The sequence below is a fragment of the Rhinichthys klamathensis genome, unplaced genomic scaffold, assembly GCF_029890125.1.
Source record: "Rhinichthys klamathensis goyatoka isolate OS25496 unplaced genomic scaffold, OSU_Roscu_1.1 h1tg000386l_1, whole genome shotgun sequence".
Taxonomy (NCBI): Eukaryota; Metazoa; Chordata; class Actinopteri; order Cypriniformes; family Leuciscidae; genus Rhinichthys; species Rhinichthys klamathensis.
The window spans coordinates 1,166,253-1,425,038 of record NW_026606890.1 but is presented as its reverse complement, the minus strand read 5'-3'; the positions used below and the strand labels follow the sequence as shown (position 1 = coordinate 1,425,038).

At 39.6% G+C, this 258,786-nt stretch overlaps 1 protein-coding gene across 1 annotated transcript; it reads left to right on the top strand.

The window, feature by feature from the left end:
- Positions 1-28,475: 28,475 nt before the first annotated feature.
- dlgap4a (discs, large (Drosophila) homolog-associated protein 4a) lies at positions 28,476-254,521 on the top strand. The gene is made up of 13 exons (XM_056234017.1): positions 28,476-28,902; positions 84,483-84,582; positions 203,771-204,135; positions 206,770-207,615; positions 209,597-209,835; positions 215,923-216,079; positions 219,587-219,797; positions 238,221-238,633; positions 240,497-240,585; positions 245,839-246,173; positions 249,703-249,794; positions 253,002-253,154; positions 254,224-254,521. The coding sequence occupies exons 3-13, from the start codon at positions 203,842-203,844 to the stop codon at positions 254,446-254,448; spliced, it is 3,054 nt and encodes a 1,017-aa protein (XP_056089992.1). The 5' UTR covers positions 28,476-28,902; positions 84,483-84,582; positions 203,771-203,841; the 3' UTR covers positions 254,449-254,521.
- The last annotated feature ends 4,265 nt before the right edge of the window (positions 254,522-258,786 follow it).

Here is a 258,786-nt window from a genome sequence, read left to right as displayed (position 1 = left end):
TATTTTAATACATTTTAAGCCATCTTACAATTCGTTTTCTGAGGCCCCCTAGTGGCCAAAAACAGTGCAAAAACTCCCATAGACATGCATTGACAGAGGGACCAGTCATGTATTCAGGGTGATGTCTATATCTGCGGGTTTGAACAGTACATCCGACGATAAAGCACAGATTTCACAAAGCATGCTGTGAACAAACATAGTGCCACATTACAATTAGCATTATACGTTCATATTCCGTTCAAAATATTCTCTGAAATTCTACCCATAAGCCCCTGCTAATCCACACAAAAGCCTCCATCGACTCGATGGGAAAAGTGGCAAGCTGTCCTACTTCAGAACTGGATATCATCCACACATTGTTAGAGTTTAGGCAAACACGCGAGTGTGTGACCCTCGACGGAGAACGTGCAGCAGGCCTTGAGGTGGAGCTGTCGAAAGGTCAAACTCCTGCGATGTGTTTTTCACGCTGTTTGTGTGTTCAGATTGTATTTAGCACAATGTGGGGAGTTCCTGCCAGCTCCCTGACACCCATCTGTGTGTGTGTGTACTGAAGGCTGGATTACGTTACTGACAGTCCCTGGCACGCGCCGCACGCGTCCACGTGAGCCAAGTCCACTGGGAAGCTGCTCTAGTTCTGGTTTGTGGGAAGTGTGTGTCCCGGTCGCGCTTCACGCTGAAGGCTTCAATATAATTGATTTCTGTGGAAGAGGTTGTCATGTAAACTATATGCTAAAACACATATGAAATAATGTGCTCTAATTAAATTGATAAATACAGCATAAAAGCAGAAGCTGTGGTTCCACTGTAAAAAGTGATCAGTTGACTTAACTTAAAAAATTGAGGAAACCCATTGCCTTAAAATTATTAAGTAAATCAGCTTAATCGAAAAAATTAAGTAATGTCGAAAAGTTCACATAACTTATTTTTTTCAATTCAGCATTAAGTTTATTTACTTAATAATTTTAAGGCAACGGGTTTACTAAATTTTCAAGTAAGTGGACTGAACACTTTTTACAGTGCATTTAAAATATGTTAGCGGCATTTTAATTTTATGGTATAGTGATATAGCCTAGTGTTAACATTACATCTAATGTAATAAAATCTGTTATGTACCTATATATATACTGATAACCATAATAATACAGGTTTGTGAAGATGCACAGTGCAATACACACAAATAGTAACCAGACACATAATTATTTAAACAAAATGCCATCAAATGGGTCACGCAGGAGATTTATGTTTTTTACTGTAAATTCTATTATTAGCCTATTCGTTTTTTCTACCAAAAAATCTGTATTTCACAGTAATAACATAAAATATCCCATTAGATCTATTACAGTTTTTCCCCATCATATATGGTCATGGAAACCGGCTGTTTACCAATGAACAGCCTTTGTAGCATTTTTACTGTTAAATTACAAGCATGTTTACAGTGTTGGGATCTCCACTTATGTACAGTAGAAGTTTATGAGGAAAGACATGGTTCATACATTATGTATTGTATGTTAAAAAAAGGCTAGTGTTTTAGATTTGCTTGCCATCCTTGTTGATTGTCTTCTAATACATTTAGCTTCTTCTTCTTCCACTCTTGAGTCTACGGCAGCCCATAGAACCGCTTGCAGGAAGGTTATGAAATTTGGCACACAGATAAAGGACAGTCTGAATATTAACCACAGCGATTTCAGAGTCTCTGACTCAATCCCTCTAGCGCCACCAACTGTCCAAATTTGCACTTACGTTGATGCTAATAACTTTTCCATACACTGTAAAAAAAATTGTGATTTTAACGGTAAAAGACTGTAAAAATGCTACAGTGCAAAACTGTTAATTGGTTAACAGAAAGTTTTCTTAGTTCTTTTCTAATCAGTTATGTACATTAGGGTTTTATGTTACATTTAATGTTGTTAAATTAATGTTTATTGCATTTCTATGTGTGTTACCATGATGGTGTTTAATGTTTGTGCGAATAACACTGTGCAGCTTCTATAAAATAATATTAACTTTCTTGTGGAAGACTGCTTGTGATGAGTTTTGAGTTATCATGTGACTCTCATCACTGCTGTGATTATCGTTGGTTGTCAGTGTATTACAATAGTACAAAACAGATATTAATATTTCAATAGGTTGGTAAATTAACATTATAACAGATAATCAGATAAAGTTACGTCTGTAAAACCAATAACGCAGATACTGTATTTTTGACGGTAAAGGTCTGGTAACCACAGCTGCCAGGTTTTTTTTTTTCGTAAAAACAACAGGATTTTTTTTTTACAGTGTAGGGCCTAGAAACTTTTTCTGTGATTCCTTGGCTCAAGAGAGTGCATCATATGACGTCATTTTCCGTCATGAAAATTTTCCCGCCGTTTTTCATTTTCAGGAAAAAAACCCTACTTTTTCGAACTCCTCCAAGGCCGTTGCTTCGATTTTCATGAAAATTTATCCGGATCATTAATGAATGAATGAATGAGGCATTTATATAGCGCTTTCATATGTACTACTGTACACCCAAAGCGCTTTACAATCATATCAGGGGTTCTCTCCTCACCCAGCACCAGTGTGCAGCATCCACTTGGATGATGCGACGGCAGCCACAGTACAACGGCGCCAGTGCGCTCACCACACACCAGCTAGTTGGAGAGGAGAGAGAGTGATAGAGCCAATTCAGTGGATGGGGATTATTAGGAGGCCATGATTGGCAGGGGCCAATGGGTGGAATGTGGCCAGGACACCGGGGTTACACCCCTACTCTTTTTACGAGAAGTGCCATGGGATTTTTAATGACCACAGAGAGTCAGGGCCTCGGTTTAACGTCTCATCCGAAGGACGGATCATCTTCAGATCATGTCTATTTAAGTTGATTCGTCAAACCGTTCTAAAATAACAAAAGAAAGAATTCGATGAAGAGCACACCGACATTAACATGAGGTTATATCTCTGCAATGCTTTGGCGTACTGGTTGTGATATAACAACCATGACCTGAGCGTACCTGCACACTTTCGGTTCAGTGCCACCTAGTGGTCAGGAGATATGAAAAATTGTCATTTTGCTTACAACTTCTAAACAGAACAACAAATCACAAAAGTGGTCTCTTTAGATTTGGTGCAGTATGCCGAGTCGAACGATACCCAATTTTCCCATTTTGGGCTCGAATTGTTTGTAAAATGCTATATTTTACGAACGCATTGGCGTAGCATTACGAAACTTGGTACGCGTCATCGGCACAATGCCCTGAAGGTACTGAACAAGATGAGACAGTGCCACCTTGTGGTCAAAAGTTAGAATGAAATTTCTAAACATGCGAATAACTTTTGACTAAATTAGCCTATTGTAATGAAACTGGTCTAAATAGATTCCAGTTGGTCTGATGCTCCCAGCCATGATGCCATGACTTATCATGCCGCCTTTGTGCTTGGCCCCTTAATTGCTGCTTGCAGCTATATTCAATTTTGTGACTAACCATGGTAAACATAGCAAGAACACCAGAAACTGACTGCTTGCATAGAAGAAAATGGGAACACAGGAATTAAATCAGTAAAAATAGAAGTTTAAATACCATGACAACAGCAGTCCTAATGCTAAAAGGGGGACTTTACACCTCCAGTAACATACCTTTTTTTTTTTTTTTGTCAATTCGGTAATATGATTTCTGCATTTCGAATCAGTTACTACAGTAGTTTGTTCTTGTAGCTCAACTGTCAGACAATGGAACTAGTAATGTTAATAAACTATGTAGGCAGTGAACATCAAGACAGTTTACTATGTTTTGGAAAAGAGCATATTGATTGTAATTTCTGTGGTTGCAAAGGCTTTCTGAATGTTTTAATATGTTGCTATGCAGTTGCTTGGGGGTCCAGTTGCTATGCGATTGCTATGATGATCTGTGTGTTTTTGTGTGTGTGTATTGCTTTGCAGTTAGTAAAGTGTTCTAGAACATTACAAGGGTAATGCTAGTTATACACTGCCATTCAAAAGTGTAACAGCACATGTGCCCTAGTGAGTGAAATTCTTAAAACTGGAGTGTGTTCCAGACAGCGTAGAATACAATTTAACATAGAAGACAATATTGTATTTACAATTACAATTTTACAATTTACAATTTTTATTTGATTGAGAATACAGTATGAAATATTACACGTTATTAACACGTTTTCAAATGTAATATATTTTGAAATATAATTTATTCCCGTGATCAAAGCTGAATTTTCAGCATCATTACTCCAGTCTTCAGTGTCGCATGATCCTTCAGAAATCAGTATAATATGTTTTTTCTTCTTCTTCCTCTTCATGTTTTCAGGAATCGGATCAAATCTTTCGAGGAACCTTCCCTGTGTAACCCCTCCACCCGGGTCCCACTCAACCCGCTCCGAGCGGGCCTCGAACCTGGGTCTCCGGCATGAGAGTCAGGCGCTCTAACAAGGAGGCTAAAGACTGCAGCCTCTAGCATCTGTCGCTAGAGAGCCTTTTTTGAGATCAGAGGAGTGAGGTTTACTCGCACAGCAACTACTAGCTGGCCTCCGTTACACTCACCCCCCTAAACCTCACTCCCATCCGGGTCACGGCACCAATGTAACCCCTCCACCCGGGTCCCACTCGACCCGCTCCGAGCGGGCCTCAAACCTGGGTCTCCGGCATGAGAGTCAGGCGCTCTAACAAGGATGCTAAAGACTGCAGCCTCTAGCATCTGTCGCTAGAGAGCCTTTTTTGAGATCAGAGGAGTGAGGTTTACTCGCACAGCAACTACTAGCTGGCCTCCGTTACACTCACCCCCCTAAACCTCACTCCCATCCGGGTCACGGCACCAATGTAACCCCTCCACCCGGGTCCCACTCCACCCGCTCCGAGCGGGCCTCAAACCTGGGTCTCCGGCATGAGAGTCAGGCGCTCTAACAAGGAGGCTAAAGACTGCAGCCTCTAGAATCTGTCGCTAGAGCGCCTTTTTTGAGATCAGAGGAGTGAGGTTTACTCGCACAGCAACTACTAGCTGGCCTCCGTTACATTCAAACGCAGCCCAGTGAAAGCATCAGTTCAGAGAAGCACACAGACTTCAGTTACATTATGACGGCAGCGTTCAGCCTCCTGGTAAATAACACTGATGAATAAATGGACTCTAATGTACTACACTTACCTACATTTACTCCAGTCACTACTAAAGATCACACTGCACACTCTGCGGCTTCTCCTACAGGTCTGTGTCATTTAATTCCAGCCCATTAAAGCCGCACTCTTAATAATGGAGCAATAGGCAGTTTGCTTAGATTAAAAGCTTCCCTCTCAATAGGGTTATAATAACAGAAGCGCAGTCCAGACCGCCTCTCTCGACGCTTGCATAATGATCTGCTCGCTGTACTAGCGCTGCGTCTTTCTGTCCAGTTCACTCATTTACTCAGCTTCATGCCCTTTGCAGGGAATGCCATTATTATTATTATATTCATAAAATCCTCATTATATTACAAAATTGGGGCCTCATACAATGACTTCCACAATGATATGTCATATTCTTTAAAAAAAAAAAAAGTATTGTGGAGAGATGTGGTGAAATTGATGTCTTGTATGTGCCGTCTCTCTTTCTAAACACTAATGATCCAGTCAACACGTGTTTCTAAACATCCTTAAAAATGACTTAGCACATGATAATTTTCAGAAAAATAAATCTTAATTCAAGTTTATTTGACTCACCCTATTAACAAATACTTTTTCTCTTGTAAGCAGGCATTTTGTGAGTTTTATGCTTAGAACGTAAGAAACAATTAAAAATGATATACACTCACTGGCCACTTTATTAGGCACACATTGCTATACCGGGTCGGACCACTGCCTTTAGAACTGCTTTAGGAAAGCTGCTGGAAACATTCCTCAGAGATTTTGCTCCACATTGGCATGATAATATCACACAGTTGCACACAAATCACGACAGATTTGTCGGCTGCACATCCATGATGTGAATCTCCCATTCCTCCACGTCCCAAATCTGCTCTATTGGATTGAGATCTGGTGACTGAAGTCAGTGAACTCACTGTCATCATGATCAAGAAACCAGTCTGAGATGATTTGAGCTTTGTGACGTGTGTTATCCTGCTGTGGTCATAAAGGCAAGGCAAGTGAAGTTTATTTATATAGCACATTTCATACACTGTGGTAATTCAAAGTGCTTTACACAGAAATGAATTGAAATAATCACAAAATAAAAGCAAGGAAAATTAAAACGGTTATTAAAGAGATAAATGATACAGTTATAAAATGAATTAAAAAAGTAAAAAGATGATTCTCATCTGGCAAAACACTGGTGTATCCTATTTTTCACAACTCCCAGTTTTACTCTGAGATTTTCCCATGGTGGTTGTACTGTGTCTGTGGTGTTGGACACATACAGGGATGGACAGGACATGGTCACAATACTCAGGTAGTGTTTAAATGATGCTCAATTGGTACTGAGAGACCCAAAGTGTGCCAAGAAAATATCCATTACACCATTAAACCACCAGCAGCCTGAGCCGCTGATGGATGATCCATGCTTTAATGTTGTTATTATCTGAATGTCGTTTTTTTTTTGTGTGTGTGTGTGTGCATTGCAGAGTACAAGGTGTTGTAGGTCATTAGTATTGCCATGTCATTGCTAAGGTGTGTTTTCTGTTTTATTGCATGCCATGTGAAAATTGTAAGTCTGATTGCAGTGATAGCTCTCCTCTCCTCAACAAGACACATGTTTTGAGGCAAGCTTCTGCTGAATTATGCAAAAAATTCGAACCCCCACACAAAAAAGTTGACCAACTTAAACGTCCTGAAATAGAGCAAACGTAACACCCGCTACAGGAACCCAAACAAAACCAACGTCCGGGGTGTCACATGCCTGTGATGTCAGCACATTTCCACAGTCACGATTGGCCGAGCTCAGCGTGAAAGGGGGCGGGGTGATGCTGGGTACTGAGAGGTCTTGCGACCCCTTTTGCTTATTTTAAGCCAAAAACGCCTCCGCAAATAAACTGCCCCCACCGAGAGGAGTAATTGGTGTAGTATCTCCCAGCACTAGCATGAGATAATGTCTGCGTCGCACTGCCAGCGCTCCACAGGACAGACCCATTTCCATGAGCCACTGGGCCAGAGCAACACACACTCCAATATTAATGACCTACAGTTTCAAACTCGTAAAAGAGATAGATGTTCTCCCTTTGTGTGGGCAAATGTTCACTTTATATTTGTCAGGATGGCTTTTGAAAAAGGATCTTTTGGAGAATTATATAAAACGAGGGCTGGGCATTGACACAAATTTCTCGATTCGTTTCAATTCGATATTGATTAATTGGGGCCTGTCAGGTTGGCTACAGTACATGGCAAATTCCCTACAATTAATGTTGTACACTATAAAGGGAACCCCAGTTAGTACATTACTATAATATTACAGTTTAAAATGAACTGATTTGTTGTAGGCTACTTACATTTCTGTCATGTTGACTCTCGGAGTGTTTGGCATGATAATGGATGTGACAGTGTTGATATGTCTGGTCCTGGTGGAATAGATCTACTACACTGCTTCTACTGTTATTGCTGCTGCTGTTATTGCTGCTGCTGTTATTGCTGCTGTTGTTATTGCTGCTGCTGTTATTGCTGCTGCTGCTGTTATTGCTGCTGCTGTTATTGCTGCTGCTGTTATTGCTGCTGCTGTTATTGCTGCTGCTGTTATTGCTGCTGCTATTATTGCTGCTGCTGTTATTGCTGCTGTTGTTATTGCTGCTGCTGTTGTTATTGCTGCTGCTGTTATTGCTGCTGCTGTTATTGCTGCTGTTGTTATTGCGCTGCTGTTATTGCTGCTGTTGTTATTGCTGCTGCTGTTATTGCTGCTGCTGTTATTGGTGCTGCTGTTATTGCTGCTGCTGTTATTGCTGCTGCTGTTATTGCTGCTGTTGTTATTGCTGCTGCTGTTATTGCTGCTGCTGTTATTGCTGCTGCTGTTATTGCTGCTGCTGTTATTGCTGCTGCTGTTATTGCTGCTGTTGTTATTGCTGCTGCTGTTATTGCTGCTGCTGTTATTGCTGCTGCTGTTATTGCTGCTGTTGTTATTGCTGCTGCTGTTATTGCTGCTGCTGTTATTGCTGGTGTTGTTGTTATTTCTGCTGTTGTTATTGCTGCTGCTGTATTGCTGCTGCTGTTATTGCTGCTGTTGTTATTGCTGCTGCTGCTGTTATTGCTGCTGCTGTTATTGCTGCTGTTGTTATTGCTGCTGCTGCTGTTATTGCTGCTGCTGTTATTGCAGCTGTTGTTATTGCTGCTGCTGTTGTTATTGCTGCTGCTGTTATTGCTGCTGTTGTTATTGCTGCTGCTGTTATTGCTGCTGTTGTTATTGCTGCTGTTGTTATTGCTGCTGTTGTTATTGCTGCTGCTGTTATTGCTGCTGTTGTTATTGCTGCTGCTGTTATTGCTGCTGTTGTTATTGCTGCTGCTGCTGCTGCTGTTGTTATTGCTGCTGCTGCTGTTATTGCTGCTGCTGCTGTTGTTATTGCTGCTGCTGTTATTGCTGCTGCTGTTGTTATTGCTGCTGCTGCTGCTGTTATTGCTGTTGCTGCTGTTGTTATTGCTGCTGCTGTTGTTATTGCTGCTGCTGTTATTGCTGCTGTTGGTTATTGCTGCTGCTGTTATTGCTGCTGTTGTTTATTGCTGCTGCTGTTGTTATTGCTGCTGTTGTTATTGCTGCTGTTGTTATTGCTGCTGCTGTTATTGCTGCTGTTGTTATTGCTACTGTTGTTATTGCTGCTGCTGCTGCTGTTGTTATTGCTGCTGCTGCTGTTATTGCTGCTGCTGTTGTTATTGCTGCTGCTGTTATTGCTGCTGTTGTTATTGCTGCTGCTGCTGTTATTGCTGTTGCTGCTGTTGTAATTGCTGCTGCTGTTGTTATTGCTGCTGCTGTTATTGCTGCTGTTGTTTATTGCTGCTGCTGTTATTGCTGCTGTTGTTTATTGCTGCTGCTGTTGTTATTGCTGCTGCTGTTATTGCTGCTGTTGTTTATTGCTGCTGCTGTTATTGCTGCTGTTGTTTATTGCTGCTGCTGTTGTTATTGCTACTGCTGTTATTGCTGTTGCTGCTGTTGTTATTGCTGCTGCTGTTATTGCTGCTGCTGTTGTTATTGCTGCTGCTGTTATTGCTGCTGTTGTTTATTGCTGCTGCTGTTATTGCTGCTGTTGTTTATTGCTGCTGCTGTTATTGCTGCTGTTGTGTATTGCTGCTGCTGCTTTTGGTTATTGCTGCTGATGTTTATTGCTGCTGCTGCTTTTGGTTATTGCTGCTGTTATTTATTGCTGCTGCTGCTGCTGCTGCTGTTATTGCTGCTGCTGTTGTGTATTGCTGCTGCTGCTTTTGGTTATTGCTGCTGTTGTTTATTGCTGCTGCTGCTTTTGGTTATTGCTGCTGTTGTTTATTGCTGCTGCTGCTGCTGCTGTTATTGCTGCTGCTGTTGTTTATTGCTGCTGCTGCTTTTGGTTATTGCTGCTGTTGTTTATTGCTGCTGCTGCTGCTGTTATTGCTGCTGCTGTTATTGCTGCTGTTGTTTATTGCTGTTGCTGCTGTTATTGCTGCTGCTGTTATTGCTGCTGCTGTTATTGCGGCTGTTGTTTATTGCTGCTGCTGTTATTGCTGCTGTTGTATATTGCTGCTACTGTTATTGCTGCTGCTGTTATTGCTGCTGCTATTATTGCTGCTGCTGCTGTTATTGCTGCTGTTGTTGTTATTGCTGCTGTTGTTTATTGCTGCTGTTGTTTATTGCTGCTGCTGCTTTTGGTTATTGCTGCTGTTGCAGAGCAAGTACTGGCGTACGGACGAGTAATTTACAATGGCTTCAAACGCGGCTCAACCAATCAGAATCAAGTAGGAGCTATCTAATTTAAGTCAATTCTAGAATGATTTTACAAATAATTGTATTATTTGAATAAACTGCTATGTTAAGGCACTTTTACACAAACAAAATAAACCTACTTTCTTTTTTAAATTATATTAATCTTTCATTTTGACAGGGCAGTTTGAGGAGAAACAGAAAGCAATAAAATATGTACTTGAACTCAATGCAAAGGCAAGGTAAAGTATCTATTTTTTATATCCAAGATGGTAACTTAGTATACTAGTTTTGAAAGGGTTATCGTTAAATAATGTGTGCATGCGTTTCACATACTATTTTTTATGACATTTTTTTATGAGCCTACAGTGTGCTAGTATTCCATTGTTGAAATGGCCAATATGAGTACATGAGTGATCAGAACATGAGCAGATTTTGGGCATTTTCATTTTGATAGATGATATTTGAATAGTGCATTTATTTTTATGCAGACAGCAGATCCATGAGGCTGCCGTCTTCTCGTGGGAGCAAAAATAAATACCACGGTAACATTTATTCAGTGCAGGACTAGTTAATGATTAATGCACACACAGCAGCAGAGGTGATTCGAGCGGTTTCACTGTGAACAGAACGCTGTTAACTTGTGACGAGCATGTCTGTAGTTAATCTTTAATGCAAATCGTATTTCTGTAATTGTAGCGTGCTGATGTGACATGTCATGTTCCCAGAATCTAGTCGTGTGTTTCATGAATTACTGAAGAGGTGAAGCAGCTGCTTACATCTAATGAATGTGGATTACCCTTTCTGTGTTTCTGTTGGTTAATGTCGCACACGTCTTCTGGTCTGCAAATGTGTTTTGGGTCCCTCCTTCAATGCAGGGTTATTATAGTTAACTAAAAATAAATATGAAACCAAAACTACACGAAAAAATCATTACTTGAAGAAAACCAAGGCAACATTTCTCATTTACATTTAGTTTAACTTGATGTTAAATAACTACAAATGAAATAAAATGTATAAAAGCTATAACTACTTAACTACAAAAAAAGTTTTTTAAAAGCAACAAAATTACTAAAACGTAAAAAAAATATATAAAAAATAAAAACATATTTAAAATATTAATAAAAACTATAATAGTATCTCAATAATACTAAAATAACACTGTTCAATGTGTATGTGGGATTTTTTCACTTGTTTTTTCGCACGTCTGTTCACTTAAAGCAACAGCACACCTCTGATCAACAACACACATGATTTGAGGAATCATTCACATCTGAAGCATAGATGTAAACGCTGCAAGATGTTTAAAGGGGTCATGACATGGACTTTTAAAAAAATTATTTCAATATGTTCCTTGAAGTAAAAAAAAAAAAAACACATATGCGGAAAAAAGATTATTTTCAACCTTTTCAACAGAACGACCACTGTTATGATGAACGGGTATCATTATGATATCCAGTGTAGACAGCGTCACTGATTATAATGGGTTTTATTTGCTTTTGACGTGACATACACATCAAGTGTAGGCAAATATCAGCCGTTAAGCGACTGAACATCAGTGGGCGGGGCCTATAGTGTGATGATGTTTAACCCTCTGGGAACCAAGGTGTTTTTGGAGTCCTTGAGATGTTTTGACATGCCCTGACATTTGTGCTTTTTTCAGTTGCTTATAAACATATTAATGGCACAGGTGAAATTACACTCTATTTAGCACAAACAGGGCTACCATAATATGTGAGCAACATGTATGTACATGTTTGTATTTTTGAGAGAATATTGTTTATGCATGGTTATTGAAAAAACTAAAAATTAAAGTTTCTGAAATAAAGCCACAAAACACATACTAAATATGTGCCCACAAGACTTTTGACTAATGCAAGTTGTGGCCTAGAGTTTTTGCTTCAAAATGATCTGAAAATCATCCTTTGTAATCATTCACATAACACAATAGATTCTTTTAAATTGTGAAAAACATTATTTTGTTAGCCAAGGCAATATGCGGATGGGCGTGAACGGCCCAACCCCATTGTGAATAATTAGGTGGTTGAGAAGACAAAGACGACCCGCATATTAATGAGCCTTTCATTCAGGTGTGTCACACAAGAAAGAATGCAAGGACAATATACACACACACACACACACACACACATACATATACATATATATATATATATATATATATATATATAAAATCAAAATATAAATGAAAGTCAAAAGCACATTTTTAGTCATACCTGGAAACAAATCCTGTTCAAATAGGTTATATGGGCCATTCAATAGAATTGGTTCAAAGTTAGAGTTGGAAACATCTTGAAAAGAAAATTGTATTTTTCCATAAATGTCTTAGTAGGTCAATACATTTTTTATCATACATATTTCAAAGTTAAGGATTCATTATTTTGATATAGCTTGCATTGGAACAAACACTATTCTTAGTTTTTAGTTAGTTAGTTATTTTATTTAGTTAGTTAGTTATTTTCTTAGGTCATTTTGAACAATTAAATCTTAGGTCATATGTAATTCAAAAATCCTGTACATAATACAATGAAAAAAACATAAAACAATGAAACAAATAGAGAAAGAAAAGAAAATTTAAATACATTAGAAAGATAAATACAAAATGAGTACCTAGGAATTTAAATGCTAAATAATACCTGACCGAAGGGGTTTAGGCTGAAGTCAAGACTTATTTTGCCTAACCCCTTTACAACAAAAACACTATGTCCAAAGATGACACAATTTTACGGTTTCTCTTATACCAAAAATGATAACATGTAAGCACAGAACTTAAACTTCAACAATCAAAATTATATTATGCATCCACTTTCGCTTACTTTTCTAATGTTCTTCATTCAAGTGTTCTATACTTTTCCATAATGTTTAACTTATATATTTTCTTAAATGCATTAATAGTTTTAGAGCTCTTAAGTGAAATAAGAAGACTGTTCCATAAATTAACAGTTGATTAGTTTATTGACAAAACATACTGTATATTTAACATATGAGCAGAAACTGCTAACAGAAGCTTATTTGATGTCTATTTTAGAGTTAAAACTTTATAATCTATCCAAAACTAGTCACACACACACACACACACACAGAAACATGATTAAAATTTAAACAGTAGGCTATTTTTGCGTTTACAGACACTAACGTTATTATATATCGCGATTAGAACAAAGCACAAGAATAAAACACTTACAGTTCAGCTCGCTCCTCGAAGTGAAAATAAACCAGCACTTGTTCTGAGGTAAATGTCCCAGGATTATTCCTCACAGCCGCGCAAGACGACAGTACATTAATCTGACTAAATATAGTGTGTTTACAGAGTTTATGTGGGCGTTTACACGTCTCAATGTGTTGCTTCAGATCATTAGCGTTTGAATAGCGCGCGCTCTCCGTGGGCGTGTCACATTAGCGGAATAATGAGACGATAATGAGAACGGCTGACACCTCTCTCTTTTTATATAGATTACATAAACAGGGAATATTTATTTTAGTTTTAAATTAGATAATTTAAAAGTACAAACTTAAATGATCATAAACATATATTGCTCATGTCTGGGTGAATAGTATTCGCTGAGTTTTGTTTAAGTTTAAGAGACGTGCTCCGAGAAAAAAAGTTCACGGACACGGAGAGGCAGAACGCACACCCTGTTAATTTTCTTTATTTTACAAAAGCACAATATTTTATTTCGATTGTAGGTGGGCACATAAAAAAGAAGACATTTAACAGTTTTTTTAAAAATATGTTTCATAACTCTGTATGACCAGAAATGATAGAGTAGTTTAAGTCTATTTTTCTGCTTTGTGAAAAAAAATCTGCCAAAACGCACGGGTTCATTCTTGGTCCCCAGAGGGTTAACTATTGGTCGATGTCTTGCTCTGGAGGCAGTCATTTGCAAATGTATGATGTCACAGATCCCGCTATATCAAAACGAGCCGTTTTTGGAGTTTGATTAAATAAATGCTTCGTTTATAACAAGGGCGTAGGTTTAGGGGGGGACGCTAGGTACTAGTCCCAATCAATATTTTGAGGTGACAAATTTGTCCCCACCAATATTTAGCAAGCTCCTTTGAACTGCTATTTTGATCTTTGCGCTGATATTTGGGTCGATTGACAACGGCCAGGGCGACTACAGTACAAGATACGCCGTAATTTGATTGGCGGCGGGGTATCTGACAGGCAGGCTACACGCGCGGGCCGGGACTACTTTTTGTGCTTGCACTCACTGGCAGCGAGCGGGTGGTGTGTGCGTGTGTGTGTGTGTGTGCGCGCGTGACGACGCCGACGGTAAGTTACCAGGGCTGTCTCTCTGCCTGCCATATACAAAGGCCAGAGTAAAACATTTGAATATTCCGTTTTTTGCCCCTTTTTGTACTTTGTAGATCAGCTGTCACCCAAGAAGAAGAAAGGGGACATACGAAGCTTTTTCATAAAGCAGAGTGTAAGTAGGCAAAAATAACTAGCCACACAAATAACTAGCAGTAACGTTAGTAGTGACTGACCAGGCTTTCAAATGCAGATTCTACTGTGGAAAATAGTATTATCTGGTGATCCTGGTTACCCAGGATATTGTTACAGTTAAACCTAGCTTCTGCAATCTTTCAAGGTTAGGAGCATTAATTAGGGGTGTTAGCAAGTCACTGAATGTTAATTAGCCTACCTTAACTTAGAATCTTGCAGTCATAAACAGTGGATCATCTGAGACATTTTTCGTTTCTACATTCTGTTTATGTAATGTATTTGTAGTGTAGCCTACTTGCTAGACACATGTGCTGGAAAAACATGTTGGCAATGTTAAAAAGGCAAAAGTTAACACTGTTGGTTATTCAAATATAATGAATCATTATTTGATTGATAATATCCAAATAACAATATCTGGTAGGAGGGTTAAACTTGCTAGCCATAGGATAGACAACAGATTTAATTAACCATTTTGTATGCAGGAAAGACAGCATCAAACCACAACAGATTTACATTTATTCATTTAGCAGACACTTTTTATCCAAAGCGACTTACAATTGAGAACAATAGAAGCAGTAAACCTAGGATAACAATATGCAAGTTTTATGACCCTTCCCAGTTTAATCTAATGCACTTTTTTTTCTTTTCTTTTTTAAGAATAGAATATATCAATAGAATTTGATATAGAATAGAAGGGTCAGGATACAATATAATGAGATGAAGTAGATTCACTTCTGTATTGTAACATTCTGTATTGCCAGCAGTCTGAAATGATGAAGGAAATCGCCATTAAAGCACTGTTACTTATCTTACAACAAAATAATTCCCGGGGGGGGGGGGGGGGGGGGGGGATGTCCCCACCAAAGCTGAGACCAAACCTACGCCCATGGTTTATAATGAGGACGTTTTAAGCTCTGAAACTTGCAGGATGTTGTAATGGTACAAAGACCTCTTATATGTCAAAAGATCAAGGCAAATTTGATTTCTCATGTCATGACCCCTCTAATACTTTATGAGCATTACTAATAGTGTTACATAAAAAAAAACTTGTTTTCTTGAGTATTTGCCTAGATGGAAAGTGTTTCTTTTCTCTTTTGGAGGATTTTAGGAGCTTTGGATGCTTGCAACATGCACTCCGGAGACAATTTTGTGCTGTGAAGATAAAAATTGTTCTCAGTGGGGGTTTGAAATGAGTCACATTCACTGAAGAATCACACTCCACTGGAACAGATTCTGTGTTATGGCACAATCACTTTCTGATGATATTTCACTTAAAGATATTTATTTAAATTTATTTTTAAATACAATAGTTTTTAATAAACATAATGCACCCTACTTGACCTTTTATTTCCGGGGGCAAGGAAAGAAATGAACCAATTACAGCCATGACTTTTAGCATTTTGACTCATCATTTGATACCAAAAGTTAAGAAATTGTACACAAAATGCAATTAATAACTTAATAACTAAGACAATGTTTAATCAAGGCAATAAGCTGCCTAAGGCTGTAGATTACACTAATAATATAAGGGGGTCTACTTCATGTCATACTGAAGAATACCCCTTTTAACCATGGTAAAATCACTGGAACATGGCCTAAAGTGTCTTAATTCTTTAATCAAGCCAATGCACCCAACGAGATGAAAAAAGCAGTTAGAAATAGAGCATTGGAGAGCATAATCATGTAGAGGCAGTGTTAGTTTGAGAGCATGTTGTGCGTGTTTGTGTTGATCCTCTCGGCCTTATAGCCGTGGGGTAATTCATCAGTCTGTTATGGTTTGGGGTCTGAAGGGCCGGTTGTGACAGCAAACTGAGTTACCCATGTTTTTCCCCTTGATGTCAATGACTTATACTAGTGCAGATGCCATTGCAGCTCTAGAAATCGCATTAACACCGAGATAATGATGTCTTTAAGCTGGTCGCATCATACGTCACAGATAAACACTTTCATTACACTCACACTTTGAGGAATCTGTATTGAGATGCAGCATTGGAGATGAGGCCGCACTGTAACAGTAATAAAAGCAAATATGATAAAAGCAGAAAAGTAATATTCTCCATCTTATTTTATCATATAGCCAGACTGAAGACAATGTCACTTGCATAAACTTCTGCTTTCAGATTTTTCAGTATTGAGATTATGGATTTAACAAATGAATTATATTGCTTTTTGGGTCTGAAATGCTTTTAGTGAAGGCATGTGGTGGAATAATCAGTCGGGTTGTGTCTCTTTCCTGTCTTTAGCTAACCTGAGTCATGTTTAAGAACCGGAATATCATCTTTTCAATTGGCCAGTAAGTGATGTCCTAGCAACCACCAAGAAAATCCTAGCAACACTCTAGCAACCTTCAAGAATACCCTAATAATCACCTAGATCCTAGAAACACATAACAATGCACTAGAATCCACAATAGTGATTGCATCCGCTCAGTCAATCATTGCCCAATGTTCCACTCATGTACTACTCACTCTCTCCTGTAAAATGAAGTCGCTCCAATCCCTCTCTCTCATGAAATTTCTCTGCACTATACCTCTTTCTGTTTGTAATGAATTTCTTGAATAAATGTCTCAATTACAGTAGGCCTATAAGCTAGATCAGTTCAAATGTTTCTGTTATCAAGCCGATCTAGATGTTCGTTTACAGTTTGTTGTGAGTATATCACAAGATGAATTTCTTCTCCTTCTTCGTTCTTAACTTTGATGTTTACTGTGCATATACACTCACCTAAAGGATTATTAGGAACACCATACTAATACTGTGTTTGACCCCCTTTCGCCTTCAGAACTGCCTTAATTCTACGTGGCATTGATTCAATAAGGTGCTGAAAGCATTCTTTAGAAATGTTGGCCCATATTGATAGGATAGCATCTTGCAGTTGATGGAGATTTGTGGGATGCACATCCAGGGCACGAAGCTCCCGTTCCACCACATCCCAAAGATGCTCTATTGGTTTGAGATCTGGTGACTGTGGGGGCCATTTTAGTACAGTGAACTCATTGTCATCTTCAAGAAACCAATTTGAAATGATTCAAACTTTGTGACATGGTGCATTAACCTGCTGGAAGTAGCCATCAGAGGATGGGTACATGGTGGCATAAAGGGATGGACATGGTCAGAAACAATGCTCAGGTAGGCCGTGGCATTTAAATGATGCCCAATTGGCACTAAGGGGCCTAAAGTGTGCCAAGAAAACATCCCCCACACCATCACACCACCACCACCAGCCTGCACAGTGGTAACAAGGCATGATGGATCCATGTTCTCATTCTGTTTACGCCAAATTCTGACTCTACCATCTGAATGTCTCAACAGAAATCGAGACTCGTCAGACCAGGCAACATTTTAAGCATTTTAAGCATTTTAAGCATCGTAAGCCTAAATTGATCGTAAAAACGATCGTACGACTGATCTTAATATTATGGTCTGTTTCCCAAAAGCATCGTAACTTAAGTAGCACTTGAAAATCTTCGTAGAACTACGAGTGCTCTGGAGTGATCGTAAATCCCCAACTGCATCGTAAGAAGACAGAGTTATGAGCTGCAGGACAACCGGCAGATTACACTTTTATCTAGATTTAACAGATTACACTGCAACGTAAGTATAATATAAGGTTTTGATTGTACTTTATTGTACACTTTGTTGTACTCGTGTTTTGTTTAAATGAATAAATGAAATAATTAAAAAGGGAAGAAAAAAAATAGAAATACACATCTAAATTAAACGAATGAACAAAAAACAAAAAATCATAAAATAAGTAATCTGGGAAATATGCTTTAAAGACCGGGCAAAATAGGGATGAATTCAAAAAAATCTGTCAATGACTTGCTGACCTGCACGAAAACCAGCCATGTATTGGGCATTTCTTGCGGACCTCCTTCCCTGATCTTTGAACACGGTTGCAGATAGTTTGCAATGTGACAATGTCCTTCCAGATGTTTTGTTTTTCCTTATTTGTACGGTGTCCTTTAAATCTGTTAAAAATAAAATCTTTGTTTCCCTCTATCTCCTCTAAAAGCACATTAATTTTATCTTTTTGAAAGGTATCTTCTCTTGTTTTTTTGTTTTTGTTCAGCCTTTTTGTCAGTCTGTATAGGTGCTTTATATCCATATAGACTTGTCTTGATTTCTAATCCACAACAAATGACGATTATTAGGTTAAACGTTCAGAATACGATTCTATATAAGGTTATATTTCAGCACTTCGCGAATGGACAGCGACGCTTAAGTAGCACGTAGAACGCGTTCTAGCGCATTCATGTTAAGTGCATTTTTGGGAAATGCGCGTGGAATTGCGCCGAGCGTTCGTAGCCTTGCACGTAGAGAGCGCTCTTAAGAGCTAAGATACATCGTTATCGGGAAACCCGGCCCTGGACCACACCCCTAAATGCATTGAAGCAACTGCCATGTGATTGGTTGATTAGTAATTGCATTAATGAGAAATTGAACGGGTGTTCCTAATAATCCTTTAGGTGAGTGTATATATAAGGTTCGCAACTTCATTAAAAAAATATTTGAACTCCATGACCTCATATATTCTCGAACCAGCATATCACAAAAAACATTCTGGGTTGAGCGAGCGACAGAAAGGCGCTCTCTGCTCCGGAGGAAATATTACTGGTCCACTTCGTTAACATGCTTTGATAGCAACAACATAGAAACCAGCTATCAAGGACCTGGCAACCAACAAGAAGACCCTAGCAACCACCTAGAAGACCCTAGCAACCTCATAGAAGTCCATAGAAACCACCAAGAACACCCCAACAACCACTTGATGCACCTAGAACAACCTGGTAACCATACAGAACATCTTAGGACATCATAAATGCCCTAGCAACGCCTTGGCAACCATCAAGAACCTGGCAACCACATAGAAGTCCCTAGAAACCACCAAGGACACCCCATCAACCACTTGATTCACCTACTGTAGCACCCTGGCAACCATCCAGAACATCTTAGAACCACCAAAACGTAGCAATGCCCTAGCAATGCCTTAGTAACCATCAACGACCTGGCAACCACCTAAAAGACCCTAGCAACCAGCTAGCAACCCCTTAACATCCATCAAGAATATCCTATCATCATGGTGGTGAGTTTTACACATTTTATCGTAGAAATCTACTTTGCTCTTGGGATGCACTGAGTCCAGGAACTCTATTCCAGATCCACTGCCTCAATCTCTCTCTCTCTCCCTCTCTCTCTGATCCGACCTCTTTCCCGACAGGCGGTTTAATAGTCCATCTGTGTGACAGACATGACTCTAAATGACCAGATTTCCCCATCGTCCTGCACAAAAGAGACACCCTGAAGGAACGCTACACAAATTTGCATACTTTTTTTCAGGTCCTCCTGTTCCAAAAAGATCTTAGCATTTTTTTTTTTCCCTCGCCGTTTCTTCTTCATTCCCCAGTTCGATTTCAGCACGGAGGGATTATTTATGAGGGAGGTGAGTGTCAGGCCACTGAAATGAGCCTCAGACGCTGGAGAAGATTTCAATCACTGCAGATCCGTGGCTCAGGTCCTGACCTTCCTGTAAGAGCACTCTTCCTGGAATGAGGAATGGGGGCGGGTGAAGACTGGGATAGACAGAGAGAATCCAATCAAAATCATTCATGTTTAAATGTGCGATATTCATTTGTTAAAACACAGCCACATTTACAATGACAAAATTAATGACGAATAAAATGTGAGTCACTATTTGGCAGGAAAAAAATATTAATTTGCATTGAAACTGCTGGAAAAAAGAAAAGCAAACGCGTCGTTAACTGAATCTAATCCATTACTTTTCAGTGTCGGAGCATTGTAATGGCTTTGTTACAGTAAATAGAAAAAGCTTTATTGTGTCCCTCGTTTAGGATTCTCGGGGGAAATTCAGATGTAAGGGGATAAAACTGATCATTTCAAGGATCATCAAACTGCATATGTAATGTTTATGTGAAGAGCAGCATAGTTCATGTAAACTTAAACCTATTAAAAAGCATATTTTTTCATTGAAAAAAGGCTGATTATATATATATATAGGATGCATTAAATTGATCAAAAGTCACAGTAAAGACATTTATAATGTTACAAAAGATTCCATTTCAAATAAGTGCTGTTCTATTGAACTTTCTATTCATCAAAGTATCCTCACTGTTTTCAACATTGATAATAAAAAATGTTTTTCGAGCAGCAAATCAACATATTATTTCTGAAGGATCATTATGTCACTACATAAAATTATATGAAAAGCTTAAACTTGAATGGAACCAAGTTGAGGTTGAAGTACTACACTTACTAAAACTAAAACTGAAATAAAAATAAAGATAAATAGAAATATTTTTAAAAACCAAAACTAATCAAAAATGACAAGCACAAAAATTACTAAAATACATTTCAAAATAAATAAATAAATAAATACCATAAAAGTATATAAATAATACTTGTAAAGAGTGATGAATTGACCGTAGGATCTGTTGGCATTGGTGACCTCAGTGGATTTGGGTTTTAAGCAGACCACCAGCAATTCTGATAAAGATAAACAGTTAATCCATGACCTTTGAGAGTTAGTAACACATCATTAGTCTTTCCCCAGCAGCTCTTAGTGATGCAGACCATGTAGACGCCCTCAGCTGTGCTGTTTTCCTCCAAAAGAGTCTGACTGTTTCATCATGTGCTTGAGAGAATTCTGGCTTCTTTTCATTCTGATGATAACAGTCTTGCCTTGTTACCATTGTGTCCTTGAGGAAAAACACTCCACCCTTGGTTTTTCATGAGTACTCCCCTCGATAATTAGTGTACTGTAAGTAACTTTCAATAAAAAAAAGCATCTAAAAGCAACAATAAAGTCCCATTATTTATTTGCAAATGCATTAAAACATTCAATGAGCAAAGTACAGATAGCTCAGACCCATTAAATAATTAAATAATAATGAATCCATTAATTAAATCAGATACAGCATTTGATTAACATGCATACCCAACGCTGTCTCACGACCAATTCATTCAAATTCGTACGAGCGAGTAAAAGGTGGCTACTTCATATGAATTCGTACGATTTGCCGTGAGATAAACATAATAAGCATAAGAACATAAGAACAAGTTAAAAAATGTCTGGAAGTTGAAGCCAAATGGTTTTTATATTAAACAAAACTAAAAATGATACAGGTACACCTGCTCGTTAATGCAAATTTCTAATAAAAAAAATCATATGGCAGCAACTCAGTGGCATGTAGACATGATCAAAACGATCTGCTGAAGTCGAAACTGAACATCAGAACGAGAAGAAAAAAGATTTAAAGTCCCCCTGTGGTGTAAATCAAGCTTTTATTCTTGTTTATATGTCTATGTGGTGTTTTTAATATATTTCGAGATAAACCATGTGTAAATTCATAATTTAACACCATTGCTGAGTATTTTCTGCTTAAAACTGCAGTGAACCAAAGACAGTCTCAAAAACACGGTTTGAAATCGCTGGTGTTTCTGACGTCACAAACTACCTTATAACCAATCAGATCAACGTGTGATCGTCAACCAGTGGATCTCTGAGCTGAGGGAGTGAGTGGAGGCGGGGCTCATTTGCATATTCATAGAACCGAGTATACTAAACGAGGCAAGAGTGTAGAGTTATTCAAGCTATTTTTTAAGGCATTAATGTATTTTTTCAAGGAAATGTTTTTAAATATGTCATTTTGGTGATCAAAGATGAGTTTTTAAGGTATACAATTATTGACTACAGGGGGGATTTAGATGGCTTTGAATGTGTCATGGTTGGTGCCAGACGGGCTGGTCTGAGTGTTTCAGAAACTGTTGATCTAATGGGATTTTCACGCACAACCATCTCTAGGGTTTACAGAGAATGATCTGAAAAAGAGAAAATATTCAGTGAACGTCAGTTCTGTGGATGAAAATGCCTTGTTGATGTCAGAGGAGAATGAACAGACTGGTTCAGCTGATAGAAAGGCAACAGTAACTGAAATAAGCACTCATTACAACCAATGTCTGCAGAAGAGCATCTCGAACACACAACACATCAAACCTTGAAGCAGAAGAGCATCTCTGAACACACAACACATCAAACCTTGAAGCAGAAGAGCATCTCTGAACACACAACACATCAAACCTTGAAGCAGAAGAGCATCTCTGAACACACAACACACCAAACCTTGAAGCAGAAGAGCATCTCTGAACACACAACACATCAAACCTTGAAGCAGAAGAGCATCTCTAAACACACAACACACCAAACCTTGAAGCAGAAGAGCATCTCTGAACACACAACACATCAAACCTTGAAGCAGAAGAGCATCTCTAAACACACAACATGTCAAACCTTGAAGCAGAAGAGCATCTCTGAACACACAACACATCAAACCTTGAAGCAGAAGAGCATCTCTAAACACACAACACGTCAAACCTTGAAGCAGAAGAGCATCTCGAACACTCAACACACCAAACCTTGAAGCAGAAGAGCATCTCTGAACACACAACACATCAAACCTTGAAGCAGAAGAGCATCTCTGAACACACAACACGTCAAACCTTGAAGCAGAAGAGCATCTCTGAACACACAACACGTCAAACCTTGAAGCAGAAGAGCATCTCTGAACACACAACACATCAAACCTTGAAGCAGAAGAGCATCTCTGAACACACAACACATCAAACCTTGAAGCAGAAGAGCATCTCTGAACACACAACACATCAAACCTTGAAGCAGAAGAGCATCTCTAAACACACAACACATCAAACCTTGAAGCAGAAGAGCATCTCTGAACACTCAACACATCAAACCTTAAAGCAGAGGAGCTCCAGGAGAAGAAGACACACACCTGTGAAACTCCTGTCAGATGAGAACAGAAGCTGAGGCTACAATTCACACGGACTCACCAAAACTGGACAATAGAAGATAGGAAAAACATTGCCTGGTCTGATGAGTCTCTATTTCTGCTGCGAGAGTCAGATGACAGGGTCAGAATTTGGCGTAAACAACATGAAAGCATGGATTCATCCTGCCTTGTATCAGCGGCTCAGGCTGCTGGAGGTTTAATATTGTGAGGATATTTTCTTGGGTCTCTTAGTACCAATTGAGCTTTGTTTAAACATCAAAGTCTACCTGAGAATTGTTGCTGACTATGTCCATCCCTTTATGACCACAGTGTATCATTTTCTGATGACTTCCAGTAGGATAACACACGTCACAAAGCTCAGATCATCTCAAACTGGTTTCTTGATCATGACTAAACTCAAACGGCCTCCAGTCTCCAGAACTCAATCCAATAGAGCAGATTTGGGATGTGGGGAAACGGGAGATTCACATCATGGATCTGCAACTGTGATGCTATCATGACAATACGGACCAAAATCTCTGATGAATGTTTCCAGCAGCTTGTTGAATCTGAGCTATGGAGAATTAAGGCCGAAAAAATTTGGTGCTAACACGGTGTACCTAATAAAGTGGCCAGTGAGTGTATAATCAAGAAATGTTTGTAATGATAATGCACTGAACTATTTCTGAACAACAGAGCTTAATTCTGATTTTTTATCATTGCATAACACATTTTTCAATCAGCAAGAACGGAAGTAATCTGATCTCAGATCTGTACGACAGGTGCAGCATCATCTAACACTAATCTACCCGAACTAATCTATCTAATCACACTAATCTACCCTAACTGAGGTAGGTCAAACTTCTCATATCGGAATGAATCAACATTCAATTAGTTTGGGTTGAGGTTGGTGTTGGGGTTGGTTGATGCACCTGTTACGCTATTCTGTGATGGATGCTTGATTATTTTAGCCAGTGTTTTAAATACTTCATTTTTACGCGCAAGAGCAGGTTTCCAGATGAAGGCTTCAGGAGATGAAGGAGAGAATGCGAGGCGAGGCATATGGACTCAGCATCTGACTGTTTGTCCCTGCTGGTTTGAGCTCAGATCCGTGTCAAACTCGACTTTCAAGCTTTTTGATGTTGGCCTAAATAACATCTAGATCTACAATCTAGATCATTTGAACTACTTTTAAAGTTTGAAAGCTGAAAGTAGCCCATTCGTGAAACTTATTTTATAGTAATATGGTAGGTAATATTATTTAATGGACCTGAGCTGACATGAACTAACAACGAACTGTTGTACACTTTAAAAAAATATTTATCAAAAATTATTGTAGTAGGTTTTACAAATAAATACTTTTTTTTTAAGTTCTTGTACTTCAATATTTCACATTGAATTCAGTGTTACTTGCCATTTTGGTAACACTTTATTTTAGTATTATTGTTACACGTTGCGTATAGTATAGTAATAATAATTACTAATAATTATAATATACATAACTATGCAACTAACCCTAAACCAAACCTCCTAACCCTAACCCTATAGAAAATGCATGTAGTTAATTATTATTACTCAGTACTTAAATGTATAAATACACCGTAACACTGTAACGTTAACAAAGATTTATAAATACTGTAACAAATGTGATGCTCATTGAATGTTAACTTATGGAAGTTTATTGTAAAGTGCTTCCAAACTTTTTAGGGTCACTGCACATTTAAATTAATTTAGCAGATGCTTTGATCCAAACGCTTTTATAGTGAACAGAAGGTGGGCAAAATATGAGCTTATTTATTTCGTGGTTTTCTGAAGTGACCTTCAACTATGAAGCTGAAACCTGCTCTTATAAACTCCAGTGTCTAGTTTCATCATTTAAAACACATGACGTCGGTTATTTACAAATGTTCCTGCCTTTCATTTGCCCTTTAGGTGCAGACGAGCATTTGATGTGCGAACGGGAAACATCTACATCTGTGTGTGTGTGTGTGTGTGTTTGTGTGAAACCTTCTGCTCACCCCCTACAGCGCTGATGAGAGCAGCGACAGCAGAAACATGACGTCCGTTCCAGTCTTCTGGGAATAAAACAGTTCATCCTTAAGGAAGGAGGGGTCAAGAAGTCAGAGTGGCTTTAGCGCTGCTTAATAACGCGTGTATGCGTTTGCCCTTGAGTGTACGTACAGCCATGTGTGCATTTACATGCAGCGTCCTCATATAGAGAGTCACTGGAAACACACTCCAAACATTAAACCCCGTCAAGTGCACAAGCGCCTCTGGACATGAAGGGCTCTTGGTAACATAAGAGTAATCCAAGCTTATATTCAGCGCTAAAACACACCGGCCGCATGCCAATCACTCGTTCATCAGTTCACACACGTCTGTTCTGCCCTTAACACTGAGCCCAGGGACGTTTGTCTCCTTGAGCCGAGACTCCAAGCAGACCATAACCAGAATGAGTCCAAACCCACATTACCAACATCTCCATCTACTCCACTTCACTTTTCTACACCTCTTAATAGGAAAACAGTGTTTTGAGGATCGTCCGTTGCATTTGCATATTTTATATGACATACTATTTAAGTAATGGACTGCTGTGGAAATGTTTCCATTAATCAATCAGTCAATCAATGTGAAGGAATGACATTTCTGAAAGTCAATGAGACCGCTCTTTCATCGCTCATGAGATTCATTGGGTTCTCAGTTAAGTTTCGTTTAAGTATAACCTTTGTCTCATTTGTTTCTCCTAAAATAAAAAAAATAAAATGAATGTTGATGATATGAATCGTGTAGCTTTAGAAGCAACTGAGTTTGGTCTCGGAAGAATTTGGTTAATTTCCTTTTTGATGATAAAGGTCATTTTATACGTTTAGCATAATTTAGTATCTTTAAAAACTTAACTTAACTTTAACAAAAGATTACAGTACATCTAATTCATCTCATTGCTGTCTTGGAGACAATTGATATATTAAAGAGATGTAATTTGTGATTTAAAAAAAAAGAGATACTCTTTAGAGGTAATTTGGTCATTTTTAAGAATTAGATGAGAAATATCTGAGAATCATTGGTATTTTGGCACATCTGAACATTTTGGGATATTGTGAGATCTTTAGAGGAGACTACAGGACTCTAATTGTTATTTCTTTAATCTTATTGCTGTCTTAGAGAATCGGTTGAGATTTTAAAGAGATCTCATTTGTGATTTTCTTATGAGATACTCAGGTAATTTGGTCTCAGAAGAATTAGATAAGAAATATTTAAGTAATATGGATGAAACTGACTTTTCAATGCAGATGTTCAATGGAATGCAAAATTGAAAACATCTGAGACGTTGTTGAGATCCCTGGGGTCTTAATTTAAGAGTAAAATCGGAGAAGCTGGAGACCATATTTGCTCTGTTGAATCTCATTGCTGTCTGAAGAATTGATTGAGATGTCAAAGAGAACACATTTGTGTTTTTTCTCATGAGATATTTGGGTTATTTGGTCTCAAAAGAATTAAATGAGAGAAATGTTTGAGCAGATACTGGCAAATCTGGCTTTTCAATGCAGATTTTCAATGCAAGTTTGAAACATTGTTGAGATCTCTAGTAGAAAAACATGAGATCACTGAGATTTACTTTGTTTTACTTTACTTTACAAGAGATCTCTCTTGTGTTGTTTCCACTTGGGATCTTATTTGTGATTTTTCAGCATGCATTGGTCTCAGAACAATTAGATGTGAAATGTTTGAGTTTGCATTGATGAATCTCACCTTTCAAAGTATATTTTTAATGCCATGCAAATGTGAACAGTTTGAGACATTGTTAAGATCTCTATAGGAGAAACATGAGATCACTGGGGTCTCTTATTTTAGTAGAAGAATCTGAGAAACAGGAGACTGTAATTTCTCTGTATTTAATCTCACTGCTGTCTATCAGTTGATATGTTAAAGAGATCTCTCTTGTGTTTTTTCCACTTGGGTTATTCGGTTCTAGATAGACGAGACATGACCGAAGATAGACGAGACATGAGCTCATCTCGAATAATCTGACTTTTCAATGCAGATTTTCAATGCAAGTTTGAGATATTGTTGAGATCTCTAGGAGAAATATGAGAGACATCTGAGAAGCAGAAGCTATAATCTCATTGCTATAGGAGATTCGATTGAGGTGTTAAAGAGATCTTATCGGTGATATTTGAGTTCACATTGAAAAATCGGACTTTTCAACGCAATGCAAATTTGAGAACAATTGTTGAGATCTCTAGAGGACAAACATGAGATCACTGAGGTCTTTTCTTTTAGTAGAAGAATCTGAGAAGCTGAACACTGTGATTGCTCTATCTTTAATCTCACCGCTGTCTGAGAATCAACTGAGATGTTACAGAGATCTGATATGTGTTGTTTCTACTTGGGTTATTTGGGTCCCAGAAGAATTAGAGGAGACACATTTGAGCTCATATTGAAGAATCTGACTTTTCAATGCAGTGTCAATGCAAGTTTGAGACACTGTTGAGATCTCTAGGAGAAACACGAGAGACATCTGAGAAGCAGGAGACTGTAATTGCTCTATATTTAATATCACTGCTGTCTGAGAATCGACTTGGATGTTAAAGAGATCTTATTTGGGATTTTTCTGCATGCTTTGGTCTCAGAACAATTAGATGAGAAATGTTTTAGTTCGTATTGATGAATCTCACCAGATTTTCAATGCAATGCAAATTTGAGAACAATTGGGACATGGTTGAGATCTCTAGAGGAGAAACACGAGATCACTAGGGTATTTTGAGAACAATTGTTGAGATCTCTAGAGGAGAAACACGAGATCACTAGGGTATTTTGAGAACAATTGTTGAGATCTCTAGAGGAGAAGGTATTACACGGAGGTTTTGTTTTAGTAGAAGCATCTGAGAAGAGGGAGACTGTAAATGCTCTGTATTTAATCTCACTGCTGTCTATCAGTTGATTGATATGTTAAAGAGATCTCTCTTGTGTCGTTTCCACTTGGGTTATATGGGTCACAGAAGAATTAGATGAGACACATTTGAGCTCATATCGAAGAATCTGACTTTTCAATGCAAGTTTGATATATTGTTGAGATCTCTAGGAGAAATATGAGAGACATCTGAGAAGCAGGAGACTGTAATTGCTCTATATTTTATCACTGCTTTTTATCAATTGATACTGTATATTAAATAGATCTCATTTGTGTTGTTTCTACATGATTTATTTGGTTCTCAGAAGAATTAGATGAGACATATTTGATCTCATATCGAAGAATCTGACTTTTCAATGGAGATTTTCAATGCACATAGTTTGAGACATTGCTGAGATCCATAGGGGAGAAACATGAGAACATTTCTAAAAAGCAGGAAAGCGATTTATTAATCTCACTGCTGTCCAGGAGAATCTCTGAGCGGTTACAGAGATCTCATTGCTATTTTTTCTTTCCTATGGGATGTCCAGTCATTGCAACACCCCCGTGTTTACCGTGTGGTGCAGCTCTTCAGTCTTCATGTTCACATTCATCCAGTGGTTGCTTTGGGATCCGGTCGCGTCCTTCTCCCGCATCATCATCCTCATCATCAGCAGCAGAGCTCGTCATGAAACCCGTCTTCCTCGTTCAGTGATGTGATGTGCGCTCGCCGTTTGTCATCATCCTCATCTTCATCATCAGGAGCGGACAGACAGTAGCGGATTCTCTGCTCAGCTTCTCTAGAGGATGTACCGTGTTACCGGAGGGAAACGGCGGAGAGTCTTACCGGGGGCCCTTCCGTGAGAAAACGAACAAGGACGGAGAGGATCAACGCGGATTTTTGCCTCGATCTGTGCGGTGAGTGAACCTGACATCAACACTGACATGCTAAACGTGCGCCGAAATAAATGACACATGCATGTAGGAACAGGGAAGAGCTTCATGCTGCTGTCAAACAAACATGCATGTAAATTTCTGCTGCATCGGGTCTGCTGACGCATTTTGCAGTTGTCTGTGTGCCAGGGGCCAAATCTGGGGTTCAATTCAGTCTGTTTGTTTCTCCCGGTGCTAAAGTTGTTTTTTTTAGTAGGCATTTTTTTTTGTATTCACATGAATGCAACATTTGCTTGGGTATCTTCAATGACATCTTTGACGAGGCTGTTTGTTCGTCAAAGTTGTTTAATTCCATTAATTGACTTTATTTGCATGACAGGTGCACATCTCTAATATCATAGCACAGCATATAGAACTGTTAATACACTGTAAGATTTGTGTGTATAGTTTGAAATGCATAACGGTTAACCCTTTGATGTCTGTGTAGTTACTGTAAGAGATGCTGAGATGTTTGTTGTCATGGTAGAAATGTAAATGGTCAGTTTTTTTAATAAGGTACCACAGATATTTCTGAAGCATCACTGATGTTTAGTCTCTTTTTTCACTGTTAAGTCTAATACACAATTGCTTGAACGTCCTTAATGCATTTTAATTGATCTGCATCATAATTTGTACACATTCATTCGAGATGTGTCATATGAGCAGTTGTTTCTACCTGAGCTGACGCTTAAAATGACTTAGCTTGGTTTCTAAGGGTCTTTCATTCATATAAAATATGTTTACTGAATGAAAACCAGGTATAGTTCAAATTTGAAGTTATGTTGTACATATAATGTCTGGCTGTGTTTGTCTGCAGTGTGTCCGTTAACCCTTTCAGTTAATTGTCTAAGTATAGTTACTGAGAGAGACTGTTGTCATGGTATCACAGTAAACAGACAGTTCCTTTCATGACACACTAATCAACTTATTTTGTTGATACTGTTACTGTAAGAGATACTGATATTTGGTTGTCATGGTATGAAACTAAAAGGCAAAGCAGAGATTCAGTGGATGACAAGATCCGAATCACCTGTGAATATTCTTAAAAGGATTCATTCACCCAAATATGAAAAGACTGTCATCATTCTGTCATTCTCACCCAACAAAAGAAGCTCCAAAAATAACAAAACAGCAAGTATATACACTCAAAAAATATTTAGGCCTAAATTTAAGCTTTAGTATTTCAATTATACATATAATATTTCCATGCATTTGGATTACACCATTTAAATATAAAATAACACACTTAATGTGATGCATATTTGACAGTCATACATGAAATATGAATAGGGTTTACAATAACCAGGTTTATCATCAATAAATCCAATTAGTTTCAGTCTCATACATTTGAAATAACTGATTATTGCTTGTTCCACAGCTATTAGCCATATTTTTTTACATGTAATTGACTTAAAAATAAATCCGATTTTGCCGATTTTTTATTGAAGAACTTAAATTTCCGTCTGCTTGGAAAAATCCGTTCTTCAACGATTCTCCCTTTGTTTTCCAAGGAAGAAACAACAACATACATGTTTGCAACAACATTAAGGTGAGTGAATAATGACTATGACCATCCCTTCAACCCTTCATTATATATTCCCTCAATCTCACAGTCAAAGACAGCCATTTTCACAGTTTTAACTGGCCTCCAGGGTGTTTTTCACTGCTGGTTTATGCTCGAGAGACACAACCGCGGATAGATTCTCTTTCTCTAGCTAAACTGTAAGCAAAAAGCAGTCAGCGATTGATCCCAGGGTCCCACAGCTGCCTGATTTAACACATATTTTAGGGCACTTTTCTCCCCCAGATGTTCCAGCTGTGACTGGTTCTCTCTGCAGGTATTTGACGGGCGAGGGCCCCCGGTTGGACGGGACCTAATTAAAAGCCCGTTGTAGCGGTGGGGGGTTTTGATTGATTGCGTTTTTGGGTGTTGTGGCAAATCTAAAGAGCGCGCGGTGGGTGTCGCTCAGCTCAGCGAAGGGCTTGCAGGAATAAATCAGCATTTAAAACAAACATTGCCGTTCATCTCAATTAGAGGAAGCGCGGCGGGTCATGGGCAGATTCAGTCGAACGTGTCCACGGATCTGAGCTCGCGCAGCCGCAGGCGGATGACCCCGTGTGTGTCTCTCCGACACACAGCCATTAGACAGCAGGCGCTTTTAATGAAACACTTTATACGTGCGATGTCAACAGGGATTTATCCTTTGGCTGTGATGCGGGATGAAGCTCAAACAGTGCAATCAGGATCCAAAATCAACCTTTTCCACACCTGCCAATGCCATGTGGATTGAGAAATTTACTAGCCATATACATATTTCTACCAGCATGACTTTATTGTCCTTTTTTTTTTTTTTTTTTTATATTGACAATGGCGTTTAAAACAAAAGTCTTTTATGTTCACCAGCATTTGATCATAAATACAGAAAAAACAGTAATATTTTGAAATATTATTACTATTTAAAATAACCATGTGAATTTATTGTAAAATGTAATTTATTCCTGCGATCAAAGCTGAATTTTCAGCATCATTACTCCAGTCTTCAGTGTCACATGATCCTTCAGAAATCATTCTAATATGATGATTTGCTGATTATGATCAATGTTGAAAACAGTTGTGCTGCTTCATATTTTTGTGGAAGGCATGTATATTTTTTTCAGGGCTCTTTGATTAAAATAAAGTTCAAAAGAACAGCATTTATTTGAAATAGAAATCTTTTGTAAAATTACAAATGTCTTTACTGTCACCTTTGATCAGTTTATTCTATTTTCTTCAGCATGGTTTGCATGTCTTGTGTTTAATTGGCACGTCAGTTACACAAGTGAGGATCAGTCTATCATTCTTACAGTTCAGTTTAAGCCGTATACAATGTTGCCAACAGTCGAGTAGCTGTTTAATGTATTTGCCAAGGCCACTTTTTACTTGTGTTTTCCGCTTGGCAAGTGTTCATTCTGGACCCTGCGATCAATGCATTGAAAAGAACAGCACATGAGTGTTAAATGAACGTTTTGCTGTCAGTATTGCATTTTTTTGGGCAAAGCTGCATTACTAGGCCACAGAAAATAAAACCACATGTTAAATTAGTTTTTATCTATAGCTAATAGGGACTTTTGATTGAAATGCTTGTTAAACTGGTCTAGAAGTGGTCAAAACCAATGACTTACTGTTCCGAAGAATGGTAATGTAATTTTCTGTTTTCTGGTTTAAGGCAGGCTGGATAGGCAGATAACCTGAAGATTCAGGTACATTTTGGCTTGTGACTTTTTTATTATGAAATAAGCCGTATTCAATAAAGGCTTTTTAACCTTCTCCTTCTTATCCATTTTTTGAGTGCCTGGGACCTGCATCTTATTTCATTGGACCCTTTCCCTATCCCAAGAGCACCTATCACGGATATACTTCACCTGAGCGCCTGGTTGAATTCTCTTATAGATTCAGGTACATGTTGAGAGTTTAAATGACTAATCTGGTCATGTTTTTCATATTGTTGTGCTGCGATGACAGTAGTTGACCTGAAAGAGAAAACCGATGGTAGAAGACAGTTTATGCCAATGTCTGTTATAGCACCCCTTGTGGCCCCTTAAGGATGCATCTTTTATTTGCATTGCACTATGAATTGCTTTCTGACATTTCAGATCATGATGTGTAAAATTGAACTTGCATAGCTGAAAGTGTCAATATTCACTTATACTTCTCTTGTCATTCGTATTCTGATTGTATTAAGGAAACTAGCTTTGTATTTGATGCAATGGGGTAAAAAATCAATGCAAGCATAACAAAGCAGTGTGAAGCTGTGTGTGTGTGTGTGTGCGTGTGCACTGTATGCATAACATCATCCGTTTCTCTGGAAGTGGAGTCATTTTGACATGCAAGACAACTGAGTTTGTTGTCTTGCGCAAATGCAGTGCAGAGAACCGAAGCAATAAAGCTTGTTTTTATTAGCTTTTTCTTTTTCAGTGGCTTTTGTGCTTAAGCATCTACATAAGTTCATGTCTTTTTAATGAAGTTTTACTGTTGTTGTTTAGCATGCAAATACTGTACAACACAGCTCTTATGCTCTTACGCTTGCAGTCAGCATCGATCTGTTGCCCAATCAGAAAGACCCAGCCCTGTGACGTTGTTTTTTTATCGTGACAGTGATCACATGTCCTGTGTTTACGGCTCTCAGAGGACCTGAGAGGGACACGGCTGTAGGTGCGCTTCATTGATGTTGTTGTAGACTCTGCCTGCTGTGATTATCAGGTGTAATAAAGGACCTCATACGCAAGTGTCAGGAGTGATTGATTATTTACATCAGAGAAATGGCCCGTGAAATGGTGGAGTAACAGCGGCTTTTGTGTTGGCCGGTGGGTCTTGTGTGTTTGGATGTGTGTCTTTCTTATTATAAATGAAATTAGTAATGAAATGTTTATATTTATGTATGTGTGGGGGGTTCAGGTAAACGCTACATTATGGTCCCCGGAAAACAGCTTATAAATCATATTAAGTGATTTTTTTTTTTTTTTTTTTTGAAATAGGGGTAGGGTTAGTGTAAGGGGAAAGAATATAGAGTACAGTGTAAAAATCAGTATGTCTATATGGAAAGTCCCCATAAAACATGGCAACCCATTGTGTGTGTGCATGTGCACTTGTTTATTGTCTGAAATGGCAAGTTTTAATCTGATTGTTACATATAAAAAACAAAGGATGGCTGATAGTTTTTATATGTGATTTGTGTAGACAGTTATTGTACATTGTCCAAAGTCAGGCTACACAAGACTAGATGTAGTTTGATAAACGCGCTCCATTTACACATCTACAGTCTATTCGGAGAGTCATCTCAATACTCAAAGTGACATCATGCCAAGACCAGGAACTGATGCGGCTAATTGGAAGATTTACCAAAGGTGGCAAGAAGACGCAGGCAAAATGTCTGTTGTAACCTTTGTAGAGACAAAAACATGAACTATGCGAAGTGAAAATGCTAAAATAACCATTGGCGAAGTCGTACATTAATAGCCGAGGAGCCTTCGAGCTGTTATTTTCACATTCATTGTTGTTTTAAGACATCATCTCCACAGGCTATTCACTCTTAACTCAATATATGCAAAGTTATTATAATAATAACATAAATCCTTGGGTGTTAAGCATGTTATTTTATTAAAGACTGAATATTGCATCTACAATATGATTATATTCAACTGAATATATCCACATTTGTGAAAGTTAATGTTGTTATAAATAAACTTTATTTAGTGTACAAATATCATTCCCGGCATATAAGACTTTATGCTAAAAATATGCCGATTCTTGTTTTTGTTTTTTAATACTTGTACAGTCGACACATGGCTATTTCTGAATTCTGAGCCCATAAAAGCCTCATAAAGGTGACTGAAAGCAGCGCTTTACTTCTGTAATGTGTATTTCCTGTCCTTGAGTTGATGTATTTTTAGAGAGGCTACTGTTATACTGGGGGGCTTTTGTTTGTAGAGAAAATGACAGTTATATTTCCCATCTAACAGTAATGATGTCCAAGATGAAGAGAAACGAGGTCTGACTGAGGAACCGGGTCTTTGAAAAGTGTTTATTTACAGATTGGATCTGTTGGATCTACTGTGACGGTCACTAGATTTACATTACATTTACATTTATTCATTTAGCTGACGCTTTTATCCAAAGCGACTTACAATTGCTATATATGTCAGAGGTCGCACGCCTCTGGAGCAACTAGGGGCTAAGTGCCTTGCTCAGGGACACATTGGTGTCTCACAGTGGATTCGAACCTGGGTCTCTCACACCAAAGGCATGTGTCTTATCCACTGCGCCATCACCACCCCTAGATATACAGTATATATAGATACAGTATATCTAGATATACTGTACATAGACCTTCTTGAATACTTGATTCTAATTGGTCCATGGCAGATATTATTGCATACTGTATTTATATACAAATATACAAAAAACACATTATATACAAATTAATTTGTATATAGCATTTCCCACACACAAGCTATTTTCAGTTTCGCTTTAAATAAATTTGTTTAGGCTTGGCGCTTATAATTGTTGTTCTTAATAAATGCCATAATTTATGTCTGTTTTCTACTGAATATCGTTAAATTTAAAGGATTTGTTGAGAAGGGGAACTAAATTATAATGTATATATCCAAAAAACATTCCCTTTGGCTAACGTTCTGGCAAGGTAATGCACAAACATTCTTCTTCCAGTAACATTAATAGAACACTTATTCAGAGTTAGCTGGTCTTTGATTAAAAAAAAAGTTGGATATTTGTCTAATATATTTTAAACGCTACAACTTGTTTCAGAATGTTCGAAAATATTCAAAAGTAACATTACCATAATGTTTGAAGAATGATAAAATGGAATGTTCCCTTAAAGGGACAGTTCACCCAAAATTTTTAAATCTGTCATCATTTACTCCCCCTCAAGTTGTTCCAAACCTGTTTGAGTTTCTTTCTTCTGTTGAACACAAAAGAAGATATTTTGAAGAATGTTGGTAATAAAACAGTTGATGGACCCCATTTACCTCCATAGTAGTAAAAAATGGCTACCGTCAACTGTCTGGTTACCAATATTCTTCCAAATATCTTCTTTTGTGTTCAACCGAAGAAAGAAACTCAAACAGGTTTGGAACAACTTGAGGGGGAGTAAATGATGACAGAATGAAACATTTTGGGTGAACTGTCCCTTTAACATTCACATAACCAATAAGATTTTTTAAACATAAAAAAAAGAAGCTTTTTCACATCTCAAACGGAACATTAGCAAAGCGCTAAGAAAATATTTTTTTGTGAGTTGAGTATATGTTTGCAACATTTCATTTTACTAACTGGTAGGCTATTCTACATTAATGTAGGCTAAATGCTTAACTTGGAATAAAATATAAGTTAATGTGAGGGATCGGTGTGAGTGGGTGAGAGAGCTTGTGTATAAATGAGTTGTGTTTGAATGAGTTTTGTATGTGTAAAGTATGTTATGTAATGTTTTTCTTATTATTTGTTTTTTGTATTTGTGTTTATAGGACTCTCTTGAAAATGAGATGTTGCATCTCAAGAGGCTATCCTCGAATAAATAAATTCAAATTCAAATACATACTGTACTTCGAGAGGGTCCTGTACCAGCCGAATCATTGACAAACTGAGGAATGTAACATTCAGCTTTCTTGGCTTTGATCTCAGGTCAGTTCACTGAAGCTCTCTGTCATATTCCTGGACTAGGCCTATTTATCTCCATGATCACTGCCCTTTGTAAAGCTCTTGTGCTTTAGGACATTCTCTGTCAGCTCTGATCTCTCAACGTTTGTTCTCTTGAGCTCGGACTGTCCTCTTCTAAAATAAGCCATCACTTTCTTAGTTTCGTTGGGTTATACGAGTGTTTCGTGCAGTACAAGCGCTTTAAACCATCTGACAGACTCGGTGCTTGATTTACTATCATTTTCTCGAGACAGTCCACCTGACGTTCCTCGCGGAGCAGCTTGTGCTACAGCCGGCAGAGATTAGCCACCCTTTCCACGTCACCGTTCTCCCTTTAATTCAACTTCCTCATTATTTAAGTGTCTCGCAGAATGAGAAAGAGCGACAGAGAGGGAGATAAGCAGAGAACATGAGGAGAGAAAAATGGAGAGCAGATTGTTGAAGTTTAATTGAATCCATCAGAGAAATGAAGTGAGCTTGTGGCGCAATTACAATATATAAGATTTGCATTTCTCCCTAATCTGTCATGTTTGACGGCGTTTTCTTCCCAGCGTTCGTTTCCAGACAGAAGAATCTGCTCGATAACTTCCTGTTAGTGACCTGCGCGTACATGTGAACTTGACCAATCAGGTGGCAGCAAAGCACGTTCACCAATGCATTTGCATGTAAAAAGACGCGACGACCTCAGGCGACGTTTTGTTCCCCCCGCAGCGACTAATGACGCTGTTTCCCCGGGTAATTAATTAGTTTCCGAGCAGAAGCGATGTGGCGTGTGGTAATACCAGATGTTTGTTCTATTTACAACTGCACAGTTGAAAACGGCTGCAGTCTGTTGGGGTATTCCTAATTGTGTAATTGCGCCTTCAGCGATAAAGATGACGAATGCTGCTTTGAACGCCGGCCCCCCGGAAGGGCCCTCATCGCATTATGAAGACATGCGCACCAGCGGGGCTTACGTTAAAGCTCATTTGCTGCTCTAAAGCATGCAAACTTTCAGAGTTCAGTTGGGAGACGAGAATGGCAATGTTTGAATGCAATACTAACTTAATGCTTAGTAAAGCTTAAGTGTGCACTGAATAGAGTGCTGCAGGGATGACGTGTTTGTGTACACTAAAAACCCAGAAATGAGTTTGCATTTTAGCACTTCTGGTTCCATTGTCCTAAGGTCAATGGGTTTTTGGTTAAATGCCTGAAATAACATCTGTGGTGAACACAAGCTCCATATATTTTCACGTTTAATTCTATAACATAAAACCATGATTTTTTAAAGCAGTTGCTAACACGTGTCTAAATGGCTCTACAGAGGTTGTCGGACATTAAACATCATCTACTCACTAGTCGATTTCACAGCCTCGTTGTGTTTATAATCGCGCTCTTGCAAACTATTCTAACTCAAACTTTCAGGGAAAATGTTTTTATATACAGTAAAGACTGAAAGAGTTGTTGAAGCTTAATGGCGGTGACATTGAAGTCATGTGACTGTAGTTCATTTATAGCCTACGTTTTTACTGCTGCCGATTGTATTTATGCTTCAAAATTCATAAAAGTTGCGTTCGTTTGTGAAGATTATCACGTTGAAACAAAACGTGTTAGAATCATAAACTTTTGTTGGTCACAGAGCTTATTTTCTGCAATAATCCAAAAGCCAAGGAAAAATCCTATTGGGTTTTTGCCACAGAATAAACATTTTACAAGATAATTGCGATACAATAAATCAGAAGGTCAGAAAAGTCAGAATTGTGCGATTAAAAGTCGCAACTACCTTTTTTCATTTTTATTCTTTGGCGGAAACAAGCTTCCATAAGAACCAGAGTGATGCGAACTACAAAAATACGAGTTCGATAAAGTTCGAGTCATTTTACAGCAGAATATCATTGAAATGTTACATGTTAATGGCCAAATTTCCCAACACATCAACTTATGCAAACCTTGATCACATTTATAAAAACATAAAATGTAATTAACAACAAGAAACCATAATGCAGCCAATGCCAAACTACGAGAAACAGATATAATGAATTCATTGCTTAGCTGGGGCTTAGTTCAACTCTCCTCCCGATCCGAGCTATTTTTTTTATCTCGTTACATCCCCATTGGCTGAAGCTATTAAGTCTACCGGAAACAGAAATGATTTAGTTCACCTCCCGAGTCTTTGAGTCCGAGTCGTTCGTTCATCACGAGTTATGGAAAAGAACCATTCACAAGTTTATAAATTGTAAGAAATTTGAGACTAGAAATGCATCACAACTGTAAGAGTAAAAAATAAACTAACTACGCACTTGTTTGTAAGGAAGGTTGGAAATTATTCATTCATTTCTGTATCCAATACGGCCTTCATGTCACGACAAAAGAACGAACGCCTCATATCTGAAGACTCAGGAGGTGAACTAATGAGTTCTGTTTCCTGTACAGAACGTGTTGCACACGGTCAACAAAACAAACTAATCACTCTCTGAGGAAACTCGTTGTTCCCCAGTCATATTAAAGATTAGTTCAAAAAGAGTCATGATCGACCCATCACTATTTGGCAGTCAGATCCAAGGGGTCAATGTTGGCGTTAGAAATCCTGCTGGAAAATGATGGAATTACACCATTATTGGGTAAAAAGCATATTTCTCCAAGTAGCAGTGTACATTTACTTGCAAGTGACGTATAAATTGCCAATATTTCATCATATTATGATAGTTGCTGTTTTAGCAATTTTTGGAGTGCTGCTAAAGTCTAAAAGGCATATTTATTTTTTACGTTTTCTCATTTAAATTGAAATTTGTGCAACTGTGTTTGAGATAAATGGCAATGCTAACAAATGGCTCTCTTCAGGTACTATAGGCATCATTGGTTCATTCACATAATGAGTCAAAAAGAGATTGAGACTGAAATGACTTCCAGTTCATTAGTCACAATTGAAATTGAAGATTAAATGGAGACCGTTGCATTATGGGATGCAGCCAAAGGTCATCCGGACATTCTGTTCAAACAGAAAATCTGCATTTGCACACATCCTGCAGAAAAGTCCATCTGTGGTGAAAATCAAGCTTTTAATGTTGTTTATGTGTCTATGTGGTGTTTTTAATATGCTTTAAGACAAACCATGTGTAAATTCATAAGTCGACAGCATTGCTGAGTATTTTCTGCTTAAAACTGCAGTGAACCAAAGACAGTCTCAAAAACACGGTTTAAAAATCGCTGGTGTTTCTGACGTCACAAACTACCTTGTAACTAGGGATGTCCCGATCAGGTTTTTTTGCCCTCGAGTCCGAGTCCGAGTCATTTGATTTTGAGTTCTACTGATACCGAGTCCCGATCCGATACTTATATGATACATAAAAAAAGAATAAAGAAGAGAGAAAAAACAGATCCAGGATGTTCCTTATTTTTTATTTAATTCACCTTATTTTAACATTCAACAACTCTGTTAACAAACAGAGCACTTCTGTGAGGTAGCTTGAACAATCAAGTAATAAATAACATAAAATCTTCACTTTTGGACTTTAGTGCAACAGTAAACATAGAAAAAGTCTAATATAAAAACAAATAGCACCTCAACTTAAAATACCCGGCAGGCATGTAAACAAAAAATAAAAATGTTTTAAAAGTCTATAAAAAAATTATAAGAATATATATTAGGGGTGTAACAGTTCACAAAATTTGCGGTTCGATACGATACAGCAAAAAGAAAGAAATGCCAGAGAAATTTCCTATTTATTAAAAGAAAAACTATTTTTAAATAAGTTTGAGTTTTCCTAGATCTTGAAACTTTCAGGTTTATAAATGGGGGTAATCTTTGAAGGATGAACAAATAATGTTTTAGTAATAACATTAAAAATAACATTTAAATATATATTTATATAATATTTGAGTTTTGAAGTGCAACATTAAATCCTTGTTCATTCACGGCACAATGTTTCTCCTGGTTCCCAGGTCAGCGCTGTTTGATCTAATAGAGATCTACGGTTAATAACGGAGAAATTTGAATGCTTCTCACTAGATCTCGCAGCGATGTTATTACTTCAGTGGCGGATTCAAATGTTTTCTTCACTGGATCTCTTAGCACAGTGTCGCTTGATCTCACGCTGCACAGATGTTGGTGGTTGAACTGATAAATGGTCCGTTAAGTACAATATAATGAGTAGCGCAGTTTCGTTTGCCATTTGATGTTGCGCAACGTTGTGGTGATCGCGCCAGCGCGGATTTTGTCGGCAGAAAAATGGTCCTAGGAATCGTTCGGTTTTTATGCGTACCGAACCGGAAGCCTCGTACCGAAACGGTTCAATAATTACGAATACATGTACCGTTACACCCCTAATTTACATATATCCGAGTCCTGATCGGGAGGGAACGTCCGATTCCGATCGAGTCTGAAACCACGTGATCGGGCCCGATTTCCGATCGCGTGATCGGATCGGGACATCCCTACTTGTAACCAATCAGATCAACGTGTGATCGCCAACCAGTGGATCTCTGAGTGAGTGAGTGGAGGCGGGGCTAATTTGCATATTCATAGAATAGTGTATACTAAACGAGGCAAGAGTGTAGAGTTACATTCAAGCTATTTTAAGACATGAAGACATTTTTTTCCAAGGAAAAAACGCCTAAATATGTCATTTTAGTGATCAAAGATGAGTTTTAAGGGATACAATTATTGACTACAGGGGGACTTTAAGGTTTCCTGTCCAACCGGCATTAAATATAGAGGTACTGTAGTGTGCTACATTTCTGAACTCATATTCTAATTGGAAATCTTCTGCTTCCTAGACAGACAAGCTCTGAAAAGCAGAGCGAGGAGCCGACAGAACAGCAGCTGGGCCTTTCGTTTGCCTGAGCGGCCACGTTCCAGTACAGACGAAACCTCGCCAACACTGTTGAGATGAAATTCAAGCACTTAAATCCCTCTGCAAAGTGCTTTTTTCTCTAATATTTACATTTAAATGCATTCATTCGTCAGATAGCGACTCGCTGTTGGGTTATACAGTCAGAATGTGCTGTGGATGCAGTTTAACACTAGTAAATTCATGCCTGGCAGCGCTAAAGAGCTAAACGTTTGGGAAAATGCAACAGACTTTGCTATAAAAAGGCAATCTGGGGTTTAACAGCGTTCTTTGTGTCTCATTGTCCTGGATGGAACAGTGGAGTGAGATAAAGAGCACAATGAAGAATCCTGCTATTCTAGTCAATAGCACAATGTAAAGGGAGGAATTGTCATATGGTACTTTTTCAAAAGCAATTCATATAGGATCACGGAGAGGAAATAATTAGTGCGTCTCATTTTAAAGTGTGTGTAATGTGTATTGGCTATAGATCTCATTCTGTTTCCAAACAGAGAAAGTGATTCTGAACTGCTCCGGGTGATGTTGTATATGTACAGTATAATTATTTTTTTTGCTGCTTTTTTGTTTAGAAAAACTGTAAAGTCAGTGTGAAGGACTGAAGCCTAGTGCACACTGTACAAATGTGTCTGTCCTTTATCATTATTTATTGTCAGATCGTACGTTATTATGACCCCAGTAAACAGTCATTGCATTTCTATAAATGCACAGCATTTGTGTGACAGTAGCTCTGCTTTTTCTAAACACCGTAGCTTTTCCAGCGACAAAATGTTTTATTGCTTTTTGTGTGTGTGACATTTGCAGTTTTCTAAACTATTGTTTCTCACATATAATTCTGGAAATGTATTCATTCTATTTTATTGGTTGATTCAAATTTTTCATTTTAGAAATTAATTATACAAATATAATTAAAAATGAAAAAATATTTTTTTACAACAATGTTGCTAAATATTTAGCTAATGGGATTCATATGTAAATTAAATGAAACCGTCAGCGAGAATGCAATATAATATGATTTTGCAACAAACTAACAGAATTAGTATTTTTTTTTCAGTTTTCATTCAAGTTTTAGCAAGTTTTTTTAGCTAAATATTTTAGCTTTTGTTTTTTTAATATTTCTTTTTTTGTTTTCATTAATTTTCAGTTCAGTTTTAGATAAACTGAGTAGAGTAATTTAAAGAATTTACAGTAATTTTGGTACTTTTCATTAATTTTAGTAATTTCATTTCGTTGTCAGGGCAACATTTCTAATTGATTTTTAAGTTTTCACCTAATTATAGATATATTTTTTCCAGTTAAATTTCAATTACCAGCCATGTGTTTTTCATTAGTTTAAGTTTTAGGTTTTGTTAAGGATAATGCTATGTGGTTACTAAGGTATTCTGAGTAGTGTGTTATACATCGCTATGTGGTTGCTAGGACTTTCTTGGTGGTTGCTAGGTGAGTTTTAGATGACTTGCACATCCTACAGGCATTTAGGTGCTGTATCAGTCTATTATCAAGTGCTGGCTAGTGGCCTTGAAATAATTTGACAAGGTAAATGGTTTGCAGTCATGTCATAACTACTGCACTCTCTCTGACCCCACAAGCTGCCATCTTCACCTTTGACCTCTCATGCATTTCCTTTGATGAAAATCTCCAGGTGAGCATTTCTACCTTGATGAGATTTGAACAGGACTCATGAAATATTCATTCTTCGTCATTTAATGCAATGCACAAACACACGCACACATGTCTGAAGAATCAAACCACCTATTATTTGACATATATATATATAAAGACATGAAACGGCAGTTGCAATCAAATAGATGAAAAAATGAGATAAGTATGTGTGTCAGGACTTAACTTTTTTCATCAGGAATTGTTTGGATCTTAGTATATATTTCATATCAGAATGAAGTCTGATTATTTTGTTTCATTATCTGATATTATTGTTGTAACCTTTATAGCATTAACCAGAAATAAATTACTGCATTAACTGGAGAGAATGTAAAAAATCTGCGTTACCTAAAACAGAGATTAAAGGGATAGTTCTCTTTGAAATTAATTTTTGGTATGTTTTAGCTTACCTCAAGGGCATCCAAGATGTAGGAGTCTTTGTTTCCGCAGTAGTTTCAATTTTGATATTTTTAGGTCAAACCGTTCTTGTCTGTCAGTCATATAATGCAGGTCTATGGTCACCACCTCAAAGAGCATGCACAGAGAAGTCCAAATTAAACATGATTTAATGACTCGTAAATGTAAGTACACATTGATGGCCTAAGACACGAAACGAGCGGTTTGTGTGAGAAAACGAACAGTATTTATAACGTTTTTACCTCTTGTAAACACAGCCACGTCCAAGTGATCTGAGGGCGCGGGCGCTTTGGTCTGCGCAAGCGCCGGAAAGCGCCGGAAGTGATCTCTCGCGCGGTTGCGAAAAAAATTCAACGTTGTCTGTTGATATATCGAAATCGTCTTCCATTGCGATTTCCTGTATATCTAAATATGTTTAGATCTTCACAGTGAAAGGTAACACTTCCGAAATCTCTGTGTAAACAATGAGTGACGTACACGCGCGAGAGATCACTTGGACGTGGCTGTGGTTACAAGAGGTGAAAAACTATATAAATACTGTTTGTTTTCTCACAAAAACCGCTCGTTTCGTGTCTTAGGCCATCAATGTGTACTTACATTTACGAGTCATTAAATCATGTTTAATTTGGACTTCTCTGTGCATGCTCTTTGAGGTGGTGACCATAGACCTGCATTATATGACTGACAGACAAGAACGGTTTGACCTAAAAATATCAAAATTGAAACTACTGCGGAAACAAAGACACCTACATCTTGGATGCCCTTGAGGTAAGCTAAAACATACCAAAAATTTATTTCAAAGTGAATAAAGGTTTATAGGGTAAACATTTTAAAGGTGCATTGTGCAATATTTAGGAGGATCTGTTGCCAGAAATGCAATATCATATACATAACTATGTTTTCAGTGGTGTATAAAGACTAGGGGTGTCCCCGACTAAGGATTTTCATAGTCGAATCAGATTCGTCAAGTCCTGCCTATAGTCGACTAATAGTCGAATCATGCGTGTAGTGTTGGGGAGGGGGCGGGGCTTTAACATTTTAAAGCCGTGATGTACAGAACATCACACAAAGATATAGAAGAAAATGTATAAAAACATTTTGGATCAATAAAACTAAGAAATAACATAAATAACTGCAGAAAGGCAAAGGCCACACTGCAGGTAGGATTTGCATTTCACATGCAAATCAAATTAAATCGGCTGAATTGCCTTTACGAGCATGCTCTAAGTAGGCCCACAGCGCAACATCGATGCACTGAAAAATAATCAACAATTAAGAACACAATATACATTTATAATAAATTAAAATACAAAATGAAATAAGTCAGAATCAAGTCACAAGAAGCAGAACAAATGTGTGCAAAATGCCTAAAGTGCAGGGGAACAAATATTCAAAACACAAGTCACAAATAGTTAAATTAGATCACCCTGAGTGATCAATTAATACAATTAAAATAAAGAAATTATTAAAATAACGAAAGTATGGCCAGGATTGTCAACTTTGTCTTTTTAACTGCAGAAACAACAATAAACGCTAAACTGGAGCGGCAGTCTTTTTAGCTAAACGTGTTCACAGTATCCAAAAATCAAATTAGAACCGGCTGAAATGTTTTGAAATCACTTGTACCCATACCTGATCGAAAAAACAAAATCCAGTCTTTCACTCTGTGTCCATTTGAGTCTTTTCAAATTGTGTGCGCGGATAAAATACATTCTAAAATGCTTAACGTGAAAAACGCTTAACGGCTTTGTCCTAAAACTGTTATATTAAAAGATCAAATTCTGTACACACCTTATTAATAAAGCATACTATATAGCCTACAGAAAAGCAGATGAGCCCAGAATATGAACGCAACGCGTTTTATTATACGTTAAGCATTTTCCTCCCATAGAAAACCGTTAAAGAAAAAGCTTTACGTGACTTTCTATAGAAGAAACGCGTTGCGTTCATATTCTGGGTTCATCTGCTTATCTGCACATAGAATGGTTTCTTAAGGTGTGTAGCCTACTCTGTACATACATTAAGCACGTAAAAGGGCCATTTAAGCGTTTTAAAAGCTTTTTTCACGTTAAGCGTTTTAGAATGTCCCGAGGAAAACCAACCTGTTAACGTTGGCCGGCAGAAGTGCGATCATGGTTTCGCTGATGCTAAATCCAGCCTTGGAGAATATCCTTCTGATGGTGTGCATCTTTAGATTTTCTTATCCCAGACATTTAAATCCCTGCCGACAAGACGCTCCTCTGTCGGTCACGGATCGAAAGTGAAACTTAAATCTGTCACTGGGTGTTTGGATTTATCACGCTGCACGCACGTTAAAAAATATTTATTAAAAGCTTCTTTCTTTGCACATTTTTATTGACAGCATTATCATAATAGGCTGTATATTAACGTATTGACAGAAAACCAGTAGTTCTATGTGAAATCAGACATTGAGCACACTCATATAGCCAAAATGACATAATCCTCGTTTAATAACACATCTGCGAAGATTCGACCGTGAGATTGGTAGTCGAATCAGGCTCCTCCTATCGAAGCATCGAATCTTCGACTATTCGGGGTCACCCCTAATAAAGACCTTACAAAATAAACCGTTATGTTTTTTATTACCTTAGAATGAGCCATTTCTATCTACATACACCGCGGGTCCACATACATTGAAATGCGCCGACATGTTTTTACAGGAGCCCTAAATGGACAAACGTGTTTCGTCACTATGTTGTTCTTCATGCAAAGAAGCTAGCTAAAGTCAGCGAATAAAACACTGACACAATGATGAACAAGTAACAATAATATTCACAATAACATATCATTTTACTGAATAATTAAGTAAACATAATTTATCTTTGTAAAGAAACCTCATTGCTTAACTGGCTACTCTCTGTTGTCTCAGACGACATCACTTCCTGCCGGCCACCGTAACTGCTGTTGTGTGCAGTTCACAACCTCACCACTAGATGCTGCTAAACATTACACACTGCACCTTTAACTAATATATATCATCATAAAATTGTTTTCTATTACGTTTTCTAAAATGGTATGTTTAAATATGCAAATGTGACATTATCTAATCAAATCTACATTCATTTGCACAGATAAATCTGAACATTGGATAAAGCCATGTTCAAAACTCTTGTTTCATTTTGTTGACATATTAGAGTTAAAGGTTTTTACTGAGGGGATTTTGGAGATCTCTTTTTATCACTCCATAAATCAGAAAATACTGTCAAAACAAAAGCCAAACCATGTTTTTAGATATAAAATGTAATATATATCAGGCGAATGATAAATGAACAAACCCTTCAGTAAAATCCTTCAGAATATAGATAGGAATAAAAAAGTTTAGTGTGTGTGAGTATTGCTTAAGTGGAGGAAAAAACTTGTAACACTTTAAAGATATATATTGTAATTGAAATCTAGACGCAAATACATAAAGTGTAAATGAACACTTAAATGTGTATTTTGGAAATAAGCAATGGAAGCAAAACAGCCCAAAATCTCAGTTGCATGAAAAAGCTATGTTTTTTTTTCCGGTAGTGTCTTGCCTATAAGTAAATAAAAAGGATCCATTTTGATCTAATTTTGTCTTCAAAGGAACATCTGCGCACAATGTATCTTTAAGATCACATTAGTAACTTTTTCAAAAAGCTAGATCTGAAATTTGGCATATTAGCATCAGTTTCAGGCTGGAGAATTTCATGGTTCACAGGCCTATTGGTCACTATCAATGGACTAATGCTAATGCTTTGCTTAAGAAAGATATATGGGGCACTTTAGCATTTGTACAGTGAGAGATAATGTATCTAGAAATCGAGGAACGGCTCAAAGAAAAGCCGCAGTGCGTAATCAGCGTTCTTCCTCAATACTCATGCGTTTAATCCCGGTTCGGAGAGCCAGCAGGCTTTTGTACTGATTTCCTGAGTAATTAAAATGGGAAAAAGCTCATTTAGCTTTACTTCTCTCTCTGCTGACAGGGTTGGTCGTGGCCTGGGATTTAAAAGGGAATGTTCTGCTCTTGAGGGAGAAGCTTCATGCTCTGCACTGTATCCTGAGATTAAGCTGTTACGCTTTTCTTTTCTGGCAGCTGGAGATTCAGTTATTCCTCAAATGAAGTGAACAAAAACACGATTTTCTAGGAAACAAAATCAATTAATGGTTCAGAACTCAGATGAAAGAACTCGACTAAGCAAAAACTTCTGAAGGACACGTTTCATTATAAAGTAACGTATAAAATTGCTTTGTGAAGTTAACTAAATAACTATTCCTTTAAAATCTCAAATCTTGTGCCCTACTGTGACTGATAAATAATCGTCAACCATTACCGTTGGTTGAATGGCTGCCGAAACTAAGTGCGACTTAAATCTTGCTAATAATGTACACAGCGTGAAAGCAAAGGCAAGATGGTAACATATTTCGTGTCGCATAATTACTTGTTCTAAAGAAAGCTTTAGTTGTGTTGGAGTTCAGTTGGGGGGAAGTTGGAACAGAAGTTGTTTTAGCTCAAAGGGTTTTGACGTGTGGAGCGTGAAGGGAACATTCAGCATGCGCTCACGTGTTTAATGTACAGCACGGCTCAAATAAATGACTGCGGTTTCTTGTAGAGAATTAAAGTTGCTTGTGTTGATGGATTGAACTGGTTTGCCTGATAACAATTTTTTTATTGGTTGTGTGTGTATTGGTTGGTTTTGCAATCATCAACATAGTTGCAATTGACAAAATAGTCTTGTTAATCAGAGGTGTGCCGTTGCTTTAAGTAATAATTGGCCATTTATTGACCATAATATGAACTTGTATATTTCAGAGCATAATTTTCATGGTTTAATCATGCACACTGGCTTTGAATAGGAAAAATATTGATTTATTAGGGATGCACGATAAATCTGCCACCATGTCGGTATCAGCATGTTCACTTTTAATGTTATCGTTATCGGCCCGATAAATAAATGTGGCCGATATATTAAAGCCGATAAATAATAGATTATTTCCTTCAGCTGAGACTCTTCAGATGCACATTGTTCGCCATGATGGTTTTGAATTACTTGAAATATGATTAGAATCACTTCAAAAAAGGAAAATACAGTAAAGTGCAACAGTTTAGTGTGTCACATAAAATAATATTGAGAACATAATTGTGTGCTTGGGACATGGCTTTTAATGGTGAGACTTTGTTTTTTGTTATCAGGCTCTAAAGAATTATATACAAATTAGGGGTGGAACGGTACATGTATTCGTATCGAACCGAAACGGTACGGGCGTCACGGGTCGGTGCACGAATTTACACGGAGAATACACGGTATAAAAATAAATAAAACTCGCGTGCAACTTAATTAATGTAATGCGGAACTACTGTTAGATACGTGGGTTCTTTAGGGACACATAATCTGTACCATCGGCTTAGCTCTGAACGCGCGTTCACTTCAAACGTTGGCTTTATACGCGCGTCCTATTCGCTTTGGACTAGCGTCGAACAAGACGCGAATTTGACGCTCTATTCGTGTTTGGTGTGACCGCATAATGAAGGCTGCGATGTCAAGATTGCAATGCTGGACTGTGTCTGTGTGTGTGTGTGTGTGTGTGTGCGCGGGCGAGAGAGAGAGGCGAGATCGAACTGTGTGTGTGTGTGTGTGTGTGTGAGACAGAGAGAGAGAAAGAGAGAGAGAGAGAGGCGCGCGACCGAACAGTGGAAACATAAAAAAAAACATACTCCGTCATTTTGTTCATACAGATCATTAAACCTGCAAAGTGTTTACTTATATTTGTGTAAACTCGCAATAAAACACAACATTGTGCACACTGTAAACTCTTGTCAAACTGCAACCTACAACTGTCACTCAACCAAAATCACACACACACACACACACACACACACGCGCGCGCGCGCCCGCACACACACACACACACACACACACACACACACACACACACACACACACACACACACACACACACACTGCTTTAAAAGAAAAACATATTTATCCAACTCCATTTCAAAACAGTCTGTGGGTCCCATCTTTTGGACATTCGTCATATTGCATTGGTTTTCATTTCTCGTCCTCGGAGCACTAACATTCTACATCAGCCTTTCTCAAACTTTTTTCAGTCGGGGCACCTTTCAAAAGTGCATAAAATCTCAAGGCACCCCAGTGTAAAATATAAATTAAAAACACTGCACAACCCAAATGTAAATGCAAATGTCCTGTTTATTTAGACAGAACAGTAATGAACAGAGCATAATACGAACTGTAAATAACAATAACAATAATAATAACAACTTTACAGGGCTATCACTTTTGTGAAAAAATCCTGATCGATTTTTGAGACATAAACGTTCATTGAATCGATTGTAAAATCGATTTTCCATGTCTAAAGACGTTTCCATGTTCAGCGCCAAATATAGGCAAATCCACGGACAACTAACAGGCATTAGCACGAGCGTAAAGAGTGCGCTTGAGACGCGCACAAGTCAGCAACATTTCTGATGATTTATTGGCATGAAGTTTCGTGCACAATGACAAACAGGAGTGCAAGATTCTCAAAAAACAATAAGCAGAGTGCACTGCCATAACATCAATGAAAAACATTACTGCAGGCTTCAACATGGCTGTGTTTACGATTAGAAATGTCAAACAAATGTCAAACAAATTTCGCATACGTAGGCGATTGTAGGCCGGATCTGTATCTGTATGCATGGGACTGTCTGAATACCGGCAGAATTCACATTTTTGTTGTAAAAAGAGACACGTTATGCAGAAGTATAGTATAGTTTGTATGTGTGTTTGTCAGAGCCTGCAGTTGCTGTGTGACGCGCGTTCGCGCGGTCGGAGTTGTTGCTTGAATATGTTGTTTTATGGTTGCCCTTTTACAGCCCACGTGATCAAATAGTTGCGCGCGCATTTTGAGATGGTCCTCACTGCAGAACATGAAATCCACGGGGAGGAGTCGGATCCAGATCCAACTCCTCCCACCTTACATATACCGGTACCTAAACCTACCCATCTCCGCCCCCTGATCCCTAAACACACCCCTAATCCCTAAACCCACCCCTAATCCTACCCATCTCCACCCCTCGGATCTTGATCCGACTCCTCCCCGTGGATCTTATGTACTGCATTGAGGTGCTACTGCGCATTTTGGCAACGGAAGTGGTGTTTTTTCCCACTGGCTCTAACGCTCAACTCTGAAAATTTACCAAAACTATTTCCCAGCATCAAAATGTCTGGTTGTTGCGTTTACGGTTGCTCTAATCGATATTCCACCAAGGGGCTTAAGTTTTACAGGATTCCGACAGGATCACGGCCGTTTCAGAAGAACCGGCGGCGCTTGTGGCTGCAGGCGATTAAACGTGTTGATTGGAGCGAGGACATCATAAAAAATGCTCGCGTATTTGACGTTCTGTACATGACCACAGACAACGTACTCATAAGCATCCAGTGATTTATATGCTCGTAATTTCTCTCGGGTGTATACGCTCGGTTTCTCAACTAAATGCGTATATATATCTGGCCACTGTATATTTGGCCATCTACTAACGTCTTCTATCCACTCCACTATAGTACACGGATCTGGTAGCCGGATACCATTTGATAAAGTTAACTTTTTTAAATAACTTTCTCTGTCTGTGTTGCTTAATCCGCTCGCGTAGCTTGACATGTTGTTGATTCTCGCCATACTTCCGTTGCCAATATGCGCGCGCATACGTTGCTACGTCATCATTGTGTACAAACAGTAAAAGGGTCTTTACGCGGTGCTATGGGTTGCGTCACTTGCGTCAAGTTGTGTGTGTGTCTTGCTTCGGTCTTGTGAGACGGATTTTTATGGTTAATTTTATATATATATATTTATCTAAAATGAATTTACAATTTTATTAATACGTTCATATGTTTAAAAAGAAGAAGAATGTATTTATGTAAATTCAAATACATATATATATTTTTAGCCTACGTACTTTTTTGGCGGCACCCCTGACAAAGTCAGGGGGCACCCCAGTGTGCCGCGGCACCCACTTTGAGAAAGGCTGTTCTACATTGATTAAAAAAGAAAATCAAATGTGTTTTTAATGGTAGTATTATTTTAACAGAAATCAATTATTTATAATTAAGATGAGAATAATGTTACATTGTTAATTAATAATGTTAATTAAAATTAAGGAAAAAAAATATATTGATCTGAAATATAGCAAATTAATTTTAAATTAATTCAGGTACAATTACCAAACATATCGCAAGGTCTTTTTGTCTTTTCATTAATTTAATTAATAAACTAATTATATAAAACTATTGTCAGTGCACTACAAATAAACTGGTTCTATGCCTTTATATAATAAAACTTATTTAAAAAATACAATGCCTTCTGCATTTTTGTTTTGCTTTTCCCTCCATTGTACCGAACCGTGATGTCTGAACCGAGGTATGAACCGAACCGTGTCTTCTGTGTACCGTTCCACCCCTAATACAAATTTGGTTTCAGATTTATTGGTTATCAGCTTAACGCTACTGTATGTCTTCAGTAAACCTGGAAAGAGAGTAGAAATATGCATGTGCTCTACTTGCACTTTGAATTAAACCATAGTCCAGCGCTCTTGTTAATTACAAACGTGTTCTTTGATGATGCTTTTGGGAAACGTGCCGTAGACATGAAGAACGACTGGCATGCTGCTTGGGAAACTCTTTTGTCTGTGGTTAAAAGTGTGCTCTTGCTCTAGTATGTTCGGTTTTGGTTCAATTGAATCCCTAAATAATATCTAACTTACACTGATTCTGTGTTTACCACAGAATATGGCGACGACCAACAGAGCAGGTCGATCAAAAACCCAGAAACGCCTTCAGGATTCACAGCAAAGCTGAAAAGCCCAGTTGAAATGCTGATGGATCCGTGTGCCTGCTCTTGTGCCGCTCTCTCATGCTGTGACTGATGAACGCGGTATGGGCTCTTTGGCAAGATCGTCTCTTTTCTCTGCTCTCAGGAAAGGGGTCCGTTCTGCTCAGCTGAACACTCAGACACTCGTGCACTGCAAATGTACAGTGGGATTGACCCACGCTCTCAGAGGAGCCGCTCTACGCCTTTTTTCTTCTCCGAAATGTAGCTTTCCTGAAGCAGCGGCACCATTTTTGGTCCTTTCAGTGTAGTTTTGTGTTTGTTTAGTAGTGTGAGCGTTGGATTGGTGGTGATTTATGCGGGGTTTTTTTAAATTACACATCAAGTGTGGTTGTAATTTAAAAGGTCGTATCGTGGAGAACAGTATTTATTTGTGCTTGACATACTCTAACATTCACAACACCGGCTGCAAAGGCCATTTACGGAAACTGAGGGCAAAGCAGCACACGATGCTTGTGTTGAGAGGCGCACTGAAGCCCTGACGTTATCATTTCAATTGAATTAGATTGATCAAGTCAATTCACCTTTATTTATAAAGTGCTTTATACAATACATATTGTTTCAAAGCAGCTTTACAGTAATAAACAGGAAAATAACAGATTCAATGACGCAAGTGGAATTCAATTCTTCTGTAAAGCAGCTGCAAAAGGACATTAGTGTCATAATTCAGTAGAAAGACAGTATTGTCATTATTCACTTTGAGTCAGTTCAGTGTTGATTCAGTTCAGTACAGTGTTAATCATGAAATCAGATTTAATTCACAAAAGATTTCAATTGTTTCAATTAATCAAGAAGCAAAGCATTGGGGATATGCGAATGCTTTCACGGCTGAATTTCATGTTGGACATATCATGGATTTAGTTTTAATTCATTTAGTTTTAATTCATTATTTATTTCAATTTAATTGTATGAACTAAACACCTCATAAACATACTTTATCACTAGATTGATTTTTTTTAATAACCTGTTAAACATGAAAGTGTTATGAATTCATGTATGACATTTTTCCTTATATAGAACCTTTTTGTCATAAATTTTGTCAAGAACCCTAGAGTTCTATATGGAACCCCATTGGATGTTTTTTTTCTAAGAGATGTTTTCAAATCATTCTACCACTTGATTTGTTAGTCATATAATGATATTTCTGCATTGATGAGTTCTCGCTGTTGGGGCCAAATTCTTTAATTCAGCAACTACAGAAAACCAGTTTAATTAAGGTGAATATATCAGCACACAAGTGGAAAATCAAAGCCGCATCTTGGTGAATTTAACTATGAATTGAATGCGCCACAATTTGAATAGAAGTGCTGCGCAGACGAGATCTCCAGATACCGAATCTCTTTCTTTGTGAAGTGGAGCTCCACTTATAGCGCAGATATCATGTTGTTCTGTCAGAGATTTCCCCGAGGAGAGACAGAGAGAGAGATACAGCGAGACCGGCCGAGGTTCAGTCCCTAGATCAGGCTGACAATTGAAAAGCTCCACACGGAGAGGGAGAACTTCGACTGACACCATCATTTAGCGTCTCTCCTCGGGACTGACCTTCATCTGGGTGAGAAGACCTCGTGAATCTGGCGGTAACTCCAAACCCAACAGCCCATGATCCTGTGCGGGACGGAGCGGGTCTTTGAGTTCCTGACAAACACACTCATGTATCGAGTTAGCTCAAAGGGGAAATATTAATAATAACTCATAACTTGTTATGATTAATTATGAATATTTGGGTCAGTTAATTGGATTAACTTGATGTAGCTAAATTAATATTACAATCAATTAAACAGTTCGCCCAACGAACTCTTTTGATTATTCATTTATTCTAAGAAAAGGGTATCTTTCATGGCCACAGAAAATAATTCTTTCTTAGCATGTACAGCGGTTAGAGCATGTAACAAGATCAAGATCGTAAAATAGACTTTGCTTACCAGCAGAGAATCAGAACCAAATACATATCGTGCACAAGTTTTATTAACTAATTCACAAACCCATAAATGGAAGCTTTAGCGTTAAGTTCTGCCAGGAAGACTCAATTACTACGTCACTTATTACCTTCTCATCTATCCAATCGTGTCTAATACTTGCGGTATAAAAGACCAGTACTTACACATGTTTGAGTTCGCAGATGCTGACGCTTTCATTCACCTCCATCCTCCCCACCACCACCAGAATGGTCCCTTCCCCTCCATCCTCCCCACCACCACCAGGATGGTCCCTTCCTATACCTCACAGGGGGTCGGCTGCGCCCCTGCCTTCGTCTTCAGGCGGGAAATGCAGAGTCCGGACCCTCGGATTGCGAGCTATGGACGGGGCCTACGCCAAAGAACTTTATTGCTTGCTGGGCTATCAATTAATGTATTTATTGTTACAGTATTTATTCTCCCGAGTCTTTCTGGTAGAACTAACATACAAACAATTACACAAACATGGGTAGGTGGTTAAAGTAACAGAATGGAACCAGAAGCAGGAAATGAAACTGATCCAAATGAAAAAGATCCATTTAACTATGAAAATAACCATCAGCTTATATTTTCAGAGTACCTCATTAAATGTATACACTTGCATGGCATTTGCAGCGGACAGATTTCTTGAAGATCTTGGAAAAGGATGTTAATGTTTCCTTTGAGTGTCAAACATTGAAGTTGCAATCGTTTTCTTCTCCGTTGGATGAAGAAGATATGATGAACTTGCATGGTTAGTTCGACTCTGTTCTGGTTGAAGGTTTTCTCTCTCTTCATGAGCACATGGCTGGGCACAAGCAGATTGTGACCTGCCGGCCCTGGGCCGGAGAGGCCATGCAGGCAACCCAGGAGTGAGGAAGTCGGAAGAGTAGATGGTTGCCCATTCAGTAATGGAAAAGTTGCAGTTTTCCTCTGAGTTGGATTGAAGAAAATACAGTCTGACTTTGTTGTGGTCACAGCCTGCCGGGGCCCATGGGCCCATGGGGGTCCCCACAGATATCAACCCGAAGAAGCAGCAGTGAAGGCCAGAAGCAAGAGAGGACTAAGAGGGCGTGATCTTGTGGTCAATGATTTTTAAAGCGTGAAGATGTCACACCCTCTGGATGGTTGTGAGCCAATAAGGCCCCGTCCACACTACTGCGTTTTCGTTTAAAAACGGAGACATTTTGCTACGTTTGCACCTCCCGTCCACACTAAAACGGAAAAAACGGAGACCCAAAACGGAGAAGTTTAGAAACGCTGCCGATCCGTTTTTCGTTTTGAATCTCCGGAGGGCGTTTTAGTGTAGACGGGTCAAAACGGAGAAGTTTAGAAACGATGACGTAGTAGAGGCTCACGCTCGGCTCTATGATTGGGTGTCATGGCGTATCTTTGCTAGCAGCTGTTGTACAAGTAAATTCTGCATTTTACAACGCTATAACTGCCTACATGCGCCGGAGTCAAGCTAATATTCGAGCGATCTGTGACAATTCCCCGTGTGCAGCGGCGGCGTTGACCGTACATGGAGCATCGGTTTTGGGGTTAAATCAGAGCATGGTGGGATAATTTTATCAATGAAGTTGTGTTTACACCGGCACGCGCATGCCCAGTGTTGGTGAATGGTCACGTGATCCGCGTTTTCAGTCGTTTTAATGTGGACGGAGATCAATTCTAATACGCAGCTAAAACGCTGGTGTGGACGGAGATCGTATTCGTTTTAATTCTCCGTTTCTAAACTAAAACGCAGTAGTGTGGATGGGGCCTAAGAAGTTGTTCCCTTTGGAAGGAATTTCTTCACAACCCTTTGTTCAAGGCCTTTGAACATGTAATTTGATTAGTATTAGTATTAGCTTATAATACTAATGCGTCACAAAGTTAGCAAAATGTAATGTAAATTAACAAATGGGGGACGAAGGTTGGAGTTTATAGAGACTAAACATGCTAGACATATGATTTTGGTTAACCATAGTATGCAAGTCATGTTTCAGACCAAAATAGTTTAGAAGAGAAAATGGAGATATAGGCCAAACAACATAAAATGAAAATCATGAGATGGAAAATTAGATACATGTTAATACATTTATCACATGGTTATATATATATAGAATATATAGGATTAAAAGGGTTCATTTCTCCTTCTCAGCAAGAATTAATTTAGAGTCACTATTCCCTGCACATTCCTTTGGGGGTCGTACAACTCTTATCAGTCTCACTGTGTCCTGTAACAGGACACCGAGTTCTGCCAGTGTGTTAGCTTCATTTGGGATGTTAGTTTTTGGGGGACGTTTCATAGACCATTGTGGGGAGAGTGAGTTTGCTGGATTATTCATTAAATATAATGAATAATTTGTGTGTGTCTGATTGGTCCAGATGCTACACTCAAGTATTTGAATTAAGACAGTTTTTGCCCCTGTTGTTGTTGCTCGAAATCTGTATGCTGTTATTTTATGAATAATATTACTAAAATAAATTAATATAAAAGATATATAGTTTTGAAGAATCTGTAAAACTGCTGCATGATGTCACTGCCATTCAAAAGTTTGGGGTTTAATGTTTTGAAAATCTCTTCTGCTCACCGAGGCTGCATTTATTTGATAAAAGTATAGTAAAAACAGTAATATTGTTAAATATTGGTACAATTTAATATAGCTGTTTACTATGTGAATATATTTTAAACTGTAATTTGTTCATGTGATCAAAGCTGAATTTTCAGCATCATTACAGTGTCACATGATCCTTCAGAAATCATTCTAATATGATGATTCGATGCTCAAGAAACATTTCTACCAGAAATACTCGGGAGAATAATACTGTAACAATTAACCGTTTATTAAAAGTGCCAGTTTTTGAAAACTACCGTTATCGTCTCTGTGTAAACTACAAAAATGTGAATTTGTGAAAAAGGTGACATCATGCAGATGCGTGTTCAGTCTATAGTGTTTCTTTACAAAGTCACATCGCCATCTACTGGCCCAGCAGTAGAATACAGCGTTTTTAATTGTTTTCGCGGATTCGTGTGAACAGGGATCGTTTTGACAACTGTCATCTGTGCAAGAATTTAAGGAGTAAATGTTTAGCAGGAGTGAGTTACTTCTGGTTTCCAGTGAAGGATCCAGCAGGTTGCAGGCAGTGACTAAGGCTGGATGGAGACTCCATCCCCAGTCAGTTCAGCTGATTTGGGAACAGTTCGGCGACGCACAGGTAGTTTGGTTTACCTCCCACGACTCTTCCCATTGCCGCCTGTTTTACTCCCTGACCAAGCGGACCCTCGGCACGGATGCACTAGCGCACAGCTGGCCGTGGGGCCTCCGCAAGAATGCGTTTCCCCAAGTGAGCCTTCTTGCACAGACTCTGTGGAAAATCAGGGAGGACGAGGAGCAGGTCATTTTGGTTGCGCCTCACTGGCCCACCCGTACTTGGTTCTCCGAACTGGTGCTCCTCGCGGCAGCCCCTCCCTGGCCAATTCCTCTGAGGAAGAACCTCCTTTCTCAGAGATGGGGCACCCTCTGGCACCCTCAGGTTTGAGTACCCTACCACCTCAGGTGGTGGCTACCATCACTTCCCCTAGGGCCCTGTCTACGCGACACACCTATGCGTTGAAGTGGAGCCTCTTCGTACATGGTGCTCTTCTTGCCGAGAAGACCTTAGAAAATGCCCGATCAGTGTCGTGCTTTCCTTCCTGCAAGATGGGTTAGAGCGTAGGCTGTCTCCCTCCACCCTCAAAGTGTATGTTGCCGCTATCGCCGCACATCACGATGCAGTTGAAGGTAAGTCTTTGGGGAAGCATGACCTGGTCATCAGGTTCCTGAGGGGGAAGAGGAGACTAAATCCTCCTCGCTCTCCTTTCATACCCTCTTGGGACCTCGCAGTGGTCCCTTTGAGACTTTTCAATCAGTTGAGCTTAAGATCCTGTCTATGAAGACAGCACTCCTGGTTGCATTGGCCTCCATCAAGAGGGTAGGGGACATGCAGGCATTTTCGGTTTGATGAAGCATGCCTGGAATTCGGTCCGGCTAACTCTCACGAGATCCTGAGACCCCAGCCTGGATACGTGTCCAAGGTTCACCTTTCAGGGATCAGGTGGTGAACCTGCAAGTGCTGGCCTCGGAAGAGCCAGACCCTGCCTTGGTACTGCTCCTTCCAGTAAGTGTCCTCCGTGCCTACGTAGACAGAACACAGTGTTTCAGGACCTCAGACCAGCTCTTTGTCTGTTATGGTGGGAAGCTGAAGGGAAAGGCTCTCTCCAAGCAAAGGTTGTCTCACTGGATAGTGGACGCCATTGCTTTGGCATACCAGCAGAAAGGTCGACCATGTCCCCTTGGGGTTCGGGCATACTACACTCGGAGTCCTTCGTCCGTGCTAATCTCACGACAGGGAGCTCAGACTTACGCAGGGGACTGGAAGACAGCCGAGGTGGCGTGATTAGACTGGGAACCCCATTTGTCAGTCACTGACGTAACTCGGAATGACTGAACGAAAGGGAACGTCTCAGTTACGTATGTAATCATCGTTCCCTGAGGAGGGAACGGAGACGTTACGTCTCACTGCCACTTCCGTTTAGTCTCGGCTCCTCAGCAGGAAAACATAACTGCATGTTGCCAGCATACTTCCTTATATACCCACGAGGTGGGGCGGAGTTACGCTATGCAAATTCCGCAGACCCATGGCATTCCTTGCCATTGGCTCGTTTTGTAAGAACTCGAAGTTAATAGGCTTTCTAAGCGAAACCCCATTTGTCAGTCACTGACATAACGTCACCGTTCCATCCCCAGGGAATGAGGGTTACACATGTCCCGAGACTTTCTGTCAGTTCTGCTTGAATCAAAACGCCGTTGGTGCGTACAGGTAACAAAGCTGTTCTGTTTTTACCATAATGTTGTATAAAGAGTAGTCAAAGTATGATACAAGTTTCAGTACCTACTCTAACAATTACTGTTCTGTTAATAACCCTCTGTCGATCCGACTGTCTGTAGAAGTATATATATATATATATATTAATTTATACTTGTACCACATATATACAAATTTTCCTTATATTTCTGATGTCATACAATAACTTTGTGCGAGGAATAGGCTAAAATTTAATTGCTCACATAATATAATTTCTGTTGAGATGCAAAAATGTTGTCTTAAGTACATGATGACTGAATTTACATTTTTGCTTGAATAATTTCTTACTTAACTATAGAATTAAAGCACAAAAAAAATTCCATTGATAAACCACACTCAGCCAAACAATGAAGTCTATTCCAGAAAATATCCTTGGCCTGGTCTTGTAAACAACACTGACCTTTAACAGATCTGAGGGAAAGTATGTCCTGAAAATGTCATTTTAGCTTCATGAAACTATTCTGCTTTGATTGGTTAAGATTGTTGCAACGGTCAGTTCTACGAGCTGATGGATGTAAAACGTGATTTGTCATGACAGGCCTGTTCGTTTCGGCCGACTGCAGGATGTCTTACTGTAATGCTGGGCTTTCCATTTACGGTAGCATGAGGCCGTTCTGGGTTGTGCTAGTTGTATTTACAGAGGGAAGAGGAAGGCTTGAACATTGTGTTGTTTATTCACACTGTAATCGGCCCACTCTGTAACTGCTGAAGTGTCTCCCAAGGGTCTCCAAAAGCGTTTTTTGTAGCTCTGTATTATTGTCCTCATTGGAGCTGTTGTTTTTTAATTTAATCAGTGCTGAAAAGAACCCAATAGGGATGAAGGAGGGGGAAAATACAGCCAGAGCAAGAGCTTCAGGAATATATGAAGGAGAAAACGACTAAACCTGCAGGGAAAACCAAAAACGCGCTCTCTCTCTCTCTCTCTCTCTCTCTCTCTCTCTCTCTCTCTCTCTCTCTCTCTCTCTCTCTCTCTCTCTCTCTCTCTCAGCATGCCGTATCCAGCTAATCTCTGAGGTTGGAATGGTTGTCAGTTTAAGCCGTTGGAGTTTGAATCTTTTCTCATGCCTGTTTTAATCCTGCCATCATATCTGCATGATAATTAATTCATTTACTCACTTTTACCTAATAATCATGTGCTGCATATTTTATTAGAGATATTAAATTTATGTGATTTTCTGCTTTAAAAAATCTGCCATTCAGGTCATAAAAATAAATGTAACTATTGAGAAAACAAGTTTATTTGTCTGAACCCACTGGTAGATATTTGTGTGACACTTTACTCAAAGCCATTATATATAATGCTTTATAAAAGTGTTTTTTAATTTATTAATTATGCATTGCAATGCACCTTATAATGAATTGTATGGTGTGAATAATAATAATAATAATAATTGTAACCACAGTTATAATACCATAATATACTTATCCGGTCATTGCTGCACCTTTTGAAAGTGTAATGCATTAAAAATCATAACAAACAACCAATTTCAGGTGCACCAAGGAATCTGCAAATATTATAATACATTTTAACTTTACAATCATTTATAAACATATATAATGCATTATAATGTGCATTATGAATGCCTTTATAATCAAGACTTATTGTCTTATGTGATTTTGCTAATCATAAATGTATTTTGATTTAAGTATGTTTAAAACAAGACAACAATACTGAGGAAGAAAATAGTTTTTAATTCATTGCAGCTCATAGTCAAAATGCATCAAAACATAGCTTGAGAATCAAGGTCTTAAGCATGCATTCACTCTTCAAAAGGACTGTTTATCTGAAAACAGTTTCTTTAAGCAGTATTTAGTCTGGAAAGTCACTATAAACAAATGATTCAGCTCTTCACCTCTGGATCTGAAGGAATGTCTCTCCTCTTATTTTTGCTCTGGTTCATGGAAACAGTGAATTCATGCGCCGGTTCGCGCAGATCCGAACTGCGCCGGCACATTCTATCATTTGACCTAGTCAGACTTGTTCTTTTAGCAGAAGAAAAAGTGCAGCAGTTTAACACAGACACACGATCGTCTGCATTATTCACAGTCAGAGGACCCGCTGCTCCTTCAGACACAGAGATATCAGAGCACATGCCTTCCACAAGTAAAAATCACAATCATGATCATGATGTAATTGTATATACACAGAAACATTCAGGAGCACAGAAATTTAGCACTGCCCTGTAACTTTTAATAGCTACATTATATTTCTCAGCAATGAATGGGTAACATCGCTGGTTTTGAAGTAGTTAAACTTACATCTCCGTTGTTAATAGACATTAGATAGCTCGCACCCCGCATCTCTATCTCTTTCACTGTCATTCAAATAAATGCTATAGTTCATTCAAATTAATTTTAATCTTACGCACTACTTTATCTCTGTGTCTGATTTAAAGCGGGCAGAAGCCTGGATCTTACGAGACGGAAATAACTGTATTTTTTACCCTTTTGGTCAAATGTTGCACTGCAAACTTTAATAAAAGCTTTAAGTTGTCAATGCTGTCAAAATATGAAGATATTTTCAACATTGATATTAATCAGAAATGTTTCTTGAGCATCAAATCATCATATTAGAATGATTTCTGAAGGATCATGTGACACTGAAGACTGGAGTAATGAAGCTGAAAAAGCATAAAGATATATGTATACTACCCATTTTGCACATTATGTGAATTTTCTTTATGCATGCAACACCTGGATGAACTACTACAGCAGAGCTTCGCAGATTAACTTTATCACACAATGCAATGTGTTTGCAGTATATGCAGTATATACTGTAGTGTATTCTGTACAGTTTTCAGTTCGTATGCTTCCATTCCGAACATAATGAAAGAAAGAAAGTGTAAGAGAGATACTGAGAAACAAACTGACAGAGATTGTCCAACTCTTTAGTTATCATCCTCTGCTGATAGGCTTTGACCCTTCAGTGTTTGAGGCGTACAGCACCAGAGGTCACGGGCGGCCACATTAAAGAGGTTAAGTGGCAGAAAAGTGGAGCATAATAGTTTTGATCTTCTCGCTAGCGCTCGGATTGTTCTCGGATTGTATCACTGCAGGCCGTGTCCCATTTCTTTGGTCACTCCGGACATAATGAGCGTGTTAGGGATTCATCATAGGACAAGAGACAGAAATAAGAGGCTCTAAATAACTATTTTACTCTGTTTGAACCCTGCACTCTTACTATGCGTCTCTCCACCACCACACACTGCTTTAGGAAGGAAGGTGATGTGATTCTGGGCCAAAGGAGAATCATTTTTCCTCTTCCTGTTGTTCCAGTTCCTATTCAGGTGTGACCAGTTTATTCAGTTTAGTTCCCATCTCATATATTAAAAGCAAAACCTGCATTTCACATGTTCATCTTTCTTTAGTGTGTAATGTTGCCGTTTGAGCCTAAAAAAAGAGTTATATCAGTGTCAGTGTTCTTGAACTCCCTGAAACGTCTCCATCTTGAGATTCTTCAGGGAACGAACACGTCACAATATTCCTCATTTAAATAATTCATACGCAGAATAAAGGGGCGGGGCCTGGTTGAGTTAGTTAGTAGTGTGTTAAACTGGCGGTTATGGAAAGGGGCGGGACATTTCCCAAACACACTCGAAGCGCTTTACCAATCACAACACACTGATCCAGCCGACCAATCAGAGCACGGTGTGCTTTTTAGAAGGAGGGGCTTCATAGAGACAGGAACTAAACAGAGCGTTACTGACAGACTGGGAAGAGAGGAGCTGCAACAGTGGAGAATATGGGGAAAATAATGTTTTTGAACATTTAAACCTGAAAACCTGTTCTAGTTGAGCCCAAAAACAAAATCAAGACTTTGTAAAAGACACATCAGGTGATAAATAGGCTGTTAGTTCAACACTTCTGTATAGCAGCAGAATGTGTTGCTTTAGTCCATGATGAAACCAGTGAATGTCTCAGCATCCGCAGCAGAACGATGCTCTCAGACGGTGACAGCGCTTCTTTGTGGAACAAAAGACGTGAGACACACAGCTGCCGGTGCAACAAACTACAGGTGAGAAAGAGAACGAGTCACTCGACGGTCAGACGCGGATGGACTTTATCCGCTGAGACGTTTAGTGTTAGTTCACAGAGAGTTCGGCCTATTGTTCAGGGGTTTTGTGAGAGTGTGTGTGTTTACTGGGTGAAATGAATGAGAACAGAGATTAATAAACATGTCCTCTTCTGTATGGAGAAGTAACAATGATTCAGCACATCAAAAGGACGCTGTGTATGTGAATGACATGTTTGTGCAGTTGTTGTGCACAAGCTTCTATATGCACCTGGGTCACGCAAACCCTCTGCAACCCTCATCAGTATGTGCGTCTCGCTGTCTTTCTCTCTCAATGCTAATACGAGACGCTTGCCGCATTGTGCTCGAATGGCTGGTCTGAACCTCCGTACGAGAGGTGAGAATCTCCAGGGATCTCACGATAGCAAGCGTTATTGTGATCTCTCTCATATTTTGTGATGCACCTTTCATATGCAATTCTCACCGCTTGCAGTTTGGGTGTGCGATTCTCGGCTCAGATATTTAAATGCCGTAGTGCTGCAAACCGAAGTGAATTTGATTGGACTGAGCATTCAGTTCAGCACAATGACACAATTATGTTCTTACTCTGTATTTTTGAGACTTGAAACTATTCTTGTTTTCTGAAAAATGCATCAAAAAATGAATTGAGTTTATGCTTAAAGCAAGAGAAACTCACTTAAGTTTGATACATTTTTCAGAAAAGCTTAAATCTTGAATCATTTTGCTTCTCAAGTAAATAATGTTTAGATATTTGTACTGGAAAACAAGACAAATTTGCATACAGATCAAATCAGTCTTAAGTTTTACCAAAAAAATGCATTTCAGTTTGACTAAAGGCTGTTTAGACAGTGTATGCATTTTTTTCCAGACCCAACCTTTGTCAGAAGAACCCAATGACTTATAATGACTAATAAATATAATATTCTAATTCCGTACCCGACTGTCACATTGTATGTAATCTTTTTAAAAAATGTATATATTTTCATTTTTTATTTTGTATCGCTATATTACTTTTATATTAAACGTATAATTTAGCAGATCTCTTAATAATTACATAGTAAAAATAAAAATATTTGTTTGTCATACTGTACATCATAATGTTGTGATGCCTAAATTCACTTGTAAAAAAAAAAAAAAAGGTTTTTAGTCTTTTTTATTTTTTTTTTATTTAGATAAAATGTACATTTTGTTTAGACAAAGTAGTCTATATTTTTATATTGGACATTTATTGGTTATCGCCATAAAACAATGTTTGGCTATTAAAAGAGTTTTTATGCATCCCTACTAAAAATACACCTAAGTTTAGGTAAAAAAAATTTAACAACAGTTTTTTTTGTATCTATTTGTTTCGGTAATGGTTAGAATATATTAATTATTGACATTTTTCTTGACCCTGCTATCTTAGATTAATTTTTCTCGCACAAGGCGGCTTTTTGAGTGCAATCCTCTAGTTAGTCAGCTCACAAGGTTTTGTAAGAGAACTGTTGTGTGAAATTTGTGTAAAGCGATTCAATGGTCTCGTGGTATTACAGTATGTGAAGTTTCTGCTTCAAAAATCAGGAGCTCTTCTGTAAAGATCAAACTTTGAGATTTTCTCAGCGTTCATCTCGATCTGATCTTTTAATCCTGCTTTCTGGCCTTTCCAGTGTTGATCCGTGTCTCCATTTGCCTCCTCGCTCTCATTCATGGTGCTGCTATTGGAAATGCATGGCTTAAGACTGTAAATGAGCGCTGCGGTCTGATAACTGTGGCAGTTTAATCAGGTATCCTATTGGAAACGCCGTCGCTGTGACAACTCTGTCAGTGTGGCAATGCTTGTTAAAGACCCTGTCTCGCCCTGAGAAACACCCGAAAAAAGCCAACAGACAGATCCTACCACCCTGCACAAATTGAGCCATGTAGTTACATGTAGTTACACCGTGATCCGCCATAAGGGTTTTTCTGACGAGATATTTTTCACACACCCACCTTTTTTTTTTTTCAAAGCTAAAGATAAAACATGTTTTCACGTTTACTTCCAGGGGAGAGAGTAGAACATTTTTGCTTACTGCTTAAGACACGTAGCTTTAGCATACACTGTGAGGCAGTATAATTAGTTTTATTAAAGACCCCCTGTGGCGAAAATCAAGTTTTTAATGTTGTTTGTATGTCTATGTGGTGTTTTTTAATATGCCTTAAGACCACCCATGTGCAAATTCATCAGTCAACACCAATGGTGTGTATTTTCTCAGTTTGGCCTACTGTATCTCTAAACTCAAATGTTTTTCCCTAAATATCCAAAACAGAAGCAAATGTGTTAATTGTTGACATGCTGAGTATTTTGACTTCAGGCTTTGGCACATCTGAGGATAGATTGAGACGTTTGTTGAGATCTCTTCAGAAAATCTTGTTGACACTTGGGTGTTTTATTTAGGAGAAACATCTGAGAAGTAGGACACTTCTACAAAAGTCTCCATTTATTCTCATTGATGTCTAAGAGAAACTGTTGAGATACAAAGTTTTGTAATGAAACTCTAGATGGCACAGGCTGTTTGGTCCTTAACTCAATCTGCTTGCAATCACACCATTCTCTATAGGGCCCAGCTGATTGGTTCCTGCTGTACCTGTAGCCAATGAGCTGCTCAACATTCAAATATTTGGTCAGCATTTGCAGTGCACTTTCAGAAACCCTCCACCTTCCCCAGCTCCACCTGTATAGATCTGCTACGGGTAATTCATGTATGTTATATTGTACAGCACCAGAATGTCTTACTTGCTCGCAGCAGCATGTTGTGTGTGTATTGGCAGTAGCAAGTCCTGTACTTGTTCAGCAGCATGTTGTGTGTGTATTGGCAGTAGCAAGTCCTGTACTTGTTCAGCAGCAGCAATAACAACAGCAGCAATAACAGCAGCAGCAAAAAAACAGCAGCAGTAATAACAGCAGCAACAATAACAACAGCTGCAATAACAGCAGCAGCAATAACAACAGCACCAATAACAACAGCAGCAATAACATCAGCAGCAATAACAACAACAGCAATAACAGCAGCAGCAATAACAGCAGCAGCAATAACAACAACAGCAGCAGCAGCAACAATAACAACAGCAGCAATAACAGCAGCAGCAATAACAGCAGCAGCAATAACAACAACAGCAATAACAACAGCAGCAATAACAACAGCAGCAGCAATAACAGCAGCAGCAATAACAACAACAGCAATAACAACAGCAGCAATAACAACAGCAGCAATAACAACAACAGCAATAACAACAGCAGCAATAACAACAGCAGCAGCAATAAAAGCAGCAGCAATAACAGCAGCAGCAATAACAGCAGCAGCAATAACAACAGCAGCAATAACAACAGCAGCAGCAATAAACAACAGCAGCAATAACAGCAGCAGCAATAACAACAGCAGCAATAACAGCAGCAGCAATAACAGCAGCAGAAATAACAGCAGCAGCAATAACAACAGCAGCAATAACAGCAGCAGCAATAACAGCAGCAGCAATAACAACAACAGCAATAACAACAGCAGCAGCAATAACAGCAGCAGCAATTACAACAACAGCAATAACAACAGCAGCAATAACAACAGCAGCAGCAATAAACAACAGCAGCAATAACAGCATCAGCAATAACAACAGCAGCAATAACAGCAGCAATAACAACAGCAGCAATAAGAGCAGCAGAAATAACAGCAGCAGCAATAACAGCAGCAGAAATAACTCCAGCAATAACAGCAGTAGAAATGACAGCAGTAGCAATAAACAACAGCAGCGATAACAGCAGCATCAATAACAGCAGCAGCAATAAACAGCAGCAGCAATAACAACAACAGCAGCAGCAATAACAACAGCAGCAATAAACAACAGCTGCAATAACAGCAGAAGCAATAACAAAAGCAGCAATAACAGCAGCAGCAATAACAGCAGCAGCAATAACAACAGCAGCAATAACAGCAGCAGAAATAACAGCAGCAATAACAGCAGTAGAAATAACAGCAGTAGCAATAAACAACAGCAGCAATAACAGCAGCATCAATAACAGCAGCAGCAATAAACAGCAGCAGCAATAACAACAACAGCAGCAATAACAACAGCAGCAGCAATAAACAACAGCAGCAATAACAGCAGCAGCAATAACAGCAGCAGAAATAACTGCAGCAATAACAACAGCAGCAATAACAGCAGCAGCAATAACACCAGCAGCAATAACAACAGCAGCTATAACAACAGCAGCAATAACAGCAGCAGCAATAACAGCAGCAGCAATAACAATAACAGCAGCAGCAATAACAACAGCAGCAATAACAGCAGCAGCAAAAAACAGCTGCAGTAATAACAGCAGCAGCAATAACAACAGCAGCATTAACACCAGCAGCAATAACAGCAGCAGCAATAACAATAACAGCAGCAGCAATAACAACAGCTGCAATAACAGCAGCAGAAATAACAACAGCAGCAATAACAGCAGCAGAAATAACAGCAGCAGCAATAACAGCAGCAGCAATAACAGCAGCAGCAATAACAATAACAGCAGCAGAAATAACAGGAGCAGCAATAACAGCAGCAGCAGCAATAACAGCAGCAGGAATAACAGCAGCAGCAATAACAATAACAGCAGAAGATATAACAGCAGCAGGAATAACAGCAGCAGAAATAACAGGAGCAGCAATAACAGCAGCAGAAATAACAGCAGCAGCAGCAATAACAACAGCAGCAATAAACAACAGCAACAATAACAGCATCAGCAAAAACAACAGCAGCAATAACAGCAGCAGCAATAACACCAGCAGCAATAACAACAGTAGCAATAACAGCAGCAGCAATAACAGCAGCAGCAATAACACCAGCAGCAATAACAACAGCAGCAATAACAGTAGCATTAATAACAACAGCAGCAGCAATGAACAACAGCAGCAATAACAGCAGCAGCAATAACAACAGCAGCAATAACAGCAGCAGCAATAACATCAGCAGAAATAACAACAGCAGCAATAACAGCAGCAGCAATAACAACAACAGCAATAAAAACAGCAGCAGCAATAACAGCAGCAGCAATAACAACAACAGCAATAAAAACAGCAGCAGCAATAACAGCAGCAGCAATAACAACAGCAGCAATAACAACGGCAGCAGCAATAAACAACAGCAGCAATAACAGCATCAGCAATAACAACAGCAGCAATAACAGCAGCAGCAGCAATAACAACAGCAGCAATAACAGCAGCAGAAATAACAGCAGCAGAAATAACAGCAGCAGCAATAACAGCAGCAGAAATAACTCCAGCAATAACAGCAGTAGAAATAACAGCAGTAGCAATAAACAACAGCAGCAATAACATCAGCATCAATAACAGCAGCAGCAATAAACAGCAGCAGCAATAACAACAACAGCAGCAGCAATAACAACAGCAGCAATAAACAACAGCTGCAATAACAGCAGAAGCAATAACAAAAGCAGCAATAACAGCAGCAGCAATAACAGCAGCAGCAATAACAACAGCAGCAGCAATAACAACAGCAGCAATAACAGCAGCAGAAATAACAGCAGCAATAACAGCAGTAGAAATAACAGCAGTAGCAATAAACAACAGCAGCAATAACAGCAGCATCAATAACAGCAGCAGCAATAAACAGCAGCAGCAATAACAACAGCAGCAGCAATAAACAACAGCAGCAATAACAGCAGCAGCAATAACAGCAGCAGAAATAACAGCAGCAGAAATAACAGCAGCAATAACAGCAGTAGCAATAAACAACAGCAGCAATAACAGCAGCATCAATAACAGCAGCAGCAATAAACAGCAGCAGCAATAACAACAGCAGCAGCAATAAACAACAGCAGCAATAACAGCAGCAGAAATAACTGCAGCAATAACAGCAGCAGCAATAACAACAGCAGCAATAACAACAGCAGCAATAACAGCAGCAGCAATAACAGCAGCAGCAATAACAATAACAGCAGCAGCAATAACAACAGCAGCAATAACAACAGCAGCAATAACAGCAGCAGCAATAACAGCAGCAGCAAAAAACAGCTGCAGTAATAACAGCAGCAGCAATAACAACAGCAGCATTAACACCAGCAGCAATAACAGCAGCAGCAATAACAATAACAGCAGCAGCAATAACAACAGCTGCAATAACAGCAGCAGAAATAACAACAGCAGCAATAACAGCAGCAGAAATAACAGCAGCAGCAATAACAGCAGCAGCAATAACAATAACAGCAGCAGAAATAACAGCAGCAGAAATAACAGGAGCAGAAATAACAGCAGCAGCAGCAGCAGCAATAACAATAACAGCAGCAGGAATAACAGCAGCAGCAATAACAATAACAGCAGAAGAAATAACAGCAGCAGGAATAACAGCAGCAGAAATAACAGCAGCAGCAGCAATAACAGCAGCAGCAATAACAATAACAGCAGAAGAAATAACAGCAGCAGGAATAACAGCAGCAGAAATAACAGCAGCAGCAGCAATAACAACAGCAGCAGCAATAAACAACAGCAACAATAACAGCATCAGCAAAAACAACAGCAGCAATAACAGCAGCAGAAATAACTGCAGCAATAACAGCAGTAGAAATAACAGCAGTAGCAATAAACAACAGCATCAATAACAGTAGAAGCAATAGCAGCAGCAGCAATAACAGCAGCAGCAATAACAGCAGCAGCAATAAACAGCAGCAGCAATAACAACAGCAGCAATAACAACAGCAGCAATAACAGCAGCAGAAATAACTGCAGCAATAACAACAGCAGCAATAACAGCAGCAGCAATAACAACAGCAGCAAGAACAGCAGCAGCAATAACAGCAGCAGTAATATCAGCAGCAGCAATAACAACAGCAGCAATAACAGCAGCAGAAATAACAGCAGCAGCAATAACAGCAGCAGCAATAACACCAGCAGCAATAACAACAGTAGCAATAACAGCAGCAGCAATAACACCAGCAGCAATAACAACAGCAGCAATAACAACAGCAGCAATAACAGCAGCATTAATAACAACAGCAGCAGCAATAACAGCAGCAGCAATAACAACAGCAGCAATAACAGCAGCAGCAATAACATCAGCAGAAATAACAGCAGCAGCAATAACAACAGCAGCAATAACAGCAGCAGCAATAACATCAGCAGAAATAACAGCAGCAGCAATAACAACAGCAGCAATAACAGCAGCAGCAGCAGCAATAACAGCAGCAGCATTAACAACAGCAGCAATAACAGCATCAGCAATAACAACAGCAGCAATAACAGCACCAGCAATAACAACAGCAGCAGCAATAACAACAGCAGCAATAACAGGAGCAGAAATAACAGCAGCAGCAATAACAGCAGCAGAAATAACTGCAGCAATAAAATCAGTAGAAATAACAGCAGTAGCAATAAACAACAGCAGCAATAACAACAGCATCAATAACAGTAGAAGCAATAACAGCAGCAGCAATAACAGCAGCAGCAATAAACAGCAGCAGCAATAAACAGCAGCAGCAATAACAACAACAGCAGCAATAACAACAGCAGCAACAACAGCAGCAATAACAGCAGCAGCAGCAATAACAGCAGCAGAAATAACTGCAGCAATAACAGCAGCAGCAATAACAACAGCAGCAAGAAAAGCAGCAGCAATAACAGCAGCAGCAATAACAGCAGCAGCAATAACAACAGCAGCAAGAACAGCAGCAGCAATAACAGCAGCAGCAATAACAACAGCAGCAATAACAACAGCAGCAATAACAGCAGCAGCAATAACAGCAGCAGCAATAACAATAACCGCAGCAGCAATAACAACAGCAGCAATAACAACAGCAGCAATAACAGCAGCAGCAATAACAGCAGCAGCAAAAAACAGCTGCAGTAATAACAGCAGCAGCAATAACAACAGCAGCATTAACACCAGCAGCAATAACAGCAGCAGCAATAACAATAACAGCAGCAGCAATAACAACAGCTGCAATAACAGCAGCAGAAATAACAACAGCAGCAGAAATAACAGCAGCAGCAGAAATAACAGCAGCAGCAATAACAGCAGCAGCAATAACAATAACAGCAGCAGAAATAACAGCAGCAGAAATAACAGGAGCAGCAATAACAGCAGCAGCAGCAATAACAGCAGCAGCAATAACAATAACAGCAGCAGGAATAACAGCAGCAGCAATAACAATAACAGCAGAAGAAATAACAGCAGCAGGAATAACAGCAGCAGAAATAACAGCAGCAGCAGCAATAAACAACAGCAACAATAACAGCATCAGCAAAAACAACAGCAGCAATAACAGCAGCAGCAATAACAGCAGCAGAAATAACTGCAGCAATAAAAGCAGTAGAAATAACAGCAGTAGCAATAAACAACAGCATCAATAACAGTAGAAGCAATAACAGCAGCAGCAATAACAGCAGCAGCAATAACAGCAGCAGCAATAAACAGCAGCAGCAATAACAACAGCAGCAATAACAACAGCAGCAATAACAGCAGCAGCAGCAATAACAGCAGCAGAAATAACTGCAGCAATAACAACAGCAGCAATAACAGCAGCAGCAATAACAACAGCAGCAAGAACAGCAGCAGCAATAACAGCAGCAGTAATATCAGCAGCAGCAATAACAACAGCAGCAATAACAGCAGCAGAAATAACAACAGCAGCAATAACAGCAGCAGCAATAACACCAGCAGCAATAACAACAGTAGCAATAACAGCAGCAGCAATAACAGCAGCAGCAATAACACCAGCAGCAATAACAACAGCAGCAATAACAACAGCAGCAATAACAGCAGCATTAATAACAACAGCAGCAGCAATGAACAACAGCGGCAATAACAGCAGCAGCAATAACAACAGCAGCAATAACAGCAGCAGCAATAACATCAGCAGAAATAACAGCAGCAGCAATAACAACAGCAGCAATAACAGCAGCAGCAATAACATCAGCAGAAATAACAGCAGCAGCAATAACAACAGCAGCAATAACAGCAGCAGCAGCAGCAATAACAGCAGCAGCATTAACAACAGCAGCAATAACAGCATCAGCAATAACAACAGCAGCAATAACAGCACCAGCAATAACAACAGCAGCAGCAATAACAACAGCAGCAATAACAGGAGCAGAAATAACAGCAGCAGCAATAACAGCAGCAGAAATAACTGCAGCAATAACATCAGTAGAAATAACAGCAGTAGCAATAAACAACAGCAGCAATAACAGCAGCATCAATAACAGTAGAAGCAATAACAGCAGCAGCAATAACAGTAGAAGCAATAACAGCAGCAGCAATAACAGCAGCAGCAATAAACAGCAGCAGCAATAAACAGCAGCAGCAATAACAACAACAGCAGCAATAACAACAGCAGCAATAACAGCAGCAATAATAGCAGCAGCAGCAATAACAGCAGCAGAAATAACTGCAGCAATAACAACAGCAGCAATAACAGCAGCAGCAATAACAACAGCAGCAAGAACAGCAGCAGCAATAACAGCAGCAGTTATAACAACAGCAGCAATAACAGCAGCAGCAATAACAACAACAGCAATAACAACAGCAGCAATAACAACAGCAGCAGCAATAACAGCAGCAGAAATAACTGCAGCAATAACGACAGCAGCAATAGCAGCAGCAGTAATAACAGAAGCAGCAATAACAACAGCATCAATAACAGCGGCAGAAATAACAACAGCAGCAGCAATAACAGCAGCAGCAGCAATAACAGCAGCAGCAATAACAACAACAGCAATAACAACAGCAGCAATAACAGCAGCAGCAATAACAACAGCAGCAATAACAGCAGCAGAAATAACAGCAGCAGCAATAACAACAGCAGCAATAACAGCAGCAGCAATAACAATAACAGCAGCAGAAATAACAGCAGCAGAAATAACAGGAGCAGCAATAACAGCAGCAGTAATAACAGAAGCAGCAATAACAACAGCATCAATAACAGCGGCAGAAATAACAACAGCAGCAGCAATAACAGCAGCAGCAGCAATAACAGCAGCAGCAATAACAACAACAGCAATAACAACAGCAGCAATAACAGCGGCAGTAATAACAGCAGCAGCAATAACAGCAGCAGCAGCAATAACAGCAGCAGCAATAACAACAACAGCAATAACGACAGCAGCAATAACAGCAGCAGTAATAACAGAAGCAGCAATAACAACAGCATCAATAACAGCGGCAGAAATAACAACAGCAGCAGCAATAACAGCAGCAGCAGCAATAACAGCAGCAGCAATAACAGCAGCAGCAGCAATAACAGCAGCAGTAATAATAGCAGCAGCAATTACAACAGCAGCAATAACAGCAGCAGCAATAACAGCAGCAGCAATAACAACAACAGCAATAACAACAGCAGCAATAACAGCAGCAGCAATAACAACAGCAGCAATAACAGCAGCAGAAATAACAGCAGCAGCAATAACAACAGCAGCAATAACAGCAGCAGCAATAACAATAACAGCAGCAGAAATAACAGCAGCAGAAATAACAGGAGCAGCAATAACAGCAGCAGCAAAAACTATAACAGCAGCAGAAATAACAGCAGCAGGAATAACAGCAGCAGCAGCAATAACAGCAGCAGCAATAACAATAACAGCAGCAGGAATAACTGCAGCAGCAATAACAGCAGCAGAAATAACATCAGCAGCAGCAATAACAACAGCAGCAATAACAACAGCAGCAATAACAGTAGAAGCAGTGTAGCAGATCTATTCCACCAAGACCAAACATATCAACATTGTCATATCCATTACTGGATATTGTGTATTGTCCACTATTGTTAAACACTCAGGGAGTTGTCATCACAGAACTGTTTTTGCTCAGATGTTGCTCTGTTTTAGCTCAAGAGACATAATGGAGTTCTTTCTAATTTAAATAAACAACAGTAGCAATAACAACAGCAGCAGCAATAACAACAACAGCAATAACAACAGCAGCAGCAATAACAGCATCAGCAATAACAACAGCAGCAATAACAGCAGCAGCAATAACAGCAGCAGCAATAACAACAGCAGCAGCAATAACAACAGCAGCAATAACAGCAGCAGCAATAACAGCAGCAGAAATAACAGCAGCAATAACAGCAGTAGAAATAACAGCAGTAGCAATAAACAACAGCAGCAATAACAGCAGCATCAATAACAGCAGCAGCAGCAATAAACAGCAGCAGCAACAACAACAACAGCAGCAATAACAACAGCAGCAGCAATAAACAACAGCAGCAATAACAGCAGCAGCAATAACAGCAGCAGAAATAACTGCAGCAATAACAACAGCAGCAATAACAGCAGCAGCAATAACACCAGCAGCAATAACAACAGCAGCAATAACAACAGCAGCAATAACAGCAGCAGCAATAACAATAACAGTAGCAGCAATAACAACAGCAGCAATAACAGCAGCAGCAATAACAGCAGCAGCAAAAAACAGCTGCAGTAATAACAGCAGCAGCAATAACAACAGCAGCATTAACACCAGCAGCAATAACAACAGCAGCAATAACAGCAGCAGCAATAACAATAACAGCAGCAGCAATAACAACAGCTGCAATAACAGCAGCAGAAATAAAAACAGCAGCAATAACAGCAGCAGAAATAACAGCAGCAGCAATAACAACAGCAGCAATAACAGCAGCAGCAATAACAGCAGCAGCAATAACAATAACAGCAGCAGAAATAACAGGAGCAGCAATAACAGCAGCAGCAGCAATAACAGCAGCAGCAATAACAATAACAGCAGCAGAAATAACAGCAGCTGGAATAACAGCAGCAGCAATAACAATAACAGCAGAAGAAATAACAGCAGCAGGAATAACAGCAGCAGAAATAACAGGAGCAGCAATAACAGCAGCAGAAATAACAGCAGCAGCAGCAGCAATAACAACGGCAGCAATAACAGCAGCAGCAATAACACCAGCAGCAATAATCAACAGCAGCAATAACAACAGCATCAATAACAACAGCAGCAATAACAGCAGCAGCAATAACAGCAGCAGCAACAATAACAGCAGCAGCAGCAATAACAGCAGCAGAAATAACAACAGCAGCAATAACAGCAGCACCAATAACAACAGCAGCAATAACAGCAGCAGCAATAACAGCAGCAGCAATAACAACAGCAGCAATAACAGCAGCAGCAATAACAACAGCAGCAATAACATCAGCAGCAATAACAGCAGCAGAAATAACAGCAGCAGCAATAACAGCAGCAGCAATAACAGCAGCAGCAATAACAGCAGCAGAAATAACAGCAGCAGGAATAACAGCAGCAGAAATAACAGGAGCAGCAATAACAGCAGCAGCAATAACAGCAGCAGCAATAACAGCAGCAGCAATAACAGCAGCAGAAATAACAGCAGCAGGAATAACAGCAGCAGAAATAACAGGAGCAGCAATAACAGCAGCAGAAATAACAGCAGCAGCAGCAATAACAACAGCAGCAATAACAGTAGAAGCAGTGTAGCAGATCTATTCCACCAAGACCAAACATATCAACATTGTCATATCCATTACTGGATATTGTGTATTGTCCACTATTGTCAAACACTCAGGGAGTTGTCATCACAGAACTGTTTTTGCTCAGATGTTGCTCTTTTGTAGCTCAAGAGACATAATGGAGTTCTTTCTAATTTAAATACTCAGTTTTTATCTCATAGTTTCTCCTACAGTTCCTAAGGGAACTAAAAAAAAAATACAGTAATGTACAACATGTGCATCACAAGTCTGTCATATAGGCGACATAAAATTATAATGAGAACGTTATAGAGTACTAATTGTCACCACTGTGTTCATGGAGTTTTCAGTTAGTTGTCTTCTTCTTCTTCTTCTTCTTCTTCTTCTTCTTCTTCTTCTTCTTCTTCTTCTTCTTCTTCTTCTTCTTCTTTTTCTTGTTTTATGGCAGATTACTACTTTTGTCAGTTACTTGTCATTTGTCACATGTTGCTATGGTCAGTTTCCCGCCACTAGTCTGTCTCCCTGGTTACCATCATTAGTTCACCTCTGTCCTATTAATTAGCATCATCTGTGTTTGCTATTTAGTTCCTCCCGTTCACTCTGTCTTTGTCCGATCTCCTTTAGGTATGGTTGTGTTTATCATGCCTGCTTGGAGAACTTTCATTAAACGATATGGATATGGATATGGATATGGATATGTTTGTCTTCGTCTTCCTATCTAAGCTAACCGTGACAATAATTGTGTGCTTGAGACATGGATTTAATGGTGAGACTTTTGTTTTTGTAATCAAGCTCTCAAAAAACATATAAAAAGATTTTTTAGATCGGCTTTCAAATATAAAGATTCATCGGTTTCGGCCAAAATCTTCATATCAGTGCATCCCTAATTATAGAGGTATGAATGAAAGTTTAATGAGAAATGTTTGAGTTCATATTGAGATCTGACTTGATTGACTGACAGATTTTGTAATCTTGGCAAATCTCAGCACAGTTTGAGACATTGAGATCTCTTCTGATGACTAGGGTCTTTCTGTACTTCAGAAAAGTCTCTCACATTTCCATTTAATCTCATTGACACCTAAGAGAATATATTGAGATATTAAAGAGATCTCATTTGTGATTTCTCCATCGCCTGCTGCGTTGTATAGCGCGAGTTATTGTGCCTCTTCCACAGACGCCAAGCATTATGTATGAATTTCTGGAGAGCAGGGCGCTAAGCAGCCATTAGCTCCTGGATGAACCCGCTGAGTCGCAGCGCTTCTTTCTACGACTCTAAATAAACTGAACTTCCCACTGGAATCATCACGGGTGGATGACAGGCTGGAAATGGGATTTTGCTAGCGAGCAGATGAATCTCTAAATGGGAAGGCAGGAGGGATATTTGGCCATTTACCCCATAAAGATTTCATTTGACAACCCTTCAGCCTCCACCCACTGCAATATCTGTGTGTGTGTGTGTGTGTGTGTTACTGAGTAAATCACATGTCAATCTAGCTTGTTAGTCTAGTTTGGTGTCTTGAGTGGGTCTTCCAGGTAGAGAACACCTACACGACAAACTTTCATGTGTGGGCGAGTGTGAATTAGACAGCTATAAGGTGCCACAGACCAGTCAACGAATCTGTGACAGCAAAATGAATATCACTGGAAATGGTGAAAATATATTCCCACATTTATTCCCCAGATGGTGCGATTTTCGTTCAGAGCAAAACACAGCTTGTCGCAAATAATGTGTCTCCGGACGGGCAGAATATTGACAGTCTTTTGTCTTTTTTGAATGTGATTTAGTGTGTTTGGTAATGTGTGTTTTGACTAGATTCTACGTTTTTGTTCTGCTTATTCAGATGGGATTTGTATTTCACAGATTTTTGATTTAAATCTCATCTGAATTAAACACATCTGTGTGTTGTTGTTTTTTGCACAGTCTCTGTAAAAGAGCAAATGTCTTGTGTTCTGCTCTCTGAGAAATCGAATCCCATCTAGATATGAATGTCTGGGTTTGCAGAATTGTATTTTTTAATGAACTGGAGATGTTTGGCATTTTTTTTAAATATTGGCATTGGCCGATAAGCTTTTCTGTTTGGACTTTTATTTTGTCTTATTTCACTTTCATTCGTTTACGGCGGTCTCTGTTTAACAGTACCATCTAATATGTTTTATCGGCCAATATATCGGTTATCGGCTTTCAAATATGAAGAAATATGGGTTTTGGACAAAATTTTCATATCAGTGCATTTCTAATTATAGAGGTATAAATGAATAAAAGTTTAACGATATGAATGTCTGTGATTGTGGAATATTATTTTTTAATGAACTGGAGGTAGTGGCATGTTTGTCATATTTTTTAAATATCGGCATTGGCTGATGTGTCGGAAGCCGGACTTTTATTTTGTCTTATTTCATCTTCATTTGTTTACGCCGAACTCTGTTTAACAGTCCAGTCTAATATGTTTTATCGGAAGATATATCAGTTATCGGCTTTCAAATATAAAGAAATATCGGTATCTGCCAAAATTGTTGTATCAGTGCATCCCTAATTATAGAGGTATAAATTAATGAAAGTTTAATTATGAATGTCTGTGATTTGCGTAATATTATTTTGTAATGTGGAGGTAGTGGCATGTTTGGCATTTTTTTTTAAATATCGGCATTCTGATGTGTCGGAAGCAGGAACTTTTTTTTTCTTTTTTTTTGATAGTCATTCGTTTATGACGGTCTCTGTTTAACAATCCTATCTAAAACGTTATTTGACAGAACTGTTGAACAAAGTAAGTAAATGCCATATGCACAGTATTATAGCGTTTGCTTTTATATTATTAATAATAAAAAGACAAACACTACCATCTCATTTACCATCAGCATATACGCATTATATCATGTAAACAAATCTTTGAATATCTAATAAACAATTCATTTCACAAACTTTGTTGAATCCAGCTGTGTGTACTGCCGGTCGGTTCGTGTGAATTGAATGTGGACAGGAAGAGAGAACTTCACTGGAGACGTACGATTAACAAACATCAAACCCTTCATTTCAAACTATGCTGTGTTATATATAGTTGCTTAATATGTCATATTCGTGCAATTTTCACTGTGTGCTGTATGTAAAACTAATTCCATTCCAGACATAACCACACATTATTTTTCGAGACATAATCAGCATCTTGCTGTGTATACTTACTGTGCATTATGCAAGTATATATCCCGAAGCATTAAACTCATTATCAAAAATGTTCTGCTGTTCTGATTTAAGAGAGGCAGAATCTTCTTACGTTCTAAAACAGTCCATGTTGTTGGTGTTTTCTGGACTCAGCGTATAGCGTGGCACTTAAATAAGCCCGTGACCCTGTGACATCAGTTCCTCTCAGCGTATTCTTCTGCTCATATTGCTGTTAGTGCCCGCGGAGAATGTGTTCATGAATAATTCAGCAGCCCTTCACAAGGGGGCCTCAAATTGGGTCTTTCTTAGAGGCGAGACTGGCCAACCTTGACGGAGAATGTTGTAGAATTTCCTGGAATATTTTTATTTCGTATATTTGTTTCCTAACATACAGTAAAATGCATTGGACATCCTGTCTGATTATGATGTGAGCTTGTATTGCCTCCTCTATGATGTCATAGTTGTGTCGCAGTGTGGGTGGAGAGAGATGGAGAGAGAGATGGAGAGAGATGGAAAGGGAATGAAACGGTCACAGGCAGCTGTGTGTGCAGACGCCAGTAGGAGTGAGCATGAAAAACAAGCCTGTGTGTTCACTGACATTGTTGTGCAAGATTGAATCCCTCCACAGAATATGACACCAAATAGTTCAACTACTCCTGCTGTTTGAGTGACCCTTGTGGTAGATACTGCTGCCAAAAACAGCTTTCTTTATTGACGGCCATTCAAAGATACAGTAACTGTGTGTTTTAGAGAGGAAAAAAATGCAAGCAAAACAAATATATAAAAAATGTATTTATATAATGATATATTATATTTTAACATTTAATTGTAGGTTTTTTTTTATTTTTATTTTTTATTTACAGCTGAATGCTGTTTTAACAAATAGATCATCATCATCAAATGTGTTTTTGTCTTACCCTGATGCACTATGGTGTATGGAAGCTTGTTTCCGTCACAGAATGAAAAAAAAAAAGGTAATTGCGACTTTTTATCTCACAATTCTGACTTTTTTTCTCACAATTGCGAGTTTACATCTCGCAATTCTGACTTTATTTCTCACAATTGCGAGATATAAAGTCAGAATTGCGAGATATAAAGTCAGAATTGCGTGATATAAAGTCGCAATTGATTGATATAAAGTCAGAATTGATTGATATAAAATCGCAATTGCGTGTTATAAAGTCAGAATTGCGAGATATAAAGTCAGAATTGATTGATATAAAGTCGCAATTGCAGGTTATAAAGTCAGAATTGCGTGATATAAAGTCGCAATTGATTGATATAAAGTCGCAATTGCAAGATATAAAGTCAGAATTGCGAGATATAAAGTCAGAATTGATTGATATAAAGTCGAAATTGCGTGTTGTAAAGTCAGAATTGCGAGATATAAAGTCAGAATTGATTGATATAAAGTCGCAATTGCGTGTTATAAAGTCAGAATTGCGAGATATAAAGTCAGAATTGATTGATATAAAGTCGCAATTGCAGCTTATAAAGTCAGAATTGCGTGATATAAAGTCGCAATTGATTGATATAAAGTCGCAATTGCGAGATATAAAGTCAGAATTGATTGATATAAAGTCGAAATTGATTGATATAAAGTCGCAATTGCAAGATATAAAGTCAGAATTGATTGATATAAAGTCAGAATTGATTGATATAAAGTCGCAATTGCAGGTTATAAAGTCAGAATTGCGAGATATAAAGTCAGAATTGATTGATATAAAGTCGCAATTGCAGGTTATAAAGTCAGAATTGCGAGATATAAAGTCAGAATTGATTGATATAAAGTCGAAATTGCGTGTTGTAAAGTCAGAATTGTGAGATATAAACTATTCTAAGGGGAAAAAAGTTAATTTTTCCCCCCTTAGAATTGGCCTGATAACTCGCAATTGCGAGTTTATATCTCACAATTCTAAGAAAAGATGTCAGAATTTCGAGATATAAACTTGCAATTATGTGTTACAAAGTCAGAATTGCGAGAGGTAAACTCGCAATTGTGAGAAGAAAAGTCAGAATTGTGAGATAAAAAGTCGCAATTCTGTCTTTTTTTCTCGCAATTGTGACTTTATTTCTCATAATTGCGACTTTATATCTCGCAATTGCGACTTTATTTCTCACAATTCTGACTTCATATCTCGCAATTGTGAGATAAAAAGTCGCAATTATTTTTTTTTATTTTTTTTATTCAGTGGCAGAAACAAGCTTCCATAATGGTGAGCATATTATAAGTGTTTATATTTTAGACCTGTCGGGATGGTTTTTGTGGTAAATTGTGTATGCGTCACTCGCCCGTGTGTGTCTCGTCAGATCCGTAAACAGAGAAAAGTTTCTCCAGTAGTGTGTGTGTGTGTGTGTGTGTGTGTGTGTGTGTGTGTGTGTGTGTGTGTGTGTGTGTGGACTAGGCTTGCCGCGATAGACGGTGTTGACGGTGTTACCGGTTTTAAGCCCCATCACCGGTGACATCACTTTCCCACCGTGACACCGCGATGTCTTGACTTTTTTAAAGTATTTCGTTTTTGCTAAAATATTTATTTGAATTAATTAAAAATAATAATTATCAATTATTTAGTTCAGAAGAGAGCATACATTATAATTAAAAACTGAACTGCGCAGTGCGTGCCAATAGCCAGTCACGTCACAGATCAGCAAGCATCAGGATTCCATTTAGCACGTGTGGAGATGAGAACGAGTCAAATTACAGAAAAGCCAGATAATGGCGGAATGTGTAATTTATTTAGGCCTGTTTTATTTTCTTATTCGTTAATAAACGTTTTATGGTTCTTATTTGTTTGGGCCCACAGTTTGACGATTTTCAGCCTATGCATGGGGTTATTTTTATTCGTTCGTTATGCTAATAAAAGTTCTGTCTATAAATAAACGTTTTATTATCAGCGAGCCGAGTTGTTGTTTTTTTGTCCATTCAAGCAATTGACGCTTATTTCGAAAGTGAAAGTATAACGCGCACGCATTTAAAAGCTATTTAACCCCCCCCCCCCCCCCGCCCCGCCCCCCAAGGTGACACCGGGATTACCGGTGTTGTGACACGTCGATTAACCGGTGGGAAATTTTCCTCACCGCGGCAACCCTAGTGTGGACACAAGGTTGACATGAAGCAGGTAAATCTCCAACCTCTGGAGAATCACCCGTTTTAACCAAACGCCGAACAGAGGAGAGTCTGCTGGAGAAAGAGAACGAGACAGAGCTCGTAATAAAACAAGAATCAACATCGGCTTAGCTTTTCAATGATGACGAGAACTGAGGGATTTGAAATGTTGTAAAAGCGACGCAGAGATGATGGTGTTTTTATTACTCAACATGTGAGTAAGGTGTTTTAGTGAACAGATAAACAGCCAGACAGTATGTAGCTCTTTAACAGTGTTCATTGTAAAGAATCTATTGTGAAGATCATTTCATTATGGTTGTTGTAGCGCTGTTCTGCAATTTGTCTATTATTGGGTAAAGCTACAGTAATGTTTTCAGCTAGTCAACTTGAGATCCTTTCCATCTAAACTGGTCATATCTCTTAAGCCTAGTAGTGAATGTTTTATGAGCAGTAGAATAATCATATTCATCCACACAGTCACGCAGAGCCGAAGAACAATGTTCTTTCTCAAAATTCATGCAGTTTTGTTTTTTAACTGCTATAGAGGGCCGAAAGTTACATAGTGTAGCGATAACTAAGACTAAAACAATTAAAAATAAAATAAATATTATTTTTGTGACTGGAAATAAAATAAAAGATAAATGAAATAAAATATTTTAAAAACCTTAAACTTAATGTATTTCAGCTAGTTGCCAAGGCAATATTTCTAATTTTCATTTAGTTTAACTTGATGTGCTAAAATAACTAAAACTAATTAATTAATAAAACTAATAAAAAATATGTTTAAAAAATGACAAATCACAACAAAATTACTAAAACATTAACTGAAATTTAAAATGAAAACAGAAAATCAAAAAATAAAAACTAATTCAAAATATTATATTAAAAAAAAACTACAGTAGTATCTCAATGGTAAATAACACTGGATCAGACATTATAGAAGCGATTCCTGGGGTCGAGGGAGGATGGGGTTCACGGTTCCTGGTCATGTCGAGTCATTTTTAGCACTTCATTCTCCTTTAGACTCATATTTTCTTGTTATTTCCCCAAGCTTATCTTTAAAGGGCACCAAACACTCTCTATGAAGATGAAAAGGGTGAAGAAACGCTGTCTTGTAAATCAAATAAATGAGCTATTTATAAGAGCGTTAGTTGAAGAATCAAAGCTTTCGCTGAGTGTCCATCACAGCGGCCGACGTTGTGTGTTTCTGAAACAGAGTCCGGCATCATTGAATAATTGACGATATTTGTTTTTGCATCGTCATGCTTCAGATGAGAGTTAATGCTGCTCTCACTCTCTCACAGAACAAGCTCCTGTGAGAACTGTAACCTCCCAAACCTGCGCTGCTTTCTTTTGCACATAATGATGGCTTTTCCACCGCTCTCAAGCATTTTACTTGACTCATTCATTCTGGGTCTTATTGTGGTGTTTTTATTTTCCTGTTTGGCTCTGTTTGGCACTCTTTTATTACTGTCATTGCAACCCCCCTAATGTTGACCGTGATCAGTGAGTTGTAATATCTCTGGAGAACTCTAACCGTGAGCATTCCCGTTTCTCAGGTGTTTAGCGAATGCAGAGCTGGATGCAACTGGCATTGAGATGCACGGGAATGATAACAGATAATATAGACTCATTGTCTTTATCTTTGTAGACATATAACCTTTGTCCATTGTTGTTTATTATACTATATGAGTATTGTTGCACAGGCTGTGTTCAGAACAACATAGAGTACTAGAGTATGCACATTTTCTGCATACTGTATATTGAATGCCCACTACATGAAAAAGTTCATATGACAGCTCCATCCCCATCCATCCGTCCGTCCGTCCGTCCGTCCATCCATCCATCCATCCATACATCCATCCATACATCCATCCATCCATCCATCCATCCATCCATCCATCCATACAAACGTACATCCATCCGTCCGTCCGTACATACATACATACATACATCCATACATGCATAGATACATACTTCCATCCATCCATCCGTCCGTCCGTACGTACGTACGTACGCACGCACGCACGCACGCACGCACGCACGCACGCACGCACGTACGTACGTACGTACATACATACATACATACATACATACATACATACATACATACATACATACATACATACATACATACATACATACATACATACATACATACATACTTCCATCGATCCATCCATCCATAAAGCATGGTTTGGCTTTCTTTTTGAATACCGTTGTGTACAATCTATCCAGCTCTGAATAAAACCGAATGGCTGATGAAATAAAGGTTAACACTGATCCAAACTTTATTGCATTGTTTCTTTTTGGTGACAGGAGTAATTGATCAACCCCAGGATTAAAATCATCATATTCGGACATGGACAGGGAGATCTCCATTCCCTTTCATTAGATTTGAGTGAGCTGTTCGTACTCGCTTTGTTTATTGAATCTGCTGCTGAATTCATTTGGTTCAGACCTTGCTGCAATAAAACCCAAATTATATCGCTGAGGGAATGTTTTAAGGATATTTAATCAGGACAGGATCAGAATAAATGTTCGGTGACTCAGGAAGCTTTACCTGAACCCATTTGTGTGCTTGTCAGAGCTTGAAATGATTGTCAATGGAGAATCATTATTAGACAAACATTTCTTCCGGGACATTCTTAAATCCTGTTTAGTCTGGTAATGTTTAACTTAGACTGAATCTTGAGTTATTAGCGGTATTTGCTAAAACAGCATCACTATTGCTCATATTTAGGATGTGAATAAATTCATGACTCTAATTATTTGTGCTATGAATAATGTGGCTTGTTGAAGAGAACAACTATTACTTTTTCTTAACAAAAAACACAGTGTCTGGCTTTTTGAAACACCACACAATGCAAAGACTGAACGTTTAGTCAATCATTAGTCTCTTGATTGTGGTATTATATTCTGGCTAATTATCTGTGAAGATTAATTTCTTCCTCTTGAGCTGCTTAAACCCTGAATGTGTTCGTTTCAGAGGAATATGAAGGTTCTGATGTGAATGTCTAACTGAGCTGCCGTCTGTTTCCAGAATGACACACACCGCAGTGAGGATTTGTCCGAATGTGAGGAGCGCTCCGGACCGTCCGTTCAGCCGCACGCAATGATGAGCATGTAAAGAGCCGACCGAGGTAAGGACACTTTTATTAAAGTGGTTCTCAACTGGCTTTTGCTTAAGGGCTCAGATTGGACAGCTATGATGAATGAACACACACTCAAAAAAGGTTTATGTCATCCGTATAGATTTAAACATATTTTCTTAAAAAAAAAAAAAAAAATTATGAATGCAAATCTCTTGTTCCATTAAGATTTATACAAAATGTTTTATTAAGCTCTAGTTTTTTTTACTCACTTGAAATTCTTAATTCATAATATGAATAATATGTAAGAAGTATTCAATTCAATTTGATGGAAATTTACTATGCAATTGAAACTCGTAAATCTGAAAATAGGGCTTAAATGTTTTGGGTGCAGGGGAAAACAGAAATGTAGTATTATTGAAATGTATTATTTGTAATTTATTAGAATTTAGTATTTAAATAAAACAAAATACATTATTGTTAATTAAAATAAGTTGTTTAAAATATTGTTTACCTAAGATTTATATTACTTATATATAATAATTTCTAATGCTGTTTATTAAAAAAACATTGAATGTATTATTATTTAAATTTATTTAAATTATTATTTAATTAAAATTAAATATTGTTAAAATATATTCTTTAAAACATTGTTTTTTATTTTATATTTATATATATTTAATTTATATATATATTTATTCACAGATAGTTAGCCAGAATATAATACCACAATATAAAGAGCAGAGATAGTGACGTTTCAGGGGATACCCGGGAAATGCTCAGAGGTGACGAGAGGCGTTGAGAAAAGCAATGTTCATTTCCAGCGAATTTAGTAAAACTTTGTAAACTTTAATAGTAATTTAAATACCTTTACTCAATTATCTAGACTACGAAACATTGGGAGATTATTTTTGAATGTCTGTTCTTTGAAATTAGCACACAAAAAACAACAACTATTATTTCATTGTTTTTCCACATAATCGGCCCATATCTTAAAATAGAACGTTGCGACTTCCGACTCATTTCGCCAGATCGGGTCACATATTATCATTGAAATGTATTATTAAAATAAAATAAAATAAATGATTGTTAATTAAAATAAATTGTTTAAAATAAGTTGTATCTATAATATGCTGTATTGTATATTTAATATATTTATTATAAAACACATTAAAGCTGCAGTCCGGCATTTTTCCTCTTTGTCGCCATCTCTGTTCGAAATCTGCAATTGCAGTCATTCGCGGAATTATCAACTTTACGTGGGTTGTAGTTCAACACCCTCGACACGGCACAGCGCGGATGAACACAGTGTTTGAGGAGAGTGTGCAGCTGTCAGTTACCATGCCGATGTGGATATTGTCATTCAGAATCACAGATTATTCTTTTTGGAAGTATGACCAACATAAGAATTTTCACCGGGAAATGTCATCTGAACTAGTAAGAAACATTCACTTTTGTTCTGGTTCTGACATTGCAGTAAATCGCGCTGATTAAATCTAACAATTGCTTATAAGTTATCATTTCACGCTAAACCGTGTAAAGTAGCTATACTATGTTCTCTAATTGTTATTAGCCGCTTTCCGACCGGAGGGACTTTTGCAGTTCCTAGAACCTAACGTTCCTATAACCTTTTTTTTCGCGTGTTCCGACTGGACTAAGTTGGGGATTTTTTAGTTCCTCAGACCGTAGTTCCTATAACTCTTTCAGTACCTAGTCTAGAGCGAGGACTTTTTTAGTTCCCTTTCCCTAGGTCTACGTTGATTGGTTCAACTTATAAGTCACGCCCAGTGTCAACACATTTTACTCACTCTGTTGCAATTCGCCTATGTATGCTATGCTAACTCATAACATAACGCATTCAACCAGCTAATTGCTATGCTTGCTAAACTTACCCGTCGTTTTGTTTGTCTCCTGCGCTCTGCTCTTCTATCTTCTTCCATTATATTACTTAAGATCATATTACGCTGGAGCCTTCGTCTTCTTTGTTTCTCTGTACAGAACTCAAGCATAGTCTTTAAACGCCGCCGTTCGTACTCGTTATTAAGCTCCCGGCAAGGCAGAACAGGAACATTCCGATAGCCTCCTCCACGCTGGTTTGTTGTTGTTGTATGTGGCGGCGCCGCCGCCGCCGTGCTTGCGTCACTCCCTTACCCCTCCTACCAGTTCCTATGGCCACTTGGCCAGTGCGAACGCAAACAGCAAAACCGAGTTTGGAGGAGAGTAGTTCTTAGAACTGTTTAGAAGTGGACAGTTCCTATAACTAAGTTCCTGTAACTACTTGGTCGGAAAGCGGCTAATGTTAACAACGTCAGCAAGCATTGCGTGACTACATCATGTAATGTCCTTCCGATATTATCCTTGTTTTCGCATGGGTCCAGTTGCAGTCTCTTTTTTTCTGTAGCCACTCCGAAGTCCGAACGAAGTCTTTTGCATGTTACAGCGGGTGAGTCTCTAGTTGTCACTGAGGATGATCGTCGTTTGAACCTTTCTGGATCCGCCATCAAATTGATAAGTTTAATTATATCAAGTGCTGTGAGAAAAGGCTATAAATCTCTACCTCCAACATCCTCACACGCAATATAGCTTATACTAGCCGAGACTCCTCCTTTATGTGTACAGATGTGACGTAATGACGCAAAGACATGCTCGAATCTCCCGCGGAAATCCACCAGTACCACTGGAATTAAAATCATTATTACAAGCTTACCGTTTTGCATCGAGCTAAGGCAAGCAGATAGTTTTGAACACTGGCTGGTTATGTATTTTATCAAATATGTATTTTGGATAATTTTTAACCCAAAAAAAGCTACGGACAGCAGCTTTAAATGTATTATTATTGAAATGTATTAGTTGTAGTTTAAATTGATTGAAATTATTGACCTTAGCTTTATTCATTTTCACTAAGGTAGCCAACGACAAAAGATATGGGAAGGGTTTTCACCTTCCTTTTAAAAGTTGATAATCCTGCTTATGCCATTTTATGTTTCCATGATAGTTGCATTTAGTTATTTGCCCGTGTTTGGTTTCCGACACCAGTTGAGAACCGCTGTTTTCCAGCATGCTGCGTTTGAGACTGCGTTTGCTGAAACGCCTTTGGACACAAGCATTGTTCACTTTCCCTGAGCGGTGGCCTTGGTTGTGCTGATTTGCTGCATGTGTAATGCACTTCAGAACGGGAAGATCAAGTTTGTGCTCTCGCAGTCTTGTTCAATCAATAATGAAACGAGGTCTTGTCAGAATTGTCTAGCACCCTCTCAGACTTGTCTTTTAGCTCAAATCTTGACTGGAAATGGCGAATGCATGCATGAGATTTTGAGGCTCCGAACTCTCCTAAAGGAAAGGCAGACTTTTTTGTCGAAAAGATAAATGACTCCCTATCGGAGCGCTGGTGGACTATAAACGAATTCATCTGTACAATGTCCCCTAACCGTGACAACGTGCACGTAGGCAACATAGTCAACAAAAGCCAATTTGATTTAACCTTCATGACATGCTCATTTTTTCTAGTTGATCATAGTGTTCTTGAGATTGAACGAGTGGCCCCTGGGGGCCGGTGTTGTATGTGAAGAGTCAAACATGGAGATTTGTGTGCAGATTGATGGGCTGCCTGCCAATTGTTCATCAGCCGGCTGTACGCGCCACTTGCTGGAGCGCAGATTTATGAAGTCATAATGCCGATGAGTGACCTCCACTGAGGAAAAACCACTGCTGCATTTTCATCACTTTGATGGGAGCTGCATCTTTACCTTTGCCAATAACTTTTAGACGGACGATCCATCCAAAACTAGAACTTCACTGGATACGTGTTGAATCGTGCGGTCGTATTGGGAGACAACTATAAGCTATTTATTCTTGTGATGGTAAAGCTGAATATATAAAATCTTCAAGCATGGGAGAATGGCTTGTTTATGCATAACAATACCATGATATTGTCTCCAAAACTGGTACATTTTACATTACAGATCCTTCCTCATGAATTGCCTGCATCACGGGCTTGAGAACAGGGTCTTCTGTCCTGAAAAGCGTAAGGTTAAGCTCTGACACACTGCTCCGAATTCAACGCAGTGATGATCTGGCTGTTGGTGAGTGACAGGCGTTTGGATTAATGCGAGCCTTGAAGACGTGATGACCTGAACTGAAGATCGTTTCCCACAATAGCGTCTCACTCTCTTCTAGCAGTCCTGGAGGAGATATTTACCCCATTCAAGTTTGACACGGACTGTGTTGTGCACTTCATTATTGACAGTGTTGGGGAGTAGTTAACTACAAGGACGCTACTAACTTAACTACATTTTTCAGTAGCTTGGCTGTAGCTCAGTTGCTTTTTAAACAGTGTAGCTTTTCCAGTAGCTAACTACTTTTTGCAGCAAGTAGCGGTGTAGCTCGAGCAAAAGCTACATTGCATTTTGTCGAGCCTGCGCGAATGACGCGAATCAGCGCGATGCAAGGATATCCTTTTTCTTGTTAGATTACAAACTCATTTTTTGCCATTACCGCCACCTGTTGTTTAATCACGCATCTTGCGGCTAATGGTTCACTGACGTACAGAAGTGGGTTGACACACACACCCCATGATGGAGCAAGACGTGGCGGCAGATTTGGAGGATGGATAAACAACTAACGTTAATTACCGGTATTTTTGAGAAAATGTTCTACATTCAATTTACGTTGGATATATATTTTGTTCTTGCAATGTTGTATTTGTTGCAATTTTGCACTTTTGACAAACAGTCTGAGATATTTCAGTGTTGTGTGTAATAAAACAATACTCTTTGAAATCATAATTGTATTGCACTGTTTTAAACACTAAATATTTTACTTAAAACATTCCTCAGACACTTATTCAGTTATTTATAATATACGTTGTTCAAAAAAAGCAAAAGTAGTTTCAATGTAGCTAGCTACTTTTTGATAGTAGTAACTTGTAGTGTAGCTAACTACTTTTCCAAAAGGGTAGCTTGTCTGTAGTTTAACTACTTTAACTTACGAGTAGCTTGTAGCTTGTCAAACTACAGTTTCAGAGTAGCTTTCCCAACACTGATTATTGATCAGATGAAAATGATATCATAGCATTTGTTAGTTAGCACATCGACTAATGAAAATGTAGCTTTAGTTCCAAACACACCCAGCTAACAGGAACTTTCTGGCAATGTTCTCTCAAAGCTATGAACAAACGTTCTTCCAGTAACATTAATAGAACGTTCTTTCAAAGTTATCTAGTATTAAAGGTCCCCTGACATGGGGTTATTTTATTATTTTATAATGTTTCCTGGGTTGCCCTTATAATGTTAGTATGTTTTTAAAATCAATAATAGTCATAATTTAGAAATAAAGGCATTTTTCCTAGCCTGATTTTAGCATTTGATTTGAACGCTCTGTTTGAAGGGGCGTGTCTGCTGTGGGATTCAGTGGAACCGCCCACTGCTGTGATTGGCTGACATGCTTGCATATTAAACAGCTACGTATTACATGTGAAACTCTCTCGAATACTTTTACTACTGCTATTATACGTTTTTACTATTACAGCTATCGAGATTAACGAATCGTGAGAAGTTTTTTAAGTATTTAGATCTATTCCCATCACATAAAATGTTGCCGTGATGAGCATTGAGCGAGCAGAGGACAGTCTGTTGATCGCGAGAATGAAGATCTTATCAATGCAAGGCCAGCTCTGTATTGGCCCAAGTTGAGGAAACAGTCGTCGGTGAAATGTTTGGACCATACAAAACTTTGAGAAGTTGTGTCGGCGCATTTCCAGAGAAAATAAAATGAACCCATTGTTTCTTCAGAGGCTCGGATGAAGGAACTAAAAAATACTTTTGTGTTCATTTGTACATCCGAACACTGATCCACTGCCATGCTTCGCTCGTTTGCAAGCCATGATATCTCTCGAGGAAAAACTCAAATCGCGCTCGCGCGTTCGTACTTCCTAGCTCATGGGCGAGCCAAACTCTCTGGGCGGGCAAAGCAGAGAAAGGGGAGGTTACCTTTCCTCCGTATGACATCATACGGAGGAGATTCAAGATCAGCCCGTCTCATTTTCTCAAAGGCAGAGAAAAATAGCCAAAGCTCGGTTTACACCGATTGAAATTTCTAGACACTGGGAGACCATATACAGGCTCTATACACATCTTCTGAAAGAGTACTGAATCTCAAAACACAGGCAAAGAAGAAGCAGAAATATTACTTATGCTCGTTGCAGTCTTTGAAAAAAGACAGCTTTTTGTTCAAAATGTTGCTTTTTTATGAAAACTTATGAAAGTGTTGATAAAAAAAGAATGCATGAAGCTAGAATAACACTTAAAAAAAAGCAGATGCTCTGTTCAGATATTCATACAACACAATTCTTCTGGGGGCCATGACAGTTTTGTGAAAATGATCAAAAACGCTGGCGGTGGCAGGCAACTTTTAAAAAACGCCGGCGGGGAAAGAGTTAATAATGTTCTCAAAACATTAGTACAAGTTTTTTGTTTTGTTTTATTAAACCTTTAGTTGGATGTTCATCTAACGTTTTTTAAATGTTGCACTCGTTACTTTTGAATGTTCTCTGAATATTCCGAAATGTTCCCATTGTGTTTGCAAAATGATAAAATGGAATGTTCCATTTTTAAAACATGTTAAAAAGAGGACGAACTAAACATTCAGAGAACGTTGAAAAATAACGTTTTTGTTTATAACTTAGCAAAGCCTTTTTTAGAACATATTTTTGTTATGTGGGTGAATTTTCCAGTGAGTTTTTTCTTTTAAAAATGTATATGTTAAATCAACTAAATCAGTTCAGTGTATCTGCATGACGCATTAAATAGTTTACAGTAATAGCTTTAATAGCAGTGCTTCTCTCTTATCATCTCCATGAGATCCCATCAAACTGAACACACTCACAGCAGAGACGCATTCAAAGCAAGGGAATCTAAATCTTCAGACTTTTTTTTTAGAAATTTAGTGTTTGTGGTTGTTGGATTTTTACAGAATCATTGATGTCTATAGTGGCAGTGGTGTGTGCGGGTTATGCCTTAGCAAACCGCACTTACAGGTCTCAGTGCTGGACAGAAACAGTGGGACTGGTATTATAGGATGTCATCGTGAGTGTGGATGTCCTCTGTGCTTCGTCCTCGGGCTAAATGATTCAGCAACTTCACATGAGAATGACAAAGATTAACAGCGCATGCTTGCGTTCAGCAGAATCACACACATTAGAGTTTGACTCAGAGAACACATGACTGAGAGAGTCTGATTGTGTTAAAAGAAAATGCTCTTTAGACATTGTCAATACTGGATCGATCAAACTCCTACACAGTTCACAGGATCGTAGATTAATTCCAGCAGTTTTTCTGTCTGTGATTATTGCAGAGGAGTATTGCTCACACCTCTCTCATTCTGTTTAGTATGTACAGTATGTGGTGTTTTTTTGAGATATACAGTAAAATGCAGATAAAGACTGAGGTCTCACTATGTCACATCATTTTCTCTCTGAGTCACCCTCATTTTGCTCTTGTTTATGTCAGAGGACAAACAAACCGAGAGCGATGCTGGGAGGCTCGAACGCTAGCATGAATTTATCATTTGTTTTTAAAGAATTTTATATTTTATGAAGAAATTATGAGCCTTACTGGCTAGTGCAAAGATGGATGGATGGATGGATGGATGGATGGATAGAGGGATAGAGGGATAGATGGATAGACGGATAGATAGAGGGATGGATGGATGGAGGGATAGATTGATGTAGGGAGGGAGGGATGGTTGGATGGATGTATCTATGTATCCATCGAGAGATAGATAGATAGACAGACAGACAGACAGACCGATAGATAGATAGATAGATAGATAGATAGATAGATAGATAGATAGATAGATAGATAGATAGATAGATAGATAGATAGATAGATAGATAGATAGATAGACAGACAGACAGACAGACAGACAGACAGACCGATAGATAGATAGATAGATAGATAGATAGATAGATAGATAGATAGATAGATAGATAGATAGATAGATAGATAGATAGATAGATAGATAGATAGATAGATAGATAGATAGATAGATAGATGGATGGATGGATGGATGGATGGATGGATGGATGGATAGACGGATGGATAGATAGACGGATGGATGGATGGAGGGATAGATTGATGTAGGGAGGGAGGGATGGTTGGATGGATGTATCTATGTATCCATCGATAGATAGATAGATAGATAGATAGATAGATAGATAGATAGATAGATAGATAGATAGATAGATAGATAGATAGATAGATAGATAGATAGATAGATAGATAGATAGATGGATGGATGATGGATAGATGTAGGGAGGGAGTTCTGTTTAAAAAAGTCATATTTTTATTCCCATACAAACGATGGTTTACAAACGCTTTGTGAATTGGTTCAAACTAATCTTTATAAAAGGTTGGGCATTAGTGAGAAGGCTTCTGTCAATAACATAAATGTGTACATGAGTGCGGGCTTGTGTGTGTGTGTGTGTGTGTGTGTGTGTGTGTGAGGGAGAGATAGTGTGTGCACACACTCATAAATGTCCACAATCCACACTCCGACCTCGGTTTGGTTTTCCTGCTTTTGTTGCAGTAAGCGTGGAGCCAAGACCCGCTCCATAAGAAGCATCCCGTATCAGATCCTCTCTCACTCCCGCTTCAGAAGAGAAGCAGTGACATTCACACGCGCTCGTGAGTTTCTGAAGCGTCCCGCTCATGAATATGGATGTGGGCGTCCTGTGATTGGCTGATCTGTGGCTGAATGACAACCTCTGACAGATCCCCACTTCAAGCTATATCAAAGATCCCTGGAGACCCCGGATTCATAATTCACACTCCGATTTAAGACGTGACCGTCATTAGATATGAAGAGCGCAGTGGGGTTTTGATGTGGGCTGAACACACAGTTTGAAGGATCTGTGTAAAAGTGTAGTTTTCATAGAATGAGTGGTAACATTACAATAAGGACTAATTTGTTAGTATTAGTTAATGCATTAGCTGACATGAAGTAACAATGAGCAATACTTTATATTTAAAGTATTTATTGCCCTTTTTTAATGTTAGTTAATAAAAATATTCATTCATATTAGTTACTAATGTTACATCTTTTGATCTTAAAGTTGATATGTAATAATTTTCATGTATTATTCGCTTTTCATTTCCAGTGTGTGAACAGCTTGTAACGAAACTTAAAAAACGAGACCTTCCTTTACTTTCTATGTTGCCTATGAAAGCATGTGGACTGATGCAAACATCGCTGTGATGATCAGATGCTTTCTGAACTGCGGTTTTCTTTATTAATATAGAGCTTTATACTAGGGCTGTCAGTTAAACGCGTTATTAACGGCGTTAACGCAAACCCATTTTAACGGCGTTCATTTTTTTATCGCGCGATTAACGGTCTTTTTGGCCTAGCAAACGTTGTAGTTTTTTTTCACATGCTTTTGCAACAGGACGCCTCATGCGCGGCGCTGCGCTATGAAACCCATTCATTTCAATGGCTTGCGCCGCGCGAGGACGTTTTGTTGCTTCGTCGACCAAAGCGCAAGCGGATCTAGCTAGACCGGAAACAAAACAACAGGCACGCCGCACACACTTGTTTGGGCTTGTGAGCCGGCCAAATAGTTGGTTAACATTACGTTTTAAGTGGATGACGAGCGCGAGACGCCGAAATGGATGCCAATAAGATTCTGAATGGAAAGTTTACTTTTAAAAAGTTGCCAAATGGTTCCATTGACGAGACCAAAGTGATCTGTGTGTTTTGTCGTTGTGAACTGAGCGATCATCATCATCGCAGCACGTCCAGTCTGAAACACCACTTGATGATGGCCAAGCACACGCACACACACACACACACACAGCTGATGCGAATTCTCCGCCCCCTCGTCAATATCAGGACCTCGTCAGTATTTCTTTCACCCTTTTATTGATGGACAGTGTTACATTGTGTGAGAGATTATTTGCTCCAAGTGAGAATGTTAGTGTGAAATTGAACACAGTATATGTCAATGTTGTTTTCAATAAAAAACATTTGCACAAAGCAAGCCAATCCACTTTTCCATGTTGATAAGAGCATTAAAATGAGAAAAAAAGAATGGGACAAAAAGAAATCAAGAGACATTTATAATAGCTAAAAATATGCGATTAATCGCGAGTTAACTATGGCATTAATGCGATTAATCGCGATTAAATATTGTAATCGTTTGACAGCACTACTTTAGACAATACAGAGTTTCAAAGCAGCTTTACAGGAAAACAAGGGTTTCTGAATTCTACATATAGCCTCTTTATTGTATTAGTGCACTGGAAAAACTTGGTGTAGACACACTTTTTCAGACAGATAGATAGATCATGTTAACTGCATGATAACTAACGTTAACAAATGTTCTCGTATCAATACAAACAGCTGGAGATGCAATTCCACAGTCTTTAGGAATCTCACAGATGTGTCTAACAAGCTTCGACTCTCGATTCCTCGTCTAACTGGCTTTCTAAGTTACCCGTGCTTAACATCGGGGAATCAATATTAAACTGATCTGTCCCTTCAGACGCTGTTTGTGCTGGAATGGCATTGACAAGCTAGCGGTTCATTAAAAATGCTTGTCTAAGAAGTCAGGTTTGCATTCATCTATTATTCATACACTCAATATAGCAGCAAAAGCACCATAATAGACCCCGTGTCATTCACATCAAAATATTAAGCACCAGAAAAAGATTTCAACAGTGATAATAATAAGAACCATTATTAATAATTGCCCACTAATAATAATTAGATCTTTGTCTGCCAATGGATGTGTGTGTGTGTGCACTTTTTAGGAAACATGTTAGGACATGAATGGAAAAAAATATGTTTATCATTTTTGTAAAAGACTACAGCTTTACTGTAAATGTGTTGCGTATTCTGCCTGAATCTTTAGCAGTGACAGTATGGAGATGCAAATGAGGATTGTGATTGGAGGAGATGGGTCACATGACCTGAATCTCAGTCAGGGCAGGTAGCTCCGTTTTTTTTTGCTCCTTTAAAATGAACATAATGTGATTGTTCCATTATTTTAAGTCATCTTAGTGTGTGTGTGTGTGTGTGTGTGTGTGTGTGTGTGTGTGTGTGTGTGTGTGTGTGTGTCTATCCTACTACCCAGCTCTCGTCACATTGATTTATTGTTGTGCAGGTGGAGATGGATGTGCTCAATGATATGTAACCAAGACATGAACAATATTCATGCATGATGTAAACTCATTGACATCACTTGGCTGCAGTTGCATGTTGTCTAGTCAGCTGTCCACTGCCAAATAAACTACCTGAGGGAAACCACTTCCTCTAGCCTTGCCTCCTCAGTTCTGATTGGATGAGAGCATTGCTATTTTTTTATTGTCATTTTTCAAGACACTACAATAATCAGGCAATGTCATGCAAATTCCTTTGGCTTTAGTTGCGTGTTGAAGCATGGTCGTTTCATACACTTCTGTTGGATGAAGCTATGTTTTATTTTTTTATTTTTTTCAACAAATACTTAAAAGAATATGTCATGAACATATTTATTTATTTAAAAAACAATAAAAAAATCTAAATAAACCGGCAATAATACTAGGCTTGTGTGTGTGTGTGTGTGTGTGTGTGTGTGTTGGGGGGGTAATTTGTGCATTTATTATTAGTATTTCTATATATTTTAGGTAAAGCTAAATATTATATAGCCTAACTTAGACACAAATCCTGATTTGTAGCAATAAGAATGGAAATTAAATGGATACAATTGATTGTTAATTTTATTATTACTACTAATAATAATATAGTCTAGAAAATGTTTGTCGTTTTCATAACTGTACATTACCCATGATTTTTCTCATAATAACTTTGGTGACAGAATGGATTGGTTGACAAGTAAATAATAAATCTCTGCATATGTCAGCTGAGTTTTTTTTGTCTGTATTTGCGTGTTGTGTGTTGTTTGGTCGGCTGTTGTTCTCACAGCTGAAGCTGTCTCTCTCTCTCTCTCTCTCTCTCTCTCTCTCTCTCTCTCTCTCTCTCTCTCTCTCTCTCTCTCTCTCTCTCTCTCTCTCTCTCTCTCTCTCTCTCTCTCTCTCTCTCTCTCTCTCTCTCTCTCTCTCTCTCTCTCTCTCTCTCTCTCTCTCTCTCTCTCTCTCTCTCTCTCTCTCTCTCTCTCTCTCTCTCTCTCTCTGAGACAAAGCGCTCGTAAACCTGAACCCTGCACGGCCTCATGAATAATTCATGACATGCTAAAGCACTCTTTAAATCTTTGCGGCCATTCTCGCAGCGTCATCAGCACATTCATGACCCGCCTGTGTGTGTGTTTGTCTCGTACACGCGTCGGCCCTCGTGTGGATAGAATTCAAATGAGGCTCCTTTACTCACATGTTTCTGTAACACCACCAGCGAATGAATCTCAAGCTCTCGTCCGTCATGTGGGCTCCGGGACGGTCACTCTCAAAGCTTTCATTTCCCTGCTGCTCACAGATATATAACCATTTCATTTATTACTTATCATTTATAACGAGCAATTTCTCTTTGTTGCTCCATCAGTTCATAATGAATCAGGCAAACAAGCCAGAAGTGACCTCAGATGTCTTCCCTGCGCAGGGTTAGTTAATGGCTGTAATGAGGCTGTTTAATATCAATAGGATCCTAATAATTAATAAGACAAGCTAAGTGGAAAAAAAAGGCATAGCACACACAAATAAAAATAATATATATTTTAAGAAGATTAACTGCAATTTTGAGATATTCACTGTACTATGTTGGTGATTAAGTTCCCAGAATGTACTCTGGTGTGATTAAATTATGTATTTTTTTATTAGTGTTTATATAATATTAATAATAATATATATCTATTTAAAAATGTATGAATAAGCTCTCTGAAGCGTGTTTGTGGCGGTATTGACTGAGCGGCACTGTTTTTTTTTTTTGTTTTTTTTTCTTGTGTAAGAAGTCTTTGTGATCGTCTGGGAAAATATTGAAGTATAAAATATTTATCCTATGGTCCCTTTCATAGAAAGTGTTCCTTTATTCTAGCTAATGTACAGTAATAGAGTTACATGTGGCCAGTGTGATATATGAATTGTTTTTAATGAATGCAGTGCACATTATTTATGTGAAATGGCACCAGACTTGAGCCTTCGGCTCTTTTTCTCTTTGTGCACTACTGGTGCTCAGCTGTTTAATTACCCAGAATGCACTGTTCCGCGTCAGGCTGCAGGGGGAAGGAGCCCATTTCAAAAGATTTGTTTCCTTCTCCTCCATAAATATGGACAAAAATGAAGGCAATTTCTGCACTGACCTGAAGATATTTACGAATCTGACATGCCACAGTAACTGCACTGTCCTATACATGAAGATCTCGGGAAATGTCCATGTTTTTTCTATGATGCGGGATATTAATCTCACATCATTTGCATTATTAATTGAACTTAATCCTTCTCAGGTCACTTTCATCTGTAGTTTTGAAACGATTCCTGCAGCCGATGTGTTGTAATCTAAACTCTTTCTGTTGTGCTGTAAATGCTTTGGGCCGTTGTTTCGTCTCTCATTATTTTCTCAGAGCGTATGAAGCGTCTAAAGAGCTGCTTTTCTGCTTTCTAGGCTATTGAGAGGCAGTTTAGTTTGCTGAAAACATCAAAGAACTTTAGATAAGCACGAGTTTATTAATAAATAAGCATTTTCACCAAATCTGTAATTTTCCGTTGCTGTTTTAATGTAGTGGAGCAACCACAGTTGTATCAGAAAAAAAAACATCTGCATCATGTTTGCATTTCATTTTGTCACTGGCCATAATTCTTACCTTGAATTCATAAAATAATGTAATGCATGTGAAAATCGGCGGAGAATTGAACAGACAGTCTCTTGATGGAGAGAGGAATCGTGTGTTTGTGACATGATTCTGCTGATTAAGGGATAAAGACTTCTTCTCCTTGCAATGGCTGTCATAAATGCTATGAAATGCTCATCATATGTTGTGAGAAAGTGACGTGCTGGAGCGAAACAGTCACTATTTTAGATTCAGCTCAACATTTATTGGATTTCATTCAGCAAATGTGATGCCGGGCGGTGTAATGACATAATTGTCATTTTTAGGTGATCTGTCCCTTTAAGAATTGTAAATGCATAGGAATAAAGCTTTGATGGCTCGGTTGGGCTGTGTGGAGTCCAGATCCTGAGGTGTCGTGATCATTGATCTCCAGCGCTTCCCTTGCTCTTGGCATGTTCCTCGCTTTCCCTTGTTTTGGAAACACTGTCTCTGGAGACGCTGCTGGGTCGATGCAGAATCAAGCACATCTAGCTCCTATTGCAACGGTTTGCACGTTATAGAGCATTCTTTAATAGGTGTGTTTGATTAGTCATGTTAGACACCACACACTTTCCCTTCAGATGGGTTACAAATCAAAATGTCTTATTTTTTCCGCTGTTTTAAAGGGATAGTTCACTTTGAAATAAATTTTTGATATGTTTTAGCTTACCTCAAGGGCATCCAAGATGTAGGTGTCTTTGTTTCCGCAGTAGTTTCAATTTTGATATTTTTAGGTCAAAGCGTTCTTGTCTGTCAGTCATATAATGCAGGTCTATGGTCACCACCTCAAAGAGCACGCACAGAGAAGTCCAAATTAAACATGATTTAATGACTCGTAAATGTAAGTACACATTGATGGCCTAAGACACGAAACGAGCGGTTTGTGTGAGAAAACGAACAGTATTTATATCGTTTTTACCTCTTGTAACGCCCAGACCGAAGCGCCCGCGCCCTCAGATCACTTGGACGTGGCTGTGGTTACAAGAGGTAAAAACGATATAAATACTGTTCGTTTTCTCACACAAACCACTCGTTTCGTGTCTTAGGCCATCAATGTGTACTTACATTTACGAGTCATTAAATCATGTTTAATTTGGACTTCTCTGTGCATGCTCTTTGAGGTGGTGACCATAGACCTGCATTATATGACTGACAGACAAGAACGGTTTGACCTAAAAATATCAAAATTGAAACTACTGTGGAAACAAAGACACCTACATCTTGGATGCCCTTGAGGTAAGCTAAAACATACCAAAAATGTATTTCAAAGTGAACTATCCCTTTAAGCACTTTATTTTACATAGAACATTTTTGACCATTAGATGGTCATTACTGTAACTGTATTATTTTACTGTTTTTGATGAAATTTGGCACACAGATAGAGGACAGTTTGAAAATTAGCCACAGCAAATTTGGAGTATCTAACTCAATCCCTCTAGCGCCACCAAATGTCCAAAGTTGCACTTATGTTTATACTAATAACTTTTATAGTATTTGGTAATGTAGTGTCATAATCAAGCACATCCAGCTCTTAACTCAACGTTTTGCACATTAAGGATCGTTCTGCACAGAATTTCACCAAATACAGTAGAATAATGTATTTGATGATCCTTAATGTGCAAAACGTTGAGTTAAGAGCTGGATGTGCTTGATTATGACACTACATTACCAAATATTATAAAAGTTATTAGTATAAACATAAGTGCAACTTTGGACAGTTGGTGGCGCTAGAGGGATTGAGTTAGATACTCCAAATTTGCTGTGGTTAATTTTCAAACTGTCCTCTATCTGTGTGCCAAATTCCATTCAGATGATTGCAAATGTACTTTTTTCGAATACTATATTTTACATAGAACATATGCATATATTTTGTATAATTTTGAACATTAAATGGTAATTACTGTAACAGTATTATTCGACTGTATTTGATGAAATTTGGCACACAGATAAAAGACAGTCTGAAAATTAACCACAGCAAATTTGGAGTATCTAACTCAATCCCTCTAGCGCCACCAACTGTCCAAATTTGCACTTACGTTTATAACTTTTATAGTATTTGGTAATGTAGTGTCATAATCAAGCACATCCAGCTCTTAACTCAACGTTTTGCACATTAAGGATCGTTCTGCACAGAATTTCACCAAATACAGTAGAATAATGTATTTGATGATCCTTAATGTGCAAAACGTTGCATTAAGAGCTGGATGTGCTTGATTATGACACTACATTACCAAATACTATAAAAGTTATTAGTATAAACGTAAGTGCAACTTTGGACAGTTGGTGGCGCTAGAGGGATTGAGTTAGAGACTCCAAATTTGCTGTGGTTAATTTTCAAACTGTCCTCTATCTGTGTGCCAAATTCCATTCAGATGATTGCAAATCTACTTTTTTCGAGTACTTTATTATGCATATATTTTGTATAATTTTGAACATTAGATGGTCATTACTGTAACAGTATTATTCTACTGTATTTGATGAAATTTGGCACACAGATAAAAGCCAGTCTGAAAATTAACCACAGCAAATTTGGAGTCTCTTAGTCAATCCCTCTAGCGCCACCAACTGTCCAAAGTTGCACTTACGTTTATACTAATAACTTTTGAAGCACAAGAGCAAAACAAAATAATGTCCCGCCATTATGATTCGTTGACTCACGGCGATTCGGCTGCACCCTATGACGTCCTTTTCTGTCATAAAAAAAATTCAGCCATTTTGAATTTTCTGAAAAACCTACTTTTTTTTTTTTTTACCTCCTTACAGACGATTCTTCCGATTTTCACCAATATTGGCTCAATTCATCTTCAGACCATTCTGGCAAAAATTTATTAAAAGATTTTTGATAAACCCAACCTTTCTCGAATAACACGCGAATAAGTTTGGAAGAAGAGCACGCCAATATCTCTGCAATATCTCCGTAACGCTTTACCATATTAAGTCGAATCTTGGTACATGCCATCACACGCATGACCGGAGGCTACAAGTTACGTTTTGGCACAACGCCACCTACTGGTCATGAGATATGAAAAATGCCTTTATATTACAATATTATGGTAATACAATTATGTTTATTTAAATCAGACTAAATTAAAGGCAGTACAACAAATACTACCACATAGAAATACTTAAAGTATTATAGTAATGGAGGGAAAATGTGCTTAATTGCGATATTTCAATTAATATGGTTTAATTTTTAAGCAAAATTGTATTTATTTGTTGCAGTTTGCAGGTACATGGTCTTCAGAGAATTTACAAATAATATTTTCTTACAATACCCTGAGTACTGTATTTTACATTGAACATGAAGAAGGATATTTTTTGTAATTTTTTTCCTGTTGTAATCACAGACTAAGACATCTCATTACTTGAGGCCTGGATGATATTTGGCTGCGAAATGCGATGTGAATATTACATTGGTCTCTTCGGCTGATGAAACCTGATGTAAGGTGATTTGAAACATGATGCTCTCCTGCTTGACCACTACAGCAGGGAAAATAAAGCTGCACTGCAAAACAATTCAATAGAAAGACACAGTGAGCTAAACATTCTGCCATCATAACTCTGATTCATACATATAACACGTGTGGCGGGTCTCCTCCTCGTGGGACTAATTAACATCATGATTTAAAACCATTTATAAAGTCTCTTTTTAGTACTATTGAGATGTTTTGCACTGTGATATTATTATCATAATCATTTAAGGACTTAATTTTACTATAATGCATCTGGACATTCCAATACTGATGGTCATTAGTGTAATGAGTAATATTTTATCGTATCACATCAACAATATTATGGATATTAAATTATTTTGATTTAAATCAGACTTAGTTAATCACCTAAAATAGACTTCATGTTTTTCAGCAAAAATGTATTAATTAATTTATATTTTTATTTTATATTAATGAATGAATGATATATATACATATAAGCTAAATATTAGCTATATATTTATTATATATTAGCTATATTAGCTTGGCAAGTGACTCCTGGAAGTTGTTTTGAAAAAATATTCAATTTTATTTAAGAAGAATTATTTTAAAATAGATTAAAAAAGCATTCATATATATATATATATATATATATATATATATATATATATATATATATATATATATATATATATATATATATATATATATATATATATATATATATATATATATATATATATATATATATATATATAATTTTTAATTTATTTTTCCTGAAAAATATGAAGCTGAATATATGTATGTATGTATATGACTTTTTGTTTAATTAATTAATTTAAATCAATTAAAATATTAAAATATGATTTGCATTGTGACATTTCTTTACATTTATTTATTTATCACTTACATTATTTCAAATGCTGATACTTATTGGATGGTTATTAGTGTAATGGAGTAATATTTTCCTGTATCAAATTAACAATATTTTGGTAAATAATTAATTTTTTTATTAAATCAGACTAAATTAGAGTCAGTACAGCAAATACTACATTGTGTACAAATATTATAATACTTCAAATGTTAATAGTATTTAATTGAAAATAATGTCACAAACAATGCAAACATTAAGACCCCAAAAAGGCTTCATATTTTTAAGCGAAATCTTTTTTATGTATTTAGGGGTGACATAAATAAAGTCTGTCATGTTCCTAAAAGGTTTTGTGAGATTTTTGCAATGCAGTGCATTTTATACAGTGCTTCATTTCTTCCTTTTAAATGGGGTTTTGTAATGATTTCGAAGTGATGTTTTTGTTAATCAAGCACTTCCTGTTTCATATCTAGAACATCATGAGATCTGACCTGTGATGCATGAAAACCCTTTTTGGACACAAACAGTGTAGTTGTTTTGCTCAGTCCATTGATCGCGCACGATGTGCACCTGGCGACTGGCGTGTTGTGCTTTGCTCTGTTATTGCTTTTTTCCTCCTGTTTTTCCTGTGAGGAGGAAGAGGAGGAGGAAATAGGTTGAGCAGCAGCTGGGATTCACACACACAGGCTGGTGTGTTTGCTCTCACCCACAATGAGCAAACGAACAGTTTTAAGTGCTTTTTTAAGGTTAACAAGATCCTCAGACCCGGGGAGGGTGACTGACAGGAGGACTGATTGCTTTTAAGAGCCAAACCAGTTTTGTGGCTCACAAAAATATTTATAATGGTCTCATTTTGCCTTAAAAGTGTGTAATTTAACTGATAAAATATACCATATTAAAAATGCAGAGGCAACTAGACATTATAGGTTGATTCCCGCTGTTGTTCTGTGTCTTTAATACCTTCCTACAATTTTAAAACTGTTTAAATGAAATGAAAAATCTATTTTTTTACAGGGAAATCGAGCGAATATTTCTTTCATGTTCACAAAATAAATGTGAAACGTATGAAAAAAAAAACTATTTTTATTTATGGGGGAAATATGTGTGGTTGTAATTGTATATTTGCCAATATTTTATTGCATAGTGAATTTATTCTTATGATTTTTTTCTTCCATTTATTTCTGAGGGTTGGGGTTTTGATGCAGAATCTGGTTTTGTTTATCATGCAAAAGTAAACCAAATATATTCATTAATATTACAATGAATTGCATATAAATATATGTGCGTGTTTGTGTTTCTCTCAACTTATTTCCGAGACTGCTTCCATTTATTTGTGAATATGAAAAAAATATAAATATATATTTAATATTTGTCTTCTATATGAACATGTGCGTACTTCATGTTTGTTCAGTGATCATCAGATCTCACGCCTCCATTACAGGCTGGACTCTCAGAGGAAATACTGATATGAACGGAACGATATTTTCCATAACTAATCTACCGGGGGGATTGAGTTCAGTGCTTTGAGTTTGTTCAAATAAAAGGAAAGGCTTTCCAATCCTGTACAGCTGATAGTTGAAGTGTGTTTCTGACTCTCCGACATCGCTGTGGATTTAAATATTTCATAAAGATGCCTATTTCCATTTGCATAATTCCATATGTGGATTGCCATGCATAATTAATATGCCTCAGATTTCATCCCATGAGACATTAAAGGACCTTCTGTTTAGTCAGACCAAGAGAACCCTGGAGTATTGGACAAGTGTTTATGAAAATGGCCTGATGAAATCATGAAGGTTTGAGGATAGTGATCTTTATTTAATATAATCAGTGTCAGTAAATTACATCCCAGCTGACAAACATTTAGCTAATGTTCCCATTAAGTTATGAACTTTATTTCTGAATGTTCTCTGAACGTTTAAAGCGTCCAGTTTTTAAAATGTTAAAAAACATGGTTGTTGTTTTTTTTCTTGGTTATTTGAACGTTAAGGAAACATTCCATTTTATCATTCTTCAAACATTATGGAATGTTACTTTTGAGAGTTCTCAGAACATTCTGAAACAAGTTGTAACATTTAAAAAATGTTAGATGACCGTCCAACTTTGACATTTCAGAAAAACGTTTCATGAATGCTGTATAAATGCTTTTGTACTAAGCTTTTGCACATACTAAGTCATGACATATGATGTAGAAATTATGAATATGATATGCTATGTCATCATTTTGACATTCAATGTAAAAAAAATAATGGTATAAAAAGTAAAAATCCTGAAATACCATGTCAAAATGGACATACTAGGACATAATCAAAATTATGACATTCAAAGTAAAAAATCATGGAATAAAAAGTCCAAATCATGAAATATCAAGTCATAATTATGACATGCGAAGTCAAAAATAGTCAAAATTATGACGAAACAAGTTAAACATATGGTTTTTAATGGTATCAACTTGGTATTATGACTCAGTATATCATAATTCTTAGTATATCATAATATATATTTTCGTGTCATAATTATTGATATGACATAAAATAGTAACACTACATATTTTGACCCACCCCTGCTTTGGCCAAAAGGGTGGCATTTTTTTCTCTCTCCTTTCTTCACCTTTTTGTTACTTCTTAAGGCTGAATTTTTAAATAGGGAAATTAGTTTTGTCTGTAAATCCTGACATGATATTTTTGCTGTTTTGCCCACCCCTACTGTGTATTTATCATATGAATATGTGTCTGATGAACTATTACATATTCAAATAACCTATAAAATCTTATACTGTAAGAGCTATAAGAATACATATTTCTAACAGGAAATCTTTATTTTTTGTTTGACCTGCTTTAGGCTTCAGCTCAAGGTCACATGCTATAAAAATAAGTATGTAATGATATGCAATATCTTCCCAAATGTGTTTTTATTTTCAAGATGACAACTGGATGCAATTCTCTGAACTCAGCATTAGAGACAAGCAAGTTCACAAACAGTGCAGGAGTTCATTACAGTTCCAGTCCAGACGGACATTTGATGAATTAGAGTTAGAACAGAGTAATATATGGAGCGCAGATGTAGAATATTTGCTTAAATAGATTATATTGTAACACTATAGATCATATTGCAATTCTAGTGATCTGCCTTGGGACTGAAATATGAAACAAGGTTCATTTGTGTTGAATTTAAGATGCAGTTCCTCCTGCATGTATTTATAAGACTTAGTACTTTTTTCTCCATAGAGCCCAGATATGATTACCTAACTGGGGCAAGGAAGGAACAATCCCTCTCTCAGAGACAGAAATCAATGCCGGCGCTGCGTTGAGGAGGGATTGCTCAGTGCCGGTGGGTCGATTCGGATCCTGCGCAGCTTTTCCAGCAGAATTAATTCTACAAGACCTCACAGTGATAGATCAGCGCTAGTCTTTGCTCAGTGTCTCAACGTGTGTGTGTTTGCAGGAGCGCTTAAGCAATGACAACGGCTTGGCCTGGCCGTGGAAAAGAGGCGAAAAGATTAGCAGAGAATGTTTTGCAAAGAAAATATGCTATTTCAGTCTTTCTACTTCATAATTATACATTGTAATTATTTACTGACGGAAATTTACTGACGATTTCTGAGTGAAAATTGTCTCAACACTAGTTTTTATTTTTATTTTTGTTATGACAATGTTTTTTAGATACCAGTGAAATTGTACAATTCCTGATTCGAATTTTGATCCCACAAAAAATACATATATAATTAATAAATGAACATTATTAAAGACAAGTAAACAGTTATGAATAACATAACAAAGTGATAGCACAAAAAAAATGAACATTAACATCAAAACAAAGATAAAAACGAAATAAAAAGTGCTTTTTAAGAAGGTCTTACAGTGTATATCCATTTACATCCCATAAAAAAAAAAAAAAAAGTATCAAAATATGGGCACACTTTTTGGGGGCTTGTGCCCCAATACGGATGAAAGACTAGAAACGCCTCTGTTAAGCGCAAGAAGATGCGCAAGAGAACTCAATTCACTATTCTCGCTTTTGTATATCAACTTTATTCTGGCCAAGAACCGCACAATTTGTTAATATATAACCGCAATATAGCCGCAAGTTTGATTGACATGTAAAGTCGCCAACCGGAGTTCAGATAAATCTCACTACTATATCAGACAAAAAAAATATATATTATATAGCTAGTACTATAACTTCAGAATATGGCTCATACAATCACATTTCAGAAGCATAACTATGCTTTTTATAATAATAAATAGCATATTACTCTGCAATTGAATGCTTCCTGCTCTTATTTGGTCTTCGCAGTCATCACTGAACACACTCTGTCACACTGCTTTACTCTAATGTGCTCTTGCTGCTGGAAGTTGTTCTCATTTCACAGTGAGATTAGATTTGTGCCGCAACAACCAGGGTCTGAGGATGAGACTCCACCTCCTTCATTTATCATTTGCAGCATTGTGTTATATATTTAAATAATATATTCTTGTCTGAAAGCAGACTTATGATCACAGAAGGGAAGACGATTATTATTGTGCTGTTATTTATGTTTTCTTTGCTGTCACGCTATTTGTCTTCTGGAAAGTGTCTAATCTAGAAGTGTTGTTGGTCATGACTAGCTGGGCGATACAGATAAAAAAAAAGAAGATATCTCTTAGTCAGCCATTGTTGTCAGTTAGATTCAAATTGGAAAAAATCTAGTTAAAATCATTTAGGTTTTTCACAAAACAATAGCACTACCGTTAAAGTCTGGAATAATTCTGTATTTAAAAAATGTTTTTGGAAGAAGTCTCTTGTGCTCATCAAGGCTGCTCAATTATTATCAGTTATTATTAGTACTCAATTTTAATTAGGGTTCTAATTATCAATGTTGAAAACATTTTGCTTTGTTTTCCACAGTTTCCACAAAAATACAGTAATAATAATAAACAATAATAATAATCAGAAATGTTTCTTGAGCATCAAATCATCATATTAGGATCATGTGACACTGAAGACTGGAGTAATGATGCTGAAAAGGCAGCTTTGATCACAGGAATAAATTGCATTGTATTAACATATATTAAAATACAAAACCTCTATTTGAAATTGTAATAATATTTCAGAATATTCCTGTTTTTATTGTTATGTTTAAATAAAGTCTTGGTGAGCAAAGACTTCTTTCAAAAACATCAAAAAAATATTAATTATTCCAAAATTATTTACTGGTTGTACATGTACTTTTGCTATGAAAAAATCCATGTTGAGATTTCCATGAACATTTTTGAATGGTGACATAAACAAATCAGTGTTGACACTTTCTCGGTCACATTCAATCTTTAATGACTTTTTTTTTTTGCCACTACAAAATCTCAGAATTTTGTGTAAACGAAAGAGATATTTAAATGTATGATTAATTTGATCAGCAGAGAAGAACAGAGAGAGGAGGTTGATATATGTTCAATGAAGGCCTTGTATTGATAAATCTCTGACATGAATGAGTCCTGCTCTGACTGAAGGTTGAACACACAGTCACAAGTGTTTGGTGAGGTGAACCAGGCTGCATGACAGAGATTCTGCTGAAACGTTCCTCTGTACGGCAGGGCCAGATGGTGCGGGTCTGTTCCGACGCTCAAACACCGTGTGCTGAATGGATAACACTGACCAACCTCCAAATACAAGCACAACAACAGCCAAAGTATCCCAAAACTTTTCTGATGAGTCATTTGGCTTATGCAACCTTAGAAATATGTGACCTGCATGCTGCCGTTTTTGATTCATGGGCAATTTCATTTTTTTTTTATTAATATTTGTATCTTTTTAAGGGGAGGGGGGAATAATTACATTCTAAAAAATCTTGGGTTATTTTCTACCCAAATCCTGGTTTGACGTAGCTTTTTGGGTCATTTTTTGGGGTCATTTTTAAAGTGTTTGTAACCTAGATCCTGGGTCAAACATAACAACCCAGTGTTTGGGTAGTTTTGTGTAACCTAGATCCTGGATCAAACATAACAACCAAGTGTTTGGGTAGTTTTTGTGTAACCCAGATCCTGGGTCAGCTATAACAACGCAGTGTTTGGGTAGTTTTGTGTAACCTAGATCCTGGGTCAAACACAACAACCAAGTGTTTGGGTAGTTTTTATATAACCCAGATCCTGGGTCAGCTATATAACAACCCAATGTTTGGGTAGTTTTGTGTAACCTAGATCCTGGGTCAAACATAACAACAAAGTGTTTGGGTAGTTTTTGTGTAACCCAGATCCTGGGTCAGACATAACAACCCAGTGTTTGGGTATTTTTTTTTGTAACCCAGACCCTGGGTCAGATATAAAAACCCAGTGTTTGGGTAGTTTTTGTATAACCCAGATCCTGGGTCAGACATAACAACACAGTGTTTTGGTAGTTTTTGTGTTACCCAAATCCTGGGTCAAACATAACAACCCAGTGTTTGGGTAGTTTTTGTGTTACCCAGATCCTGGGTCAGATGTAACAACCCAGGGATTGAGTTATTTATTGCGAGCTATTTGCAACCTCTTCAGGAGAGAGCCGTGCAGCTCCGTCAAAATGGTCAATGTCTTCAGTACTTGTGATGAGTATTTTTGTTTTAAGTTTAGAGGATTTAAATTAATCTGTTAACATTAATTCATGTATGAAGTAAAAAAAAAAAAATAGTACTATGGTAAAAATTTATCAACCTAGTATGCTGGGTTAAATAATCAATCCAATTTGCTGGGTAAATTTAACCTGACATTCTATCCTATATTTAACCCAAATTGGGTTGTTTTTAACCCGGGGTTTTTTAGAGTGTACGTATGGTAAACATAATTTGAATGTTTACGTTCGAATAATTTGGGGGCCTGCAGATGCAGATGAACTATAATATAACAGGTGTCTTCCGTCACAGATCAGTGACACACAGCTTCAGCACAGGCTTAGATTAGCCAGAACGCTTGAGTCTGCAGGTGTGGAAGCAGAGGGCATCTGGTCTTATGTCGTACAGGATGATGCTTTGATGCCTGCTGGGAGATTGTGTCTGTCAGTAAGGATGTGATCAGTCTGACCAGAGATGTATCATGATCCTCCCCCCCGCTGCTCCTCATGGGACTGACGGGAACAGCTGTGTCAGCGCCCCCCATCGACTGTCTTCAGAAGGGATCCAGCTCTCCTCCACATCACAGATGTCATGGGCAGGTGTGTTTAAAGAGGCCATACTGCACCTGTCCTTAATGTTAAGCAAGGTCTTCTGTACCAAGAAAATGGACATTACCATTTTTTGACACTATATTTTTTACCTCAGATATACAGTAAAAACATCATATTGTGAAACATTATTAGAATTTAAAAGAAGTGTTTTCAATGTGAATATATTGTAAAAATGATCAAAGCTGAATTGTCAGCATCATTACTTATACATCATTACATGATCCTTCAGAAATCATTCTAATATGCGGATTTTCTGCTCAAGAAACATTTCTAAATATGATCAATTTCTGAAGGATCATGTGACACTGAAAACTGGAGTAATGATGCTGAAAATTCAGCTTTGCATCACACATTTTAACATACTGTATATTCACATGGAAAACAGTTATGTTGAATTGTAATAATATTTAACAATATAACTGTTTTTTACACTGTATTTAAAAAAAATGCAGCTCTGCTGAGCATAAGATTAAAACAAAAAGTTAAAACAAAAATATTAATTATGTATTGACATACGATATCTGTGACTCTCTCTGTATGTTACATCGTTTAACACCAGTAGGTGGCGAGTCTAGGGACTGTCATCTTGAGTGAATCAGTGAATCATTTACCAGTGAATCATTTAATCATTTAAAAATTAGTCCAAAACAACTGATTAATTGAGAATTGTTCAGATAAATGATTAATTGAATAATTTACTTGATTCCCAGATCCGGCCCACATCTGGTACGCGTTGAATCTACATGTACCAGATGTGGCCCGGATCTGGGCAATCGCTATGTTGCTGTCCGAGAGGAAAGAAACACGTGAAATCGTACTAAATCGCATACTCTCTTGAGTAGGTACTTATTTTGAATAAGTAATTACTTTGCGATCGCTAAAAAGTATGTTCTATGTAGTATGAGTGTGTGTAGTATGAATGTAATCCTCCATGTTCTCGGCCTTCCAGAGTCAGTTACATCGCTTCACTGTCATTCACATATTCTCTCCCGTGGCCTCATGGGACAGTAAAGTGTCCATCATATGCACACTTCAGAATCTCGCCGGAAGTAGTAGGTCAACCTGGTACTTTTTCCCTACTCTTTTATGAGTACTGTGAAACTTCTTTTGTCACTAGGGGCCCTATCATACAGTACACCCGGCGCAATGCGGCACCAGGCAAGTGTTTTTTTGCTAGTTTCAGCCTGACGCAGTTTTCATTTTCACGTCCTGTGCCACATTGTTTAAATAGCAAATGCATTTGTGCGCTCATGGGCGTGCTGGTCTGAAAACTAGTGTGTTCAGGCGCAATAGCTATGTTTCCATCCACACATTTTTATCCGCATTAAGTGATGTCGAATGAAAAATGCCTTATGGAAACAGTAAAATTCGATTGAATTTCATGAATATCGACTCAAATGAAATACGATCGGTCTCATCGGATTTTATCTTGATCGATATACGGCTTATGCGATAAACGCGGATGGAAACGTTATTATGGTGCGATCCATTTTGCCTAGTAAAACTTTGTTCGCAAATGTTGGCTTGAATGTTGTGCAATTCGGTGAGAAAATAAATGGAAACACCTTAACATGTCTTAAATCAATTCGATATACCAATTTGATCGCAAAACAGCATGTGACGTCATTACGCACAGGTTTTTATCCGCTTTAAAGCCGTTTGATGGAAACACACTTTCACCAGCTTTATTCGCATGAGGTTTTTTACCGAACTTCAGATAATTCGATTGACAAGTGGATGGAAACATGGCTAGAGTTGGCGCGTTGCTTTTTTGAGGCAACTGAAATAGACTGCATCATTGACCAACTGAAACCTGGTCTAGAGTCAATGATGCAGTATATTTTTTTATATTTAAAGAGGGTGTTAGTAATGTGCGCCTATAGGCGCGTCCACACCCCGGGTACACTTTGTCCCGTAAATGGTCTGCTTGTGCGCTTTAACCTCGCGCATGAGCAGATCCGTTTTCTCGCTAGAGAAGCAATCAGCTTTCCCGCTTGCAAACTCCTCCATGTAAATAGCAATCCGCCATGGCGTGAGCGCAACTGGCTTTTAAAGGGAATGGGAGATGAGACTCTGATTGGTTTATTGCACGTTACGCCCAAAACACACCCATTACTCATTAAGAGAATAGGGACAACCCTTTTAGACCATGCGCCAACCATTTTTCCCATCATTAAACTAGCAAAAGTGCAAAAGCACTCGCACCGTGTGCTTTAGACCATGTGCTTAGATCGTTAAAATAATAGTCCATAATGTTTTAGCCTATACTATATATTAGGGAAGTATGCAATATCAGATGCTGCAAGTGTTTATGATTCTAAAAATCATTTATGGAAACAATTCGTTCAAGAAACAAGTAATGAGTCATTGATCCGTTCACAAAAACGATGATTTATTCAATAACATCACTAGTGTTGCTTCTCGCTGGTCCTGTCTTTCCTTTGGAAATATTTATGTTGACGGAGCAAAAACAGAGAAGGTAACTGGGCTAGCAATATTGTCTGAAATGTCTTAATTTTGGAAGTCGTGTGTCTCAGACAGCAACATAGTGTCAGCCCAGATCTGGCCCACATCTGGTACGCGTCGAATCCACTTACCAGATGTGGGCCGGATCTGGGCCGACACTATGTTGCTGTGTGGGGTTGGTCTGAATCTCAGAAATTATTCAGATGACAGTTGTGACACCCAGAGCTGTCAGGAATAATGTTATTTGAAGGCTTTAGTGGTGGTTTGAGTGGAACCGTTGATCTTAAGATATTTCGCCCTGCTGCCGCTAGTGTTAAACATAAAAACATACTGGATAAAATATAGATAGGAATACAGTAAAGGTGCAGTCACATGCAATTGTTCGGTGAGTGATTGTTTTTGTTGATTTTATCACATAACTGATCGTCTTGTTGTTGTCGGGATGCCTTTGGTCGATACTCCAAATGGTCTGTTATGTTGATTGTGTTTCTTGTACACGTGTTGAGGTCAGTTTAAGACAACAAGCACTGTGTTCTCCATGACATGGGCATATTTCATAGAAAACATTTGTGAAAATATAAACATGATGGAAATAAAGGAGACTGTTTGGATAGAGATTTTTTTTTTAGGTTATTTAGGTAGCTAATTGTTGCAATTCTTAAGTCATGGCAACCTGACATTTTAAGATCAGTCTAGACATTTGCTTCCAAACGATTAAGTAAATTAATTAAAGCCTTGAACCAGTTGCCTTCTCTTTTTGTACTTCCATAAATGTCTTTTTGTTTAGTTTTTTACAGTGTAATATTATCTTGAAATACCAAGAATTGTGCTTTGGAATTGAAAATGAAAAGCAGACACCTTCTATGAAAACAAATACAGAGCTTTTTTAACATTTTCTGGATAATTTTTACTTTATGCCAGAGTGCCAGCAGTGAAACTAGCAAGAATGCAGTCCATTATGACCATAATCTCACATATGAGAACGTCTCGGGTTATGACTATAACCCTTGTTCCCTGAGACGGGAACGAGACACTGCGTCGAGAATCGACACTTTGGGGACGCTCCCTAAGCGAGCGCCTCTGAAGTATGAATGAAACTAATCCAATCCTGATTGGTGTTGCGTCGTGACGTAACATGTGACGGCATACCCGGAAGTATAAAAGTGACACTGTCACAACACACACTAGCCTCGCGATGAAGCAAGACGCTCTAAGGCCTCAAGGGGCGTGGCAGAACGACGCAGTGTCTCGTTCCCTTCTCAGGGAACAAGGGTTCAAAGTCATAACCCGAGACGTTCCCTTTCGAGGGAACTCTACACTGCGTCGAGAATCAACACTTTGGGGAACGAGTGCCCACTAGGCCACGCACCGAATAGGCCTGTCCCGGAGTGAAACTGTTTAGGCACTCAGCAAGGACTGAGCACGTGTGTGCCAGGCGTACTAGGAAGGTGGAGACTGTTGAACCTAATAAAAGTATGTGGAGTAGCCCAACCGGCTGCCTCACAGATCTCCTGTAGAGGAACTCCCGAAAGAAGGGCCCTAGAAGAAGCCATGCTTCTAGTTGAGTGAGCCCTCACGGCTAAAGGTGAAGGCAAATCGCGCACCTTGTAAGCCTCAGTAATAGCCTGAACAATCCAAAAACTAATAGTTTGCTTGGATGCCGGGAGCCCCTTCTTAGGTGACCCAAAACATACTAATAATTGGTCCGACCTTCTCCAAGAAGAGGACCTCTCAAGGTACACGCTCAAAGCTCTGACGGGGCAGAGCAAATTAAGCTTCTCTTCTTCTGCCGACACATGAGGTGGAGGATGGAATGCCTGAAGAACTGTAGACCGAGCCGTATTCGATACTTTAGGCACGTAGCCCGGACTCGGGTGCAAAAAAAGCTTTACTCTGCCAGGGGCAAACTCCAAGCAAGCTGGTGTACCAGGGCTTGGAGATCTCCCACCCTCTTAAGTGAGGTAATAGCCAAGAGAAATACCACTTTTAGTGTTAAGTCCTTAGGCAAAGCCGACTGCAAAGGTTCGAAGGGGGCCAGGGATAACCCTTCAAGAACTATTGCCAGGTCCCAGGCAGGAACCCTGGACCTGGTTGCCGGTCTCATCCTCCGAGTACCACGGAGAAAACGAATGACCAACTGGTGCCTCCCCAGAGGCCCATCACTCAAAGGCGCATGGAAAGCCGCAATGGCAGCCACGTACACCTTAAGTGTGGAAGGGGAGAGACCCGCAAAGAAACGATTTTGAAGAAACTCCAGAACTGAAGCCACTGGGCAGTTAACTGGATCTAACTCCTGTTCTCTACACCAAGTGGAAAAGACATTCCACTTATGGCCATATAATCTCCTAGTAGACGGAGCCCTAGAGCTAAGTATGGTTTCAACCACTCCAGCTGATAGACCAGCATCTAGGTACTGAACCCCCTCAGAGGCCAGACCCACAGCTTCCACAGCTCTGGGTGAGGGTGGAAGACTGTGCCCTCCGCCTGAGACAACAGATCCCTCCTCAGAGGAATCTGCCATGGCGGAGCTATCAGGAGTGATATTATGTCTGAAAACCATACTCGGGTCGGCCAAATTGGGGCAACCAGAAGTAGACTGATGCCCTCTTGACGGACCCTCTCCAGGACTCCCGGAAGCAGAGCGATCGGGGGAAATGCGTACAGGCGAAGCCTCGGCCAGGCCTGTACCATGGCATCCAACCCCAGTGGTGCTGGATGTGAGAGGGAGAACCAAAGTGGACAGTGGGACGTCTCTCGAGACGCAAACAGATCCACTTCCAATGGTCCAAACCTCTCCCATACTGACTTCACCACATCTGGATGAAGTCTAAATTCCCCGGGCCTCAGCCCCTGCCTCGACAGGATGTCTGCTCCCTGATTCTGAACCCCTGGAATATACATTGCTCTGATAGAGAGTATTTTCCCCTGGGACCAAAGAATGATCTGATGCGCCAGTCTGCACAGAGGGCGCGATCTGAGTCCCCCTTGTTGGTTCAGATAAGCTACCACAGACGTATTGTCTGATCGTACTAAGACATGGTAACCATTAATGTCTGGGAGGAAGCTCCTCAAAGCCCTGAACACAGCCATCATCTCTAGACAGTTTATGTGCCAAGAATGATGATGGTCCTGCCACAGACCCCTGGCAAAGCGGCCGTCCATGACCGCGCCCCAACCAGTGAGGGAGGCGACTGTCGAAACGGTTTTCCGGCGACATGACGCTCCCAGCACTGGCCTGTGGGATAGGAACCAAGGTTTCTTCCAAATTACCAGAGAACGAAGGCATCTGCGCGTAACTCTGACTATACGGAACAGATTCCCCTTGAGGGAAAAAACCCTTGGCTCTCAGCCACCACTGAAGGGGGCCTCATGTGTAGAAGGCCCAAATGTATAATGTTGGATGCCGCTATCATGAGGCCCAGCAGTTTTGAAACTGCTTTACAGTGATGGCCTGGCCTAGCTTTATCCCGGACACCATGGCCAGGATGGATTCGATACGAGCGGGAGACATACGTGCCTGCATTGTAACCGAATTCCATTTCATGGCCAGAAGAGCAGTCTTCTGAGCTGGTTCCAACACATAGTGTTGAGTCTCAACCCCCGATTCTAATCTTGACCAAGGACGACATCTCAATGCCGAACTGCCATTCCTCGAGACTGGGCCAATAAGAGCCAGTCGTCGAAGTAATTCAGTGTACGGATGACCTGAAGCCTCAGTGGAGCCAGAGTCGCATCCATAAACCTACACATGAACATGCGGGGAGAGAGTGCTAGGCCGAACGGAAGAACCCGATCTAAGAGAACCAGCCTCTCGAGACTGGCCTCTGGTGGTTTCCGAGCACCCTTCTCGACTGCCTGAAGCGGAAGACCGGCAGGCTGTAGTCGATACGGTTTTCGTAACCATAACCGATGCTCGTTTTTTTTTTTTTTTTGAGGAAAAATGACGCATAGTGCTTTCGCTGGAAAATGATGCGGCCCGAAGCGTCATAGACGGCGGGCAATACACATCGTTTCCGGGCCCCGCTGCAAGAACCACATCCGATCCAGCCTCTCGAGACTGGTCTCTGGTGGTTTCCGAGCACCCTTCTCGACTGCCTGAAGCGGAAGACCGGCAGGCTGTAGTCGATACGGTTTTCGTAACCATAACCGATGCTCTTTTTTTTTTTTTTTTTTGAGGAAAAACGACGCATAGTGCGTTCGCTGGAAAATGATGCGGCCCGAAGCGTCATAGACGGCGGGCAATACACATCGTTTTCGGGCCCCGCTGCAAGAACAACATCGGTTGCCCTGCAACTGAGTGGACAGCCCCAACATTTAGATCTACCATGCCAAACCAGTCCTCGGATCTGATTTGGTTTCCGATAATGGAAATTGTAAGCCTTTTGAGCCTGGATCTCCTCAAAGAACAAGTCAATAGCCTTAGATCTAAAATTGGCCTCAGTCCAACATCCTCCTTTGGAACTAAAAAGTACCGGCTGTAACACCTGGACTTTCTATCTGGTAGGGGAACACTCTCTATGGCCCCTTAACTCCAGTAGAGTCTGTACCTCTTGTTCCATAACCCGAGCCTGTTCTGGAACCCCTGCGGTCGGTACGACCCCAACAAAGCTGGGAGGTCGGTAACCGAACTGCAGTCCGTACCCATATTTAAAAATATTCAGGACCCATAGAGATAATTGGAAGGTGTTGCCATTCTACAAAATCTACTAAGGGAACCAGCCCCTTGGGACCGGCCTCGGGTGTTTCTCGAGCACTATTCTCGACTTCCTGAAGCAGATGACTGGCAGGAAAAAGTCTAGAAAAATGTTGTGATCATAGTCGGTGCCCGGTTGCAAGCTCTTGGGGTGAATGCCACGGTGTGCGTTCGCTGGAAATCGATGTAGCCCGAAACGTTCAAAAACGGCGGGACAACATAGTTTTATATATATATATATATATATATATATATATATATATATATATATATATATTTATTTATATATATATATATATATTTATTTTATTTATTTATTCATAAACCTGTCGACGATAGAAGTTACAGCGTCGGAGAACAGGCCAGAAGGTGATAGCGGAGCGTTCAGCAGAAAATATTTGTCTTCCCTTTTTTATACCAGACAAATTAAGCCACTGATCTCTCTCAACCATCATAACTGCTACAATAAGCTATGGTACGTTTAGTGCCATTATACGCCTGTAAAATCGTCTTAGAGTACAGGTGAAAAAGAGTGGTTTTTTTTTTTTTTTTTTCAGGAGAGTTCTTATCTCTTTATTTGTAAGATTGGGGAAAAACAGTTAGACCGGCGCTGAGGTTGTGACCTGTGCTGCAGGAAACGCTCATCAAGCTTGCTTTCACTTGCGTTCCTTGCTCATCATGTGGCCAGCTGATGTTAAGTCTGGCCACAGCACGAGTCACAACCTCTACCAGCTCCTCATAGCTTTGGCCGTGAACTGGCGCGCCCAAATCACGGTCATCCGCATCAATACTGAGCACATCCACTTCCTCGGAAGCAGAGAGCTCAAGCATTGGGACCTGATCGTGGGCAGGAGAAGCCGCGATGCGGGCTCCTGTACCACTCTCAGGGGCTACGGGATCCTCAGACGAAGAATGAGAAAGTGCCGCAGCAGTCTCATTCTCATCTGTAAGATCCCGCTGCGAACCCCACGATCTCAATCGTCGCGCCGCCTCAACGGACGCGGGACCAGAACCGTGGGGAACGCGAGCCTGACCGTGCTTATCAAAGCACGCCAGCCGGGAGCGCAGCACTCTAATAGGAAGTGCTTCACAGTCTGCACAAACAGCTCCCTCGAGAGCTGCCTGTGCATGCTGTGCTCCCAAACAATTCACACACAAAGCATGTGTGTCCCCACCCGTAATAAAACGAGGGCAAGGATGCACACATCTTTTAAATTGTTCGCTGGCCATTCTGATCAACTGATTGACAAACAACACCAAATAAGACAGACAGTTTCAACACAGAGCGCTTGCTGAAGAGCGAAAGCTAGTGTGTGTTGTGACAGTGTCACTTTTATACTTCCGGGTATGCAGTCACATGTTACGTCACGACGCAACACCAATCAGGATTGGATTAGTTTTATTCATACTTCAGAGGCGCTCGCTTAGGGAGCGTCCCCAAAGTGTCGATTCTCGACGCAGTGTAGAGTTCCCTCGAAAGGGAACTCTTTAAAGATGATGCTTGCCATGTTTTGGATGGTAAAACCCTTTCTCGTATCCCAGCCTAATGTTCAGAGAGAGGTTGATTTCCCTAAGAAATATAAACACTGTGACTCAATCAAAACATTGTTTGCACATTCACCTTGCAACAACATCTCCTCAACCAATGGCGTGAGTTTGGTGTGTGACTATCTATTTTTCCAACCAATATTTTTGGTATTGAATGAAGTTTTTCTCTCATTTTGAATAATCTTTTTCTCTGACATCATCTCAATTCTAGGAATGCTTTCTATTTGATGATAATTTGGCTAAAACAAAGTATCTTGAAGACACTTTAATTTTTCATACAAAGTTGTCACACTTTTACTGTCAGGCTTTAAGACAAAACCCATGAAAGTAGCAGTCTACATGTGCTATATATTTCACACCATATAAAACATGTTCCCTTTTGAGGGAACTTCCGCTGCGTCGAAAATCGACACTATGGGGAACGCCTTCAGCGTGACGCGTCTGAAGCCTGTATGGAACTAGTCCAATCTTGATTGGTGCTGCGTGATGACGTCACTCGTGACGCCGCATGTGACGGTGAACCGGAAACTATAAAAGGACACCGGCAACATAATGGCGCCAGCTTTTCTGGTCTTCAGCAAGCGTTCTATGTGACTGTGTGTCTTATTTGGTGTTGTTTGTGATTGTATATTGTGAGAGATGGCAGCTAAGAAGCAGTTCAGACAGTGTGCGTCCCCTTGTCCACGCTTTTTGAGCGAGGGTGACACACACTCGCTCTGTGTTGTTTGTTTGGGAATGGAGCATGCACAGGCAGCACTCGAGGGTGCTGTCTGTGCAAACTGTGATCTCATGCCCATGAGAACGCTCCGTTCCCGGCTGTGCCTGTTCAGTGAATCAGGACAGGCACGCGTTCCCCAGGGATCGGGTCCCGCGTCTGCCGAGGCAGCGCGGCGCCTGCATTCCTGGGGATCGCAAAGGGATCTGGTTGGGGATGTTGAGACGGCTGAGGCCCTTTCTCAACATTCATCAGCCAGTTCCCATGGTCCCGCTCGCGGGCCGGGAGCCCGCCCTGCGGCTTCTCCCGCCCGTGATGAGGACCAGATGCTCGAATTGTCTGCCTCTGAGGAGGTGGATGATTTGAGCATCGGTGCAGGGGAATGTGGGGATCTGCCACCCCATTCTCCTGCATCTGAGGAGCTGCTGGAGGTTGTGACTAGGGCTGTGGCCAAACTAAACATCAGTTGGCCACTAGAAGTGCAGGAAGCGACGGTAAAAAGTAAACTCGATGAGCGCTTCCTGCAAACCCAGTCACAACCTTCACGCCGGAGTCTTCCATTTGTCCACGATCTCCACACCGAGGTGTCGAGGTCGTGGGATAAGCCCTTCTCCTCTCGACTTTCCAGCCCCAATGTCAATATATATTCCACCATAATGGGGTCGAGAGAGATGGGCTATGGGATGCCTCGGGTTGAAGAGACTTTTGCATCTCATCTCGCCCGAAGCTGCATCGTCCCTGAGGGCTCCGGCGCTTCCCTCCAAGCCCTGCCGTACAACATCGGCCTTGGTTGGGAAGGCATATATGGCGGCAGGTCGGGCTGGTGCATGCCTGCACACAATGGGGCTCCTGCAGGCGTACCAGGCCGACCTGTTGAAAGAGGTGGACGATAGCGGGGAGGTCGCCCTCGACGATATTCAAGAGATGCGTCGAGCGGTTGACTTGTCTCTCCGTGCTACTAAGGAGACGGCCCGTGCAATCGGCCGTTCTATGGCAGCCTTGGTAGCAACGGAGAGGCATTTGTGGCTGAATTTGTCGGGCGTCGGGGATAGGGACAGGGCCTTCCTCCTCGACGCCCCGATTTCGTCTTCTGGCCTCTTCGGCGACGCAGTCGATACTGTCGTCGAGAGGTTTCAGGAGACAAAACGACAATCAGCCGCATTAAAACAGCTAATCCCCCGCCGTCGTCCCAAGTCACGTGGGTCTGCTGCCAGGGGGCAGTCCCACGAGGCGGCCGCCAGCTCCTCCCACATGCAACAACAAAGAGAGAGTGTTGCTTCTCGTGCTCCCCCGAAGAAGGCTTGGAGCCAGAGGCAACACTCTCAACCGAAGTCTTCCCTGCCGAAAGCGGATCTGAGGACCGTTATTCAGGCGAGGAAGGCTTCGTCGAAGAGGTCCTGACGTGTTGCGCAGGCCTCTGAGGGCGTTCCCCCCCGCGATCGAGTGTCAACAACTCGCTCCTTCGCGGAGCCCTCAGGAAATCGATGTATGCTTCCCGCCGCCAAAGGCGCTTCGGGACGCATCGGTTTCCAGCGAACGCAGATCGCAGTGTCCACCCGTAATATTGGTGGCCCGGTCGAGTTCGCTTCCTCTCAAGAGGCCTGCAGAATAATTATTTCGGTTAAGACCTGCCAGTCATCTGCTTCAGGTCACCGAGGTTTTAAATGTAACACCAGAGGTCAGTCTCGAGAGACTGATCCCCCTAGTAGAATATTTAGACACCTGGAAAGGTCTTCCAAATATATCTCAGTGGGTCCTGCATATAATAGAGAAGGGCTACAGAATCCAGTTCGAATATCGCCCGCCAAGATTCAGCGGGGTCGTGCACACACTGGTCAGCTCCGAGCAGGGTCAGGTCATGGAACAGGAAGTTCAGTCCCTCTTAGCAAAGGAGGCCATAGAGTATGTTCCTCCTCAAGAGCAGGAAGCCGGGTTCTACAGCCGGTACTTCATAGTTCCCAAGAAGGATGGGGGTTTACGTCCTATATTAGATCTCAGGGTATTGAACCAGTCTCTGAGGAGATACAGGTTCAAAATGTTGACCATACCTATTATCGTAAGTCAAATCAGGTCCGAGGACTGGTTTGTAACGATAGATCTGAAAGATGCGTATTTCCATGTTTCCATCCTTCCGCAACACAGGAAGTTTCTAAGGTTTGCTTTCGGGGGAAAGGCTTACCAATACAAGGTTCTTCCGTTCGGTCTAGCACTGTCACCACGCACCTTCACCAAATGTATGGATGCTGCTCTTGCTCCTCTCAGACTTCAAGGCATTCGCATCCTCAATTACATCGACGACTGGCTAATTCTAGCAGAGTCGGAGGTAGTGGCAGTTCAACATCGAGATGTTGTTCTGCACCATCTAAGGTGCTTGGGACTGAGACTCAATGTCAAGAAGAGTTCATTGACTCCTCTGCAAAGGATTATGTTCCTGGGAGTAGTTTGGGACTCACTTACGATGCGGGCACAGTTGTCTCCTGCTCGTGTAAATTCCATCTTGACCACAATAAGGAGTTTCAGGCTGGGCCAAACCATCACTGTCAAGCACTTTCAGAGAGTGCTGGGTCTCCTGGCGGCAGCATCCAACGTGATTCCTTTTGGCCTGCTGCACATGAGAGCCTTACAGTGGTGGCTCAAGACCAAGGGGTTTTCCCCGAGGGGGAACCCTTTTCGCATTATCAAGGTAACGCGCAGATGCCTTCATTCCTTGATAATGTGGAAGAAACCTTGGTTTCTCTCCCTAGGTCCTGTGTTGGGGGCACCGTGTCAGCGAAAAATTGTGACCACGGATGCTTCCCTAACAGGCTGGGGTGCGGTTATGGAAGGCCGCTTCACCAGGGGGCTTTGGAAAGACCACCATCTGTCTTGGCACATCAACTGCCTGGAGATGTTGGCGGTAGTTCTGGCTCTCAAGCACTTTCTTCCGGACCTCAGAGGCCATCATGTTCTGGTACGAACAGACAATACGTCAGTGGTCTCCTATTTAAATCGGCAGGGGGGCCTGAGATCGCGCCCTCTATGCAGACTGGCACACCAGGTCCTCCTGTGGGCCCAGGGCAAACTTCTTTCAGTCAAGGCTATGTTTATCCCTGGAAGCAGCAATGTGGGAGCAGATATTCTGTCGAGGCAGGGGCTGAGGCCCGGGGATTGGAGACTCCACCCAGAGTCGGTGGAGCTAATATGGAAGGAGTTTGGACAGGCCGAAGTGGATCTATTTGCCACTCACGAGAATTCTCACTGCCCACTCTGGTTCTCCCTATCGCATCCAGCTCCCCTGGGGCTGGATGCCATGGTACAGACGTGGCCGAGGCTACGTCTGTATGCGTTTCCCCCTATCGCTCTGCTCCCAGGGGTTCTAGAGAGAGTCCGGCGGTACGGGATCAGCTTACTCCTGGTAGCCCCGTACTGGCCGGCCCGAGTATGGTTTTCGGACATCATGGTTCTTCTAGCAGGCCCTCCTTGGCAAATCCCGATCAGGAGGGACCTTCTTTCTCAGGCCGAGGGCACGATATTTCACCCTCAGCCGGAGTTGTGGAAGCTGTGGGTCTGGCCCCTGAGGGGGACCAGCTCGTAAATACTGGTCTCTCAACTGAGGTTGTGGAGACCATTTTAAACTCTAGAGCCCCCTCCACGAGGAAACTTTATTCATTAAAATGGAATGTTTTTAACATATGGTGCAGAGAACTTCAGTTGGACCCAGTTAACTGCCCGGTGGCTTCAGTGCTGGAGTTCCTCCAGAGTCGCTTCTCTGACGGGCTCTCCCCGTCCACGCTTAAGGTCTATGTGGCGGCCATAGCTGCCTTCCACACGCCTCTAGGGGTGGGCACCTTGGGGAGACACCCACTTATTGTTCGTTTCCTTCGTGGAGCAAGGAGGATGAGGCCTGTCGTCCAGTCCAGAGTTCCCTCTTGGGACTTGACAGTGGTCCTCGAAGGGTTATCCTTGGCCCCTTTCGAGCCCTTGGATGAGGTGTCTGAGAAATTTATGTCCTTTAAGGTGGCCTTCTTGCTGGCAATTACGTCCCTCAAGAGAGTTGGGGACCTGCAGGCTTTATCGGTTGCTCCCTCGTGTCTCGAGTTCGCTCCTGGCCGGGTAAAGGCCATTCTCCACCCTAGACCTGGCTATGTGCCTAAAGTCCCGACAAATGTGGCACGGTCTATAATTCTTCAGGCGTTTCATCCTCCACCGCATGTGTCGGATGAGCAAGCTAAGCAACATTTATTGTGCCCGGTCCGAGCCCTGGAGGTCTATACTCAGAGGACCCTGGGCTGGAGAAAGTCAGACCAACTTCTTGTGTGCTTTGGGTCAATTAAAAAGGGTTCTCCTGTTTCTAAACAAACTATCAGTAGATGGATAGTAGAGGCTATATCTTCAGCTTACGAGGCGCGCAGTTTGCCTTCGCCTCTTCTGGTGAAAGCCCACTCGACTAGAGGAGTGGCTTCCTCTAAGGCTCTACTGTCAGGAGTTTCTCTTCAAGAGGTCTGTGATGCCGCAGGCTGGGCCTCCCCTCACACCTTCATAAAACATTACAGTCTGGATCTGCCCTCTACACCGGGATCTCAAGTTCTCTCGTCTTGAGTATGCCAGATTTCATACCAGGGCGTTTCTCTCAGAGTGGCGCAGTGGGCATTCGTTCCCCATAGTGTCGATTTTCGACGCAGCGGAAGTTCCCTCGAAAGGGAACGCCTCGGGTTACGACTGTAACCCTCGTTCCCTGAGAAGGGAACGAAACGCTGCGTCCCTCGGCCACTCCTTCGCGCTCCTGAGAACGACTTGCTTCGACCAATTGAAAGCTGGCGCCATTATGTTGCCGGTGTCCTTTTATAGTTTCCGGTTCACCGTCACATGCGGCGTCACGAGTGACGTCATCACGCAGCACCAATCAAGATTGGACTAGTTCCATACAGGCTTCAGACGCGTCACGCTGAAGGCGTTCCCCATAGTGTCGATTTTCGACGCAGCGTTTCGTTCCCTTCTCAGGGAACGAGGGTTACAGTCGTAACCCGAGGCGTTTTGTGTGAGGAATTAAAGGGATAGTTCACCCAAAAAATGAAAATTTGATCATCATTCACTCTCTCTCTCTCAAGTTGTTCAAAACCTGTATGAATTTCTTTGTCATGTGGGACATAAAATAAGATATTTTGAAGAATGTTTGTAACCAAACAGTTAGCCATTGACTTCCATAGTAACTTTATTTATATTCTATGGAAGTCAATGGGGCTCACAACTGTTTGGTTACCAGAGGTGGGCACAAATACATAAAAAACTATTTTGTTACAAAATACAAATACTGGCTCATGAAATGTAACAAAATAAAATTCAAAATACTGATGTGAAAAATGTATTTAAATAAAATACAAGTAATTAGTATTTTGAAAATACAAAAATACTCCCACAATAATCTTAAGTCTTTTTTTTTTTATTACTGAAAGGTCAATAACACAAATAGTAGCAATAACACAAATATGATAAATGTGTAAATTCAAAATGGCGAAGTAGCAAAATAAAAAATTATGGGCATTTCACTAAATCTCTACAGGGCCTGAAATAGCTCCCACTGACGTAAATGGCATGTATAGCTAAGTTCACATCAATGGTGTGGTAGTTTTATACAAAATCAATATCAATATTTCTCATATGTAATACGTTTATATTGTGAACGCTTGCTTAGCGTGGAAATTTCAGTGGAGTTACGACAGACGCACTGTTTCATAATAGGTATGTTTCATAATTCATAATCTCTATAATGCCATTCAGTGTGCAATATGTGTGTGTTTAGACTGTATATTTTTCACAAAACACTTTACCTTAAAGGTGCTATCAGCGATTTCAGGCCCAAAAAAGGCCGAAACATAAATGATCACATTCATCTAATTTTTAGGTTTTGGTGGTTGGTGAAACCCATTGTTTTTGTGTGCAGATCTCAGAGCGTAGGCTGCCTACAGAGATGCGGTTTTTGGATGGCATGCTTATGGGGCGGGCAGCTAGCGGATCGCTAGGAAAAATTAGATGAATGTGATCATTTATGTTTCGGCCTTTTTTGGGCCTGAAATCGCTGATAGCACCTTTAATGCCCTTTTTAAGAGGAGCAGCGCCACTTCTTCTCCTGTGTTCAAAACTCATTCACTTCTTGGAGGGAGCCCGGTCTACAGGGTGTCACGTGATTTTCGTGCATCTAACCTGGACATTGCCATTGCCAATATCAGACCGAAAATATGGCAAAATCTTTTACTATGGTGATTTTTCTTAAGTATTTAAGTATTTGAAATACTCAAATACACTCCCTCAAAATATTTTGTTACAAACTACATTTTAGTTTTTCCATTCCTGCAAAATTCAAATTACAAAATACACTAAAGTAATTAAATACGTATTTAAAATACATTTAATTGAAATACTGCCCATGTCTGTTGGTTACCCATATTCAATATCTTTTGTGTTCAGCAGAAGACTTTATTAAGGCAGCATTTTAAGGCATTATAGACACACTCCAGTCCTGATGCAGATCCAAGATGGCAAACGAAGCAAGATAAATGTTGATTATGAACAATTCACAGGTCACTACATTTTGCATCACATTTGATTCCTCTTTTTGGTCCAGGGCAGGCTAAAAACAAATTGTGTGCGTTTAGGTGACGGATACTAATCTAGCAGGCAAAGGGAGAAGAGATACAGAAAGACTATGATGGCTCCTAATAGATGACTTGAAAATGAAGTGCTTTCGATGATTAACTTTGAATGGAAGTTACCACTGACTCATTATTTAGAAATTATATCATTATACACTCAGATACTGGACATTAGAATGTCTTTGTACTTTAAATCTGTCTGAGAGAAGAAGAATGTGTTAAGTAGAGGAACAGCATAGAGGAACATGAGCAAATTTAAAAAGTAAAGATGTGTAATGGTAAAATGCCTAAAGCCTTGGTTATCTCATGTGTTTGAAGGAAGCAGGAAATAGGAGAGACTAGTATGCAAATGTAGTGAGAGATTTCAAATTACAGCACTGTATGAATTGCATTAGCTTGTTTTATAGCTGCACTCTTAAATTTATGTTTATTAATTTAGCAGATACTTTAATATAAAGTGATTTACAAATGAGGAACCAAAAGCTATCATCCTATAGGGAGAGCATGAGAAGTACTATGGTACAAAGTACGAAATATTATATAGATAATATGCAGATCCTAATAATTTAGTAGATATTTTATGTATTTATTCATTAAAGCAGGAAGATGAATATGCATTTGGCGTTTTTGGGTAACCTCTGTTTTTATGCAGACATCTCCAGGGTAAATTTTGAAGTAAAGGGTAAGTCAGAGCTGTAGGGGACAGATGGGATTTTAGTGCTCTGTTTAACTACACAATAGTGGCAGAGTCACCTTTGCAATGCAAAGTATAAAAGCAAAGTCACAACAGCTCTGTGAAATCTCTGAGCTATTTCACAACCGCTTTTTTGAGCAGGACTTCAAAACCGTTTTCTTTTTTATGCAAGTATATTTAGAACAACCTAAAGTTCATTATAAGTTCCCCTACATTGTTTTGCCAAGCTTGACAGCTGTTGACAGCAAATGCAAAATGTTCAAATAGTTTTCCCCTAAGTGCTATAGAAGTTTTATCAAGCCATTTTTTAAAAATGTTAACAAAACGGCAGCTTCCCAACTCTTTTAAGATAGACGAAAGGATACCCAAACCCTAACATGACCGACAAACACAAGGAAATGGACCAGAACAGAAGAAACTTCTCTTGATCTATGAAATAATAAAGCACAAGAGAGATAATGTTAGGGCCGTACATAAACACTGAACACACCAGCACCATCCGAATGATCCGAAATGCCTTGATTTTATTCTTGTGTACTCCATCTCTCTCCTTGACGTCGTCACCGGGTCCAGGACGCACCAGAGCCTTCAGGACCATCAAACAGCAGAAGAGTTTTACACTGAAAAAAATTATGAACTCAAGCAGAAGTAAGTTAAACAGCGTAATCACTTCCAGAGTGTATATTAGGCATGAGATAATGATCAGAATCCACCCAATGGCCGAACAGGTGATCCTATATTTCATGGGTTTGAGCTTCAGGAAGGTCACGGGATGGAGAACGCCTATGTAACGCTCCACGCAGATGCAGCTCTGAAACAGAGGACGACCGACCCAAAGTACCAGTCCAAGAAAGAGCAACCCAAACTCGCAGTCACTACAGCCAAAGAAAAAACGCCGTATGAGAAAAACGTAGGAGACGCAGAAGATGACCTCAACAAGCGCCGCGTTGAAGATGAAGATTTTAGTGGACTGTCCTTGAATCATCTCCTTCACGCTCAGCCATAGTATGTAACAGTTTGCTGGAAAACCAAGAAACAGGTTGATGGCGAGAGAGACGGCGACGACATGGGAGGGTAAAACGTGGCATGCACTGGAGTTTACTACGTTCATTAACGGCAAGCACATCGAAGCATTTGTCAGCTCTGACATGGTCATAGAGTTTTTGAAACCCCTTCGAAGAAGGTGGAAGGAATAAAGATCCATTAGGACTCTAAGAGTGACTATTACAAACAAATTGTCAAGTTTTAAAGTAAATTAAGAGTGTTTCCTCACCAACTTGATTTCAGTCGTTCCTCAGTGTTTAGGTTGTCCATTGAAGATTTGAAATCACAGTAGCTAACTGCTTGTTTGGCTCTGAAGTTGAACGGGTTGAAGGTCCACTGAATATGATTAGTTTCATTTGCTGCCAAATGTACTTTATAGTTATGATTCATGACTTTGATCTTTTAAGCAGTTTTGCATTGATGCAGCATTCAAATTTTGTTTATCAAGCTTGGGAAACGTGCATTACGCATGCAAATGAAAAAAAAACAATTTATCAAAATCCTATTTGTCAGGTTTAGAATAACTTTGTTTCACCTTAGATTCCCTTTGGTCATGTTGAATTCATAAAGTGGAAAATATAGTGTTGAAACTTTTTTGACATCCCTTGAATTCAGATGTGTTTTGCTAAACTGAATTTTAAATGTTGTTTTCCATTTTTTATTAGTTTTTTAAATGTCTTAATAGTTTTTACTAGGCATCACAGTATCGAAGAACAGGGAACTCCATTGATTTAAGTTGTTTGCCTTATGCATCAGATCAAGACGCATCTAATTCATTGCATTTGCATATTATAAATATTTATACTTTTGAGACACTAACCCCACTCCTACCCTAAACCTACCCACTTCTCAACAATATAAAACATGTAACAAGCAAATCAAAGAACAGACCCAAAACAGTATAAAAGTATTACAAATATCTCATGTTGCATTCCAAGTCTTCTGAAGCCATACGATATCTTTATGTGAAGAACAGAGTGGATTTTAATGTTACTGTGAATGTGAACACACACAGTCAATATCTCATTCAAAATATACACCCGACTCTTAAGCATGACGCAATCGGTAACGAGACACATGTCAGCCAATGCCATTTCACAATTTTTAAATGTTTGCATAGGACGTACGGCGGATGGAGACGGTGATCTTTTTTGAGTCTGGTCTTCAACACAAATCAAACGTTTGGACTCTGAACACTTGGAATATTTGTTCTTTTTGAATACATTTCTTGGCCAGGTCATTCTTGTAAAGGAGTTTTTAACCTGGTTAAATAAAGAATGAAGGACTGAAAATTGTGCCTGTCGTCATATCCTGCCTGTTATATCCTGTGTTTTATATTATATAATACACATGGGTCAGTTTAGAGGTGGGGTTGGGTTACGTGTCCAAATGTGTCTAAATATAGTAAATAAAATAAATGTAAATAAAATTATGCTGGCTGTTAAAATTGAAATTGAATCCCAACCCAACATTTCTTAATGGCAAAATTATAACTCAATATATAATTTCATCATGACGAAAACATTCCCATGACCAACTGTGTATGATACCAAAGATTCCTCATTGAAATTAATGGAGTTCACTGTTTGTTGATACCGTGACACCTAGGGGTATCTTTAGTATCTTCATTGTGACACGGAAGGCACTTGACCATTCTTCAGATTTTGATGCATTTGGAGTGAGAATGGGTCGTGTATTCAAATCCCAAGTATGATCAATAATAATAGTAAGGTTTATCATATAGCAAGCAAAGATAATTAGTGTCAGAACGGTAAATGACATAAAACAGGGTTTCTGACAAGAGAGAGGAAGAGATTGTTGGTTTAGAATAGGTAAGTAATTGGTTAGGTGTAATTGGTCTTAATTATTCTGATTTAAATTTTCACTGTAAATGATTGTCTCAGTGCTGGTAAGGATGGACCACAGTTTGGTGGGTGAGGAATTTATTCTGTCATAATGTACTGTGGTTGTTTTCCATATGTATGGCTGGGCCAATCCTTGAAAGAAACAGCTTTAGATCATTTAAGTGTACAAATGTCTACAGTAAGACCCAAAACTTGTCGTAAGATTTGTATACGGCCAAATGGAGCATTCAGAAATCTGTGGAGGAAGACAAGCTTATTACTGTCAGGACCACTATCTTCAAATACGATTGACAATTAGCATACAGTTTGGGTTGGCGGTGTGGTTCTGTTCTGGGCAAGATCTCCCTGTGCATCCATGCAGCCTAGCATGCATAAGAGCAGAAATAATCCCCCCTAGGGTTAACAGAACAGAACAGAACCAACATGAATGTATGCAGATATCATTAATTTAAGATTTTAAAATTTTACAACATAATTCGAGAATTTATTCTGATTCGAGGGGAATCAGAATGCCAAATCCTGACTGACGAGAGGAGGAGCTGGGGATGGAGGAGGGTAACAGCTACTGAGAAACGCGTCGTATTCCTATACAGTAGGTAGACGTGGATCAGCTGAGAGTCACTGATGCAAGCTTGACTAACGTAACCTGCCAGAACTGAAGCTACGCTTGATGTTTACTGCCCAATGTTTTAGCTACACAACAGTGGTATTCAAAAAGTGCCAATTTCTAGTCACTTTTGCAATTCAAATTATAGCACCAGATCTCTCCGATACACGGCTACACCAGACAGGCAACAATGACGAGACCAAGCACATTTTATTGGATTTAATGTGTATTTTTTATATAAAGAGATTTAAAATAGTCAGAAGCATATTAACCCTAGGTTGTTTTTGTTGGATGAGTTTAGATTAATGAAGGAAAGGGTAAAAGTCTGGTTTTGTCCTCTGTTGGACAAGAAGTTTCTATAAAACTCTTTTTTCAATGTTAACAAAGGGGCAGTTTTCCAATTCTTTTGAGATGGAGGACAGGATACATAATCCCGAACATAATCCCAAAAGCCAAGGAAATAGACCAGGATATGAGAAACTTCTCTAAATCTAAAATATGATAAAGAACAAGAGAAACAAAGATAGGACCATATGCTAGTGATGAAGAGACGAGCAGGACCAGAATGATCTGAAAAGCCTTGATTTTGTCCATGTTTCCTCCATTCCTCTTTTTTCCGCCTTCACCAGGTCCAGGACGCAGCAGAGCCTTCAGGACCATTAAGCAGCTGTACAGTTTTACAAAGAAAAAGAAGAGTAATTGTGGTAGAAGTAAGTTGTAAAGTTCAATCACACCCGTTGTACAGATTACACACGAGGTAATAATAATAATCCACCCGAAAGCGGATATGGCGACCCTGTACTTCATGGGTTTGAGCTTCAGGAAGAGCAGAGGATGGAGAACGCCTATGTAACGCTCCACACAGATGAAGCTCAAAAACAAAGGACGACCGACCAACAGCACCAGTCCAAAAAAGACCACTGGGAACATACAATCAATGCAGTCAAAAAAATATTCTGGTATAGCAAAAAAAAGAGAAAAACAGAAGATGATTTCAGCGAGTGCCCAGTTGAAGTCGAAGATTTTAGTGGACTGTCCTTGAATCATCTCCTTCACGCTCAGCCACAGGATGTAACAGTTGGTTGGAAAAGCAAGACCCAGGTTGAGGCCAAATGAGGTTGTGATAAAGTAGGAGTTTACAACATTGAAAATGGTGGAGTTCACAGGGAGAAGTGATGCCCTACATGTTGAGTTGTTTGTCATCTCCAACATGTCCATTTTTGTATATTTTTGACTATGTTGAAGGACAAAATATGAATTAGTTAAGTAAAAAAAAAAAAGTTACAAGGCAAGTTTAAAAAGGTAATAAAATTTTTGTATACAAAATGTCTACTTACAACAAGCTGATGTTGAATTTATTTCCAGTCGTTCCCAACAAGCACGTTCTCTATAACTGCTAGTATGACTGCCGAACGTGTTGAATGTGAACTGTAAAGATCTCCTTTTGATTTAATGAGGTGTCTTTTCTTTGACATATTGAGCAGCTTTGCATTGATGCAACATTCAAATTCTCATTTTCAAGGCCAAAAATTCCATATCAGGCATGCAAATGAAATTTATTTTGAAATGTATACTGTATAAATAACATCAGACTGTTCACATAATGTCCAAATCTACAGAATGACCCATACTTCCTATATATGTATTAGGTATATATTGGGTTTGTATATATTAGGTATACAGACGTGTGAAAAAGAAAGGACACCCCTAAAGGGATACTTCAGGATTTAGCATTAAGCGTTGTATTAGTAGGAAACCTGTAGTATTTTCGAATTACCGTGCTTTCCACCCTCATATCCCCCTGAGACGAGAGATTTATGTATTTTTTGTCTGGAAAAAATCCTCCGATGACGCAAAAATCGTCATTCCCTTTCAAGGGAACTTCGAGCTGCGTCAAACGCTGCGGGAACGCCCCTGCGTTGTGCGTCATGAAGCACGTATGGAATCAGCCCAATGGAGAGATGAAACGTCATAGGCGGGTGATGTCATCGACCAGGAAACTATAAAGCACCCCAAAAACACAAGCGCATTAGCTTCTGTGCTTTCAGTCGCGCTACATGTGAATCTGTCCCTGTGTGATATTGTCTGTCTTTACATACCCTGCACCACACAAACAATTTATCCTTATATTGAGAGATATGGCGGACGAACAACAGTTTAGGAAGTGTGTTCCTCCCTGCTCGCGTTATTTACACATGATCTTTGTGTTGTTTGTTTGGGAGTTCAGCATGCCCAGTCTGCTCTCGAGGGGGCAGACTGTGAGCATTGCGAGCGTCTGCCGTTAAGGACGCTCCGCTCCCGCCGAGCGCTCTTTGAGGAGAGCGGTTCGGTGCGCGCTCCCCGCGGTTCGGGTCCCGCTTCTGCCGAGGCAGAGCGGCGGCGCTTATCGTGGGGATCGCAGATGGATCTCACAGCGGGGTTTGAGACGGGCTCTGCCTTATCTCTCCCTTCACCTGTGAGATCCAGTGCCTCAGTCCCGGGTTCGGAAGCACGCGCTGCGGTTTCTTCCGCTCGGGCTGAGGCACCAATGCTGCAGCTATCCAGTTCTGAGGAGCTGGATGTTGTCAGTGTTGAGGGAGATGTGGAGGATTCGCCACCCCACACTCCCGAAAGTGATGAGCTTATGGAGGTTTTAACAAGAGCTGTTGAAAAACTCAATATTGAATGGCCAGTGACTAGACAGGAGTCTGTTTCTAAATCAAAGTTGGATGAGAGATTTTTGCCGTCACGTGTGCAGCCTCCACGCCGGTGCCTGCCGTTTTTCCATGATCTCCACACCGAGGTGTCGAAATCATGGAGAAAACCGGTGTCATATAGAGTGTTTAGTCCCCAGACTTCAACATATGCAAATATAATGGGAGCCAAGGCTCATGGTTATGGTGCTTTGCCTCGTGTGGAAGAGACGCTTGCGAGCCATCTCTCCCCCGAAGCAGCACCATCTTTTAAGGCACCGGCATTACCCACCAAGCCTTTAAGAAACACCTCGGCTTTGGTGGGTAAAGCATATTCGGCAGCAGGTCAGGCTGCGTCATGCCTGCATACTATGTCAATCTTGCAGGCATACCAGGCTGATCTGCTAAGGGACGTGAGTGAGAGTGAGGAGGTCAGTACTGACGTAGTTCGCGAACTGCGTCAGGCTGCTGATCTATCCCTGCGTGCCACCAGAGAATCGGCCAAGCTAGTGGGTCGTTCTATGGCAGCTCTGGTGGCCGCAGAAAGACATTTGTGGTTAAATCAAACCAATATTAAAGAGAAAGAAAAAGCTTTTCTTTTAGATGCTCCTCTCTCTCCCCTGGGTTTGTTTGGTGATGCTGTAAATTCAGTTATCGATAAATTCCAGGAAGAAAAGAAACAAACTGCAGCTTTTAAAAAGTTTCTTCCCCTGAAAGTTCACGTCCCTGGGGCTGCTGGGCGGGAGCAGCCCCGGCCGTCTATGAGCTCATCACATAGAGCGCAGCAGAGGCAGAGTGTCGCGTCTCGTGCTCCCCCTGCTGGACAGTGGGCTCAGCCGCGACACTCTCAGCCGAAGCCTTCTAGCAATAGAACTGATCTGAGGACAGTTATATTGGCTAAGAAGGCTTCGGCTAAGAAGAAGTCCTGACGCCAAGGCGTTCAGGATACTGAGGGTGGTCCCCACCGAGGCGGAAAGGTGTTCACCTCTTTTTACCGTGCCCATTCCTCCTCGGTGCCCTCAGGGGCTCGTTCTGCCAACCCCGCCTTTATGCCGGGGCACAGACGATCCCAGCGAGCGCTTTCCCGAGGGACGCTCGCTCCCTCTGAGGAGGGTCTCAGAGCGGTCAAACCAGTTGTTCCCTGCCGGTGCACCGTTACAGGGCGCTGCGTTTGCTGCTCAAGTTACACCAGAGGCCAGTCTCGAGAGACTGGTACCCTTAGTAGAATTTCTGGCAGAGTGGAAAAGCCTTCCAAAAATATCTCATTGGGTCCTGCAGACAGTAGAAAAGGGTTATGCTATCCAGTTCAGGTGTCGTCCACCAAAATTCAGAGGGGTTCTGCACACAGTGGTGGGCCCCGAGCAGGCTCTGGTATTGGAACAAGAGGTGAAAACGCTCCTTCAAAAGGAGGCTATAGAACGGGTTCCTCCTCCCAGTTTGGAGTCAGGTTATTACAGCCGATATTTCATCGTTCCAAAGAAGGATGGGGGGTTGCGCCCAATTTTAGACCTGCGCATATTGAATCGCTCAGTAGGGAAGCTAAAATTCAAGATGCTCACTATCAAGCAGATCGTGTCTCAAATCAGATCCGAGGACTGGTTTGTCACGATAGATCTGAAGGACGCGTACTTCCACGTTTCCATCCTTCCACAACACAGGAAGTTCCTGAGGTTCGCCTTCGGGGGCGAGGCGTACCAGTACAGGGTTCTTCCGTTTGGCCTAGCTTTATCTCCCCGCACTTTCACGAAATGCATGGATGCAGCACTAGTGCCTCTGAGGCTTCAGGGCATTCGTATTCTCAATTACATCGACGATTGGTTGATTTTAGCTCAGACGGAGCAGATGGCGGTTCGGCATCGAGATGTCGTCCTCGCTCATATCAGAAAGTTGGGGTTGAGGCTGAACGCAAAGAAAAGTGTATTATCTCCTTCCCAGAAGACCACTTTTCTGGGTGTCGTTTGGGATTCGGTCTCGATGCGGGCGCGACTCTCTCCGACCCGCATCGCTTCGATTCTCTCAGCTGTGAAACAAGTGAAGCTAGGCCAGCTACTCACTGTGAAGCAGTTTCAGAGACTGTTGGGTCTGATGGCAGCAGCGTCCAACGTTATACCTTGCGGCCTGTTGTACATGAGACCACTACAGTGGTGGCTCAGGACCAGGGGATTCTCCCCGAGGGGAAATCCGCTCCGCACGTTCAAAGTCACGCGGCGCTGCCTTCGTGCTCTGGTCATGTGGAGAGAAACTTGGTTCCTATCCAAAGGTCCTGTGCTGGGGGCTCTTTGTCGTCGCATAACGCTAACGACGGATGCTTCCCTCACAGGGTGGGGGGGCGGTCATGAGTGGTCGCCCAGCCCAAGGTCTGTGGCAGGATCATCATCTATCGTGGCACATAAATTGTCTAGAGATGTTGGCTGTGTTTCAGGCTCTGAAATACTTCCTAACAGACCTGAGAGGCCATCATGTGTTAGTTCAATCAGACAACACGTCGGTGGTCTCTTATATAAATCATCAGGGGGGCCTGCGGTCTCGCCGGCTTTACAAGTTGGCCCGTCAGATCCTCCTGTGGTCCCAAGGGAAGCTACTATCTCTGAGAGCAATGTATCTTCCTGGGTATTTGAATGTGGTAGCAGACTCCCTGTCGAGGCAGGGGCCGAGGCCAGGGGAATGGAGACTCCACCCCGAGGTGGTGGAGCTCCTTTGGTTGAGTTTCGGTCGCGCCGAGGTGGACCTATTCGCTTCCAAGGAGACCACGCATTGTCATCGGTGGTTCTCCATCACTCATCCAGCCCCCCTGGGGTTGGATGCTATGGTGCAGCCGTGGCCGAGGTCACGTCTGTACGCCTTTCCCCCGATTGCTCTGTTACCAGGAGTTCTGGAGAGGGTCCGCCGGGACGGGGTCAGTCTACTACTAGTAGCCCCGTTCTGGCCGGCCCGAGTATGGTTTGCGGACCTGATTTCTCTCCTGGACGGTTCTCCTTTGGAGCTCCCGGTCAGGAGGGATCTACTCTCCCAGGCGGGCGGCACGATACTTCACCCCCGCCCAGAATTGTGGAAACTGTGGGCTTGGCCTCTGAGGGGGCCCAGCTCATAGACTCCGGTCTCTCAACCGAGGTTGTTGAGACCATTCTTAACTCCAGAGCTCCATCCACGAGGAAGCTTTATGCCTTGAAGTGGAAACTTTTCACTTCTTGGTGTGGAGAACACCTGCAGGACCCAGTTAACTGCCCAGTGGGTGCAGTGCTGGAATTCCTGCAGGAGCGCTTCTCCACAGGGTTATCCCCCTCCACACTAAAGGTGTATGTGGCGGCACTAGCTGCTTACCACGTCCCTTTCAGTGGAGTTTCTCTTGGGAGACACCCGCTTATAACTCGTTTCCTCCGTGGCACTTTGAGGCTGAGGCCAGCAGTTCGTACGAGGGTGCCGACTTGGGATCTGGCCATTGTATTAGAAGGTCTTTCCCTAGCTCCTTTTGAACCTATCGAAGAAGTTCCCGAGAAGTTTCTCACTTTTAAGACTATCTTTTTACTTGCTATCTCTTCACTAAAAAGAATCGGAGATTTGCAGGCTCTGTCGGTTTCACCTTCGTGCCTGGAATTTGCACCTGGCATGGTTAAAGCTTTTCTGCATCCTAGACCAGGTTACGTTCCTAAGGTCCCTACTAATATCGTTAGACCTACGGTTCTGCAGGCTTTCTGTCCTCCTCCATTTATGTCATCGGACCAGGAGAAACTTAATTCACTCTGCCCTGTTAGGGCATTAGACGCTTATGTCCACAGAGCTGCCCTGTGGAGGAAATCAGAACAACTTTTTGTATGTTTCGGGCCACCCAGGAAAGGGTGTCCTGCGTCTAAACAGAGAATGAGCAAGTGGGTGGTCGAGGCTATCTCACTTGCTTATGAGTCGGCTGGCCAGCCTTCACCTTTGGTTGTCCGAGCTCACTCTACCAGGAGTATGGCTGCTTCTAAAGCTCTTTTGTCGGGGGTTTCCCTGAGTGATGTTTGTGATGCGGCTGGATGTTCTTCACCGCATACTTTTATTAAGTTCTATGACCTAGACTTAAGCTCTACCCCTGGGGCACAGGTGCTCTCGTCCTCTGTGCGCTAGTCTCACATGACGGTCATTTGGTCCTATGGCGACGTGGGTATTCGCGTTCCCGCAGCGTTTGACGCAGCTCGAAGTTCCCTTGAAAGGGAACGTCTCGGTTACGTATGTAACCCTAGTTCCCTGATAGGGAACGAGACGCTGCGTCGCTCCGCCATACTCCCGGCACTCCCGTTAGCGCTTCCTTCAAGCCTATCAGAAGCTAATGCGCTTGTGTTTTTGGGGTGCTTTATAGTTTCCTGGTCGATGACGTCACCCGCCTATGACGTTTCATCTCTCCATTGGGCTGATTCCATACGTGCTTCATGACGCACAACGCAGGGGCGTTCCCGCAGCGTTTGACGCAGCGTCTCGTTCCCTATCAGGGAACTAGGGTTACATACGTAACCGAGACGTTTTGCATCATCGGAGGATTTTTTGGCCAGAGGCTAAAGACTACAGTCAGTAGTAGGGGCTGTCCCGCATGTTCTCAACTCGCCCATAGAGGGTGGGATCTCACTCACAGAATGTACACATAGAGTCCGCCATCTTTTTAAGAAGGGGCTTCATCGAAACCAGAACTAAACGGCGTGTTCTAACTAGACTGGGGAGAGAGGTGCTGTAATAATGTAAAATATGTGAAAAATAATGGGTTTTTTTAACAATCAAGCATGAAAGCATATTCTAGTACACCCCAAAAACAAAATCAAGACATCGTAAAAGGGCATAATAGACTATTTAATTATAAACAATTTCAAGTGTACAAAGGACTACAGTAAGACCCAAAAAATGTCCTAAGATTTGTATACGGCTTATGTTTACTGCCCAATGTTTTAGCTACACAACAGTGGTATTCAAAAAGGGCCAATTTCTAGTCACTTTTGCAATTCAAATCAGAGCAGCAGATCTCTCCAAAACACAGCTACACCAGACAGGCAACAATGAAGAGACCAAGTCCACATTTGATTGGATTTGATGTGTATTTTTATATAGTCAGAAGCATATTAACCCTAGGTTGTTTAGTTGGATGAGTTTAGATTAATAAAGGAAAGGGTAAAAGTATGGTTTTGTCCTCTGCTAGACAAGAAGTTTCAATAAATCTTTTTTTTTTTTTTTTTTTTTTAACAAAAGGGCAGTTTTCCAATTCTTTTGAGATGGAGGACAGGATACATAATCCCTAACATAATCCCAAAGGCCACAGAAATAGACCAGGATAGGAGAAACTTCTCTAAATCTAAAATATGATAAAGAACAAGAGAAACAACGAGAGGACCATATGTTAGTGATGAAAAGACCAGCAGGACCAGAATGTTTTGAAAAGCCTTGATTTTGTCCATGTTTCCTCCATTCCTCTTTTTTCCGCCTTCACCAGGTCCAGGACGCAGCAGAGCCTTCAGGACCATTAAGCAGCTGTACAGTTTTACAAAGAAAAAGAATAGTAATTGTGGTAGAATTAAGTTGTAATGTTTAATCACACCCGTTGTACAGATTACACACGAGGTAATAATAATAATCCACCCGAAAGCGGATATGGCGATCCTGTACTTCATGGGTTTGAGCTTCAGGAAGAGCAGAGGATGGAGAACGCCTATGTAACGCTCCACACAGATGAAGCTCAAAAACAACGGACGACCGACCAACAGCACCAGTCCAAAAAAGACCACTGGGAACATACAATCAATGCAGTCAAAGAAATTTAATGGTATAGCAAAAAAAAGAGAAAAACAGAAGATGATTTCAGCGAGTGCCCAGTTGAAGTCGAAGATTTTAGTGGACTGTCCTTGAATCATCTCCTTCACGCTCAGCCACAGGATGTAACAGTTGGTTGGAAAAGCAAGAACCAGGTTGAGGGCAAATGAGGTTGTAATAAAGTAGGAGTGTAAACCTTTTAAATTGGTGGAGTTCACAGGGAAAAGCGATGCCCTACATGTTGAGATGTTTGTCATCACCAGCATGTCCATTTTTTTTTAGTTTTTTTTTTTTATCTGTTAAAAAAAGAAAAAATAACTATGTTGAAGGACAAAATATGAATTAGTTAAGTCAAAAAAAAAGTTTCAAAACAAGTTTAATAAAGGTAATATTATTATATAATTTATTTCCAGTCGTTCCCGACAAGCACGGTCTCTATAACTGCTATGACTGCTGAACGTGTTGAATGTGAGCTGTAAAGATCTCCTTTCGATTAAATGAGGTGTCTTTGAAATATTGAGCAGCTTTGCATTGATGCAACATTCAAATTCTCATTTTCAAGCCCATTTCAATTCCACATCAGGCATGCAAATGAAATGTATTTTGAAATGTATACTGTGTAAACAACATCCACCTGTTCACATAATGTCCGAATCTACAATATGACCCATCCTTCTGCCATATCTAGGTTTGAGTTTTGTTTCATGGTCATGTTTTATGTCCTTTATTTTGAAGTTTTCCCATTGTCATGTTCCTGGTTTTGTCATGTCCTCCCCTTTGTCATGTGATCCTGTCATGTGCTCTCCTTGTCATGAGTCCAATGTTGTCATTGGTTAATTGTCTTGATTATGTTCACAAGTGTGTCTTGTTTAGTCACTAGTCCTTGTGTATTTAAGCCCTAATGTTTCTCATGTTACTTGATCTAGTATTGTCCCTGTTACAATTGTCGGAAAACCATGAACCCAGCGGTTCATCTCCTTCGTATTCCACAAGACAACCGGGCTATTGAGGATTATGTGGCAGACTTTTGTGAACTGTGTCACCAAGTTGTCTTTATTGAGATTGCCCTCAAGGACATTTTTAGAGAGTCTGGGGTCTGAGGTGTTTTCTGGACCCTTGAGTTGTTCTGACATGCTCTGACATTTGTGCTTATTTCTGTTATTTGTAACACTTTCATGGCTAAAGTCAGATTACACTGTATTACACAAACTCTGCTACAATAATATGTGAGCAGCATGTATTTAAAAGTTTGTAGTTTTGAGAAAATTATGTTTATAGGTACCTTGCTAAGTTCATGGAGGCCAATCCTTCCTTACTTCTTTAAAGGGTTAGTTCACCCAAAAATGAAAATTCTGTCAGTAATTACTCTCCCTCATGTTGTTCCAACCCCGTAAGACCTTCATTCATCTTCGAAACACAAATTAAGATATTTTTGATTAAGTCTGAGAGCTGGATCACTCCTTCATAGGCTTCAAAGGGATTGAAACTTGTTCCCCGAAAAATTATTAAAGACATCGTTAAAATAGTCCGAGTGACTACAGTGGCTCAATCTTAAGTTTATCAAGCAACGAGAATACTTTTTGTGCGCAAAAACAAACAAAAATAATGACTTTATTTCAACTATTCATTTCCTTTGAGTCAGTTTAAGTAGTCGATAGCGTAGCGCTACGTCACACGTAGGCTCACTATTGGCCGACGCTGGTCATGTGGGTGATGCGTGTGACGTACAACACAGAAGCGCTGCGCTGTTACACTAGTGAACTGACTCGAGGCCCACAGAGAAGGAAATGAATGGTTGAAATAAAGTAGTTTTGTTTGCGCACAAAAAGTATTCTCGTCGCTTGATAAACTTAAGGTTGAGCCACTGTAGTCACTTGGACTTTTTTAACGATCTCTTTAATAACTTTTCGGGGAACAAGTTTCAATCCCTTAGAAGCCTATGGAGGTGTGATCCAGCTCTCAGATTTAATCAAACATATCTTAATTCGTGTTCCGGAGATGAACGAAGGTCTTACAGGGTTGGAACAACATGAGGGTGAGTAAATACTGACAGAATTTTCATTTTTGGGTGAACTATCCCTTTAACTCCCTGCACGTCCGGTGTCTGGAGCTGTTCAACCTGCCAGGTCTGCACATGCTCCATGACCTAAACTCACCATCTCATTTATAAAACTGTGCATAGGATCCTTACTAAAAGTGTACGTGCGCCCAAAAGCCTAAAATGCCGTACGGCAAAAAATATTCTGACTTATAAAACCATGTACGCCAGAACCTGCACAAAATTCCCTTTATAAATCCCAGTCAACGGAAGATTGTGCGCACATGCGTCTCCACCCCGAAATAACCATATATAGAGCAGACAATGCCCAGTTTTACTATGCATATCCTCATCTGCATATCATTTGCATATGCATATTCATCCACGTGATACCATGTTTAACAGTACAAGACATGAGATATGGATGTGCCTTCACATTAAAAGTGCTAAAAAATAATCAAGTAGCCTATCCTTGCCTTGTTTTTGAATAAATAAATCAAATAGTATAAAATACATTTCAGAGAAATTTTTTCTCAATCTTTTCATCTGGCAAACAGTAATTTTAATTGATTTATATTTTTAATGGAAACAGATAGGCCTTATTGTGCATTATTTGCATGAAAATATTTCCTCAGACAATCTACTATTACCATGGTAAGCATGCCACAGGAAAAGTGTTCAAAAGCTTTGCATCCACAGCAAATATTTATATTTATATTAGCATATCTTTTTTTTTTACTTCTCAGTAATGATTTCATGTAATTTAAGTGCTTAACTCCATTAATGAGAATGGCATATTTAATATAAATGTGTATATCAGATGTAAAGCATAGTATAAATCATTATTTTATTTATTTAAACTGTGGACATGCACTGTATTTATGATTAGGACTCATAATGAAGGTTTACGATTTTCCTTTATTTGCCATTAGACAGCAGTCAGTTTACTTTAATTGATAGGCTAGAGTGAAATTATAATTATCTTGCTGTGTATGTGTCATTTTCTTTTAATTTTCTGTCTAAAAGTGATCAAAAATCCATTTAACCTCAGCTCGGCATCGGTGTCGGCAAACTGCTCCATCTCTAGTATTGTCTAGTATTGTCCCTGTTACCATTGTTGGTGAGTTCTGAGTCGAGTCCCGAGTCGTCTCGTCACAAGTCTCGTCACAAGTCTCGTCAAGTCAAAAGCAAATGTGCCGTGACTTCGAAATAATCTGACATCCGTCTCCACAGTGAACCCTAGTGGTCAGAACAGTGTAAATGCAACAGAACCTGGGCCAAACGTGCATAAAAACACCTTTTACAAATATATTGCAAATTTTTAATTGAAAGTAAAATCTTTCAAATGCAATTATCTAATACGTTTATCAAGTATCTATAGGTTCTTTTATTAATTGTCAGGGTTTGTTTTGTTTGTTCTTTGAATGGCACAGCTAAACAGACCAATAAGAGACTGTAATAATGTGTATGGGTCAGGCAGGTCAATGTAGCTCAAAAGGAATTGATTAGTTTATAGGAAATCTTAAAATAATCACTTAAACGGCTGAGCAAATGACTCGTCCAGCTTTCATTTGAACGGGCCGTAGCTATGAGCTCTAAACGGATATGAATATCCAAACTATAGTGAAACACTATATATTAGCAAGGTAATTTAGATCAGCAGTTTAAGACATTAAATTCGTAAGCACATAACGCAAGAACAATTATCTTTAAAATACAAACAAGACTTAATTGATTAGGCTATTCTAACACATACAACTAATATCTAACACAATCAGATGCACACACACATTCATATAATTTGCAGAAAGAAAGAGTGAGGGGAAAAATGAGTTTTAAGAGTGAGATGATGAAATCCTAAGTTTCTATATGCACTTATAAGACATGACCTGAATAAACCATCAATCATTAATTTAACTCTTCTATCGTTTCTTAGGCGGGGTTATTACATTTTATATCAAAGCACCAGTTCAGTTAAGAGTCTGGAGGCTTCTTGCTTGTCTTTGCGTTCCTTTGGGGATTCCTTTTGTCGGCGTAAAAGGGTGTTTCCTAGGTTCGTTGATTGGCTGGCGGTCTCCTCGTGCGTGGATAGATGTCTTGGGCGGCCAATCACGTGGTGTGTTGGCGATGGATGAAAGTCTTTGAAGTTGGAAGCGGGCTTTGCAGTCGAATCGTTTAACCGAAACTTTGCAGCAAAACTTAACTTAGAACCGAGACTCTCAACGGAAAAGAAAATAAAGCTAATAAAGAGAAAGAAAATTGAGACGAGAGTAGTTAGATGGCTTGAATGAAGCTAACCCATGTTCTTCTGATCTTGATTTGGGTTCTTTTGTCTGCTGGTCTACATGGTTACTCGTCTGTGCGGTTACCCCGTCATGGCTTATCCATGACTTCTGTAAATCTACTCTCGGGAACAACTATCCAACTCAACTCTGTTCGGGTCCTAAGATTTTAAACTCAAATGTTTGTCCAGCCTCCTGGATGAGTTCTGACCAATTAGGCACTGTCTTTATTTGAGAGGTGGCATTCTCTACACCTATCATCGTAAATCATGCGTTATCTGTGATCTCTTTACACTCCAGTGTACAGAGGGTACAGTTTAGACATGATTCCTATTATAAGAACACCAAACATTTTACACAGATTTCAATCAAGCCATCTTCTGAATTAAGAACATATGATCGTACTGATAGGAAACAAGACACACTTTCATTCAAACATCTAATAGTTATAACAATTACATGACTTGTATGTGATCTTAGCATAATAGACACATACAGTGGTTGTAGATACATTATAGGATTATGTAGTTGAACAATGTTTGATTACAAGTCCGTCAAGAATTGTTTTGGGATGATTTTATGTATTTTTTATATGTAAAGTCTCAGTCTCTGTGGTTTTAAGAGATTTCAACCCTGGGGTCCTTAAGAAGGAGGAGGTCTGTTTTCAATCCTTTGTCTTGGGATCAAACAACCTCTGCCGTTATCTTGGTGGGTCCCGAGCCGTGCAATCTCTGAACCAATCAGTCTTTTTCAAACTATCTAACGTTGACCACGTTCTTCCTTTAGTTGGGCACATCTCTTTGAAGCTTTCATGGTCATAAAGTTCTTAGCTGGGGGTTTTCGCTGGTTAGCTGGGACTGGTTGGAGCCCACTCCATTCATGGCCCTAGATTAGACTGTTGATTTGGGAGTCTGGAGTGTTGAGTTCTGTGTGGAATTATGTTTGAACAATCACCTGGAAGATTCATTTGTGTTTGGTTCGCCCTCAAATCCTACGAGACTATTAACTACTATTATCAATTTTAATTATACTAATGTCTAATTAAAACGTCTTCAAATGTATAAAACTGATCAGAGATCAGGTAAAACCCACAGACACTTGTTCAATGGTTCTCAGTGTCTCCTCGTGGTTTTATGGGTTGACAGAGAAAATCGCCCCCAGTGATAAACCATTGAAATTTCTAAGTGTTTCGAAACGTTTTGTAACAGTTATGACGTAATGAAGCCTCGTTTACGGAAATCACGTGACTCTGGCAGTTTGATACACGCTCCGAACCATTGATTTGAAACAAAAGATTTCGAAACTTCATGAAGCAGTGTTTTGAAATGGTAATCAAGCAAGTGAATAGTTTAATGCTGAAAAAAGAGAAATCCTGACATGCAAATTAAACAGCACTTTTTTTACTACCACACTATTTTCCATGCTAAGTATCTTTGCCCATTTTCACAGTAAGATTATAGAAATAACACTGTCCGATGCAATTACATAAAAATATGTTACTGAAACATATTGTTGACAGAGTTTTTGGAGAATTCAGTCTTTGACCATTGAAGTAGAGCTATAGTAGTCTAGAAAGTAGCTGCTCGGGGGTAAGTCAAATCAATTTTTACAAGACACATTGTCTCAAAGCAGCTTTACAGAAAATCATAATGTTTATGTTAATAATATTTTAATACCTTCATGCATTTATAGTTGCATTTAGGAGATTAGAACTTAAACATTATATACTGTTAAAGCAATGTAATCAAAACTAGTGTTGAGGGTAACACATTACAAGTAATGCAAGTTAAGTAATCAGATTACTTTTAAAACTAAATCTTTATTTTAACTTTAAAAATCTAAATTTACAAGATTTTTTTTTTTCAAATAAGTAACGCAAGTTACTTTGTTTTTTCCATGTATTGATTGACAGCTCTCCTGTCCGCATGTTGAGAGAAATTGTGAGTAGGTTCAGAGGCGTTGTGTGTGAACATGATGCTTATTGTAGTTCTAGACTAAATGTGAGCATGCATTTACTCATCTCACTTGCACAAAAACAGATTCAGTATTCTTTAATACTGCATTATATACCTACATGCGTAGGTTCTGAAATTTCTAACCGTTACCTACACCAGTGGCCGTTAGAGAAACTGCAGCCAGTCTCATGCTCGTTCTCGGTGCGCACACTCGTATGAGCACGACCACAGCAACTGGAGAGTTGTAACTATGTCTTACCTTTGCAGTAAAAAGAAAGCCACCTCGGGGTCTGTTTTTATACCTAGCGCTGACCGGTGCTCCCTCCAAGAATCAAATGCCGCTCGATGTTGACTCTTGTCTTGTCTTTGCCCGACTCTGGTCACTCTCTATTTTGGCCGCACTAGATAAGGCTTTTTTTGTTGTTTTTGTTTCCGTGGGTGTCTGAATTATGCTGGAGGCTGGTCGCTTCTTTCCGTCCGCAGAGTCCATTTGAGACACTAACGTTACTGCTAGCGATTGCCGGATGTAAGCCCAAGAAGACGAGAACGCGTATGACGTCACATTTTGTAAATTTTCGCGCCAATTCGAACCCGAATCCTCCCCACACAATTGAGCCTATAGGCTGATAGAGGCAACCGTGGTGGACATTAAGGTGTCATTCTTTCTATTATGGTTGGCTCATAAATGTACAAATGAAAACTCTATCTTAAAGATTTTTTTAAGTAAAAAGCTACACATAGCCCCTTTAAAATGAATAAAACAGTGAAACGCCAACTCAGAATATTACGCAAACCTGCAATAATTAAATATGTAAAATAACACAAATATACTTTATTAACCAGTGTCTTAGCTGCTGAACTTCTATGATTCAATTCATTCATACGAATGAGCAAAAATTACTTTAGATAAACACATTGCTGAAGTAAGAGTGTTGAACTTTCTTCTCATGCGTTTTTTATGAAGTAACACAATATTGTAATGCATTACTTTTAATAGTAACTGAATGTGAAACCTGAATGGTGCACAAACCATGCAAAGCTTTCTGTATTTCAGTAGTATTGCAGAAGTTGTGTGAATTGACACCAGTGTGTTTGAACAGATCTGAGTGTGTGACATCCATCCATCCATCCATAAATCTGTCATGTTGGTTCATCCTGTTCACATGTTGTTTCTGTCACTTCAAATGTTTTGAAAAATGAGCAGGTGAGAGAGCAGATGAGATTTTCCACGATGGAAATAATGTGTAGTAGTCCACATGCTGTCTGCTTAAGACTCATACATTACAAATTATTGACATAGTTGAAAATGGTTTCCTTTATACTGTAAATAACTAAACTCATTACCCCTCGTAGAGTGAGCTCTGACCACCAAAGGACACGGCTGGTCAGAGTACTCGTATGCAAGTGAAATAGCCTCAACTATCCACTTACTAACCGTCTGTTTAGAAGCAGGAAGACCCTTCTTAGGTGATCCAAAGCAAATAAATAACTGGTCGGACTTCCTCATTGACGATGTCCGATGAACATAAGTATCCAGTGCTCGCACTGGACACAAGAGGTTCAGCCTTTCCTGGTCCGCAGATGTAAAAGGAGGAGGACAGAAAGCCTGCAGCACAATAGGCCTCAGAATCAAGGACGGCACCTTAGGGATGTATCCCTGTTTTGGATATAAGAATGCCTTGACCATCCCCGGTGCAAACTCAAGGCAAGTGGGGGAAACCAAAAGGGCCTGAAGGTCTCCAACTCTCTTAACCCTCTGGGGTCCAAGGTGTTTTTGGGGTCCTTGAGATGTTTTGACATACTCTGACATTTGTTCTTTTTTCAGTTGCTTATAAACATATTACTGGCAAAGGTGTAATTACACTCTATTTAGCACACACAGGGCTACCATAATGTGTTATCAACATGTATGTACATTTTTGTATTTTTGAGAGAATATTGTTTATGCGTGGTTATTGAAAAAACTAAAACTTAAAGTTTCTGAAATAAGGCCACAAAACACATACTAAATATCTGTCCACACGACTTTTGACTAATGGGTGTTGTGGCCTAGAGTTTTTTCTTCAAAATGATCTGAAAATCATCCTGCCTTATCATTCACATTAAACAATAGATTGGTTTAAATTTAAAAATGACACTTTTTGTTTGGAAAGGCAATATGCGCAGGGGTGTGACCTGCTGTGATTCACACCTGAGAAGACAATGGGCCCGCATAATGAGCGCATAATGGGGCTGCATACTAATGACCCTTTCATTCAGGTGTGTCACTGAGCCACAAGAATGCAATGCAATGACAATATATATATATATATATATATATATATATATATATATATGCCTATATAATACAAAATTGGTTCACAGTTCCAATTATTTATTTATTTTTCAAATTGTGCTTGCAAATTGTATAATATCAAATGTAAAAATTTATAGTAATTGTGCAGTTAATTATCATACTGTTTTTACAGAAAGTTTGGGAATGTATCCCAAATGTGTCACTAATAAAACACAATACAAATAATTTAAAGAGGAGGCTTATATTGAGCTTTTAAGATTTACCTAAGATTTATTTATATGTAGCTTACATATATTTTTGCTATTTTAATAAAAAGGTTACAATTACAACAACAATTAAAATGTAACTATTTCAAATGTAATCTTTCTTTGTATTATATACTAAAGTATACATTTTATCATACATATTTCACAGTTGCGGATTAATTAGTTTGAATATAGCTTACAATCGAACAAACACTATAATAACATCTTAGCAAACAAGCTTATTTTGATGTGGCAGTATTTTACAGTAAAAACGACATCTTGTCTTTCATATGTAACATATCGTTTTTATGATTAGGACATATAAATGTTAATTTGCAGTTTAATACGTTGCTTATACAAAAATATTTTATTTCAACATATTTCAGTCGATTTTTACTCATCTCAGTATTGGAATATAGTTAGGTAAAAGCTGTTCATTCATTCACACACAAAAACGCGATTCAAACAGTCTTTTTGTTTACAGACACTATTCCATATCGCGATTAGAACAAAGCACTTGAAAATAAAGAATGTACCTATTTCCTCGGCTGGATCCGTTGCTCCTCCAAATGAAACTACCTGTAGCCTACTTCTGAGGTAATTTTTTCCAGGATTATTATTAAGATAGTACTATTATTCCTCACAGCGTCGTAAATCTGAGTCTCTTTCGGTGGTTATCCAGCTGGTGTGGGCGTGGATCGCCTCAGAGCATTTGTGTTTGAATAGAGCGCGCGCTCCGTGGGCGTGGTCAAATTAACTTTAATGAGCTGAGACGAGAACGACTATCATCTCTCTCTTTTCGTACAGATTACATAAAATGAGAAAAACATTTTTTTTATATAAATTACTTCATTTAAAAGAAGATAATTCAGGCTTCATGCCTGTGTGCCTGTGTACCTGTTTGACTGAGTATTTGCAGAGTTACAGTTGATTTTTCGGACGCGTTTCAGAATGGACTTCACTGACAGAGAGAACGCAGAACGCGCATCATGTTTATTTTTCTTTATTAGGCGAAAAGCACAACACTTTGTTTTTATTATGAGGTTCCACAAAAAAATACAAACTTAACAGGATCGAATGATGTACAACACTTATATGTAAGATCAAAATTAACAGAGTAATTTGAGTCTCTTTTGCACTGATAAGGAAAAAAGTGAGCTGGTATCGCCGGCGAGACCGCCGACCCCAGAGAGTTAAGGGATGAAATAGCTAGCAGAAAGAAAGTCTTAAGGGTAAGAAATTTCTCTGAAACCGAATCTAAGGGCTCGCATGGAGCCCTAGACAGGCCTTCTAGTACTATTGCCAAATCCCAAGCTGGCACCCTAGTGCGAGTTGCAGGCCTCAGCCTCAATGTGCCACGAAGGAAACGTGTAATCAGGGGGTCTCGACCCAACGATGTACCCCCCACCAGGGCGTGGTAAGCCGCAATGGCCGCCACGTAAACCTTAAGTGTGGAAGGACATAAACCTGACGTAAAGCGCTCCTGCAAGAACTCGAGTACTGTGTTCACAGAACAGTTAACCGGATCCCACTGATGTCGGTGACACCATACAGAAAAAACTTTCCATTTCAGCGCATATAGTTTCCTAGTAGCTGGAGCTCTGGAGCTTAGAATGGTCTCAACAACCTCAGTTGAGAGACCACTCTCTATGAGTTGGGCCCCCTCAGAGGCCAAACCCACAGGTTCCAAATCTCTGGTCGGGGGTGAAATATTGTGCCCCCGGCCTGAGACAGAAGGTCTCTCCTGATCGGGATCTCCAAGGGAGGACCGTCTAAGAGATGGATCAGGTCCGCAAACCAGATCCGACTCGGCCAGCGTGGTGCTACTAGCAGTAGGCTTATTCCGTACTGGCGGACTCGCTCCAGAACTCCTGGGAGCAGAGCAACAGGGGGAAATTTTTACAGACGTAGCCTCGGCCACGTCTGCACCATAGCATCGGGCCCCAGGGGGGCTGGGTGAGTAAGGGAGAACCAAAATGGACAGTGCGTCGTATGCTGAGACGCAAACAGATCCACCTCTGCTTGGCCGTAAAACTCCCAAATTTTCTCCACCGCCTCGGGGTGGAGTCTCCAGTCCCCTGGCCTCAGCTCCTGCCTCGACAGGATGTCTGCCCCAATATTCTGGTCCCCAGGAATATACACTGCCCTCAGGGAGAGTACCTTCCCCAGAGATCACAGGAGGATCTGGTGCGCCAGCTTGCAAAGCGGACGCGACCGCAGACCCCCCTGACGGTTCAGATAAGAGACCACCGATGTGTTGTCTGTACGGACGAGCACATGATGGCCCCTCAGGTCTGGGAGGAATTGCTTCAACGCATTGAAGACAGCCATCATCTCCAGGCAATTTATGTGCCAAGAAAGATGATGACCCCTCCACCGACCCTGAACCGAGCGGCCTTCCATTACCGCTCCCCAGCCGGTGAGGGAAGCATCTGTCGAGATCGCAACTCGATGGCAAAGAGCTCCCAACACCGGACCCTGGGTTAAGAACCAGTGTTTCCTCCATATAACCAAGGCACGAAGGCACCGCCGCGTGATCTTGATCATACGAAGTGGGTTTCCCCTCGGGGAGAACCCTCTGATCCTGAGCCACCACTGCAAAGGTCTCATGTACAGCAGGCCAAAAGGTATCACGTTGGACGCTGCTCCCAAGAGACCCAACAGTCTCTCGAACTGTTTTACAGTGCGTGACTGGCCTAGCCTCAGCTCTTCTGTGGCTGCCAGGATAACAGCTACACGAACGGGCGATAGAGTGGCCCGCATCAGCACTGAATCCCATACCACACCAAGGTTCTCTGTACTGGAGAAAGAACACTCTTCTTGGCATTGAGCCTCAACCCCAACATCTGCATATGAGCGACGGTGCGGAACCGCCAACTGCTCTGATTCCGCTAGAATCAGCCAGTCGTCGATGTAGTTCAGAATACGTATGCCCTGAAGCCTGAGCGGGGCTAAAGCTGCATCTACGCATTTCGTGAACGTGCGGGGTGATAAAGCTAGACCGAAAGGAAGTACCCGATACTGGTATTTTTTGCCCCCGAAAGAAAACCTTAGGAACTTCCTGTGCTGAGGGAGGATGGAGACATGGAAGTAAGCGTCCTTCAGATCTATCGTGACAAACCAGTCCTCGGATCTGATTTGAGTCACGATCTGTTTGAGTGTCAGCATCTTGAACTTGAGTTTCTGTACTGAACGATTCAACAGATGAAGATCTAAAATGGGACGCAACCCTCCATCCTTTTTCGGAACAATGAAATAACGGCTGTAAAAACCCCACTCTCTGTCGGGTAAGTACACCTGTTCTATAGCTTCCTTTGCTAACAGGGCCTTTACTTCTTGCTCCATTACCAGAGCCTGCTCGGGGTGCACTACTGTGAGCAACACCCCGTTGTAGCGAGGAGGACGATAACCGAACTGGATTCTGTGTCCTTTCTCTACAATCTGCAGGACCCAACGATAAATATTTGGCAGTAGCTTCCACGCTGCCAGAAAATCTACTAAGGGAACCAGCCTCTCGAGGCTGGTCTCTGGTGTTAACGAGACAGCCAGTTCTGGAGCCTGAAACATAATGGCAGGAACTACCTGAACTGGCTGCTCTAAAACCCCCCTCAGAGGGCGCGAAACCGATGCAGTGCCGCAGCATAGCATCAGCGACTTGCTGGAGACCGCTGCGCCCCGAAGCACCAAGGGTGACGGGGTTGGCAGAACGGTCCCGTGAGGACCCCGAAGTGGAACGGGCACCGTATTCTGAGGTGTACACCGCTCCACTTCGGTCGGGGCCGTCCTCACAGGTCTGACGCCATTGACGTCAGGACCTCTTTTTATGAGCCGAAGTCTTCTTCGCCTGAAGAACGGTCCTCAGATCCGGCTTCGACTGAGAGTGTTGCGCCTGTTTCCAGTGTTTATGTGGAGGTGCACGAGACGAAACACTCTCTTTTTGTTGCGCACGATATGAGGAGCTCGACGGCTGGGGCTGCTCACGCCCAGCAGCCCCAGGGGGCTGGACATGGCGAGGGAGAAACTTTTTAAACGCCTCCGCTTGCTTCTTTGACTCTTGAAATCTCTCGACGACCGCATTGACTGCGTTGCCGAAGAGACCAGAAGGCTCAAGCGGAGCATCCAATAAAAAAGCCCGATCTTTTTCTTTTATTTCGGCCAAATTTAACCAAAGATGCCTCTCAGTAGCTACAAGGGCTGCCATAGACCGCCCAATTGCTCTGGCGGTCTCCTTAGTATCCCTGAGAGACAGATCGGTGGCCCGACGAAGTTCTCGAACCTCGTCAGGACCAACTCCCTCACTCCTATCCAGATCCCCCAGCAGGTCAGCATGGTAAGCCTGGAGCACTGCCATAGTGTGCAGACATGCTCCAGCTTGACCTGCTGCCGTATAAGCTTTGCCCACTAAAACCGAAGTTGCTTTAAGCGGTCTAGTGGGCAAAGCTGAGGCCTTCAGAGACGATGCTGGACCAGGTGACAGATAGCTCGCGAGCGTCTGTTCAGCCTGGGGCATCGCCTCATATCCGTACTCTTTCAGCCCTCTTATACCTGAATATAAATGAACTTGAGGGCTGAAAAGACGTGACGAGTACGGTTTATCCCATGATCTAGATAACTCGTTATGAAGATCAGGAAAAAAGGGAAGGCCCCGTGGTGGAGGTGATGTAGCTGAAGAAAGGAAACGCTCGTCTAATATACTTTTGGGATGAGCACCCCTTTTCTCAGCTGGCCATTCAATATTTAATTTTTCTACAGCCCTAGACATCACATCCACCAGCTCCTCATATGCTGGGGAAACAGGTGGCGAATCTCTTTCACCAGTGTGTGTGCTTATACTCTCCATACTCATCGCATCAACCTCCTCAGAGGAAGAGCAATGAAGTAATGGAGGGCTCTCTCCCCGGGCGGAAGAAGCCGCAGAGCGGGCTTCCGACACCGGGGGGAGAGCACTGGATCCTCCGGGTAAGGAAGGAGAAAAGGCCCTCGGACACGTCTCCAACCCCTCCGAAAGATCCTTTTGCGATCCCCAGGAATGCATTCTCCGTGCTGCCTCGGCAACAGCGGGTCCTGCACCCTGAGGATCGCGAACCTGACCACTCTCGTCAAAGAGTGACAGGCGAGAGCGGAGCATGCGAAGCGGAAGCATCTCGCAATGCTGGCACTCAGCCCCCTCGAAGGCTGAGACCGCATGCTCCATTCCCAAACAAATAACACAAAGCTCGTGTGTGTCCCCACCTGTTAAATAACGCGGGCAGGGAGAAGCATACTGCTTGTACATTTGTTTCGCCATAACTCTTCCAATATAAATGCAACAGACAACAATAAATAGACAGAGACAGAGTAACACAGATCGCTTGCTGAGACACAGAAGCTAATGCCGGTTTTCACCGGATGTGCTTTTATCCCTTCCTGGTCATGACGTCACCCGCCCGTGACACTCATTCTTTCCATTGGACTAGTTGAGATTGATGCTCAGACGCATTCACGCTGGGGGCGTTCCCAAAGCGTCGATGACGCATCACGAGTTCCCTCGAAAGGGAAGTACAGTTTCTCCTGTCTCAGCTCATTATCGTTAATTTGTTCACACCCACTCGCAGAGCGCGCTATTCATAAGATAATGTGTTGAGGCCATTTGCAAAATAGATAAACGCCCCCAGGCAAATGCTGTAAACACACTATATTTTTTAGTCAGATTAAGATTCGTTTTGTGCGGCTATGAGGAATAATCCTGGGACATTTACCACAGAAGTGCTGGTTTATTTTCACTTCGAGGAGGAGCAACAGATTCAACTGAGAACTGTAAGTGTTTTATGCTTGTGCTTTGTTCTAATCGCGATAGAATAACGTTAGTGTCTGTTAACGGAAAAATAACATACTGTTTAAATGTGAATCATGTTTCTCTCTGTGTGTGTGTGTGTGTATGAATGAATGAATGAATGAACACACAGTTACAGACGAAATAAAAGACAAAATTTCGTTGACTAGTTTTGGATAATGTTTTTCAAATCAAATTAGCTTCAAATAAGCTTCAAAATAAAGACATCAGCTTTTGTTAGGAGTTTCTGAGGATAGAAGTGTACAGACGTATGCACCCTGTATTTTAAAGAATAACATTTAATTATTTGCGATACATTATTCATTCACAAAGAATTCAGGGACATTATTCACGTCCCTAAAGGTTGGAGTTTTCCTCATTTTTTTAATTAAGGCATTAAGATTCTTTATTCCTCTTTTTAGTCAACTTTAGCATGGATGTGTTCACTTCTAATTCTAAGCAGTGTGTGTATATATATATATATATATATATATATATATATAATTAAAAAGCTATTTTAACCAGAAAAATCTACAATGCATGCCCAAAGTCGTGCAGCCATATTTTCTCTTGATATCAGTTCACAGGTGTTTATTAATTTTTTTACAGGGACAAAATGCCATTCACAGGAGACTGTAATGAAAAATCAAACACCTTGGAAATGACAGGTATGTACTGTTTCAGGAATGGGACCATGCTGTGTGACTGTGCAAGCCTCTGTCTTTAGATCAGTGTGTTTACTAAGGTGCTTTTTTCTCCTTTGTTGTGTATCTTTGGATTCTGTTGTGTTGTAAATAAATCCAAACAATCTAAAAGCCATTCTTTTTTTAAATCTCCTCATTCTTTGTGCAAGGCTTCTCGTAATGATAGGGCCTGATAGCACCTAATAGGGCCATTATGGGAGGGTCTTCGTCTTTCTCAGGTGTGAAATACCATACATATTAATGAGAGATCACGCCTCCTCGCATAAAGCTTTCTCAAACAAAACACGTCATACACATTCTAAAAGACTTTATTGACTTATCTGAATGAGTAGTCAGGATGATTCTCACATAGTTTTGGAGCAAATATTCTAGACTATGTGATACAATTTTCAAAAGTCTTGTGAAGAAATAATCAAAAGTTTTTCAATAACCATGCATAAATAATATTCTCTCAAAAATACAAACATGTACATACATGTTGCTAACATATTATGGTAGCCCCGTTTGTGCTATATAGAGTGAATTTACACCTTTGCCATTAACATGTTTATAAATAACTGAAAAAAGCACAAATGTCAGTGTATGTCAAAACATCCCAAGGGCCCCAAAAAAACCTTGGTCCCCAGAGGGTTAAAGTAAGTTTTCAAGAACAGAAGCATACGATAATGGGGTAAGATAACCAAATGAGTTTTAATTGAAATGCAAACTAACTTCATTGATTGTAGTTTGAACTAGTGGGTAATCTGAAAAAGTTTCTCTGCAATTATTTTCCTATCATCCATTAAGACGGGAAAAGGAAATCATTGTGACTAGTGTGAAAGATGTCATCCTTTGCTCTCTGCAGGAAATAAAGTCAATCCAGTCGATTGCCTAGTTCTAGTTAATGCAGTAGTTAATCTGACCATTGTTGCTTATACCTCACTTCCAGCATTACATAAGGGGTCAAATATTCCCAACAGAATTGCACAACTCATTGCATTGATTTTGTCTCTGGAAGTAACCTTTAGATGTCTTTCTATTTTTACTATTTTCTCACATTGAGACCATTTCACACATTGTGCGTAAGCGGTGTGTATTAATTTCGGCACACTTATTAACAGTTTGTGGCATTCACACTTGCACACGTAAGGTGCTACGTATCAGAAGCTTTTATGAGATCAAATACTGTAAAATACTCACACAGCTCCAGTGTTGGGGTAGTTACTCAAAAAAGGTAATTAGTTACTAGTTACTAGTTACTTCTGTAAATTGTAATGAGATTACTTTACTAGTTACTGCGTTTGAAAAGTAACTTCACTACTTATTACTTTACTTTCCCGTTTCTTAATTTATGGACAAATATCATAGCCCTATCATCACTTAGCCTGTCTACATAGTGTTTATTGTATAAATATATACAAAATGGCATGTAAAACCATGAAAGAACAATATCCCTGTCTGCACAAGGAAATATATCTCACTGTAAAATCCACAAACAACAGGATAAAGGAGGCTATGGTGCGGTCATTTTAAAATGGGGTCAACACACAAGTTTTAAAACACAGGCTTTGGGAAACATGAGAATAAACTCTTCTCCTGAGAACAAAACAAGCTTTTTATTCGACTCATGGCAATAAAAATAAAAAATGAAGTGGTCAATGAAAAATTATAAAATAAAGGTCACTTTTACATTTTTAATCTTAATTTAAAATGCATTTTTCTTGGCGATTCAATAGTCGGCAGGGGAAGCATTCCTCTACAATGAACCCTGCAACAAGCCTGTTCATTTTGTTTTGTGTTACCTGCTGTGCTCCAAGACTTGAGAAGAGTTTTTGTAACAGCGCGCGCGGCGCCGAATCCGAGGATGAACGACTTCAAGAAGCCGAATCTGCCCGAGCATGTAGCCTACGTCTCACCGTGACCGCACCGGCACACAGTTTGCGTGTCTAAATCAGTTGCTTATGTTTACAAAATGAGCCTACAATAGCATAATAAGCATTTTTAATAGAAAGATCCATGTTTTATAAAATGTCCACGAAACTTAATGAAATGTTTAGTGAAATTAGAAACTATTTAAGAGATCGTTGATTTAGTTCTATAGTCTACATACATGTTTTTATATCCACATTTTGTTCTAATGTCACAAGTAATAATCTCAGGGTTTACTGGATTTTACGTACACGATTCTTTTTGTAGTGTTATTGGTGGTGATGTAGCCTACTAAAATAAACATCGTCACGTGTGGACCTTTCTTCTTCTCACCGTTGATTCCTGATGGTTAAGAGGACAATTACTCGAGTCGCCCCGTCGTTTCACAGAATAGTACAATGGCGAGCGCGTCGAGTATAAACGCCTCGTCCGTTTGGGGAGGTGCGCGTGCAGTCAGCGGAGACTCGCGCTGCAGAGACCCCCTGTCTCCGTCTCCGTCTCCATTTCCCTCTCTCCTTCGCACCGGCAGCTATGTCACTCAAATCGATCTCTATGGCAACGGTGCGCACGCACCACTAGACAGAACTTTACACACAAGCAAACACGGCTTGGGTAACGCAGGAAAGCGCGTTCCTATAGTATAGTAAAGTAGTGTAGTTACCGATATTTTTAGTGTAATGCGTTACTTTACTTCGTTACCCAAAAAAGTAATATCGTTACTGTAATCCGTTACTTTGTAACTCGTTACCCCCAACACTGCACAGCTCACAGGGACACAAAAACTTAGTAACACTTTACAATAAGGTTTTGTTAGTTAACTACCTTAGTTAAAATAAACTAAGAATGAAAAATACTTCTTCAGCATTTATTAATCTTAGTTAATATTAATTTCAACATTTACTAAAACGTTATTAAAATTAAAGGTTGTTAACATTAGTTAATGCATCGTGAACTAACGTGAACAGCTGTATTTTTATTGACTAACATTAATAAAGATTAATAAATACGTGTTAATTAATACATGCTAATTAACATATGTTAATTAATACATTAACTAATGAACCTTATTGTAAAGTGTTACCAAAAACTTTCTGTTCTGTAAATTTGATTTGTATTATATCTCAACAGAACACTATTTTAACCCACAAATCAGTTTGTCTGTTTTTTTGTCATGCAGCAGAAACATAATCTGTGTGATATTACATAACCTAATTTGGTTTACTGAATCAGTATTCAGTATTTTCTGTATTTTCTGTATCTTATCATTTTGCAAAATGTTGCAGAACAACTAAATATTGCAATTCCAATATCGTTCAGCCATATCATAGACTCCTTTGCACATATAGACATCTATAATAATCAAAAGCATAACAAAAGTCTATAGTGTTTTTGTCAAATTATGTTGTTAGGCAACAGGAAATGTTAAAGTTTAACATTTTCAAATCTCAGCTACATAATCTAAAACCAAGGCCCACTTTTCTAATTCTTTTGAGATAGAGGAGAGGCTGCAAAAACCCTAACATGACCGCCGAACAGGAGCAAAAAGACCATGAAATGAAAAATGTGTAATAATCACAAATATAATATAGCACCAGACTGATAATCATGGGAGCGTACGTCACCACCGAACACACCAGCACGATCTGAATGATCCGGAAAGCCTTGACTTTATCCCGGTTTACTCCATCTTTCTTCTTGACGTCTTCACCCGGTCCAGGACGCTTCAGAGCCTTCAGGACCGTCAAGCAAGTGAACACTTGCATGATGAGAAAAATTAAGTATTCTGATAAAAGTAAGCTGTAGAATTCAATGACTCCCATTCCAGTCAAAAGGCATGAACAGAAGATCAGAATCCATCCGATGACGGAAATGGTGATCCTGTATTTTATGGGTTTGAGCTTCAGGAAGGTCACAGGATGGAGAACGCCTACGTAACGCTCCACACAGATGAAGGTTTGAAACAGAGGACGACCGACCAACAGAAGCAGTCCAAAAATGAGTAGTACATACTCACAGTAAGAGCAATTGAAGAAGTACTGTTTGATTACAAAAGCATAGCAGAAGTTGAAGATGACCTCAATGAGTGATGTGTTGAAAACGAAGACTTCGAGAGACTGTCCTCGGATCATTTCTTTCATGCTCAGCCACAGGATGTAACAGTGCGCCGGCAAACCAAGAACCAGGTTTGTGCTGAGAGAAGAGGCGGTTAAATAGATAGGTAAATTGTGGAGCTCGCTGGAGTTGTTTGCGAAAATGGACGTCTGCCATGTTGAATTGTTTGTCGCCATTGACATGATCACACCTGGATGTTGAAATAAAGTTAACAAGAAGGTGGAACAGAAGGTTAGAACAATGTGAACATTAAAGACACATTAAAACATCTTTAAAATGAACATGATACCTCACAAGGACAACCGTGCCTGTTGAATGTGGGATTGAACGGGGTTTGTTTCAGATACTGCAAGATCTGCTTTATAATTTTGATTGGATTATCGTTGACTTAGTTTTGCATTAACACCTGTGAAATGCTATACTAGACATGCAAATGAAATATATCACTGAGATAAATTACAGACTCTTTTCTACATTTCTCATTTAGCAATTTGAAAATGTGAATAGTGCTTTCATGCAAAACTTGCTGCCATGTTGGTTGGGTGGTTTCCATTTTAAAGTGTGTTGAATTTGACATATCATACTGCTCTTACTATCTTTATATGGTAAAAATAGTAGTGGTGTGTTAGAATCTTATTCAGAAATCAGCCATAGCATCAGTATTCGGCAGAGGTGGAAACTAATCAATTACAACTTATTTTGTTTCAAGTCAAGTCACATTTATTTATATAGCGCTTTTTACAATATAGATTGTTTCAAAGCAGCTTTACAGAGATAACAGGAAAATAATGCAACAAAGTTTGTTTCCAGAAGTAAATAGCGGATCCGGCTGACTCACTGTCACGATACCACACACAGGAAACAGGGATCCAATAGCAGTATTTATTAAGGGTAATCCGTACTCACAAAAACCAGTCCAGGCAAGGGTCAAAATCCATAAAGCAATCCAAGACAGAAACAAAACGAGAACAGACAAGACTTCCGAAGTAGTGTGACATATAACAAGGACTCCGTAACAAACACTAAACAGGCAGGGTATTTGGTAACACTTTATTTTGATAGTCACTTTAGACATTCTACTAACTATAAGTAACTTTGCAGCTACGTGTCAACTAACTGTCATTAGAGTATTAGTAGACTGTCTGCTTAATATCTGCTAACACTTTATTTTGTTGGTCCCCCAACAGACACTCTACTGACTATAAGTAACTTGGCAACTACAAGTCAACTTGTTCTCCTAACCCGAACCCTAGCACCTAACCATAACCTAACCGTCTACTGACAGTCTACTACAGTCTACTAATACTCTAATGAGAGTTAGTTGACATGTAGTTGAAAAGTTACTTATAGTTAGTAGAATGTCAAAAGTGGACTATCGAAATAAAGTGTAACCGGGTATTTATACACAGAACAAGACAATCATTGTGGGGAATGCAGTGACTGTTCTGTGTGAAGTCATTGCACACACTAAGAAGCAAGCACCCTAGACCCTGTAGTGGAGCCTAGATCCAAGTCATGAAATCTAACAAATGTATGCGGTAAGGAACCAGCCTCCCGCATCACAGATCTCATGGAGGGAACCCACGATAATAAAGCCTTTGAGGCATACTCCTAGTATCTTGGTCAGACTCCTCACAGTGCCACGAAGGAAATGTACTACACAGTGTCTCCCCAAGGATACACCACTTAAAGGGACGTACTGTAGTAAGCAGCTAAGGCCGCCATGTACACCTTTAGTGTGGAGGGGGATAGACCTGCGGAGAAACGCTCCTGCGGGAACTCCAGCACTGTAACCACAGGGCAGATAACTGGGTCCAGCTGGTGCTGTCCGCACCAGGAAGTGAAGAATATCCACTTCAAGGTGAAGAGTTCCCTCGTGGAGGGAGCTCTAGAGTGGAGGATGGTCTCAACAGCCTCAGTTGAGAGACCTGAACTTATGAGCTGGGTCTCCTCAGAGGCCAAGCCCAAAGTCTCCACAATTCTTGGGCGAGGAACCAAGGTTCTTCCACATGACTAAGGCACGTAGGCATCGCAGCGTGACCTTGATCATGCGAAAAAAAATTCCCCTCAGAGAAAACCCCTTGGTTCTGCGCCACCACTACAGGGGTCTCATGTACAGGAGGCCAAAAGTTATTACGTTGGACGCAGCTGCCATGAGACCCAACAGTCAGTGACTGGCCTAGTTATACCTTGGCCGAAGTGAAGAACCCGATATTGGTACACTTCGCCCCCGAAAGCGAACCTCGGGGACTTCCTGTGATGAGGACAGATGGCTACGCGGAAGGACGTGTCCTTCAATCTATCGTGACAAACCAGTCCTCGGACTGAATCTGTGACACAATCTGTTTGAATGTAAGCCTCCATCCTTCTTTGGAACAATAAAGTAACGGCTGTAAACCCCTGACTCCCTACTGGGAGGAGGAACCCTTTCTATAGCCTCCTTTCGCAGAAGAGTCAGTACTTCTTGCTCCGTAACCAGAGCCTGCTCGGGGTCCACCACATAGGGAGGACCCCTAGAAATCTGGGCGGAAGAACCGAACTGAATGCTGAAACCATTTCTAGTGAGCAGGAGCCAACTAGATATGTTCGGCAGTAGCTTACTAGAAAATCTACTTAGGGGACCAGTCTCTCGAGACTGGCCTCTGGCATTGGTCGAACAGCCACTTCGGTGCCCTGTAACGGCGAACCAGCAGGGAAGAACCGAACTGACTGTTCTACGACCCTCCCCAGAAGATAATTCTGAAACGCTGACACCTCGGTGCCCTGAAGCGGCAAACCGGCAGGGAACAACCGAACTGTCAGCGCTGCGACCCTCCTCAGAGAGTCGCTTCCCATATAGTAAAGACTGTCCTCAGATATGTCTTATCCCAAGACGACTATGGCTGAGACTACTAAAGGAACCAGCCTCTCGAGACTAGTCTCTAGTATAGCTTGAGAAGCCAATCCGGTGTCCTGAAATGGATGACCCCCCCGCTTCTGCGAGTCAGACACTGAGACTAGAACTCGCTGGAGGGCACCGAAGGGAGATGGGCACCATATAATGAGGTGTTATCCATTTCCCCTTGGGATCTAACCATTTATTTCCTCAGAATTAAATGACTCCTCAAAGATCCGATGAGTACATATTTAATTTTCTCAAAATTTAAATGCAGCCAAATATCAACCGGACAAATAAACACAGTCTGGATGAAAAGCTGAATAGTATATTAATACAGACATTTAACTCCTCAAAGATTAGATGAGTACATATTTAATTTTCTCAAAATTATATGCAGCCAAATATCAACAAGACAAGTAGAAACGGTCTAGTTGAAAGGATGAATACAGTGTATTAATATATTAATATATTAATATAAACAATAAAGAATACAAAATTAGTTTGCACACAATAATAAGAGAATGAGAGAAAGGGAAATTCCCGTCTGCTCAGTTCCCTGCACAAATTATATATTGCGGACCATTATATACACGTTGCCTCGGCAAACGTGAGTAGAGCCACTTAATTATTGCAGATATGCAGACCCATAATCTACGCGCTGCCTCGGCAAGCGTGCGATCTGAGCCATAGATTATTGTAGAGATGCAGACCCATAATCTACGCGCTGCCTTGGCAAAGCGCGAGATCTGAGCCAATAAATTCTCATTGCAAACCCATAATCTACGTGCTGCCTCGGGACTCGCGAGATCCGAGCCAAATAATTATTGCATATGTTGGACGTCGGGAATTTATGAATGATCACTGTCAGCCCCGATTTACTAGAGCTGACCGTGCATGCTCCACTCCCAAACAAACAACACATGAATCGCGTGTGTCCCCACTCGTAATGAAGCGCGGGCAGGGACAAACACATGATCCAAAGCTGTTTGCTTGCCATACTCCTGTCTAATATATAAATATATATGCTTGAGGACAAACAACAATAAATAGACAGAGACAGATTCACATAGAGCGCTTGCTGAAGGCACAGAAGCTAGCGTGGTTCTAAACCGGATGTGCTTTTATCCTTTCCTGGTCGTGACGTCACCCGCCCGTGACACTCACTTTCGCTGTTGGACTAGTTGACATAAGTGCTTCAGACGCAATCACGCAAGGGCATTCCCAAAGCGTCATCAACGCATCGTGAGTTCCCTCGAAAGGGAACACTATTTTAACTCACAAATCAGTTTGTCTTTTTTTTTTTTTTTGTTACGCAGCAGAAGTCAGTGTGATATTCACAGATTTCCCAGATTGGTCATTTTGGCTGTCGGCCATTTTGAATTGTGTGCTAAAATGCAGTATTTTTGTAACGCATTAACGAATTGTTACGAAACTCGGTATGGGTCATCAGTACGATGCCCTCAGGAGCCTGAGAAGTTTCGAAACAGCGCCACCTATTGGTAAAATTAAATTTTCAAATGCTTATAACTCTGGGTGTGATTGACTTAGTTTCACGGGAGTCATCTCGTTGGGTTCCTGAATCCTTGCCGAGTCCACAGATACCAAACATGCTAGGTTTCGACTTACGGTTTGTGTATCGTTGTGATTTAGCGCTTAAAAAGCATTTGCCGATATCTTCGAAACCGCTAGTCCGATCGAGACGAAACCACCGTCAGAAAATCGAAAACATAGGTTGCTGGTTATACATTAATGCCCAAATGCCAAAATATTGATAGTAAGGGGTAGTAAAATTCAATCAAAGTCAAGTGTCAGTCATTTTTTACGTGTTTTTTCACATAAATGTCAATAACTCTGAAGTGCATTGAGATATTTTCACCAAATTTGGCACACACATGTATGGGCTCATTCTGAGGACACATGAAAAAAATTGTGGGATTTTGCCTCTTGGTGGCGCTATAATAGAACAAAACGTGATGTAAAATGCTATACTTAACAAATGCATTGCTGTAACATTATGAAACTCAGAATTTGCCACCAGCACCATCCCCTGAAGGTACTCAAAAGATATCGAATTAGCGCCACCTGTTGGTCAAAAGTTAAATTAAATTTCCAAAAATGCTAATAACTTTTGAATAAACATGCCTATTGTAATGACAGGTCTTATTAGATTCCTTGGGTCATGCCGAGAACAGAGATACCAAGTTTGACGTATTTGGACGAACTTCCTGTCCACCATCTTTTTTTTTTTTTTTTACATTCTTTTTCAAACTTCTCCAAGACCGTTGGTCCGATTTTCACCAAAATCGAATCGTGTCATCTCCAGACCGTGCCGACTAAAAGTTATGGATTTCGTGACGATAGATGAAACCGTTTTCGTATACCACAGCATCAAAGTTGAGGCATGTTGCCAAAATAACTATTTAGGCTTTATCTCTGCAATGCCTTCACATTTTCACACCAAACTTTGTATGTGTCATTGCCACCTCACTCTGGTCACAATGCATCGATTTCATAACTACTCCACCTATTGGTCGAAAGTGATAAACCATTCAATCATTTTATAAGTTACTGTATATATAATTTTTAAGCCATCTTGCCTAAATTCATCTTTAAATGTCTTTAGTTGCTCCTTGCTGCTGTTGGTCTGAAAATCCCAGCCATGTTGGCATGTCTTGTCGTCTGCTTTTGCGCTTGGCCCCGTAATGGCTGCTTGCAGCTATATCATTGAAACTAACATTGCTCAATACTGAGCAATTGTCGCACATCGGCAGTTTACAACTGTTTGTGTGTGTGTGTGTGTGTGTGTTTGTGTGATATATAAACCTGCTTATGTTTATTGCCCTGATGGCTTTAGTTTAAAGTTCATTTGGCACTTGAGAAGCCACAGAATGAAATGTGCTCATATGTTGTGCTTTGTGGTTCGTCTCAAAAGAGGCTTTGGCTGAACTCCTGAAACTGAGAAACAATTTACTCTAGTCAAACAAGATTTTTCACTGGTGTTTGACTGTCTTTTTCTGTTGTTGTTTTTTTCTTTGTCTGCTGTTTTTCTGTATATTTTACCATTTGAGAGATTATGTACATTATTAGCTGTGTTTGCTAAGTCAAAGTGCCCCTATTATGCTTTTTCAGATATTACCTTTAATACAGTGTGTAACATAGCTGTTTGTAAATGTAATGTACTTTGCCCTGCCCTTAAACACTGTAGTTGTAGCTGAGACTGGAAGAGTTTGGTTTGTGTTGTCGAAACTAACATCAAGAAGACGCTGTTTTCTGCTCAGCGAAAGCCAAACCACTTTGCTGCTCTTCTAAAGGATGTGATTCATATGGTAAAATTGACGATCCAGAGATGAAATTCAGATATGGTAATGGCCGTTTGATTTCCGACCAATCACAACAGACTGGGTCATCTGACCAATCAGAGAAGAGTAGACCAATCACAACAGACTGGGTCATCTGATCAATCAGAGCAGAGTAGACCAATCACAAGGAGTTTAGAGAGAGAGACTGAATCTTCGAACAAACCTTTTCTATCACTGTGAGAGAAGAGTTGATGCTCACGTCCAGTGTTGGCAAATAGGTTCCGCCTGACCAAGTGTCGAGGTGTCCATGAGCAAAACACCCCAGCTGTGTGTGTGTGTGTGTGTGTGTGTGTGTGTGTGTGTGTGAGAGAGACACCTAACCCCAGCTGCTCCCGACGAGCTGGATGGCGCCTTGCATGGCTGACACCGCCGTCGGTGTATGAATGAGTGAATGAATGGGTGAATGTGTGGCAATATGTAAAGCGCTTCGGGGGCCATGGGTCTGTTGAAAGCGCTATAGAAATGCAATCCATATAAATGTTCAATGTCTTGTCCTCAAGGCAGTTATATGCAAATTTGTCCGTGTGATGTCACAGATCCCGCCATTTTTGAAGCTTGAATAAATAATGAAGAGGACGTTTTAAGCTCTGAAACTTGCAGGACTTTTTAATAGTACAAAGACCTGTTATATGTCAAAAGATCAAGGCAAATTTGTTTTTTACATGTCATGACCCATTTAAACTAATATAGTATTTTTTATCATATTTTGATATACTTTAAATTTTTATATTTCATTTTTCATTTTCATTTTAGTTAAAGTTTTACTGTTATTACTAGTTGTAAGTTTTACATTTTAAACCACAAATTGTCTACTGAAAATGACAAAAGCTGGTTATTTTTAAAACAGAGATACATTTTAGAATTGTATTGTAATTCTAGTGTGCACTGAACAAAAAAGTCACTCCGAAATTGCTAGTAAACTTCAAAATATTTACACGGAAATGTCATGTAACACATTGAATTAAACATGACATTTTGAAGTAGAAAGAATGAATAGTGTTTTCTTATAAAACATTCTCCAAAAGTTTATGTACAACTTCAAAAAAAATATTTATTTTACTGTGTGGATCTGTCTTCCTCTCGTGTGCAGACGCGAAGCACGTGCAGAATGAATCGTGAAATTGAATGTCTGTGCTCGATCGACTCGAGGGGAACATGAGAAGTGGAGAAAGTGTTTGGGAATTACACTGAGTCACAGATGAACGTGGGCTGTAGTGAGCATGTGTGCTTGAATCGCCCCAGAGAAACGCGCCTCGCTCCCCTGTAATTACACTCGTGATGGTGCAGCGCCACTGAGATGTGTGTGTGGGTCGAACTTTAATAGTGAAGGTGTTGTTGGCAGAACCCAGCTGAGATGTGCAATACGCGCTGAATATTTCATAGCATATTTTCCTCCTGGTTTCGGCTCGGAGGATGAAACCTCAGTAACACACCTCAGCAGAAATGCTGTAAATAGTGTTTCATTGTAGAAGGACAACGAATGCAGGGATTGCTTTGTCATATTTTCATTTATAGGATAATTTCCCAGGTGTAAACCTATAGACTACCAGTCATTTTTCCTCTTTTTTGGGGGGAAGGGGGAGAGAACATTCAGAGACAAAATGGAACGAAACATCCATTATCCGCTACAATAAAGCAATACGATTTATGTGAACATCATTATGAAAGCTCAGAAAGCTTGTCTGCATCTTATGATATAAATCTGAATTCAGTATAATTTTTAAAGGTCCACTATGGTTTGTGGTTGAAGCATAAAATTGCAAGAAACTTAAAATTTTTGTTTTCTAAATTTATTTAATATAATATTAGATTTAAAACTGTAATATTTTATATTATTTCGTTTTTCTCATGTCTAAATTCAAGATGACATCTCACTTCAAATACAGGGAATTATGGGAAGTGAAAAGAAATGTCAAAAAAGTATCTATTATTTTACCCCAAAATGAATAGTATAACAAAAATGTTTTGCCTAAAGAAAAAAAAGGGTATTTTTAGGACCATCAAGATGTTTTTCACATGAGCCTGTCATAAAAATAATGTCATAAGACAAACAAAAAATTTACGTAAACATAATACGGAAGTTGCGATAGTCTTTTCTTCTCTATTGTGACGTATATCAGAGTGAAACGGCTTCTCAAACAAGAACAAATGTAGGGCGGGGCTTGTGGAATTGATTGGATGGTTGTGATTTGCGATTGGTGGATCTCATGTGAGTGACAGGTTGCCCCGCCCTCGTCATCAGAGAAGAGAAGAGATGTCGCTGCAAGAGGGAGGGGAAGTTATTCTGATTTGAGATTACGAGGCACATACATTGAAAATATAATGATGTGCATGGATAAATCATTTATAATAAATACATCAATATTCCATGAAAAACAAGAATTGTCAATTTTGATTTCATGGTGACTTTAATGGTATTACAAATAGGCTTCATTTTCAAATAAAATATAGAAATATAACATGCATCTAATCCAAAATAAGATAATTTAAGTTCTTCAACTGTAAATACAATATTTTGTGGTGTATTCTTTGTGCTCTGTTGGCTAGCATACATTATGTAAAAGAGAAGGAGAATACAGCAGTTGCTGATTCATGGCATGCCATTCATCCGTCGTCGTCATCATCATCATGGCTGTATGAAATGCTAATGAAATGAGGATATTTTACACCCTTGTTTACTAGTGGAACATTCGAACACAAAAGTTTGCGTGTGTGTTGGAGATGTGCGATTGTGGGGAGATGTTGGTAGAAGCTATAAACTTCTGGAAGGAAAATGTATGTCCTCATTTTCACTATCAGATCAAAATGTCCTCGGTGAGCAGTCAGCCAAGTGAATGATTTCCATCAAATACTTGCCTTTTCTTTATCTCCAGCCTCCTAATGTAAGACATTCACTTACGCGCACGGGGGACGCTGGCTTGATTAACGTTTCTTATCATCCCTGTTGAGTTTAGGGAGATAATTTATTCTAAACAGCACCGACTGCTGAGAGATCCGCTGTAAATAATGGATATACTGCGATATTTTCAATTAATTTTAAACGATTTCATGCCTGTTTGAGTTAAATTGCTCTGCAATGCTCTTTAAACCACTCTAGGTATCTCATAATAAACTAACTGTTTGCAAGAAATCTACATTTACTATCTTTACTTTAAAACTCAATCCTGGTCGTATTGTCAACAAAGAATGAGAACATTTATTTTTTCTCATTTAGTTTCATTTTACATTGGAAAATGTGACATTATGGAAGAAAAATGTGAATGCTGTTTCATGCTGACTAACTTTAGTTCATGTATGTGTGCGTCCAGACACATGATCTGGATTGTTTATTGATTGATTGATTTAATTAGTGTTATGTTTAAACTTCATTAGTTACTGAAAGAGGTCTGAGTTGCTTCTTGTAAAGAGTAGTTTTCCCAAATCGGTCAGCCCTAAAAGGGTTGTTTGCCGAAGTCTTTAGAGTTAAGAAGTCATTTTTCATCATTTTAAAATATTATTTAATTTTCTACTCCCCAACAAAATCATTCTACAATTATTCAGTCATCATTAAGTCATCTGGTTTAAATTCCTATATTTTATTATGTTGCAAAATGTTGCAGAACAACTAAATATTGCAATTCCAATATCGTTCAGGCATATCATAGACTCTTAGGCACATACAGACATCTATAATAATCAAAAGCATAACAAAAGTCTCTAGTGTTTTTGTCAAATATGTTGTTAAGCAACAGGAAATGTTAAAGTTAAAAAATTTCTTCTCAGCTACATAATCTAAAACCAAGGCCCACTTTTCTAATTCTTTTGAGATAGAGGAGAGGCTGCAAAAACCCTAACATGACCGATGAACAGGAGCAAAAAGACCATGAGACGGAAAATGTGTAATAATCACAAATATAATATAGCACCAGACTGATAATCATAGGAGCGTACGTCACCACCGAACACACCAGCACGATCTGAATGATCTGGAAAGCCTTGACTTTATCCCGGTTCACTCCATCTTTCTTCTTGACGTCTTCACCCGGTCCCGGGCGCTTCAGAGCCTTCAGGACCATCAAGCAAGTGAACACTTGCATCATGAGAAAAATTAAGTATTCTGGCAAAAGTAAGCTGCAGATGTCAATGACTCCCATTCCAGTCAAAAGGCATGAACAGAAGATCAGAATCCATCCAATGACTGAAATGGTGATCCTGTATTTTATGGGTTTGAGCTTCAGGAAGGTCACAGGATGGAGAACGCCTACGTAACGCTCCACACAGGTGAAGGTTTGAAACAGAGGACGACCGACCAACAGAAGCAGTGCAAGAATGATTGTTACATATTTACAGTTGGAGCAATTGAAGAAGTACTGTTTGATTACAAAGGCATAGCAGAAGTTGAAGATGACCTCGATGAGTGATGTGTTGAAAACGAAGACTTCGAGAGACTGTCCTCGGATCATTTCTTTCATGCTCAGCCACAGGATGTAACAGTGCGCCGGCAAACCAAGAACCAGGTTTGTGCTGAGAGAAGAGGCGGTTAAATAGATAGGTAAATTGTGGAACTCGCTGGAGTTGTTTGCGAAAATGGACGTCTGCCATGTTGAATTGTTTGTCGCCATTGACATGATTACACCTGGATGTTGAAATAAAGTTAACAAGAAGGTGGAACAGAAGGTTAGAACAATGTGAACATTAAAGACACATTAAAACATCTTTAAAATGGACATGATACCTCACAAGGACAACCGTGCCTGTTAAATGTGGGACTGAATGGGGTTTGTTTCAGATACTGCAAGATCTGCTTTATAATTTTGATTGGATTATCGTTGACTTAGTTTTGCATTAACACCTGTGAAATGCTATACTAGACATGCAAATGAAGTATATCACTGAGATAAATTACAGAATCTTTTCTACATTTCTCATTTAGCAATTTGAGAATAGTGCTTTCATGCAAAACTTGCTGCCATGTAGGTTGGGTGGTTTCCATTTTAAAGTGTGTTGAATTTATCATACTGCTCTTACAATCTTTATATGGTAAAAATAGTAGTGGTGTGCTAGAATCTTATTCAGAATCAGCCATAGCATCAGTATTCGGCAGAGGTGGAAACTAACGAATTACAACTTATTTAGTTTCAAGTCAAATCACATTTATTTATATAGCGCTTTTTACAATATAGATTGTTTCAAAGCAGCTTTACAGAGATAACAGGAAAATAATGCAACAAAGTTTGTTTCCAGAAGAAAATAGCATCATAGTCCAGCTTAAGTAAGTTCAGTGATGGTTCATTTTTGTTGTAAAAAAAATATTAATTTAGTTTAATTATATATATAGCTGCTCTGGAGAAAACCGTGATGACATTGTCCAGTTCAGTTCTCATATAATGGTGTCAATGCAGGCAGATCAATATTATTGTTGAACATTAAATTAAATGTTTGATTAAAGGTAAAAATTGAATCCCTCTCAAATTTCTCATTTCACTTTCTGTGCCTTTGCCCTTTTTGAAAAAACAAACAAGAAAGAAACATTCTAATGACCTTTCATGGACTTCCTTTTAGCTAGCTTGTTAGCTTATCATAGCGACAAAACACAATTTACGAGATGAATACCACTACATAACTTCAGTCGAGTGTTTGAAATAACTTCCTTCTGTGATCTGACATTGCTTCTTATCAGAATGAGGCAGAAAATATTTATATCGAAAATATCGAACGACACTTTGGGGGAACGCCCCTCAGCGTAGCGCCTCTGAAGTATGAATGAAACTAAGCCAATCCTGATTGGTGTTGCGTGATGACGTAACGTGTGATGGCATAAGCGGAAGCTACAAAAGGACGCCGGCACACAAGAGAGATAGCTTTCTGTTCTTCAGCAAGCGCTCTCTGTCTCTGTCTGTCTTATTTGGTGTTGTATTGTCACAAGCAGTATATATATATATATATATATATATATGTATATATATGTGTTCTCATGGCGAGTTCAAGCAGTTACAGGAGGTGTGTGCATCCTTGCCCACGTTATATTACGGGTGGGGACACACCAACTGTGTGTGTACTGGGAGCGCAGCATGCATGAGCATGGCTTTTTAATGAGGATGGCCAGGCTCGCGACCCCCGTGGTGCGGGACCTGCGTCCGCTGAGGCGGCGCGGCAACGCTCTTCATGGGGCTCGCAGATGGATCTGACGGGGGATCTCGAGACTGCTGAGGCACGTTCTCGTGATTCATCCGCCAGTTCCGATGATCTCCCTCCTCGCGCGGAAAACCGCCCCGCGGCTTCTTCCACACGAGTGGAGAGCCTGATGCTTGAGCTGTCTGCTTCCGAGGAAGTAGACGTGCTCAGCATCAAAGGCGGGGATTTTGGGGATGACTCGCCACCCCATGTCCCCGCATATGAGGAGCTGGTGGAGGTTGTCTCTCATGCAGTGGCTTGTCTTAATATTAGTTGGCCACATGAGAGGCAGGAAACGCTTATAAAAAGCAAGTTGGACGAGCGTTTCCTGCAGCACAGAGAGCAACCTCATCATCAGGGTTCACCGTTCTTTCCCGATTGTGGAACAACCCTCACTCATCTCGCGTGTCCAACCCCCCCAGTGTTAAATTACAGTAATATATTGGGGGCGCAAGAGAACGGTTATGGGACGATGCCTCAGGTGGAACAGCCGCTTGCCACCCATTTGGCCCCCGAGTCTGCATCATCCCTGAAAACCCCGGTGCCGCCCACTAAACCATGTCGTGACACATCTTCGTTAGTGGGCAGGGCTTAACTCTTCGGGGTCGCTGATCACGCCGGCGTGATCAAGTCACATGTCCAGTTTAAGACGTCGAAGCATAAAAACAAAGTCACGTTGAGCGCTGCCGTCCACTTCTGTCGAAAGTGCTGGCTTGAAATTCTATTTTACTTTTTGTTTTGTGTTGATAGACCACGTAAAAACGGAGATATGATCATTTAAACTTTATATAAAAAAATTGACGTGTATATTGACGCGTTCGTAAAAGAACGCAAGATGGGATGTGACAGACGTTGCATTTATTCTAATAACTTTGTCGATTTTTGTCATAAAACAAAACGGAGAAAAACGTGTGAATCTGCTGACTCTGCTCTTCAGGCTGCACATTTTACAGAATGGAGGAGGAGCCAACTGAGCAAAGACGCGAAATTGAAAGGCAGGAGATTTACGGAGTAGATAAAGAGAGACATATATACATTATATATAGAGAGAGAGATATTATTGCTAGTTTGAGTAGATTTTGAGAGTAGTTTGGGAATAGTGTAGATCGTTTAGGAGTAGTTTAGGTAGTTTAGGAGTAGATTTAGATAAACTGTTTTGAGGAGTGGCACAGATGAAAAAAAAAAACAACAACAAAAAACACACCTGATATTTGTTGTATGTATAGTTTGATTTTGTGTTCATTTTACCTTTAGTATGGTATATTTGCACTATTGAGGAACCCCTCTTACTCAAGGAATGAAAGCCCTGTAATGTAGCTGTCTGTGTAATTGTACATGAAGTGTTTTGTAGAGTTTCTAAGCAAATAAGAAAAGAAAAAATGCCTATTGCCACACCTGCTTTTTGCTGTATATAGTTTGATTTTATCCCAATTTTACCTTTTTTTTTTATGTTGTATTAGCACTATTTGGGAGCCCTGATACTCTGGGAATGCAAGACCTTAAATATAGCTCTCTGTATAATTGTGTGCACTTTTTTTTTTAAAGTGGCAAAGCTAAAAAGAAAAAAAAAAAGCCTATGGCTACACCCGCTTTTTTTGTAAATCATATTTTTTTTTTGTATATAGCTTGATTATATCTGAATTGTTCCTGTATTTGTTGACATTTACAACTTGTGTCTACATTTTAAACCTTTTAAAATGCTTCATTGAGCATGTTTGTGTTTTTTGTAGTAGAAAAGCTATAATTTTTCTATTCGGATTTTGTGTTTTTTTGTGTGATTTTGGGTCCAGTATGTTGATACAGTACATCAAAGTGAAAAACTAATTGTCTGGTCATATAGGTGATGTTGTGCTGAAAAAAAATGATACCAAAAATTAGTATGGTAAACATTTGTTTATGTCGCAAAATAAAAAAATTAAAAAGTACTCAAAAAGGGCCAAAATAGCCCAAGACTCTGAAGGGTTAAATTGCTGCGGGTCCGGCTGGCGCTAGTCTGCACACTATGGCAGTACTGCAAGTGTACCAAGCCGACTTTCTAAAAGATATTGACTTGGGCGAGGGTCCAACTCCGGAGGATATTGCGGAGTTGAGGAAGGCTGCTGACCTGTCTCTCCGAGTCACCAAGGAAACGGCCCGTGCTATCGGCCGTTCCATGGCGGCTATGGTGGTCTCGGAGAGACATTTATGGTTAAATCTGTCGGGCATCAAGGAGAAGGACAGGGATTTCCTCCTTGATGGCCTGATTTCGCCTTCTGGCCTGTTCGGCGACTCAGTAAACATCTTCCTCGACAGGTTTCACGAGGCGAAGAAACATTCTGCAGCCTTCAGACAAAACCTCCCTCGCCGCTCGAAGTCTAAGAAGCCTACCCCCAGCGGGCAGCCTCAGCCATCCACCAGCTCAGCCGCCTATAGACAGGTGCAAAAGCAGAGTGTTTCATCTAGAGCCCCCCTCAAGGAGCTTGGGGGCATAGACGACACTCTCAGGCGAAGCCTCAACCGAAGCAGGGCGACCTGAGGGCCGTCCTGCAGGCGAAGAAGGCTTCGTCAAAGAGATCCTAGCCAGCCTAGGTTCTCTGCGGGCGGCCCCACCTCGATGTCGACTTCCCGCCTTTAAAAACGCTTCGGGACGCATCGGTTTCCAGCAAACCCACGCTGCACTGTACGCCCCTCAGCCCTGCGGCCAGGCAGCAATCGTGTTCGCCCATCGGGATTCATTTTCGGTCAAACCCTGCCGGAGATCCGCTTCAGGGGGTCGAGAACGAATCCCGATTGATACCCAAAACCGAGAGGCTGGTTCCCTTGGTAAAATATTTCGATGTATGGAAAAATCTCACCAACATTTCTCATTGGGCCCTGCGCACCATTCAAAAGGGGAACAGACTACAGTTCGGTTCCCGCCCCCTGAGTAGGGAACGGAGACGTTACGTCTGCCTGCCACTTCTGCTGTACTGCGGGGATCGCCTGAGCTCAGTCTTGGCTCCTCAGCGAAGAAACATATCTGCATATTGCCGGCGTCCTCCTTTTATACCCACGAGGTGGGGCGGAGTTGCGCCATTCAAATTCCGCAGACCCATGGCATTTCTTTGCCATTGGCTCGTTTTGTAATACTCGAAGTTGATAGGCTTCCTAAGCGAAAACCCATTCGTCGTCATCCGACGTAACGTTTCCGTTCCCTACTCAATGAATGAGGGTTACATATGTAACCGAGACGTTTCTTTATTCTATCGTACCAAAAATCACCAAAAAATATATTTCAAAATATTTATTTTAATTTTATTTCACAAAACTATGAAATTAGTAATGCAATTAGTAATTGGCTAAGAACATACATTTATTGAGGATTTGTCAAAAAATATTGATATTTTTGAGGCAACTAACTGATTAGGTTTATCTCAATAGGACAAAGTTTTCCTGAAATACAACTTCTAGAAGGAGTTGTGAAAAATGACAAGTGAGGAGGATCAACTCGGCATGACCAATAAAATCTGAAGAGAAAATAATAGAATTTGTAGCACTTTGTGGCGCTGTAGAGTCTGAGTGGCAGATTAGAACTTTAGGAGCTGAAGACATATTTTCAAAAAAATATCAAGTTCACTTTTGAGTGTGACTTGATTTAGAAATTGTGCTTTACATATAAACATTTAGAAAAATCAAAAGTCTCCAGTGGTTGTTCTGTCAGATATTGACCTTATGACAGCTCAAATAGGCTGAAAAGCATTGTTGCTATCTGATATTTTGTCTGTCAAGGACTAAAGATTACTGAACACATACAAACCTCCTTTTTTGGCAATTTCCTTTAACTGTAGTAAAAAGGTGGTTTTGGCACATGGAATTTGCAGCCCGTTCTCATCCTTTGGCGTCATACATGTGACGCTTTGGACATTTCGTTGAAATCTTACGCACATGGCATCCTTTAGCATCAATATGAGACGCAGAACCCAAGGCGTCATACAGGTGACGCTCGTCTAAATCCAACGCACATGGCATCGTTTAGCGTGAATATGAGACGCAGATCCCAAGGCGTCATAACCGTACCCTACCCCAGACCTAAACCTACCCATAACAGTACGTGTTATATTGACGCTAAAGGATGCCATGTGCGTAAGATTTCGACGAAATGTCATATGGCGTCACCTATATGACGCCAAAGGATGAGAATGCGTTGGAATTTGAATAGTAGGTATCGAGTGGCTAGTTAATGTATCTTTGTTTCGTTCAGTTCCTGAAATCAACCAGTGAAAAATGCAAGCCGACTTGTAGTTTTTTTAATGACATTGACCTTACACTTCCGTAATACCTTGATGTTCTCTCCATTAAAAATAAAGACTGTATGAATAAAGCATGTGAGTTATGGGAGTTTCCATTAACACTAGATCCAGTTAAGCCGATTACATGGAGTTTTATATGGCAGTATGCTTCATCATCAGATAATTTATGAAGGATATTTGTATAAAACCGTCTGTAAAACACCTTTACATTAAACAGGCTTCATTCAAGATACTTGTACACCTGTTAACTTCATCTTATGTGTGGATTATTTGGTTTCGTTTGAAAAACAGAAGCATGCTGATTTGACTTCAGTGTGAATCTCCGGTTTCAACATCTTTGTGCTCTGATAATAATAATGCAGATAAGTAGAGATGCAGACAAAGTTAACATTATTTTAAGAAAAACACACACAAAAACACATTATGTACCTCTGTGGACATTTTATCTGTGTTAATGTCAATGTTTATGACTGTTGGACTCTTGATGCTTGGTTAGATTTTCTCTTGAAATTTCAATATTTACTCGTGTTCTTCAGTTATATTTAGCATTTCACCATAACAGCTTCTTATCTGATTCCTGGACACAGGTTTTTCCCTTGAAATCTCACTATTTTCTTGTATTCTACCATTATATTTAGTGTTTCAATATAACAACCTGATACAAAAGCTTGTGCTTGCTAACTTTTGCACACGGATAAACTATGATGAACTACATTTGAAGTAATGTGTTCAAAAATGATCAAGCTCTTGGAAAGTACTGGAGGTGGTTAACTAGCCGCTGTCGTAAGGTCATTTGAACAATAAATATAAAAGTTTCACATTTTTACCCCAGCTACACAGTTTTAAAAGGGCTACATGTAGAATTTAGAAACCCTTGACTCGTTCACACGTAGTGCACAAGAGACTGAGGGCCCTATTTTAACGATCTAAGCACATGGTCTAAAGTGCACGGCGCAAGGGCACTTAGGGAGTGTCTGAATCCACTTCTGCTAGTTTAACGACTGGGAAAAATGGTCTGCCTGCCCGGCACATGGTCTAAAAGGGTTGTCCCTATTCTCTTAATGAATAATGGGTGTGTTTTGGGCGTAACGTGCAATAAACCAATTAGAGTCTCATCTCTCATTCCCTTTAAAAACCAGTTGCGCTTGCGCTACGGCGGATTCGCTATTTACATGACGGAATTTGCAAGCTGAAAGACTGTACGCTTCTCTGCTCATGCGCGAGGTTAAAGCGCACAAGCAGACCATCTATGCGACAAAGTGTAGGCGTGTTGTGGGCCTGCCTATTGGTGCACATTACTAACGCACTCTTTAAATAACCAAAAAAAATATTGCTCCATTGACCAGGTTTCAGTTGGTCAATGGGGCAGTCTATTTCAGTTGCCTCAAATTAGCAATGCGCCAACAATGTGCCTGAACACACAGACCAGCAGCCCATGGCTGCACAAATGGGCGCAAATGCATTTGCTATTTATACAACGTAGCGCAGGATGTAAAAATGAAAACTGCGTCGGGCTGAAACTAGCAAAATACACTTGCGTACCGCCTAGCGCCGCATTGAGCCAAGTGTATAATAGGGCCTATAATGCGATTCAATACCCCGATATACTCACAGCAAAGTTATTTTTCATTCTTCGCTAAGTAAGTAAAAAGTTGGAAATACCTTTGCAGGGATATACTGTAAGCGAACATCCCGATGCCTCTCAATAGCAGAATAAACACAACAAAGATGACAGCGGTGAGAAAACAGCAGTTAAGAAAGCATCTGATCATAGCATTGTAGATATGTTTGCACCCGCTCTGCGATTCACCGGCATCATGTCGACAGATGAGGTAATTAATAGGGCTTCCTCCTAATAGTCGTGGCTAAGCCACACAAGTCTGTGACGAACAGATGGTTTAAATCTGGTTCTTGTGGTAATTACAGTATGTCGGGTCATGTATTTGCATGACGTGGAGGCACCGGCTTTTTTTCCAGATAACAGGAGAAACAACTCAAAATACTATACAATGATTCAAAACTGTAAAGGGTCTACTTGTATTTGTGTAAACTCACAGTAACACCAAACCCTTTTGCTCTTGTAAAATAAAGGAAATAAACAGGATGCGCTTTCTGCCGTCTCAGTCTCTGTGAACTGGAGCGCGTCACAAAAATGAACCGAAACTCAGCGTATAGACTACTTGCCTCACAAACATGACTAATATATCTAAAGAAAGTTTGAAATGTCTACTTTTAAACAAACCAATTAAAATACAAAATACTCTCTGATTATGTAAAAGGTGCATTTCTCTCTAAAGTCAGCATCATCAACTTCATCTTCAAGTTCAAAGCCTTTATTGTTGTACGCACAGTTCCCTGTGCAATGAAATTCTTAATTTGCTTTCCACTGCATGCCGTTAAAAAAATAAAATAAAAATAGAAGATAGAAAACAAGAATACAGGATTAATAAATAAATAATAAGAAACATATAAGTTACAAATATACAAACAGTGCAATATAGTACAGTATAGTTGTGTAAAGTCTGTGCAGGTCGCATTTGTGCGTCAATGCCTGCGGTGCCAAATATGAATTTATAGGACGACCAACAACGGTTTGGTGAGTCTTTGTTGAAATAGTTTCGAGTAATATCAGGGTGATGTCAGGGTCAATGGATGTTTATCCCATTTAATATTCTTATGGCTACTGGATAAAAACTATTTCTCATTCTAGACGTCCTGCATTTGACACCTTTGTACCTCTTTGCAGAGGACAGTTTGTGTTGGGGGTGAGTAGAGTCTTTAACAATGGAGCTGGCTCTTCTTTAGACCTCTGTGGATGTTCTGCAAGGAGGGTAATGGTGTTGTAATGATCCTCTCAGCAGTCTTTACCGTTCTCTGCAGGCGCTTACGGTCCATTTCTGTGGTGCTACCGTACCACACTGTGATACAGCTGGCTAGGATGCTCTCAATGACGTTGCTGTAAAAACTGATGAGGATCTTGGATGACATGCCAGATTTCCTCATCCTTCTGAGGAAGTAAAGCTGCTGTTGTGCTTTCTTTGACCAGCTGGGTGGTGTTATGTAACCAAGTGAAGTCATCACTGTTGTAGACACCCAGGAATTTAAATCAGCTCACCCTTTCCACCTCAAGCCCGATGATGATCAGTGGACGATGAGTTCTTCTCTCCTTCCTCATGTCTATGAACATCTCCTTGGTTTTGTCTGTGTTGAGAGTGAGATTGTTCTCCTCCCATCATTTCACTATAGACTTGCTACCTCACTCCTGTATGCTGTTTGGTCACCACCAGTAATAAGTCCAGTAATAAGTAAGAATGATGTTATTCTTATGGGTGGCGACGCAGCCGACACTTACTCAGAAAACACATAGGCCTACTAGTTTATTAATAAATAATTATACTCCTTGCTATAGCCTATATATAAAAGGCTCATTATGGTTAAGTACCCCCCCTCCACCCCCATATAAGTAATTAAATTAATATAAACCTGTGATTAGTCAACTAATGGACTACTAGTCGACTAGAAAAATGTTTAGTCTGGTTGCAGCCCTAGTAACTAAATTGATAAATGATATGATAGTTTGATTATAAAGTATATTTGAGACAATAGACTATAGATCTAACTTTAAGAGACTATTAAAGGGATAGTTCACTTTGAAATTAATTTTTGATATGTTTTAGCTTACCTCAAGGGCATCCAAGATGTAGATGTCTTTGTTTCCGCAGTATTTTCAATTTTGATATTTTTAGGTCAAACCGTTCTTGTCTGTCAGTCATATAATGCAGGTCTATGGTCACCACCTCAAAGAGCATGCACAGAGAAGTCCAAATTAAACATGATTTAATGACTCGTAAATGTAAGTACTCATTGATGGCCTAAGACACGAAACGTTTTTATCGTTTTTACCTCTTGTAAACACAGCCAGGTCCAAGTGATCTGAGGTCGCCGGCGCTTCGGTCTTTTCCAGAAAGCACCGGAAGTGATCTCTCGCGCGTACGTCACTCATACAATTGTTTTATTTTTTATTTTTTTGGAATTGTTTTCTTTTACGACGGTTTAAACATCCCGGATAAGTGCAATTTAGTACCCTTTTAATTAGCCGTCTTACCTAAAATCTCTGCTCTGTGTAAACAATGAATGACGTATACGCGCGAGGTTTCACTTCCGGCGCTTTCCGGAAAAGACCGAGGCGCCGGCGACCTCAGATCACTTGGACCTGGCTGTGCTTACAAGAGGTAAAAACGATATAAATACTGTTTGTTTTCTCACACAAACCGCTCGTTTCGTGTCTTAGGCCATCAATGTGTACTTACATTTACGAGTCATTAAATCATGTTTAATTTGGACTTCTCTGTGCATGCTCTTTGAGGTGGTGACCATAGACCTGCATTATATGACTGACAGACAAGAACGGTTTGACCTAAAAATATCAAAATTGAAACTACTGTGGACACAAAGACTCCTACATCTTGGATGCCCTTGAGGTAAGCTAAAACATATCAAAAATTAATTTCAAAGTGAACTATCCCTTTAATTCCTTTTCTTTGCATGACACATTGAAATTTGGCTCTTACATTAAGCATTCATTTCATGTGTTATTGAACGGAAGAGAGGCTACCGGGAGCGTAGTGTTTTTCTGGCGAAACTGGCTCAAGTCCTTTACATGAAAATCAGTCTATTATAGACAACCTAGAAAGTCGAGGAAGGTCTCATTTTTAAAGTTTTGTTGCAAGCTGTTCACACATTGGCAATACAAAACGCAATTAATACATTAAAATTTGTACATACCCCTTTAAATGTTAAAACAAAGGACCACTTTTCTAATTCTTTTAAGATAGAGGAAAGGCTGCAGGAACCCTGTCATGATCCCTGAACACAAGCTCATAGACCAGGACAGAATAAATATGTTATAATCTATAATGTAATAAAGCACCAGACAGATAACCATAGGAGCGTACGTCACCACCGAAGACACCAGCACGATCTGAATGATCCGGAAAGCCTTGACTTTATCCCGGTTCACGCCATCTTTCTTCTTGACATCTTCACCCGGTCCAGGACGCTTCAGAGCCTTCAGGACCATCAAGCAAGTGAACACTTTCGTGATGAGAAAAGAAAGGTATTGTGGTAAAAGTAAGACATTGAAGTCAATGCCTCCCATTGAAAATAAAAGGCATGAACAGATGATCAGAATCCATCCGATGACGGAAAAGGTGATCCTGTATTTTATGGGTTTGAGCTTCAGGAAGGTCACAGGATGGAGAACGCCTACGTAACGCTCCACACAGGTGAAGGTTTGAAACAGAGGACGACCGACCAACAGCACCAGTCCAAGAGCAATTATTACATATTTACAGTTGGAGCAATTGAAGAAGTACTGTTTGATTACAAAAGCATAGCAGAAGTTGAAGATGACCTCGATGAGTGATGTGTTGAAAACGAAGACTTCGAGAGACTGTCCTCGGATCATTTCTTTCATGCTCAGCCCCAGGATGTAACAGTGCGCCGGCAAACCAAGAACCAGGTTTGTGCCGAAAGAGAAGGCGATGAAATAGAAAGGTAAATTGTGGCATTCGCTGGAGTTCTTTGCGAAAATGGATGTTTGGCATGTTGAAATGTTTGCTGCAGTTGACATGATCACACCTGGATGTTTGGAAGTTGAATGAAAATCAATGGGAAAGTGGAAGGAAAGACACATTAAAAACACATTTAAACATCTTTAAAGTTGTACCTTACAGATTAGTTTTCAGTCGTTCTTCAGTGTTTTTGTTGTCCACTGACAGTCACTAAACACCCAGACTTCTTGAGCTGTGCCGGTTGAATGTGGGACTGAATGTGGTTTGTTTCAGATGCTGCAAACCAGAGTTTTGATCAATGACTTATTGGATCACTTTTGACTTGGTTTTGCATTAACGCCTGTGAATTATCATCCCAGCCTGTGAAATGCTATACTTGACATGCAAATGAAATAATACTGAGATAAATAACTTATCAAGTGCTGGTTCCTTTTAAAAAAAACCTGCCTCATTGCTAGGGTGTTTCTAGACAGTTCTGAGTGATTGACATATATTTCTTGCTTACTCTATACTGTATATAACATTGCTTTTTGTGTGAATATATACAGTGTACGGACTCAGCAGCTCGGGTTGAGTTAGACAGGTCATTCCACCAGAAGGGGACATGGTGAAGGTCCGTGAAAGTGATTTTGTGCCTCTTTGAGATGGCATCACGAGGCGCCATTCACTTGCAGAACACAAGCTTCTGGAGGACGCATAAGTCTGGAGTAATGAGTTTAGGTAGAAGGGAGCAGAGCCAGTGGTTGTTCAGTAGCCAAGCATCAATGCCTTGAATTTGATGCGAGCGGCAATTGGCAACCAGTGCAATTTTGTGAGGAGAGGTGTGACGTGTGCTCTCTTCGGCTTGTTAAAGACCTCTCTAGCTGTAGCATCTGGATCAGTTGCAGAGGTTTGACAGTGCAAGCTGGAAGACCTGCCAAGAGAGCATTACAATAGTCCAGTCTGGATAGAATAAGAGCTTGGACAAGGAGTTGGGTAGCATGCTCTGATAGGAAGGGCCTGATCCTCTTGATGTTATATAGGGCAAATCTACATGACCGGGCATATCTAGCAATGTGGTCTGTGAACTTCAATTGGCTTTATGCACAGCTGCACTACTTCCTGAACTTCAGCCAGCTCCTTTGTTTCCTGTCTGCCATTATTGGACAAACTGATTAATCCAGGTGTGCCTGGCCTCAGTAAAAATAATCAGGCACACCTAGATTAATCAATTTGTCCAATAATGGCAGACAGGAAACAAAGGAGCTGGCTGAAGTTCAGCAAATAGTGAAGCTGTGCATAAAGCCTATTGATCATCAATCACAACTCCAAGGTTCCTGGCTAACCTTGATGGAGTTATGGTTGATGAACCCAGCTGAATGGAGAAGTTGTGGTGTAGTGTTAGATTGGCCGGGACCACAAGCAACTCTGTCTTCGCAAGGTTTAGTTGAAGGTGGTGGTCCTTCATCCAGCAAGAAATGTCTGTCAGGCAGGCTGAGATGCGAGCAGCAACCATCGGATCCTCTGGTTGGAATGAGAGGTAGAGTTGTGTGTCGTCCGCATAACAGTGATAGGAAAAACCAGGTTTCTGGATGACAGATCCTAGTGATGACATGTAGATGGAGAAGAGAAGTGTTCCCAGCACTGAGCCCTGAGGCACTCCAGTAGCTAGATGTTGCGACTTAGACACCTCATCCTCCATTGATTATAAGCCTGGATGTATAGATTAAAATCTCTGAATATTTCATGCAAATTGTACCGGAATATATATTTATAAATCCTGACTATATAAATGCAAATCTGAATATATTGTCTACATCTCAAAATTAATTCATCTTTATGATCTGGCACATCATTATACTGTAGATATTGGCAACATCTGTTTTTCTTTGCTCTTTGATACCAAAAATCACAAAACATTTTTTTTTTTGTATATTTATTTTATTTCAAGAACAATATTATGAAATATAACTGCAGACAGCAATTACAGAGACACATTTAGTGAGAATTTATAGCAAGTACATTTTTGTTTTATCTAATTGCTCAGGTTCCCATAGAACATAATGCTAAAGAAATAAAGAAAACCTCTAAGAAATTGTATTTCAGTAGGAAAAATGTTCCTGAAATATAACCTGACTTCTAGTAGGAGTCGCCGTGAAATCGTACAATCTGCGGAAAAAGAAAGTGAGTATGATGAACTTGCTTGACGAATGAAATCCGAAGAGAAAGAGTAATGTTTCAAGGCCAAAGTTCATGCATGCGTGTGCAAATTCTTAACTCATGGTGGCACTGTAGAGTTTGAGTGGAAGATGCCAAAGTTGGTCTGAAAACTTTTCAGTCCATTCCCAATTAGTAAGCTTTTGTAGACTACAAGAAAACTGATTTACTCTTTTGTTATAAGTTGAACTCATTTCTCGCAGTCAATTGAGTCAACAAAAGTCTCTAGTGGTTGAATGGTCAAATATGTTTTTATTTTTTAACAGTAATTCTAAAAGTTTCACATTTTTACCTCAGTTACACAGGAAGGTTTATTGAAACTCTTTAATGCCTAAACAAAGGCTCACATTTCTAATTCTTTTGAGATACAGAAAAGGCTGCATGAAGCCAAACATGATCCCTGAACAAAAACAAGCAGACCAGGACAGAAGAAATGTGTTATAATCTATCATAAAATACAGCAAGAGACAGGTAACCATAGGAGCATACGTCACCACCGAAGACACCAGCACGATCTGAATGATCCGGAAAGCCTTGACTTTATCCCGGTTCACTCCATCTTTCTTCTTGACGTCTTCACCCGGTCCAGGACGCTTCAGAGCCCTCAGGACCGTCAAGCAAGTGAACACTTTCATGATGAGAAAAGTTAAGTGTTCAGGCAAAAGTAAGACGTTGAAGTCAATGACTCCCATTGTAGTCAAAAGGCATGAACAGAAGATCAGAATCCATCCGATAGCGGAAATGGTGATCCTGTATTTTATGGGTTTGAGCTTCAGGAAGGTCACAGGATGGAGAACGGCTACGTAACGCTCCACACAGGTGAAGGTTTGAAACAGAGGACGACCGACCAACAGGAATATTCCAAAACAGAATGTAATGGGCTTACAATTAGAGCAATTGAAGAAGTACTGTTTGACTAGAAAAGCATAGCAGAAGTTGAAGATGACCTCGATGAGTGATGTGTTGAAAACGAAGACTTCGAGAGACTGTCCTCGGATCATATCTTTCATGCTCAGCCACAGGATGTAACAGTGCGCCGGCAAACCAAGAACCAGGTTTGTTCCGAAAGAGAAGGCAATGAAATTGAAGGGTAAATTGTGGCATTCGCTGGAGTTCTTTGCGAAAATGGCTGTTCGGCATGTTGAAATGTTTGCCGCCGTTGACATGATCACACCTGGATGTTTGGAAGTTGAATGGAAATCAATGAGAAGTTGGATGGAAAACAGCGTCAAAGAACATTAAAACATCTTTAAAATTGATACGTTACCTCACAAAGAGAACCGTGCCGGTTGACTTAATGGGGTTTGTTTCTAATACTGCAAGATCTGCTTTATATTGGATTATCTTTGACTTAGTTTTGCATTAATGCCTGTGAAATATCATCCAAGCCTGTGAAATGCTATACTAGACATGCAAATGAAATATCACTGATATGGATAACTCATTTTGTTAAGTGGCAGTGATTCTTCCATGCAAAAATAGCTGGTTGCCAGAAATAGCATACATACTACTCTTGGAATGTCTTGCCTTTTACTATCATTATATGGCAGAATTCAACGCTCTCCCGAATTCAGACATTGCATCAGTATTATTTGGTCGCTAACATGTTGCTAGATGGTTGCAAGTCAAAAGACCCCACACCCAGATATTCTGCTCAGGTCCCTCCTCCTGTCTAAGTCTGTGGGAGTTTACACAAGCCTGAGTTTGAAATCACACCTGACACCTGCGTGTCTGTCCGTTTATGTTAATGAGTTAATGTGAGTTCATCAGTCTGATATGTTGTTTCTATCCTGTCAAACATATTGAAAACTGAGTAGCTCAAGATTTTGACTGTGCATTTAAGAATAAATAGTTTTGTAAAAAAAAATATATATATATATATGTAAACAATAACAATATAATATAATATTATATATTTTTTTATCATTTAATTCATTGTTAGTAATAATAATTAATTGTTTTACAAAAAACAATATTTTATTTTGTCCATGTATGTTGCTAAGCAAACATTTTTTCACATTTTTGTAAATCTAGACCGAGATATGGTTTGTGATTTTTTTTTTAATTATTATAATAATTTAATAATAATATACATTTTTATACATTTTTATGCGTTTTAGTGAGAGGGGACACTGTTTATGCTCTTTCAATGTAATTTGGAGTGAGTTTTGACTTTTAAAAGTTACAGTTCTGTATAGTACATGAAATTGTTTTGTTTAAAGGTGCTATATGTGATTTTTTAGCGGCCTCTATCGGTGATGTTTCAGATTGTAACCAATTTTTACAAGAGCGCTCGTGCTCGTGCTCGTGTGCGTGCTCGAACAGAAGAGCGAGCACTCATGGTACCGGCCACACTGAGACTTTCAACACACCGGAGAAAGCATCGCACAACATGCTGGAAACTCATGTAAACTCCCACTGCAACGTTACAATAATAAACTTTTATCAGCTTGACGTTGAACTAATGCTCCATGCTCGTACCATGATAACGATACATTTGTGGTGTTATCTAGCATAAGGCATTTCACTAACTATTCGTGTATCTTTCACAATCAGCAATGTCAACATAGGTGAATGTATAATATGATAACGAAAATGGTTAGTGGACTGAACAATTTCAGTGTAACAGTAAGACAGTAGGAGGTAACATTACTGTACTGAACGTGTCTGGAAATGTGTATTATAAACAATATGATAGTAGTGGGATGAGTGACGTTAGACAGTAGATCTAGTACATAAGTACAAGTTACATCCTAAAGCACCTACTTTTTGTTATCCTGGAACAGTCTTTTGTATTCATTTCATGTCTCATATATGTTGTAGTTTACCTTGCTATTTCATTACAGTTTACCATTATTTATTTCAGCATATCTGAAAACTTGTAATTTATCACAATAAAAATAGCGGAGGTCTCTCCATAATTCAAACGCTCTGCCGATGTTGATCCGTGTTTTCGTCCTAAGTCGATCCGATTCACGTTTGGCCTGACGAGCTTCAGCAGATACATTTTTGTTTTTTATATTTTTGTGGAGTTTGTGTTGGAGTGTGTGTTGTGCTGGAGGCAGGTCGTGTTTGGTGTTATCAGACTCCATGTCGTCAGCTGCAGTTCCGTCGCATAGACTGTATATAAAGAGAGAGGCTCGGGAGCGCGCATGCACGTCACATCCGATGGATTTAGCAGAAAATCCGATGCGGAGACTTCACATAGAAATATGAATATTGGCCTTCAGAGGTAATAGCAAAACCCGACAAGTGGATCATTGTAATGTGTGATTACAACCCCTTCACACACAGGCAATAAAAAAAAGGACTCATTTTAGAAGAAAAGTTACATAGAGCACCTTTAACTGTGCTGTAAAATGAGCACTGGGCCGTCAGCTGGTCTCTCTCTCTCTCTCTCTCTGCTTCTCTCCTCTCTCTCTCTCTCTCTCTCTCTCTCTCTCTCTCTCTCTCTCTCTCTCTCTCTCTCTCTCTCTCTCTCTCTCTCTCTCTCTCTCTCTCTCTCTCTCTCTCTCTCTCTCTCTCTCTGCTTCTCTTAGAGCTCCACGGACGATCACTGACATAACGACCAAACCCTGTGAGATCAGACCGCAGAAACCCTCCGTTCACGTGCCCAACATGGGCCCGAGAGGAGAAGTTGTGAGAATGACAGAAAAACAGAGATGTCACACGTCCCTATGAGGCTGATGACTCAGATGTGTGTGTGTGTGTGTGGTTTGGCGCTGGACGTGTGAAAGTGTGAGAAATGGCTGCTTTGAGAGTGTGAGAGTTGCACAAGAAAACACGCCTTCCTCATTTTTTCTGTTTGCCGAACACATTTCAATGCCGACCGATTTCCAGTGGAACATGGATTCCTTTCAGGACTCTAACTAGTCTGACTAAGGCCCACTGAAGTGCCTTGGAACGTGTAGCTTTGTATGATGCGTTGACGTAATTTCCACTGAAACATTAAGCTAAGGCGGGACATATTGAATGGCTCCTCCCCCTTTTAAAATAGTCAATAGCGTTTAGTTTAACTCACAACCTCAAGTCGTACTTGACAGCACCATGGAAGCGAATCCGAGCGCTGATGATATGTTGGATTCAATAGTAGAGCTGTGATTAATTTCTAGCCATTTCATTCTTAACCAACGTACAGTTGAGAAACGGAATAAAACTCGAGCGTTTGAGCAACTGTACACACATCTCAAACCTATATTGCTCTGATGTGTCAACGGTCGCTTTGGCCTGGTGGTGTTTATAGCAGAGGGGGCGGAGCTTTAGATTCTAGAGAGCATTTGATTGGACAGAAGATGTGATGAGAAGCTGAAGTCCGCGCTGATGTCATAAAAATCCGTGATCCATTTTAGCGGAAGTGAGACTGTAAGTTTTGAATGCTTATATCTCCTAAATGCAAATTTTGTCATTGGTTTGGAACACACCAGCTTATTCATAACCTTAAAGGGATACTCCACTTTTTTTGGAAATAGGCTCATTTTACAACTCCCCCAGAGTTAAACTGTTGAGTTTTACCGTTTTTGAATCCATTCAGCCGATCTCCGGTTCTGGCGGTACCACTTTTAGCATAGCTTAGCATACATCATTGAAGTGGACAAGACCATTAGCATTTCTAAAAAAAAAATGACCAAAGAGTTTCGATATTTTTCCTATTTAAAACTTGACTCTTCTGTAGTTACATCGTGCACTAAGACCGACGGAAAATGTAAAGTTGCGATTTTCTAGGCTGATATGGCTAGGAACTATACTCTCATTCCTGCGTAATAATCAAGAAACGTCACTGCCGTACCATGAGAGCAGCAGGCGTAATGATATGACGCAGCGCCTGAAAATAGGCCACCTTCCGTCAACACAACGGAACTATTTTCAGGCGCTGCGTCATATCATTGCATAAAAATATTCAATATCTCAAAACAAACCTATTTGCTCTGAGATTCAAAATGTTTAATGCAGGAAGTAAAATACAGGGGAACTAAAACATTCCACATATTTATATATAAATTATATTATAAAATTATATATATTTTTTTATTTATAATTTATAAATAAATATATTTTAGAATATTTTATATGGACCTGCAGATAAGAATCTTTAAATGATGATTGCAAAAAAAGATAATACATTAAAATCTTAAGAATACACAGGTACTTTTGAATGAATGTCAATAGTTTATTTTTATAGTTTATTTTATAGTTTTATTATTTGTTTTTTTATGAAGATATAAACCTTTTTTTTTTTTGTTGATTTTCAGGGAGATTAACTTGATATATAACCTGATATATTAACAGGATTTATATACTGTTATATAAAATGATATATAAATGTAAAGTTATAAAATAATCTAAAATTGCTTATACAGTAATAAAAGACTGTGGCCACACTTAGCAACAAAAGTCATAATTCATAAGTAAGAAGCTTTGAGGAAGTTTTTTTGTGCGGAGGAGGACCTGACGTCCTGCAGTTCTTCAGAGCAAATAATGTTCCAAAACACCTTTAAAACTTAAGAACCTTGATTGTATAATCTTTTTCTCCTTGCTAATCTCAGAAATATGTTAAATAAAGAAATCTGTCCACTGATAATATACAGCAAGAGCTCTCAGAGCCTGTCACAGTCCTCCAGTATTTCAGCCCACGAGTGAAGCAGAGGACCAGACGCGTCCAAACTGTCATGTCATTTCCTGTCCTTTGAAGGCTCGATGCGTTCAGCATCTTTGTGGATGATAATTATAATTTGGAAGGGGAGAGAGAGACTGAGAGATCTGTTTAACCAGATTGCGTCTTTGATGCTGTGCCCTGCACTCTTAAAAATAAAGTTTCCAAATGGAGATTTTTACAGTGATGCCGTAGAACAACCGTTTTTGGTTCCTCAAAGAACCTTTCAGTGAACGGTTCTTAAAATAACCTTCTTTTTTTTTCTTAGTGTGAAGATGAACATTCTAAAAATCTAAAGAACCCTTTTCCACTATAAAGAACCTTTTGTGGAACGGAAAGATTCCATGGATGTAAAAGGTTTCAGTGGAAAAGAAGCATTATTTGTCATATTTGTGCAGTGCTAATGTCAGGAGTGTTGAGATGCATGTTATAAAACAGATCAACATCAGTTCCTGTTGTCATATCGCGGTTGCCGCCAAGCCTCTTATATTTCTTGTCAAATCATGAATAATTTCCATTTAAGTTGTGCTCTGGGAAGGACTTCTATGTTCAGTATTCAAAATGAATCTTGAAGTGATTTTATTCTAGATCAACACTCTCCATATTTTTGAATTTAATACACTGATTTAAAAGTTTGGGGTTGATTTATTTTTAAAGTCTGTTCTGCTCACCAAAAGCTGAATATATTTGATCAAAAATACAGTAAAAACACACTATAAAAAATGCAGGGATGTTTTAACCCAAATTTGGTTCAAATTTGGATGAACCCAACTATTGGGTTAAAAAAGGTAATTAAAAAATAAAGTGGCTGGGTTTGTCCATATTTGACTCAAATTTGGGTTGAAACAACTCTGCATTTTTTAAAATGCAGTACATTTCTTAATATAATTATTGAAACCTTGCTTAAAGGGATAGTTCACCCAAAAATGAAAACTCTGTCAGTAATTACTCTCCCGCATGTTGTTCAACCCCGTAAGACTTTCGTTCATCTTCGGAACACGAATTAAGATATTTTTGATTAAATCTGAGAGCTGGATCACTCCTCCATAGGCTTCTTAAGGGATCGAAACTGGCCGGCCCAAAAGTTATTAAAGACATCGTTAAAATAGTCCGAGTGACTACAGTGGCTCAACCTTGAGTTTATCAAGTACAACCCAGAAGCTTTGCGTAGTTTCACTACGTGAAATATCACGGCCGTACAGAGAAGGAAATGAATAGTTGAATAAAGTCGTTATTTTTGTTTGCTTGATAAACCGGACACATGCCTTTGGTGTGAGAGACCCGGGTTCGAATCCACTGCAAGACACCAATGTGTCCCTGAGCAAGACACATAACCCGTAGTTGCTCCAGAGGCGTGCGACCACTGACATATATAGCAATTGTAAGTCGCTTTGGATAAAAGCGTCAGCTAAATGAATAAATGTAAAGGTTGAGCCACTGTAGTCACTCGGACTATTTTAACAACGTCTTTCATAACTTTTGGGCCGGCCAGTTTCAATCCCTTAAAGGGGTCATATAATGGTACATGCACTTTTTCAAGTTGATTGTACTGAAATGTGTGTTGGCAGTGCCTGTACACAACCATCATATAGTGATAAAAATCCATCCAGTTGTTTTGTTTTAATCTCCTTATATGTTTTCCCCTGCCTCAAATCGAGCCGTTCGACCGTGTGACGTCACACGCTCGGAAGCCCCTCCCACGATTGTTGATTGATAGGCGCGTTTCAACACAGACCCGCCCTCGCTCGCGAGCCAGCTGTCAATCATAGTCTGCGCGGATCGGCGCGGTCATTGTTGATATGCTGGAGCACTGTCAATGAGCAGAATGGCGTCTAAGCGATTGTGGTGTTCTGTTCTTGGGTGTAATAACGAACACAGCAGTCATTTTAATGTTCCTGAATCCGAACCGCTGAAGACGCAGTGGCTGAGTTTGTTTACGAAGGGAATATTCCCCACGAGCAACGTCAATGCTCTCATGTTTGCGCGAATTTCACACACCAGACTGCTTTATAAACGAGGGTCAGTATAAAGCTGGATTTGCTAAGAAGCTGCTCCTGAATAAAGAATCGGTACCAGATATTCGTGTTCCTGCTGAACCTCTAGAACAACTGAAGTGAGTGTAACGTTTTATTAAACTTTATATTAATATTTATATCTTTGCAAATCGCTTCACGATGAATGAGTCTAAGGTTTACACTCAGGGTACATTACTGCATGTTTTCTATGTACGACGTTCTCCATATAATTCATAATCCCACGTTTATAATGAACAACACGTTATGGTATTGTGTTACAAACGTGTACGCCTAGAACAGAGAGGCGGAGTCAGCAAAGCTCATGATCATTTAAAGGCATATGCACTGAAACGGCGTGCTGAAAACAGAGCTGTTTTTGACCAGGTAAAATAAGTGTTTTCATACAATACTAATGAGAATTTTTAATTAAAGTATATTGCAAACTTTTAATTTAGACCCTAAAGAATGATATTAGCTTGTACAAAAATGGCATTATATGACCCCTTTAAGAACAGTGGTGGAATGTAACGAAGTACAAATACTTCGTTACTTTACTTAAGTACATTTTTCACATATCTTTACTTTACTTAAAGGAACACTCCGACTTTTTGGGACTTTAGCCTATTCACCTTATCCCCCAGAGTTAGTTAAGTCCATACAGCACTGCTACTTGGGCGGAGTGATAACCGCAGCACCTGAGACGCGCTCTCTGCTCCTCACCACGGCGCGTCTCAGGTGCTGCGGTTATCACTCCGCCCAAGTAGCAGTGCTTCGCCTTCAGAGAATATAGTTCCCAGGATTTATACGGTTAAAATATGTCTGTGTCTCATGTGACTTTGTTTTTTGTACACTCTGTGACTATACAAATCACAACATATAAATAGGAAAATGTTTGCGTTATTTTGTCACTTATTTGGATTAGTATGCTAGCTGCAACCATTTACATCCAGTCTTTGTGCTAAACTAGGCTAGCGGTGGGTGCGTCAAACAGACTTAAGCCCCGTTCACACTACACGCGACCAAGCGACGCGATACCATTCATTTCAATGGTGAGCGGGCGACTTCCGGCGACACGCGCGACAGCGACCATTGGCGACTAGATGGGGCGTGTCTGGCGACGCGACAAAGTTGAGAAATTTTTAACTTTATGCAAATGAAGAGCGATTTTCGCGAGCGACAACCAATAGGAGTGGAGCGCACGTGATCCTTCTCCTCAGCCCCTGGGCCTGCAGTGATGGACGGCAAGAAAGCTGATTCGCTGTCTTTTGGATGTCATACTAGTCAACCAGTAGTGGGAACGCCCACTAGCGACCTCATCGCCAGCGGCTGGCGACTTGCAGTGACAAAGTCGCGTGTAGTGTGAACGGGGCTTTATAGCACGCACGGAGATGAAAAAGGTATGTATGGACTTATCTAACTCTGGGGGATAAGGTGAATAGGCTAAAGTCCCAAAAAGTCGGAGTGTTCCTTTAAGTAGAATCAATAGTGCTACTTATTACTTTTACTTCGTTACATTTTGCAGCAATTATTATACTTTCTACTCCACTACATTTCTACAATGTTCTGTTACATTTTCTGATAAGTTTTCCCCCTGCCAAAACGCCATCTTGACCGTCCGTTCGTCGCACGTTTGTCTCACCAGTGAAGTTTGGTTGCCATATCAACCCGGTCACACTAAATGCGTCTCTATAGCACGCAGTGTGTTTATCGTGCAATTTATATGCGGAAATTTGTTTTTATGTGCATAGGATACGCATGGGTAGGTTAGGGTAGATTTAGTAGTGGTGTGGGGTGCGTGTGTTGTGTATTCTACGTTTGGTTAGGATTAGTATGGCAAGCCAAGAGGTTCCGAATTACGCCATAAATGAATCGCGTTTACAGCCAAACCCCGTCACATTAAGCTTGATGTGATGTATATTGCCTAATTGCAAGCTTGTTCAGAAATGGTGACAGAAACTTACAAAATAACGGCTTTTCCATCATTATTGAACATCATAATAGGAGTATTAGGTTGAATGAGTTAGGATTAACTGTTTTATTAATCATTAGAATATAGACATTAAGAGAATAAATTGTTATGCAAGTACTTTTACTTTTAATACTTAAAGTACAATTAAAATCAGGTACTTTTTACCTAAGTAAGGTTGTCATTGTGATACTTCTACTTTCACTAAAGTAAATATGTTTCTGGTTATATGTACTTTTACTTAAGTAGCCTACTGAGATTCAGTACTTCCTCCACCACTGCTTAAGAAGCCTATGGAGGAGTGATCCAGCTCTCAGATTCAATCAAAAATATCTTAATTTGTGTCCTGAAGATGAACGAAAGTCTTACGGGGTGGAACAACATGAGGGAGAGTAATTACTGACAGAGTTTTCATTTTTGGGTGAACTAACCCTTTAGTGGAAACCATGATATAGCCTATATAGATTCCACACTAAATGATTCCATATAGAAGGTTTCCTTCTAAGAGTTCATTACGTGCAAAAGAGCAAGAAAAGCCCTGTTTTCCTCTGTATTGTGGTTTTGTAGTTCTGTGTCATTAGAAGCTTCATATAAAATGTGACCTGTGTGTTCAGGATCATGTAGTTCTGCATGTATTGAGTCACACACATCTGGCGGATCGGATGCTCTCGTCCATCTGACGGTGAAGTGCACGTCCTCCTCCTGTCCTTCACTCTTCCTCCACAGGAAGTGGTTGAGAGCCAGTGTGAAGCGTGATAAACGACCGCAGTGTCTGGCGTCTGCCGGCTCGTCCTTGTACCTGGGAGGTCGTGCTCAGTTCAGGACAGTGGTTATTGGTGTTAAGTGCTTGAAAGTGGGTCACGGGGAGTACAGAGAGATTCACAGACCCGCTCAAGAACTGCAGCAGAGTGACAAGAACGTCTTATCTAAAACGTCTTATTAAATCAACAGTTCTGAGTCTGAAATATTATATTCATATATTGGAAGGGGCACAAGAATCTAAGTTTTATATTAATGTGGCAAGTTGCTTCAAACCGCACAGTTATGCTATTGAATTATAATATTTGTAAAATAAGTTTTTTGATGTAATTGTTTGGTATTGATACATTTAATTATTAGGGTTCACATGTTCATGGAACACCTTGAAATATCAGGGAATTTTAACATCCAATTTTAATGGAAATTTCTATAGTGAAAACATACACTGCTGTTCAAAATTAATACTTATATTTAGCAAGGATGCATTCAATTGATCAAAGGTGAAAGGTGACAGTAAAATATAATGTTACTAAAGATTTCAAACAAACGTTGTTCTTTTGAACTTCCTATTCATTCGGAAAAATCCCAGTGCTTTGAAATCTGTATTGTAAAAGGTGCTATTTAAATAAATGTGACTTGACAATAATATGAACTGTTTTCGACATTGATAATAATTAGAAATGTTTATTGAGCATCAAATCATAGAAGGATTTCTGAAGGATCATGTGACACTGAAGACTGGAGAAATGATGCTTTTACATTTTACTATATATTCACATAGAAAATAGTTATTAGAAATTGAAATAATATTTCACAATATTACTGTTTTTACTGTTTTACATTTTTTTCAGCCTTGGTGAGCAGAAGGAACTTCTTTCAAAAACATTAAAATTGAACAGTTTAGTGTTAACTTTTACTTTTGTCTTTTATTTTACTTCACAAATTCATTAGTGATTTTATTTTTTTAAATAAAAATCCTCATCCAAATCACAATTATATTCATAATTTTAGTGTTTATAACCTTTCAACAAATAATAATCAAATATTCTGCTTCTTATATAAATATTATTCTTATATATTTAATACATTTATTTATTTTTGTTTATTTATTTTATGGTATGGTTTTTTTTATGTTTTATGTCTCTTGATTTGTTTTATTTGTATTATATGCTCTGTATAAAGTATGTATTCTATGTATTTAATTCATTTTTCTGTACAGAAAAATGTGATTGATTGGTTGATTGATTAATTTGATTGGTTGATTGGTTGATTGATTGGTTGATTGGTTAATTGATTGATCGATTGATTGGATGATTGATTGGTTGATTGATTGATTGATTGGTTGATTGATTGATTTATTGATTTATTGATTGGTTGATTGATTGATTGATTGATTGATTAATTAATTGATCGGTTGATCGATTGATTGATTGATTGATTGATTGATTGATTGATTGATCGATTGATCGATTGATCGATTGATCGATTGATTGATTGATTGATTGATTGATTGATTTCATCAAAATCAAACAATCTGCCTCTTAAATAACTTTATGGCTGTGTGTGTTCTTGGTGAGTGTCAACCAGCTGTTTAGAAATTATTTTCTGCTACTGTTGTAAATAACACAGCTTTTCGAAATCTAAGCTGTAAACATACTGTATATATTAAAATTCATTAGCAATGGGAGACAGAAGCTCTGTAGGGTGAGCTTGACCTTCAGTCCGGGCCAAAACAATGTGCAATAGTGTTGCTTGTCTTTGCAAACACCACTAACAATGTAAACTATAGTTTTAGCAGCTGCAGGCGTCTTTTCAAGGTCTCAATGAGTGTAAGATCTGCTGTCAGGCACATTTTAATAAAGGCCGAATAATGAATGAGCTGCAGTGGCGTTCAGGCCTTCAGTCACAAATGCAATCAGTGAGGAACAGAAGCGGCTCCTGTTAAGCGGCGGTTACAATGACGGAAGTCTTTTGTGCGCCATTCAGATATGGAACAGATGTGTTTGATGCCTCAACAGAGCGGAGGAAGCTCATTTATTTCCTAATGAATTTCAACACAACTCCAACGCTTCACACGCACTGCCATCTTGAAAGTTAAAAAAAGGGTGTTTTTGGTGTCCTGGTGCGGCGCTATGAAGGAATAGATTGAATTAGGGCTGCAGGATTTGGGGGCGAAATGTAAGGATTCGCATATGTTTACTTCAAATTTCTTTAGAGAGAAGTATTATTTTTCCTTAGCCTGACGTTGTCATACTCAGACTCTAGTCAGAATGTGAGTCTGATGCTGCTCCATTGGGCTGTGATTATGGGCCGTGTTTCAACCGAACCAGGAAAGAAAATGCCTCTGAACTCAATTGGATCGACAAATGCCTTGATGAAAAAAGAATTTTTCGCCCTTCCCTGCCTTTTTGAACCGGAGTACACAGACAAATAACTTAGATGACGTGACGCGTGACGTTTCCAACGTGATGACGTAATCCCTGGCGCGTCGCAGACCAGCACAAGACGAACAATTGTGGTTAAAAAGTATATAAATGTTTTTTTTAGAAAATGGCCGATGGTTTGGCTAGATAAGACCCTGTTCCTCAGCTGGGATCGTGCAGAGCCGTGTGAAGCTCTTCAGAGCCCTTTGAAACTGCATTGATTTGGACTTCAACATGTTGGTTGCACTTGAAGTCCATTGTGTGGAGAAAAAACTCCAAAAAAACTTTTTCCTCAAAAAACTGAATTTCTTTTGCACTGAAGAAAGAAAGAAATGAACATCTTGGATGGCATTGGGGTGAGTAAATTATCAGGAAATTTTCATTTTGAGGTGAACTAATCCTTCTAACCCTCTGGGGACGGATTGGGCGGTACCGCCCATAATGGCATACTTTTACAAATGTGTAAATATCTTAAAAACTATTAATGATAGAGAGGTGCAGTCTTTTTTACCGTCTTCCTCAGATTCCGCTGAAAACAGTGATAATTTACCCGGCTTGTAAATATACACACTTCCTTGTTGCGCAATACCACTATGTAAAAGGCCAATGAAATCGATGTTGTTTGGCAGATTCCGCAAGCAACAACCAATGGAAAAATTGCCGATGGAGAAATATTTTTCTTACCCAATCAGAGGAAGGTTACCATGATGTATCTAGCAAATCAGAGGACTCTGTAGCCTTGCAAGGGGTGGTACTATATAGTTAGGGATATGACGCAAACAGCGTCGAATGGAGAGAAGGAGAGAGGGCGAACGGAGGCTTACGGAGCGGATTATCAGAGAAATATGAGAAAGAGACAGAACAATTATTATTATATATACACATACAATTATATCATTATTTATTGTTTTAGCACTTTTATGATGGCAAGCAGTAAACGATTTACGGTGGAATTAAGTTCTGGAACAATTACTGGAGAGTGACGAGGAGAAAGCATTGCTTAGAAAATTCTAAGCATTCCTAAGAAAAACGCCTGGGACTATTTGTAAATAAAGTTAAATTTTTCATTGTTCTTTACACATTTTATTTAACAATTACACATGTCTGTCAAGCAAAGGCTTTGACAAATATATTTGTTGTTCAAAAACTGTTCACTATTGTTGTGTGATGTGTGATTTTCAGAAATGAATGACAAAAATCTAATTTCCGTTTTTGAAATTCTCTATTTTATTGTACATTTTTCACTCATACTTCCTTTATAAACACATTACATGCATGCTGATGTTAGCTTAGGGTCTTCTGAATCCATAGATACCAAACACATAGTGTTCCATCTCCATTACATATGGTTTATAAGCCCAAATGTAAAAATAGAGAAAACGGACCAAAAAGGGCTTAATCCCCAGAGGGTTAAGGGTATAGGGGGCGATTTGGGACATAGTGTTGGGGCGTCCCTGTCTGATTCAACACTCCCCATCAAACACCAAAGCGCTCAAGGAGGTCATCCTCATTTTCAATCTTATGAAATATCTCCACGACTGCAATCTGGAACACACCAGGGTTATGTTTACCACCAGATGAAGTTTGTCCATACGGGAATATGGTTCTGTTGTGTTTAGCCTGACACTTCCAGATGGTTTGTGAACACACAGCCTCTTCACTAAACATTAGCCGTTTACCACAATTTCATATTCACCCCACCTTCCACTTATGACTTTTGAAGCCTTATAGCACTCCTTTCTCTCCTCTCACTCCACCGAGCCTGATACGCATTACTGTCACGAACACACAGCTCTCGCTCTCTCCTGTGTTCTGATCACACACACATGCAGCTCAACACCGTCATGCCAATCAGCTCGCCTTCACAAGTCCCTCATCCTCAGTCCCTGACACCGGTCTCCCATTGGGATTCAGTGTACCTGCAGTCCAGTGCAAGCTACAGTGCATGCATTTGTGCATTTCACCACGTGGTGGTGCTGTAGAGTTTGAGTGGCAGATTGGAACTTTTTGTGGCTGTGTTTTCAAAGAAGACTCATTTTCAAAAGATATCAAGTACAATGTTGTGTGGAACTTGATTTTGAAGTTGCTCTCTACATAAACATTTAGAAGTATCGCAAGCCTCTAGTGGTTGCTTTGTCAGATATGCTGTTATATTGACCTTATGACAGCTAAATGATTGACAGCGCAAATAGTCAATCAATTCAATGCGCTGAGAAGCCTTGTTGCTATCAGTCATTTTAAAGATTACTGAACACATACAAAGCTCCTTTTTTAAAATCAAATTCCTTTAACTATTGTAAAAAATGTGTTTTTGGCAAATATATTTTGAATATAGTGGCTAGTTAATTGAGTTTTGTTTCGTTCCATTCCTGAAATGATCCAGTAATCTTGAAAAATGCAAGCCAACTAATTTTCCATGATTCTGTGATGTTTTCTCCATTAAATGCTGTTCGGTCATTTTTGACTGAAAAATGTCACTTTTTAAATATTTTTTTATTTACTTAATCGGAATGGTACGAAACTTTTTGTATTTGCTGTGTGAACACACACATACACACGTACACACACACACACAAATCATGGACATGATTCGAAAAGGTTAAGTGGTCCTGAAAAAAATACTCTAAACACTTAAAACACTCAAAAATGACACATTTGAAACGAATCTGGAAGCGTTTGGTACTGTGCCCAAACTAAATCTTACTGAAAGCTAATTTTTGGAGATATCATTTGGAAAACAACTTATTCAGATTTATGGCTTTGGTTTTCTCACAGGTTTAGAGTAAAACATGTTTTGGAAACATGTCATTCATAATAAATAAATAAAAATAGTATTTTTATGGGGTTTTTTTTTTTGGTGATAAACTTAAAGGTGCTATATGTAACTTTTCTACTAAAATGAATCCTTTTTTTATTGCCTGTGTGTGAAGGGGTTGTAATCACACATTACAATGATCCACTTGTCGAGTTTTGCTATTACCTCTGAAGGCCAGTATTCCTATTTCTATGTGAAGTCTCCGGGTCGGATTTACCGCGAAATCCAACGGATGTGACGTGCATGCGCGCTCCCGAGCCTCTCTCCTTATATACAGTCTATTGTAGACGGTCAGGGAGTTACGTCCGGTTAAAGGCGCACATTTTTCGGCTTATATCTCAGTCAATCTTTGATCAATATTCCCAAGACTCTAATCGTTCGTAGTGCTGGACGGGGCCTTTGGAACGAGCCCACCCCCGAGGTCCAACTCGCCCGGCTCCCCGAGTTATAGCCGTTCGAAAACGGGAGTCCCAGCGAACGGCGATCCGGTAGGGGGCATCCCCGAGCCCTGCCACTCTAGCGTTCGGGCAAGGGTTCCCCTGGGACCTCCTCCCCCGAATTTGAGCTCTCTGGGTCTTTGCGTTCCAGAGATACGAGCGATTTTCTTCTGAGATCGTGACGTCACCGGCGTCCGCAATTTTGCAGCGCGCCCGATGGTTTTCTGCTAATATCTCCGCGAAAACACCACCAAAAACTATGGAACTAATATGGTTCTTTTCAGCTCGACTAGATGGTCCCAACGAGCTCGGTGCTTGCCGAATCCGTCTAGTATTCGCCGAGATATTTGCGTAATAGATGGTATTGTCTATGAGTTCGAGCACGAGCGCTCTTGTAAAAATTGGTTGCAATCTGAAACATCACCACTAGAGGCCGCTAAAAGTTACATAGAGCACCTTTAAACTTCTAAAACCTTTTTTTTATTTTCTACTTTTTTTAAAATACTTTTTTCACTTCAGCAATAATCTGACAAGTGTTTTCTTTAAAAATAAGTCTGTGCTTCAAAGCATTCAAGATGTACGACAGTTTAAGGGCCAGATTTACTAACAGCTCGCTCCAGTGCAATCTCCTCCTCTGGCGTTAAAAAAACTAGTCAGGATTTACTAAAGACATGCATTGAAAAATTAGCGACGAAAGTCTCCCTAAGTCAGTAACTTCACCAAGACATAATGACAATTATAACAGAAATATGAAAGCGAAAGTGAAGTTTAGCTTTTTTTTATATATATATATATAAGCACTTAGATCAGGACCCATAAGCCCTGGGCTGGTATCACTGAAGGAAATTATCTCAGTTCATCGTTCATTGCTCTTTCATATCTCAGCCTTTTGAAACTCTCATCATCCGCTTATGGCAATAATAAGCACTGATCTGGAAACAGTTCGCTCTGCAGACTCTGCTCTTCCTCATTAGAATAATCCGGGGAGTCTTAGCCGCCCTGGATCAGTCATTATCTTACAGCCCTGTTCGTAACGTCTATCATTTCCCTGGCTCCTATTTAGTTTGTTAAACGCATGCCATAGATCCATCAAAGGCCCGTTAATGACTTTCTAAACCTGACAGGTCCATGTAAGGTTTTAATCATCTCCAGAGGGGGAAACTGCTTTAAATGACCGCCCGCAGATGGTCCATCTTAGTTTCGCACATCATTTGCTTCCTGCCACGGTCACAGGCACAACATTTTAATGAGCTTTCCACGTGCAATGATTCTTCTGTCAGATTCATCCATCATTCGCTGGGCAGGGGGCGGGCCAGAGGTGGAGTGGGCGTGGCCTGTTGGGCTGGAGGGGGAGGAGTTACGTGATTGGACTCTACTGTAGGTGTGTTGGAGGTCATGTTTTGACTGTGTGTGTGTGTGTGTGTGTGTGTGTGTGTGTGTGTGTGTGTGTGTGTGTGTGTGTGTGTGTGTGTGTGTGTGTGTGTGTGTGTGTGTGTGTGTGTGTGTGTGTGTGTGTGTAAAAAGCATATTTCTCCATTTGACAGCCCTTTAAAAGTATAGCCATGGTAAGTAGACATGTCATTTTTTGCAGCCAACAGATCAAATTATATATTATATTGATAACACTTTAAAATAAGGTTCCATTAGTTAACTGACAATGAAAAATACTTTTAAAGCATTTATTAATCTTTATTAATTGTTAATGGAGATTACATGAACTAACAATGAACAGTTGTCATGTTTATTATTTTTAATAAATTACCAAATATTAATAAAATACTGTAATAAATTATTTAAAAATATTCAATTGTATGTAGATGCTGATATTTATGGTCAAAAAGAACAGGCTACTTAAATAAAAAATATAAATATCAGTTGTAACTCTATGTCTGCCAATAATGTCTTAGAAAGATGATATTTAAATGCTTAGTTTTATGATCAAAGCTATATAGTTTTAAAACATATAAATCCAATGCAATACAATGATGATTGACAGATGAACAAATAAACCTTCCTTAAAAGCCTGATGATCATATTTGATGATCACTTCACATTTTAACATGATTTGTCTCAAATAATTAATTTAAAAAAAACTCAACCTAGTTTAAACCGCAAATGACATGATGGTTAGTGTATTGCATTTTTATTTTAACAGACGAAGGTCCCTAGAGTTACTTTTCCTCACAAACGCGTCTCACCCCATGCCTTTTCTCTTTTACTTTCAGCCTCGCATCAGAAGCCCAGTTGGTGGCTCTCAAATTGTGCAAAAATGACTGTAAGTAACTAGGCTACTTTTCTCCTCTCAGACGTGTGTAGCGCTTGTCTCGGCCGAGCGCGGGAGAAAGTGCAGCTGCGAGCTGAATGCTAATGACGTTTCCCGGCTCGTGACTCATCGACTGCGGAGTGCTGTAATGACAGATGAAAACAGCGATGTTTAGCATGCCGAGAAGCTGGCGTTTTTGTGAATGGCGCTCCGTCGGTTCAGAGTCAATGTCTCGTGCGATTCGGCTCCCGACGAGCGCGTGACTCACATATTCAGCTCGAGATGAATGAATGTCGAAGGGAAGAGTGACTCGCACACAACGAGGACGCTAGTTTCATGAATATTGTGCTGCAAAACTTATTGAATGTGAGCATGAGATTCTTTGATTTGAAAGAATTTGCATGCATAAAAACCTTGACAATTTTTTTATGCAGTATGTATGTGCCATTTAGGCTACTGTGTGTTCTGTTTTGAAATATTGAAGATGTGCACTCAGAGCTTTGAGCTTCTTAAAGGTGCAATGTGTAATATTTCTGAGGATCTATTGACAGAAATGCAATATAAGATCCATAACGATGTGTTCAGTGTTGTATAAAGACCTTACTCAATGAACCGTTATGTTTTTATTACCTTAGAATGAATTTATATTTACATAACCGCGGGCACCCCCTTCTATGAAGGTCGCCATATTGTGACGTCATGTTTCTACCGTAGCCGACAGCGAACACACAGCGCTACAGAGCGCGTTTCATTCATACCTTGAAAGAGAAGCCGCAGAAAGCCAGAAGCTAGCCATAGACACCGTGAGTAGTGACTTTTCCCTTGTCAGTGGTGTAAAATATGTAGTTGGATTGTTTCATGTAACTTAGTTCTTCTCCCTCGCTGTGTTATGGCTTTGACATTCAGCTGATTAGTACTATTGACCGTAAAACAGTAACGTTACAGGAGTCACCAACCCGTCGATCGCAGTCGACAAGTCGATCTTGGAAGCATTTTAAGTCGATCGCGAAGAGTTTTCAAAACCAGAGAAAAAAAACAATATTTTTATTCATTATTATTTATTCATTTGTGTGTAGTAAATGGTGTCTAGGGGATGCGGAGGCGCGCAGGCTGTTACAATGACGTCATTTTTGCCGCGCGCACCTTTGCGCTCATGCGGACACGTCGAGTATAATCAATGCTTTAGCCTACGCTTTAACCAGCTCAGCCACAGCCCTATAGCATAACAGCTCATATAAGCCAGCTAAACTTTTACTACCCTGTTAGAAGGTAGATCCTCACCTGACTATGGCTTTGTAAACTTTATCCATGATGTGGTTTATAATGGACTGTGGTACAGAAACTTGGCTTACTCTGGCTATTCTCTGCTGTCTCAGACGACGATATGTTTGTCCCGTTTTAGCCACCGTAGCTTCTTCGAAAGGGAGGGGTGAGCGGTGGGCTGAGCCCTTAGTGTAAACTCGCTACCGAACCGCTAGATGCCGCTAAAATCTACACACTGCACCTTTAAGTCTCGCATAGGCAGAGTTTTGACGTGCATGTGTAGTGCTATGTTTAGTTTAATAGTGCTGTGTTATATTTATCAAAATAAATAAAACTCTCTGCCAAATGCATAAATGTTTAAAAAGTGTGCTTGACTGCATGACACACAGCTGGATATGTGCCCAGTTGTAATGCTCATCTCCATTATTTGATCATCATATGATGAATCACTGCACACACACTACCGTTCAAAAGTTTTGGATCGGTAAGATTTAGGCTATTAATGTTTTTTTTTTAAAAGTCTTCTGCTCCCCATGGTGCTTTTATTTGATATACATATTATGAAATATCACTACAATTTAAAGTGTCCCTATGCTATTTTAAAGGTTCTTAATTTTGTTTTGGAGTCTTCTACAACAGGTTTACATGCATCCAATGTAAAAAACAAAACTTTAATTTTCATAATATAATTTGCAGCATCAGCTCTTTTCTCACAGTGTCTGAAATGGTTCGATCAAGGATTCAGTCTCTAAGCCCCACCTTTCTGTGAGCTTCTTCTGCTCTGATTGGTCAGATGGCCCAGTCTGGTTTGATTGGTCTACTCTGCTCTGATTGGTCAGATGACCCAGTCTGTTGTGATTGGTCTACTCTGCTCTAATTGGTCAGATTACCCAGTCTGTTGTGATTGGTCTACTCTGCTCTGATTGGTCAGATGACCCAGTCTGTTGTGATTTGTCTACTCTGCTCTAATTGGTCAGATGACCCAGTCTGTTGTGATTGGTCTACTCTGCTCTAATTGGTCAGATGACCCAGTCTGTTGTGATTTGTCTACTCTGCTCTAATTGGTCAGATGACCCAGTCTGTTGTGATTGGTCTACTCTGCTCTGATTGGTCAGACGGCTCAGTCTGTTGTGATTGGTCTATTCTGCTCTGATTGGTCAGACGGCTCAGTCTGTTGTGATTGGTCTATTCTGCTCTGATTGGTCAGACGGCTCAGTCTGTTGTGATTGGTCTATTCTGCTCTGATTGGTCAGACGGCTCAGTCTGTTGTGATTGGTCTACTCTGGTCTGATTGGTCATAGACTCAGTCTGTTGTGATTGGTCTACTCTGCTCTGATTGGTCAGATGGCTCAGTCTGTTATGATTGGTCTACACTGCTCTAATTGGTCAGATGACCCAGTCTGTTGTGATTGGTCTACTCTGCTCTAATTGGTCAGATGGCTCAGTCTGTTGTGATTGGTCTACTCTGGTCTGATTGGTCAGACGGCTCAGTCTTTTATGATTGGTCTACTCTGCTCTGATTGGTCAGATGGCTCACTCTGTTGTGATTGGTCTACTCTGGTCTGATTGGTCAGACGGCTCAGTCTGTTGTGATTGGTCTACTCTGGTCTGATTGGTCAGATGGCTCAGTCTGTTGTGATTGGTCTACTCTATTCTGATTGGTTAGATGGCCCAGTCTGTTGTGATTGGTCTACTCTGCTCTGACTGGTTAGATGGCCCAGTCTGTTATGATTGGTCGATCACTTAATGCGTGTGTCGGAAACAAAATGACCATGACCATATCTGGATTTCAGCTCCACTTGATACACAGTGATACGAATAGTAACAATGCATTTTACTCTCAGCATGTTCCCATAACAAACAAATCACAAACTTCACATGTGTGTTTGCACTCTCTGTTCTCTAGGGGTCGCCCTCCAGGGCCGCAGTCTCTCTTCATCTGGGAGCATGTTCTAGGACGGACCCTGAACAGCAACCATGAAAAGCTTAGGGGCCAACCGTAGCCGACATCTGTCAGACACCTGTGACCCCACCGCGGGCCCCCAGGAGCCCTTGTGTCCCTTGGCCCCGGACCCCCACGCTGCCTTCTTCCTAAGCCCCACCGTCAACCATTATGGCACTCTGGATCCTCACCTCCATCATTTTCCCGTTTCCCCCCCGACGACCCTGCAGTCGGACTGCCTGTTGCCTCTAAACAACCAGCTGACCAACAGCAGTACTTTCCCACGCCTGCACTACAGCAACCAGCCGGAGCAGAGCGACTACACGCAGGTACTTCTATTTTTTACCTATGTTCTTATTTCTGTCAGGACCACTATCGTCAAATACGATTGACAATTAGCATACAGTTTGGGTTGGCGGTGTGGTTCTGTTCTGGACAAGATCTCCCTGCGCATCCATGCAGCCTAGCATGCATAAGAGCAGCAATAATCCCCCCTAGGGTTAACAGAACAGAACAGAACCAACATGAATGTATGCAGATATCATTAATTCAAGATTTTAAAATTTTACAACATAATTCAAGAATTTATTCTGATTCGAGGGGAATCAGAATGCCAAATCCTGACTGACGAGAGGAGGAGCTGGGGATGGAGGAGGGTAACAGCTCCTGAGAAACGCGATCGCTGCTGATAATACTGAAGGAGCTTATATATGTATACAGTGATAGGCGTCGTATTCCTATAGGTCGACGTGGATCAGCTGAGAGTCACTGATGTGAGCTTCACTAACGTGACCTGCCAGAACTGACGCTACGCTTAATTATTGGTTAAATAGGGGTTGTATACATTAGATAATTTTGTTTGTGTATTTGTTTTTAGTATTATCATTATAGGATATTACATGTTTTTTTTTTGTTAATATATTATAGGCCAGGGTATATAATGCTTTAGTGAAAGTTTTTGTTTTATTAATGTAGTAAGGTAGATAGATTGATGTTGTCTGTGTGCGAGGATTGAATGTGGTTGCTGCTATTGTAACAAATCTAATTTCCCGAGAAGGATTAATAAAGTATCTATCTCTTTACTAGCATGAGCATTGTGTTGCAAAACATTCTTCAAAAATGATCTTGCTTTAAGGACTGTTCATACTGGATGTGATTTGCAGCAATACAGTAATTAGAAGTAGGAATGTGCAAAACTACAGTACATATTTTTAAGACCGACTAGTCAGTGGTCAATTCACTAATTGGTTTAACGGAAGCACTGTATAATAAGCCTGGCTTTATTTTCATCGGATCCCAATCAAACACATACAGTATGTGTGTTTTTGTATATTATATAAAAAACTTTAATATGTAAAATACTGATATAGAAGTTTGGGGTTGGTGAGAATGTTTTTGTTTATAAAAGACGTCTCTGCATTTATTTGATGAAAAATACAGTACATTTTTGAAATATTATTACAATTTCAAATAACTGTTTTCTATTTTAATATATTGTAAAAAAAAATATATTTTTTGAAAAATTCCTGTGATCAAAGCTGAATTTTCAGCATCATTACTCCAGTCTTCAGTGTCACATGATCATTCAGAAATCACTCTAATATGATGATTTGCTGCTCAAGAAACATTTATGATTATTATCAATGCTGAAAACTGTGATGCATTTTGTTCAGGATTCTTTGATGAATAAAAAGTTTAAAAGAACAGAATTAATTTGAAATATAAATCTGTTGTAACATTATAAATGTCTTTCTTTACTGTCACTTTTGATCAGTTTATCCTTGCTGAATAAAAGTGTTAATAAAAAAAAAGCATACTGACCCAAACTTTCGATCGGTTGCATATCAATTTATTAAATATTATAAGAAATACATTTTCTTGATACAATAACATGCATTTTTTAAATGCATGCAACACACAACAAATTGTAAGATTGAATACGTTTAATTCATGCATTAATAATCATTCATCTTGTCCATAATTTTATGCATTATTATTGCAGTTTAAATGCAAAGATTTTCTTTGTGTTTGTTTATAGCAGGCACGGAAACTAGTTTCATGTCAAACTAAAAATGCAATCAAATTTTTATTGATGTGTATGACCAATAATACAGCCAGTTGACAATTGCGATAATATCCCCATTACCGGCTTTTCACAAATGTTTTGCGAAGGTCAAAATAGATATCTCGTTTTCAATTTACAATAATTGTAGTATTGTGCATGTGACATATTTAATACAGGTTAAATGGTCCTGAAAAAAATTGTCATACCTGTGCTCCTCGCAGTCCAAAATGAGCACATTGGAAATAAATGGGAGACGAATTTCATCTAGTGAAATCTTTTGGTACTGCAGCCAAACGAAATCTTACTGAAAGCTCATTTTTTAAGATATCAGGCTCAAATTTTTAACACAACTTGTTTAGATTTATGACTTTGATTTTCTCACAGTTTTGGAGTAAAACATGTTTTTGCAAATATATATTTCATAAAATCGAAAATAGTATTTTTTTAAAATTTTTCATATAATAAGCGTAAAATTCTGTAACTTTTTTAGGTTAACTTTTCAAAACTATTTTAACTTCAGCAATAATCTGCCAAGTGTCATCTTTAAAAGGAGATTAAACTTAAGTCTGTGCTCTAAAGCATTCAAGATTTATGACAGTTTAAGTTGAAAATGAAATTTTCATGTCTATGCTCAAAAAGTGAATAAATGGATTATAAATACAGCGTAAATATAATGAAGTACCATAAAATCCCCTAAAAAATACAAAATATGAAATAAAAAACATTATCGAACTAAAATATAGTACATTCATTTCATTGAAATAAAAAAACCCCGGTCCCTTTTGACCGGCACGCGAAGTGCACCAAAGGGTTAATTAGGATTGAAGCTAAACTGAGTTTTGCATCCCTGGTCTAGTACATCTGCATAATTTGATGATGATGTGGTTCGTCTCCTCAGGGTTGTATGGCTCAGACAGGCAGTCGCTCTGGCACCCTCACGTCCTCCATGTCCATGGGTTTGGGCTTGGGACTGGGCGCCCCGGCCATGATCAGCAGCGGCACGGCCACCATCTCCTCCGCGGCCGCCGCCAAGATGAACCGGCTCCCGGCAAACCTTCTGGACCAGCTGGAGCGCCACCTGCCGCTACAGCGTGACGGGTTTAGCACGTTACAGTTCCACCGGCGCAGCCGCGGCCAAAAGCCGCGCAGCGAGAGTCCCAGCCGCATCCGAAACCTGGTCCAATCCGTCCAGAAACTCTTCGCCAAGTCGCAATCCCTGGAGGGATCGGCGGTTAAAGGGAGCATAACCGCTGGCGACACGGCTAAAGCGACCCGGCGAAGCAAAAGCAAAGACCGCGCTAAGACAGAAGGCACCAAACGGCGTCCGCGGCCCAATCTCTCAGGCTTCTGGAGCTCAGATGATGGTTTAGAGGACGATCCACCGACTCAACCCGCTGCCGGGCCGCTAGCAGTGGCGTATCGAAACCCTCTGAGCATGATGACTCTGGGAAGAGCCGTGTCGGACAGTCAAGCGCCACCCAGACTGAATCCGCAGGGCTACAACACCATCGCTGCACACACTCTCAAATCCTCCAAGAGCAGTGGCGACCTCAAGCCTCAGGTCAGCCTGGCCGCCGGGGGCCAAACGGGGGACAGCGTGCTGGTTAAGAGAGGCTCCTGGTCAACGCTGACCCTCAGTCAGGCCCGACAGGTGCTTCAGAAGGGCTCCGCAACCATCAACCAGACCCTGCTCAAGTCCAAGTCCTGCCACGGACAGGAGATGATGACCTGCAACTTCCTACAGGTGACATGCAGAAACGAAAGAAAGACAGTTAAAGGCTGGCTCTAGTCTTCTAAACTTATCTTTGATCACCAAAAGGACATATTTAAAAGTTTTTTCCTCGAAAAAAATAATATTAATGCCTTAAAATAGCTTGAATGTAACTCTACACCCTTGCCTCATTTAGTGTACGCGGTTCTATGAATATGCAAATGAGCCCCGCCTCCACTCACTCACTCAGCTCAGAGATCCACTCGTTGACGATCACACGTTGATCTGATTGGTTACAAGGTAGTTTGTGACGTCAGAAACACCAGCGATTTCAAACCGAGTTTTTGAGACTGTCTTTGGTTCACTGCAGTTTTAAGGAGAAAATACTCAGCAATGCTGTTGACTTATGAATTTACACATGGTTTGTCTTAATTTTAAACACCACATACTGTAGACATATAAACACATTAAAAGCTCGATTTTCACCACGGGAATAGTTTAAGGAATAGTACACCCCAAAATGTGAATTCCCTCATCGTTTACTCATTCCAAACCCATAAGACCTTTGTCGTCAAGTAAGTATGGTTCTGTTTACCATATTTGAGTCCTCTATGTACATTCACTGATCAATGTTGATATGTGAATAACAGCCTAAATTAAATCTGTTAATTCAATCATATAAAGTGATTGTTTCTCTTCAGAACACTCGGATTGAACTGCTCGATTCATATGTATTAGTTTTATGATCTCTTTTGAAGCGTCAGAGTTTTGGGTGAACAGAGTTTTAATGGAGGCTCAGAAATCTCTCAGAATTAATTAAAAATATCTTTATTTGTGTTCAGAAGATGAACGAATGTCTTATGGGTTTGGAACGAAATGACAGAATTTTCATTTTTGGGTGAACTAACTCTTTAAAGTGCACGAATGATAGAGAAATAGAAATATGGATTTCTTGATATTAGAGGCAAATGTTAGTAGGATAAGACATACGAGATTTCATAATAGGGTGTGTTTGAATTATAACATTGATTATAATGCCAGATAAGCACTTTATTTCATTTTTTATTATACTTATTAATTTTTTAATTGTTTCTAAATGATATAATTATTATTGTTACCTATTACTAAATCTAAGTTCTATATTAAATAATAATAATAAATATTATTATATGTATAATAAATATTATATCTATATATAATACATATGTGTTAAAAATATATGATTAATTTAAACAACATTTTTTTAAATGTTAACGGTATATATATACTTAAAAATATTTGCATAATAATAAATACATGTAAAATAGTAAATCAATAAAAAATATATTTGAACAATATTTTGTGGTCGTTATGAAAACAGAACAATTATGTGTGTGATAAGTGCAATAATAATAAATAATAAATATTTTAATAAAAATAATACATATTTATTAGAATATATATATATATATATAATGTTTTAACTAGTATTAGAATTGATATATAACAATAATATTTGAAAAATAATTGAACATGAATGGCATTTCAAGTATTATGTTGAAAAAACATAATTTTTTTCTTATTTTATGCATAAAATATAATACCTATTTGTAAAAATATATCATTAATATTTGAGCAGAGTTTTAAATATTTACAAATATTTGTATGATAATCAATATTCAAAAGTGCGATAATAATACTAAATACAAATATTTCTATACGTAATAATAAGTACAAATATTTGTTACAAATATGTATTCATATTTGTATATTATATTAATATGTATATTAATATGTATTAATACATTTACTAAAAAGGTCAATTTATTTTAATATTGTATATATATATAGAGAGAGAGATTTGAACAATAATTTGTTGTCATTCTGAATGACATTTCAACAGAAAACCAAAACAGAAAACCAACATTAATGAAAAGAACTTGTCACATGTATTTTACGCTTTATTTCAAAAAGTTTTAGTTGAGATCTTTGACCAGATGCATTGTGTGTATTGTAACAGTAAGTGTTTTGGCAGGTGCCTGGAGGTGAGTGGAGCGGGACGCTGGGCAAGGCAGGGGCCGCGGGAGAGATCCCGTGCAGGCGCATGCGCAGCGGCAGTTACGTTAAAGCCATGGGAGACGTGGAGGACAGCGAGGACTCAGACGGACCCCCTTCACCCAAACCCTCGCCCAAGACCGCAGCTCGACGACAGAGTTACCTGAAGGCCACCCAGCAGTCCCTCAGCGAACAGCAGCCGCCGCTACCGCCCCGCAAGTGAGTCCAGCATCAAACACAACATCTCACACTCAATGCAGGTAAAGACAAATCCAGACACACGCACATATGTGACCCTGGACCACAAAACCAGTCACATGTCACACAGGTATATTTGTGGCAATAGCCAACAATACTTTGTATGGGTCAAAATTATCGATTTTTCAGTAGGATATTAAGAAAAGATAATGTTCCATAAAGATATTTTGTAAATTTCCTACCATAAATATATATATAAAAATATATTTTTGTGAGTGGATGCAGCAAAAAAATATGTATAAATCTCAATTTCAAAAAAATTACCCTTTTGACTGGTTTTGTGGTCCAGGGTCACATATTACAATCAAAGCCCATACTGCACGTAAAAAAAGGCCCATCACAATCACATAAGGAGCATTATTTAGTGCCTCATCTTAATCAAATGTCCTAAATTGAGCATTTGATCATTGATGCTATCAGGAACATATTCTCTGTGACCAGCAGATGGCAGCGTGTTGATTAGTATTGACGGTATAAAGCTTCATATCTGAAGTGTTCAACCATAGGATGATTCCAAATGACTGGTTATTCTCATTAAACAAGACTCACTTTATCCACGGTGAAGAAAAACTACAAAGGACATCTCTTTAATATCTCAATTGTTTCTCCTAGAATAGATGGTGAGATTAAATGGAGACTTTTGCTGAAAGTCTTCCTGCTTCTCATGTGGTTCTTTTTGAAGTAATAACTGCAAAGAGTAAAGATGCTTTCATACAAACTTTCATTAAAAATGCCACATGCACGTTGCATAATGCTTACTGTGAACATAATGCATACTATAAGTATAGTAATATAATATACACAAGTATACACATACATTATGCTTGTATTCAATTTCAAACGTAAACACAATGCAGTGGTTCGCAACCAGGGCCTCAGCAAACTTACACATAATTTAAAATAAACTAAAACTACTAGAATATATAAGAAAGGTAATTTATGTAGAAATTTTAAGTAAAATATATTTTAAAATATTTATCCTTAATTCTTATCCAGTAAATCACGGACGACTGGAAAAGTCATGCAAATGAATTTGTTAATAAAAGTTAGAGCCCTAAAGAACATTTGGGTCTTAATTATTCAGGAAACTTGATTTCCCCCCTATTTACATAGATTAAAATCGATCATTTCATAAAAAAGGAAAAGAGTAGTTTTAGACTTTGGACTGGATCGTTTATGGTTAAATCTTACTTGGAAAAAAAATCCCTGTGAATTGCTCAGCAAAAGATGCCGTTTCTATTTACTGTATCGCATACTAGCGTTTGTCATGCAATAATCAGTTGAGCCAGTGTTGATGAACCTTAGAAACAGACATCAGTCTTCCATGTAACGGCCCACCCTTCCTATACACTCACTAGCAGACAGAGTCCCTGTCGGTTCGGAGTGGTTTGGTCTCCTCTGCAGAGCGCCACATCAGTGCCGCACCTGCACAGGTTAGTGTTTAAGCCCCGCCTCTTCCTAATCACGTGACACATTCTCACTCTATACGCTAAAAACACGTTCCCCACGAAACACCCTGATGCACGACCTGATCACGTGACACATTCTCAATCTATACGCTAAAAACACGTTCCCCTCGAAACACCCCGATGCACGACCTGATCACGTGACACATTCTCACTCTATACGCTAAAAACACGTTCCCCACGAAACACCCTGATGCACGACCTGATCACGTGACACATTCTCAATCTATACGCTAAAAACACGTTCCCCTCGAAACACCCCGATGCACGACCTGATCACGTGACACATTCTCACTCTATACGCTAAAAACACGTTCCCCTCGAAACACCCCGATGCACGACCTGATCACGTGACACATTCTCACTCTATACGCTAAAAACACGTTCCCCTCGAAACACCCCGATGTACGACCTGATCACGTGACACATTCTCACTCTATACGCTAAAAACACGTTCCCCTCGAAACACCCCGATGCACGACCTGATCACGTAACACATTCTCACTCTATACGCTAAAAACACGTTCCCCTCGAAACACCCCGATGCACGACCTGATCACGTGACACATTCTCACTCTATACGCTAAAAACACGTTCCCCTCGAAACACCCCGATGCACGACCTGATCACGTAACACATTCTCACTCTATACGCTAAAAACACGTTCCCCACGAAACACCCCGATGTACGACCTGATCACGTGACACATTCTCACTCTATACGCTAAAAACACGTTCCCACGAAACACCCCGATGCACGACCTGATCACGTGACACATTCTCACTCTATACGCTAAAAACACGTTCCCCACGAAACACCCCGATGCACGACCTGATCACGTGACACATTCTCACTCTATACGCTAAAAACACGTTCCCCTCGAAACACCCCGATGCACGACCTGATCACGTGACACATTCTCAATCTATACGCTAAAAACACGTTCCCCTCGAAACACCCCGATGCACGACCTGATCACGTGACACATTCTCACTCTATACGCTAAAAACACGTTCCCCTCGAAACACCCCGATGCACGACCTGATCACGTGACACATTCTCTCTATACGCTAAAAACACGTTCCCCTCGAAACACCCCGATGCACGACCTGATCACGTGACACATTCTCACTCTATACGCTAAAAACACGTTCCCCTCGAAACACCCCGATGTACGACCTGATCACGTGACACATTCTCACTCTATACGCTAAAAACACGTTCCCCTCGAAACACCCCGATGCACGACCTGATCACGTGACACATTCCCACTCTATACGCTAAAAACACGTTCCCCACGAAACACCCCGATGCACGACCTGATCACGTGACACATTCTCACTCTATACGCTAAAAACACGTTCCCACGAAACACCCCGATGCACGACCTGATCACGTGACACATTCTCACTCTATACGCTAAAAACACGTTCCCCTCGAAACACCCCGATGCACGACCTGATCACGTGACACATTCCCACTCTATACGCTAAAAACACGTTCCCCACGAAACACCCCGATGCACGACCTGATCACGTGACACATTCTCACTCTATACGCTAAAAACACGTTCCCCTCGAAACACCCCGATGCACGACCTGATCACGTGACACATTCACTCTATATGCTAAAAACACGTTCCCCACGAAACACCCCGATGCACGACCTGATCACGTGACACATTCACTCTATACGCTAAAAACACGTTCCCCACGAAACACCCCGATGCACGACCTGATCACGTGACACATTCTCACTCTATACGCTAAAAACACGTTCCCCACGAAACACCCCGATGCACGACCTGATCACGTGACACATTCTCACTCTATACGCTAAAAACACGTTCCCACGAAACACCCCGATGCACGACCTGATCACGTGACACATTCTCACTCTATACGCTAAAAACACGTTCCCACGAAACACCCCGATGCACGACCTGATCACGTGACACATCTCACTCTATACGCTAAAAACACGTTCCCCACGAAACACCCCGATGCACGACCTGATCACGTGACACATCTCACTCTATACGCTAAAAACACGTTCCCCACGAAACACCCCGATGCACGACCTGATCACGTGACACATTCTCACTCTATACGCTAAAAACACGTTCCCACGAAACACCCCGATGCACGACCTGATCACGTGACACATTCTCACTCTATACGCTAAAAACGCGTTCCCACGAAACACCCCGATGCACGACCTGATCACGTGACACATTCTCAATCTATACGCTAAAAACACGTTACCCTCGAAACACCCCGATGCACGACCTGATCACGTGACACATTCTCACTCTATACGCTAAAAACACGTTCCCCTCGAAACACCCCGATGCACGACCTGATCACGTGACACATTCTCACTCTATACGCTAAAAACACGTTCCCCACGAAACACCCCGATGCACGACCTGATCACGTGACACATTCTCACTCTATACGCTAAAAACACGTTCCCCACGAAACACCCCGATGCACGACCTGATCACGTGACACATTCCCACTCTATACGCTAAAAACACGTTCCCCACGAAACACCCCGATGCACGACCTGATCACGTGACACATTCCCACTCTATACGCTAAAAACACGTTCCCCACGAAACACCCCGATGCACGACCTGATCACGTGACACATCTCACTCTATACGCTAAAAACACGTTCCCCACGAAACACCCCGATGCACGACCTGATCACGTGACACATCTCACTCTATACGCTAAAAACACGTTCCCCACGAAACACCCCGATGCACGACCTGATCACGTGACACATTCTCACTCTATACGCTAAAAACACGTTCCCCACGAAACACCCCGATGCACGACCTGATCACGTGACACATTCTCACTCTATACGCTAAAAACACGTTCCCACGAAACACCCCGATGCACGACCTGATCACGTGACACATTCCCACTCTATACGCTAAAAACACGTTCCCCACGAAACACCCCGATGCACGACCTGATCACGTGACACATTCCCACTCTATACGCTAAAAACACGTTCCCCACGAAACACCCCGATGCACGACCTGATCACGTGACACATCTCACTCTATACGCTAAAAACACGTTCCCCACGAAACACCCCGATGCACGACCTGATCACGTGACACATTCTCACTCTATACGCTAAAAACACGTTCCCACGAAACACCCCGATGCACGACCTGATCACGTGACACATTCTCACTCTATACGCTAAAAACACGTTCCCACGAAACACCCCGATGCACGACCTGATCACGTGACACATTCTCACTCTATACGCTAAAAACACGTTACCCACGAAACACCCCGATGCACGACCTGATCACGTGACACATTCTCACTCTATACGCTAAAAACACGTTCCCACGAAACACCCCGATGCACGACCTGATCACGTGACACATTCTCACTCTATATGCTAAAAACACGTTCCCCTCGAAACACCCCGATGCACGACCTGATCACGTGACACATTCTCACTCTATACGCTAAAAACACGTTCCCCACGAAACACCCCGATGCACGACCTGATCACGTGACACATTCTCACTCTATACGCTAAAAACACGTTCCCACAAAACACCCCGATGCACGACCTGATCACGTGACACATTCTCACTCTATACGCTAAAAACACGTTCCCTTCGAAACACCCCGATGCACGACCTGATCACGTGACACATTCTCACTCTATACGCTAAAAACACGTTCCCCACGAAACACCCCGATGCACGACCTGATCACGTGACACATTCTCACTCTATACGCTAAAAACACGTTCCCCTCGAAACACCCCGATGCACGACCTGATCACGTGACACATTCTCTCTATACGCTAAAAACACGTTCCCCTCGAAACACCCCGATGCACGACCTGATCACGTGACACATTCTCACTCTATACGCTAAAAACACGTTCCCCACGAAACACCCCGATGCACGACCTGATCACGTGACACATTCTCACTCTATACGCTAAAAACACGTTCCCCTCGAAACACCCCGATGCACGACCTGATCACGTGACACATTCTCTCTATACGCTAAAAACACGTTCCCCTCGAAACACCCCGATGCACGACCTGATCACGTGACACATTCTCACTCTATACGCTAAAAACACGTTCCCCACGAAACACCCCGATGCACGACCTGATCACGTGACACATTCTCACTCTATACGCTAAAAACACGTTCCCCTCGAAACACCCCGATGCACGACCTGATCACGTGACACATTCTCTCTATACGCTAAAAACACGTTCCCCTCGAAACACCCCGATGCACGACCTGATCACGTGACACATTCTCACGCTATACGCTAAAAACACGTTCCCCACGAAACACCCCGATGTACGACGTCCAGCTCCACTAGAATCCTGGCGGAATCCTCACCAAACTTCCTTTATTTTTATTTTTTTATTTAGTTCCTAACGTCCTGCACCTGGCTCTCTCTCACCTATGCTAAAAAATAAAGTCACGTTATTGGCTGAGTGGCTAAAGGGAAGGTTTCCTGTTGAATGCATTGTGATCGTGCACTGATGCTCTTGTGTTTGCGTTCCTCTCAGCTGTATGCCGCCTCTATGCGAGGTCTCCACCAATCGCAGCCTGGATAACCTGGACTGTTTGATGGCATCAGGGGACGCGGGTCTGCAGAACTGGGACACTGATGGGGGGTTCGGTCAGCGCTGCTCCACGCTGGGACGAGGGTCTACCATGAGACAGGTCACAGACATCCTTTCATTTATTTCAAATTATTAATGCATCATTGTTATTATTGCTAAGTGCATTGTAGTTATTAATACTTAGTTTAATGCACAATTAACTGGTGACCATTATCATAAATTAAACAGAACTTAAATTGAAGGAGGGAGCCAGCCCATACCTAGTGACCTGCAACACCCTAGCAACCATATAGCAACCCCCAGAACCCCCTAGCAGTCAAGTCACCTTCATTTATATAGCGCTTATAACCATATTGATTGTTTCAAAGCAGCTTTACAGTGATAATAGGAAATTAAAGTAACCGAGATTGTTTTGGCTTTACAGCAGCTCTAGAATAAAGTTATTGTCCAGCTTAAGTTAGTTTTGATTGATTCACTTCCGTCACAACAATCATTAGTTATTAACTTTAGGCCATGCGATCCGGCCCGCTCACTCGCACAAAACAGTGCCTGGTGGCTCGAGAACGCAAACCATGAAATAGGTTCCAAGGTACAAGCCTTGAAAAATTTATAATACAGAATTTTTTTATTGCTTCCGTGTAGCCACGTGAACCAGAATTATCCCGACAACGTTTATCTGTACAGAGGTGAAGGGAATGGAAGGAGGCCTACACAGGGGAGAGACTAGTTGACACTTCAGGACTGCGTTGTCGTCATGTCCAGGCTCAGGTCCTTCATCAGATCCGGATAAGGCCTGGGTCCGACGGACTGCGGTAAACCTCGGGATAAACAGAGAGACTAATATTAGCGTAGACGCCATTCTTCTTATGATGAAACAAGTACATCAGGATTTATGGGAAGTGTTCCCGGTTCCGGCTGACCTAATCTATGCAGCCTAACATTGAATTATAGAATTATAGAAGTAACCTTATAACCTAGTAACCATATAACAATCCACAGAACATCATAGCAAACATATAGCAGCAGCACGGCAACCCCCAGGTCAGAACGCCCTAATAACTACATTCCAACTCCCTGAACAAACTTGAAACCACATAGCAACACCCTAGTAACCCCTATAACACCCTAATGACCACATGGTAACAACATAGTAACCCCCAGAACCCCCTAGTAACCAAATAGAAAACTACAGAACAGCAAACATACCATGGAACCATATCACTCCCAGAACATTCTTACAGTAGCAACCCATATAACACCCTAGTAACCACATGGTAATACCATAGCAACCCCCATAACATTCTAGTAACCACATACAGTAGCAAAACCACAGCAACCCCCAGAACACAATAGAAACCACATAAAAAAAAAAATCACCATAGCAACCCCCAGAACATCCTAGTAACTACAAAGCAACCCCCTATACAAAAAAGCAATCCCTATAACACCCTGTTAACTACATGGCAACACCATAGCAACCCCTAGAACATTCTAGTAACCACCTACAGTGGCAACCCCTAGAACACCCTAGCAACAATAACAGCCTAGTAACCACATAGCAACCAAAACACCCTAACAACCAAGCATCTTATCAGAGAGTTTTGCTCACACTTTCTTCAGAAGATGTAAAAGTCTATTTCTGTTTAGTCTTGTAAATCACACTGTTATGTGTTCCACATTGCAGAGCAAACGCTGAAATGTTTCAGAGAGGTTTTGCTGTTCACTCGACCTCAGGAACAGAGTGTTCCTGATTAAAAATGCTGTAAGACATCCTAAAGCTAGTTTAAGGAGACGTGGAGAGTGGGAAATCAGTTTGAGGGCATATTATCGGGAGGAGATACTTGGGTGTTCGCCTACATTCCCTCTCAATATGCTGATGAAGACATCAAGACTAGCGAAGCCAGTCGAGGGTCTGAAATGTTGATGATTTCTAAAGAGGAAAGAGAATTGATTTTTTTTGAAGATCTACTTTGCCTACTGGGATTACTGTGAAGACTGATGGATGTTTCATGGAGAAGTTGTTTCTGAGATTGGAAGAACGCTGTCGGAGAGTAATTGCGTGAATCAAAGGGAAAGAAGTCAAGAAAAAAATTCCTAGGAATTATCTTGTGATTTCTTTTTTTTAATTCAATGAGCTTTTTCACTTTAATTGCTGCAGACAATATGTTTGTCTATTTGTTTGCCTTTAATTGTCAGGTTTATTCTTGACAAACACACACAAATCTGTTGTGTCCCTGTGGAAAGTGTCACCTGGACGAACAAGCACAAACTTTCTCTTTACTCTTCACCATCTAAACGCTCATTCAGGCTTTTAGCTTTTCCTCCGAGAGAGATTGAAACGTGATTGTGTTTTGGTTGCAGGATAGTTTGGAAAGACTGAAAGGTCATTTGAATCACAGAAGGACTCATTGACTCTTTCTTCCTGATGGATTTGGAGAAAAAAAGAGAGGACTATTATATTTCAGGTTTAAGATATCCTACACTGGCAGCTTGAAAAAGCAAATCCCTTTGTAAATCATTTTTATGTCCTGCTTAAGTTACGGAAGGCATATTATATTATATAACAAATTACAAATATATACATTATAAATATTTAAATTATAATTATTTTATTGAAATATTTTTTTAATTAAAAAAAGTATATGAATAAAAAAAAAACAATAGACAGATACAAAACATTGTAAATATATATTTTTTTTAAACTTTCCCAGTTTTATGGGAATTTTCTAAATGAGAATTTTTTGGTGAAAAATGGTCTAAATTACAAGCATTTTATAAAATGCACCTGTGAAAGGAATAAATGTAAGGATTTTTCTCATTTTATGCCACATTTGTTGCATAGACCTAATGGAAACCAGTCAAGATTCACTAAAGCATGGAAATCTGCTGTTGGATGTTATGAACCCAGTATGGGTCATATTTGTGTGTTGTGTGTTTTTCTTTCTGTTTGGTTTGCAGGATGGAGTTAAGAGTGAGTGACGTCATCATTATTGACTAATGGTGTGTTCACACCGAACGCGAATAGAGCGGAAAATACGCGTCTATCGCGTTTAGTTAGACGCTTGAACATTCGCTCGAGTTCAAATTTTTCAACTTGCGCGGAAGACATTCGCGGCAAATGCGTCGCCCAATTCGCGTCAATCGCAACGCCCGGCGCGAATGATGCGTCTATTCGCGTCTTTGCATTGACTTTGTATGTAATCCACTCGCGCAAATAATTAAATTCGCGTTCGGTGTGAACACCCCATAAGGAGTTACACCTGTTTTGGAGCTGATGCCGGCAATTAAAAGCAGTTCCCTTCAGCTGTGACGAGGGGCGCTCTCCCATCCTCGTGCCGTTTGTGTCTTGGATACCATTGTTTGTTTGCTTTCCGTCTCATTTAATTATTCTTACTTTAATAAATGTTATTCTTTTGAGCAATATCCAACGTGTTGTCTCCTTCTTTGTCGCGGCTTGCGAGCCGGCCGTGACATGGATTTAGAGCCGTTTCCTCTTCATGTCCGCTCGGCAATGCGGCAGTCCACCCTAAAGTGGCGTCCCCATCTCTCCCCATGCAAGGCACGCATCCTTCACGCGGGTCAATTCAACCTTCATGTGTCTTTTCAGGTGGAGCAGGGGTACGGGGGACACGCGGCTTACGGGCAGGTGGACTCTCACACGGTGGAGGCCTTGGATCTGCCCACACCGACCTGCTTCCGGTCTCGAAGCCACAGTTACCTGAGGGCCATCCAGGCCGGCTGCTCCCAGGACGACGATACGGACTCCGATGAGACTCCACCTATAACGTCATCCATCAGTAGCTATAACAGCGTCACCAGTGAGTATCGCACGCATGCAAACGCACCTTCAGAGAGGATCACATTCATGGACCTGCTATATACAAAGTTCTGTCATGAAACTCTAGATGGCGCAGGCTGATTGGTCCTTAACTCAATCTGCTTGCAATCACACCATTCTCTATAGGGCACAGCTGATTGGTTCCTGCTGTATCTGTAGCCAATGAGCTCGCAGCTCAGCCCTCAAATACTTGTTCAGCAGTTGCAGTGCGCTTTCAGAAACCCTCCACCTTCCCCAGCTCCACCTGTATAGATCTGCTACTACGGGTAATTCATGTATGCTGTATTGTACAGCAGCAGCATGTCTTACTTGTTTACGGCAGTGTGTCGTGTGTGTATTGGCACTAGCGAGTCCCGTACTTGCAATAACAACAGCAGAAGTGTAGCGGATCTATTCCACCAAGACCAATGTCAAACATGGTCATAATCATTACCATGCCAAACACTCCCGAGTTGTCATGACAGAATATAAACCACCCCAAAATCAAAAGAAAAAAGTGAGAAATTATGTTTTGTGTAAAGAAAAGCAAGCCTGTTTCTGACAGTTATAATTTTTATGAGTATTATTGCTGTAATGCATCCAGATATTTTTTTGTGTGTTTAATTTTCATAATTTTCAATTTGGATTCTCATTTAAGGGCTCTGTAAAAAGGGAAATGTACACCAGCATCATGTTTTTTAATATGTTTTTCACTATTTTATAGTCATTAATCCCAAACTGTATTGTTTTAAGAGAAAAATGTATATCTGAGACATAAAATAAGTGGTGAATTATATACACTGGTTCAAAGGTTTAGGGTTGGTAAGATTTTTTTTAAAGAAATATTTCTGTTTCCACAAAAATATGAACCAGCACAACTGGTTTCAACATTTATCATTATCTTAAATGTTTCTTGAGGAGCAAATCATCATATTATACTGATTTCTGAAGCATCGTGTGACTCTGAAGACTGGAGTAATGATGCTGAAATTTCAGCTTTGATCACAGGAAATAAATGACATTTTACAATATATTCACATAGAAAACAGTTATTTTACATTGTAATAATATTTCACAATATTACTGTATTTCAGATCACATAATGCAGCCTTGGTGAGAAGAAGAGACTCTTTCAAAAACATTACTAAATCTTAGCAATCGCACTTCTGAATGCTAGTGCATGGTGTACTCCTGTGGTTTATGACTGTGGAACTGATTGATTTGGTCTTGTTTAGTGCATTTAAAACATGAAAAACGGATGAAGGCCAGTGAATGAATGATGCATGTGACAATATAATCACTGAACACCTTAAAGTAATGATGCCAACCGCTGCAAAAAAAACTAAATGTGACCTGGTTGTCGACAATCACAGTGATAGCGCTGAATTTGCATGTGCATAAACAGAATCATAAGCTTTGATAATGTGGACAAAGTTCACGACAGGCAATATAAAAACTTCATGATAAGCAGCACAGGCCTCATGGACTTTTCGATTATCATGATGTCATTTTATTGCCTCCAAAGTTGATGTCAGTGCAAACAAACAAGCCCTGTTTTTCTTTCACAGTAATAAAGACCTTAGTGTGAAGTCGGATCGCTTTTCCTTTGAGAGGTCGGCATGTGGGCAAGTCCAGACAGATGATCTGGAATCATGGTGTGAGAGTCAAAACAGCCGTAGACCATGAAGACTGTCTCATGATGGTCCTCTTAAAGAGATAGTTCACGTGAAAAATGAAAATACTGTCGTCATTTATTCATCTCGAAAGGCGTATGCAAGTGCATGCATCATATGAACTTGGTCAGGCTTTTGGACAGATTTGGTCCCAGTTCATGTAGACTACAGGAATCATAATGTTTATTACATCTCAAATGGCCAGTGCCAAGTGTGTAACAGTGAGTTTTCTCTCTCACACACACGCATACACAAGTTTTCTGACCTACATTTGTACTGGTGGTGTCCTGCGGAGATGAATACTTGAGCTTAACGGCTAATGTTTCTCGTCCCATCATGACCGACTCTGGCAAAACTTCCACTGCAAATTAAACCTCATCTTAGGCGGTTTTCAGAGGAATTAACAGACATCAATCAGATTAGTTTGGCACAACGCTTGATAAACCAGCAGCCCGTCTGCTTTTCCACATTTCATTAAAGATGATCTGCTTTATTTTTTATTGCTTTTCACTGTATTTCGATATGTTTTATAATTTAATATGCAAGCCGGACACAGTCCAGATTTATTAAATCAAACAACATTCTCATAATGGTTAAATGTATTATTGACATTCATCTTGAGTCTTGAAAAGTGTACTAACAGTAGAGCTACACTCAGAACACCAAATAATAAAATCAAGTCTATTTTTGGAGAGGAATCTGGCTAATGTAATTTAGTTTAGGTAGCAAGCTGTCAAGAAAAACAAACCTTGGCCGACTTTTTATCTCTTCTACACTTCTGCTGCGTTAAAAAGCCAGTGCTATCATTGTCCAGTCCAGCTATGTTTGGAATAGCATGCTATATTATGCACACATACTGTGCACAGTTGTTGTGAATGTGATTTTTCTATACACAACACCCAGGTGACCTATATATGACACAATGAGCAGCTGGATGGGAAACTGTATCCCACAATGCAATGCACTCGACTTGACGTATCACAAACGCTACGTTCCAAGTTAATGGCTAAACGTATGCTGTGCTGTTGCAGATTAAATATGTGGAGAACATTGAATTTAAATATTTCGTCAGGTTAGATACTAATTATTATTCACTCAAACCCCTTTATCTAAACGTCTCTACTTGACCATCAGACTCACACATCTGCCATGTTTGTAGTATTTTAACACATTTTATTTGTGTTTGTAGTTCTAATCGCATCCACGTCCAATGTGCAATGGGTTGTGGGTAATATTAGCCGTTAAAGTGTGCACCGATCTGCACTAACTGGAAAAAGTAGATCTTTGAAATACTCACTTCAACATACTAGGATTTGGGACACACTAATTCTAATTTCGAATACTATTTAGGATGGATCATATACGAATTGGGACGCAGCAAAAGACTTAATATATAGAAAGATAGTGCACTCATATTACTATGAATGGGAGAAAGTGCAATGCACAATATGGCGGAATAAGTCCCGCCTTCTAAATAAAAGAGCCAATCGCTGATTGGTAAAGTCATCGCATCACTGCAGCCGTCATTAGAAGCTTTTTTTAATGCTATTTGAGCATAAGAAACAACATTTATGGAACAGTTAATGTCAGATTGTATTGCTGATTTGAAATGTTTTATTTAAAGGGTTAGTTCACCCAAAAAATGAAAATGATGTCATTAATGACTCACCCTCATGTCGTCCCAAGCCCTTAAGACCTCCGTTCATCTTCAGAAACACAGTTTAAGATATTTTAGATTTAGTCCGAGAGCTTTCTGTCCCTCCATTGAAAATGTATGTACGGTATACTGTCCTTGTCCAGAAAGGAAATCATCAAAGTAGTCCATGTGACATCAGTGGGTTAGTTAGATTGTTTTGAAGCATCGAAAATACATTTTGGTCCAAAAATAACAAAAACTAGGACTTTATTCAGCATTGTATTGTATTCTGGTTCTGTTGTGGATCCGCGTTCAGTGCCGCTGCTGACGTAAGACGCTGCTGACGTGTGTCTGGTGCGTCCGTGTATTCGGGTTCAAATAAATATGGCTGGGCAAAAAAATGCAAGTCTTCCTCTGTGTGGAAATCCTTAGACATGTTTGCGAAGAGTGTTTTGTTTCCAGCGTGCGTCTCCCTCAGACTGTAAACGAAGCTCAGGCGCACCAGACACACGTCAGCAGCGTCTTACGTCAGCGGCGGCACTGAACGCGGATCCACAACAGAACCAGAATACACACACACACACACACCAGACACACGTCAGCAGCGTTTTACGTCAGCAGCGGCACTGAACGCGGATCCACAACAGAACCGGATTCAATTTTTGGGTGACCAAACCCTTTAAATGTGAGTGTGGCAAGCAGTTTTTGAGATTTCAGGAATTCCCCATTCAAGTAGATAGGAGTTGTTGTTTTTTAATGCCCGAAACAGCTTTCCGGAGGCGTTGCAAATATGGCCGCTGAGTGAACAGACTTTCCTTGAAAGGGACTTTATCATTATCATGAATCGGAAGTAATATCAGCCGTGATTTTTGAACATCTCTTTCAGTCGACCAGATTGCCAAACACAAAATTAGATAGCTTTCTGTATCATAAGCATGGAGCAAACTGTTTCACTTCCCTCTTAAAAATAGTGCGCAGCAGAATATAAGTTAGTCCCTTTAAAAAACAGTCCAACAACAACTCCCACCCACAGCACGTTATTCATTGACCAAATGACCTGGCATAAAGGCACTGAATTCATTATTGTCTTTAAAACTCATAAGACAAAATCACATAATCTCCAGAAAATCACTTCATTTTCTCCTGCTATCTATTAAGATATTATTTAGTCCTATACTATATGTAAATTGATTTAAATGTCTTGCTGTTGCATCAAAAGCAGTTTATAATGACAGAAAGATGAGTTATCTTAAAAAGTTGCCTTTTAAGATGTGAAAACTAGACTGATAAAAAAAAGTTAGTCAGTTTGTGGGTCAGTAAACGACAGAGAAACAACAAACACACTAAAATAACGATAAAGCGGGCATGCGTTTTGTTCTATGTGTTTCAACCAGTAACAAGCCCAAATACACACCTGTATTGAGCAAATAAGGCCAAAAAAGATCAACCCGCGACTGCCTAAATCTAAATTTGGGGAACAAGCCTAATAAGTAGACTTGGCAACTGCTGAGAAGTGAGAACGCGCGCGCAAGCGGGGATTCTGTGTGACGCACTAAAACAGCGATTGTGATTCGACCGCGTCAAGAGCTTACGCACCGCCCCCCGACCAATCACAGCGCAGCGAGTGAACGCCTCGAGCGCGTCTTTCTCCAATCCCGCGACCTGAAAGCGGATTACCGGATCGGTTCTCTTTCCTCGACTCCTCGAGACGTGGATGGTGGGACCCGTTGAACGGAAGGATATTATAGAGGGTGGGAGGAAACGGCACAGAACAAAAAAAAGCCCTTTCAGTGGATCTGGATCACTTAATTGCGTCTTTTCTGTTCTACGTGACGTGATGGAAGTACGCCATCGACGGCGATCGCTTTACACCGAGAGGAAGATGAAAAGGTGTGTGGATTTTTATACCCGGAGTGAGGGGAGCGAGCGCGCGCGCGCGCAACGCCTCGAGACGGATCGCGTGTGCTGCTGGTTTCGGCATGTGCTCGGGGTCAGAGGAAGTCACGAATATCACATCTGATGATAGCGAGATTTAGCGTCAGAAATGCATTTCCGTTGATCATTTTAATATTTGATTTCGTGATATTTTGATTGCATTAGCAGGTTAGCTCATGTTAGCATGTTATGTTGGCTACTGGAGGTGTGTTTATAATGATGCATCCGTCTAGACAGGCAAAGCATGACAGCATTTCCTACCTAAACATGACAGCTTGCACTTTTGGCATGCTGCTTTTCATGCAAATGCTGCCTTGGGGCATTTCATGCATCTGGGTCTACGGTTGCACGTGTGCGATCTGAATCTGATCACACACACAATGGCCAGTTTCTATGCACCGTGTTTTGAACGAGGTCAAATGCATTTGTCAGGGAGGGATAACTTTAACTTTGAATAGTGTTTGCATAGTTTTTAAATCTCCCTTGATTCATGCTGAAAAAGTAAAGGTGCAGGGTGCCTAACCCAAACATAAGGTATGGGTTAGGTATTATTTTGCATAATCTCATGCAAAATAATGAGATTCCATGGAAAATATTGTAAATTTATGTATTTGCTGAAATGCATTTATGACATGTTTACTTGTAACGTTAGTATTTTCAGCCGAATGGACTAGATTGTCCTACTTTTAGCCAATTGCTTCTCTTGTTAAACATGTGGTATGGAGAGATGTAAGTTAATCCTTATTAGGATGTGTGTTTTTGATTAATTGCACAAGTCCGCATGTGATGAAAGGAACGGGATGAGTTCAGTCTCTGTAGTGTAGTCTGTTACACGTCTTGTATGGAGTGGATCAAAATTATTTAGTTGTGACCACTTAAAGGGATGGTTCACCCAAAAATGAAAATTCTGTCATCATGTCCTCCTCACCCTCATGTCTTCCAAACCTGTAAGACTTTCATTCATCTTCGGAACACAAATGAAGATATTTTTTTATAAAATCGTGAGAGCTTTCTGTCCCTCCATTGACAGTCTACGCAACTGCAACTACCACTTTCACGCTTCAAAAAGATTGAGATTGTAAAACTAATCCATGTGAATTGAGCGGTTTAGTCCAAATTTTCTAAAGCGATTCGAATCGCTTTATAAGATGAACAGATTGAATTTAGGCTTTTTCACATAAACATTCATCAACTCACACATCAGTAAACGGAAGCTCAAGCATGTTCGCTTGATGTGCGAGAACCAATGAGGTTCATTCTCGTGTTACGCTTAACGTTTGAGTTCCTTCAAGAACCAATGAGGTTCATTCTCGTGTTACGCTTAACGTTTGAGTTCCTTCAAGAACCAATGAGGTTCATTCTCGTGTTACGCTTAACATTTGAGTTTCTTCAAGAACCAATGAGGTTCATTCTCGTGTTACGCTTAACGTTTGAGTTTCTTCAAGAACCAATGAGGTTCATTCTCATGTTACGCAGCACGTTTGAGTTTCTTCAAGAACCAATGAGGTTCATTCTCATGTTACGCAGCACGTTTGAGTTTCTTCAAGAACCAATGCGGGTCAAGCAGATTCGGTTGATCTTCTGTTTATATTCGCTAACCCTGGGACAGAAATCGCTTAGATTTCAATAAAAATATCTTCATTTGTGTTCCAAAGATGAACAAACGTCTTACAGGTTTGGAACAAGTAAATTATGACAGAATTTTTATTTTTGGGTGAACTAACCCATGTTTCCAACATGCTTTAAATCATTTACTCGCCCTCATGTTGTTCCAAACCTCTATGCTGTTATTTTTCCATTGCAGCACAAAATAATTATTAGCTCTTATGCATAAAACAACAGTCCGCAGTGACCACGTTAAGTCAAGCTCCAAAAAGCATCATGAAACTAGGCCTAGTTCATATTGACTCAAGCAATGGCTTTTTAATAGACGTGGTCACGATGAAATGTCATATGAAAATACGTTTTTCATACTTTCTCCTTTTGTGCCCCATAGAATAAATAAATTGGAGCAGCATAAAAGCGAGTAGCTAAATAAAATCATAATTTCAATTTTGGGTGACTTTGTATTTTAACAGCGAGTCTTTAACAACACATTTAACTCTGAAGGAGGGAGAGCCACAGTGCAGGCTCTTCTCAGACTCAGTTTGCTGGTATTTTAGTGCCTGTCCTCCGTGTTCACAGAAAGGCCATGCGAGGTTTGGCAGGGGCCCCGGGGCAAAGCGACTGGCTCTAATGCGTTAATCTGGCCTGAGCCTTCCCTGTACAGCCAGAACTGTGTCATAAACTCATATCACCCTCAGTGCAAAGTACCAAATATTAAGAGCAAACTGTGTTTTCTTCACGCCTCTCGACTGTTAAAGTTCCCGAGGGAGTCCTGTTGTAATTAATACGGTGCTGCTTTGAGATTTGTTCTCAGTATAAAAGTGTTTAATTAAATTGCCACTACATCTCAGAGAAGCAATGCTGAGGTAAGTCGTTCAATAGCTGTCAGTGGAAATAATTAGCCGTTGCACTTTCGTTACTTTGTGATTTCCTTGATGGCATCTTGAGGAACTAATTTACATGCTATTTGAGCATTACTGTTACCGATGATCATGGTTTTAACTCTTTCGAGTGCCATAGTGTAGCTTGTCGGGCTGGGCATTGTCTGGCTTTTTTGAGGTAAATGTGACATACATTTTTTTTACTAGATGTCTTTCCGTGGCTGAAACGCTGATTACATGAGACCTGACACATTTTAGTAAGTTGTGCTGTGTCTTTCAACATACCTTCTAATGTTCATTCATGTCTAGGTCACTCACACCCCATCAGACACACACACACAGACACATGTATATAATCCTATTTCATGCTGTAACTAGTAGTAAAGGGGGAGAGATGATCGGTTAACATGATGCTAGAACTGAAGCGCAATAGCGATCTGTTACTCCACGTTTAAGAGCGACAAAACAACATTTATTGTTTGAATTTTGTCAAAGTTTTTGCACACAAATTTTTTCTACATATCATGTTCAGTTAAAGGGTTAGTTCACCCAAAAATGAAAATGATGTCATTAATGACTCTCCCTCATGTCGTCACAAGCCCGTCAGACCTCCGTTCATCTTCGGAACACAGTTTAAGATATTTTAGATTTAGTCCGAGAGCTTTCTGTCCCTCCATTGTAAATGTATGTACGGTATACTGTCCTTGTCCAGAAAGGAAATAAAGACATCATCAAAGTAGTCCATGTGACATCAGTGGGTTAGTTAGAATGTTTTGAAGCATCGAAAATACATTTTGGTCCAAAAATAACAAAAACTACGACTTTATTCAGCATTGTATTGTCTTCCGGTTCTGTTGTGGATCCGCGTTCAGTGCCGCTGCTGACGTAAGACGCTGCTGACGTGTGTCTGGTGTGTGTGTGTGTGTGTGTTCCGGTTCTGTTGTGGATCCGCGTTCAGTGCCGCCGCTGACGTAAGACGCTGCTGACGTGTGTCTGGTGTGTGTGTGTGTGTGTGTTCCGGTTCTGTTGTGGATCCGCGTTCAGTGCCGCTGCTGACGTGTGTCTGGTGTGTGTGTGTGTGTTCCGGTTCTTTTGTGGATCCGCGTTCAGTGCCGCTGCTGACGTAAGACGCTGCTGACGTGTAGGGCTGCAACTAACGATTATTTTGATAATCGATTAATCGGACGATTATTTTTTCGATTAATCGATTAATCGGATAAATTCTATTAGATTTTTTGTTTATTATGACTAAATAAAACCCGGTTACACTTTATTTTAAGGTGTCCTTGTTACAGTGTAATTATATATTTAAGTACAGAGTAATACTACATGTACTTACTATAGGAATAGGGTAGGATTAGGTTGAGGGTTAGTTGCATGTAATTATGCATAATTTACTGTAATTACTAGAGTAAGTACATGTAACATATGTAACAAGGACACCGTAAAATAAAGTGTTACCTAAAACCCTAAATTAGGATATTTATGTGTAAAAGTGTACTTTAAAAAGTGCAAAAGCCACACATTGAGTTTTACAAATATCAAAATTTGCATTGTTTTTAATGATAATTGCTGATGGCAAGTTGACAACCATTAATGTAAAAAAAAAAAAAACATTTATATCCAACATATTGTTTTAGCACAATTTTTGTTAAAACAAATTTACAGACATGTTGTTCAGATGTGAAGATATAAACTAAAAACATCTCAAATATATAATTCATTTAATTTTTATTAATAAAATTAATTGAATTATAAGGATAATTTGTAAAAATAAATATAGAAAGACTGAAAACAAGCGTGTGAACATAGAGCCGCAGTAGATCGCGTTTGAAAAACAATTAAAACTTAATAGTAGACAAATGCTATATAAAGAGAACGGAATGGAGGTACGCAGCAAGCTAACAGGCTTGATTAAAAAGACAGGAAAAATGATGCATTAGTGCACAAACATTCGCTGAAAACCACTGAGTACAGTGACTAAAAAACAATAATTTACTGCTGCTGTTATTAACTGCCTTTATATTTAGTGCTTCGCTTTGTAAAGACCGTTTTAATTTAATATTTCTGCGGTAGCACTATTTTAATCCATCACTTATGTTGCGAGCGAACTGATTGTGCAACCTGATGCTCGAGACACAAAATACAGACATCCCAAGTCTCCCGGAAGTTCTGGAAGTCACCCGCATATTGATAGCGGCTCCCTGATGCTCGCAAATTAAGTTCAAACTCCCAGGATTTGAGCGCGCAAGCAAGAGCGCGCATGCAAGACAGAAGAGACTGTGCTCCAAACCGTGTAGCGCGAGCGCGCGGCAGAGCAGCGGAGGGAGAGAGACCTTGCGTGTGTGCCTCATGAAGCGCGTGTAAGACAGAGAGCATCCTGATTGGCCTGTTTCAACCAATCACCAGTAAACGCTCCCCGTGACGTAAGCAGACCAACTAATCGATAATGACATTCGTTGACAACGATTTTCATAATCGATTATCGATTTTATCGATTAGTTGTTGCAGCCCTACTGACGTGTGTCTGGTGTGTGTGTGTGTGTGTGTGTGTTCCGGTTCTGTTGTGGATCCGCGTTCAGTGCCGCTGCTGACGTAAGACGCTGCTGACGTGTGTCTGGTGTGTGTGTGTGTGTATTCTGGTTCTGTTGTGGATCCGCGTTCAGTGCCGCTGCTGACGTAAGACGCTGCTGACGTGTGTCTGGTGTGTGTGTGTGTGTGTATTCTGGTTCTGTTGTGGATCCGCGTTCAGTGCCGCTGCTGACGTAAGACGCTGCTGACGTGTGTCTGGTGTGTGTGTGTGTGTGTGTGACGTAAGACGCTGCTGACGTGTGTCTGGTGCGCCCGAGCTTCGTTTACAGTCTGAGGGAGACGCACGCTGGAAACAAAACACTCTTCGCAAACATGTCTAAGGATTTCCACACAGAGGAAGACTTGCATTTTTTTGCCCAGCCATATTTATTTGAACCCGAATACACGGACGCACCAGACACACACACACACCAGACACACGTCAGCAGCGTCTTACGTCAGCAGCGGCACTGAACGCGGATCCACAACAGAACCAGAATACACACACACACACACACCAGACACACGTCAGCAGCGTCTTACGTCAGCAGCGTCACTGAACGCGGATCCACAACAGAACCGGAAGACAATACAATGCTGAATAAAGTCGTAGTTTTTGTTATTTTTGGACCAAAATGTATTTTCGATGCTTCAAAACATTCTAACTAACCCACTGATGTCACATGGACTACTTTGATGATGTCTTTATTTCCTTTCTGGACAAGGACAGTATACCGTACATACATTTACAATGGAGGGACAGAAAGCTCTCGGACTAAATCTAAAATATCTTAAACTGTGTTCTGAAGATGAACGGAGGTCTGACGGGCTTGGAACGACATGAGGGAGAGTCATTAATGACATAATTTTCATTTTTGGGTGAACTAACCCTTTAAGTTTTGTTCAGGCATCAACTCAAAAGACGACTAAGGGTACATTTACTAAATGCTTTTCCTTTGCGTTTTTCGCGTACAGATGACAATATTGTCCAAACGATCCACGTTCACACGGATCCACGAAAACGACCAAACCGCGCTGTATTCGGCTGCCGGGCCAGAATGTGGCGATATCACTTTGTAAAGAAACACTATAGAATGAACAACACGTAATATGCATGCGCATGATGTCACCGGTTTCACAAAGTCACGTTTTTGTAGTTTACACTGAGATGATAGCGCTATCGTTTTCAAAAACTTGACTTTCTTTTTTTTTATTCAAGCTTTTGACATTGACAGGGTTTAGACATAGTTGGCACATCTGAGCTAATACTAATTGCCCAGGTGGCTATTCATTTGAATTCGCTACAAAATACACCAGTGTTTCCGCTACATTCATTCTGCCGTGGCGGGCCGCCACACCTAAAATCATCCCGCCACGGCTGCAGCTTCTCGGTCCGATATTGTATGTGTTATTGTTAAGCCCCACTAAAGGCATACAAAACATTGTAGAGCACCATAAAGTTTTCGCACTATATTGCAAGACTTCCAAAGTCATTCAATAGCATAATGTGAGGTAAAAATGTATATTTAAGTCGTTAAGTTAAAGTTAATGGAAACTCATCTCTCCTCAGTCATTCTTCATTCAGCATTCAAACAGCACGTCACGTTCGGTTACGACAGTAACACGACGACACTCTCTTCAAGATCAATGTTCCCATTATTATACTTTATTTGTAGATAAAGGTCTATAGTTTGCATAAAATTACTTTATCTTGCTGGAGTTTATAGCGCTTTCTAAATCATATTCCTTTCTCCCGGGTGTCTGTTACTACAGCACTAGAGTAGAGAGCACTATGAATTGTTCTTCATGCTCACTGTAAGTTAACTGAAATTTAAAACTGTTAAAAGAAAAGGCTCAATAAACTGTTGCATAGATATAATACATTAAGCATAGATAGATATAATCTCTTCGCTTTGTGCTTTGAACTTTTCAATGCGAAGCGCTGCACCTGCACGCAGTGATTTCGCGTTGCTTCAAGTGCATCATTCTGCGCACGGGATGCGCATAATCGCTTTGCCGCTCTTATTGGCGCCATTCATGTTATAATGCTTGGGAGGTTTAAACACCTGGGATAAGGGGGCGTGGCCAATGGGAATATCACTCATGGGCCACGCCCCCTCCCCCTGGCGCAATGGGCCTGCCACCACGGCTGGAAAAAATCCTAGAGGAAACACTGTACACATTAACGTGTTAGTTCACCCAAAAATGAAAATGCTGTCATTTTGTGCGAAAAAAAACAAAACGACTTTATTCAACTAATCATTTCCTTCTCTGTACGGCCGTGATATTTTACGTAGTGGAACTGCGCAAAGCTTCTAGGTTGTACGTCACGCATCACACACATGACCAGCGACGGCCAATAGTGAGCCTGCGTGTGACGTGCAACCTAGAAGCTTTGCGCAATATCACTACGTGAAATCTCACGGCCCACAGAGAAGGAAATGAATAGTTGAATAAAGTCGTTATTTTTGTTTGTTTTTTTGCGCACAAAAAGTATTCTCGTCGCTTGATAAACTTAAGATTGAGCCACTGTAGTCACTCGGACTATTTTAACGATGTCTTTCATAACGTTTGGGCCGGCCAGTTTCGATCCCTGAAGAAGCCTATGGAGGAGTGATCCAGCTCTCAGATTTAATCAAAAATATCTTCATTTGTGTTCCGAAGATGAACGAACGTCTTACGGGGTTGGAACAACATGAGGGAGAGTAATTACTGACAGAATTTTCATTTTTGGGTGAACTAACCCTTTAAAGTAAATTATCAAAAAATAATAATAATTTACCACACAAAAGGGGGAGAAAGGCGAGAAAAAGAAAAAAAAACCTTGACTTTGAATACTGCTTTCAAAAGTTTGCGTTTTCAGGGCCCCAAAACGCCATTATCGTGTAAATGAACAGCCAAAACGCATACAAAGTTTTCAGTTTTAAGCTAAAACAGTGTTGTGGAAACTACCCCTTAAAGATCGGTTCTTTGGATTTAAGAATCAATATCAAAATCAGAATCAATTAAAATCAAGAAATCGATATTTGCCCTAGTAGCTTGTTATCCGTTTATTGGCTGTTTGGTGTCAAATCGTGCCGTGTCATATTATCATTCAAGCAATCCAATCGTCACAGACTGCTGTGTGGCGTCTGTCCTGGCACCAGACGGCGAGCACAACACACACTGGACAATGCCAGTCATCTGTGCTAGAGAGAGGAAACAGATTTATCCAATATTGTCTGAGCTCCACACAGTCCCCGCATTGGGCTTGTCCTCTATAGCACAAGATAGAGGAGAATTGTTCAGCAACTGACAGATATTAGCCCTGATTGTTCAGTAACACGACTCATTGTGCCTGTCGCAAAACAGTCCTATTTTATACCCAAAAATGTTCTTCACTATTGATTGACATAACACAAATATTACATTTCATGACTACTCTCTTGAGTGTTTGATATATGACCAGTGTTGGGCATGTGACTTAAAAAAAGTAATTAGTTATAGTTACTAGGGGTGTAACGGTACATGTATTCGTATTGAACCGTTTCGGTTCGAGGCTTCCGGTTCGGTACGCATACAAACCGAACGATTCCTTGGACCATTTTTCCTGCCGACAAAATTCGCGCTGGCGCAATCACCACAACATTGCGCAACATCAAATGGAAAGCGTAATGAAACCGGAACGAAACTGCGCTACTCATGTGCTTCACGGATCGTTTATCAGTTCGGAGCAGAGCAGCAACATCTGTGCAGCGCGAGCCGATCTCGATCAAGCGACACTGTTACAACCGTTAGTAACACTAACTGTAACCAGTTTGGCTGGAATAGTGAAATGCTTTCAAGTACTTCACACATGTTTTTCCAGCACTTCAAAACTCAAATATTATATAAATAAATAGCCTATATGAAGAGTTCAGATGCAAAAGCCTCTATATAAGTGCCATTTGAAATTTTCTTCTAGAAATTAGAATGATCATTTTTATGAAGCTTGTACATTTAAGTTCAGTAATTTCACTCAAATGACAATTAATAGGCAATCTTCATTGCCATTTAAGTGAAATTACTGAACTTAAATATACAAGCTTGATAAAAATGATCATTCTAAGAAAATTTCAAATGGCTTTTGCATCTAAACTCTTCATATATTTAAATGTTATTTTTAATGTGATTACCAAAACATTATTTGTTCATCCTTCAAAGATGACCCCCATTTATAAACCCTGAAAGTTCCAAGATGTAGGAAAACTCACTTATTTAAAAAATATTTTTTCTTTTAACAAATAGGAAATTTCTCTGGCATTTCTTACTTTTTGCTGTATCGAAAACGTACCGAACCGTGACTTTAAAACCGAGGTACGTACCGAACCGTGATTTTTGTGTACCGTTACACCCCTAATAGTTACTAGTTACTCTCACAAATAGTAACTGAGTTACATCATTATAAAAGTAACTAATTACCAGGAAAAGTAACTATTGCGTTACATTTTAATAAATTGTTCAAATATGTCAAATAACTTGGATGCCCCCTATATTAAATATGTTAAATGAATGAAATGGACACTAAATAGAATTATTATTATTATTATAAAACATTGTACACTAATCTACATTTTCCAGTTCAGTGATTTTAGTTATATTTTGTTTTATTGAGAGAGTTAATTTTTTGCTTTGGAAAAAAAATGTTTAAAAAAAGTGTATATACCGGTCAAAAGTTTGGGGTTGGTAAGATTTTTTTGTTTGTTTTTGAAAGTCTCTTCTGCTCACCAAGCACTCATTTATTTGTTCAAAAATACAGTAATATTGTGAAATATTACAAATTAAAAGACCTGTTTTCTATTTGAATAAAATGTCAAATGTAATTTATTCCTGTGATCAAAGCTGAATTTTCAGCATCATTACTCCAGTCTTCAGAGTCACATGATCCTTCAGAAATCACTCTGATTTGATGATTTGCTGCTCAAGAAACATTTCTGATTATGTTTTATACATTTATATTTTGTGCTGATTTGTGTTTAATGCTATCACACTAATTCCTAGATCCTTCCTTATTGTTTTTTTGCCATCATAAATATATTTTTTAATTATTATTAATGTAATTTAGAATAATCTGATAATTATTTATCAGATATCGTCCTTTTAAGCTTCAATCTAGTTTAAGGCATAGTTCCAGTTATACGCCAGACTTTTTACAGTGGCATCAAATACGTCTCATCCAGTCATATTTGTGATGTAGCCTATTCATGGTTTTCTTGTTTGTGTTTCATAATGTGAAGCTGTTTGTGCACTGATATCTTTCTTGCCATTCATTTCTTAACCATAATCTGTTGGTTTGCATGGGCCTACACAAATTTGATTAATGAATTTCCATATTTTTAAGCAATTAGGCCACTAGATTATCAAACAGACATCACAACATTTCATTTCATAATATATAAAACATTTTGGGGTTGAACTTCCTGCAAAAGTAACCGTATGGTGATATATAAAATGACTCATAATGGTGATATAAAATGAGTCATACCGTATGATTATGGTCATGCCGCCCACTATCTTGAGCAGCTTCTCCTACACTGTTCAGCAGGCTAATAATACGGCGTTAAGCGTTATCATCAGGGTTCATGACACGGCGTGCGAAACCTGGAGTCTCGTCAGCAGATTGTAGGCCATGGTTTGTGGGCGCAAGCCAACACATTCCTGACGCGGTCTGCCATCGGCCGGCATGAGAGGAATGCTGTCGAGATTCCAGTATGTAAATGCCTGTCTTTGTCTCATCTCTTCCTGTTGCCCCCAAGAGCAGAGGCTGTTGGGAGAAAAAAAACGTGTGACATTCTGAAGACACTTTGTATTGGTTGTTTCTGGGTTGGTGAGAATTTGACTAAAAAATGTCAGTAGTCTGTGCCAATACCAGTAAAACTTCAGCTCACTGCACCTATTTTTTTGCATTGTAACTATATTAGTTTAATAGTTCTTTAAATTTTTTTTAAAATAAATGTGACTAGTTAATTATTAATGCTGTTTAAAAGACATTGAAAAGTCGAAAATGTAAAAAGGTCCTCTTTAAGTATCGACTTGGTACTGAGGTAAACACTAGTGAGAACTAGGGCTGTCAAAATGGCTGAAAAGCTAAATTCGAATTTCTTTCTTAAATATTAGCAAAATTGTGTCCTATGCTCGCAAGAGAGCGCAATAAGCAAATATAAACCAAATCAAACATCTTATCTTTTATTGAAATGAAATGGCATTCACTTTTTAAAGTGCATTAACTTTTAAAACAATCGTTCTTAAAGGTATAGCGGAGGATCTTTCCGAATTTTAGAGAAGACCCGCCCTCTCCAATTTTTTTAAAAATGCACATGCGCAACACTCTATTTGCTCCCGAGAGGGAACGCCTATTAAACTTTTACTAGCAGTGATTTTAAATGGATTTCTCCAAATAGCATGACAAACTTGTCATACCTGTCTAGTAGAATCTTCGCGACTGCGGCATCAGTGGGAAGCCCAACCTGTGCTTTTAGCGCACGCCAGCGTGTGAAATATTCACCCAAAATCACTCTGGTCTTGTTTCTATATTCTGCGGCCTTTCTCTTCTTATCATACACTTCGTATACATTTTTTCTCTTTCGACCCTCAGCCATTTTCAGAGGAATGGCTGAAACCGTAACTCATCACACATAATACACCTGAAAGTGCGCATGCGCAGAAAGCGAAAACTACATAGGGACGAGCACGTACGACAGCCTTACGTAAACACATCACCAGAATGATTGACACTTAGGTGGACCAATAGTATTGGCTACCCACCCGGAAAAAGAAAATCCTCCGCTATACCTTTAAATAAAATATAATTTCCTGAATGTGCATGCAAGGAAAATTAGGTTACAATGGTGCATAAAACTGTAAGTGCATCAGTAACTGGAGAAAACACGCTTACATCATGTCAACTAACTAAGGGCTGTCAAATAAAAATTCAAATTTCAAATATTCGTCAAATAAAAAAAACACGGCACATTTGAATGCGAAAAACCACGCATTTGAATTTTTGGTGTGTCAAGACATGCGAGACATGCATCTTGACGCACCAAAAATTCAGACCATTTTTGGACCATTTTTCCTGCCGACCAAATATTCGTCGCAAGCGCGCTTATAATGTAAGAGACGCTGGCTTGACCACAACAGTGCCAAATGGCAAATGTAATGTAAGCGGAACGAAACCACTCGTTATTGTGTGTTTGACGGACCGTTTATCAGTTTGGACCAATGCAGCGCGAGCCGATCTTAATCATCAGCACTGTCACTACACAGTCAAATCCAGTAAAGAAAGCATTTGAATTCGCCACTGAAGTAATAACATCGATGCGAGATCTAGTGAGAAACATTCACATTTCTCCGTTATTAACGGATCAAACAGCGCTGACGTGGAAACCAGGAGAAACATTGTGCCATGAATGAACTATCCAGTGTCCACAGATCAGCAACATTCACCATGGGTTTACTGGAGTAACACTACTGACTGTAACCATGGGAGTGTGGCAGGAATAGTCGGCTATAATGCTTTCAAGTAACATCACGTCGGTTTTATTTCGACATTATGAATACAATTGCTGCCCTCAAATGTTAATCTGAACTAAAATAAACCTTTGTTTATAACTACTACAATATTACATTTCATTTTGTCCAAGGAGCTGTTTTGTTTTATATACTCCTAAGAAAAGTCAAGTATAGCTCCATCATTGCTCAAACTAATAAAATATCATACTTTATGATGTTAGTTTTATTTAAAATTTAATGAAAAAAATTAAATCAAAGAAATTTCTCTGCCATTTCTTTCTTTTTGCTGTACCGAACCGTGACACAAGTGTATCGTATCGAACCGTGAATTTTGTGAACCGTTACACCCTAGATAGATAGTTTTTCTCCTCGAGAGGAAATTTGTTTCCACCGTAGATGCGTACATAACACATAACATGTTAAATTATCGACATATCACAATGCAATCAAAAACAATCACAGACATCACCAAAAAAGGAAAAGTTAATACATTAGGCCTATAAAGTCGAAAATGTAAATAGGTCCTCTTTAAGTATCGACTTGGTACTGAAGTAAACTCATTCTTGACGGTCCATCTTCCTGTCTTTTTTTAGTCTCCACGTGTACGGCTGTTTGTAAGAAGGCTCCTCCTCCTATTCCTCCACGCACCACCTCCAAGCCCTACATCTCGGTTACGGTCCAGAGCAGCACCGAATCCGCCCAGGACACGTACCTGGACAGCCAGGACCAGCGCAGCGACGTCAACAGCCAATCAGGACGCAGCAACTCCTCCGACAGCCTCGCCAGCTCTCGGACTGGGAGTTTGGCCAAGAGCGCCAAGCGGCCGCCCATCCCTGCCCCGCGGGAACCCGTCCATCTGCCCAGTGCGAGAGTGACCACGCCCCCTCCCGCCATAGTCCCGCCCCCGCCCGCCCCGGACGCCAGAAACGAGCCTGTGAGTCTCACGCTGGCACCTGAAGAACTGCAGGCTCCGCCCAAGAGGAAACTCTCATCGATTGGTATTCAGGTGCGTGCATAAATATGTTTGAGCTGTCTGCATAATGTTGTCATGATGTATGCTTTTTGATCGCAGATTTGGTATCCGGTCATGTGACGTCACTTCCATTGGTAGTCGCTGCTCATTTGCATATAAGCTTGAAGTCTGCTCAGATTTGGTGCGTCTCCTGTAGTCGCTCATTTGGGCTCGAAGCAACTTCTGGTTGTCATTGTGGGCACAGTTTTAGATATTAAAAAAGCTGATTTTGCTACTGTACATTTTTAGATATTTAGGATTTTACAATTTATTATTGTGATAAAAGAAATGCCCTTCTATACTGTGTAGGGACATTTAAGATATTTATTAAATATTTAAAGAAAATCAATAAATACATCATTAAATGGTGAATAAACATAATTTTTTTTTCATTATTAAATCACCAAACAAATTGATAAATATCTGTTGTGCAATATAATGTTACTTTTATGCATTAAGAAAACACCTATCCAAAGCAACTAAAGAGGAACAAAAGCAAATCATCAGTTTTAGTATTATTTTGTGTTTTCTTTTTTATCATTTGGCCCTCAATGCTTTACCCTTTTATTATTATATTAAATCATTTTATTTTATATTAAACCATTGATATAGAATAAAAATGGTAAACAATACATTTTATTGGTCGTGTAAAATTTTATAGTATTATACAATTCTAAACAATTGTTTTTTACTATAATATTAATATGCATTATAATATATAATGATATTTTGATATAATAAATGCATAGTCATGATTAGGAACAATTTTATTGGTATATAATTTTTTTAATGAAAATGTTTTAGAAAGTTATAGTCTAGATACTGTCTGTTTTTTTTGTTATAAAGCATGTAAAATCATCTTATGATGTCATGCGTACAGTTCATGCGGTCATTGATCGGGACAGGCTAATTTGTTGAATGCAGAGTTGGCTCTGATATGTAAATGTGCGCAGTCATATGTTAATGAGCTCATGGATGTGACATACCATGACTAATGAAATTCATTCAATGCTCTGGGGGAAACTAGCGAGGGAGGTTTTGTTTATAAATGTTAAGTACGTCACATAATGCATTGCTTTATTTCAGAGGAGCGGGAAAAATCCTGCTTTGCATCAAATGAGCTGTTAAAGGGATAGTTCTCTTTGATATTAATTTTTGGTATGTTTTAGCTTACCTCAAGGGCATCCAAGATGTAGGTGTCTTTGTTTCCGCAGTAGTTTCAATTTTGATATTTTTAGGTCAAACCGTTCTTGTCTGTCAGTCATATAATGCAGGTCTATGGTCACCACCTCAAAGAGCATGCACAGAGAAGTCCAAATTAAACATGATTTAATGACTCGTAAATGTAAGTACACATTGATGGCCTAAGACACGAAACGAGCGGTTTGTGTGAGAAAACGAACAGTATTTATATCGTTTTTACCTCTTGTGACCACAGCCACGTCCAAGTGATCTCTCGCGCGTGTACGTCACTCATTGTTTACACAAAGATTTCGGAAGTGTTACCTTTCACTGTAAAGATCTAATTTAGATATACAGGAAATCGCAATGGAAGACGATTTCGATATATCAACAGACAACGTTGAATTTCTTTCAGCGAGATCACTTCCGGCGCTTGCTCAGACCGACGCGCCCGCGCCCTCAGATCACTTGGTCACGTGGGAGGCAGTGTGCAAGCGTGATTGACATAACGCGAAGTCGTATTTATTTTTTAACGTGCGGAAATTTCGGACTCTGTGCAAGGGCCTTTAGCTATGCGTTGCACTTATTATATGAGGAGATTTGAGTTGTATCATAACTATTGTTTAGCATTAGATTTGTTGGATGCGTTTCAGATGAGTGTTGTTTTTTCCGCAGGTGGATTGTGTGCAGCCGGTTCTGAAAGAGGAGCATACTCCCACGACCAGGTTCCAGTCCATCGGGGTTCAGGTTGAAGACGGCAGGCCGTGAGTTTTGCAGAAATGTTGCTCCTCCGTTTAGCGCTGTGGAATTTGATACGGCAGCACTTCTCTCTGAGAGTGAGTGTGTGTGAGTCAGCTTTCTCAGCCATGTATGGTGCTGGAAACACTCAAGTAATGATTCGGTGTAGACGGCAGGAGATAATGAGATTCTGCTCGCTCTGCGTTTCAGTCTATTTTCATATCTTTGCATCTCTGTGTTTAAGTGCGCTGTCTCCCACACACCAGCTGTCTGTCGTCCTCCCAGCCTACGTTCTCTCTTCTGCTCCTCCGGCTCGGTCTCGCCGCTTTTTTCCCTAAGACGGTCAAATGAGATGAAGCATATCGAACAACTTGCTATTTTTTTCTGCTTTATTAACATTTAATTGATATTAGGGATGTGCACGAATATTCAAATTTTCGAATATTCGATCTGTAATTATTATTCGAAAAATAAAATACTATTCGAATTTTATCGAATTTATGAAGCCGTAGCCTAAATGCTTTGCTGGCCGTAAATGCAGTGAATCCCTGATAAATCCCAAGCACTAACTCGCAGTTATAACTAAATCCTCTGGGTGGCGCTGTGGTGCGTGTTTAACAAGTTGTTTGTATTTGATCACATAATGTCGTCGTCGTCTGCCTCGCGAAGTTTGGAATTAGACTACTAGTTGAAAATTATGTTACTAAATGATCTTACAGAAGGGAATTACTTTTGATCAAATGAATTAATTAATCTGAGTTATAATATCATCAACACAATGAGAAATCACATGAAATCCAAACAGCAGGCGACTGAGGAAAGACAGCTGTCCATCACTACGACTGCAGGTAAGCGCAGCTGTAGCGCGCGTGATCCGAGAGATGATAACTTATCTAATAGCAAAATGATTTTTTTAGACATACTTCCCTTAAGTTTCATTAAGAGAGACAGGTTTAAGAACAGAAAACGCAAATTGCTGTTAGAAACTTAGAACACCGTGACCGTTTGTGTCTCTGAATCGTCTGTCAGTGCAGCGCGTTTTCTCACTCGAGCATAAATTGCTGGCGGCGCCCCTGCATGTGGACATTATTGTTTTTCTCAACATAAACGTGAAACAATATACACGATAATCATGCTGACTCGAGTGTGTGTGTACGTTCTGTTCGATATCTGGCGCAGTCTACTTTATTAGGCGTTTTTTTCCCGCTCGCGCTGCTTGAGCTTAAATCCTTTTGTTATTTATATTTTGTTTACACATAGGCCAACTGTTTAATGTTTTCAACTAAAAGAAAACTTTAACATATATTGTAAGCTTGTTGTGTATTGCCTAATCGTAAGCTTGTTAAGAAATGGTGACAAAAACTTTTTGAAAAATGTACTTAAGAAATAACGTCGTTTTCGTTAAATGTCATTTAAATAGGCTAATCGAATATTCGATTTCTATGAGCCCGAATATTCGAATGCATTATTTTTGAAAAATGCCCATCCCTAATTGATATTCATACATTGATTTAAAGTTCTGTTTGTTTAGTTTTTGTTAGAAGCGATTGTATTAGAGAAATACATGATGTTGAAGAACATGGCAGTATTTTGGAGAATTGTTAATTGTTTTGTTTTATTTTTCTTCCTTTCTCTCGTCTGCTATTCTTTATTTTTTTTATTAAACATGACAGATTTTTTTCATATATATATATATATATATATATATATATATATATATATATATATATATATATATATATATGTGTGTGTGTGTGTATATATATATATATATATATATATATATATATATATATATATATATATATATATATATATATATATATATATATAAAATGATAAAATGAATTTATTAGTGGTGATAAAAGAGAAAGATTATATTGTGTAACTTTTTTAATAATTTCTAAGAAATGCATGTTTTGTGAAGTCAGTAGTTAAGATGGCACACCTTTTAATAATATCAATAAAATGAAACAAACAAAAAAAACTATATATATATATAATAAAATGAATTTATTGGTGATGATAAAAGAGAAAAATTATAATATTGTTTTTTTTTTAAATATAATTTCTGAAAAATGCATGTTTTGTGAAATCAGTAGTTAAGATGGCACACATTTTAATAATAATATCAATAAAATGAAACAAACAAAAAAACTATATATATATATACACACACGAGCATGTGTGTAATATATATATATATATATATACACTCACCTAAAGGATTATTAGGAACACCATACTAATACTGTGTTTGACCCCCTTTCGCCTTCAGAACTGCCTTAATTCTACGTGGCATTGATTCAACAAGGTGCTGAAAGCATTCTTTAGAAATGTTGGCCCATATTGATAGGATAGCATCTTGCAGTTGATGGAGATTTGTGGGATGCACATCCAGGGCACGAAGCTCCCGTTCCACCACATCCCAAAGATGCTCTATTGGGTTGAGATCTGGTGACTGTGGGGGCCATTTTAGTACAGTGAACTCATTGTCATGTTCAAGAAACCAATTTGAAATGATTCGAGCTTTGTGACATGGTGCATTATCCTGCTGGAAGTAGCCATCAGAGGATGGGTACATGGTGGCCATAAAGGGATGGACATGGTCAAAAACAATGCTCAGGTAGGCCGTGGCATTTAAACGATGACCAATTGGCACTAAGGGGCCTAAAGTGTGCCAAGAAAACATCCCCCACACCATTACACCACCACCACCAGCCTGCACAGTGGTAACAAGGCATGATGGATCCATGTTCTCATTCTGTTTACGGCAAATTCTGACTCTACCATCTGAATGTCTCAACAGAAATCGAGACTCATCAGACCAAGCAACATTTTTCCAGTCTTCAACTGTCCAATTTTGGTGAGCTCTTGCAAATTGTAGCCTCTTTTTCCTATTTGTAGTGGAGATGAGTGGTACCCGGTGGGGTCTTCTGCTGTTGTAGCCCATCCGCCTCAAGGTTGTGCGTGTTGTGGCTTCACAAATGCTTTGCTGCATACCTCGGTTGTAACGAGTGGTTATTTCAGTCAAAGTTGCTCTTCTATCAGCTTGAATCAGTCGGCCCATTCTCCTCTGACCTCTAGCATCAACAAGGCATTTTCGCCCACAGGACTGCCGTATACTGGATGTTTTTTCTTTTTCACACCATTCTTTGTAAACCCTAGAAATGGTTGTGCGTGAAAATCCCAGTAACTGAGCAGATTGTGAAATACTCAGACCGGCCCGTCTGGCCCCAACAACCATGCCACGCTCAAAATTGCTTAAATCACCTTTCTTTCCCATTCTGACATTCAGTTTGGAGTTGAGGAGATTGTCTTGACCAGGACCACACCCCTAAATGCATTGAAGGAACTGCCATGTGGTTGGTTGATTAGATAATTGCATTAATGAGAAATTGAACAGGTGTTCCTAATAATCCTTTAGGTGAGTGTGTGTGTATATATATATATATATATACACAATTATATAACTAAAAGGTACTCATTAAACTGTGTGTGTGTGTATATATATATATATATATATTAGGGGTGTGCAAAGCAGCCGGTATTTGTATCTGTATTTGTATTTGTTGAGGGGGGAAAAGTATTTGTATTTGTATTTGTATTCGAGTAAAATTCCAAATAGGCGTAAAATTACTTTTTTTTTTCGTTACACTTCTAATTTACGTTATAGTGTAAGACTTACATTATATATTTATACTAAGAATACTTAGTATTCTTTAATTATATCCATTCCAATGAACATATCCAGCAATGAACATGTAACAAAGAACGTCATTGAAAAGATAATAACAATATGATATAATAAAATGCTTCCACACAGAACTTGAGCAAGTTTTTTTGGCTGGTGGAGGACCAAGAAAGAATATTGTCGTTCTGAGACCATTTACATCTAAAATAATGAAAATGGCATAATAATGCAGGTAGGCCTACACCTTTTCAAAGATCAAAAAACTTTTATTTCTAAAGACTATTTAACACTGAAAATGGAAAACATTTTAAATATCCACAATAAATGAACAAAACAACCAAAAACAATAAAAGCAATGTACTCTCAGTCTCTGTTAACAAAAAATGCACTTGAATAAATACCAAAAACAATAAATAAAATGGATGTAAACAAAACCTGACCCTACCCTATGATAAATTATTTTTTATTAAAGCATTAACACACAAACCACTGTTAATTTAACATAAAAGTAAGCAGCTACTGCGTGCATGGTTTGGCATGACTGAATGCGCTCAAAGTGCGCTCCCTTAATAATCCCTAAAAAGCTGACAGTTCATCGCGATCTCACACATCTCTGTTATTATCAATGAATCTTTCATAATATCCACACTTTGTTTGTTATAATTAGGATGTACCAGCCTAATTCAGCACTGAACAAAAAGTCAGTTTTGAGCGGTGAGGGGAGTCCATCGTAAATGCTTCTGATTGGCCAATTGCGTTCAAGAAATCAACACATATATGTCTGTGATTGGCTTCATCGCTCAACGCTGCAAAAATGTTATGAATAGAAACTCTGGCCTGTAAATCGTTTCTATTTTGTTTTAGTTGTTCTTGTTGCTTTTCTGCAACAGATGAATACAAATCTATTAGTCTTTATATGTTTTATTCATAGATATTTCTAGTTTGTGGGAGTCCCGCGAATCGTTTTATTCTCCCGCAACCCGCACACAGAGAGTGCATTACCGCCCGCGCCCGCGCTCGGCGATTGGATCTAGTCCCGCGCCGCGTCAAGTTCGCTTCCCGAAAGTTATAAAATGCCTCCGGAACCCAGTTAAGGTACAAAAATCTATTCAACAAAAATAGTGATGCAGTTAAGTGTTTTTCGCTCGGCCGAGCCCTCTCTGTTGCTGTGTGGAGCAGCCTGTGTCAGTCACCTCTTCCTGAACATCACACACTCACTCTAACGGGCATGCACTGCAGTGCGGTCTCACGAGGAAACGCAGCTTTTTGATATAAAGTTTTTCTTGTTCCCGAATACAAATATTTTTAAAGTATTTGTTCGAAATAAGTATTCGTAAAAAACACGTTATTTGTGCCTTTCCGAATACCGTATTCGGGTTCGGCTCCACCCCTAATATATATATATATATCTTTCTTTTTTTTTTTTTTGCCCAAGTACTTTCAAACAGTCTTCCAGCTTATTGATTTTTACATAATGGATTCATAATGGAAACTAATGTAGATATCCAGTAGAGCCCCGTGTGGACCTCGTGTTGAACTGCTGTCGGTGTTGCTCAGTGTCTCTTCTCTCTCTGTGTGTGTCTAGACTCAGTCGCTTCACGAGCATGGCGTCGAGACAGGAGACGACGGAGGCCGAATCCCAGGAGCAGAACGACGGTAAACCCTCGGAGCGCCAGACGGCCAGCCGGTCTCTGGAGAAGCTGGACCCGGCGCTGGACCCGTCCTCCCTCCCCCCGCCGGACCCCTCTCTGCAGGCCGGGACGGGGAGCGTGAACGGGTCCGCGGAGCAGCCCGGGGGGGCGGCGGGCCTCAGGGACGGGCGCTGCTTCCAGAAGCTTCTCCAGGCCGAGACGGACCGCATGGAGGCCTGGTGTCGACAGATGGACCTCGAGACCAAAGACAGACAGCTGTCAGAGGAGGGTGAGATGCTCGCTCCACACACAACTGACAAGGTTTCATTAAAGGGAGAGTTCACCCAAAAATGAAAATTAGCCCATAATTTACTCACTCTGAAGCCATCCTAGGTGTATATGACATTCTTCTTCTTTCAGACGAATACAATCGGAGTTATATTAAGAAATGTTCTGGCTCTTCCAAGCTTTATAATGGGAGTGAATGGGTTTTTGTTTTTGGAAGTCGATCGAAGCGCATCCATCGATGATAAAAGTGCTCGAAACGACTCCCGGGGGTTAACAAAGGCCTTCTGAAGTGAAGCAATGCGTTCGTGTAAGAGAAATATCCATATTTAAAACTTTATCGACTAAAATAACTAGCTGCCGGCAGACGGAAAATAATTTTTGGGTGAACTATCCCTTTAATCAAGCAATTCCTGATGGATAAAACCAAATTAAGTTAATTCACTTCAATTGGGTTATTAGGGCCCGAGCACCAGTGGTGTGAGGAGCCTATTGGAATTGCTCTGTTTATTCAAATATGTAATTCATTTCAGGTTGATTTTTCTGTTAGTCAAAAATCTAATTACTCAACTAATTAATAATAAAAATAACTGACTTAATTTCATTATTCCAACCAATTCCTGGTGGATAAAATCATTTAATTTAATTTGAGTTTAATTTCAAATATTTAACTAGTTTCAGTTGAATTGTTCAGTTAAAAAATGTATTCAGTTATTAAAAAAGTAATTGATAATAATTAATATTATTGATTTGAATAAATAATCAACTTCATTTTAATATATAATCAATACCCGATGGCTAATCAAGTTTTACCCTATTTTGTTTTTTACAAATATTTCTAAAAATAAATCAATAAAAAAATATATTATTATTAAAATTGTTTATTTTATTGCTATAATATAGTATACATATGATAAATTATAATTGTACATAACAATAAAATTAATTATAAAAATATATTATACATAAAATAAATTAAGTGTAATTTATTACTTATCTTTTTTTTATAAAATAATTATATATCTGTGTGTTTGCTATTTTATATATATATATATATATATATATATATATATATATATATATATATATATATATATATATATATATATATAATTTAATATTTAGATTTATTTATAAAATGTAAAAAATAAGAATGTTTGTGGTGTTTTTATATATATATATATATATATATATATATATATATATATATATATATATATATATATATATATATATATATATATATATATATATAACACCACAAACATTCTTATTTTTTACATTTTATAAATATATATATATATGCTCAATTTTAAATAATAAAACAAAATAACTAGAATGGCTTTGTTGGAAACTGTCATTGCGTTTAAGAAGAATGTCACCCTGATGAAGCCGATGTGAATAATTACCTTAAATGGCCCTTTGTTACCATATTTAACGGAACCTGATTTCAGACTTACTAAATCTTAATTCAGACTTTTATAGAGTATTGTCAGTGCCATTACTACTGATATAAATGTGCAGGAAGCTGCTGGTAATTGCAGCGGGTTTATCTCGATGTTCTGGCCCTCGGATCTCAGGAGCTTCCCTTTACAGACGCCATCAAACACCCCGCGGATCCGCGAGTAAAGGATGATATCACTCTCTCTCTAAACGTGCGGCCTCATTAATGAGCTTTAATCAGGAACGGCTCTCTGTTGCCTGCTAATTTTGGCTCCTCGAGCCTGTGATTAAAGTCATTAGGTTTGAACCTGGCAGAGAGAGAGAGAGAGAGAGAGAGCAATGGCAGCTTCTGTGACATGATAATGCAGAAGTGATGGTGTGTTTCTCACTCCTCCACAGCAGGCAGATGCTAACGTAATGAATCAATGTTTCTGCTGTCTGTGTGGTTTGATTGACGGCACGCTGTCAACATAGAGATAGTAGGGCTCGGTATTGACACGATTCGGTTTGATTTCGATTCACAAGCTTACAGTTCGATTCGATATAGATTAATTTGGATATATATATATATCAGGTACAGTACATGGCAAATTTTCTTGAGGAAAAAGATCTCTCAACTAATGCTGTAAAACTAACTGATTTGTATAAATTAATAAAGTTATGATACTAACTTTATAATGGCATAATTATGTTTCTACTCCAATTCATTTTTTGAAATAAAAACATTAGGGATGCACTATATATCGCCACCATATCGGTATCGGCCGATATATGTAAAAAAAAAAACTAATGTTATCGGCCGATAAGAAAATTTGGACGATATATTAAAGCAGATTAATAATGGATTATATCCTTCAGATGCGCACGGTTCGCCATGATGGTTTTGAATTACTTGAAATATGATTTGAATCGCCTCAAAAAGGGGAAAATACAGTAAAGTGCAACATGTGAATGTGTGAATGAATGAAACCTTTATTGCCCCCAGGGGAATTTGTTTTACACTCATGGGAACCACAATAAACATAACCACAACAAACATAGATTAAAAAAACAAACAAAGAAAAAACAACAACAATAACACAGCAAATAGTGGCATAAAATTATCAATTCGACACCTTAAGGAATCAATAGATAGATATATATTCAATAATACGCATCTAAAATGTTCAACGGCTTAAAGGAATCAATAAATAGATATTCAATAATTCACATTTAAAATAAATCTAATGTGCAGCACAAGTCTGTCATATTGGCGACAACATTATAATATAAACATCATAATTGTGTCCTTGGGACATGGATTTTAATTGTGAGACTTTTTTTTATGTAATCAAGCCCTCAAAAATATATATAAAAATTTGGATTAAGATTTATCGGCCTACAGTACCGATTATCGGCTTATAAATATAAAGAGTTATTATCGGTATCGGATGATTTTCACATCGGTTCATCCCTAAAAACATTTACATTAGGGCTTTCATAAAAACTTTAGTTCATTAAAAATGGTCAATTAAACATTGAGGAACAATTAAAATAAATATAATGAATATGTACTGTGTGCATATATTTATCAAAATGCTTCTCTCTAGAGTTAATGTGTTATTATCTCACTAATGAGTTTATGGTCATTGAATGGGTTTGTTGAGGTAAATGTAACATTACATTCATACTATGTACGTGACACTGTTTACAAGCTGTTTTATTGACGTCTTTCCCCGGTTAAAACACTGAGTGAGTGATTACATGAGATATGAGACGGATTTCAATAAGCTGTACTGCATCTTTCAACACAACTTCTGATGTTCATTCATGTGTATTTGATGCTATAACTAGTAGTAAAGCTGAAGAGATGATCGGCTGCTTGATCGGAGGCACTACAGCGATCTCTCATGCCACAGTAAAGAGCAACAAAATGGACAGAATTTAAAATCTGAGACTTTGTTTCATATCAAAAGAAACAAAGCTATTGCGATTTATCCGATATCGGTTCATAAAAATGAGAATCGATTAAAATGGATATTTTTTTGCCCAGCTCTAATAGAAGCAGGCTTACGAAGAGTGTGTGTGTGTGTGTGTGTGTGTTCCTGTAGTGTTGGGAGAGGTCCGCAGTGCCGTCGGCTGCGCTCAGCTCTTGATGTCTCAGAAGTTCAAGCAGTTTCGGGGCCTTTGTGAGCAGAACCTGGTGAGTATCCTGAGAGTCGAGCCCTTACAGAGTCCATGTACACCTTATATCTCACCCTAAAATAAAAAAAAATAAGAAATAAAAAAGCAGAAGTCTTAAAAGAAAAAACGTCAGAAAGCAAAAAATAACTATCACAATTATGCCTCTCAATTCCTGTAATTCCCCCACATGTTTTTCCTCATTATTTTTTTCTTTATAGCGATTCTGATTATTGTAATGTAGTATGTATATATATATATATTAGGGGTGGAACGGTACATGTATTCGTATTGAACCGAAACGGTACGGGCGTCACGGTTCGGTGCACGAATTTGCACGGAGAATACACGGTACAAATAAAAAAAAACTCTTAAATAGCGATAAATTTCGCTCTATTCGCTTTTGGTGTGACTGTGAACGCAGCAATGAACAGACTGCGATCAAGATTCCAATGCTGGAGTGTGTGTGTGTGTGTGTGTGTGTGTGTGTGTGCGAGAGAGAGAGAGACAGAGGCGCGGGTGCGAATCGCGCGATCGAACAGTGTGTGTGTGTGTGTGCGAGAGAGAGAGAGAGAGGCGCGGGCGCGAACGAACAGAGTGTGTGCGTGCGCGTGCGAGAGAGAGAGAGAGAGAGAGAGGCGCGGGCGCGAATCGCGCGATCGAACATTGTGTGTGTGTGTGTGTGTGTGTGAGAGGCACGGGCGATCGAACAGTGGAAACATAAAAACATACTCCGTCATTTTTTTCATAGAGGACATCATTAAAACTGCAAATTGTTACTTATATTTGTGTACACTCGCAATAAAACACAACATTGTGATTTTGTCACACTCTAAACATGTCAAACTGTAACCTACAACTGTTAACAAAAGTTTTTAATGGTAGTATTTTATACGGAAATCAATTATTTATAATTCAGATGAGAATAAAGTTAGGGTTAATTAAAATGAAGGAAAACAAATATATTGATCTGAAATAGCAAATTAATTTTAAATTCTTTCAGGTACATTTACCAAACATATCTCATGGTCTTTTCGTCTTTTTAATAATTTAATTAATAAACTAATTATATAAAACGACTGTCAGTGCACTACAAATAAACTGGTTCTATGCCTTTATTAATAAAACTTATATAAAAAAAATACAAGGCTTAAGACATTTATAAAAAAGCCTTCTGCATTTTTGTTTTGCTATTCACTCCATTGTACCGAAATCGTATCGAACCGTGATGTCTGAACCGAGGTATGAACCGAACCGTGACTTCTGTGTACCGTTCCACCCCTAATATATATATATATATATATAACTGTAATTGAAGGATTACAAATTATTGTTTCTACTTAAATTACATAATTGTTGTGAAAATTTCACAATGCAAATCTTAATGGTCATACAAAAATATAAAATGATAAAAGTAACTATATATATATATGTGTGTGTTCCCGTGTGTGTGTGTATATATATTAATGTGTTGTTGTTTTTTAACTATAATTTTATAAGTAATTATACATTTTTTATTTTGAATTAATTTAAATGATTTAATTTAACTTATTTATTTTTATTAAATTAATTTAAATGTAATAATTATTCATTTTATTTTGTTAAAGCATAAAATGTGTGTGTATATATAAATGTATCTTTTTATTGTCATGTTATTTTTTTTACCTATATTATATAAATATATTATCATTATTTCACTATTTATTTATTAAATTAATATTTAATGATTGTGTGTGTGTGTGTGTATATATATATATATATATATATATATATATATATATATATATATATATATATATATATATATATACATACGGTATATGAAAGATTTATGTGAAGATTTGAAATGAACAGACTGAGAACTTGATCCTATTACATAAGTATATGTGGACAGAGTTTGTCTTTTGGGGGGATTTACAGTTAAATTAAAGGTAATAAATCGCAATATGAATCACAATTTGTGTTACTGCAATACATGGCACATCACAAAATGTTTAAAATCATCAATAATATCTTATTGTGGCTTTTTTATGCTGATGTAACTGAGGCTGCAGGATGAGGACAAATACCATCCAATAAGATCTTGCTTGTTGTGTTACTTCCAATCTGTTGGATCAAATCTAGTCCCGCCATTCTTCTCTCCTGCTTTATACTTTCTTTGACTTGGAAATACAGCAGGAGTGCTGATCTCAACCTAGAGCCAGTCATGTGACTCACAGAGATGATATCATGCTTTAGAAGCGCCCTCTGCTGGCGTGTGTGTACCGTTACACACAGGGTCTGAAATTAACTTTGGCTACTAAATTTTTAGGTTACTGGCCCCCCCACCGGTTTAACTACATCACTATATATATATATATATATATATATATAATACAATTCTTATTCAAACAAAATCCTGCCATCCTTCTCATCCTTTTCACCAAAAATGTGTTTTAGTTGGACAGATTATTACAGTACAAAGAACTTTAACAAAAATGAGGATGTTGGAAAATAACAGTCTTTTCTGTTCACCAAATGCTTTTTAATCTTCACTATTGCTTCAGTGCAAGTGAACAAGCGCGCCGTTATTTGTTGCTCAGAGACGTGTGTGTTCAAGTAAGCCAGAAATGCGCAGATTCTGTGCAATACGCTGTATTTAATATATCATGAGGACTCACGAGTTGTGTATTTGGACTAAATCCGCGCAGATTTGTCTTACACGAACTTCCCCAGCAAAGTGAGTAAACACAGAAACACGCCAGATTGGCTCGTGATTTGACAGCGTTTCCCGCCAAGGTTCAATTTTACCTGCATCTGGTGGGTCGAGGGTGTTGATCTCAATCCCTGAATGTTGCGCTCCTGTTTGTCATTGTGCACGAAACTTCACGCCAATAAATCATCAGGAATATTGCTGGCTCAAGCCCTCTTTACGCTCATCCTAATGCCTGTTAGGTGTCCGTGGATTTGCCTATATTTGGTGTTGAAAATGGAAACATCTTTAGACATGGAAAATCGATTTTACAATCGATTCAATGAACACTTATGACTCAAAAATCGAACAGGATTTTTTCACAAAAGTGACAGCCCTAGTAAGCCGTTTCAGAAACAGAATCATATTGAAAATGTGTCATTTTGAGACCAAAACCGATTTGATGGACCTGAAGTGGACAGATGTTCTCTTCCAGTTTCTTGTAAGTATTTAAAAGTGAATTATGAAACGAGTGTGTGATGTGTGTGTTTCCGTCAGGATGTGAACGCTCAGCCGCGACCCACCGCGCAGGATCTGGCCGGGTTCTGGGATCTCCTCCAGCTGTCCATCGAGGACATCAGCATGAAGTTCGACGAGCTCCACCTCCTCAGGTCCAACGACTGGAAGATGTCTGAGACCCAGGACAAAAAGGTCCAACTCATGTACCTTTCCAACATCCTAACGCTTCCTTTTGCTTGTTTAACCAATGTGAAGGTAGAATGAAGTTCTGGTTTCTGGTTATACTTCAGTGTTTAGATCTAGAACCGCTCCCTTGTTGGAGCCGCCCATCCTCGTAATAAGGTCATGTGATGAAAATAGCGCGTCAGATGCTACTTGTAAAAAACAGCCGGCATAATTAGTAATATCTAGTGCAAATGGAGTAAGTGTAATGATGTATTTATATGTTAATAATTAATATTTAATGTTTATTTGATAGTTGATTTTATTATTATTTTAGACATATATTTAGTATACTGCACATTATTAATTTATTCCACTGTTTTTTATTCTACATGTATTTTATAAATCACTTGTTTTCTATTCTATATTTATTTATTAATTTTTAAATCATTTAAAATGTAACGTTTATCTTATAAACGTATTTTATATTTGCTTTATTTTAAGTAAATGTAATTTTTATTTTAACGTTATGAGCTAGCATAGTGTATTTTAATATTTAAAATGAATGTTAATAATCAAATATATTTTTTCAATTTTTCAACTTCATTATCATTATTTGCTTAATATTTCATTTATATTCTGTTTTACTTAAATTCATAATCTTTGCTTCATTTCATTTATATTGTTTGAATTTATAAATAAATAAATATTTAGTATATATATATATATATATATATATATATATTTTAAATAAATGTAATATTGAAAAGAGTGTAGTGTATTTTAATAGTGCTAATTAATATTAATGATTTAATACTTATTTTATTATTTGTATTAGTTTATTAATAAATAGGTAAAATAAGGATTAAATATGACTGTTATTGCAAAACTCAGGTCATATATATATAAATAAATATATATATATATATATATATATATATATATATATAATGTTTTTCTGGTGTAACTGAGGTTGCAGGATAATATTTAATATGAATTATGAATTTTTATTTTATTATATAATAATTATTGTAATGGTTTAAAAAAAATGATAATCCTAAATGATGATCCTATTTGAATTGTTGAATGATCTCCTCAGGAGGAGAAGAAGCCTGCTCCAGCCCACACACCAAAGAAGACTGTAAAGATCAAGCCCAGCGGCGGGAAGGAGAAGAGCCTGGACTCTGTGGCCGATAAACAGCGTCAGGAGGCCAGAAAGCGTTTAATGGCGGCCAAACGTGCCGTTTCCGAGCGGCAGAACTCCGCCACCGAGAGCGCCGAAAGCATCGAGATCTACGTCCCCGAGGCTCAGACACGACTCTAATAAACCACCAAACCATGACCTCCTCCCGCTCCTAGAGACGCTCTCCGGCGCTCATGGACGCGCTCACTCTCGCGGAGCCACGCCTGGATCTAAAGGTGAACGGCCGGAAACAACGAGCAAAAAAACAAAAAAAAAATACAATAAAAAGAGCGAAAAATTGAATTCGAACGCTTCCGCGTCGCCGCTGCCACTGAAGAACCTCCTGTTGACCGTTTGTTTATATGGCTTCCCCTTGTTATACTTCTAAATGTTATAAAAGCTAACTATCTCATGGAATATATCAAGACTTTGTCTGTAAATTGTGCTAATATCTCTGATGATGAAAAGAGCGCGTCAGATCTCAGACCCTTTACTCGCGTCACATGACCCGTCACATGACCCACGGACAGCATGCACTCAGGATCCTGCACGTGTGCACTTGTCTTTCATCAGCGCAGTCTTCCCGTTCTCACAAACACCTTTCTTTTCCTTTCTCCCGGCTGTGTGGAGCGCCGAACACGGACTCGAAGCGTTTGAATGGCATTGCGTGTGTGAATGTTCGATGCGTCTGGATGTTCTGATGGTACAACAGACACTCGAAGTCTGAAGCCAATCACCGCAGGAAGTCGTAGAATAGCACAGGAAGCAGATTTTAGCACTGTTTGGTTCACGTCACTTTTCACTCCAGTAAAATTGAATGCAGAAACGCATTTCAGCGTGATTTATTTTCCACGTCAAACAATCCATTGTTATTTAATAGGGTCCAAATATGACCACTCGACTTTGTTTTTATGATGAATGTTTTAAAACGTCAACAATGACAATGTCCAGATTTTGACTTGGACCAACAGCCTGTTTGTTTTGTAATATTATTATTATTATTATTATTTTAATTTGAAAGTTTTTTTCTGTTGTCCATTCATTCCATGTGTTCTTCAGCACGGTTTCCTGATGCTACGGTTCCAGCGATGGCCGTACAACCGTGTCTTTGTGTGACCAATTAGAGCCCATCATTTGTGATCAAATGTTTTTTGTTTTTTTTATTAGTAGTATTTTCTTTGACGGATATTAAAAACTTCCGTTACCCAAAACTCTGCTGATTTTAGTTTGGAAAAGTTGTTTCGGTGTCAGATTTTCTACACTTGAGCCCACAAGTGTCACAGTAATGACTCTTTTCTGTATGTTGACCAACAGAAGGTTGCAACAATGGGTTCAAATGTGTTTAACACACTTCACCTTTCAGATCTGGGAGAATCACTGCCGGTTTGTTCATGTGCCGAATTACATATAATCCTAAAATACACTTCCTGGCCAAAAGAGAAACGCCTCTGTTTGGATTTAAATAGGCAAATGCTTAAAGGGTTAGTTCACCCCAAAATGAAAACTCTGTCAGTAATTACTCTCCCTCATGTTGTTCAACCCCGTAAGACGTTCGTTCATCTTCGGAACACAAATTAAGATATTTTTGATTAAGTCTGAGAGCTGGATCACTCCTCATAGGCTTCTTAAAGCTACACTGTGTGATTTTTACCCCCATCTAGCGGTGTAAAGGTATATGACCATCCAGTGAATATTAGTTTCTGTTCCTCTCAATTCCGATTTCGTTTTAACTCCTACGGTGGCCAATGTAGTCCAAGATTAACATGGCTTCCAGTTCGACCTCGTCCATGAGTGTTCCTTCCTTTATTTTAGAAAACTATTATAATTTGCAGTAATTTAATTTGTCAGGTAACATATAGGTTATTTATATGACATTCGACACGGTGCCATCGAGTGTTAAAACGCGAAAGGCGAAGCTTGAATTAACGGGTATGTCCCTCTTTGGCTAATGTACTTTCAAGATGGAGGGGCAACATGGCGACCGACATTAGAACCCCTTACCCGTATGTGTTTTCAATGGCATATTATATACTCACGAGAATACTTTGTTACTTGAACGAAGTAAATATACATTAATGAGCACATATATTTTAGCTAAGAATAAACTAAAAAAGTTACACAGTGTAGCTTTAAGGGATCGAAACTGGCCGGCCCAAAAGTTATGAAAGACATCGTTAAAATAGTCCGAGTGACTACAGTGGCTCAACCTTAAGTTTATCAAGCGACGAGAATACTTTTTGTGCGCAAAAAAAACACAAAAATAACGACTTTATTCAACTATTCATTTCCTTCTCTGTGGGCCTCGAGATTTCACGTTGTACAACCTAGAAGTTTGCGTAGTTTCACTACGTGAACTCACTCGAGGCCCACAGAGAAGGAAATGAATAGTTGAATAAAGTCGTTATTTTTGTTTGTTTTTTTGCGCACAAAAAGTATTCTCGTCGCTTGATAAACTTAAGGTTGAGCCACTGTCGTCACTCGGACTATTTTAACGATGTCTTTCATAACTTTTGGGCCGGCCAGTTTCAATCCCTTAAGAAGCCTATGGAGGAGTGAGACAGCTCTCAGATTTAATCAAAAATATATTAGTGTTCTGAAGATGAACGAACGTCTTACGGGGTTGGAGCAACATGAGGGAGAGTAATTGCTGACAGAATTTTCATTTTTGGATGAACTAACCCTTTAAGAGTCTATGATTAGATCATTATTGCAGTGATTATTATGTTTCTATCATGTTATATGTTTGGGAACAGTTCTTCTAACCCTAATGGAGTGTGTAGCTTTTAATTTCTTAAAAAAACATCTAGGAAAACACATCATGATCATATTCCAGGATGACCATGTCAAGATTCATCAGGCTCAGATTGTGAAAGAGAATGAAGAATCATTTTCACACATGAATTTACACACGAGTCCAGAGCTTAAATTCGTTGAGAGTCTTTGGGGATGTGCTGGAGGAGACTTTACAGAGTGCTGGACTCTTGCATTGGCAATACAAGATCTGGACCATAAAATTGATGGAAATAAATGCTGTGATGCCATCCTCGAATATGGTCATGATGTGTTTTCATACATGGTTGTTTAAGAAATGAAAAGCTACACACTCCATCAATTAGAGTTAGAAGAACTGTTACCAAACATATAACATGATAGAAACATAATCACTGCAATAATGATCCAATCATAGACTCTTAAGCATTTGCCTATTTAAATCCAAACAGAGACTTTTATTATTATTATTAGTTTTTGTTTTGTTTTTTGGCCGGTGGTGTATGAGGCCTTTAGTTCACAAGCAAACCATTTTCTGAAGCTGGAGGAAAATTGTGTTTAAATGGTGAGTGAGTGTTTATGCAGGAGATTAGATGGCACTATTATTAATAATTCATACATTTTTCAGAGTTTGTATTCCATTATAAGCATTAAAGGGATAGTTCACCCAAAAATGACAAATCTACTTGCTATAAAGTTCTGACCGAGACGACCCCAGTGTTTCAGAAGCTTGATTCTCATGGTTTGAGTGGTGTGTGTGTGAAGTTCAGACTTGCTTCAGTTTGAACTCAACATGTAGAAGAACGTGAGTCATGTTCATTAAATCTTTTCTTTGTTCACATGATGATGACTGAGGCATGAACACAGATGATTCAGTTTTCTTAAGATCTGGATTTTAGCAGCCCCTCCTGTCCTCTCGCAATAGGCCATTATAACTATATAGCGAGTCACTGTGAAACTCTACCATTCAAAGATTTGGGGTAAATAAGGTTTTTAAAAAGACTAAAAGTGACGGTAAAAACATTTATAATGTTACAAAATAATTCTATTTCCAAATAAATACTGTTCTTTTGAACTTTCTATTCATCAAAGAACCCTTAAGTATTATTGCAAAATACATATTACGGTTTTATCAAGCAGAAAAACTGGCAACATATTGATAATAGTAAGAAATATTTCTTGAGCATCAAATCATCATATTAGAATGATTTCTGAAGGATCATGTGACACTGAAGACTGGAGTAATGATGCTGGGAATTCAGCTTTAATCACAGGAATACATTACATTCACATCGAAAACATCTATTTGTAATAATTATTCACAGTCATACTGTTTTCCCTGTAATTGTTTGATCACATAACGAGCAAAAGAGACTTCTTTCATAAACGGCACGAGGGTGAGTAAAAGATGACTGTTTTATGGGAATGTTTACATGCACTGATATTCCTCAAATCCGAATAAATCCAATGCAATTTTAGATTCTGAAAGTTGTTTATATAAACTTTGCAGTCCGTTTCCAGCATTCTTTGCATCTGTTCCGAACTAAATTTCAGAGGACACACACACATTAAAATATTGTATGCAACGCGACTGTGATTCTGTTATATTTAACAATGTTAACTCGTATTTCACTCTTAATGGTGGCATTTATAAACGCGTCTACCACTATCCACGCATTACTTACAATCAAATCAACATTCGATCAATTT

Coding starts and splice junctions, on each gene's coding strand:
- dlgap4a (XM_056234017.1), top strand. CDS start 203,842: ATGAAAAGCTTAGGGGCCAACCGTAGCCGACATCTGTCAGACACCTGT. Junction 219,798..238,220: donor TAGCTATAACAGCGTCACCA/GTGAGTATCGCA, acceptor GTCTTTTTTTAG/TCTCCACGTGTACGGCTGTT. Junction 249,795..253,001: donor GCCTTTGTGAGCAGAACCTG/GTGAGTATCCTG, acceptor TGTTTCCGTCAG/GATGTGAACGCTCAGCCGCG.